Source organism: Mesoplodon bidens (genome assembly GCF_964165515.1).
Source record: "Mesoplodon bidens genome assembly, chromosome: X".
In the NCBI taxonomy this organism is placed as follows: Eukaryota; Metazoa; Chordata; class Mammalia; order Artiodactyla; family Ziphiidae; genus Mesoplodon; species Mesoplodon bidens.
The window spans coordinates 141340325-141564850 of record NC_138163.1 but is presented as its reverse complement, the minus strand read 5'-3'; the positions used below and the strand labels follow the sequence as shown (position 1 = coordinate 141564850).

Genomic DNA, 224526 nt, shown 5'->3' with positions numbered 1-224526 from the left:
CCGTCCTACAGACCCCACGGTGACAGGTGTCCAGGCCCCGTCCTACAGACCCCATGGTGACAGGTGTCCAGGTCCCATTCCCGTCCTACAGACGCCTTGGTGACAGGTGTCCAGGCCCCATCCTCATCCCACAGACCCCACGGTGACAGGTGTCCAGGCCCCGTCCTACAGACCCCATGGTGACAGGTGTCCAGGTCCCATTCCCGTCCTACAGACGCCTTGGTGACAGGTGTCCAGGCCCCATCCTCATCCCACAGACCCCACGGTGACAGGTGTCCAGGCCCCATCCTACAGATCCCATGGTGACAGGTGTCCAGGCCCCGTCCTACAGACCCCATGGTGACAGGTGTCCAGGCCCCATCCCCATCCTACAGATCCCATGGTGACAGGTGTCCAGGCCCCATCCCTGTCCCACAGACCTCATGGTAACAGGTGTCCAGGCCCCGTTCCCATCCTACAGACGCCTTGGTGACAAGTATCCAGGCCCCATCCCCGTCCTACAGATGCCATGGTGACAGGTGTCCTGGTCCCATCCTACAGATCTCCATGGTGACTGGTGTCCAGGCCCCATTCCCGTCCTACAGACCCCACGGTGACAGGTGTCCAGGCCCCATTCCCGTCCTACAGACCCCTTGGTGACAGGTGTCCAGGCCCCATCCCCATCCTACAGACCCCACGGTGACAGGTGTCCTGGTCCCGTCCTACAGATCTCCATGGTGACTGGTGTCCAGGCCCCATTCTCGTCCTACAGACCCCACGGTGACAGGTGTCCAGGCCCCATCCCCATCCTACAGACCCCTTGGTGACAGGTGTCCAGGCCCCATCCCCGTCCTACAGATGCCATGGTGACAGGTGTCCTGGTCCCATCCTACAGATCTCCATGGTGACTGGTGTCCAGGCCCCATCCCCATCCTACAGACCCCTTGGTGACAGGTGTCCAGGCCCCATCCCCGTCCTACAGATGCCATGGTGACAGGTGTCCTGGTCCCATCCTACAGATCTCCATGATGACTGGTGTCCAGGCCCCATCCCCGTCCTACAGACCCCATGGTGACAGGTGTCCAGGCCCCCTTTCTTACCCCGTGTCCTACAGAATTCCCTACCCCTCTGTTGAGGGCCTTTCCATGAGTCACGGGGTGAGAGCCCTGATAGGTACCCTAACGGCTGCAGGAAACCCCTAGGACCTGGTCCCCCTAAAGATGGTAGGGCAGAGGGTTAGGGTGGTCACATGACCCTTGATCAACAGACTAAGGAAGGCTCACGTCTCTCCCTTTCCAGGACCCACAAATCAGAGCCGCATCTCTGGCACAAACTGCGTGTGAGACAACAGGGGACACAGGACACCCTCAAAGCCACCAGCGGCCAACAGTCCCAGGCTCCCTTGAAAGTGTTTGTTTCACCTGGATGTTTCTACCCCAGGGTCCTCGGCGCCTCCGTGCTAAACAAGAACACCGCCTGCGTGGCTGGCAGGGTTTAATGACTCAGGGCACCCGGTACAACTGGACACATTGGGGATCACGAGATTCATGGCTGAGGACCAGCTGCTTAGGGTCGCACTCAACATTCCTCTTCTCCTCAAGTTCCGGCCCAGGGCAAGGAAGCCGACGGGGGACGCTGGGGAGACAGAACCCCAAGGGCGGGGGATGTGAACGATGCAGACATGTGGTCCAGCACAGACACACCTGCGAGCGCCTGGTCACGGTCTCCCCGGCGGGTGGCTAACCCGAGAAGACCTCCTGGGTCACATCGGCAATGCCCGTCAACCGGCAACTTCTGGCCCACAGCTGTCGCTGAAGCTCCAGGTCGTACGTGACCGCCAGAGACTTGGTCTCTTTCTCGTTGTAAAGATAGCAGCCGCCACGGCCTTCCAGCGCTGGGGTGACCGCCGCATAGATGGAGGTCCAAGCTCCCTCATCCGGGGTCTGCAGGGAGAAGAAAAGAAGAACAGGAGTCAGTTTTCAGAGCAGAGACACGGCGTCTCCACGCTCACAGACAATGTACGTGAGACACAGCACCTCCAACCTTCTTCCATCGACTCAGGCACAAAGCCAGGCCGGACAGGCTGGGGCAGCCCAGCCTCCATGGGTGCAGGAAGGTGCACCCACGTGGGTTGTATTTCCACATTGGGTTAATCCATTTCAATACATGCATATGAAGACCCCAATGTAAATACTCAGGTCTCCAACTCGTTTTTAAAAAATTTATTTTTATTGAAGTATAGCTGTTTACAATGTGGTGTTCATTTCTGCTGTATGGCCAACGCTTGATGAAAGTGAAATGCTTATTCATTGGCTCAAAGCAGATGATTGTTTGGCCTCTGTGTTGAACACACGACATTCAGCAATTTGAGATGGAAACGTCAAGACAGCAGAAAGGTTCTTGGTTTCCATGCAGTGAGGAGAGTTACAGTAGGAGAACTGTAAGTTCAAAAAAAAAGCTTGAAAGGCTGAGAAGAGATTGAGAAAAGTGGACCAGTAAGAGGGAAGGAGGAAGGTTTGAACGCCAGACACCCTGTGTTTTGGGTTGGGAGCTGGTCGCTGGGCATGATCAGTGGATTAGAAGAAGACATGGGGTGGTGGGGTGTATATATATAACTGTGTGTGTGTCTGTGTGTCTGTGTTATGGAGTATTACTCAAACATGAAAAAGAATGAAATAATGCCATTTGCAGCAACATGGATGGACCTAGAGATGATCATACTAAGTGAAGTCAGACAAAGACAAATACCCTATGACATCACTTATATGCAGAGTCTAAAAAATAATACAAATGAACTTATTTATGAAACACAAACAGATTCACAGACATAGAAAACAGAGCTACAGATACCAAAGGGGAAAAGGGGGGAGGGATAAATTAGGAGTTTGGGACTAACAGACACACACTATTTTATGTAAAGGTCCTACTGTACAGCACAGGGAACTATAGTCAATATCTTGTAAGAACCTATAATGGAAAAGAATCAGAAAAAGAATATATATGTGTGTGTGTATATATATATATATAGATATATATAACTGAATCACTTTTCTGTACACCTGAAACATTGTAAATCAACTATAATTTTTAAAAAACTGCAAAAAAAAAAAAAAAAAGAAGAAGAACCAGTGGATTAAAAGAAGCAGGCAAAGAAGTTCAAGGGATTAGACCTTGTGGGAAGTGAGGGGCTTTGGGGCTACGATTCAATATCCAGAAACCGACAGAATTCCCTCATCTTACTGTCATGACAATGACTTTTCAGGAGCTCATTGCATGTAACAAACTTTTGGAAATCCGCTCACGTCGCCTAATCCTGGTCCTTCTCATGTGCCTCTAAGAATGTACCATTGTAGGACCCTCAGGTACACACCCAGGCCAGGAAACAACCCCGCGCGGTCACACTTTCTAGATTCAGACGTGCTCAAAAGGGGTACCTCGGAAGTCGTGATGACAAATGTCCCCCAGCACGTATAATCGGGCTGGAGAAGGTTAAAAAGAGAAGTAAAGGGCAAAGCTTCCTTTACTCCACGGAGCCATCTGACAGGCAGAGAAGCTGCGACTTTGAAGGTACTGTCTGGAAGACCAACACCTCCCCATCTGATCTCCCAAGAGGGCTGTGTACCCACCTGCCAGAAACACTGAACATGACAAAGATGGGAAATTGCTGAGGGCAGCCTGGTAAACTGTTCCTTTGATGTTACTGGGTCCCATACTCAAGGAAGCAAGATCCTGGGACCCTACGGTCAAGACATGAGTTGATGAGGACAATCTGAAACCTATGGGCATCTCCCAGGAGGAGCTTGAAGGTGTGCAAGAAAGTCTGCAGAGGGGAACACGCATTATTGGAAAGCCTGTGTTCTCTCATGTGTTGGGACGGGGTGGCCACAGCGTCTGGAGGGGGTCAGGGGTCATGAAGGGAACAGTGTGCCTCTTCAGGAAAAAACATTCATTTCATTGTAGCAACGAGCTCCTTTAGACAGGATTCTACTACTTTTTTATGGAGATAAAGTTATACAATATTATATGTCAGTTATAAGATATAAAACAGATTGATTTGACACACAGTCTTATGAAGACTCCTAAGTGTTTTGGGGTTTTTTCCCCAAGTGTTGATAGGGATTTTTTCATCTTATTTTGGTTGCAGTTTCCAACTTTTAAAAACGCTTAGGTCACCTTTTCCACCAGCCCCAAGTCCTCATCCTTGTCAATTCGTCAGTGTTGATCCAATGCTTTCTCACATCTGTTTTTCTGTAGATGCAATTCTTTTCAGATGTATTCAACAAAAAAATCCTCCAAAAAAAAGGATTTACCCATTTTAAATAGGAGACACTGCCTGCACATCGCATGTGCCCTGAGTCTGTTTTCTGGGAATGGATGTTGGATTTACCTGTCTTCCTGGGCCAGTGGCTACGACCAGTGTTCTGTTTCCACCTCAACTGGACGTCCTGTGATTCGATTCTGGTGCTGTCCACCCAGAGTTGGCAAAGCCTCTGTGTGTTTATGGCCTCGGTTCTCCTTAACTGCCCTCACCACATGTCTCTGGGGTCCTCCTGCGCTCTGGACCCACTGACTATAGGTACTGGAGTACCCAGGACCCCCGCAGGGTTGAGGATTTCCAAGAACGACTCACAGAATCCAAGACGGCATCTCCTTGTGATTCCACTTTTATGATAAAATCCAGATCAGGAACAGCCACATGAAGAGTGTGGGCCACAGGGTGAGAGCTGGGAGGGCCCCACACATATATTTTCCAGATGATTTTCCATTATAGGTTATTACAAGAAAGAGGAACCGGTTTTCCCTTTAGTGGTGTCTGAGACGTTCTTGTTCAGATGGATTTACACCTCCTGGGCAAACACATCCTTCAATCAGCTCCTGGGACGAGCTTGTTTCGTAAGTCAGCCGTTCTTCAGGCTGAGGATTCAGGGGTCCATGCCCAGAAACCCCCCACGTTTCACCCCCAGAGTGAGTCACCTCCATCAGAAAGACCTGCTTTATTGCAGCCACAGGCTCCCCCACTCCTGAGATTTCCCTAGGATGTGTCCAGCCCTCTCTTTAGAGGCTGCTTCTTTTGGGTCCTCCAGTGGGCCTTATCTGGGGTCCACTTCCCCCACAGGTTGAAAGTCCTCTTGTCTGGGTAACAGTGCTTGTGATCAGCATGTCCAACTAAAACACAAGGATGGCAGTTTTAGAAGATACTGCCTGTGGTGCGCTGGACATGAGCTTGGGATGCCCAAAGGACACAGCACTGTGCCCAAAATTCAGCTACTGTCAGGAGACAGGATTGCAGTGGAATTCTGTTGATGATCGTGTTTCTGAAGGAAAGGGACTTCGAAGCACAGACATATACCCCCATGCACACACAGTCACATGCACTCACACATATACACCCATCCACACACACACAGTCACATGCACTCACACATATACACCCCCACACACATTCACATGCACACACATATACCCCCCTACACACAGTCACATGCACTCACACATATACACCCATCCACACACACACAGTCACATGCACTCACACATATACACCCCCACACACATTCACATGCACACACATATACCCCCCTGCACACACAGTCACATGCACTCACATATACACCCATCCACACACAGTCACATGCACGCACACATATACACCCACACACACATTCACATGCACACACATATACCCCCATGCACACACACACATTCACATGCACACATATACCCCCATGCACACACACATATACACCCATACAAACACATATATGCCCATGCACACACACATACACCCATCCACACACGGTCACATGCACACACATATACCCCCATGCACACACACGCACACACATATACACCCATCCACACACACAGTCATATGCACATACACATATACACCCATCCATACACAGTCACATGCACACACATATACCCCCATGCAGTCACATGCACACATATACACCCATCCAGTCACATGCACACATTCACATGCACACACACGTATACACACACATTCACATGCACACACATGCATTTACATGCACATATTCACATGCACACATACATACCCTCAGCACACATTCACACACACATGCATTCACATGCACACATACATACCCTCATGCACACATTCACACACACATGCATTCACATGCACATACACATTCACATGCACACATATATACACCCATGCACACAAATACATTTACATACACACACATACATTCACACTTACATGCATATATTCACATGTACACACACTCACCCAGGGTAGCCCTGCCCAGCCAGGGAGTTCTCTGACATAGAAAAGGACAGGGAAAAAAAAAGAGCTGTTCTTCTTGCTCATGCATCTCATGGAGAATTAATCTCATCCACTTATCCCACTTAAACACATGATAGATGCTAGGCTAAAAACAGCCACCCACGAGCCATTTGCAGAACATTTCCAAGCCCTGGGCAGATGATAAAGATAGAGGAAATGAGATTTCATCTGTACTTTTTAATTCCTAAATGTTTTGACAGCTCACGAAATGGACGGTTTCATGCATTTCTTCTTCCTGACATCCGATGTCACTGTCCTAACCCTCACCCATCAGGGTGATGACACATCATGCCTGAGTGAAAGGCAGAAAGTCTGGTAGATGCTGAGATGCACACGTGTGTGTATAAGCAGGCACACACATACACTCAGTCACATGCACAACACACACGCTCACCCACGCCCAACTTTAACTTTGGGACATTTAGCTACATCCTCTGGGGGAGGGAGTGGCACCAAAGAATTGCAGGTCCCAGGACCAGGGTTCAATTTCTGCATCACCTCTCGTGACCCAGGAGACCTTGCTGGAGCCACCCACTCTCCGTTAGCCTCGGCTTCCTCACCCGGATGCCAGGTGTTTGTGTGGGTGTCTGGCCCCCAATGCTCAGGTTCTGCCACATGGACCTGAGACCAGAAACGTCCATGGCGGGTGGGAGATGCTTCTTAAACAGGTGTCCAGTGAATGCATACGTCCTGCTATGAACGGAATGTGCATGACCCCCGAGTTCATACACTGAAGCTCTGATCCCTGACGGGGTGCTATTAGGAGATGGAGCCTTTGGGAGGGGAATAGGGTTAGATGAGTTCATGAGGGTGGGGCCCCCAGGATGGGATTAGTGTCCTTAAAAGAGAGGAAGATGCCCCAGAGCTCCCTCTCCACCACGTGAGGACACAGCAAGAAGGCGGCATCTGTAAGCTAGGAAGACAGCCTCGCCAGGGACTAATCTACCCACGCCATAATCTCAGACTCCCAGCCTCCAGAACCTGGAGAAACAAATGACTGTTGCTTAAGCTGCCCAGTCTGCAGTGTTCTACTGGGGCAGCCTGAGCCGATGACTACATGTCCCAACTCTATATTTAAACGAGGATGTCTTCAGGTTATCCAAAAAGCATGAAGAGGAAATAACCAGTACACCTTTCCCCAAATCCTTTTGAACTAGAACCCAACAGACAAAAGTGGTCATGGTACTGGTCCAAGCAGCTTCGGTGGGAACAGCAGAAACTCCTGCAGCACCTACCTGTGCCAGGCGCTGCCCTGCACACCACGAGGGAATCCTTCTGAAGCATCCCACCCCCATTCCTGATGATGCCTTCAAAACACGTCTCAGAAACAAACATCCACGTGGCACCCAGGCCGTGCTGGATATTGGAAAACACTTCGTAAATGCTAGCGCATTTAATCTGTATTCCAACACCACGGCGTGCACACAAATACAGCCTCTAATTTACAGAGGAGGATATGCAGGGATTTTTTTTAACATATTAAAAATGATTCAGTTTTATGAATGAACACATTAAATTCACAGTTCATCGTCTAAATAATGTGTTTCAAAAATCCTCTGTAGGATCCCTGATCAAAATAAAGATGACAAGCATTCAAGAAACATCCTTGTTCTTCTGATACAGTGATCTGAGGACGGTGCCTCCTACAATTTTTAAAATGAAGGCTGCACCTCCCAGGTACACCTGCTGCAGCTCCCAGTACAACTGGATTATCTGTCCCTGTTCACTTGTCATTGATAGGAGCTCTTCCAAGCATGATGAAGTGTGTTTCCTGGGTGCCATGTGCTGGGGAATGAGAGTCGGATTCTGAATAGACAACAAGATGCTCTAAACAGTGGTCCCTCTGGGATAAATAACATCTCCCATTTTACCTGCAGCTTAAAAAAAAAAAAACTAAGATCCTCTTGGAGACTTGTAAGAAAGCAAAGATGTCTCAAATGCGAAGCCAAACCCTGGTAGGAAACATGGTGGCTTTTATCAGAGGCTTCGGAATCCCTGAAGGACAGACGCACGCCGGGGGCCCGGGGCGCAGGGCTGGGGAGAGCACCGTGTATTAACAGCTAAAGTTTTTGTCTGCATGAAGCCAAGAAAGCCAAGAAAGATCATTTAGATAAGAGCCCCCGCGCCCCTGGAGCGGATGACCAGCAGAGGCGGTGGGTCGAGGCTGGGTACAAGCACACAGAAACTAAATAAATAAAATAAAGTGAAGGAAAGAGAGCAGAGGGTGGGGTTTACACTGTGCATAACAGAGCCACGAGCTGTGTGCGGTTAGAGGGGAACACGGATGCCTTATAACTACATAATTATACAGGGCTTTACAGTGTTGCAAATACTTTCCCATGTATTATGTCAGCAATGCTCACAACAGTCTTAGGAGATGGTATTATCCAAATTACGAAAATGAGGGGCAGAGAGGTGGGAGGGGAGGTGCTGCATGGAATGGCCAGGTCTTGCTTCTTCCAGAGACTCCAACCCTCCCCATCTTCCTCATCAGTCATGATGGGTGCGTCACCCACACCCACGGCCATGGCCTCGTGGGTCACCTCCCTTCCTGCCTGCATGTTTGCAACCACAAAATTCCATTTGCACCTCTGAGCTGCAGACAGACGCTCATGGCAGCCCAGCTGGCATCCAGAGGTAGAGACCCTACGTACACACCTCAGGGTCAATCATCCTTCCATCCCCACCTGCCAGTTCCCCCGTTTCCTGGACAGCCACCACCATGCACCCCGATTTCCCTGAGTCAGAAACCCCAAATGACCCGAGTCTTTCTTGGTTCACTTTCCACGGGCAACCAGTCAAGACCACGTGATTTGGTCTCTAGAATCATTCTCAAAACGAACTCCTGCCCCTCTGCACTGGCCTCTAACCAGACCCCAGGTCCATCCCACCATGCCCTCCAGTCCACGGGATGTTCTGTAGACTGGATGCATCTGATCCTACGTCACTGTTTTCTGGGTTTTTTTTTTTTGAAGTACAGCTGATTTACAATGTTGTGCTAATTTCTGCTGCACAGCAAAGTGACTCAGTTGTACACATATAGACGCTTTCTCTTTTCATATTCTTTTCCATGATGGTTTATCACAGGATACAGAATAGAGTTCCCTGTGCTCTATGGTAGGACCTTGTTGTTTATCCATCCTATATATAATAGTTTGCATCGGCTCACCCCAAACTCCCATTCCATCCCTCCCCCCTCCCCTCCCCCTTGGCAACCACAACTCTGTTCTCTCTGTCTGTGACTCTGTTTCTGTTTTGTAGATAAGTTCATTTGTGTCATATTTTAGATTCCACATATAAGTGAGATCAGATGGTATTTGTCTTTCTCTGTGTGGCTTACTTCACTTAGTATGATAATCTCTAGGTCCATCCATGTTGCTGCAAGTGACATTATTTTGTTCTTTTTTATGGCTGAGTAATATTCCATTGTATATATGTACCACATCTTCTTTGTCCACTCATCTGTTGATGGACATTTAGGTTGTTTCCATGTCTTGGCTATTGTAAATAGTGCTGCTGTGAACACTGGGGTGCATGTATCTTTTTGAATTAGAGTTTTGTCTGGATATATGCCCAGGAGTGGGATTGCTGGAACACATGGTAGTTCTATTTTTAGTTTTCTGAGGAATTTCCATACTGTTCTCCATAGTGGCTGCACCAACTTAACATTCCCACCAACAGGGTAGGAGGGTTCCCTTTTATCCACGTCCTCTTCAGCATTTGTTACTTGTAGACTTTTTAATGATGGCCATTCTGACCGGTGTGAGGTGATACCTCACTGTAATTTCGATTTGCATTTCTCTAATGATTAGTGATGTTGAGCATCTTTTCGTGTGCCTACTTGCCACCTGTAATAACATCACTATTGACATCCATTATCGGGCGTCCTGGGAGGAGGTCCAGACCCAATGTCTAAGACACTCATTGGGGCTGGGACCAGTTGTCCTGGGGAGAATGGAGATGGGGGTAGCTCACACCATTTGTGGCGATCTGGGGTTCTGATGAGGGACCCAGCAGACAAGGGAGAAATGACAGTATGGCCACCCTCATCTTGAGCTATTTCTGCATCACCGATGGTCCCAGCCTGGTTCAGGCTCCTTGGACCTTAGCCCAGCATTCAACCCCCTCCAAGGGCTGCACCTTTTGTGTCCTGCATCCACTGCAAGGGCAGATCACTGACACTGTCCTCCTCCTTTCAGCACTCATGAAAATTGCTGAGAAAGCAGAAGTATCCATTGCATGGTACGATGTTGGGACATACCTCCCAATGCCATATTAACTGTCTTCACAGCTCTGTGCAGGGAGATGTCACCAGTCTGAAGGACATCACGCCTTGACTAACTCCCTGCTCCATGCCTCCTAGGGAATCCCATCTGAGATGATGGGATCTTTTTTTTTTTTCTTAAGGTGTACAGAAAATGGAAGATGTTATTTATCCCAGAGGGAGCACTGTTTAGAGCACCTCGTTGTCTATTCAGAATCCGATATTCATTTCCCAGCACACGGCACCCAGGAAACACACTCCATCATGCTTGGTACGTGACATGCACCAGCCTCAGATCACGGTATTGGAAGGACAAGGATGTTTCTTGAATGCTTGTCATCTTTGCTTTGATCAAGGATCCTACAGTGTATTTTTGAAAGGCTTTATTTAGACTATGCTATAAACTGTGAGTTTTAATATATGTTCATTCATAAAACCGAATCGTTTCTAATGTTAAAATAAAATCCCTCCATGTCCCCCTCGGTAAACTGGGGGCAGTATTCGTGCCCACCCCATGGTCTTGTAATACAGATTAAATACACCAACGTTTACAAAGTGCTGTGCAACATCCAGCATGTCGTGGGTGTCATCTGGGTGTTTCTAAGACGTGGGTCAAAGGCATCATCAGGATGGGAGGGGCTGATGCTTCAAGAAGGATTCCCTCGTGGTGTCTGGGGCAGCGCCCAGCACAGCTAGGTGATGCAGGCACCCACCTGAGAGGTGAGTCTTATCAACCAGAAAGGCAGGATCTGAAGCCAATGAGCTTAAAAAGCCACAAGATGATGGTCTGGATACTTGAGATCCAAGGAGAGTGTATGAGTTTCCTCTGGGGGCTCTTGTAAAGCATCACAAAATTGGTGGCTCAGAACAGCACAAAGGTATCATCTTCTTCAAATTCTAAGAGGTCAGAAACATACAGTGAATCTGGGCGAAAAACCAGGTGTGCGCAGCACTGTATTCCTTCTGGAGGTGTCACGGGGAGAGTCTGTTTCCTTGCCTCTTTCAGCTCTGAGAGGCCACTGCATCCCCGCGGTCCTCTATTCCACCTTCAAAGCCAGGAATCCACGACCCCTGCTTCTACTATCACTACTCCCTCTCTGACCCTCAGCCCCCCAACCTCTCTTACGAGGACCCCTGTGATGACCTTGGGCTTCCCCTGGGTCATCCAGCCTCTCCGACGAGAGGCTGACTTCCAAGGAGCCTGGAGTCATGGATGGTGGGTCCCTACGACATGATGGAATGTCAACTGGGGGTGTCACGTGTCTTAAGCTGCTGGGACAGCGTGCTTGCATTTGGATGCTCGGTCCCCGACAACGGAGCAGCTCAGGACTCAGAGGTGAGAGAGAAGGCTCCCTGGACGTGTGTCCTTGAGGTGCTTAATTAGGCCTCTCAGACGCTGAGCGCATCCATCCGAGAACCGGACTTTCTGATCTCCTGTCTTCACTGGACAGATTTAGATGCATGGTGAAGAGAACCGACCACGGGCAGCCATACGTGTTATTCTGACAAGGGCACATTCCACAGGGGAGACCTGATAAAGGGAATTTCAAAGGGCTTATTGGACAGGAGCCCCGACCAGGGGACCAGACACAGTCAGCATTGAAAATCGTGCTTTTTCGTGGTACACGTTGATCTTGAGGGAGTCGGGGGAGGGAGCCAGGATGACACCCCCAAATGCAAGGGCCCGACGGCTTGGGAGATGCAGGTTTTCTGTATCGGAGCTGGATTTGATTTATGAAGCTACTCACTGTTTCCTAGATGCCTGAAGGGCACGCACGCCCTCTGAAGACCTTCCCTGACCCTACGGCACAGACATATGGAATGGTCTTGATTTGCTTGTAGAAAGAACCAATGAAGCCTCATATCTTTATAGATGTATCAACCTGCTGGGTTTTTTCAAGGTACTAACTGGTTTACCCAGGGGACCGGCTCTGAATTTGGAATCAAGTCCACGCCTTTTGATAAGGTGTAGAATAGAGGTTTCGGACTGATATAAAAGAATGCCATTAAATGACATAAAGGGACATAAAGACACATAAATCCTCAAGACTCCCCCCCCCGGCCCCCCAGTGACTGAGGGCACATCCTTGCAGACTTCACACAATGCATGCACACACACGTACGTATAACGAAATAATATGTATAATGATGACATACAATCATCATTATAAAGGTGACATCAGAGCCTGCCATCGTCCTACAGCTTTTTTTCTCTTTACAACTCACATCACTTTTGCTTTATTGACATGGTAACAAATAGGCTTCCACTATGTAATTCTACAGTTTCCATAATTTCCTCTCTTATATATAAAAGCACCATTACTCAGTGCCCTGTGGTTGCACATTTTAAATCCAAATGTGCATGTGATGATCAAAAGATTTTTAAAAAATGATACGTAGGTGAAAGTTTCACCTCAATGTTGGACCACAAAGAAAGAACAACACATACTCTCTCGAGATGTAGAGGGATTCCTGGAGGAATAGGGAGTATGTCTAAGTGTGGATGTTTTGCTAGCGAAAGAACTTAAAATTTGAAAAATTTTAAAATCCTTTGCTTGAGAATTGAGAGACTAAAAGGTGAGCTGATGAAAAAGCAAACTGAAAAGTGTTAATGAAGGTCTAAAAGGAGCCAGGGGAGTAACTGATTTCATTCAACTGGAATTAGAAAGTAGACGATGTCAGTGATGGAACTGGTAAAAGCACATTAGTAAAAACACATTAATTTAAACTTGAAACAGATATGAGAATGCTGCCAGAACTAACCACAGAAGAGGAAGAAACCCTCAACCAAGCAATAAGCATTGAAGGCATTTTGAAAGCTGACTTAGAGTTCCTTTTCTGAAAATTCCCAAACCCTAAGAGTTTTCAAGGGGAATCGTTCCACTTTTCAAAAGCTTCTCATGACAATTAGACTATTCTGAAGCAAAAGGGCGGGAAATAGAAAAGCTTCTTAATTCTCTCTTTTCTTTCTTCCTTTTTTTTTTTTTTAACAAATCATCAAAACTTTACCATCCACCCTTGTCAAAAAACAGAAAGGGGATCTCCAGCTCTGGGATAAATATCAATAAGCAAGTGCTCAATGAAGTCGCTGGGGAACAGAATCCCACAGGGTATTACAGAATAAGGCTCCACGACGGTCAGAATCATTCTAGAAATAAAGACCACCCCTTCTAGGGAACGTACTGATCCACACTACCCAAATAAGGGAGCAAAAGGAAACTAAAATGCAGTCATCCCTCTAGGTCAGAGCCAGCCAACTTTGTCTGCAAACGGCCAGATAAGAAATACTTTTGACTTCTGTGGGCTTTTCGGTCTCTGCTGTAACTACTCAACTCTGCCTTTGTAACATGAAAGCAGCCATGTGTGCCAATAAAACTTTATTCTCAAAACCATGCAGCCAACCCATAGTTGCCTAACCCTGTGCCCCATAGGTCAGGTTTTTATAAAATTAATCTGATACTTTATTTTTTTTAAAGTAAGATAGGAGGACTTCCCTGGTGGTGCAGTGGTTAAGAATCTGCCTGCCAATGCAGGGGACATGGGTTCGAGCCCTGGTCCAGGAAGATCCCACATGCCGCGGAGCAACTGAGCCCATGAGCCACAACTACTGAGCCTGCGCGTCACAACTACTGAAGCCTGCGTGCCTAGAGCCCGAGCTCCGCAACAAGAGAAACCACCACAATGAGAAGCCCACGCACCGCAACGAAAAGCAGCCCCTGCTCGCCGCAACTAGAGAAAGCCCGCACACAGCAACAAAGACCCAACGCAGCCAAAAATAAATATATAAATTTCTAAGAAAAAAAAGATAGGAATGATATACAACATAGCATACAATAAAGTATAATATACAAGTGATAATAGGTATAAGTATTCTTCAGAGAGAAACATTAGATGTTTTCCCTTCAAAATAACAAATTAGCTAGCAGAACAAATTATACATGAGCTACTATTTAATTGCCTAGAGAGTAGATGGGGACATTTTCAAAAGCAGCACACAAAGGAGACAGTCTGATCCATATATGCAGATTAAATAAGCATATGGCTAAAAAAAAAAATTGAGACTGAAAATCTATTAGAAAGTAGAAGATGTCAGTGATGGAACTGGTAAAATCACGTTTTTGTCTATTCTTTTTTTGTTGTTTTTTAAAAATGAAATAGACATTTATTTTCTTTAACATTGTCTTCCTATATTTTGAAATTATATTTCCATGTTCCCACATAGAATGAACCATAAAGCCGTCACCACAGGCTGTACAGGCTCAGAGTATACTGACCACTGTTATCAGTGAGGCCGTTATAATGTGATTCTTCTGGTAATGTGACAGAAATTTTGGAATCTCAATATTTCCTTTTTTAAATAAATTTATTCATTCATTCATTCATTTGTTTTTGGCTGCGTTGGGTCTTTGTTGCTGCGTGCGGGCTTTCTCTAGTTGCGGCAAGCGGGGGCTAATCTTCTTTATGGTGCGCGGGCTTCTCATTGCGGTGGCTTCTCTTGTTGTGGAGCACGGGCTCTAGGCGCACAGGCTTCAGTAGTTGTGGCACACGGGCTCAGTAGTTGTGCCTCGCGGGCTCTAGAGCACAGGCTCAGTAGTTGTGGCGCACGGACTTAGTTGCTCCGCGGCATGTGGGATCTTCCCGGACCAGGGCTCGAACCCGTGTCCCCTACATTGCCAGGCAGATTCTGAACCACTGCGCCACCAGGGAAGCCCAGTATTTCTTAATATATGAAAATTACTTGGGAAGAAATCATGTCCCTTGAATAAATAATCTTCCATATAACTATGTGCATCTAGGAAGTTATAAATCAATGTGCATTCCACAAACGATATATGCCACATACTCCATATATATGTATGCATGTATATGTACATGTGTGCAGATATACACACAGATATACATGTATCTATTTTTTTGTTTCTCCATTTTCTAAATATTTTCTCCTATGTTCTAATATCTTTGGTTATAACCATACAATATTACTTTTTTGTATGTTCTTGAAGCAGAAAATATAAAGGAAAAAGTATCGGCAACATACATAACTGATACAAATCAGCAGCCAGAATAAAGAACAGAGATGAATCCAAGACAGAAAGGCTAAACACCCCCTAGAAAAATGGGGAAAAGGCATTTCCCAGAAGCCAGCATCCAGAGGCCAAATAATCCCACGGAGACTGTTCAACCACAAGGATATTTCGGAAAATACAAATGCAAATTAAAACACAGCCAATGCCATTTCCTGCTCCAGGACTGAGGAGCTTGGCACTTGACCCAAGTTGGCAAAGACTGAAAAGTCCGACACTTAACGCATATGATGAAGATGTTAACCACTGGGAATTCTCAGTACCTGGATTGTGCACTGGGAAAACCAAATGGAATTCCCAGGAAACGTGAACATGTGAGAACCTTCTAGCCTTAAAATGTCACTGCCTGTGATATTCCCTAGAGAAAGTGAGACGTGGCGATCCGTGGAGGACCCATCACGGCAAAGCTGCGGTAACAGGAAAGAACCAGAAAGAACCCAAGTGTCCTTGACCCTGAGAATGAATCTGAACCATGATGTATGTGCAGGTGGACGACGTCACAGGGATGGAAATCAATAATCTACTTCTACATGCATCAACATGGGCAGATCTCCAACATTGAATACTAAGTGCTTTGGGGTAAACTGTGACTCCTCAAAAGACATGTTGTAGCCCTAGTCCCTGAACAGGACTGTATTTGGAAATAGGGTCTTTGCAGCCATGAAGGGTCTGAGATGTGGTCCTCCTGGAGGAGGGTGGTCCTACATCCAATGACAGGGTCCTTCTAAGACACAGAAGAGGAGAGATACAGACACAGTGGAGAAGCCACGTGAAGACAGAGGCAGAGACGGGAGGGATGTGGCCACAAGCCCAGGGACGCCTGGAGCCCCCAGAAGCCGGAAGAGGCGGGAAGGACCCTCCCCTGGAGCCTCTGGAGGGAGCGCAGCCCTGGGACACCTTAACCTCAGACGTCTGGTCGCCAGGACCGGGAGAAGCATGAATGTCTGTGGTTTTAACCCATCTGATTTGTAGTCATTTATTATAACGACCCCAGGAAACAAATTTATGGTGCAGAGAAAGCAAATCACAGACATTACTCTACTTATGTCAGGATGAAAAAATGCAAAATTAAATTTCAGAGACACACCCATGTAATGAGAAACAGGAGAATGGGTAACACCACACCTGGGATAGGGGTTACGTCTCGGGGGAGGAAGGAAATTGCATCTGGAGAAAAGCACGGCATGGCAGATGCTGTGATGACATGTGTGCTCATTTATTATTGACTTTTAAATATTTTATTTATTCTGCTGTGTTCAGAGTTTGTAATATTTTTAATAAACCCTATTCAGAACCGAAACAAACATCAGCATTTCATAAAATAATTAGGAATCAATGCAATAAATATATGGGCATTTATGCAGAATTAATAAGGCACCTCTGAAAAGCTCTAAGATGTTGATCACCAGGTTCCCAAGTGTGGCTTTTCCAAGACCAACAAGCAATTCTGCGACTCCAGCTGGGTGTCCTACAATTCAGCTCCATTCTGACACGTCTACCTGGAGGTAGCCTCAGACCCCACAGGTGAAGGGCTCAGTCCCACAGGACTACCCCTCCTCCCTCTACCACAATTCTGACGCCAGGTGGTCACCTATGCTTCAAACCAACTGGCTATAGATGGAAGGTTGCCATGACCCCTCCTGGGGTTCAGTTAATTGGCTAGAATGGCTCACAGAAGTCAGGAAGTATTTTACTCACTAGATCACCAGTTTATTATAACAGCAGATAACTCAGGAACAGCCAGATGGGAAAGATGCAGAGGGTGAGATCTGCGGAGGGGGCAGGGGACCCCCAAACCCTCTCCAGGCTGTCACTTTCCTGGTACCTCCATGTGTTCACGAACTAGGAAACTACTTGAACCCTGACCTTTGGGGGTTTTATGGAGGCTTCATGACACAGGCACCATTGATTACATTATTGGCCATTGGTGATGGATTCAACCGCCAGCCCCTCTCCCCCTCCCGGGAGGTCAGGGGGTGGGAATGAAAATCCCAACCCTTTAGACGCTGCTTGGTTTCCCTGGCAACCAGCTACCATCCTTAAGTGAGTTCCAAAGGGCACACCTCATGAACATAACAAGAGACACCTTTCAGGCTCTCAACACTCGGGAAACTCCAAGGGTTTTAGGAGCTCTGTGCCAGAAATGGGGACAAAGACCAAGCACATATATTTCTTATTATAAACCACAATATTGCAAGCATCAAGAAAGACATGGTCAAAACAAGAGATGACCTATATTCAGACAGAGAACAGCACTGTCTGAAATCTTGAGGCTCCCTGAATTAAATTAAAAATCCTCCCTCCCAGGGGATTTATGTATCCAATACTGTAAAGCAACCATACTCCAATAAAAAAAAAAAATTCCCCCTCCCAAATTAAGTTTTCTTACAATGATTATATCGGTTGTGAAAAGATGACAACCACCAAAATGTACAAAATATGAGCAAATGATTACACAGGAGACCCCCTCCTCCTAGATGCTATTTTTCTTGATTTGCAAAATCATCTAAAAGGTGGTCTGGAAAGATAATCAGTTCAGAGTCAGGAAAGGTAGGACAAGAGAGTGATGGTGTAGATAAAGGTAAATTCAGAACAGATGGAAGCAAGGGTAGGTTTTTAGGAAACACCTTTAGTAAGTGTCATGGTTGGCGGTTTTAGTAACCGTCATGGTGTGCGGTCAGCAGGGAAGGATGGACCCTTGGACACAGGGTTCCCAGTGTGAACAGAAATGAGCACCTGTGGTCCCCCTACATCACCCCCTGCGGACATCACCTAGGCTAACTAAGGATTCAGTTGCTGTCACAGGTAAAAATACTGGAAGGGAATTTCTAATCACATCAGCCCAGAAACCATGAAAGTTAAACAACAAAACAATTTACAACAAGAAAAAAAAAAAGTTAACCGCTTGACTCATTCTGGCAAAAAAGCACTTTCTCTAAGACCAGAAGACAGAAGAATTCTGGGGACCAATCGTGGAAGATGAAACAAGTGATTATGTCCCTAATATACAGAAAAGCTTTTTCTGAATCATCACCTCCCCTCTGCAACACACACACACACACACACACACACACACAGATAAGTGTCCCCAGAGGACAAGAACCAACAATGTGCACAAGTTGTCACATTCACAAAGGGAAATTAGATTTTAAACAGAACCACAAAGGGGAACCGGGTGATTCAGGAGAGGTGGGTTTTGATGGCCTGCTGACAAAGATGTAATTACAGCTGGCCTTGGCTGGATGCTGGGGCCCAGTTGTAACTGTTAATTCATATTTGTGAGAATCTGAGTTCCACGGGTGGCCCCAAAATGCTGCACTGAGGAGAGCCCAGTGGTGGAGAACTCAGGGCAACCACTGTCATTTATGGCATCCACCCTCCCCTCCAGGGCTCTGGCGATCATCGTTTCTAATCTCTGTGACCTCGTGGTGAGAAAGAAATGAATATGGTCCACCTGCCAAGACTGTGGAAGCTGATCAGCACCTCCCACTGAAAGGTGACGGTCAGAGAAAAGAAAGATGTAATCCTAACAAGAAGCCAGACACTGTTCTGTAAACATACCATCTTACCGTTAACGGGAAAAAAATGCAGTTAAATGGGACCACATATGGTCTAGGGGCAAAACACTAGAAAATTATCAGCAGAAATGTGTTGTGGGAATTTGGGTACCAGATTTTAAATGTGCACAGCCTCTAGATAAACAAACTCGTTTTTAAGAATTTATCCTAAAGAAATAATCACACAAAAGACCTAAACAGACATGTCTCCAAAGAAGACATACAGATGGCCAACAGGCACATGGAAATATGCTCAACATCACTAATTATTAGAGAAATACAAATCAAAACCACAATGAGGTATCACTTCACACCCGTCAGAACGGCCATCATTAAAAAGTCTACAAACAATAAATGCTGGAGAGGGTGTGGAGAAGAGGGAACCCTCCTGCACTGTCGGTGGGAATGTAAATTGGTGCAGCCACTATGGAGAACAGTATGCAGGTTCCTTAAAAAACTAAAAATACAGCTACCATATGATCCAGCGATCCCAAATATCTGGAGAAAACTCGAATTCAAAAAGATACATGCACCCCAATGTTCACTGCAGCACAATACCCAATAGCCAAGACATGGGAGCAACCTAAGTGTCTGTCGACAGTTGAATGGATAACAAAGATGTGGTACATATACACAATGGAATACTACTCAGCCATAAAGAAAGAATGAAATAATGCCATTTGCAGCAACATGGATGCAACTGACAAAGCCACATACCATATGATATCACTTATATGTGGAATCTAATTTTTTTTAATGATACAAATGAACTTATTTATGAAACAGAAACAGACTCAGACATAGAAAACAAACTCATGGTTACCAAGGGGGAAAGCGGGGGAGGGACACATTAGGATTTGGGGATTAATAGATACACACTCCTATATATAAAATAGATAATCAACAAGGGCCTACGGTAGAGCACAGGGAACTATATTCACTATTTTTTTTTTTTTTTTTTTTTTTGTGGTACGCGGGCCTCTCACTGTTGTGGCCTCTCCCGTTGTGCAGCACAGGCTCCGGACGCGCAGGCTTAGCGGCCGTGGCTCACGGGCCCAGCCGCTCTGCGGCATGTGGGATCTTCCCGGACCGGGGCACAAACCCGTATCCCCTGCATCGGCAAGCGGACTCTCAACCACTGTGCCACCACGGAAGCCCTATATTCACTATCTTGTAATAACCTATAATGGAAAAGAATCTGAAATAGAATATCTCTCTCTCTATATATATATAAAATATATATATATAACTGAATCACTTTGCTGTACACCTGAAACTAACACAACGTTGTAAATCAACTACACTTCAATAAAAAGCAAAAAAAAAAACCAAAAATAAAAAGCAATGTTTTTAAAGAAAAGCAAGAAATAATCACAGAAACATCAATGTGTCTAGGGGCACAGGGCCTCCTTGGGCAGGTAGGTAACTTCACCCCTATGCTTCCAGTGTGGACAGTAAAATAACGACAACCATGGTCTTTATGGGCCTCACCAGGTTACTTGGGGATTAACTGTATATAAAGAAATTGTTTTTAGCTTGTATCTCATACAGAGGGTGGCAGACTGGATGTTAATTTTTCTTATGATTATTGCACTTATCAGGGTAAAACGGATAACAACCTAACTGCACCAGAAAGGAAGTCTGATCAAGAAATAGATACCCGAAAGGGCAATGTAGTGGGGGAGGATTAAGAGGTATAGGCTATTAGGCATAAAATAAGCTCCAAGGATACAGTGTACAACACCAGGAATATAGCTGATATTTTCTAATAACTATAAATGGAGTCCGACGTTAAAAAAAAAAAAACCCAGAGACCCCGGCATACTAGATTGTCAGGGCTCACTCTACGTGGGCAAAATGGGGCAGGAGGGACACTCAAACAGGAACATGGGGAACCTTTAATCGAAGGGATTTGAGGGGCCTGGCATTCATCATTTCTCACTTCAGCATCATTTGAGCCATGGCCATGGCGGCAGGCACATGTCACCAAGCCTTCCATGTGTCCCCAGCTCCTACTTGCTGGCCTCACCCCCTGTGTCTGGTTCAACGTGTACTGTGAGAGCCCGCCCTTAGCCCTGGCATCCAGCCATGGCTGTGCTGTGCCCTGGGTGTCCGATGCCCCGTGGAGAGGGGTCTGCTGAGGTCCTGCGGGACCCAGATGAGTCCTCCACGTGGGCTTTGGTGGGACTGGGACTGACATGTCCACACAGCTGGGTATAAAATAGAGAACCAACAAGGCCCTACTGTAGAGCATAGGGAACTCTACTCACTATCTTAAAATACCTATAATGTCGTGGATGGACCTAGAGATTCTCATACGGAGTGAAGTCAGACAGAGACAAATACCGTGTGGTATCACTTATATGTGCAATCAAAAAAAATGACACAAATGAACTTAATTACAAAATAGAAACAGACTGACAGGCTTAGAGAACAAACTTATGGTTATGGGCGGAAGGGTCGGGGGGAGGGAGAGATTGGGAGTTTGGGACTCACGTATACACACGGCTGTATATAAAATAGAGAACCAACAAGGCCCTACTGTAGAGCACAGGGAACTCTACTCAGTATGTTACAATAACCTGTAATGTCATGGATGGACCTAGAGATTCTCATATGGAGTGAAGTCAGACAAAGACAACTACCATGTGGTATCACTTATATGTGCAATCCAAAAAAAGATGACACAAATGAACTTAATTACAAAATAGAAACAGACTGACAGGCCTAGAGAACAAACTTACGGTTATGGGGGGAAGGGTCGGGGGGAGGAATAGATTGGGAGTTTGGGGTTAGCAGATGCAAACTCTCACAGGTAGAATGGATAACCAACAAGGACCTGCCGAAGAGCACAGGGAACTCTACTCAATATACTGTAACAACCGAAATGAGAACAGAATCTGAGAAAGAGTGGACACATGTATATGCATAACTGAATTGCTGTGCCGTACCCATGAAATTCACACCACATGGTTCATCAACTGTATGCCAACAGAAAATAAAAAGTAAAAGAGAAGCAAAGCTTTGTCCAAGGAGACACCGCGCACAGGGCAGCACAGACACAAGCGGGCAGCACACACGATTATTCCCGAACCGGAGGGAGACTGGAGGGGAAGACACACGGCTTTCACTTCTAGAGGCAGACAGGTGTCCTTCCAACGCCCTTCAAGAGCGCGCAAACCAGGGCCAGGGAGAGACCAGAAGAACAACCCCAGATGCCGCCTGCTTTTTCAAGACAGGACCCTCTGAGACCCATCAGCCCCGAGTCAGACACGCTCGCATGACCAGGGTCCCTGGGAGCAAAAGCAAGCCCGCCGCCGGCCTCTGACTGAAATCGATTTTTCTCCTTTCCAACAACAACAAGAACAAAAAAATGCTGACACCCGCGTGGACACACAGGGGAGGGTTCTGCCTCGGTGCTTCTTATGTCGGCAATGGGACCACGGGCTCCCAGGCCACGAGGATGCTCATCGTCCTGAGGACACCCACGGGCACGAGTACAGAAAGCCCAGCCCCTTCGGGAAGGTGCAACCAAACTGCACACGTGGGCTCGTAGCACACAAGCCACAGCAACACACCCGACCATCGCAGCCTTACCTTGAATAACAACCAGCCGAATAGCCTCTTAATGAGCCGTGTGCCCCAGAAGACGTGTCTATACAGGTCGGTGTCCACCACGCCGGGGTCGGCCACGTTGGCGGTCACGGGGCTGCCCATGGCCTCCAGCAGTGCCTGCAGGTGGTACGTGAACAGCACCAGGGCCAGCTTGCTCTGGGCATACGCTGCGTGCGCCGAGTAGCTGTTGCTGCAGAAGCAAAGCGGGAGAGGGTGTGAAACGCAGGCATCTGGCCCTGATTTTCCCCTCGCCCGGCCGGGGAGGCAATCTCCAGCTACAGGCTGAGGGCAGCTACACACACACCTGAGTTCAAGTGTGTTACGAGAATTGTTTCCATCTCTGAGGACTAACTGCGTTTTTCTCTCCTCCGAACGCTCAGCGCTTGGGAAACAGGCCCTGACGCGTGTCCTGCTCGGATGCAGCCTGTCCAATTTGGCTCCCTATCATTGCAGATTATGTTAAGAGGGGCACAACATGTTGACAACCAGGGATGCCTTTCTGGCAAAACACATCGTTTCTCATTTGTCAGGGATTAGTCACTTTCTTCAGGCCCATAGTTCCTTTTCCTGAATTTTATGGGATATGAATACAGCCCCACCTGATTTCCTTCTTCCAGTGGGATGTGCCCCATATTCTATGTTACTTTCACTTTCAACCTCAGAGGTGTCTCCTAAGTTGGGAGAAAATCCATCCATGGAATCACCCTCGTGGGAGTTTCACACAAAGATGAAAAGAAGGAAATCAGAGTCATCGCGTGAAACGCAGAGAAAACACTCTTTGGAATTCAATGGACAAAGGCTCTTCCTAAATAGGAATTAAAAATTGCAATAAATGGGGGCTTCCCTGGTGGCACAGTGGTTAAGAAACCACCTGCCAACGCAGAGGACACGGGTTTGAGCTCTGGTCCGGGAAGATCCCACATGCCGCGGAGCAACTAAGCCCGTGTGCCACAACTACTGAGCCTGTGCTCTAGAGTCTGTGAGCCACAACTACTGAGCCCGCATGCCACAACTACTGAGGCCCTAGAGCCTGTGCTTCGCAACAAGAGAAGCCACTGCAATGAGAAGCCCATGCACTGCAACAAAGAGTAGCCCCTGCTCGCTGCAACTAGAGAAAGCCTGCGTGCAGCAACAAGGACCCAACGCAGCCAAAAGAAAAAAAAAAAAGATTGCAATAAATGAACTAAACTGACTAAATGATTCAGAAAAGTGAACTGAGAAAACGTGACCAAGGAAAGCACAGAAGGGGACAAAAATAATAAAAGGAAAAGGTAAATATTAGAACGTAGAAAACAGGACAAGAAAGGGTATCAGAGAAATCAAGCCTCGTATGCTTACTTGCCGAGTGAGACTTTCTGAAAAACCTCAATTCTGTAAATTGCACACATGGGCGCTTGTCTGTTCCTATGTGACAACCACATCAACCCCTTTTCGGACTGGGTCCTGCCTCCTGCTGTTTCCTGGGTAGCATCTTTCTTCCTCATCAGCATGTCCCCACGGTGTGCCCATCACATAGCCCCTTGTCACAAGAGGCCACAGGCAAACTCTGAGGTTTGGCCTCGGGTCCATGCAGTTTAAGCTGGAAAATAAACCCCAGGTCTTTTGTCTGAAAGATGACTCAGAACATGTCAGCCAAGGGTGACACCGGACAAGCTTGCCGCAGGGCATTGGCCAAAGGAATTCCAAACAGATCTTTTGTTGGAGGGAGGAATTAAGACAAAAATAGAGCACAGTTCTGAGCACAGATGCCCTCCTGTGATCCACGACAACCTCCCAATTATCGTCAAGATACTTGTTTCTGGCAGATTCCTCCTGTCTCTTCCCCCCAGAAGAGGAACGAGCTCCAGGGAAGAGGGAGTTATATAAGTGGGGGGGAGAGAAAGGCTGAACTTTCACCTTGGAATTGGGCCATTCTGACATCACGTGCACGCGTTTGCTCCTGAATTACCAGGGCTGTTTGAGAGGGAACAGGAATCCTGAATTTAGAAAGAAGAGAGGGAACCATAAATGTGCAGATTCCTCAAGGGTAAATTGACAAGTGATGTAACTATGGTTTTCTATGGTAGCATGGAGAAGAGAGAACGGAAATTCTCTAAAAATACTATGTGGGGGGCAAAGTCAATACATTTCTCTACAGGAGGAAAAAGAAATCAAGAGTACAAGTCATTTCAGGAGAGGTTCCCTGGTGGATTTAAAGATAAATAAACATCCACGGTAGAACTAGAAAAGAATCAAAGCCGATCCACAAGAGGACATGATTCCCCATGAAAGTTTATAAATAAAGGCCCGAGGAATGGCAGAGATACTTGCTGTTTAAAACAATGAAGAGACTGTTGCAATTTTAACAGACAGAAGGCAGCTGAAACGGAGAATCAATCCACAAACTTAAGCAGAGGTGGAAGAAATGCATGAAATGTCTGCATGGCTTGATTCGAAACATGAGATTTTTAATACATTGCTTTTGTAATGAATGGTGTCAAAAGGTAAAATGGAAACCATAAACATCTATCTTTGTTTTCAATAAATAATCTATTGATGTAACTACTTCGTAACTAATTTGAAAGTCCATCTGAAACAACAGTAGAGACAGTCTGTGGTAGCCTTTTTGTCCGGGAGGAAAGATTTTTCTCCTGTACTTTTGTGTTCTGTACCTGAGGCCTGCAAATTAAACCACCGAGTGTCAGATTAAAGAGAGAAGTATACCAATTTTACTTCTAATTTTACACGTATGGGGAACTTCACAGAAAAGAAGAGAAAACCCCAAAGAGTTGGGCAGTCCTCATTTCTCACAAGTTTCTGCTTTTAGTCAGATAAGGGAGGCTCCAGAAAGGCAACCTTCTGCATCTGTTGCTCACTGAGCCACCTGAGACCAGGTGCTAAGTGCACATGGTCCGCTAGTGCCCCCATGCTCAGCAAGATACCAGGAACGTAGCAGGTCATACATTTCCGCTAAGTAGATGAGGTTTTCAAGTTCTCATCAAAGACAAAATTACTATTGCCTATGACAATAAATGCACACCCACATATTTCTACTTTTTAAAATATACACACGTAAAACCTACATTTTAATAAAGTATTGTAAGGGGGAAAATCTTTTCCCTCTATCCTCTTAGGTTCTGTTCTGGGGCCTGTAAATCAAACTGCTAAAGGACAGTTTAACAAGAGAAAACAGTTTTAATTACATACATACATATAGGAATTCCCAAAATGATGTGATTCAAGGAGGTGGCCAGATGATAGAGGCTTATATACCATCTTAGGGTAAACAAAGGAAAAGGGGTTTTGGGATTCTGGGTGGAGGAGGCAGGTTATGGGAAGGCAGGAAATGTGTGTATATAAATAAGGACTGTCTTGTTATGCAAAAAAGAGTCTCTCGGGTGAAAAGAGTCATCTCCAGGAGTAGCTCTCTTCCTGGAATGGAGACATTACTACAAAGGGAAAATCCCTGGATAAATGTAAATTTCCTTTACAAAACAGTAAATTGATACTTTATTTTTTAGACAGGTGGGGGTGGTGGGGGGGGGTGGTAAAGAGCATTTCCTGGGTCTGCTTGTTCTCAATTGCCTTTAGCTCAAAAGATCCCATGGATCAAAGAGGTACATTTGGGGCTGGCATGTTCTGGTCCCCTTTAGTAGGACCAAAGTATACCTTGGGAGAACTTTTTAAGAATTATATTAATTTTTCATTATTATAAAAGAAATATATATTGGTTGTAAAAAAAAATTACAAAGCTCAAAGAAGAATAGAAAATCAATTCCGTAGTGATTTCAGTGTTCTCCTCCACCAAGAAATGCCCATCGATCCCACTGCAGGACTGAGTGTGTATATATATTTGTATATACACATATACACATACATGTATATGAACGTGTGTATACATGTGTATACACATATGTATATATACTCATATATACATATATGTCTATATATGTGTATATATACTCATATATACATAGATGTATCTGTGTCTACATATATATTCATATACTCATATATATGTATATGTCTATATACATATACTCATATATATGTGTCTATATATGTGCCTATATATATTCATATATATGTATATGTGTGTCTATGTGTCTCTATAGTCATATATACATATATGTCTCTATATATGTGTGTATACATATTCATATATATAGGTTTGTCTATATGTGTGTCTATATATATACCCATATACGTATATATGTGTGTGTGTATAGATATATGTTTGTGTGTGTGTGTGTATATATTCCGTCCTATCTTAAAGATGACTCTTCTCACTGGCTTTCCACAATCTTTGACTTACACCGTATTAATCCATATGCTTTCTACTCAGCGCCATTGATTTTTTAACTACTTCCACACCAGTGGTCAAGGTTCCTTCTGGGCACTGCTCTCTACTGCCCACAAGCAAACTATCGCCCACCTGTCCTAGAAAACCATTTTGCATTATTTTAAGTGTCTCACGAGGAGTCCGTTTCCTGAACTCCCTCAATCCCATGAGAAATCATGCCTATGACTACAGGATTTATAAGACAGTATCTTGAAAACCATTAATTCACTGAGCTTTCGTGTTGAAGGAAAACCTCAGTGAAACACACATGACCCTGAATGTGGATATGATTAAGGGTATCTGAGGTCTGTGTTTTCAGCGTATTATAGAAAACATTATTCCCCTCTTGCCGTTGGAGATCAGAAAAAACCAACCGGCCTGGACAGTTTATTTTAAGAAAGGAGCTCTTCACTGATTATCTTGATGGACACCGTGCCGTATGTGTGTGTGTGTGATGGCTCCGTCCCACTCCAGTAAGACAACTGACTCTGTGATGTTGACTTCATATGAGTAAGTCCCATTTGCTTCCCTTAAAAGTTCAATTCGGAGACAGTAACACCTCAGCACATGGCAAACACAATTATGGAAACTCCACGTACTACCCATAACCTAGTTTCCAACTGGCGCGTTTTGGATGCTGGTCAAGCCTGAAAACGATCAGTCTGCAAGGAGGACCCACATCCAGTACGTCGGTAAGTAAATAATCCCTGAGCTCCAAACTGAAGTTTTCCCTGGACAAGACGAAGAACTGCCTTGCATTCTGCCTTGGTGTCCTAGGTTTAACATGACAGAGGAAGATGGAAAGAGAGGCCACCCACCAGGACCTCTGAAAATATCGTGAGCTAACAGGAGTCTCTGTCCTTCCACGAAGAGAAGTCGGCAGACACAGCCCGGGATGTGGCAGGGCCACCTGTGAATTCCAGCCTCATCCAAACACCTGCTAGAGTTGGTCACAGAAGCATGGCAAGGGTGCCGGCTGCCTGTAAGGGTCCCAGGACACACACACACACACACACACACACACACACACACACTGAACATGCTAAATGTTTAGTGAAAACCACATCAGTGCAGGACAGCATATTTATAACATGACATCTCACCACAGAGGTGCCACAACCAACGATATAGGATGTGAAGAGGTACTTGTGAATAAAATAGTGAAAAACGGCCCCAAAGTTAAATAAGTTTGGGAAACTCAAACCAAGACAGCTATTTTCAAAAGACAGTGCCGTGCCTATAACGTGTCCATGATTATTGTGTCTCCAAAGCAAGGTCAGGCTGAAATAACGTGAGCCTTAAAAGGTTAAGGATCTATCTACTGGGGATGGACCAATGGTGCGTGCTGTGGGCTGAACTGTTTCCCCCCTCTTCCCATAACAGAAGAGGTTATGCTGGAGTCCTAACCCCCAGGACCTCAGAATAGGACCTTCCTTGGAAATAGGGTCTTTACAGAGGTGATCAAGTTAAAATGAAGTTGTTTGGGTGGGCTACAATCCAGTATGACTCGTGCCATAAAGCAAACTCCAGAAGCTGGAGAGAAGCCTGGAAGAGACTGAGCCTGGGTGGGTTCCTCCTAGGGCCTCCACGAGGGACCCACCCTGCCTAACCAGCCAACCTTGATTGTGGACTTCCAGTCTCCAGGTCTGTGACACAATAACTTTCCATTGTTCTAAGGTACCCAGATTTCTGGTACTTTGTCATGGCCGCCCCAGGAAACTCATAGAGTAACCATTGTTTTACAAAAGCAAAAGTTACTGGGAAATTGGCAGTCCAGTGGTTAGGACTTGGCACTTTCATTGCCGTGGTCTGGGTATGATCCCTGGTCAGGGAACTAAGATCCCGCAAGCCACATGGTGCGGCCAAAAAAAATTATTTAAAAAATAAAATAAAATAAGCTACAAGGATATACTGTACAGCACAGGGAATATAGCCAATATTTTATAATAACTGTAAATGGAATAGAATCTTAAAAAATTGTCAATCACTCTGTTGTACACCTGTAACTTATATATTATATAATATTGTGTGGCAATTTTTAAAAAAAGATGTAACAGAGCTTTGTGCACAGTTGATACCTTTAAAGTCAGTCTCTCTCTCCCTCTCATATATAGGTAAATTATAACTATAAACATATAATTATAATTGCATAATTACATAAATATTGCAATATTTTATATCATTTACATATTATATATAATTAAATATTATAGATATACAAGTATTAAATATATTAGATATATAATTTTTTTACTTAAATAGTATATAGCTTTTTCACCCTCTTCCCACTAAATATAACTTTTTTTTTTTTTAAACAAAGCTATCCACTACATCATGAGTCTTGTTCATTGACTACAATTTTCCAGAGATTCTGCTCACCTCTTCCATTAGAATTTCTTCTGTAGGAGGAGGGACTGAGTGCAGCCGGGCAGAGGTGACAAGCCCTCTCGTGTGTAACAACCCACCTGGGTTTGGAACACTTTATGCTTTTACAAGTGATTTATGCTTGACAAGTACGCTCCTTATGCAAGCCAGCAAATCAATCTTGTCAATTAACCATCATCACCAGTGGTGTTTACATCAGGTGCAAGCCAAGAATTCTTTTTTTTTTTTTTTACCCCGAAAGGCAGCATGTTTTCAACCCAAGTGGTTCTCAAATGTCAGCATGCATTAAGGGCCCCTCAGAGGACGTGTTAAAATTTCCAATGCCTGGCCGCACACCCTGAGTTGTTTTGTTTTGTTTTTAACACAGTTTTAACATTTTAACAGTCTATTGTCCAGCCTTTAAAATAGAACAAGAGTGAGTTGGGCTCTTTTGGTTTTTTTAAAGGTAATTTTCTGTATGTTTATTATAGAATTAAAAGGCTATACGTGGCATGGTCTGAAGTAGAATATACACTATAAGGTATATATAAAATTTACTTGGAGGGGACAGGTTGCTAGGAAATACCTTTTTATTTTTTTTTAAAACAATTTTCATTGCAGTAGAGTTGCTTTACAGTGTTGTGTTAGTTTCTGCTGTACAGCAAAGTGCATCAGCTCTACGTACACCTATATCCCATCTTTTTTGGATTCCCTTCCCATTCAGGTCACCTCAGAGCAGTGAGTAGAGTTCCCTGTGCTATACAGCAGGTTCTCCTTAGTTATCTATTTTATACATAGTAAGATTTACAGTGTTGTGGTAGTTTCAGGTGTACTACAAAGTGATTCAGTTATATATATGTGTGTATATATATGTGTGTGTATATGTACATATATTTTTTCAGATTATTTTCCCACCCTCCAAGTTTTGATTTCACAGGTGGGGGCTGTATGGTCTGAGCATCTACCTGTATCATCCATCACTTCTCAGGTGATACAGATGCTGCTGCTCTGGGGACCCCACCTTGAAAACAATGGTCCTAAACGGTTTCATCCCCTTTGGACAACCGTTTAGGGAAAAAAAATGATACAACGAGATGCCTTATAATGTGATCTGACACAGGAAAATGTAAACAAATACAGGAGGGCAGTTATCACCACTTCCTGACACACTCACTCCTGCGGGCCATGAGATGACTTCTCTGCAAATGTCAGAGTTTTGTGCAATGCCATAAAAAGCTTCATTTTAGAAAAAGGAAGCTACGGGTGCACACATCTGCGTTCTCTCTTGCATATTTCTACACCCGTATTCAAAGGAGAAAAAGACTAGAATATTCCTGAAAGGAGCACCCCACCCTGTACACGGGTCCCCTTGTCACGATGCTGTTTTTTGTTTGTTTGTTTTTTTTGCGGTACGTGGGCCTCTCACTGTGTGGCCTCTCCCGTTGCGGAGCACAGGCTCCGGATGCTCAGGCTCAGCAGCCATGGCTCACGGGCCCAGCCGCTCCGCGGCATGTGGGATCCTCCCGGACCGGGACACGAACCCATGTCCCCTGCATCGACAGGTGGACTCTCAACCACTGCGCCACCAGGGAAGCCCCAAAGACACCTCTTTGAGGGACGACTGGACCCCAGGAGTTAAAACACAGGGTGTTGAGTCCCGGGGGAGAAGCAACCACATTGCTGTGTGAGTGCTTGAGGGGACATCAGAATCTCTCCAGGCTCAGGGTCCTTTTCATTTCCTTCCTTGCTCTGCACGCCCCGTGCGGAAAGCACCGGGTTGGCTAAAGGGCTACGCACACCTACGTGCTGAGAAATAAACGGGGAAAACTCAGTAACGGCAGCGAATGAAGTCAGTCCGTTAACTCCATCAGGACCCCAGAGCGTCCGTGATACCCATCCTGGCCCGGCTCAGAGGCCACGGGGCTGGTCCTCTACGAAACCCCCACACCCTGAAGGTCTCCTACAGCCCCAGCACAGGTGACCCACAAACTGGGGGCTGAAAGCAACAGGACTTCATCCTCCCCCAGTCCTGGAGACCAGACGTCTGAGACAGACAAATAGCATAGGATAGCACTTATATGTGGAATCTAAAATATGACACACAGGAACTTATCTACCAAACAGAAACAGACTCACAGCCACAGAGAACAGACTTGTGGTCGCCAATGGGGAGGGGGAGGGGGAGGGATGGACTGAGACTTTGGGATTAGCAGGTACAAACTGTTACATTTAGGATGGATAAACAACAAGGTCCTACTGCAGAGCACAGGGAACTCTACTCAATATCCTGGGATCAACCATCATGGAAAAGAATGCGGAAAAAAACGTATATATATATATATGTATAACGGAATCACTTTGCTGTACACCAGAAATGCACACAACATTGGAAATCAACTATACTGCAATTAAATAAATTTTTTTAAATATATGCTTCTCAGTTTCCTCAAGTGTAAAATGAGGATAATAATAGGATTTACCTCAAAGCATAAATATAAATAGACTGATATGGATGTGTGGGTGCCAGTTAGCAAACAACTATGAATACAGGTAGACCTCATTTTACTGTGCTTCACCAATACTGCTTTTTTTTTTTTTTTTTTTTTTTTTTTTTTTGCGGTACGCAGGCCTCTCACTGTTGTGGCCTCTCCCGTTGCGGAGCACAGGCTCCGGATGCGCAGGCTCAGCGACCATGGCTCACGGGCCCAGCAGCTCCGCGGCATGTGGGATCCTCCCGGACCGAGGCACGAACCCGTGTCCCCTGCATCGGCAGGCGGACTCTCAACCACTGCGCCACCAGGGAAGCCCCCACCAATATTGCATTTTTTTACACATTGAAAGTCTGGGGCTGCCCCGCGTTGAGTAAGTCTACTGACACCGTTTTTCCAACATCATTTGCTCGCTTTGTGTCTCTGCGTCACATTTTGGTCATTCTTGCAGTATTTTAAACTTCTCCATTATTATTGTATTTGTTACAGTGATCTCTGATGAGGGATCTTTGATGTTACTACTGCAAAAAGATTATGTCTAACTCTAGGCTCAGAGGATGGTGAGCATTTTTTAGCAATAAAGTATTTTTTAATGAAGGTGTGTACATTGTTTTTATAGACATGATGCTATTGCCCACTTACTAGACTACAGTCTAGTGTAAGCATCACTTTTAGATGCACTCGGAAGCAAAAAAATTTGTGCGACTTGCTTTACTGCAATATTTGCTTCATTGCTGTGGTCTGGAAGCAAACCCGCAGCATCTCCCAGGTCTGCCTGTGTTAGTCAACACAGCTTTCACCTCGAGACAGGTTGAGTGACAAACGTTTGGGGGTGTGCACCGCCATCACCTGGGACGAGCACGCTGCCCAGTGCGTCGTGGTGACGAGTCACCCTGACCATCCTGGCAGCACCCGAGACCCCTGGCGACTGGCACCCACCTGCTCTGAAGGTCGTCCAAGTTCAGTTCCCCGATGTAGTGTGTGGCCGAGGACACAGTCACCACCCTCGCGCTGTGGCCGGGGGCGCCCGACTCCCGCAGGGTGTCCAGGAGGAGGTTGGTCAGCAGGAAGTGCCCCAGGTAGTTCACACCAAAGTGCTCCTCAAAGCCGTCCTCAGTGGTCCCCTGCGGCACCATCATTACACCAGCTGGGGACAGAGGAGGGTTCAGGGACAGTGAGACTGGAGGAGATGGGATGAGGCGGGAGGGGGAGGGGGAGGGAGGGGAGGGGATGAGGATGGAAGGAGTTGGGATAAGGCGGGATGGGGACGGGGAGGGGATGAGGATGGAAGGAGATGGGATAAGGCGGGATGGGGACGGGGAGGGGATGAGGATGGAAGGAGATGGGATGAGGCTGCATGGGATGAGGTGGGGGTGAGGATGGGATGGGATGGGATAGGAGGAGGGAGGACAGGATGGCGGCGCTGCCCCCCAGGTGGATGGGGTAGCTGCCCAGCGCCAGGAGGGTGGCTCTTGTCCTGGTTGCTGCCCCACCTTCCTGCCTCAGTTTCCTGTTCTGTACACGGTGGGGAAGATGCCAAAAGACCAACAAGACCCCTTCCTGTTCTCAATCTCTGCCCGTCGATGGCCCGAGCTTGTAAATGAGGACAAAACAGCAGGACCCCCCAGGAAGTGGGACTGTCCTGAGACATCCAACAGTGTCCCCCGGGCCGGTCACTCTTCTGGATGGGAACAGCCATCCGCAGATGCCAGGGGCCTGGTCTGAGGCGTGGGCAGCACAGCTGGGACACCAGGGGGTGACGCTGTCCTATGGTCCACAGGCGGGTAGACAGAGCCCTGATCCCCAAACTCATGTTGCCACGGCAGCCCCTCATTCGGGTGAACCCCAGAAGTGAATTCATCCCTCAGGCGCCCTTTGGGGAACGTCCCCACGGCAGGCCCCAGCCGGCCGGTCAGCCATTGGTCCATAAACACATTTGTGAAGCATGGCTTGGGGCTCTGTGCGTTCTACCCGTCAGTTTGGGACACCCAGGCCTGCCCTCCGGTGGGGGGCAAAGGTCCTCTAAATCCCTGTCCCTAAGTCCCTCTCACAGAGGCCAGGACACAGGTGATGTGCAGAACACATGCCCAGCCCATATAGTTCCATCTCCTAGAGCAGCCAGCGGGCTTGCACGTGTGTTTGTCTATGTGTGTGTCTAGGTGTGTGTGTGTCTCTAGGTGTGTGTGTGTGCATTTTATTCGTGCATGTACTCCTGTGTATTCGTATGCTTATTCTAGATGCATTTGTGTATGTCCACATACATGTGTATCATGTATGTATTTATATGTATTTGCACACATGTGCACATGCACACATTTATACACATACATGTTTATGCGTTTGTGTATTTGCATGCACATGTGTTTATAAATGCCTATCAACTTATACATGCGTTTTCTTTTGCATATATGGTATATGCATGTCTATGAATTTGCATTGCAGATGCATGTGTATATGTACTTGCATGAATGCCTGCATTTGCATATAACACATGCATATGCATGTGTATATGTGTATGTATTTGTAAGTATATGAGCAGAGTTATTTGCCTATGTGTAAGTGTTCAGAGTCAACTATGCGTTTGCACGTGTTTATGTGTAATGCATGCATACGTCTATTTCCAGTTGTATATTCGTCCACATAGGCTTTTGTATTTGCATATATATTTGCATTTGCAAGTTGTTTTGCATATGTGTATGATTTCTGTGCACATATACATATATATTTTTGCACGTGTATGTACATGTGTTTGTACTTGCATGTGTATACACTTCTCTGGGTATATGCATTTGCATATGTGTATATGTTTATGTTTGTATTGATGTTTGTTTACATGGATGTATAGACATATTTGTATTTGCATATGTATATGTACATTTGTATGTGGCTCTATATGCATTTCTATATGTAATTCCCTGTATATGCATTTGTATATGTGTATGTGTTTGTTGATGTGTGTGTATTTCATATAGATGTATTCGTATATGTATACATATATATTTGTATGTGCCTGTGTATGCATTTCTACATGTAATTCTCCATATATGCATTTGTATATGTGTTTGTTGATGTGTATTTTATATGGATGTGTATTTCCATATCTATGTAGTTGTATATACGTACATATATATATTTGTATGTGTCTGTGTATGCAATTTTATATGTAATTCTCTGTATATGCATTTGTATACATGTTTGTTGATGTGTATTTTATATCGATGTGTATTTCTATATGTATATATTTTGTATTTGTATATTTGTGTGTGTGTGTATATATATATATGTATGTGCCTGTGTATGCATTTCTACATGTAATTCTCCACATATGCATTTGTATATGTGTGTTTGTTGATGTATGTGTATTTTATATGGCATTTCTACATGTAATTCTCCACATATGCATTTGTATATGTGTGTTTGTTGATGTATGTGTATTTTATACAGATGTGTATTTCTACATGTATATATTTTGTATTTGTATAATGTACGTATATTTGCATTTGCAGGTATATACAATTCTGTTTGTAATTCTCTGAATATACATTTGTATATGTGTATGTGTTTGTTGATGTGTATTTTATATGGATGTGTATTTCTATATGTATATATTTTATATTTGTATATGTGTGTGTATATATATATATATTTGTATGTGCCTGTGTAGGCATTTCTACATGTCATTCTGCATACATGCGTTCGTGTCTGAGTAACTGTATCTGTGGACAGTTTTCCCAGCTGCACTGCAAGGCCCCTCCCGGGCCACACAGGCCACACTGCATGTCTCTCCACACTCAGGACCCAGGTAGGATCCACCCTGGGTTTCACGACCCCATACATCCCCACTGCAGGTTCTGAGGTTCCTGAGGCAAAGAAAACATCTGATTCAGGCTCTGGCTTTCACAGAGCCAGCCAAGTGCTCTGCGTGTTGCAAGGGGGTAATATTTTTAAAAAACAAAGCTGTCAGGAGGCTGCAGGTTGATGGCAGCTTCCACAGACAAGGATGGAAGAGGAACCGTGACGGAACGTGGGGCTCCAGACGCAGAAACGAGAAGACGGGGAGGTCAGGTGTGTGGCGTCTCACCCTCACACGCATCCTGGCCACACCTGCCTCTTCCCTCCACACCCAGCTCTCCCCAAAAACCTCCGGGATGTTGAAACTTTATCCCCTGCGCTGATGACTGCCTAACATCATGAGTATGGCACCGCGTGGACGGAGGCCACAGACACGAGAAAAATGAGCTACACGTGTCTCAGGCGCTCCACGGAGTGTGTGTTCAAATATACCTACAGCCACTAAAATTCGATGAACAAAACAGATGGGGAGTTTGGGACTGACAGGTTCACACAGCTGTATTTAAAATAAAATGCTTTTCCATTAAAACAACATAAAGAAGAAGTCAAGTGGCTTGGCAAAGTTCACACAGCCAGTAAATTATAGAATTAGAACTAAAAATCCTTTTTTTTTTTTTTAGGTCAAAGGATGATTTTATTTTTAACTTTTATATTGGGGTACAGTTGATTAACAATGTTGTGTTAGTTTTCAGGTGCACAGCAAAGTGATTCAGTGATACATATATGCGTATCTATTCTTTTTCAAATTCTTTTCCCATTTAGGTTACTACAGAATTAAAATCCATTATTTTAACTCTAAACCCTATGATTCTCTTTTTTCCCAGGACCACTGTGTAACCAAAAATAGGTTTCCTCAGCTACAGACCTATATTCCCCAGCATGTCTGGTCTCTAAACTTGTGTCATTCTGAGATGAGATACTTTGTTACGATTTTCACAGTCAAATGAATTTGTTGAGATTATATGATATTAGGCTCAAAAATATTCTAAAATGTTGTCTTGTAGTCAATAAAAAGTAAGGTATAAAAAAAAATGTTTCTCGACTTCCCTGGCGGTCCAGCAGTAAAGAATCCACCTTCCAATGCAGGGGACGTGGGTTCGATCCCTGGTTGGGAAACTAAGATCCCACATGCCATGTAGCACGGCCAAAATAAATTAAACCTTTTTTTAAATTTGAAGAATGTTTCTGAAGCGCATGTCAGGGTGCCCTTCAGAAGTCATCCAGAAGAAACACTGGCTTTTTGGTTGTCAAGTGGACAAAAGGTCTGGCATTTAGAGAAAACGCACACACTTCCCTGGTGATGCGTCTCCTTGATTGCCTAAGTTAGTAGGACGAAGCTGGGTCAATGAGCTCTGTCAGTGCCTGCAGTGCAGGCAGCCCTCAGCGCAGGATGGACCCGTGCCTCCAGGGCACTTGGCTGATGTGAGGCTGGTTGAAAGGGACAGCGGCCTCCAAGCAGCCGGACAACCAGCCTGCACATTCGTTTGACACCCGTTTCCTCGGGAGACGGAGTCTGTATCGCATCCCTCAAATCCTGGCAGCCTCATGAACTTTGCTGTCATGAGTCGAATGCGGTGGCAGTGACAATGTCGTACAACGTCCAAGGGCATGCTCAGAAAGACCCCGGAGCTTCCGGCTTTCAGAATTCTGTCTTTCTGGGCACAGCCAGATTCACTAGAGAAGGCTGGCAATTCTAAGGTCTCCTCACTATTTTGGTGAGGAGACCACACGTGGGGACCTGGTCGACCAGCTCAGCTGAGGCCAGGCAACGGGCAGGACCAGTTTCCTGCCACAGGAGAAACCCACCCTGGACATCTGGCCCTGGTTGACCCGTCAGACAACAGCGACCCAGGTGCAACCCCATGGGAGGACCAGAGTGATGACTGCCCAAAATGCAAGCAAAATAGTTATTTTGAGAGAAGCACTGTTTACAATAGCCAAGACTTGGGAGCCACCTAAGTGTCCAAAGACAGAGGAATGGATAAAGAAGATGTGGTACAAACATAGAATGGAATACAACTCAGCCATAAAAAAACAATGAAATAATGCCATTTGCAGCAACGTGGATGGACCTAGAGATTATTATACTTCGTGAAATAAGCCAGACAAAGACAAATACTATAGGGTATCAGTTATATGTGGAATCTAAAAAATACAACAAACTAGTGAATATAACAAAAACGAAGCCGACTCACAGATGTAGAGAACAAACTAACGGTTCCCAGTGGGGAGAGGGAAGCGGGGAGGGACTAGACAGGGGAGGGGGAGTAAAGAGGAACAAACTATTTGCATAAAATAAATAAGCTAGAAGGATATACGTACAGCACAGGGAACATAGCCAATATTTTATAATACCTACAAATGGAGTATAATGTTTAAAAATTGTGAATCGCTATATTGTATACCTGTACCTTATATAACATTGTATATCCACTGTACTTCAATAAATATAAATAGAAAATAAAAAAGGAGACGGTTATTTTGAGCCACTAGGTAGGGGAGTGGTCTGTGCACGCCAAAACGGTCAAGTCCAGGCTAGAAAGCTCCATCTCCTGGGACAAACCGGCAGCCACTAGACATGCCCTTCCAAGTGTCAAAATCCATTGGAAAATGCCCCACATCACGGAGCAGGGGCATTTGAGGGGGATATGAGGTCAGCAGGAATTACGGCCTGAATCTGGGGGTGTTAACCCACGGTGACTTCCCGGGCTTCAGCCTGGTGAGTTGAGGGTAACATTATACAGTAAAAGGAAGCTGGTGCTGGTTGTCACCTCCTTACGATGGTCTTTGATTCCTTGGACGTCGACAGCAGAGAAAACAGCCAGGAGGCTCGGGTCAGCCAGACATCGGTACAGCTGCACCAACTCTGGATCTCACCCCGCTGGGGCAGAACAGCCGGACTCATCCGTGTTCATTTTCGCTGGGGCGCCCAGGGTCCGGTTCGTGGTGACCTGAGCTGGAGGGCAACCCCTCCCCGATCTCCTTAAGGCTGTACCTATTCCATCCACTCCACTCCGAATTACGTATTTCCTAACGAGAATGTACAAGACAGGACATGTGCAGCAACGACGCAGCCCTGGGGACATGCCAACATGGATCGTCGTTGCATACAAGCTCTGCTGACAGATTCTAGCAGAAACTCACTGACCCCGAGCAACAGTGAGGATGCTCCGTGCACAGCACGAGTTCAAGGTGAGTTGGGAAATCATCACAGTCATCTGACCAAGGTCTGGGCAGAAATAGCATCGTTGGGGAAAACATATTTTTAAAGCAACAGCAAGGACATCGCTGCCATGCATACAGCTGCCCACCCACTGTGTTCCAGAAGCGTCTAGCCCATCCTGGGGTTCATCCACCAGGGAAGCTGTGTGAGGACTATAGCCCCATGGAGGCTGGACCCCCAAACTCCCGGGGTCCCTGCCCACGACTAAGCCCACGATAAAGTGAGATGCTGAGAATAATCACGCCGGTTTCTTTTCTTTTTTTTTTTAAGGTGGACCATTTTTTTAAAAAGTCTTTTATTGAATCTGTCACGATATGACTTCTGTTTTATGTTTTGGTTTTTTGGCCACAAGGCCTGTGGGATCTTAGTTCGCCGACCAGGCATCGAACCCACAGCCCCTGTATTGGAAGGCGAAGTCTTAACCACTGGACCACCTGGGAAGTCCCTGGTTTCCATTTTTAAAGCAAAATGTCCTAGACAGCTCCCTGGGTAGCAGTTCTAACAGCAACAATATTTACTGAACGTCTGGCGGGTGCTGAGGGAGAGATTTTAACGGTTCACCCACGTCGCTACACTTGTATTTTTTTAAATGGATAAAGGGATGATGTCACGTCAGGGCTTCAAATGGTCATCCTTGTTGGTGACCATCCGTGAAAACGGCAGCCTCTGCGAACTGAAACATAGGAAAAGAAGCCATAAAAAATATCTGCTGGGCTTCCCTGGTGGCGCAGTGGTTGAGAGTCTGCCTGCCGATGCAGGGGACACGGGTTCGTGCCCCAGTCCAGGAAGATCCCACGTGCCGCGGAGCGGCTGGGCCCATGAGCCATGGCCACTGAGCCTGCGCGTCCGGAGCCTGTGCTCCGCAACGGCAGAGGCCACAGCAGTGAGAGGCCGGCGTACCGCAAAAGAAAAAATATATATATCTGCTAGGGACTTCCCTGGCGGGCCAGTGGTTGAGACTCCACGCTTCCACTGCAGGGGCCACGGGTTCGATCCCTGCACTAAAATCCCGCAAAGCTGCACAGTGCAGCCAAAAAAAAAAATCTGCTCGTTGATGGACGAATTTGATTGGGGAGTAGACACACGTCTGTGGCCTGGAATATCTCATCATCACAGGTGGCTTCTACACTTTGTACTTGTGTTTTTTTTTAATTTGTTGGCTGTGCCACACAGCTTGTGGGATCTCAGCTCCCCGACCAGGTATCGAACCTGAGCCCCAGCAGTGAAAGCACAGAGTTTTAACCAGTGCACTGCCAGGAAATTCCCCCACTGTTTTTACTTCTATAGATAATTTTTGCCTTGCATAGAAAAGCCAAGCCACTCGTCTGTAGGATGTTTCCATTCCAAAGAAAATATATACGTTTTGTATCCAAGAAACTATAATGTGTACTGTTTGCACTTGGCTGCTGGGATGTGGGCAGACTCTTTGCATGGTTTTCATGCTTTTCTAATGGATACTGGCCTATGATGCTTGTTCATAGAGATGTATCAAATGTCTTCTCTGCCTGTATATTTCCATGCTTAGGTATTTCTAACGTTTATTTTTTTCCCTGTCTACTTCCAGACATAGCGACGCACCGTGAAAAGTAAATGGCATGAATGATATGTATATTATTATTCAAAATAAAGTCTTTCACTTAAAAATAAACCATGTGCTATTCCTTATAGAGAGGGGAAAAAAATATATGTGTCCTAATCAGGAGAGGATGAGAGAGAGTTATTTGCCTTACGGGGGAAAAGAGAGGGGCAGGGAATGAGAGAGACAGAGAGAGAGACAGAGACAGATAAAGACACACACAGAGAGAGAGAATGAGGGAAGGGTATATTCTAGCTGGTGCCCAATGGCTACATGAAGGTTTAAGTCCAGAACACGAGGAACATCGTAGAAAACTGTTGCAGACAATCCACCGTCAGTCCAGGGCTGACCACAAAACCTACCTCCAGAGCTGGGGTCGGCTGCAACTTTGGAATCCAGAGACTTTACCGTCAGTGGAACTAAAAATGCAAAAGTAAAGACGTCTGGAAGCGGGCAACCAAGGCAGTCAGCAGAGGAATGCAGGAATGTTCGGGAGGAAGGATAGAAGGTTCTGGAAGGGCCGAGGATTCTGAATCCACCTGCAGAACGCGACCAGGAAAGGAGGTGTCCCTGTGTCTCAGGGAAAATCCGTAGATGGAGGGAAGCCTGTGATCTGAGGCAGGACTGGGGGTGGCAATGAACCCAGGTGTTTGTCAGCCCAGCCGGACCCGGGTGCTGGGGCTGAGTGCTTAGGGGTACTGGACACAGTCACGTCCTGGGCCAGTGAAAATGTCGAGCTTCAAAGAGCACATGAGTGTGTCCAAGATCATCCTTAAGTCAACGGGGAAAACACTGGCTAGAGCAGCATGTGGACAGGTCCACAGGTCACCCTCGTCCTGTGTTTCCAATACTGTTATCTCCCTGTCACCACAGAGGACAGACCGCCCCACGCCCCATGGCCACCGCAGAGATGCCACCACTCACTGAGGATGCTTCCCCAACGAGCAACTATTCGCACTAGAGATACCCGCTGGGGACCCGCTATAAGCACAGCCAGGACACCTGGGGCCAGGGGATCGGAAATGCCCAACTCTGTTAAGAGCTCCTGTGTTGCAGTATTTCCAAAAAGACATCAAAGTAAGGCGGGAGGACCGTGCATCTTCTCGGGGAGGGTGCATCAAAATCTCCCTCCCACCCAGAAAACCCTTCTGAAAAGAAGACGAATTTATCACTGACTCACTGTGAAACCAGAGGGCACTCAAAGAAATTGCAAAGACGGGAGGACATGTCACCCTCTTACAGAGCAAAGTGGCTAAAACCCATCCCATTCACAGTCTGAGGATAAAACTGCTCCATCATCAAAAAGTCTATACATAATAGACGCTGGAGAGGGCGTGGAGAAAAGGGAACCCTCCTACACTGTTGGTGGGAATGTAAGTTGGTGCAGCCACTGTGGAGAACAGGATGGAGGTTCCTTAAAAACTAAAAATAGAGCTACCGTCTGATCCAGCAATCACACTCTTGGGCATATATCCGGACAAAACTCTGGTTCGAAAAGACACAGGCACCCCAATGTTCACAGCAGTGCTGTTTACAATAGCCAAGACATGGAAGCAACCTATGTGTCCATCAAGAGAGGAACGGATAAACAAGATGTGGTACCTATATACAATGGAATATTACTGAGCCATAAAAAAAAAGAATGACATAATACCATTTGCAGCAACATGGTTGGACCTAGAGATTATCATACTGAGTGAAGTCAGTCAGACAAAGACAAATATCATATGATATCACGTATATGTGGAATCTAGAAAAACAGCAGATATGACCTTATGTGCAAAGCAGATACAGACACACAGATGTAGAGAAGAAACTTATAGTTACCAAGGGGGGAAGGTGGGGGATGAATTGAGAGATTGGGATTGACCTGTACACACTGCTATATTTAAAATGCATAACCAACGAGGACCTACTGTAGAGCACAGGGAACTCAACTTCATACTCTATAATGGCCTATATGGGAAAAGAATCTAAAAAAGAGTGGATATATGTATATGTATCACGGATGCACTTGAAACGAACACAACATTGTAAATCAACTGTACCCCAATAAAAATTAAAAAGAAAAAAAAGAGCTCCTGAATTAAGTGATGCTGGAGCATTTGGGTAATTAGGAAAAAACCACTGCATTTTTGGACCCACTTCCTGGATGCTCAGGAAGGGCTTTGAAAGAAGGAGCCCCTTGAACAGGGACACGGGATGGGCAGCCTCCTGTACTCCTGGGGCACTTATGGAATCCGGGTCGATCACGTCCAACAGCCCTGCGAGCTCCACCACCAGCAAAGGAGCATCCAAGCGCCTTCTGCTCCCAAAGACAGGAGGAGCGCCCCAGAAAGCACGACACGGCAGGAAACGGTTCCCTCGGGGAGACACAAACCCCGGGAGAGAAACAGAAGGCGCTGATGAGTAGTCCACACATATTCGCATCCAACCCTCCAAGGGTAAAGGCACGCACGGGGCGTCACCAGTTTCCCAAGAGACACATCGGTCACCTCTTTCTCGGAGGAAACGCCGAGCACATAAATAAGGAAAGTATTCGGGCATCTGCGCCCCTCCCCCGAGAACTGGGCCCCGACTCCCTGCTTTCTTGACCACCCTGTCGGTGCCAAGGCCATGGCGGCCACTGCCGGGAGGACTGGCTCTAAGTGTACCTGGTCCCTGGCTCCCCATGCTGACTTAGGATACGAATTTCATGAACGAATGAACTATACCGAACACTGGGTTCCTACGTATCTGGCCAGGCAAGCATCTTTGTGATTTTTCAGGGTTACCACGGACATATTTATTTAGAGGGAAAAACACAATTTTTAGTAATTCTTGATCTTGAGAAATATATCTGTGCGTGTTACGGGGACAACTCCTACAAGGCTAAAGCAGAAGTCCTGAGGGCTGGCTACAAATCTACCCGAGTTCTGGCACAGGGATGGAAAACGAGGTAAATCAATATTGATGTGAATAAATGATAAATATTGACCAGCTCGGCAGGACGCAGATCGTTCTTGGGTTGGATAAATGCTCAGCTTCTCTTCTGAGCTCCCCACAGCCAGAGAGAGGCGGTCTGGTTCTATTTATGTCCTGCTAGCAAGTGCAGAAATATTCTGCGTCTGAAATACCAAACATTGGCAAAATCCTGATCGCTCTCTTTAGGAATAAATTTTAGAAATGCAAAGCACGAAGTCTAGCTAGACGTGGCCTTTGGACGTCTTCTCTGTGGGACACAGCTGGGGCTGTTTTCCATGAGAGTTGATGGGTGAGCAGGAGTTTGTCCTGTTAACGCAACTCCTCTGAACCAATCACCTTGGGGCAGGGGAAGGTGGGGGGGGGAGTTAATATCCCAGAGGAGGGTCCCAGGCATATCGTTTTCAGAAACTCTGCAGACCCTCCTGGACACCAACAGTACCACTGACAGGGTTCCCCTCTGAGAAGTCCTGTAGTTGGGAAGCCCATTGGCATCTGCTGACTCAGAATCTCTCCAATATCCATCCCTTCAGAAGTGTCGTTTGAACACAGCAAAGATAAACCCTCATGTACAAAGCAAGCCACGAGATGCATGAAAAAATCCTTCACTTCCCCCAAATCAGCTAAATCTGCCCCGAGCGCTGGGCACACTGGGCTGGTAATGAATCCACTGTCAGTCTGGACTGGACCCTCCTGGCTAACCCCTGGCCCAAGGGGCATTGATCCCTGGAGCCGTCCACCCATCCTGGGTACCAGAGGGGGCATGCCCCTTCGTGCCAACACTTCTGTGCTCCCGTGGCATCTCCAAGAGACACAGAGGGTCTGCAAAGGAGAGATCCTCTCTTTGAGGGATCTGACAACCGTCCTGCCCAGCACCCTGGGGCGTGGGCATCCATTATGGGCACCAGTATAAGCTCCGCCCCAGGGCACATCGTTCCTGGAAGTTTCTGTCTGAACCCACAGAGGCTGTTACTTCCAAGTCCTGCAGAACCGGGCCCCTCCCTACAGGGACCCAGATGGGGTTCCGAGAAAAACCGTCCTAAGTCTGCAAAAAAAAAAAAAACACCCCAGAGCCACCAATGTGCCCAACCCAGCCAACATTTTGAAAGATAAAGGGCACCACACGACAGGAGCAAATGCCACATGTGATTTCAGCCAACCGTCCTGTCATAACTGGACTCCCATTCCCGACTCTCAGAAATGGCGTTCGGCGGAGTCCGGGCTGGGAAATTCCAGACGTGGAATTTAATGTAATCACACCTAACGATGCCGTCTTCTCTTCACACGACCCTGTGTCACACGGTAAGAGACATCTGCTAGGGTCAGGCATTTCACAGAGTAAGTCTTTGTTTAATGTGTGTCTCCTTGGCTACAGAATGATTTGCATGAGGTCAAGGGCTCCTGCGTGTGAATCACCAAGAAGGTGGGTGTGGAGAACAGAATAATGTCCCCAAAATGTCCACGTCCTCATCCCCGTGTGGAGAACAGAATAATGTCCCCAAAATGTCCACGTCCTGATCCCGTGTGGAGAACAGAATAATATTCCCAAAAATGTTTTAATCTCTGGAACCTGTGACTATGCCACCTGACCTGGCAAAAGGGAGTCTGCAGATATGATTACATGAAGGACCTTGACCTGGGGCGCTGACCCTGGGTGAGCCCAGTGTAATTTCACAGTCCTTAATAGCAGGGAAGCAGGGGGTCAGACTCAGAGAAGGTGGTGTGAGGACAGAAACAGAGGTTGGAGGGAGAGGGCGACGTGAAGGTGCTGTGGTGCTTGCTTTGAAGATGCAGGAAGGGGCCATGAGCTAAGGAATTTGGACAGTGAAGCTGGGAACAGTAAGGAAACGGATTTTCCCAAGAGCCAGGGTCCTTTAGGGGCTCAGGAATCCCACAGCAGTTCTGGTGCCTTGAGGTGCCTCTGGGGCACTGAGCAGAAACAAGAGGTCCTGAGCTCAGAGGAAAGATCTGGATGAAGGAGTTATATCTGGGCTGAAGGTCAGCCAACGTGTGGATGAGATTCTCTGCAGAAAGGAGAGAGAGGGTGTGAAAAGAGGGGCCAGCAGCAAGCCTCCCCAGGTCCAAATGCAACTCTGTCCTGGTTTCCAGAGAAGTGTTATCTTCCTGAGAGCCATGCATGCAGGGTTTAAAATCTGCAGAGAAAAGGAACATGGGACCATCGTAGGATGACTGGAGTCATCTCAAAACTCAAGGGCCCTACAGATAAATGCTGGAGACGGTGTGGAGAGAAGGGAACACTCCTACACTGTTGGTGGGAATGTAAGTTGGAGCAGCCACTATGGAGAACACTATGGAGGTTCCTTAAAAAACTAAAAATAGAGTTACCATATGATCCAACAATCCGACTCCTGGGCATATATCCAGAGAAAACCATAATGTGAAAATATCCATGCACCCCAATGTTCATAGCAGCACTATTTACAATAGCCAAGAGATGGAAGCAACCTAAGTGTCCATGGACAGATGAATGATAAAGAAGATGTGGTACATATATATATAATGGAATAGTACTCAGCCATAAAAAAGAATGAAATAATGCCATTTGCAGCAACATGGATAGACCTGGAGATTATCACACTAAGTGAAGTAAGTCAGACAAAGAAAGACAAATATCATATGATAGCGTTTATATGTGGAATCTAAAAAATTATACAAAAGAAGTTATTTATAAAACAGAAACAGACTCGCAGACATAAAGAACACACTTATGGCTACCAAAGGAAAAAGGGTGGGGGGAGGGATAAATTAGGAGTTTGGGATTAACAGATACACACGACTATATATAGAATAGATAAACAACAAGGACCTACTGTAGAGCACAGGGAACTATATTCACCATCTTGTAATAACCTATAATGGAAAAGAATCTGAAATAGCATATATATATACATGTGTGTATCACTGAGTCACTTTGTTGTACACCTGAAACTAACACAACATTGTAAATTAACTATACTTCAAGTAAAAAAAAAAGCAGAACAGTCAACAGAGCATTGTATATAAACTAAATAAAATTACTTAAAGTGCTTTCTCTTTAAAAAAAACAACAACAACAACAACTTGGGCTTCCCTGGTGGCACAGTGGTTAAAAATCCACCTGCCAATGCAGGGGGACATGGGTTCGAGCCCTGGTCCAGGAAGATCCCACATGCCGCGGAGCAACTAAGCCTGTGCATCACAACTACTGAGCCTGCGCTCTAGAGCCCACAAGCCACAACTACTGAGGTCCGTGCACCTAGAGCCCGTGCTCTGCAGCAAGAGAAGCCACCACAATGAGAAGCCCGTGCACCGCAATGAAGACCCGACACAGCCAAAAATAAACAAATAAAATGAATAAATTTATAAAAATAAAAAAAAACAGCAACTTAAGGGCGAGGGTGAATTATGGAGAACACATTGATATGTCTTGCCTATGGTATTTTCCCCAGAGAGCTCTCTCCACTGCAGCAAATGTGCTTTGCAGACATATTTCCCACTAAAATTCTGTTGACCCAAAGCAGAGATCTGTTGGGGAAAGGCATCAGATTTGAGATACATAATTTTCCCTACTTCCTGGCAGATGGAAGGCTGTACTGAAACTGAAGAAAAGACCCTCAGTGGATATTCAGTTCCGTTGTGCATGCGCCTATAAAATCTCAGGAATCCTGCACTATGGCAGCGTACCGGGCACGCACTGCCGTTACTGATTCCTGAGGGTGTTAAATTTAATGTGGAAAAAAGATGTGTGGTTCAACACATCTCCACGGCCCCTCCATGTAACTCACCTGTACATGTGGCCATTTATAATGTTTTCTTCCTAATCACAGAGGACACAGATGAACACCCACCAAACGAACCCCACCCCAGCGCTGAGGATCACAAATGGCCATGTCTCTGGAAAGCACTAATTCTGCAAAGAGGTCTAAGGCATAATCATTTTGGGGGACTTGAAAAATATCAATCAAGCGTACATTAAGTTCATTCTGAACCTTCCCAGAAAAGCCGGCAGCATTAACGACACGCAGAGTGCTTTCCCAGGCTAAGTAGAGGGAAATGGTATTCGTTGTAGGTGTTTCATAGGTACCCACACATCAAAGCCACAGATGCATACGTGTAGCTTTGGAGACACAGTTTATATCCCATGCATTTCCCTTAAGTGGGAATTTCCAATGAAACAAGTGGATTGAGCAGCAGTATCTCTATCTGACCCTGACCGCCAACCCCATTAGTATTATGGGAGAAAGATAAAATACACAAGACAAAGAGAAAGGTGAGGAAATGACAACAAGCAGACCTCGGGAGCCAGAAGCAGGTGGACAAGTGTCACAGCCTCAGGAGGAGGAACGATGCTCCGTCCCCTCGAGATGTGTCCACATCCTAATCCCCGGCACTGTGCATAGGGTCCCTCAGAAAAAGGGGTGCCAGCAAAAGGGACTTCGGAGAAGGGATTAAAGACGTTTAGATGCGAAAATAACCCTGGATTATCCACAGGAGGCTCAGTATGATCACAAGGGTCCTAGTTTTCCCTGCCATCCATAATACGAATAATTTGGCAATTCCCTGGCAGTCCGGTAGTTAGGACTCAGCGCTTTCACTGCTGTGGCCCTGGGTTCAATCCCTGGTCAGAGAACTAAGATCCCACAAGCCACGGGGCATGACCAAAATAAGTAAATGAATCCATAAAATTGCCTAAAAACCTTGGTAAAGAGAAAATCTTAAAAACAGAATAAAAGACATTAAAAAAAACGAAATACAAATAATTTGACAAATGTTTTATCCGTTTGGGAAAAAAGTACAGTGGGTGTAACTCACTGTTTACGTCTATTCCTTTTACTGTATTCATTAATTAAGTTAATTATTTTTGGCCACGCTGTGGGATCTTAGTTCCCCAACCAGGGACTGAACCCGTGCCCCCTGCATTGGGAGCACAGAGCGTTAATCACTGGACCGCCAGGGAAGTCTCTGCTGTATCAATTTAACTATTTACCTCCTTCATATACTGGATTCTCCAAGTCTGAAAGCAATGTGTTAAATTCTACCAGCACAAATGTTTTCCAGGATGCTTACAATAGCTTTCGTCCTCTATATGTACTGTCTGGAGATGTTAATCACTGTGTTTCTCTTTGGAGAGTTTGGATGAACTTTTATGAAACAAGTTGACTGTAGCCGCGGAAGAGAGAAAGAGGCAGGGAAAAGGGCAGGAAAGTGAGAAAGCAGACGTGTTTCCAATGCTCTGAAGAGCTCAGCGTGGCTGACAGCAGTGCTCTGGGTGGTCTGTGTTGAAGGTGGCCAGGGGGCAGGTGGAAGGCAGGGGGAGGGGAGATGTGGACTCCACACGTACGTTTGAAGAGTGCTGGCTGTAAGGATGATGTCAAGAGAGAGTGGCATGGACAGAGATACACTACCAAATGTCAGGTAGACAGCTAGTGGGAAGCAGCCGCATAGCACAGGGAGATCAGCTCGGTGCTTTGTGACCGCCTGGAGGGGTGGGATAGGGAGGGTGGGAGGGAGGGAGACGCAAGAGGGAAGGGATATGGGAACAGATGTATATGTATAACTGATTCCCTTTGTTATAAAGCAGAAACTAATACACCATTGTGAAGCCATTATACTCCAATAAAGTTGTAAAAAAAAAAAAGAGAGAGAGTTGGGCGTGAGGGTCTGGAGCCCAGATAATGATCGTCATGGAAACACACTGAGGCTTTAATAAAATAACCCTTGTGAAAACACCCAACGCTTTGCATGTCCCTCACATATCTTATCCCAAGTGGACCGGTCCAAATATCAAATCCACAGGACACATCACCACACTTTACATCATTTCAAAGCAACATCCTAAAATTGACTGTCCTGATAACGAAAGCCAAACACATCAGTGGAACAAAGCAGTGGCAACAATTGAAACATACATTTCCTTGGGAATCCCACTTTCCCAAAGGACCGCTAGAGCTCGTGTCTGTGTCTGAATTAACCTCTGGATTTCACCAGAACTCACCGTTATTGACCAGGACGTGGAGTGGAATTTTCTTCATCTTGAACCTCTGGACGAACCGCTGGATAGACCTCATGGATGCCAGGTCACAATACAGAAATTCCACTGGAGAAAGACAAAAAATGCATGGTTATCCTCTAATTTACTGCAGATGCTAAGACGATTTCTAAAGAGGTTAACTTCTATCCCTCCTGGGAAGTAACACTGGATTAGAGAAAAGAGGAAGGTCCATTGTGGGCAACATACGCTAAGAAGACCCTCTATGAGTTACGTCCTGGACGATGCCCTCTTTTTGAGTGTGGGTGGGACTGTGTCCTCTTATACGGCAAAGATCCTGGGATGTCACCCCTATGACTGTATTTCATTACATAATATTCCCTCTTGCGAGAAGACTAGAGACAGAGAGATTCTCCTGCTGTTCTGGAAGAAATAAGTTGCCTCATTGGGAGAGGGCCATGCCCTCAGGGCAGCTCCTGGGAGCTGAGAACAGCTCCCACTCAAGAGCCAGCAGGAAAGTCAGGACCTCAGACCTACAACCTTAAGGGACTGAGTTCATCCAACAGCCATGTGAGCTCAGAGATGATCCTGTGGTCCAGAGGGGAACTTAGGCCAGACAACCGTTCTGAGCGGAAGGCAGTTTTCTGGGTCATTCTGCAGCAGTGTGGTCCTTGCATTGTCGCAGCTGGCTCTGCTGAAGGATCGCTTTGGGTCTCCCCAGACCCAGCTCTTGGTTAAGATGCTCACAGGGACATCCGTGGCCCCAGGACCCGGGAACAGAGGGGAGTACGGTTTCCATATCCTAAGGACCAGCACCTACTGTGCCGTACATCTCAGGGGTGAGACATGCCTGCAGGATTTTGTTGGTTTGTGGTTTCTGTAGGGAGTTTTAAATATAATTATACCTGAGAGCCAGCAAAAGTACTCGCTTGGGAAGGTACATATTTTGGAACACATATGCTAGTGTTCACTCAGAAGAGACATTTTAAGATAATCTTGAGCACGGAGAATGGAACCTATGTGGGCCAAGTCACACAGCCATTGAGGACAAGCGAGTGTTTATATTTATTAAAATATTTTCAATATTTTCCCTAAAAAATTACAGTGGGAGTGGGGGTGGGCATGCTCCTGGATCAGAGTTACTCAGCGTGGCCTATGGACGGGCACCATCCTGTGATCTGTTGGTTACCAGTCTGCCAGAGGACGCGTTCAGAAATTGAGGATGCGTGTAGAAATTAAAAAAAAAAAATCAAGTCATTTTATGTTTGCTGAATCCAGTAATTAAAAAAAAAAAGCAACACTGGGCACTCCCGTTTTGCATGTGTCTTACATGTATTTTTTCTCATAATTCCTTTCTATTCTGTCTCCAATGGCATCAGGCTGTGACAGACTGGGGACAAGGGAGCTTTGCCACAGGGCGTTTGGAAGTTCTGCTCTAGAACACGGTGCCATCTGGATAGGCATTCCTGACACACTGTTCTAACTTTCGCCTGAAACACTCCCAAGAATGTTAAAAAAAAAAAAAGAGGAAAACTCACACTACTGCTAATAACTCGAACCCATGGTAAAAGGATGGGTGGACCCACACACTCAGCTTCCAGAAATAGAGCACGGTTACTGGATCTTCGAAATGTCAGAAGATGATTTTTCCCTGCTCCTTGGGGGAAAAGGATCAGAAATGACCAGAAACATGAGGACTGATGTTCCACGTTGAGAGCGCTGCCTTGTGAAGGAGCTACTGGGTTTTGCTTCTTTTCTACCCATTCTTGTCATTAGCACCCACTTTCTACATCCTTTGAGGAGCTGCCCCCCACCCCTCACCTCTACAATAGCATCACTGGCAGGACGATGGGGTGACACTGCACAGGGAATATGAGCCCTCAAATCAAGCCCTACCACTGAGGAAGGCAGACTGTTCCCTGCAGACCATAAGGCTTTAAGGGCTCCATCCCTGAGAAAAGAGACGCCCAAGACAAGGTGCAAACTGTGAGGTGTGCCCCCCATCGAGCAGAAGCAACAGGATTGATCACTGACAGGATATGGGGACTCACGCATGCTACGGGCTCACCTAAAACCCAAGTATCCCCCCAACAATGCACACGGTGAGAGGGGACAGGGATAAGTGACACAGCAGGGCTCCTGGCAGGGAGAAGGAGACACAAGTGACATTTTTCATTTTACCTGGGGTGCCATCACGAACACCTTCATTTCTATCTGGATAATTAGAGAAATGAAGGTTGCGATGTTTTGAGAATGGTCAAGATACCCTTAGGAAATGAGAAATAGAACGTCTGCCATGCAGAGGACTGGAACACAGGAGGTATACCAGTTGTCCGGGTAGCAAAACAGGACACCCAGGAAACAGATAGGGGTGCAGTTTGAAAGAGTAAGAGTGAACCCCAAGGGGCTGGTCAGGATGCAAAACCAAGATGGTAGCCTTGTATGGGAAGACCACACTCAGAGTTCTTCTGGATATTCATGATAGAGCTTTTTAAAGCAGGGATTGAAAATTAAAAGGCTGAAAAGTATCAGGCAAACAAGCAGAAATCAAGCAGGGCTGGCCCTACTGACATAAGGTGGAGACGATTCAGGACTAAAATATTAATGGGGCAACATGGATCGTTATCTGTGGGTCCAACGCTCAGTCAAGTTGAAGTCACGATAGTCATGTGCCATGTTCTCAGAATAACACAATATCGCAGTCTATTTCTCAGGAACTCTTGGGAATGCAGGGAGAAGTGGACAAAACCAAAATGGTTATGGGAGAAATGAGTGTACGTCTTTGAGCATCTGACAGATCGATAGAGCAAAAAAAACAAAAAAGACAGAAACAAAGACCCAGAGAAGACTGTGAATAATATATTTGACAAGGTTGAAAATGCAAATTTACAAATAGGGATGAGTCTATCATAGGAAGAAGATTTTAAAATGATAGGTGTGTGCTTCTAACGATATTAATAATATGCTAGATTTACAAGTAAAATATGAACATCTCAAGGAAATGAATGCTTTTCTGAGAAAAACACTGATTGTTACGACCTAATCAAGGAAATTAGGACTAATCAGAGCAACGAATATGGGAGAAATAGAAAAATTAATGAAAGAACGACATCCAGAAAAGGCGGGGACAGTGTCCATGGTATTTTATCAAATTTTTTCCGACTTTCAAAAAATAGATGATCCCACCTCTGTTGACTGATTTAGAACACGCGGGTGGGGGGAAAAGCCTGAGTTGATTCTTTTTATGAAGTGTGCCTTGTTCTGATACAAAAATCTGCAAAGAAATAGCACCAGAAGGAGAGGGGAGTTCACATCAATACTCAGAGAAGAAAAAATTCACGAACAAAAATGTAAATTAAAACGTTTCCACTGGGATAAACATAAGCACGTACGAGAAAAACACAAGATGATTTTCAGAGAGGCTGTCTGTTCAGAGATGATTTCTGCCATGAAAGGGCTCCTAGAATTGGTTCTCTGCATCTCACCATAACCACTACCCGCCTTGGAACCTAACAGGGGTAATTTTAGGGCCACCAAGACCCTGAAAGGCTGAGAGGCACTGTTTATAGTGAAGGGAGTTCAGGTGAGCATGAGGGCAGCTTTCAAATATCCCGACACCAAGCACAGCCCCCGTACACGGGGCCAGCGGGTCCCGGAAGATCTGCCCCGCCTCTCCCCAACGGGGAACAGGGGCTCACTCTTCCTGTGTGTGAGGGCAGCAAGCACTGTCCGGCTCCGTCACAGACGAATTCGGGGAGCTGCCGGCTGCTATATCCATGCAGCTTCCAGAGTCCTGGCCCTGTCCTCACTCCAGACAAAGGAATAGGGTCCCCCAAAGGAACAGGAGGCACCCAGAAGGAGAACAGCTTGGTTATCGCAGCCTGCCTCTCACCTTTCCCTATATTTCTCTATTTAAAAGATAAAGGTGAAACAGCACCCATAAAGTGATATGAAAAGGGCAAACAACCTTATGAAAAAATGGACAAGAGACATGAGCAGCACTCGCCAAGAGAAGAAAACGGAATGCCAAAACACTCCCTAAAAGACATGCTATCTCAACAGCAAGTGGAAATGCAAATTAAAACCAGAAGATGTCACTTCACATCTACCAAGGTGTCAAAAACGTCAGACCTCGCATTATCAAGGTTTCTGAGAATACAGAATACATCAGTACATGTCTACATTGCTCTTCGGAATAGAAACTGGGCCAGATCTTTGGAAAAGAATGTAATATGACACAATCATTTTGAATGTGTGTGTAGCACTGGACTGAGCAATTCCACGCCTAGGCGTATATACCCTAGAAAATGTCTCACCCCTGTCCACCAGGCGATGTGTATACGAATATTTGTATGCGCATCGTTTCTATGGGCAGAGACAAATACACCAGAAATACATCAAAATGCCTGTCAACCAGAAAAATAATAATTCATTACTTAAAGATAAACGTGACATATACACACCTCTTGGCTGTTCTAGACAGAGAGACAGACTCAAGTCTGTTGAGACGTGAGATGCTATTTTCCAGGTAGGAAGCAGAACCAAGCTGCCCCTAAAACCAGATAGGGAAGGCAGACAGAGGGAGATTATTCTGTGTGTGCGTGCGTGCGTGCGTGTGTGTGTGTGTGTGTGAGAGAGAGAGACAGAGAGAGAGAGAGCGATCCCAGGCACACAGTGAGAAAAGTGAATAAACCAATGAGCATTTTTCTCTCTGGTTCTGCTGGTGACAAGCACCCTTCCATGGCTCCTAAACAGGGGGATGTCTCCCCAGGACATGTCCTGAGTGGGGTGCGCTTTCCCGGAATAGGAGGCTGTACCCAGAAAGCATCCAGAGGACAGCTCTGCATCAGGACCAGGACATGCATGCGGAATGAACTCCTCGCAGCCTCTCTTCCGGAAGCCCCACCCCACCCCACCCCGCCCCGCAAGGGCGGTCTTCCCAGAGCAACTCGGCATCACAGACAGCATCTCAGGAAATATCTCAGGAAGCAACCGGATTCTGAACCACGGGGCCTGGCTGACGTGCCTTCTCGGGGGCTGTGACTCCACACCACAAGGTGGATTTGCTTTTTCTCTTTGACCAGTGCAGGCAGACCTCATTGTACGGCATCTCAATGGATTGTGCTTTGCAGATGCTGTGGACTTTTTGGGGGGTTTTGTTTTTTGGGTTTTTTGTTTTTGTTTTTACAAATGGAAGGTTTGGGGCAACCCCGCGTCGGGCAAGTCTGTCGGGGCCATTTTCCCAAAAGCATTTGCTCAGTTTGTGTCTCTGGGTCACATTTTGGTCCATCTCGCCATATTTCAAACATTTTCATTAGGATTCTGTTTGAGATGCTGACCTGTGATCAGGGAAACTTCCCGTTACTACTGCAACAGGATATGGCTTGGGGAAGGCTCACAAGGAAGTGAAGCAACTTTGGGCTCTAAAGTTATTTTTAAATAAAGGTATGTGTGTTGTTGTTTTAGACACAGTAAGGACCTACTGTATAGCACAGGCAACTCTACTCAATATTCTGTAATGGCCTGTATGGGAAAAAAAAACTAAAAAAGAGTGGATACCTGTATATGTATAACTGAATCACTTTGCTGTACACCTACCTGAAACTAACACAACATTGTAAATCAACTATACTCCAATAAAAATTGTAAAAAAAGAAAAAAGAAGACTTTTTTTAAGTTACACGTGAATTACTTTTAATCCACGTGCAACTTTTTTTAATTAAAAAAAATTTTGTTTAATTTTAATTTTTATTTTTGGCCATGCCACGCAGATTGTGGGATCTTAGTTCCCTGACCAGGGATTGAACCCAGGGCCCCGGCACTGAAAGCTATGAATCCTAACCACTGGACTGCCAGGGAATTCCCAAGACATAATAGACTTAAACTATGGTCTAGTGTGAACATAACTTTTAGATGCACCGGGGAACCAAACAATTCGTGACTTCCTATATTATTGTGATATTTGATTTATCGTGGTGGTCTGGAACCAAACCCACGATACCTCCCAGGTGTGTCTGTACCTCTAAAAGGATCAGACCGTAGACAGCCAGCCTGTACGGCCAGCATCCGAGGGAAGCCGTGAGGCCCCAGCCACTTGGTTGCTCTGTGTTACAGCTGCCCGTCCCTGCAGGTGAGGTCAGTGGGCACAGCCAGGTAGGTGCACCTGAGTGGTCTCATCCACCTGCCTTGGTCCCCTGATGCCTGTCTGTGCACATCCACTGCCCCAGCGTCACTTGTTCTCATGGTTCATAGTTAAAAATCCCCTTTTCCTTAAGTCTAATGCTCTCCTAATTGAAGTATTTCTGCTCTGTCCATATTTCCTTTTTCTAAACTGTCAACTGAAAAAAAAAAGCACAACCTAAAAGTTGAGAATTATGTTTTACTTGGTGGACTTGCTGACGACTTAAGCCTGGGATACAGCCTCTCAGGTAGCTCTGGGGGACTGTTCCAAAGAGGTCAGGAAGCAGCCAGGGTACGCAGGAGTTTTTGCAACAAACACCAGGTAGTTCAAACATCAAAAGATTATTAAAGAAACCAGACATCTCAAGTTAATGAATCTGGCGCTTTTCTATATATGGGAAGATGCAGGAGTCTGAGCTCATTAAAATCATTCCTCTGATATGCACCTTAACTCTCTGGGGCCAGGATCCTGTTTTACTCCATCCTGAATCCCCTCAGGGCAAAACACTGGGGAAGCCACAGTGGCTGAGGGCTTGATGGCTGCAACATCCTTTGTTTAATGAAAAGGCTGGTGACATTTTTTGTCCACATCACAAAGATATCTTGGAGATCCAATGCTGTCTTACAATAACCAGCTGCAATTTTTTGTCCCCCCTGTGCCCGCCTGAGCCTCAAGCTCACCCTTATCAAGCAAAGCCCTGGTCCTCAGATTACAGGGATTCCTCCCTACAGACAGACAGTTTTAGGACACACACACACACCTCCAGGGAAGTTCATTTCTTTAAGTCTCCCCACTCGCTTTTCTCTCTCTCCTTGGAGACACCAAACCACCACCACTGAACCATCACAGGAAGACGTTACATTCAACCCCAGAATCTCAAGTATAAAACCACTGCCACCACCAAAAAAGAGTCAACAACAACACAGGTAAAAAGCTTTGGTAAAAGGTGTTGAAATTTGTGAAATTTTCAGGTTACAGATTATTCAAATGTTTATGATTGCCAAGTATATTTGGAAAATGAAATTAAAGTGAGAACATTCTCCATCGACCCCAAGACAAGTAACAGATGCCTCAAAGCACTTTACAATTAAAGACAAAAGAATGACCTCCGGGCTTCCCTGGTGGCGCAGTGGTTGAGAGTCTGCCTGCCGGTGCAGGGGACACGGGTTTGTGACCCCGTCCGGGAAGATCCCACATGCCACAGAGCGGCTAGGCCCGTGAGCCATGGCCACTGAGCCTGCGCGCCCAGAGTCTGTGCTCCACAATGGGAGAGGCCACAACAGTGAGAATCCCGTGTACCGAAAAAAAAAAAAAAAAAAGAATGACCTCCAACTAACTGGTAAGCCAGATGATTAGAAGACAATCAGCGTCTTACTTGGAAACAGGGGCTTCTAAAGAGTTTTAAAAGCAATTCGTACTCCCAGGAGGTAAATGGTACTTCTGGGGATCTTATTTAGTTTATCCACCCACAGAGCTGGACTAAAAGTAACTTCCACCCAGCCCACATGATCACAAGTCCCTAACTAGTGTAGGTTTAGTATGAGTGTGTTACCCACTTTTTATGGATTATAACACCAAGATGACATGAGCATTCCTCACAGCCAACTAAAGCGCTTCGTAAGTAATCACAGGGTAAATGCAAATTTAATTGCAATGAGATATCACCTCATCACCTGTTGGAATGGCTATTATCAAAAAGATAACAAACAACGAATGCTGGAGAAGGTGTGGAGAAAAGGGAACCCTCCTACACTGTTGGTGGGAGTGTAAATTGGTGCCGCCACTATGGAGATCAGTATGGAGGTTCCTTAAAAAACTAAAAACAGAACTACCATATGATCCAGCAATCCCACTCCTGGGCATATACCTGGAGAAAACCATAATTCAAAAGATACATGCACACCTATGTTCACAGCAGCACGATGCACGATAGCTAAGACATGGAAGCAACCTAAGTGTCCACCGACAGATGAATGGGTAAAGAAGATGTGGTACATATATACACTGGAATATTACTCAGCCATAAATGTAAGGCCAGACACTATCAAACTCTTAGAGGAAAACATAGGCAGAACACTCTATGACATAAATCACAGCAAGATCCTTTTTGACCCACCTCCTAGAGAAATGGAAATAAAGACAAAAATAAACACATGGGACCTAATGAAACTTCAAAGCTTTTGCACAGCAAAGGAAACCATAAACAAGACCAAAAGACAACCCTCAGAATGGGAGAAAATATTTGCAAATGAAGCAACTGACAAAGGATTAATCTCCAAAATTTATAAACAGCTCATGCAGCTCAATAGCAAAAAAACAGACAACCCAATCCAAAAATGGGCAGAAGACTTAAATAGGCATTTCTCCAAAGATGATATACAGACTGCCAACAAACACATGAAAGAATGCTCAACATCATTAATCATTAGAGAAATGCAAATCAAAACTACAATGAGATATCATCTCACACCAGTCAGAATGGCCATCATCAAGAAATCTAGAAACAATAAATGCTGGAGAGGGTGTGGAGAAAAGGGAACACTCTTGCACTGCTGGTGGGAATGTGAATTGGTACAGCCACTATGGAGAACGGTATGGAGTTTCCTTAAAAAACTACAAATAGAACTACCATATGACCCAGCAATCCCACTACTGGGCATATACCCTGAGAAAACCATAATTCAAAAAGAGACATGTACCAAAATGTTCATTGCAGCTCTATTCACAATAGCCCGGAGCTGGAAACAACCTAAGTGTCCATCATCGGATGAATGGATAAAGAAGATGTGGCACATATATACAATGGAATATTACTCAGCCATAAAAAGAAACGAAACTGAGCTATTTGTACTGAGGTGGATAGACCTAGAGTCTGTCATACAGAGTGAAATTAGTCAGAAAGAGAAAGACAAATACCGTATGCTAACACATATATACGGAATTTAAAAAAAAAAATGTCATGAAGAACCTAGGGGCAAAACGGGAATAAAGACACAGACCTACTTGAGAATGGACTTGAGGATATGGGGAGGGGGAAGGGTAAGCTGTGACAAAGCGAAAGAGAGGCATGGACATATATACACTACCAAACGTAAGGTAGATAGATAGTGGGAAGCAGCCGCAGAGCACAGGGAGATCAGCTCGGTGCTTTGTGACCGCCTGGAGGGGTGGGATGGGGAGGGTGGGAGGGAGGGAGATGCATGAGGGAAGGGATGTGGGAACAGATGTATATGTATGACTGATTCACTTTGTTATAAAGCAGAAACTAATTTAAAAAAAAAAAACAGTATGGTACAGGAATAGAATAGAGAGCCCAGAAATAAACCCTCACATATATGGTCAAAAAAAAAAAAAATCTACAAACAATAAATGCTGGAGAGGGTGTGGAAAAAAGGGAACACTCTTGCACTGCTGGTGGGAATGTGAATTGGTACAGCCGCTATGGAGAACGGTATGGAGGTTCCTTAAAAAACTACAAATAGAACTACCATATGACCCAGCAATCCCACTACTAGGCATATACCCTGAGAAAACCGTAATTCAAAAAGAGACATGTACCAAAATGTTCATAGCAGCCCTATTTACAATAGCCCGGAGATGGAAACAACCTAAGTGTCCATCATCGGATGAATGGATAAAGAAGATGTGGCACATATATACAATGGAATATTACTCAGCCATAAAAAGAAATGAAATTGAGCTATTTGTAATGAGGTGGATAGACCTAGAGTCTGTCATACAGAGTGAAGTAAGTCAGAAAGAGAAAGACAAATACTGTATGCTAACACATATATATGGAATTTAAGAAAAAAAATGTCATGAAGAACATAGGGGTAAGACAGGAATAAAGACACAGACCTACTAGAGAATGGACTTGAGGATATGGGGAGGGGGAAGGGTAAGCTGTGACAAAGTGAAAGAGCGGCATGGACATATATACACTACCAAATGTAAGGTAGATAGCTAGTGGGAAGCAGCCGCATAGCACAGGGAGATCAGCTCGGTGCTTTGTGACCACCTAGAGGGGTGGGATAGGGAGGATGGGCGGGAAACGCAAAAGGGAGGGGATATGGAAACATATGTATATGTATAACTGATTAAATTTGTTATAAAGCAAAAAAAAAAAAAAAGAATGCAATCATGCCATTTGCAGCAACATGGATGGACCTAGAGGTTATCACACTAAGTGACGTAAGCCAGACAGAGAAAGATAAACACCATATGATAGCACTTATATGTGGAATCTAATTTACAAAAAAGATACAAATGAACTTATTTACAAAACAGAAGCAGACTTATAGATATCAAAAACAAACTTATAGTTACTAAAGGGGAATCTTGGTGGGCGGGGGGGAGGGCGATAAAGTAGAACGTTGGGATGAACACACACACACACAGTGCTATATATAAAATAGATAACCAACAAGGACCTACTGTGTAACACAGGGAACTCTACCCAATATCCTGTGATAACCTTTATGAGAAAAGAATCTAAAAAAAGAATGAATATATGCATATGTATAACTGAATCACTTTGCTGTACACCTGAAACATGACATTTTAAATCAACTATATTCCAATAAAATTAAAATATCTTTTCTTTACAAAGCAGAGAGTAGAATGGTGGTTACCAGAGGTTGGGGTTTGGGGAAAAATAGGAAGCTACTGCTCAAAGGGTACATATTTCCAGTTATAGGAAGAAAAAGTTCTGGGGTCTAATGTACGTCATGGTGACTACGGGTAACAATACTGTCTTATATACTCAAAATCTGCTAAGACAGTAGATCTTAAATGTTCTCATCACACACACACACACAACAAAATGGTAACCATGTATGGTGATGGGTGTGTTGTGTGTGTGTTGAGAACGCTTAGGATCTACTGACCTCGCAAAATTTCAAGTATATAATACAGCACCGGTTCTGGTAATCATTTCAAAATGTATACGCACGTTAAATTTTCACACGGGACATCTTCATAAAAAAACAAAACACCGCAGTGTACAACCAGATCAATTAATCAGTCAATCAATCAGCGAATGATCTCAGTCACAGAAAAAGAAAAAAGAAATCCAAATACTCCAAGAGTCACGTTTGGTGGACAGAAATGGAAAAAAGGGGAAAAATCCAACTCCAATATATACCCTCTTCCCACCCATGCGACCAGCACTCTAACTTGTGAAATTTTCTGTCCACTAGGAGGCAGGACAACATCAGTAATGTGGGGTTCAGGGTGGAAAAAGTTCTTCACAAGCAGCTTTTATTGAGATGAAAAGACTTCCTACCACGAGAACACAAACAAATGTACAAAGATGGCCAACTTCCTTTGTTGCTCTCAGGATCCCCTTTCGTAGTCCCTGGTGAGAAGGTCGTGTGGTTACTTGACTTGGGTGTAGACACCAGCTTTAACAAGTTGAATCCAGGGAGTACAGGCGCCCATCTGCCTGCAGGGCTCTCCTCACTCTCACCTGGATTGAAGGGCTTGAAGAGGGAGCCATGGGTATCAGCTAGCTACACTGTGTAACAAATTGTCCCTAACTTCCTGGACGAAGACAACACCCATTTACCATCTCCCAGCTCTTTATGTCAGAAGTCTGGGTGGGGGTGGGCAGGGTCCTCTGCTCTGGGTCTCACAAAGCTGAAACCATGGTGTCAACAGGGCTGGGGGGTCATCCTCTGTGGCTGGGGATCCTAGTCCAGCCTCACTCGGGTTGTAGGTGAAATTCAGTTCCATGCGGTTGTAGGGCTGAGGTCCCGTTTTCTTTCTGGCTGTCGGGCAAAGGTGGCTCTCAGCTTCAAGGGGTCACTGAGCTCCGTGCTGCGTGGCCCTCCCAAAACACGGCTGTCAGCTTTTTCTAAGCCAGCATAAAAATTTCTGCTTCTGTTTCAAGTCTCTCTCACAGGGTCACCTGTTTAGGCCAGGCCTACCCAATGGTCTCCCTTTTGATTAACTCGATGCCAACTGATTTTGGACCTTAATTACATCTCCAAAGTCCCTTCACTTTTGTCATGTAGCATAATCTAATCATGGGAGTGACACCCCCATCATCCCTGGGCCCCACCTACAGAGAAGGGGAGGGGATTACATAAGGGATGCACACCTTGTAGGGGGGCAGGAATCTTGAGGCCACCTTTGCATAATGCAAACCAGTGCTCCTTTATTTGGGGTCCCCTCTACCCAGTTCCATCAGCAGATCTCCATCAGGAGAACCTCCCTTTCACTTTTGCTCTTTGCTCTGGGGGAAGTCAGTGGATAGAGAAAGTTACGTGAACAACGATATAAAAGCAGGTTTGTACCCACAGGGCGTAAGAGGTACACATTATTATGTATAAAGTAAACTCCAAGGATACAGTGTATAATACTGGGAATACAGCCAATATTTTATAATAACTTAAAAAAATAGTAACATAGGTAAGTATCCAAATCAACCTGGACTGCAGCCGCCATTGTGTGGTCACCATTTATCACCATACACTCACACATGCAAAAATACACATTCCCTAAGGCTGAATGGTCAGAGTAGAAACTTTCTTGTTGAAGTAAGATTGAATCATGAAATCTCCAAATTACTTAAAAATGTGAATTATTGGTTGGATTAGACGTTATGACCACGGGCATAAAAGCATTCCCTGAACTCTCCCTGTGGTTTGACTGGTTGTTTCCTCATCCTCCCACTCACCTAATTTTGTTATAAACAGGAATGAGAAGACCCTAAAAGGTCCACCTTCACCTCCCCGCTATGAATGTGGGCCAGGATCCATACTACCCAAGCCTGCTCAATGCATATGACGGCTCCATCCCATTCCCGTTCAATGACTTGGTAGTGCTCAGTGCATATGGCGGCTCCATCCCATTCCCAAGCAATGACCTGACACTACTCAATGCCATTCCATCCCCGCTCCCCTACAAAACACTGTCTGGACCACAGACCTAGCTTCCCATGAACACAAACTCACATTTCATCTTGTCATTCTGCCTACCTTCTTTTCCTTCAATAAGCTCCCCTGAAAAAAATCCAGACTCTGGCAACCCCTTAAATGACTTGATGTGCCCTATTATGCTCAGGTTTTCAGAGGTGCGGCAGATAAGGAAACACTCTAAATACCTCAGTATCTGTAAAATTCTTTGGGCACCAAGGGAAGCTACAGAATTCACTGACTGCCTAAGCAGTATGTCCGGTTCACTACAGTTGCACTTGTATGAAAGTTCTCGGGCTTATCTCGTAAAAACTGGAGTAGGGAATCATTTCAGTAATAGGTTTCCATGTTTTTACATTATCTAAGAACAGGAAATTTTTGCTTAGTTTTGGTTTCGGCTACACCCCGTCTCCACGGACACGCAGGCAACCCCAGTATGTGGTGCCCACTGCTCCATTCTATTTTTTTTTAATTTTATTGGGGTACAGTTGATTTACAATTTTATTGTTCCATTCTATTTTAAAGAATATTTCTTTTCAAAAAAAAAGGAAGCAAGGAAGCGAGGGATGGAGGGAGGAAAGAAGAAAAGGAGACAGGAGAGGGAGAGGTGTGATTATTGTCTGTCTGCTGGGAACAGAAAACCCCCGGGTTTAGATTCTTTTTAATATAGAAGAATTCTTTTTACTTGCTCACATTTTAGTGATGGTAATTGGTGCCAGTGTTCTTTTTTTTTCACTCATTTTCTTTTTGTTTTATCAAATAAACTAGTAAAAAAATATATTTCTTTTAAGATGACCATGTGGTTTTTGTCTTTTCTTTCACTGATGTGGTGTATCACACTGATTGATTTGCATATGTTGAACCATCCTTGTGACCCTGGGATGAATCCAACATGGTCGTGGTGCATGATCTTTCTGATGTATGGTTGGATTCAGTTTGCTAGGTTTTGTTGACAACTGTTGCATCTACATTCATTAAAGATACCGGCCTGTCATCTTTCTTGGTAGTGTCTCAAGACTATTTCTTGAAGGACGTGAACTGGGATTAGTATTCGCTCGCCACAGTTACTATCTCTTCAGCTGGTATGCATGTCATGGAGGGAAAGACAGAAACGTCCCAGTTTTATCCGTCCCACTCAGAAATCACCACAGTCCCGGTCCTGAGCACACACCTCGCCCCACCTCCGTCAGCTGAGCCTGAAGCTCCGATCACAACCAAAGTCTCAGCAGGTGCACAGTAATGACGATCGTTTGCTTGAGGATGCCACAGCGATTTTCTGCATCATTTCCCTTCCATGGGCGTAAGGGACACATTAACGTTTGGGAGAACCTGTTCATCAAGGCTGTTAAACCTTCCCGAAGAACAAGCAACATCAAGACACAAAAACGTGCTTTGTTTTTCTCCAGATGTCTGCAGTTCTGCAGACAGTGGATTTTTTTTTTAATGCAGATGATCGCCTTCTACAAGTCTTTCATTTTTTTCCCTTTGCTTTTCAAGAAACAGTTTTGTTTTGGACTAGAAGGTACATAACAGGGGCTTCCCTGGTGGCGCAGTGGTTAAGGATCCACCTGCCAATGCAGGGGACACAGGTTCGAGCCCTGGTCCGGGAAGACACCACATGCCATGGGGCCAGTAAGCCCGTGTGCCACAACTACTGAGCCTGCTCTCTAGAGCCCGCGAGCCACAACTAGAGAGAAGCCCGCACGCCGACACTGAGACCCGACGCAGCCAAATTAAATTAAAAAAAAAAAAAAAAAGAAAGGACATAACAGTGGGTGGCCTCTCTTGTTTTTCTCCCCCCTCGTATCTTGCAAAACTACATTCTCTGGACAAAAACTGAGGATTTCTCCAGGCAGCTTTACAGATTAGTAATACCTGCATTGTTTCACATTCCTAGCTAGAAAAATCTCTTGTTCTTCTGACTATAGATAAATTTGAAATCAATTGCCTTATTTTTATATAATAACTACATACTACTACACAGTTCTAATCCTGTCCTATGTTGGCATGATGTTCAATTATGTCCTGGTGACTAAAAGTCCAGCTGGATATACAATAATGCACAGAGTGTAAACTACAACCTTTCTAAAATCTAGAAAAATATTAATTGTGAAACACGTCTGGCTCCAAGGAGTACTTTTCAGGACTTTTCCTGCCAGTAGTTCCATTTTCCAGCATTGAACAGCACTAAGTAAACAAGATCGTGCTATCCAAACTTTAGCCTAATTTACTAAAGTGGTTTTGTGCAGTAATAAATAACAGAAAACCCCATCGTATGTGATGATACATTCTAATCCAACATCAATCACAGCTGGTCTTTCTTGACCAAGCCACTTGTCTTAAAACAGGACAGTAATTAATCTCCAGAGATACTTTTTTTTTTTTTTTTTTTTTTTTTTTGCTGTACGCAGGCCTCTCACTGTTGCGGCCTCTCCCGTTGCAGAGCACAGGCTCCGGATGCGCAGGCTCAGCGGCCATGGCTAACGGGCCCAGCCACTCCGCGGCATGCGGGATCTTCCTGGACCGGGACACAAACCCGTGTCCCCTGCATCGGCAGGCGGACCCTCAACCACTGCGCCACCAGGGAAGCCCCAGAGATACTTATAAAGGGAAATCTAGACTGATTATAAATCACTGAGGTGTGATTCTAGGGTGTTTTTTGGCTATAGTGATCCAGCGTGCAACATGAATTTCAAAAGCTTCAGAAGTATTTATTTTTGCCAGTATGTAATTACCTACATCTGATTTTTCTTTTGTGAAATGCAAACTTAATGTCCTAACCTTGTATTTCTGCCTAGGTCCTTTTTGTAAAAGAACTTCAAGAGTTCCATTTACTGATATCTGGAATACTGTAGGATGGTATGGATTTAAATTCATAAAAGCTGTATATTAGTTTTTGGGGTTTTTTTGATACTATCCACAACTAGCTGTCTGCCATCATAATTGTATCTTGCAGTGTTTCCTTAGTAGCTCCTTTGTTGTCTATATGTAATGGCCTTTTTTACTTCACCTTCACTCCCCATGACAAGCCCTTGGTACTAAAATAAGTGCTGGATTTTGGAAATAATTTTCCTTACACGTAGTTAGAAATAGAGAGGGAGTACTATCCATGCAGAAGAAGATACAGATAGAATTCCCATCTGAATTTGAAGCTACGTATTAAGAGAGAGAGAGAGAGAGAGAGGGAGAGAGGGAGGGAGAGAGAGAGAGTTTCCTTTTGCATAACTCGACAGAGACATGCCCACAGGTGACAGCAAAGTCCGGCCAAAGCAGTGGTACTAACGTAGATTCTGCCGTAACCAATGCATCGTGCATCCCACACTGCGCCACACAGAACACAGAACCCCGGGCTGAGATGTGTGCTTTCAGGTGATGCTGAGAGCGTAGTCCTGTCCTCGAAGCATCTTGACTCATATTCGCCCTGCTTTAGCTTCCTCTGAGATTAATGCAGCCATAAGACAACACATCAGTGAGACCATGAGCTCACCTGAACCCTTTTTTAGCGCTATCACAGACACTTGAAAAAACCATAGGATATAGATGATTTTATTAGATTTTTTTTTTTTTTTTGGCCACACAGCATGCAGGATCTTAGTTTCCCAACCAGGAGTCGAACCCAGACCCCCGGCATTGGGAGCACAGAGTCTTAACCACTGGACCACCAGGGAAGGTCCAGATTTATAAATATTTGAAATAGCAAAAATACATATATCAGGACATTCAAATAACTCCATGGCCTGCCTAGAAGAAAGCTTTACCCTGAGACTCCAGAACGACTGAGGACGCCAGCAGAACGATCTTCCGGCGTCTACCCATCAGCCATGAATGACGCTCTCTCAGAAGTTCATAAAATCAAGGGGAGGTCTGCACTCCGCAGGGACTGGGGAGGTAAACTGACATCTTTGACTGAGAAACTAAGCAGCTAGGACCATGCATGCTCAAGACAGCAGCACAGCACAGACACATACACCATCCTCAGTGAGGCTGGCTGAGCAAATGGGCAGATTCCTTGCGCTGGGACAAAATTCCACCAGGATCTCTCACGTTTCTGTGTTTCTTGCCTGTGAGGCACCGATCGCCCTTTGTTCTGAATTACCTTTTCAAGTATTCATATAGCAAAACACCTAGAAGATGAAGACAGCATCTCACGCCAGACCAACAAATGGGCCAAAAGTTTAAAAATAAATGGGATTGCCTGATCCCTTCCTTGTTCTCCAATCCAAACAGCCAACACCATGCAGTGCACTTAAAAAAGTGTTCTCTCATTTAAGAAAACAGAAAAAGTCCCCATTATCTTTTCAGAAATTAATCTCAAAGTTATCCTTTTTTTTTTTTTTTTTTTTTTATTTGCTGTAAGCGGGCCTCTCACTGTTGTGGCCTCTCCCGTTGCAGACGCGCAGGCTCAGTGGCCATGGCTCACGGGCCCAGCCACTCCGCGGCATGTGGGATCCTCCCGGACCGGGGCACAAACCCGTGTCCCCTGCATCGGCAGGCGGACTCTCAACCACTGCGCCACCAGGGAAGCCCAAAGTTATCCTTCTTTGACAAGGATCTGCCAGGTTATTTTTAAGGGGCACGATGAAAATGTTCCCATTTGTCATAATATTTGCTTCAATCCGCTCAGATTTTTCAATGAGTCTTTTCTTTCTGCTTCCAGCCTATCTGAATTTCCTTAGTTTTGCCATTTTTGAGATATTCAAATGGTAATAAACAGAGTAACAATGTGCTTCAGATACAGATGCTGTTGTGGAGATCCTGTTGCATTAGTTTGCTAGGGTGCCGTAACAAAATTCTGCAAACAGGGTGGATTAACAACAGACATTTGTTTTCTCCCAATCCTGGAGGCTGGAATCTGAGATCCAGGTGTGGGCAGGGCTGGTTCCTCCCGAGGCCTCTCTCCTGGGCGTGTAAACGGCCGTCTTCTCCCTGCGTCCTCACAGGGTCGTCCTTCCGTGTGTCTCTGTCCTGATCTCCTCTTCTTATAAGGACCCCCGTCCTATGGGATCAGGACCCACCCTAGCGACCTCATTTTGACCTTCATCCCCTGTTTAAAGACCCCATCTCCAAATACAGCCCTATTCTGAGGTCCTGGGGGTCAGGGCTTCAACATGTGAATTCTGGGGGGCCATCATGGGGAAAACCCATGATGCCCGCGAATTGTGAGACCCAGGTCACCTGCGCTGAAGATGTTCCGTACTTGGGCTCCTCCAACCAGACTGTCTGGCTTGGTCCTCCTTGGGACCAGTGACCCATGCTGTGGGGATGTCTGCGCAGAGTGACCAGGGAAATTGTTGGTCTTAGAACAAGGCAAAGCCACCTGGACCACACAGGCCACCAATGGGGCTTGGCTAGTGCCTTGACGGAACCGCTAAGCCAATGCCATCACCCACTCCCCCCCGTGAAGTATTTTTCAAATTCAAGAAGGATGGAGGGAGCTGGCATTGAGTATTTCCCTGCCCCCAGGTCAGGTAGGCACTGGTGAAGTAATTTCCCTTGAGGGCAGGCAGAGAAAGGAACTCTCTGAGCTTGTTCCAAAATGGAATTCCTGCAGAAGGGGATATTGCTCCAGTCTTTACCATTAGAACCTGGTGGGGTTCCTGGAAGTTCTGCATGACAGGGCAGCCTCCTCCCGTCCTGATAAAAGACTGGGTCACGGGAATTTTAACTTCTCAGACATGTCCACAATCACCAGCAAGGCTCAACAGCATCCCAAGGACGTTCTCAAACACACCAATTCAAATCCAGGCACATCTTTCCCTGAAAGACGTGATTCATCTCCACGGGGCAGAACAGCCCCATCGTTCAGTGGCTTTGGAGCCTGACTGTCTGAGTCTCCATCCCACCTCCAAGGCTGGGTAACTTTGGGCAGGTCCCTCAACCTCTTTGAGCTCTGGGGTTGTACCAGTCAGCCTGGACCACCATAACCAGAGGATGAGGGGGCTTAGACATCAGAAATTCATTTTCTCACAGTTCTGGGGGCTGGAAGCCTGAGATCAGGGTGCCGACATGATTGGTTCTGGGGAGGTCTCTGTTCCTGGCTTGCAGACAGCCACCTTCTGGGGGAGAGACAGAGAGAGACAACAAGACCTCTGTGTCTCTTTCTATGAGGACACTAATCCCATCCTGGGGTCCCACTCTCATGACTTCATCTAACCCTAATCACCTCCCAAAGGATCTCCTGATACCATCCCGTCGGGGGTTACGGCTTCCACATATGAATTTCGGATGGACACACATTCATTTCATAGTAGAAGAAGAAAACCTTCCCCTTCTAGGGCTGGCATGAGTTGTCAATGCCCCAATGTGCCCAGAACTCAGCGCAGCATCTACAATTCAGTGAGGGATCCAGAAATAGTAGTTGTGACGCTACACGTGATTTGTCCTCACCCATAAAGCTCTTTGGCAGTGCTGGGCTCACGTCTCACTTCTTTTTAGAAGTGCTGCTATCCGTGTGACATGAAATTAGACCTCAGCCCCGTCAGTTTGCAGCCACGCTGCACACGCAAGGCTGTGAGCAAGTCGGGTGTTGAGGCTGTTCTGGTGTGTTCAGCGGACACAACACAGAAGCCATCCACGTTGTTTTTAAATCTCTGGTCCAGCCGCAGGGTTAAGTAACTGTGTATGTGCCAAACCCTATAAAGAGTGGACCGTGCACTGCCTGCCTTTCCAGGGTGCAGATCTCTCCAGCACGTCCTGGCTCACCCCTTCCACACATCCTATATATCTTCAGAACCTGCTTCTGCACCTGTTTCTAATTTCAACCTAATGACGATCTGTGAAGGGCCTCGCGGGGGCTGTCTCGGACGGTGTAAGGAGATGTCGCCGCATCCATCCACGCTGTCCACGTTCGGGTACGTGCTTGAAAAAAAAACCCGAACGTCCGAATAAACATCGCCTCCTGTCTCCCACCGTCAGGACCCCAGGAAACCACGTCTGGATGGGCTTCGGGGTGAACTAATCCTATCAAGATGGATTTTCTTTAGGGGGTGTCTCGAGGGACCCTGACAGCGGCCATGTGCCTGGAGGAGAGATCTCTTTTCGCGACCTTCATGTGGTTACTGCAAAGCATCAGAATTTCTGTATGAGTGACGGTAGTTTCTGTGGGATGCAGGGTGAGGGCCACTCCAGGTGACCAAGGGAGACACACTGTCCCCTTCCCATCCCTTGCTCTCTGATGAGGAAAGAAAGCAAGGGATACGTGGTGTTCTTGTGACACAGCTTCTGCATCCTTGTAGCTCGTATTTATGGGGTCCCATATTTATGGCAGGGAACGTGCAAGGCACTAGGGCTCCAAGTAACACGCGGGGGTTACTCAGAGGCACCTACGGCATCCTCTGATAATGCAGGACAACAGGCTACTCCAAGGGACATGGGCTCACAGTGAAGGCTTTGGTTGAGGAACCCACATGACGATTCACTGCACAGGCACCGACAGACCGCAGCTCCCATGACATCCTTGGTCTCGTGGCCCCAGCGCCATGCCAGTTTCCTTCTAGCTCCTTCATACAGAAGCACCAAGGCAGACCTGAGACCCAAAGGTGGACCCACGGCCAACAAGATAGTGGTGGGGACAGCTATGCTAGTGGAATCTAGCTCAGAGCAGCACCATGAGCACCAGCTGTGCATTAAGGATGTGGATGCCTTGCTCAGCTCACCATGGTCACCATCTATTACCAGGATGGGCAGGTGGATACATACAGGCACTCCCCACCTTTGGAAAACTACTTAGGGATGGAAAACCTACTGAAAACTGGACTCCGCCTGGCCTGCTTTGTCTCTCCTGGCTACTGTTTGGATCATTTGAAAATAAAACTATCAAGTGCCAATCGTACGACACCATTTTTCTTTTGCTACATAAAGAGTACACTGACACCAGTTCTTGATACTTAGCCCTCATAGTGACGTTAAAATCACCTTCAAATTCTAGATTCCCAAGGAAGTTTCCTTTAGTTTTTTGTGTTCCTGGGGTGCCATTCTTATAATTCACTAAGCAAATGCTTCATAGCGACCTCATAAAAAAAATGTCCTTGGTCAGATGAGTGGATAAAGACGACGTGGTACATATCTACAACGGAATACTACTCAGCCATGAAAAAGAATGAAATAATGCCATTTGCAGCAACATGGGTGGACCCAGAGATAATCATACTGAATAAGTCAGAGAAAGACAAATACCATATGATATCACTTATGTGTGGAATCTAAAATATGACACAAGTGAACCTACCTACGAAACAGAAACAGACTCACAGACACAGAGAACAAACTTGTGGTTGCCTAGGGGGAGGGGGCTGGGGAGGGATGGAGTGGGAGTTTGGTGTTAGTAGATGCAAACTATTCTATATAGGATGGATAAACGACAAGGTCCTACTGTAGAGCACAGGGAACTCTATTCAATATCCTGTGATAAACCATGATGGAAAAGAACATGAAAAAAGAATGTATACATATGTACAACAATCACACTGCTGTACAGTGGAAATTAACACAATACTGTAAAATCAACTATATTTCAATAATAATAATAATAATAATAATGTGCTTGGTAATCTAGGGAGCACACAGCAACTAGCTCGTGGTTTGCCCTCACGGAGAAAACACTTATTGATACCAACAACACACCCAATTGCAATGGATACAAAAGGCAGAGCAGAACCCAAGGGCAAGAGGCAGCTTCCATATAACCAGCTAAGAGGGCGCCATTTTGATTCCAAAAGTGTAGATCTGGAAGTCAACCAGAAAGGAAATATGGAAACCTTAGATGTGACCCAGAGGCAGGAGGAAACAGCACAGACCAGGGCATTCTAAATGTCTCTAAAATGTCAAAGACTTATGGACGAGGAGGAAACATTTCCACCAAAGGACCCCCAGGTGATGGCTGAGGGCACAACGGGGCACACAAGATGGAAGAGGAGGCTCGAGAGGTGTCCAGCCGTGGCACGTGGTCCAGCCTTCCACACGAGGTAGTTGTACCCCTTCGAGACCTGGGAAAGCCTTGCTTTTCTCATCTGTGCAATGGAGCTGAGCATCACAACTACCGTTGGGGTGTTGTATGGATAAACCAAGCGATGTTCTTTGCCTCACACCCAGCATACACTGAATATCCCACGACCACTTGGTTCACTCCGCGAGTCCTGTTTTTGTTACTTAGGAGGGTGATGGCCTGTCAGGAGAACCAAGAAAGATGTTGCAGAAAGAGGAAAAGAACAGATTGATGGATTGGACAGGTAGCATGAGGCCCCAGGGAATGTCATGAGAAAGCCAAGATGCTGAGTAAAAATTACCCAGGAGAAATGTGTCAGGAAGCGGAGAGTCAGGCCAAAGTGTGTGCAGTGATATTTTCATAGTGCTTTTAAAATTAGGTTGCTAATAAATGCTGGAGAGGGTGTGGAGAAAAGGGAACCCTCTTGCACTGCTGGTGGGAATGTGAATTGGTACAGCCACTATGGAGAACAGTGTGAGGGTTCCTTAAAAAACTACAAATAGAGCTACCATGTGATCCAGCAATCCCACTCCTGGGCATATATCTGGAGAAAACCATAATTTGAAAAGAGTCATGCACCCCATTGTTCATTGCAGCACTGTTTACAATAGTCAAGACATGGAAGCAACCTCAGTGTGCATCGACAGATGAATGGATAAAGAAGATGTGGGACATATATACAATGGAATATTACTCAGCCATAAAAAGAAACGAAATTGAGCTATTTGTAATGAGGTGGATAGACCTAGAGTCTGTCATACAGAGTGAAGTAAGTCAGAAAGAGAAAGACAAGTACCGTATGCTAACACATATATATGGAATTTAAGGGAAAAAAATGTCATGAAGAACCTAGGGGTAAAACAGGAATAAAGACACAGACCTACTTGAGAATGGACTTGAGGATATGAGGAGGGGGAAGGGTAAGCTGTGACAAAGCGAGAGAGAGGCATGGACATATATACAGTACCAAACGTAAGGTAGATAGCTAGTGGGAAGCAGCCGCATAGCACAGGGAGATCAGCTCGGTGCTTTGTGACTGCCTGCAGGGGTGGGATAGGGAGGGTGGGAGGGAGGGAGACGCAAGAGGGAGGGGATATGGGAACAGATGTATATGTACGACTGATTCACTTTGTTATAAAGCAGAAACTAATACACCATTGTGAAGCAATTATACTCCAATAAAGTTGTAAAAAAATAAAATAAAATAAATAAATAAATAAATAAAATTAGATTGCTAACTGGCCAAATTAGACCTTGGCTGGGTGACAGCGTGGGCAGCGTAACTGCCGTGTCAGCCACGATTCCAGGTCAACAGACCCCGCCAGACACTTGGAGCTTCACACGCGAGCAGAGATGAAATGGCTACACCGTGAACAAGAAACACAATCTGTGTCAGCTATGTAGCCGTATGACCACCACCCAGTAAGAGCCCACCCTGCTGCAGCCCCAAAAGACGGGATTCTCAATTTCCTACATTGGCAAAGATACCTGGATTGTCTTCCTTTGAATTCTAGCAAGACAATTGAATACCGAGTTCTCTTTCAGATCACCAGAATCACAGAGGCACATGAAGCATTTCCATTTCCATTTGATGTGGCCACAAAGGCAATCACTCAAAAATGCAAGAAGACACTTTTCTATACCGCTGGTCTTTGTCATTACCATGGGTTGTGGACAGTGCTTAATTCTTCCAGAGACCATGCAGGACACAACACAGATGGAGTATGGCCAACCCAGGAGGCTCACCCAAGCTTTGATGTCCAGGGTTTTTTTGAGTGGCAGTCATGTAGGCATGGCTGACCACATGCATGGCAGACCTTAGTGCACATTCCCTCCAGAGGTCAAGGGCATTTGACCTTTGACACTACATGCTCCAAAATATTCCATTGTTTGTATGTATGTATGTATGTATGTATGTATGTATGTATGTATGTATGTATGTATGTATGTATGTGTGTGTGTGTGTGTGTGTGTGTGTGTGAGAGAGAGAGAGAGAGAGAGAGAGAGAGAGAGAGAGAGACATCTTCTTTATCCATTCGCCTGTTGTACCATTCTACTTCCTGTTTCTATAAGTATGACCTTTGGAGACTCCACATATAAGTGACATCACATGATATTTGTCTTTGTCTGGCTTACTTCACTTAGTATGATAACCTCTAGGTCCACCCATATTGCTGCAAATGGCATTATTTCACTATTTTTATGGCTGAGTAATATTCCATTGTATACATGTACCACATCTTCTTTATCCATGCATCTGTCGATGGACATTTAGGTTGTTTCCATATCTTGGCTATTGTGAATAGTGCTGCTATGAACGCTGGGGTCCATGTATCTTTTCAAATTAGTGTTTTTGTTTTCTCCAGGTATATATTCAAAAATGGAACGGCTGGATCATACGGTAGTTTTATTTGTAAATTTTTGAGGAACCTCCATCCTGTTCTCCATAGTGTCTGCACCAATTTACATTCCCACCAACAGTGTAGGAGGGTTCCCTTTTCTCCAGCCTTGTCAACATTTATTATTAATATTTAATTTTACAGTCATATTTGTGCTCATCCCCAAACCTTCCTAAATTATCTCTATTATTATGCTTCTGTTTTTATTTACTTAGGTGACACCGTAAAGGAGTCACTTGTAGGTTTCTTGCAGTAGCTCTGAGTCACACAAAACACAGCGTTTCTAATATATGCCGAGTTCTTTTTCGCACCAAGCCTCCTATGCTAGCTTTGCTGTCACCGTTCTCTGCCTTAGCTGCTTCTTCTGCCACTCAGTAGGCACCAGGCTTAGTCACTCTCTCCCTTCCCTGCAGACCCCTGTGGATTTTCTTTATCAAAAGCATTTTGCTATGGATAATGCACCCTTATTATATCAGACAGCTACGGCAACATTTATCCAGCAACAAGGTTAATTGCCGTTGAGTAATAAACAAAAAGAGGTTTTGCTGCCAGAGGAACAGAATTAAGGAGGGAATTCTCATTTCCATTGTGCCCATCTTGTCAAAAGTGTCTGAGGGTGCAAATCAGCATTTTTGTTGCTGGTGGCGGATTAATTTATACGGTTCCATATATGCACAGCCTCAGGACAGATCCCATACCAACTACAGTCAACAGACACTCTCTCTTCTTCCTGGAGGAACAGATATGACTGAGGAGCAGACGGGTGGTTCTCAAACCGTACAATGTACTGGGGCACCTGGAGGGCTTGTGGAAGTGCAGATCGGGGGCATCAGCTCTAGAGTCTGTCACTCCACAAGTGTGTGTTGGTGGGGGGAGCCTGGGAAGGAGCATTGGTAAGAAGGTCCCAGATGATGCTGATGCTGCTGGTCTGGGAATCACGCAGTGAGAGTCACCAGATGAGACCACACCCCGTGACACGCAGCTATCTGTCTATCTGTCTAATCTATCATCTATCTCTCTCTATATCTATCTACCAAATCCATCATCTATCTATATCTAATCACTAAGTATTAGAGAAATGCAAATCAAAACTACAATGAGGTATCACCTCACACCTGTCAGAATGGCCATCATCAAAAAATCTACAAACAACAAATGCTGGAGAGGGTGTGGAGAAAAGGGAACCCTCCTGCACTGTTGGTGGGAATGTAAATTGGTACAGCCACTATGGAGAACAGTATGGAGGGTCCTTAAAAAACTAAAAATAGAGTTACCATATGACCCTACAATCCCACTCCTGGGCATATATTTGGAGAAAACCATAATTCAAAAGGATACGTGCACCCCTATGTTCACAGCAGCGCTATTTACAATAGCCACCAGGATGTGGAAACAACCTAAATGTCCAATGACAGATGAATGGATAAAGAAGGTGTGACACATATATACAATGGAATATTAGCCATTAAAAAGAATGAAATAATGCCATTTGCAGCAACATAGATGGACCTAGAGATGATCATACTAAGTGAAGTAAGTCAGACAGAGAAAGATAAATATTATGTGATATTGCTTATATGTGGAATCTAAAAAAAAAGAATGGTACCAATGAACCTAGTTACCAAACAGAAACTGAGTCACAGATGTAGAAAACAAACTTATGGTTACCAAAGGGGAAAGGGGGGGTATAAACTGGGTGATTGGAATTGACATATACACACTACTATTTATAAAAGACAACAAATAAGAACCTACGGTATATCACAGGGAACTCTATTCGGTGCTCTGTAGTGACCTATATGGGAATAGCGTCTAGAAGAGAGTGGATCTATGTATAACTGATTCACTTAGCCGTACAACAGAAACTAACACAACATTGTCAATCAACTATAGTCCCATTAAAAAAATAATTTAAAAAATATATTTAATCTATCATCTATCCATCTATTTCTCTATCAAGCATCTACCCATCTACCAATTATCCATCTCTACCCATCTATCAATTATCTCTAATATATCTAAGCTAGCTATTAATCTATTTATCCATCATCTATCCACCTATCAGTAATCCATCTATCTCTCTCTCAGTGGTTCTCAAGTGTGAGCACTTGTGCCTTCCATCTGTCCATATGTGAAGACACTTTGATTGTCACCACTGGAGAGGGGCATCCCTACTGGCACGTGGTGGGTGGAGACCAGGGATGCTGCTCCACAGCCCACAGTGCCCAGCACGCCCCACATCAGAGTCCGCCAGCCCCCAATGTCTATGGAGACTGGCTGTTCCTCCATTTGTGTTTACACTGGACCTGGAATCACCCTCCAAATCCTCACCGAAGGCCACCAACCATCCTCTATTCTGACTCTGGTCTGGATGTCGGGTGACTCTGCTCTGGCTGGGAGGCTGGTGAAGAAAGCCAGGATGGTGGTGCTAGGTACCCTCAGATTCTTCTGGCAGAGCAACGGAATGACATGTGATGGGTGCCGTCGGCTCACCGAGGCTCCCAATGACTTTGGAATAAAGTTAGAGACGGAGCCAAGAAATGATTGTCACACCTGAAAAAAACAGGGAGCTTATTACCCCATAAGGGTCCCACTTGGTCTGAATGAATACCCCTGGTAGATCACACTGCTGTCCCAGGAAGGTCCAGAGTCGTCAACTTGGAAAGTAAGATGGTGAGTGTTTAAAAGTGCAATTTTGGGACTTCCCTGGCAGTCCAGTGGTTAAGACTCTGTGCTTCCAATGCAGGGGGCCAGGGTTCGATCCCTGGTCGGGGAACTAAGATCCCACATGCTGCACGGCCTGGCCAAAAAACTTTAAAAAATTTTTTTAATTAAAAAATAAAAGAAAAGGTCGATCTCATCAACGCTCTCAAAGGTAAGAGGAGCAAAATGAGACTCATGAGGATTCATGAAAATGATGAACATTCATGCTCCCAAACCACCCAAATACTGCATTCGTCAATGTCCCCTCCCCCCACCAATCCAATATGTTTTATTGTTTGACCCTGATAGTGGGTTGAATTCTATCCCCCAAAAAGATATGCCCAACTTATAACCCCTAGTGCCCGTGAATGTAAAGATACTGAGAAATAGATTCTTGGAAGGTAATTAGAATGTCAGGATGACATCATCTTGGATTTAGCATAGGGTCTAAGTCCAATAACTGGTGTCCTTGTAAGAGAAAAAAAGAGACCCAGACACGGAGGAGAAGCCCCGTGAAGACAGAGGCAGAGACAGGAGGGATGTAGCCACAAGCCTAGGATGCCTGGAGCCCCCAGAAGCTGGAAGAGGCGGGAAGAACCCTCCCCTGGAGCCCTGACCACACTTGACCTTAGACTTCTGGTCTCCAGAACTGGGGGAGGATGAAGTTCCCTTGTTTTAAGCCCCTCAGTTTGGGGTCATTTGTGACGGCAGCCCTAAGGAATTAACACAGCCTTAACTGAAGACATGAACCTCCATTCACGCTGGGTCTCACTAATCTTCTGCAATATCGTTCCACCAACTTTCTCTGGACCTTTCCTTCCTCAGCCACGTCCACCAGTTCAGTAAGTATCACCTAGAAGCTTCTTAGAACAAAATCCTTAGCATCACGACAGACCCTTTCGTTTCTCTCATGCGCCACATTCAACTGGGAAATTCAAAATACATCCCACTTCCATTAACTTATCATCAACAGCCCCGCCTTTGTATGAACAGTGTCTTAATTTTCTGTATTTCTGATACATTGACATCCAGCATCTGGGGTCTTGCTGCCCACGGAGGGACTGCCCCTCCCAAGACTAGATAATTCCTCCAGATAGTAAATAACTAGCCCATAAGCATGCTTCTCAAATGCAAACCAACCCAGGAAGAGTCCACACCCCACCCCCTTCTCTAAGGGGCTCTCACAATCTGGGCCACCATCCACCTGCCCTCATCACTTCAGGGCAGGTGCCAGACAACGAGGACAGTCCCTGCACCCAGGACCTGCTGGAGTTATTCACACCAGCCCATCCTAACCCCGCTCAGCCTGACTCACCTCTTCCTTCCTGCGAAAATCACAACAAAGGCTCTCGTCTAGGTGTTCCCCTCTCCCTAAACCAACCCTGATGCTTCCCCATGTAACCCTGCATGGCATGGTGTGCTTCCTCCTTCTAGGGACTGTGAGAAACCAATTCTTTTCAATGTCAGTTGCTCCTCATCTGTTGGCCTCACCATACCTGAGTAACAACAAATCCTCTATTTCAAAACAACCTTCCCCAAGCCACCATCTTTCCTGTGATGGCCATGGGTTCTGGGAGAATAGGGCAGAGGATGTAAGAGCCCCAGTGTCCATAACCCATAGACGATGTTCCTCTGTGGTTTCCCAAGCCCTGGGGGTTTGTCTTCGCAGTGTCTAGCCATCACTTGTTTTGTCACAGAACTGTTATTATTTTTTTAAGTTGCAAACGTCTGTTCAATAAGCTACACTGTGAAATTCACATCCATAAGTAATAATTGGGTTTTCTTGGTGCTCCCCAATTGACCACATTTTTGAGAAAGATTTAATAAATTCCTTGAAAGATACAAGAAAGCAAAACACATCCTTGCAGTATGCAGGAGGACTTTTCAGGTAAACTTATTTTAAAGTCCCGATATAAGCACTGATTTGTATTTTAACCTAGCTTAAAGATGTAGGAATTGAAAAATGGAATTTTTTTTATAAATTAAAAAAATATTGATATTGATCACTACTGCAGACCAAAACACCTGAAATCTCAGCTTCTCCAAACCTGTAAAAACATTCCTCAAAATAGTGTGGGGGGGCTTCCCTGGTGGCGCAGTGGTTGAGAGTCTGCCTGCTAATGCAGGGGACACGGGTTCGAGCCCTGGTCTGGGAGGATCCCACGTACCGCAGAGCAACTGGGCCTGTGAGCCACAACTGCTGAGCCTGCACGTCTGGAGCCTGTGCTCCGCAACAAGAGAGGCCGCGATGGTGAGAGGCCTGTGCATTGCGATGAAGAGTGGCCCCCGCTTGCCACAACTAGAGAAAGCCCTCGCGCAGAAATGAAGACCCAACGCAGCCAAAAATAAATAAATAAAACAAATAAATAAAAAGCCAAGCATTTGAAGCCCTTTAAAAAAATAAAAATAAAAATAAAATAAAAAATAGTGTGGGGGGACGGATTCCTCTCACTGGTAAGAGAATATTTACTCTACTTGTGTCAACAACTAAATACAACTTCATAAAGCCTTCGAAACCTCATTCTGACAAAACCTTTCCGCCTGTTCTTTCTCCATAATTCAAAAATCTACCTACATCAATTTAATAAGCCATCGTGAGATCAGGTCTCGTTTCTTTTTTTTTTTTGGAACCCACACATCTGTATTTTTATTAAAGCAAGTTGAGTGACTGTGATGAGCAGAAAAGATTGAAAATCACTGGCCCCCAAAAACTGATTGTAGAACAGGAAATATACTATTTCCAAATTATAATACTCCAGAGTAATTATAATACAATACATAGAGTTTTCTATTAATTCATATTGTCACAGAAGTGTTATGATGTGGAAGTCTTCCACACAATTTTTTTTTTTTTTTTTTTTGCGGTTCGCAGGCCTCTCAGTATTGTGGCCTCTCCCGTTGCGGAGCACAGGCTCCGGACGCGCAGGCTCAGCAGCCATGGCTCACGGGCCCAGCCACTCCGCAGCATGTGGGATCTTCCCGGACCAGGGCACGAACCCATGTCCCCTGCATCAGCAGGTGGACTCCCAACCACTGCACCACCAGGGAAGCCCTGCCACACATAATTTTAAAGGTAAGTGTTTCCAATCATATCAACGGACTTCATAACGCTCCTCTGTTTGGTGTTAGTAGGGTTACTTAAATTGAACTGCGTTAGATTAATATGCTATTGCATAATTAGGGTCCCATTTCCAACCATGACCACCAGAATGGACATCCCCTTAACGTGAAGACCTCATGGCTCCTTCCATGTAAACCCACAAAAGCAAAGCATAGCCGTGCGCTTAAATGAAACCTTCATTATACACGCACATACTCACACACAAGCAGTATCCTTCAGTTCCAAGAGACATGGAGGATTTTATTTCTAGGTAATTTGATATAATTATCTTCAATTCACTGAGTGCATAAGAAGCAGTGAAGTAAGTGGGTTAGTAACATAAAATCTACTTTAAAAAAATTTTTCTAGAGACACAATTCTTTCTTTTTAAATTTTTTTTCAGGGGGTATTTCTTTTTGAGATGAGTTTTATTTTATTTATTTTGGCCAGGCTGCATGGCACGTGGGATCTTAGTTCCCCAACCAGGGATCAAACATGCACCCCTGCACTGGACTGCCAGGGAAATCCTACTTTTTTTTTTAATTCTTATATTTTAAAAAAAATTGTTTTAATTGGGGTAGAGTTGTTTTACAATGTTGTATTAGTTTCTACTGTACGGTGAAGTGGAGTTCCCTGTGCTATACAGCAGGTTCTTATTAGTTATCTATTTTATAGTGCATATATATGTCAATCCCAATCTCCCAATTCCTCCGACCCTCCCCCCACTTTTAATTTCTTTTAAACGTTTTTTGCAAACCTAAGAGGAGAGCCGAGTGTCCCAGGCAGCTCACTGGTTTCTTGGCAAGGCAGATGCACTGTTTTAAGAGAATTTAAAATAAACTCTGAGATACCCAGGCATTGGTGTCTGGAGTATGTGTGCCTCACAGGTGGCTCTTCAACTGGAGCTGATGACATCGAATGAGCTAGAAATAAAAACATAAGTGTCTGGGCTTCCCTGGTGGCGCAGTGGTTAAGAATCCACCTGCCAGTGCAGGGGGCACAGGTTCGAGCCCTGGTCCGGGAAGATCCCACATGCTGTGGAGCAACTAAGCCTGTGCGCCACAACTACTGAGCCTGAGCTCTAGAGCCCGCAAGACACAACTACTGAAGCCCGCAAGCCACAACTACTGAGCCCGTGTGCCACAACTACTGAAGCCTGTGCACCAGAACTACTGAGCCTGCGTGCTGCAACTACTGAAGACCGCATGCCTAGAGCCCGTGCTCCGCAACAAGAGAAACCACCACAATGAGAAGCCCGTGCACCTCAATGAAGAGCAGCCCCCGCTCGCCGCAACTAGAGAAGGCCCACGCACAGCAACAAAGACCCGACACAGCCAAAACTAAATAAGTTAAATAATTTTTTTTAAAAAGCTAATCACCTTAAAAAAATTTTTTTATAAAAAAGGAAGTGTCACTCAGAAGTTGAATCATTACTTCTATGCATGAATGTGCAATGAAGGTTTGGAGCACTGCTATCCCCTTGGCTGTCCTTTTACTGATGAACCTTTCACGAGTATGTGATGTTTCCTTGCTCAGGGAAGCTTTCTCCTCAGCAAGGAGGTGATGGTCAGCGAAGATTTTCTAGGCATGAAGCTCCAGCTTCCAAGACTGACCAGTAGGGATTTGTGCAATGATGCTGAGAATCAACGGTGGTTTTCTATGTCCTTGGTGGACCCAAGTAGCAAATGGATGATGATAAGCCACGGTTTACAGAGAGGAGATGAGGTGTCTCTTCAGCTGAGCCAGGAGGAACCTGCAGCCGTTCTAAAGTAACCATCGCGACCCCTCTATGGGCATGTGGACGGCATGGTGATGTAGATCACGATGGATCCCCAGATGGTCTGCACTTCGCTACAGCACCCACAGCCCTGTCTAAAACGGTGTATTTATTTAGCTACTGACAAACAACCCGATCAGGGCTCAGCCCCACAGCTTTCGGGAGACCTACCACTCTCCATCCCCTGCATGAGCTCAGAACCCTAGGGAAGCTGGTGCACCCACAAAATGGCCTCCTGTATAATTTCCACAATGGGATGTGATTTTGCACTGCAGTTCCTCACATGATACTGTGCACCCTGGATGGGTATGCTACCTGCAGGTTCCAGGGGATGACCAAGCACAGAGTATGACCAACACATACAACACTCCACTGTAGGGAGACACCACACCTTCCTTATCCATTCATCCAGTGATGGCCACCTGAGGCTGGTTTAGAAGCCTCTTTCTGGGGGCATGGAGGTCTGATGGACATTGTATCTACAATGACCAAGCACAGAGTATGACCAACACATATAACACTCCACTGTAGGTAGACACCACACCTCCCTTATCCATTCACCCAGTGATGGTCACCTGAGGCTGGTTTAGAAGTTCGTATCTGTGGGCCTGGAGGTCTGGTGGGCGTTGTATCTGCGGGCTCAGAATATGACCAACACATAAAATGTTCCACTGTAGGTAGACATCACATCTTCCTTATCCATTTGTCTATTGATGGAGGAATGCCCTTTGACCAACATCTCCCCAATTTCCCCAACCCCCAGCCCCTGGTAAACACCATTGTACTCTCTGTTTCTACAAGTTCAAGATTTTTCATATATAAGTGAGATCATATAACTATCCTTCTCAAACGATCCCCCAAAATTGAAGCTATTTTTGAAGTTTTTTCAGATATAAGTGAGATCCTACACTATTTGTGAGACCATACAGTATTTGCCTTTCCCTGTCTGATATATTTCCTGGTACAATACCCTCAAGGTTCAACCATGTTGCTGCAAATGGCAAGATTTCCTTCTTTCTCATGGCTGGATAATGGTCTACTGTAGGTAGAGACCACATTTCTTTGTTGTTGCTGTTGTTTTGGTTTGTTTTGGTTTTATTTTTTATTACTTTTTATTGGAGTATACTTGCTTTACACTGTTGTGTTAGTTTCTGCTGTACAGCAAAATGAATCAGCTCTATGTATACATCTAGCCCGTTTTTTGGATTTCTTTCCCATGTAGGTCACCACAGAGCACTGAGTAGAGTTCCCTGAGCTCTACAGTAGGTTCTTATTAGTTATCTATTTTATACATGGTAGTGTGTATCTGTCCATCCCAATCTCCCAATTCATTGCAGCCCCCCTTCCCCCCTTGGTGTCCATACATTTGTTCTCTGCTCCTGTGAGAGATCACGTTTCTTTGTCCATTCATCCGTGGATGGACACTTGGGGTCTTTTCGAAGCTCATGCCTGTGGGCCCGGAGGTCTGAGATTCCTCCAGCCCTTGTCACCTGCAAAGTGATGGTGGCATGGGTGGAGATGGCCATCTGCGGCCACAGACCCAGACCACTCATGCTGAGGAGAGCACACTGTAAATACACTGTAAATACAAGCCCCATGTCTCCATGGGGGTCACAGCTCTGATCTGGGTCTTCTCTCACGTGCTATGGCGCAGCATCCCTGACATCCTGCTTCCTCTTTACTGGGCTGCACGCCCTCTGATCCTCCCCTAACTTCCCGAGGACGGATTCTATTTCTAGCTCCTGGGCAGGCGGGTGACCGAGTGGCAGTGCCCATCTGGCTGGCCCCTATTTGCCTTTAGAGACAGCCTGGCCTTTCTTCCAAATCCCCAAACATAAAAATAGTCACCAAATCAACTCACCAGGTGACAAACACATGAGCCATGTGTTTCCTCTTAAAGACTCATGGTCACCCGGGCTGGCCTGAGACACAGCCCTGGCCCCTGGCAGAGACTCACTCCCATTCACTCCGTTCACATAACTGCCATGGTCAAGGCGCCGAGTGGGCACCACTGAAGGAAGACCCCCACCCCCTGCTCCAGGCCCCTCCTTGCAGCCTCTCATGGAGCCACAGGGCTCTGTTCTGACTTGTCCCCTGGAAGGCAGACATGGCTTCTCCCACTGTCCCTTTATGCCAACATTCTGTGATTCTCAGTTAAATATGCACTGGGGATAGAAAAACATAATAAGGCTCTTAGACAAGATGGGTGCCAACATGCCAACCGGTGGGGACCAACGGGAAAGTCAACCATTCAGGTTCCGAAGGGAGGAGCCTCAAGCCAAGTCTGGTAACTTAGCTGACAGCACAGACAAGCCAGAGGACTTTCCCAGCTCCATCCTGGAGAACCAAGAGAGATGGCCCTGAGACACTCTGTTGGCCCTCCCTCCCAGTTAACTGGTGCCTTTTGGAAGGTTCCTCTTTCTGAAATGTCAGTGGGACCCTGTGTCACCTAGCTACCATCTTCTCCCCATTGGGAATCTGTATATATCTCTATGTCGGCATCCGTATGTACATCTACATCTATTCTATCCACGTGTATATCTATTCACGTCTACATCTAAACGTACATCTGTATCATACCTGTACGTGCATCTATATCTATTTATATCTACACCTACATCAATTATACCTATATGTATATCTATAATCTATTTACATGTACAAGTACATCTGCATCTACACACACACAAACACACACACACACACACACACTCCCTGCTGGTCCCGTTTCTCTGGCGAACCCTCACCAATACACCCAGGACCTGTGTCCCCTTCTTTCCTAGGACATAAGTAAGGTTGAGGCGAACACCCAGGACAAACTCTCATCCAGGAAAGCCCTTTGCCCTCGTGCCCACCCAAAGAACTCCCCACTCACCCTCTAAAATCTGGCTCAAACACATCTGATTCATGATGGTGTGTTCAGGCCCCCAGGCAACAGCCGACATCCCGGCCACAGCATCTGCGCACACATGAGCTCAAGCACACCTGCCGTGGCTTCAAGACCCTGGGAATGGAAATCTCCCCAAGCCACTGGCCAATCTTGTAGGCTCAGCATCTGGAAGGACGTCACGGAAGCACAGAAGGGGTCATCGGAGACGGTTCCTCTCCACTCGCACAGCCCCGTCTGGCACCACTTTCCGTGCCAGTCGCTGCATTCTCCACCCACCTGGTTCTCCTCCCTCTGGTTTCCCCTCCTGCCAGCGGTCATCAAGCTGCTGTCGAGCTTAATCTCCCAAAATAGCTCCTGTCTCACCCACAGCCTTTGGGAAACCTCCTCCAGCTTCATGCAACAATGAAGTGATGCCCAAGAACCCCGCCCCTGCCGCCCATGGCTCATTCCCAAAGGTAGGGATACACCACCCTGAGAATGTCCCCCTGCATTAAACAACATTCTCCCTTCCAGCCGCCCCACTGTTCCAGCACCGTGAGGCCCGTGTGCATGGGTCACGTACATAACAGCGGCATCTGTCCCCAAGTGGACCACAAGCTGATCCCCACAGCCGACGGGCACTCAGTGTTCCATCCACCTAAGGGACGTCCCCTCTACTTCAGCTGCACCTGGGAAGCGGCATCCCCTGACTCACCCCGTCTGCAGTGCATCAGAATCCCCACAGCTGCCAATCCAAACCCAGCATCCCGCATGAAACCCAAACGGAACCAAGCAGAACCCTACCCTGGGATGCTTCAAGGGCAAAGGAGAAAAAGACAGTTTGTCAGCACTGGAGGTAAAGCAAGGAAAGAGAAGCTGTCCTGGGGGAATAAATCTTCTCCTTAGTGACCGAAGACCTCAGAGGGAGGGAATGTGCCTCGCGCGGGTGCTCGGGCTCTCCTCCTGGCTGCTGAGAGGGACGGGAGGACCAGCGTGGCTGCAGACTGGACGTGGGGGCAAAGTCTTCAGAGGGATCAAGCTGTGGTCAGTCCCTTGCAGGCAGACTTTTGACACGTGTGTTGATTCACCCTGGATGTGTGAGTCTGTGTTGATTCAGTCGAAAAATAAAACAGAGGCTCAACCGTGTGACGGGTGTGAAATGGACCCCCCCCTCCACCGAAGGTAAGAAAGAGGTACATGCAGATACTAAGCAAAATGAAAATCAGAAGTCAAAATGAAAAAAAGTGCCCAATGTGTGTGCCATGGCCATCTGGCTTTGCAAAGACAGGACGAGAGAGGAAGGTATGTTTACACACAGCAGGTGCCGGGAGAGGCCAGCAGACGTGCATTTGAGTTCCCGGCCAGCTGCTGCAGCAGAAATCTGTTCACCTGGGAGATGGCAGGGAGGAGCCCCAGAAAATTAAAAGTAGAGCCTACGCCACCAGCAAACAGTCTACAAATAATAAATGCTGGAGAGGGTGTTGAGAAAAGGGAGCCCTCCTGCACTGCTGGTGGGAATGTAAATTGGTGCAGCCACTATGGAGAACAAGATGGAGGTTCCTCAGAAAACTAATAATAGACCTACCATATGATCCAGCAATCCCACTCCTGGGCATTTATCTGGAGAAAACTCTAATTAGAAAAGATCCATGCACCCCAGTGTTCAGAGCAGCACTATTCACAGTAGCCAAGACATGGAAACAACCTAAATGTCCATCGACAGACGAATGGATAAAGAAGATGTGGCACATATATACAATGGAATATTACTCAGCCATAAAAAAAATGAAATAATGTCACTTGCAGCAACATGGATGGACCTGGAGATTATCATACTAAGTAAGTCAGACAGAGAAAGACAAATACCATACGATATTGCTTATATGTAGAATCTAAAATATGACACAAAGGAACTTATCTACAAAACAGAAACAGACTCACAGACACAGAACAGACTTGTGGTTGCCTAGGGGGAGGGGGAGGAGGTGGGGAGGGATGGAGTGGGAGTTTGGGGTTAGTAGATGCAAACTAGTATATACAGAATGGATAAATAACAAGGTCCCTGTGTAGAGCACAGGGAACTATATTCAATATCCTGTGATAAACCATAACGGGAAAGAATATGAAAAAGAATGTATGTATACGTATAACTGAGTCACTTTGCTGTACAGCAGAAATTAACACAACATTGTAAATCAACTATGACTCAATAAAATTTTTAAAATACATATATAAATACATATTTACATTAAAAACAAGGAGGAGAACCTATGATCCAGCAACCCCATGTCTGGGAATTTACCCAAAGAACTGAAAAAAGCATTTAAAATAGATAACTGCACCCCCATGTTCACAATAGCCAAGATGTGGCTAAATGTCCATCGACAGATGCACAGATAAAGGAAATGTGGTGTATATATAATAATGGAATATCATACAGACTTTACAAAAGGAGATTCTGCCATATGCAGCAATATGGATGAACCTGGAGGGTATTATGTTCAGTGAAAGAAGCCACTTACTAAAGGACAAATACTGCAGGATTCCACTTACATGTTGCATCTAAAATAGTCCAATTCATAGAATCAGAGAATAGAACGGGGGTCGCCAGAGGCAAGGGTTGGAGGACGAGGAAGATGAAGGTCAGTGGGTGTAGAATTTCTGTTTTGCTGGATGAATAAACTCCAGACACCTACGGTATGTACTGTGCCCGTAATTCACAATATGGTATCATACACTGAATGCTTTCTCAAGAGGGCAGATCTCCTGTTAGGCGTTCTCACCACAATAAAATTAAATTTTCGAAAAAGAAAATCAAACAAGTTTCAGGGTTCAAATCCATAATGGCATTCAAAGTGAGAGCTATCCACGGGCTTCCCTGGGGGCACAGTGGTTAAGAATCTGCCTGCCAGTGCAGGGGACAACGGGTTCAAGCCCTGGTCCTGGAAGATCCCACATTCCACGGAGCAACTAAGCCCGGGCACCACAACTACTGAGCCTGCGCTCTAGAGCCCGCGAGCCACAACTACTGAAGCCCACGCACCTAGAGCCCATGCTCTGCAACAAGAGAAGCCACCGCAATGAGAAGTGCACCGTGCACCACAAGGAAGAGTAGCCCCTGCTTGCTGCAACTAGAGAAAGTCCGCGTGCAGCAACGAAGATCCAACGCAGCCAAAAATAAACAAATAAATTTTTAAAAAGTGAGAGCGATCCTAACCCTAACCTCAACCCTAACTGTCCACATCTGCTTTGATGAGTAGCTAGAAATACCTGTACTTTGTGTATTAAAGACTTGAATATAAATTACTGCTTATAAAAAATATAACAAGAAATGCGTTAATTACTGTGCCCCTGGCATTTACCAAGTAACCTCAGGGAGGTCACAGCTCAGCCAACGATGCGGTGTTCTGTCGCTGACCCAGAGAATTTCCGATTGAAGCAGCAGTGCAGGCCACCATACCTGGTGACAGAAGCTGGAGAAACACCATCCAACGGACAGCAGTGTCCTGGACATGACAAGGGCCATGGCGTGTGTGTCTGGTCTTTGGATGAGGCTGAGGGACCAGTCCTGACTCCCTGCCCCACTAAGGAGGCAGCTAAGGCTGCAGGACAAGGTTCCCTGGCTTCCGAGGCTGGAGGTCCTGTCCATGTGGGTGAGGCTTCCAGGCCAGTAGCCTGTCCTGCTTTGGATAAGGGCAGGGCTCAGAGAGGGCGCCAAGTGGTGCCCCAGGTATCCACTCTAACCAAGAACCATCACTGGTTGGCTGGCTACTCTGGCCTTGAGCCATTACTGGATGGATGTCCACTCTGACCTGCTACTATCACTGGATGGCTGTCCACTAGCTGTGAACCATCACTGGACAGCTGTCCACTCTGGCCTTGAACCATCACTGGATGGCTGTCCACTCTGGCCTGCTAACTTGTACCTGGCTCACAGCAGCAGGGACCATGCCACAGCTGGCTCCCATCTGGGGATTCCCCAACCTTGGAGCGCAAGTGCCCACAGACAAGAGTTCATGGGCAGCTGTGACCTCTCACAAGTCCTGCCCCCTGTCCTCCCCCCTCGGGCAGCTGAAGGACTGAATAGTATGAAAGTCTTAAAAATCACAGAAAAACGTGGCCACATCTGAGGTCTACAGAGCAAGAAGGAAAGAGAATGAGCCCAGCTCCTTCAGGGTCAAAGAGTAGGCATTCAAAGAACTACCCAGTCGTGGGACTCGTGAGGAAAGACACGCAAACGCCAAAGAAGGAAATAATAGGCAATACGTAAATATGTAATAATCTGTAGGATGTGAATAATAATAGTACGTAAGACAGGTGAAGAGCCTGAGTTCAAAGGAAGATTTACCCAAAGCAAAGGAGGATGAGCATCAGGCAGCATCCGTTTGCCATCCTAAAGACAGTGAGAGATGAGAGGGGTGACATCCTGAGATTGTGTGGGGCGGGCAGCCCCAGTGGAAGATGCTATAAAATCAAGTTCTGGAGAACCTGGCACAAGAGTACACAGAGGAAAGGTCGGAATGGACACTGCAGAGAATCACCTCAGTGATGTGGAAAAATACGGAATGCAGGAGAACAAGATGATGAGAGAAAATGAACAGAGCAGGGAAAATGAAACAGATAGCAGACAGTTGGGACTTGGCATAAAGATAAGGGGTATGTCCTTATGTACAAAACAGAAACAGACCCACAGACACAGAAAACAAACATATGGTTAACAAAGGGGGGGGGGGTAATTAATTAGGAGTTGGGGATTAACATAGACACACTACTGTATATAAAATAGATAACCAACCAGGACCTACAGTATAGCCCAGGGAACGATATTCAATATCTTGTAATAACCTATAATGGAAAAGAATCTGAAAAAGAATATATGTATATGTGTAACTGAGTCACTCTGCTGTACACCTGAAATTAACACAGCACTCTAAATTAACTATGCTTCGATTTAAAAATGGTCTGAAAAAAAGAGAATGGGTATCTCTGAAGAAATGAACTGTGGAAAAGAAAATTGGAAAAATATGGAAAGGTTCAGGATCAGGAAAAAAGCCCTGTGATACAGACTCAAACCTGCAACAAAAAGAGTTATTATAGAACATATACATTATTTGTAAATGCCCACAAGTCCACTAACCACATCCTGGTAAAACTGTTGTGCTTTAAAGATGGAGAGAAAATCCTAAAAGCTTCCAGGGAGAAAATGCATGACGTCTGACCAAGGGAAAATCAAATAAGGTCAAGACACCTCTTCCCCCACTGTTAGATTTCAGTAAACAGTGAAGAAACATCTACAGGATCTTGAATTACAAGGGTTTCAACAAATACTTGTAGACCCAAGAGGCTAATCATTCAGGCAGGAAAGCAAGATACTGTCAAATACTTTAGGAATCAAGAAAAAAAAAACAGGTCATTGTTTTTCTCCCACAAAATGTACTGAGACACCCACTCCAGCTCATTGGGACTCCCAGGCCAACCAAGAACTCACCCTCGTTAGGGGATTAGGAGACACAAACTACTATGTATAAAGTAAGTAAGCTACAAGGATATATTGTACAGCATGGGGAATAGAGCCAATATTTTATAGTAACTATAAATGGAGTATAACCTTGAAAAATTGTGAATCACTATGTTGTACACCTGAAAGTTATGTAATACTGTAAATCAGTTCTACCTCAATAAAAAAGAAAAGGAAAGGAACTCAGCCTTGGGCAAAGAGGGCAGTGAACCTCAAATGAGGGATTCAGAACTGGGGTTATTGGAACCACGTCTACATAACTAGGGTGAAGCTGACATCGTAAAAACAAAACAACTCTTGAGAAAAGAACATCATTTCTAAAATTTATTTTTTAAAAGTATTAGAGAGTAATATGAAAAGATTTTTCTCTCATAACACCCATCATCACACTACTATATATAAAATAGAGAAGTAATAAGGACCTACCGTATAGCACAGGGAACTCTACTCAGTACTCTATAATGACCTATACGGGAAAAGAATCAAAAAAGAGTGGATCCATGTCTAACTGATTCACTTTGCTGTACACCTGAAACTAACACAACAATGTAAATCAACTAGATTCCAATAAAAAAAATTTTTTAAGTAAAAATAAGACACACCCTTCATCTGCAAGAGATGGAGTTTGGTGGAGTTGTATGGTTATGGAACATCCTTTATCTTCAAAGGGCGAAGCCCATGGTCAGGGTTTCATTTTTGACAATCAACTGAGAAGTGCACTTTGTTTCATGTTATGTGAGTTTCGACTTATAAAACCCAAATTACCAGAGTGCTGGGGAGATGAGACATGTGGGTTCCATGGAGACAAGACATGCACCAGAGCACAAAACTCTGAAAACAGGAAAATAACAAAGAAGCACAAAAAGATACAGTTTCAAATAAGACAGAGGGAGTTACAAAAATATATATTTTTTAAGTTGATGGAATAAACATACCTATTCAAGGAAAGATGCACCCTATCACCGAAAGGCTGAAGGCAAAAACTAAATATACTGCCTCTGAAAAGAATGCATAAAAGTGATCTGGGTTGAACAGAAAAGAGAGTTACAGGTAAATATAAACCAAAAGCAACCCAGGGTCAAAATATTATCAGAAAAAAAATAGATTCAAGGCAAAAATATTCAACATTTAACTGTGATGCAGGGCCGACTGTTGCCATGAAGCTCTAACGGCCATGACATCACCATTTACCTCGCTGGCCACTTAAGTGTGTATCATCCAGGGAGATGATACAGCCAGGCTCTCCCCAAGATATGTCAGAAGGTCCTTCTGCTTGGTTACTGCAAGCTATCAAAGGATTCGGTACCTAAAATCCACTAGAAAATGTGGGCAAATTCCTACTGTTCTTTGGATGCCAAAAACTTAATATTCTGACCCCTCACCACCAAAGGTAGATATTTCATGGTTGAATGACTAAATATCAAATAAATATCTACAGTCAGGAACACCAGGTCCCTTGGCACGTTCAAGGCAAAGATGGAGCTGGAATTTGGGGACAGACCGAGTGACTAGAAAGGCAACACCAGCCCCCTCCCACCCAGTTCCACATGCTGGATGGAAATTTGTCTTCAGTTGGAGAATATGCACCACTTAGAGGAGACCCTTTTCATACACGTTTTAAGAGAACTTTTCAAAAGACCGCTAGTGATGCCAACAATGGTGATTATAACAGCTGAAGATATGTATGCATTACAGAATCAACTACCATTGACAAAAGTCTAACAAAGACACTAATCTGTGGTTTCTTGAGGTCTTTAAAAACCTTTCAATTTCCATTGAATTAGATTGAATTTTTAATGAGGGAGAAAAGCTGCTCAAGTATCAAGATGGATTAGGAGGCAGAGAGCTTAAGTCCAGTCAATTTACCCTGCAGAAGGAGGTACCCTCGTGGGTACACACGAAACTCTACCCTGTCTCCTTAGTATGGTCCCAGCTCACTCCTGAGCAGATTGGAGCATGATTCCAGAACTACAAAGAGGAGCTAGATTCCTGCTTTTGATGGGCAGGATGATGAGAAGCATTTTTAGTCATGTCGCCTGAACATGCAAAATCTAATGCAAATGCTGGACCTGTTTGCCAGTGGCCAAGCTCTTAATTTTCTTCCCTTCAAAGATTAATTACGGGGTGTGACGGCATTTCCATGAATTCAGTGCTTCTAATTCTTTCTTCAATTAGCGCCTAATTTCCTTCCGTGGGAGACATCTCGGCTCCACAGTACATGCTCCAGTTCACGATGCTTCCTGGAACCCCATATCCAAGAGGATGGGATTACAGGAGTACAGACACCAGACTGTTCCAGCACGTCCTCGACACTGTCGGCACATGGCTGAAAACAAACAGTGTGGTGTTTCGATCCCACCAGAAGAAATGTCAAAATCCATCCCCAAATTCAAAGAAGGGAAGGCTGGGGGTAGACAGGGGAAGAGTGTTCAGAAGTAAGAACTTCAAAAAGACCCAAGACATTTAACTGCTTTTATAGGTTAAGCATGTTGACATCACTGTTGTTTTGATTTTCCTCAAAAACACTCACTTTCGAGGTTCGTATTTCAGGGGTTTAGTTGGCGCTATGCATCTCCCTCTCTTTTCAGCAATATCCCTCCATGGAAGGCTCCCAGGGAAGAATCCATCAGTTTATGCTCTGGATGCTGTGCTCTTCTTCCAGGATACAGGACAGGAAGTAGGACCAATGACACCATCCAGCCATGGGTGGTACAATTTCAGGATCTCTAATCAAATGCGGGTATCATCTGCCATTTTTAATCACTGTTCTATGAATCAGAGCAAATCGGCACAGAAGGACAGGAGGGCAAAGTGGAAGCCGGTCCTCAGCCACCCACATCCTCACTCATGCAATCAGAGCCCCTGATGTGGGGACATTCCCGGCGGGGATGGGGCTGTGCGGGAAGAGTCCTCCCCACATAACTGGCCCAGGGTATAGGACAGATGCAGGTGGGGCGTCCACACAGTGAGGCTGAAGGGAAGGGTGAGTGCTGGGTGGGATGGAGACATCCAGGATGAGTGTCCTCAAGTCACACCCACCTGTGACGGGAAGTAAACTGTTGTAACGTGACATGATACCCAGAGGTCTAAATGCTCCCCAGGATACTGGCCTGGGGGTCCCCCCTTCCCAAAGGCTCGGAGTGCCGTCAGGTCTTGGGTCCAGGTCATTTTGTAGTTCTGGGGCAGTCATGCTCCAAGGCAATAGGCTCTGCATCAGTCGTTCTCCACTGGGGCCATTTTGCTTCCTCTCCCCCCGTCCCCCCCACCAAGGGTGGACAATCTGCAAGTCTGGAGACATTTTTAGTTGTCACCAACTGGGAAGTGGGGATGTGCTTCTGGGGGTGTAAAGGGAGGGACGCTGCTCAACACCCTACAAGGCACAGGAGGCCCTCATGACTGAGATTTATCCACCCCAAATCTCAACAAAGCCAAGACTGAGAAAGTCTGCCTTAGCATAAGAGACTCTGTCTATATGCTATATGATATCTACCTATCTATTTAATCTACCACCTATCTATCAAGCATCTATTCATCTGTCAATTATCAATCTCTCCATCTTTGAATTATCTATCTCTCATCTATCTCTCAATCTATCATCTATCCATCCATCTATCAAGCATCTATCCATCTCACAATTACTGATCTCTCTATCCATCTATCAATTATCTGTCTCATCTATCCATCTATCAATCTATTTATCATTTGTCTATCCATGTATCACTTATCTATCTATCCAACTATCTCACGATGGTGCTCAACTGTGAGCAATTTTGCCTTCCACCTGTCAATATGTGGAGACATTTTGATGGTCACAACTGGCATGTGGTGGGTGGAGACCAGGGATGCTGCTCCACACCCCACAGAGCACAGGATGCCCCACATCAGAGTCATCCAACCCCAACTATCAGTAGTGCTGAGGCTGAGACACCCTGGCTTACATATAAAATATTCATATTTTCCAAACATATTCTGTGGATATCACAGAATCCAGAAACATGTTTTGAAAAGCAAAGCATTATCTGCCCTATCTTTGGATCCAATTTTCAGTCAGAGGCAGAAATGTGTATTACCAATCCCCCAAAATTCCCCACAACAGATGTAATATACTCGGATCACGAGGCTAGAAGCTCTGGAAAAGGGAATCAAAAGCAACGAAAAGAATCTTCCAGGTCAATGCTCTCCCCTCCAACCCTGAGGGCTGACAGATTGGGAAACCGAGACACGCGGGGGAGAGTGACTTGGCCCTGGGTCCCAAAGTGAGTCAGTGGAAACAAGGTTCATATATGTCTCCCCAAACCTGCAGCAGATTTCAGGTCTAAGAAGCCAGGGGGACATCTGCTCCTGCAATGAAAGTGTGGAGGTGTCCAGGATTCTGGGACATCTGTCCTTTCCAGGAAGCCACAGAGGAATGGGTAAGGCAACAGAACACAAGTGACGGAGAAGATGCTCCCAGAAAACCTCCTCCACCTGGGATGCGTCACCCTCAACAGATCCCACTGAAAATAGGTGTTGTTCATGACCTTCTGGAAGCTTCTCCACCACGAGTGACCAAGACCCGCCATGGGGAACGCCCAACTCTTCCTGTGCCACCTCTCACAATATCCCCCTAATGCACCCTAATCCCTTATCCTTCAACAAGGTTCTGGCTCATCCTTCATTCTGGAACATTCCACCATCTGAACTGCCCGTCCACTTGTGGTCTGGCCAGTTGGGACCCATGTTTCCCTCTTTGTAGGAACCCAGCTCCATTCTTGAGGTCATGATGACAGTAATACAATATCTGTGTTTTATGAAACAGTTCTCAGCCCTGGTGCCTCCTGTTTATGGGGGAGCTGGGGTGTCCACGGGGGAGACTGAAGGTGCCTGGTTCTCCTCCGAGCCCCACCATTAACTACCTGGGGGTTCCTGAGCTCCTGGAGTATCTCAATACCTTCATTTCCTCATCTATGAAATAGTGATCATAAAAGTGCCTGCCTCAAAGGATACTTGTGGGGTGACACCGGTCACATCATAAAACACTACCAGGCTCTGGTAGTGCCTGGGATATAGAAAGCTGTCAGGACTTATTAGCTTTGTGTGTGTGTGTGTGTGGTAAAATGCAAATATAAAATTTAGATTTTAAATTTAAATGTTAAATTAAAATTCTTTAAAGTGGAAACCACTCAGATGTCTATCAACTGATGATTGATAAACAAATGTGGTCCAACCATACAGTGGACTATGACTCAGCCGTGAAAGGAATGAAGTTCTGACACAGGCTACAATGGAGGTGGACCTTGAACACATGATGCTCAGTGAGAGAAGCCAGACGCAGAAGAACACACAGTGTGTGATTCCATTTACATGAAATGTCTAGAACTGGCAAATCCACAGAGACAGAAAGCAGATTCAAGGCTGCCAGAGTTGAGCACGGGCTAGGCTAATGGAGAATGAGTGTTGCTGGACATAGAATTTTCATTTTGGTGCCATGACCATATTCTGAAATTAAATAATGGTGATGGTGACACAGCTCGAACATACTAAAAATAACTGAATTGTATGCTTTAAGGGTGACTTTCATGGTACAGGATTGTATCTCAATAAAGCTGTATCAAAAAGAAAGTTAACTGTCATGTTTTAAATTGTTAAATTTTTAATAATTCATTGACATTTAGGACAATTGCAATGCTGTGCAACCATCACTTTGATGTAATTACAGAACATTTTCCTCACCTCAAAAAGAAACCTTCTACCGTATAGCTATTACCCCATATTCCTTCCTCTCCTCAGCCCCTGCTAATCTACGATTTGTCTCCATGGATTTGCCTGTTCTGGATGTTTCCTATAAGTGGAATCACACACTGTGTATCCTTCTGCGTCTGGCTTCTCTCTCTGAGCATCATGTGTTCAAGGTCCATCCACATTGTAGCCTGTGTCAGCTTCACTCCTTTTCATGGCTGGGTCATATTCCACTGTGTGGATGGACCCCATGCTGTGTATCCATCCATCCCCTGATGGATGCTTGGGTTGTTTCCATCTTTTAGCGATTGTGAGTAGTGCTGCTATGAACATTCAGGCACAAGTTTTCACGTGGACACCTGTTTTCAGCTCTCTTGTATAAATACCGAGAGATGTTCAAATGGTAACATATGTTCAACTCATATGTTGATATGTTAACTCACTTGTTCAAGTTGTAGAGGAACCAGCTTCTACAATAGCTTTAACAATCTCATTTAGTTCTGACTCCTTCAGCTTGGGGACTCCTGGAACCCCTCATCTCCCCATTTACACCCCAATCCATGTGCACATAGAATGTTTAGTCCCTTTGCTGGGATATCTCTGGACTTAAAACACCTCACCCTGGATGCTCAAACACCAACCTGTCCAGAACACCATGGGGCGACCCTTCCTTATCCCATTTCCCCCAATCTGTGTCCTTATATTAAACCCCAGAAGTTATGAAGACACCCAGGAAAACCTTGGTCTGCAGGAAAATGTCTTTTTTTTTTCCCAAAAGGTTCACAGCTTCTCTCTGGGAAGCTGACAATCCCAACTGCGCCCCTCTGTCAAGGTTCAGTATATTTCAGTGATAAAGACATTCTAGAAAGAGAGGAGATGCTCCCTAAAGCAACCCAAGCACGGTACCAACGCTGCAGGAAATCAGAGGTAGGGAACAGAGGTTCACTGCCACCAATGTCATTTGCATAAACAGGAGGAGGAAATGTATCCCATTTTCTATCTTCCTCCTGATTTCAGTTATTCTTGGTGAGAACACTGAGAATCGGAGCAAATAACATCCTAAACATCGCGATGCCATAGACTACACACACGTGGTCCTGTCTGGATGGGACATCTGTCTGGCGGGGCACACGTGTCTAGCGGGGCCCAGCAAGCCAAGCAAAATGATCAGCACCCAGCCCACACAGGCGGTTGGAACTTCCTCTCTCTTCTGTGGCCACAGACAGCGCCCAAACTCAGCCCAACCTTTTTCTCAAAGCATAATCCGGCTACAGGAGTTGGAACCACGGCGCAGGCATGAATTCTACAGGGACCTGCTGTGTACGGACAAATGTCTTAATCACCTTCCACCTCGGCCACAGCAGCAGCCCTCGTGAAAGCAGCCCCTCTATTTCCAAGAAGGAAAAAGGACATGTAGGACGTCTGTGAGGTTTTCAGGTTCAAGGTCATGTGACACCTTGCCAAGATGTGTGTGAGTGTACTTCTTTTTTGAGTTTAGAATTCAAGTGTAAAGGATTGAATTAATCTAGTCCTAGGTTCACAGAACTTCACCAACACTGGTCTCTGCAAAACCCCTCTCTGCTTTTCACTTTCCTTCCTTGCCTTCCTCCCTCCCTCCCTATTTCCCATTCCACCCCTAATCCCCGTGCCATGCTGTCCCCTGACCACATCTATCAGTCTTATCTTTGACACCCAAACTTTTCTTTCCAGGTCCTTATCCCTGTGTCCTGTGTTGTGAACACTCAATCTTAATACCTACTAATGGTCCAGGACCACAGCCTGCCTTCTGTTCCTCTTTCTTCCTCCATACCTTCTACCTGCTGGAGACCCCTCCCCAATTTACATTTTGACCCCTCCCCCTCCCCCGGACTTGTCAATAGCACCAAGGTTGAGGAACCCTGTTCTTGAGAAATCAGAATCTCAGTTGGACCATCCATGGAAACCAGTAAAATTATGTTTGCCTCGTGAAAACGTCTACCATGGTAACCCATGCTCCCTGTATCATTATGGGCAAAGGGGCTTTCCGTGGGCACCCAAGCTGGAAAGTCCCAGCTCTCACCCACCACCAAGGACTACTCACCTTTAATGTCAACAATAAGTCTCCCTGTTGTTTTAAAAAAATCACAGCAACCTTCCAAGCTGTAGGCAGCTTCAACTGACTACCTTTCTTGGTTTGTTCTTGTCTGATGGAGAGGCATAGCCTACGTCGGTCGGCCACCAAAGTGACCTTGTCACGCATCCTGAATGCCATGATAGATTACAATTCCCCAGTTTCCGCAACAGTCAGCATCATCCTAAAATACGCCCAGGGCATTACGGGAGCTCTGCAGTGAATTTCGGGCACTGATACAGCAAAATCACAGTCGGCTTGGACCCGTGCCTTCTCATTGAGATGCATGACCATCCTCCATCAGAATTCGAGGACCCTGTATGATTCCTTGAACCTCTGGACTGGTTCCCCGTATGCATTTCAAGTTTGAGAGGACAGCCTACCCTCTCCAAGTCCTGCAGGACGCTTGATGGGTTTTCTGGACCCAGGTCCTCATCAGCAACTTTCATGACAGGGGCGACTCTCAGACCTGTCTCTGAGTCCTCAAGTTGACATTTTCTCTTACTCCCTCCAAAGTCCAGACCATGATTTGCAAAAGCTCCAGTGAACATGGGGTTGGCTGGCTGAGCACAGGCACAGAGGTGGCAGTGAAGCTGAGAACGAACGAGACAGCCATTCTGGAGCCCCTGAGTGCCCAGGGGCACTTCAAACAAGGTAGGAGATGCCCAAGCTCTCCTAGCCAAACTCCTCCTATTATTAAACTCACTCAAGATTACCATGTGGTCTTTAGGGATTTATGGGTTTTTTTTTTTAAGAATTAGATATTCAACTCAAATTTGAGACACTGATGATGATTCTACCTAACCACCTAAAGGAGGTTAGCCAGACAAAATGCACGCAGGCAAGGAGAAAAGAAGAAAGAAGAGCGTACTTCCCGACTGCAAGATGGAAGCAGAGACATGGGTGAAAACGTCAGGCATAGGGTCAAACAGCAATGCATCTACTCTGGATGAGACCCTGAATCAGCATCACCCAGCTGATAACACACCCTATGGAGGGTGCAGGAGAGACAAGGAATCTCAGCACATCCTGTCACAGGACAGCGAGAGGAGAAGCATCACAGGACCCGCTCCGTGGAAGCAAATCCCCAAACTGGCCAGACTGTCTCTGATAAGAGAGGTCGGGGAAGTAGAAGGGCAAATGAGGTCTTTTCCCCACATGATGGAAAGCCCAGACCTACAATGATGGTGCAGGTGAAACCCACAGGCAAATATGTGGACACATACCACACACCTCAGGGAAGTAAGATAAAAGAAGACCTGAATAGACATGTTTCCAGAGAAGACATACAGGCAGCCAGTAGGCACATGAAAGATGCTCAACATCGCTAATCATCAGGGAAATGCAAATCAGAACTACAAGGAGATATCACCTCGCACCAGTCACAATGGCCATCGTCAAAAGGCAAGTAATAACAAGTATTGCCGAGGGTGTAAAGAAAAGGGAACCTTTGGGCACTGTTGGTGGGAATGTAAATTGGTGCAGCCACTATGGAGAACAGTATGGAGGCCCCTCAAAAAATGAAGCATAAAACTACCATAGGATCCAGCAATTCCACTCTTGGGTATATACCCAAAGAAAACAAAAACACTAATTTGAAAAGACATATGCATTCCCATGTTCATAGCAGCACTATTTACAGTAGTCAAGATGTGGAAGCAACCTAAGTGTCCATCAACAGATGAATGGATAAAGAAGATGTGACATATATATACAGTGGAATATGACTCAGCCATAAAAAAAAAGGAAAATTTGCCATTTGTAGCAACATGAATGGACTTGAAGGGTATTAAGCTAAATGAAATAAATTAGACAGAGAAAGACAAATACTGTATGGCATCACTTATATGTGGAAACTAAAAAATACAACAAACTAGTGAATATAACGAAAAAGAAGCAGATTCACAGATACAGAGAACAACCTAGTGGTTCCCAGTGGGGAGACGGAAGGGGAGAGGGGATTAAGAGGTACAAACTGCTACATACAAAATAAATAAGCTACAAGGATATATTGTACAGCACAGGGAATAGAGCCAACATTTCATAATAACTTTTTTTTTTTTGGCCGTGTTGGGTCTTTGTTGCTGCGTGCAGGCTTTCTCTAGTTGTGGCGAGCTGGGGCTACTCTTTGTTGAGGTGCACAGGCTTCTCATTGCAGTGGCTTCTCTTGTTGCGGAGCACAGGCTCTAGGCGCATGGGCTTCAGTAGTTGTGGCGTGCGGGCTCAGTACTTGTGGCTCACGGGCTCTAGAGCGCAGGCTCAGTAGTTGAGGCACATGGGCTTAGTTGCTCCGCGGCATGTGGGATCTTCCCGGACCAGGTTTGGACCCATGTCCCCTGCATTGGCAGGCGGATTCTTAACCACTGCACCACCAGGGAAGCCCTCATAATAACTTTGAATGGAGTGTAATCTATAAAATTATTTAATCACTATGTTGTACACCTGAAACAAATAACATTGTAAATCTACTATACTTCATTTTTTTTTAACTCCATCAGCACTGTAACTGAAGCCTGCCATAGAGGTCCACTGGAGAAAACCCCAAAATAAAACACATCACCAAATTCATGGATGCACCCAGTGCCTTGTGCTACAGGCAAATTCAAAAGGTGACAAGGGGCTTCCCTGGTGGCGCAGTGGTTGACAATCTGCCTGCCGATGCAGGGGACACGGGTTCGTGCCCCGGTCTGGGAGGATCCCACATGCCACGGAGCGGCTGGGCCCATGAGCCATGGCCGCTGAGCTTGCGCGTCCGGAGCCTGTGCTCTGCAACGGGAGAGGCCACAGCAGTGAGACGCCTGCGTACCGCGCAAAAAAAAAAAAAAAAAAAAAGGTGACAAGATCAGCCTGAAGCAAGTAAACACTGCTTGGCTGAAAGGACTGTTGGATATTTTTCTGTAGTATGAAAAAGCAAACACCCAATGAAAAGACCAAAACTCATGGAACCCAAGGACACAACGACCGTCAGAAGCTGACATAACCAGTCTCCAAGAGGACGGCCTTCCAGGGAGGGTCTCTTTCTGGTACCTGTGGAGGGGACCGTGGGTTTTATGCTTGTCCACCATGATGAGGACTGGAAATCACTGTTCATCAGATCAGCGCTCTCCAGGTGGGACCACACAGCCTGGGGTGGGGTTGGGGTAGGATCCATGAGGTCCTAACTAGTTTCATAATCATACAGAAACGCTTCTGCCCTCTTCACTGTGTTGATGTTTACACGGATGGTGCAGCAGTTACCCTGGGGAAAACTGCGTCTCAGCCTGAATCAAGGTCGTGGCGCCAACTGTATCGGCCGCCATCGGCCCCAGCACTACTGCAGCCAAAAGAGCGCCAGTTTCACTTAAAAAATGTCCTTGATGGAGCAGTAAAGATGACTAATTTTGTTGTTTGTGACTTTTGGGTATATGTATTTTTTTCCCTCAACAAGGTGGAAAAAACTTTTTTTCACTGAACTAGAGTTGATTTACAATGTTGTGTTAGTTTCGGGTGCACAGCAAAATGATTCAGTTAGATAGACAGATATACTGTTTCAGATTCTTTTCCCTTATGGTTATCACAAAATATTGAGTAGAGTTCCCTGTGCTCTACAGTAGGTCCTTGTTGTTTATCTGTTTTATATATAGTCGTGTGTATCTGCTAATCTCAAACTCCTAATTTATCCCTCCCCACCACCTCTCCTGTTTGGTAACCATAAGCTTGTTTTCTACATCTGTGGGTCTATTTCTGTCTTGTATTTAACTTCATTTGTATCATTTTTAAAATTTTCCACATACAACTGATGTCATATGATATTTATCTTTCTCTATCTAGCTTACTTCACTTAGTCTGATCATCTCAAGGTCCATCCATGTTGCCGCAAATGGCGTGATTTCATTCTTGTTTTTGGCTGAATCATATTCCATTGTACAGAGTCTATATATTTTTAACATCCTATGCGACAAGATGGGAAGTATACACAAAGCATGGCTACCCTGCGCTGAAGCGTGGTGGCTGGCTGGCATGGTAAGTGAGATGAGCTGCCTCTCTGAACACCAGTTTTGCTTGAAAGAACAAGTGATAAGAGTAACTATGGCTATTCCACGTGGGGGATTTGGCAGACAGTTTCTTGAAAATGAACAAAGTGAGCGCGTCACTTTAAGGAAAACAAATGACAGTATTTATTGCCAATGACAAAATTTGAGCTTTAACAAGAAAATTGGAATTGTGGAAAACTTTTACCTGCTATCGTGAGCTTGAAAGTTTCCCAATACATAAAGCCTTCTCTGATGAGATTAGCGGTTATACTAACAAATGTGACTTGGGGGGATACTGTATAATTTAATGTGTCCACATTGAGAAGACCTCCATAATTCCGTGAACACACATTTTTCCAAAGGACCAATGAGCAAATGGTCCACTTCAAATACTAACCTAGAACAACTGATATTAATTTAACAGAGTAAGAAAATTTTGTTGATAATGACCCCAGATGCCATATTGTGATTCGCCATTATGAAGTGACCCCTTGTTGGTTTGGGGGAATAATATCAAAGAAAATCCACAGTTGTCTGGAAAAGCTATTAAAACAGTTCTCTGTTTTCCAGAGACATGTCTGCGTGAGGTTGGATTTTCCTCAAGGAAGACAACGTATTGCAACAGACTGAATGCAGGGGTCAACAGGAGAATTGAGCTGTCTTCCCCTGAAGCACACACATTTGCAAAAACATAAGACAATTGCAAAAATGTAAGACAATGCCACTTTCCTTCCTGAGTCTGTTTGCTTGTTTTGCTTTCACAGAAAACATGTCAGTTATGCTAACATGGTGTGTGTGTGTATGTGTGTGCTGTGGTATTAGACCACGTGCACCAGCCTCCAAAGACTGTACCCTCCTAGGAGACCCACCCAGACGTACATTTTCCTTCCACACTGTCACTTACATCCCTTCAAAATAAGGACAGAAAGACCTGGGCTCTGTTGCAGGACTAACCTGCAAGCTAACCCTTTGGACAAACTCCTTTTGAACCCAGGAGCAAGGACCCTGCTGTAGCCAAAGGGAGGGTGATGAGTCACAGCAGAAGGGGTTCGTGACAGAAAAGAGAATAAATCATCGACTTCACGCCCCTCGTGTACCCGGAATTATCTTCCCCAGCTGCCTTCTGCCTATGAATGTGACACAGACAGTATGACCCCCTTTCTCCACTACACACCACAGCCACCTCCAATCATGCACGTGCCACACACATGCGTGACTGTTGCATGGATCTCCATTGTTATTTCTTGACACCGAGTCAAGGATTCCGGACCAGTAACACAGAATCTGGTGTTTCCCCCTACATGGACATCTCCCTCCTCCAGAGGTCTTCTAGTTCTTCCAGAATACTCTGAGGCCCTCCAGGGAGCCCTATGTTTATAGACTACCATCCCCAACCACAACAGAACCCCTCTGTCTGTGGAGAAGGCCACACAAAATAACCCAATGTGCTACAAATAAAACCACGTGCATAGGCTGGCTCATGGAGATAGCAGCCCCGGGAAGCACAGAACTTCCCTGGTGCACAAATCTAGAGCACCTTCTGGGCGCCTCCGGCCCTGGGCTGCAGGCTCTCTGTGGACTCCCCCTTGAACACACAGAGGGGTGCTGCAAGTCGGACCGGGGGCTCTTCTGCAGAGTTGAGAGCTCCGGGGTGCAGATAAGGGAGGGACCATGCTGGGCGGGGGGCTCTTTTCTGGACGTGAGAGGCTCAGGGGTGCAGATACTGGGACCGTGTCTGTCTGGAAGGGCCACACGAAGTCCATGCTTCCTCCCGATGCCCAGGTGTCTCTGCCCACTCCTCCTGCCCTCCCCCACCCCACAGGTCACGGGGAGGGGCCCCCCGGTCCATCACCTCGGCCAGGAGCTCCACGAAAGCAGGGACCACGTGGCTGCCCTGCACAGGGCGGGTGCGGTTTGAGGGCTGAGAAAGCCTTGCCTCTCCATGTAGGACACAGATCCACCCAATGGGCGCTATGACCTTCTCCTCCACTCCCAGTGCATTTCTCACGAACGAAAGGTGCTCGGACCTGCCCCAGTGAGCACAGCCAACGGCAGGCCTCATGGCTGAAGACGCCGAACCCGTCCATCTACCTGGCATCGTTAAAGATTCCAGATTCCATGGGGCAACTCCCCTTTACAAAGCCACTACTTGTTGGGTTTGGAAGAGCGTCAAAGATTTTCCACAACTATGTGAAAGAGCTATGAAAATACTCCTCCCTTTTTCCAACGACATGCTTGGGTGAGGCTGGACTTTCTTAAACAGAAAGAAATATTGTAAGAGGAGGAACGCAGAAGCAGATGGGGAAAAGCCCAGCTGGAAAGCCACACACTGGAGACACGGCCTCTGGCCTCTATGTCTAGACAGAAGGTTCTAAAGGTCTAACGTTTTTGCCAACGTCTTACAGTTTTGCCAACGTCTTACAGTTTTGCCAACGTCTTACAGTTTTGCCAACATCTTACAGTTTTGCAAACGTCTTACAGTTTTGCAAACGTCTTACAGTTTTGCAAACGTCTTACAGTTTTGCCAAGGTATGGTTTAAGAGGAAGACAGCCCGATTCTCCTATCGACTTCTACGTTCCATCTGTTGCCATGTTTTTTCTGTTGAAGAAAATCCAACCTCACGCAGACATGTCATTGGAAAACATAGGAGTGTTTTGATAGCTTTTCCAGACAATTGTGGATTATCTTTGATAGTATCCCCCCAAACCAACAAGGGGTCTTTTCATAATGTCCATTTGCAATATGGCACCTGGAATCACCAATAGAATGATGACTCTTATTCTCTTAAATCTGGATTGACTGGTACAGTTAGTGCACAGAATGGATCACTTGCCCATGTATGAAAAAAGAAACAGAAACAGCATTCCAGAGGGAAAAGCTGTAGACCTTACAGGAGACCACGCATGGCCAACATGCCAGGTTCTGTCTTATTTTGTTTGGGATGCCACATTCCTTGGACATTTACTTCCTTCATCCTAAGAGCTGGTCCCCATTACACATACGGGATAGGCAACCTTCCATCCTGCACGCTTTAGGGAATCCTGAGGGCTACGAAGCTCTGAGGATGGACCCAGGATTTCCCCAAACTGGGTGAAAATGGACAAACATGTCCCAGGACTGCAGACCATTCCAAGGGGTCAGGCCTGAGGTGGGAAGCAGGTGGACCCTGGTGCTCTGAGAATAGCTGTTACCCTACTGCCCACACCTGAGATGAAGACTGGGGTCCCATGACAGCCCTCCCCTCCCCCAGCATACACCCTGCACCGGGATCTCTTCTCCCACCGCCCGCCTTGTTATCACAGACCATATTCTACCCTCTCAGAACCCGCAGGGGCATCTATTGCTATTGCTGACCATAGAGCAGAAAGTTATCAGTCCTGAAACATGGTTAAGATAATGCTCTACAATTGCACTTCTATATCCCATGAGGAGATTACCATTACTATCAACATAGGACAGGGATGTGGGGTTTAATCAAGAGATCCCAGGGGTCTCTGCCTGCATCCTGGGTCGTTTTTACACCTGACGTTCTCCATTTTTTATACCACTTGGCAAAGTACAGAGGGATGCAAAGTAAAACTCAGCCCCCAAAGAGCTGACTCTGGGGGTTTGGCGAAGAGGCCCATGACCCACTTCTGGTCCAAATGGGGCCATTTCACAAACACCCAGACTCTGCCTGGGCTTTGGATAAAGGCAACCCAGGAGGGAATGGCGGAGCTCACCTCAGGGATAACCAGAAACCGCTAACACCAAGATCCCAGTTTTCAGAGCACAACTTTCTTCAGCAGAGAAAGAGATGCTATTTCCTTAGATAATTAGTGTTAAATTGAAGCATCATCTGGGAATTGAAAATAAGAGCAGTAAAGAGACATCTTTCTCTTCTAGAATGTGAATAAACAGAAGATGAAGACCCATTAAGCCATGCAAAACAATGTTTGAAATTTCTCCTATTGACCTACAGTATCTAGTGATTTTTTCTATGTAATAACAAAATAAATGGAGAGGGATATGTAGGCGCACAATGGTATCTGAAACGTTTTATTTCACACACACACACACACACACAGGATCTAAAACTAATTTAGCGAAATGTGGACATTTGATAAAACTACATGTCAGGTACACAACTATTCTTTATATTCTATCTTTCTTATGCATGAAATATTTTATAAGAAAAATTTTAAAGGCACATTGAAATTCAAATCGTTGCTACAAAAAGATGATGCTAATTTCTGTGGATCAAACATTGACATGAATTTACAGGCAGACCCTGTTTTATTGTGCTTCAAAGATGCTGTATTTCTTACAAATTGAAGTTTTGGGGCAACCCTGACTCGAGCACCACGTCTATCAGCACTAATTTTCCTAAAGCATTTGCTCACTTCATGCCTCTGTGTCACAGTTTGGTCATTCTTGCAATATTTCAAACTTTTTCATTATGATTCTATTTGTGATGATGTCTGTGAGTTTTGATGTTACTACTATGACTTGCTGAAGGCTCAGAGGGTGGTGACCATTTTTTTAGCAATAAAGTATTTTTAATTAATTAATGAACACTGTTGTGACATAATGCCATGACACACTTAATAGACTACAGTCTAGTGTAAACATAACTCTTACGTGCACTGGGAAACCAAAATATTTGTGTGACTCGATGTATTGCGATATCCACTTGATTACGGTGGTCTGGAACCAAACCCACATCATTACCAAGGTCTGCCTTCCCTCTAAGAATAAGTTGAGAAGTCACACAGAGAAAGACAAATACCATATGATGTCACTTATATGTGGAATCTAAAATATGACACAAATGAACTTATCTATGAAACAGAAACAGACATAGAGAACAGACTTGTGGTTGCCAATGAGGAGGGGAGTGGGGGAGGGATGGACTGGAAGTCTGGGATTAGCAGACACGTACTTTTATATACAGAATGGATAAACAACAAGGTCCTACTGTAGAGCACAGGGAACTATATTCAATATCCTGTGATAAACCATCATGGAAAAGAATATAAAGAAGAATGTATGTATAACTGAATCACTTTGCTGTACAGCAGAAATGAACACTGCAAATCAACTCTACTTCAATAAAATAAATGTTTAAAAAAGAATAATTTGAAATGCATGTTGCCTTCTGTGTAAACTAAAATCCCATGAAAGCTCTCCCCTTTTCACTGGGTCTAATCTCCTTCCGTTGAGACAAAGCCGCTACCCTCTTTGAGAGACTTCATGAATCTCCTGAGTGGGAAATGGTTCCTTTTCCAATGAATTTATCAGAATCTGTGCCAGCTGGTCATAAACTCGCCAACATTCTATCTGAAGATACCGAGGTTAAACTGGTGTAGAACGAATAAAATGAATTTTGTCTGAGGGTGAGAGATGTCTCTGTCAGAACTGCAGGCAGAGGGGGGTGGGTTCGTGTCAAAAACTTATACAAAACTGGCAAAGAAAAAAAAACAAGAAATGAGCAAATGAACTGCCCTTTTGAAGAATTTAATCTGGTTTCATTTCATTTTTATAAAAATTTCAGTTTTCATTAAAAATTTTATTAAAATTTCATTTTTTATAAACCTTCCATTTATTTAAAAAACCGATATCTGAGAACTGCAATAAATCAAGGTCTGCCTGTAATTTCATGTGAGCATTTGAGCAACACAGATTATCATTTTCATTCTGCAGCAATGATTTGAATTTCTGATTCCTCTGGTTCAATGATTCTCAACCTGCTTACAACACGATTACACCCTGAAGGACATCTGAAGAAGCCAAAAGGGCAGCCAGCAGGGAATGTTGCCCTCCACGGTCCCAGTGAGTTGGAAGAAGATGACAGATGGCCCCTCTGCCTTGGGCTTCTCCAAGTCCCCAAACTACAGCTTCTAAGACCTTGCACGTGGGACCATAATCCACGGACATCTTTAAACTTTCCTGAGTCTTGTTCTAGTCAGCGTGGGCAGCTATAACAGATCACCCCAGACTGTGCACTTGAAAAACAGACATCTGTCTTTTCAAGGTTCTGGAGGCTGGGAGTCTGAGATCGTGGTGTGGGCAGATGAGTTCCTGGCGAGGCTGTCTTCCTGGCTTACAGATGGGCACCTTCTCACTGTGTCCTCATGTGGTGGGGAGAGAGCTCTGGTCTCTTGCTCTTCTTAAAAGGACACTAATCCCATCACGGGGACCCCACCCTCATGGCCTCAACTAACTCTAATCCCCTCCCAAAGGCCCCATCTCCTAGTAGTATCCCATTGGGGGTCACAGCTTCTACCTATGAATGCTGGGGAGACACACATTCAGTCCATAGCACCTTGTGCTCCTGGAAAACTAAAGGTAGACCCCCCATGCCTTCTGTGTTCCAGGAAACGCTGTACTCTGAAGAACCTCTGTCCCCGTATCACTTAGCCAAGACTCACAGGGGTCCCCTGTTTACCCAGAACAAGGCCACACCCAGACCCTACAGGTCCCAGCCTCAGGCTCCCCAGGGATGAGCTGAAGCGTGCGCATGTGCTGACCCATCTGGACAAAACGCCTGCCGTCCGGAGTAGCTCCCACATTCATTCAGCTTCCCCCCAAGGCCTCTGGACATCTGATCCGGCATCGGAAGGCGGAACAACCCCTCCAGAAATCAGCTGTCTCTAAGGAAACGCGTCCGTGGCTCAAACATTTCAATGACGGCACCTGACTCTTCCCACGCCTGACTCTTTCTAGGTTTATGTATAAAGGTCCTTCCTGCTGACCTTTCCATGCATGGACATCTCATGGCCGGGCCGCACTCCCTCAGACAATAGCCCTCCTTCCTCCTATTGAAATAGGTGGTTTCCAACGCCCCTCAAGCTCTAACATCCTCACCTTACAAGCAGGAAATGCTCATATCCAAAGCATGACTGCTTTAAAGAACAGCCGTCTATGAAAGGATAATATTTTGGCTATAGGGGGTTGAAAAATATATATTATTAAAAAGAAAAAAAGAAAAAAAACAAAGAACAGCTGTCCAATTAGGCTGTGGCTGGACTGAGTCTCCATGGAGTTATAAACTATCAGGGCAGCAAGAAAGGGATGAGGCTGGATCTCAAAATGAGGGCTTGAGTGCCAGCTGGCCATCACAACGTGATGCCTTGAGGGGCTCCTGGGCGCCTGGCACAGTGGGGATGGTGCACCTGTGCAGAGCCCTCGGGCCACAGGAGGACACAGGCCGCAGGACCGCTGAGAAGGCAAAGCACTCCGGCGGGAAAGTGCTATAGAGGAAGCAGGAACAGGAAGACACGACCAGTGATGGACAGAAACGGCCAACGGCACCTGGACCCCAGGAGGTTTCCATCTGGTATATCATTAGGCAGAAAAAGTCACAGAGAGGCAGGCAGTGAGTGAGCAAGAGAAAGACCTTCCTGCGTCCGCACGCCTGCCCTGCCCACACACTTGCCCAGCCCAGGGGACGACCCAGGTGATGTGTGTTCTCCAGACAGCAATCGGTTCTCACATACCAACATCTGGTTGCCTCTGAAAATAAACAGAGCATTCCAGAAACAGACCACGCCACCTGCATTCTCTGAAGAGGCCAACCCCAAGCAGGCTGGCTGACTGTGTGGTCATGGCACGTTCGAGCCAGTCTCAAAGGGGACCCGGCGAGGGCACAAAGCACCACGTCCGGGTGAGGAGCAACCTCCCCTTGGTGAGCCCTCAAATCTCCAGCAGGGAGTAATCCACACAACACAGAGAATACGCCTAAAAGCAGGAAGTAAAGGTGCCGCGGGCACATGATGGTTGTAAAATGCATTCCTTTACTTCCAGTGTGGGGGGCAGTGTGGAGAAAATAATGAAAGCGATTTCGACTGCAGAGAGGCTGGCATTTTCCATAATCACCTCCTGCTTCTCTCTACCTATTTGTATTTGTCTGGAAAACCCCACGTGTGTCCCTACTTCCTTTTCCCCACAGGGACAGTCCTTAGCCATTGTATGATCTTGGTTCGTCTGTTTGTTTGATTTTCGGTTTCTTATTTCGTCTGTCTGGGAAGCACACAGCTCAGTGGGTTTTCAAAGAATCCACGGGATTCCCCAAGGAAAGAAGTTGCCTCACTGTGATTTTTTTTTTTTTAATACTAAGTTGCCCGTGGCCACCATCGTTGTCACAATGCTTTCACCCAAACACAAAGGGCAATTTTCCTGGGGTCTTGTTTTTCTTGTAGAAGAAAGAGTACCCCCTCCTTCCATGCAGGTGCCTCTAATTCAGATGGAAAGATGGAATCAGGCAACTATGTGACTCTTTTCTTACTAAAGTCTAGATTCTATCTAGCTGCAGTGGCTGAAGGCAGCAGGTATTGGAGGCATTAGAACTTGTAGGGTGAGGGGGAGAGAAAGAGAGAAAGAGAGGGAGAAAGCGCGTGTGTGTGTGTGTGTGTACTTTTGCCATAAACCAAAGTAAAAAAGGGAATTGTCCCCAGGAAGAATGCCAGCCAGCATCACCTGCAAGGCTGGTGTCCGTCATCTAAACAGGATGATGTGTTTATGACAAATATGGCAGCCACGGACAAAGGTCTCCAGACTCTTATCTGGAAATGTGGGGTGCGAGCCTAACATCCACCCAGATTCTTGCCCAGGCATTGAGGGTAGTGGGTTGAACTGTGGCCCCTTCGAAAGGATGAGTCCACTCAGGACACGTGCATGAGACCTTATTTGGAAATAGGGTCTTTGCAGAGGTAATGAGGTAAGATGAGGTCCTATGGGATTAGGGTGGACCTGAAATCCAATGACAGGGGTCCTTATGAGAAGAAGTAAATCTGGACAGAGAGACATGCAAAGAAGGCATAGTAAAATGGAGGCAGAGATTGGAGGGATGTATCAGCAAGAAAAGAAACCCCAAGCATTGCTGGAGCGCCCAGAGGCTAAAGAGCCCTCCTCTAGAGCATCCTATAATGCCAGGCACCTTGATTTCAGACTTTTGGGCTCTAGAACTGAGAAAGAATAACTTGTGTTGTCTTAACCGACCTAGTTGGAGGAATGTTGTTGCAGCTGCCCCAGAAAACCAGTTCATGGGGCCCACCTATGACATGCAGGAGCCGGACGGCATCACATCTCAGACCTCACAGAAGTGGAATCAGCCCCGTTGTAAAGACAATGATGGTGTCGCTCACAGATGTTGAAGCACCTGCCCACCCAATGCGTTCCTGTCACTAAAAGGCAGGACCAGGAGTTGAACCTGACAAGCCCATGCCCATCACAGCCTGTCGTCCTTTAGCTCACGTCAACATCATGTACCATAGGGTCATGGAACCTTCTGTAGAAACCTCAATTTAGAATACTTAAGCATACAACCTTAATGAAACATGAGTGAACAGTGATGCATGTATCTTTGCGAATTACTGCACCCCGATGTTCATAGCAGCACTATTTACAATAGCCAAGATGTGGAAGCAACCTAGGTGTCCATCGACAGAGAAATGGATAAAGAAGATGTGGTACATACATACAATGGAATATTACTCAGCCATAAAAAAGAATGAAATTATGCCATTTGCAGCAACACGGATGAACTTGGAGAATATCATGCTAAGTGATATAAGTCAGAGAAACACAAATACTGCATGATCTTAAAAAAATGGGGAATCTAAAAAATACAACTAACTAGTGAATATAACAAAAAAGCAGCAGACTCACAGAGAACAAACTACTGGTTACAAGTTGAGAGAAGGAAAGGGCAGGGGAGAGACAGGGGCAGGGGATTAAGGGGTACAAACTACTGTGTATAAGACAAATAAGATACAAGGATATATTGTACAACACAGGGAATATAGCCTGTCTTTTATAATAACCATAAACGGAGTATAACCTTTAAAAATTATGAATCACTATACTGCACACCTGAAACTTATGTAATATTGTACATCAACTATACCTCAATAAAAAAAAAAAAGACCTAACACTGACTTCTACAAATGGAACCCAACAAAGTTTTCTTAAGAGTTTAGGCAAGTTCAGAAAGGTGGTTACTTGACCACAGTTGGATGGAGTTCTCTGGGGTCAAAGCCCCCGTTGTCTGTGGCCAGTGCCTGGCAAGACTCCCTGTGTCCATGTGAACCCCCGATTCCTCCCCACCCCACCTAAGTCCTAGAGCTTGTTCTGGCTGCAGAGAGTATCCCTGACTGTCCCCAGACACATGGCTGACATGTCACATTCTGAGCAGAGGAATTCCCGATTGTCTCTTCATTAACTCGGGGTGATGTTTGATTCTAGATACACGGGGGTCTCCATCATCTGAAAAAGCTTTAATTCCTCCCCCAGGAATGGACGCTCTTCTGGGTGACTCACTGATGACCCTTCAGAGCCTCATCTCAAAAGGAAATGGCGAGTCCTTTATGGATTCCAGGCTTCCACCAATTTTGACTTGTTTGTGGTTATAGAAAGTGACACCCAAGACCTTTGGGGCATGTGTCCATGGTCTTTGCTACTTTGCAGAGTGTGTGTGTGCGTGCGTGTGTGTGTGTGAGAGAGAGAGAGGGAAAAGAGAGAGGGGAAAGAGAGAGGGGAAAGAGAGAGGGAGAGGGAGGGGAAAGAAGGGAAAGAGAGAAAGAGGGAGTTTTCAAGCAAGAAGCACACAGAAAACGCAACTTTGTTTTTCAATTGACTGTGTGCCTTCAAGTCTGGGGGACTCAGGAATTCTCAGATCCTTCCCAGGTGAGCTGTGTTTTCTTTGAAGGAACGACCTTCCTGTTGAAGTCTCTATGGCCAACAAGTCTTACTGTGGGCTGTGAAGTCCCCTTTGCGTTCCTATGGGTTTCCCGCGAGCTCCCTCCCAAGCAAGGCTCCTGACTCACAAAAGCTGGATCAAAGAAAGGTACCTGGCAGCTGCATCCGACAACTGCATCCTGACTATTTTCGGATGTTGGAGGGAGTGGCACCCACAGTCCTCCAGACCCACGCGGGCTCGGGGCATATGAATATTCCCAGTCCTGTTTGAAGGAAGACATCCATGGAGGGAGGGAAGAAGAGTGTTTTTTACGCTTCAAGAATGTGGACGAACTTAAGAAAGGACACGCACTGACACGTCACCAAGGACAGGCGGCTTAAATTCCCCTACGATATATACAGTTAAACAAGCAGCCATCCCGGGGAGGAAGTGTTTCCCATGCGTTGCTGATGTTCTTACAAAGCAATTCAAGATCACAAATGGCGGGTGGGGTGGGAGAGGGATGGACTGGGAGTTTGGGGTTAGCAGGTGCAAACTGTTATATATAGGATGGATCCACAACAAGGTCCTACTGTAGAGCACAGGGAATTATATTCAATACCCTGTGATGAACCATAGTGGAAAATATGAAAAAGTATGTACACATATATATAACTGAATCACTTTGCTGTACAGCAGAAATTAACACTATAGAAATCAACTCTACTTCAATTAAAAAGAAAAAAAAAGATCACGAATGAAGGTGCCCTTTTTCCCAGCGCTCAGCCTCCCAAACACGTCCGCCCCTGGTCCCTTTGCTTTGGGGGCCTATTGCTTTTAAGCCAGGAGTGCACCCTGTCCACAGGCCCTGACAACCTCTCCACCAGTCCCGTATGCCTCCACCCTGTTTAAACCTCTTCACCGATGATGTAAAACCCCAGCCCTGTCTGCGAGGGAGGTCCTGCAATTTATCCTTGTCCTGACCCTTTAGGGGAGCTGTCTGAGGCCTCTCAGATGCAAGACAACGGTGTCTGATGATTTACACGCTGCAAAAACCCATCAACTCACTCCCTCGATTGCCTGAGGACCTGGAAGGCACGGCACTGTCTACTGCGCTGCAAATACAGCGGAGAACAAAGAAGCTGCCCCGTCCCCACCTGCTCGCACGCCAGGAATGAACACAGAACGGCCCTAAGTAACATTAGTGAACCTAAGCCTTATTTGGAAATAGGGTCATTGCAGATGTGAGTCATTAAGTGTGGTCCTATGGAGAGAACAGGGGACGGAGATTAGGAGGTACAAACCTCCAGGTTCAAAATGAATGAGTCCCGGGGATGAAGCATACATAATTATTGACTATATTCCCCACGCTGTAACATCTTCGTATGGTGACAGACTAACTAAATCGTCGTGGTGATCCTTTTGAAACATAGAGAAATGTCGAATCACTAGGTTGTGTTAACACGAACTTAACAGTGTCGTAGGGCAGTGATACTTCAAAACAAACAGAAACTCAAAAATAGGGGTCAGATTTGTGGTTACCAGAGGGGAGGGGTGGGGGGAGGGGAATTGGATGAACGTGGTCAAAAGGAGACGCAAGAGGGAAGAGATATGGGAACATATGTATATGTATAACTGATTCACTTTGTTATAAAGCAGAAACTAACACACCATTGTATAGCAATTATACTCCAATAAAGATGTAAAAAAATTTTAAAAATAAATAAAAAGCAAGAAAAAGGTACAGACTCCTAGTCATAAGATAAATAAGTACTATGAACAATGTACAATATAATACATATAATTAACACCGCTGTACATTAAACATGAGAGTTGCTAAGACAGTAAATCCGAAGCATTCTCATCACAAGGGGAAAAAAGAATTGTTTCTGGGCTTCCCTGGTGGCACAGTGGTTGGGAGTCCGCCTGCCAATGCATGGGACACGGGTTCATGCCCCGGTCCGGGAAGATCCCACATGCCGCGGAGCAGCTGGGCCCGTGAGCCATGGCCGCTGAGCCTGCGCCTCCGGAGCCTGTGCTCCGCAATGGGAGAGGCCACAACAGTGAGAGGCCCGCGTAACGCAAAAAAAAAAAAAAAAAAGTGTTTCTATTCCTTTTACTTTGCATCTGTATGAGAGATGAGTGTTGATAAATTTATTGTGGCCATCATTTCATGATGTATGTAACTGAAATCATTATGCTGCACACCTTAAACGTATCTAGTGTTGGATGTTGATTATATCTCAGTAAAACTGGAAGAGCAAAAAAAGATGAGGGTCTCCTGGAGTAGGGCAGGTCTTAAATATGACGTGATGGCAGGGGCAGGGTGGTCTTCATAAGAAGAGAAGAAAAAAGAGACACACAGAGGAAAGGTCATGTGAAGGTAGAGGCCGAGATGCAGGTGATGCTCCTACAAGCCAAGATGGACCAAGGATTGTCTGCAGCCCCCAGGAGCTGGGAGAGGGGATGGGACAGCTTGTCCCCTGCAGCCTCCAGAAGGAACCAGCCCTGCCCACACCTTGAACTTGAACGTTTGGTTTCCAGAAAGGACAGATGACACACTTCTGTTGTCTAAGCCCCCCAGCTGGTGGCACTTGGTGACGGCCACCCCAGGACTGTTCCCCAAGGAGAAAGGGGACCTGGTGTTTGGAAGCCCCCTGCGTTGTCCTCACGGCACCAGGAGCCTCACGGATCCACCACTGTGTGGCTCTCCTGACGTGTGGGCGTCTCACGGCAACTCCGTCCTGTGGCACCGCTTGCCTCGCCCCCGAGCTTCCCGACCAGCTCGCCAGGGAAGAAAAGAACGGAAGAGGGGAAGGCAGATCTCACCCCTGAGCAAGTATCCCAGAGGCCTTCAGCCCTTCCTCCCCACGTCACAGGTCTACGGACGTCCTTGACCTTCATAATCACTCCCGGGACACGTGGCTCTCTGGAGATTCCTGACAGCTAATTAGTCCAACACGGCAAAGAAACGCAGAGGGGATTAACCTCAGCCTGCTGACGCACAGACATAGAAAACAAACCGATGGTTACCAAAGGGGAAGGGGAGGGGGGATACATTAGGAATTTGGGGCTAACAGATACACACTGCTATATATAAAATAGAGGGACTTTCCTGGTGGTCCAGTGGTTAAGACTCCGCCTTCCAACACACGAGATGCGTGTTCGATTCCTGGTCGGGGAACTAAGATCCCACATGCCCGGGGGCAGCTAAGCCCACGCGCCACAGTAAGAGAAGCCCGTGAGCCGCAACGAAAGATCCCGAATGCCACAACCAAGACCCGACACGGCCAAATAAATAAAGATTAAAAGTTTTAAAAAGTAATATAGAAAATCGACAAAGACCTACTGTGTAGCACAGGGAACTCTACTCAAAATAACCTATAAGGGAAAAGAATCTGAAAAAGACTACGTGTGTGTGTATGTATCTGAATCACTTTGCTATACACCTGAAACTAACACAACATTGTAAATCAACTATACATCACAAAAAAATCTGTCATATGTGAGTCCCAAACTCCCAATTTATCCCCCCCTCCCAGCTTTCCCTTTTGGTAACCGTAAGTTTGTTTTCTATGACTGTGAGTCTGTTTCTGTTTTGTAAATAAGTTCATTTGTATCTTTTTTTTTTTAGATTCCGCATATACACACCACTATATTTAACATACATAACCAACTAGGACCTACTGGAGACCACAGGGAACCCTGCTCAGTATTCTGTAAAAACCTAAATGGTAAAGGAATACGAAAAAGAATAGATACGTGTATATGTATAACTGAATCACTTTGCTGTACAGCTGAAACTAACACAACATTGTAAATCAACTTATACTTCAATATAAAATAAAAACTAAAAAATAATAATACAGAGGAAACACTTAGAACAGTACCTGACACCTGGTAAAGAATAAATATAAGTTGCTGATATTAATTTTCTCTTTGGGAGAATTGGAAACAGGATAAATTTCAGAAGTAGGCAGAGTTTATAGGAAATTTTACAAGCAACTATTCAGACATCTGTTTGGGATTTTCCCATTCACTATTCATTTACTCAGCAAAGCATTTACTGAGTGCCTAGTCATTGTATATAACTATTCTGATTATTCGAGTTTGTCATGTAATCAATATAACTTAATTCCATCAACATATGATCCATACATTTCTATTGTTGCATCTAATTTAATGTCTTTAACCAGTCTTAACTGAATCAAACAAACCATATAGTAAAAAGTTACGAAGAAAAGAAAAAAAATCCGAGCCTGCCCAAATGACCCAGGAACAGTCCCAAGCTGCTTGGAAAATCATCATCAACAGGCCAACGACTGACCCAGGACGATGTGAAACTGCACCGCGGAAAACATTTTCCTTCAGTGGGAATTTACTTCCACGCATAACAATGAGCAATGCATGTGCTGTTTATTAGAACGAGCTCTGACCTTTCCTGTTACGCTGTCAAGGGCAGCCCCTGAAATCACCCCCATCAGTGAGTAGAAAACTCCAACACAGACTCTGGGTAAGAGCAAGAGAAAAAGCCCTCTTGGGCTGAATAAAAAGGATGTCTGGCCGCCTCCACGCACTTCCTTAAATCAACTTCGGGGAAGCCTTGATTACAATGCTAATGAATCAGGAGGAATATTTGCAGACTAAAAGCAATTAGACCAATTATGAGGGTAATTCACTAACAAAGCACAGTGTGACCCATCCAGCAGACAAGCCAGAAACCAAGACAAAGGGCTGTCTTTTCTCTGGGTTTTGAAATCACGGGTGGATCTCCCTCTAAAGAATGGCACTGCCAGACTGGGGGCTCTCAGAACAGTGGCCAGAGTGTCGAATGGAGCCCCAGGGCGTGGAAGAATTAGCCATAAATTCGGCGGACACACGCACACACAGAGGGTGGAGTCTGTGCATCCTGTGCAGAATCTAAAACTGATGGTTCTGAAAAGATAACTAGATGTACAGGTTTCCTACGACCACTGGGACAAATGACCACCAACCAGGAGCCTGACATGAGTCTCACCCGGCTAAGATCAAGGTGTAGGCAGGGCTGGTTCTTTCTGGGGAATCCAGGGGACAATCCATTCCTCCTCTCCTCTAGCACCCAGACATGCCCACATGCCCCGGGGGGGCGGGCCCCTCCTTATCTGCAAATTCAGCCACAGGGCATCACCTGGATGGTTACAATGTATCACAATGTTTCCCTCTATCTTAAAATATCCACTTCAAAAAGCTCTACCTTTAAAAGTATTTTAAAATATCAGCTACTCAATAAGTTTCTTGTCATCCTTTTTTTTCTTTTTAAATTTATATATATATTTTTTGGCCACGCCCTGCAGATTGTGGGATTTTAATTCCCCAACCATGGGTTGAATCCAGGCCCGCGGCAGTGAAAGCAACAAGTCCTGGCCACTGGACCACCAGGGAATTCCCCCTTTTTCGTTTTAATACACCCATAAAATATGGTGGGATTTCTTTAGGCACCAAACCTCAACGTGTGAAATGATTATTTTAAACATAACTGTTGTGAGTAATTTCTAACAATTATTTAACACATATACTGGTGGGTTGCTATGATGCTTTGTCACTTGGAAATTTTTTGAGGTGTTCCATTTATTTTTTTAATCAAACAATAAAACACTTTATGAATTAAATAAATGTCTTAGTCTGTTCGGCCTCTAATAAAACAAATCCATACAAACTGGGAGGCTTATAAACAACAGACATTTATTTCTCATAGTTCTGGAGGCTAGTGCCTCTTCTTTTTCTTCTAAGGATGCTAATGCCATTATGGGGGTCCCACCATCTTGACCTCATCCAAACCTGCCCAAGGGCCCATCTCCTAACACATCCCACTGAGGGTCAGGGCTTCAGCGTATGAATTGGCAGGGGCAGGAGAATGGCAGGAAACACGTTCAGTCCGTAACAGGTATGTCCTTATCTTGATCCAACTCCTAATCCAATGAGAGTCTACGAAAGGTAGGCTCTTAATGAAGTGAGCAGGCAGGAAAATTCAAACAGCCCAATTCACAAAGCCAACTCTCCGAGTTAAAATAATAAAATCAACAGTATGGAGGTTCTTTAAAAAACTAAAAATAAAGCTACCCTGTGATCCAGCAATCCCACTCCTGGCCATATACCTGGAGAAAACTCTAACTCAAAAAGATACATGCACCCAATGTTCACTGCAGCACCGTTTACAATAGCCAGGACATGGAAGCAACCCAAGGGTCCACCAACAGATGAATGGATAAAGAAGATGGGGTACATGTATACAATGGAATATTAGCCCTAAAAAAAAGAATGAAATAATACCATTTGCAGCCGCATGGATGGACCTAGAGATGATCATACTAAGTGAAACAAGTCAGACAGAGAAAAATAAATACCATGATATCACTTGTATGTGGAATCTAAAAAAAAATAATGGTACAAATGAACTTGTTTACAGAACAGAAACAGACTCACAGACATAGAAAACAAACCCGCAGTTACCAAAGGGGAAAAGGGGATGGGGGGGGAAATTGGGAGTTTGGGATTAGCAGATACACACTACTATACATAAAATAGATAAACAACAAGGACCTACTGTAGAGCACAGGGAACTCTACTCAATACTCTGTAATGACCTATATAGGAAAAGATTCTGAAAAAGAATAGATACATGTGTATAACTGTATCACTTTGCTGTACACCTGAAATTAACACAACATTGTAAATCAGCTATTCTTCAATTAAAAAAATAAAATAAGATAAAATAAAATAAGGATCTCATAGCAAGAACACAGAGAAGTCTCGCAGGCATGAATACCAAACCTCCCACCACGTTCATCCTGAAATCACCTTGCGTGGTTTTGTGCCCAGGCAGCTGTAACCTACTGGGGTAAGTGAGATGCTAGAAGGGAATTCAGCACAGGTTAACCAACCATTCTTGTTCTGGAAATTCATCAAGATACACAGAGGCCACCCAGCTGGCAGGACGGCTGGACGGACGTAGGCGGATTTCTGTGTCACGGGGAAAAATGAGTGAAAACCTAGCTTTCAAAACCACCTGCCACTGAGGAACCAAGATGGGCTGCAGGTAAAAGTAGTCACCCCTGGCTGCCAACGATGGGACGCCAAGAGTGTTGACATCTAGGGACTTCCCTGGTGGTCCAGTGGTTAAGACTTTGCCTTCTAACACAGGGGGTGCAGGTTCGATCCCTGGTCGGGGAGCTAAGATCCTACATGCCTCACGGCCAGAAAACCAAAACATGGAACAGAAGCAATGCTGTAACAGATTCAATAAAGACTTTAAAATTGGTCCACATCAACAAAATCTTAAAAAAAAAAAAAAGTGTTGAAATCTTGGGCTCTCCTTCCGAGTCTCTGTCAGCACTTCAGACCTTAACAACGCCCACCGTTTATCTAAGCAACAGACCCACTTCATGCCAACATCCTCAATACTAGTATTTATTTTGAAGCCCACTGGCATCAGATGCCCAGTAGGCAGCTAGAAGCAGGCCCTTATACAGGATTTTCTCAATATTTTAAATAATAAAAGTCAGGTGGTTACCCACCTAATGTAGGGGGAAATGATCAATGGAAAGTCATAGGAAAACGCACAAGATTTGCAGAGCACAGTCTGACCCCGAGAGGTTTCCCAGTTACCTGGAAGCCTTATTGGTAAATCAGTGAACTGGGATAAACGTCATCGACTTACTCTTGCTCGGGTGCTTTTATTTAATGACGAAACTGGAGGTGATGATCTTGGACGTTCACAGTTGTGGGAGACAGACGGACGCACCTGGATGTTCTAGCTGCGCCCAACCTGATTCAAGGTGTCCACTCGTGGACGGTTCCAAAGGTAGTCTTGGGTGATCGTGATATCCAGTCGGGTGAGCGGCACCCAACGCCATGAAAAGGACCTGAAGTTAGTACACTAGCTCATGGCTGTTCCCACTCACAAGATGTCAGCCCAGGTCCTCACTTAGACATTTAGAACATAAAGTGGTTCAGTAATGCACCCTGTAATCACCAAATCACCCTGTGTCTTAACCATTCTCGGACTCAAATGTCTGCTCAGGAAGCCTCACCTGAACCACCATCCTCTTCCTTCAACTCCTCTGTACAAACCTGGCAAAGCTAAGGATCTGAAGTTCTCGAACAAAGCAACCTAAGTGTCCATCGACAGATGGATGGATAAAGAAGATGTGGTACATATATACAATGGAATACTACTCGGCCATAAAAAAGAATGAAATGATGTCATTTGCAGCAACATGGATGGACCTAGAGATTATCATACTAAGTGAAGTAAGTCAGAAAGAGAAAGACAAACATCCTATGATATCACTTACGAGCAGAATCTAAAGAAAATGATACAAATGAACCTATTTACAAAACAGAAACAGACTCACAGATACAGAAAACAAACTTATGGTTACCAAAGGGGAAAGGTCTGTGGGGAGGGATAGATTGGGAGTTTGGGACTGACACATACACACGACTACATTTAAAATAGATAAACAACAAGGACCTACTGTAGAGCACAGGGAACTCTGCTAAATGGTCTGTAATAACCTAAATGGGAAAAGAATTTGAAAAATAGATACATGTATATGTATAACTGAATCACTTTGCTGTACACCTGAAACAACATTGTAAACCAAGTCTACTCCAATATGAAATTTTGAAAAACATGTTACAATAAAAAATATGCAGAACAATCTCTCTGTCTCCATATTTGGATCTATAAATAGATATCTACTTATACTATGTATAGGTATATTTTATATACCTCTTTATACTTAATAGATACCTATTTTTAATAGATATTATCTATAAATAGATAAAAGTAAAAGGATAAATACACAGATACATACACACAGACTCACATACACACACACTTTTATTAAAGTGAACTTCCTGAGACTTCTCTGGTGGTCTAATGGTTAAGACTTCGCCTTCCAATGCAGGGAGTGCGGGTCCAATCCCTGGTCAGGGAGCTAAGATCCCACACGCCTCATGGCCAAAAACCCAAAAAACATAAAACAGAAGCAATATTGTAACAAATTCAATAAAGACTTTTAAAAAAAATGGTCCACATCAAAAAAAAATCTTAATAAAGTGCATTTCCAAATTTATCCTTTAGAACATCTAAAAGGAAAATGAATTCACCAGTAATTCAAATTAAGTGTGTAATTTAAAATATATAGTATCTGAATGACCTGAATATCTCAGATCACTGCCTGAGGTAGGGGGAGGGAAGTGAGAGAGTGAATTATTTGCCTCTAATGCCATCATGGGGGCCCCACCTCCTGGACCTCTTTTAGGCTTCTTAGGAAAACCTTAAAAAAAAATGGTTTTCCTTCATTGGTTGCAGCAGGGGAGCAAAGTTCCCTTACGTATCTGGTGAGAGATACAGACTGTATTTCCCTCAACTTTCCATCAATGAACAGCATCAGCAGCGTATGTAATTGGGGCAGGAATCCCCATCCCTTCATCAGGTCCCTTTTCCATCTTCTCTCGTGTGTTGGTTACAAGGGTAGACCTCCAAGAGACCCATCCACCCAGAACCTCAGAACAGGACCTTATTTGGACAAAAGGTCTCGCAGATATGAGGAAGTGAAGGGTCTGAAATGAGGTCCTCCTGGAGGAGGGTGACCCTACATCCAACGACAGGGTCCTTCTAAGACACAGAAGAGGAGAGACCCAGACACAGAGGAGAAGCCCCGGGAAGACGGACACAGAGACGGGAGGGATGCGGCCACAAGCCCAGGGATGCCTGGAGCCCCCAGAAGCTGGAAGAGGCGGGAAGGACCCTCCTCAGTCCTGGGACACCCTGACCTCAGACATCTGGTCTCCAGGACGGGAAGAGGATAAGCTCATGTTCTAAGCCCCTTGCTTGCAGTCAATTGTTTCAGCCTCTGGAAACTCATACACCCCGTAAGGAATGAAGTATGACCACATCAGGCACTCCTCTCTATGTTTCTAAGAACATCTGCTGATTTCCACAAAATGGGAATATACACACTACCAGAAACACATGTGTCTGGCTTCTACAGGTATTATTTGTTTCAGCCCCCCAAACTGAGGTGCTATGTGCACGAAGCATTAAACTAGAGTCAAGGGAAGTGTGATGAGGGCTTGGGATACCAGCCACGAGATGCTACAGCCAGCCCGGGCATGAATTCTCATATTCGTGAGACCATGATGAGCACCATTCGTCAACTAGGTCAGAGTGAGCATTCGAGGGACAATATGATGTATATGTCTTCTTCAGTGCCTTCGGTTCTGAGGAGCTGTGTCCTCCCATGGCCCAGGGTCAGCACCCACCCCAGTTGGAGGTGACCACAGTAAATAAAGCCCCCAGCCCTGGATGAAGCCACAGAGGGAGAGTAAGCACGTACTGGTGGATACGGCCAGCCAGCGGGAGGGCAGTCAGCCAGGGAGCCACAGCACAAACACCCAGGCCGGGGGTGTCGCGCCAAAGATGAAGAGTGATCCCAGGAAGGCAGCCTGGTCCGGCTTCGTCACTTCTGGGCTGTCTTAACGGCCCTGCCAACTCACAGTGTAACCGAGCAGGACCCTATGGGGCCTCACAGGGTAGACACCCCTCCCCCAATGTCCTCCACCTGCCTCTTATTGCTGGAAAAACTGTAGCCTCATCGGACTCCCCCGAGCTCCGAAAACTAAATTTAATCAGAGAAGTGAGAAAATGCAGAGACAAAAGAAAACAGTCACGCAAGACAACGTAAGAGTTTAGCCATTAAACAGAGTCAAGGACTTCCAGTTCCTCCCTAAGGCTACAGATCATATTCTGAGCCACGTCCTTGGCGTTGCTTTGCAGAGACAAAGCCCCACCAGGTGGCAGAACTTACCTGCATGCCGCCCACCAGCACGGAGACCCCAGGTGGTTGGAATCAGAAGGCTGACGATGTGGACTCCTGGTCGCCGCCAACCAAGCCGAAGAGGGTCCACGAGCTGATCTCGCACCCGAAACCCCTCCCTCACCCTGGTTTACAAACCTTGCCCTGAAGCCCTTCGGGGAGTTCGGGCCTCTTGAGCACGAGCTACCCTCCTCTGTCCTTGGCCGCACGTGGGGCGTCTTGCAGATAAACGCTGCTCTTTCCCGCACCACAACCCGGGGTCAGGAGTTGGGCTTTGCTGAGCACGGGACTCAGGTGTGCTTTGGTAACAATTATCTGCAAGCGCTGCCCCCGACGCGGCTAGCAAACAGGCTTGGGTAGGTGGGCGTCCTCTGAATTTCCCCGTGTACCCCAGTGGGGCACAGACCCTGCCCTCAGGGGACTGATACAGGAGAAGTCACGTGGACATAAAACATGAAACGCGGTAGAGTCTTCTCCGTGTTAAATGCGTCTGCAGAGAAGCTCTGGGGTGACCAGATTTGGTCTCGGAGAAACTGAGTCATGGAGAATCGTCTATTAGTTATTTGCTAGGTAACACAGCCCGTGGGCTGAGGGTCTGATGGGGAATTTGAAGCATGGAAGAGAACGGCAGTGCCTGGCTTCAAAGCCAGATTTTCACCAGATAATCAACCAGAAGGGTTTTCCGGCGGGGGGAGGGTCAGGCAGGGCAGATGGGACCAATAGTTTGGGAAAAGTTTAACACACGAAGCCAGAGGCCTCACATAAGATTATGAAACAGGCACCAGGAAAGTGTTAATTCTAGCAGCTCTGCTGGGAATATACACGCACTGTCTTGGGAAAGTCTCAGGTGTTCATCAGTTACCTCTTGATTCGGCCTTGAATTCGGTTTTTAAAACCTACAGGGTTTTCTAATTGAACTATAGTTGCTGTAGAGTCTATGAGTTTCAGGTGTACTTGATTTCAGTATTTATAGATTTCCAAAAAACAACACAAATTACAAAGTGAGCTAAAAACATCACAATTTCCCCTCAAATTGATACATTGAAAGACATACGATTCCAGTAATTAGAAAAATGCATCTTCATTTCCAGATGGTATTTAGCCTAGATTCCCCACCTTGCTTTGACAATGGTCCAACTCATTAAGAATTCAGCCCGTGGGCCCGTGAGCCATGGCCTCTGAGCCTGCGCCTCCGGGGCCTGTGCTCCGCAGCGGGAGAAGCCACAACAGTGGGAGGCCCGCGAACCGCAAGAAAAAAAAAAAAAGAATTCAGCCCGTTTCCCTCCCACGGCTGTGAGACCAAGTCCATGAGTGACCACAGCCTGGGCTGGATTAAAAAGACGGGCACAGGGCTTCCCTGGTGTCGCAGTGGCTGAGAGTCCGCCTGCCGAGGCAGGGGACGCGGGTTCGTGCCCCGGTCCGGGAGGATCCCACATGCCGCGGAGCAGCTGGGACCGTGAGCCATGGCCGCGGAGCCTGCGCGTCCGGAGCCTGTGCTCCGCAACGGGAGAGGCCACAACAGTGAGAGGCCCACGTACGGCAAAAAAAAAAAAAAAAAAAAATGGGGCACAAAACAAAGGTGGGCAGGGTGGGTGCAGGAGTCTTTTGGGTTGTCATATTCCCTCCAGCTCCACCATATGCAAGTTTGGAAACAATTCGTGAAGACTGCTGCTGGCGTCTTAATTGTTTTCTTTTCCCCCCCGGAGTGACCCTATTTGAACTAGGGAGAGTGTAAGCCTCCTCTCCGAAACTCCATGAGGCTGAACGGGATTGAATGCGCCTCTGTAGAAAGCGCGTGGAAATCCAGCCCAGGCTGCACACCTAAAGGCACGCGCATTCTTACCTTTGCATCCCACTGGTGGTACAGGATCCTGCTCAACTGCATCACGAAAAATGGCGCCAGCGTCTTCTCATTCCTCTTGGATACACATCTCAGACCTCTCATCCCGCCGGTGGGGCTTGTGGTGGGCACACTGACTGAGACGCAGTATCTTTAGGTGACTCAGCATGTGATAAGCGCCCCCAAGACTTATCACCGAGCAAAGGCTCACCACCCGACGTGCACAGAAGCCAATGCTAGGGCACCAGCTTTCCCAGAAGACGAAGAGCTTTACCGTCAGAACAACCAGCAGGACGCCGCGCTCGCAAACCTGTCTCCGGATCCCTCCTCCGTGGTGCAATTTAAGGGGTTAGGGAGTTTTAAGCTTGGAAGCTGATTGGCTAGTCTCAAATCAGGCCACATAAGCTACTCCTGCAGCTGGAAGCCAGATTTTCCTTATTGAAGGGGTTCTCGCTTCGTAAAGGGCTCCAGTGGTAACATTTCTAGTCCTTAAGTTCTGTAGACTGAAGATTCTTGGTTCCGAGGTCACCCTAGAAACATGGGTTCCCGTCTTGAGCGTGTGCAGTGCTGTCTCTGTAAAATAACTCGAGGATTGATGAATCAACAACCTATTAAGTGAGGCGAAACCAGGTTAAGCTGGTGCTGTTTCAGCTTGATTAATCAACAACCTATTTAAGAAGGCAAAACCAGTTTAAGCTGGTCCGTGATTTCCGTGCTGTTGCAAACTGATTCCTGAAACCATGTCTGATTTGTCACGGGACATGCAAATAAACAGTCATCTTACTTTTTGCAACACTGTGCTTGAGTATCGGGCATCGTGCACGTGCAAAGAAAACGGTTCTTGAATTCTTTCCTTCTTCCAGAAATGAGACCAAGGCTCTTGTTAACCCAGAGAGGTGATGACGAAATTGCAAACAATCTCAGTGTTTTCCCTGAGCGCCTCTCTGTGGGGCCAGTGATAGAATCATTGGAAGAACTTCTTAAAAATACTGTCGACCTGATATCTACCCAGGTCACTCTCAGGGGACGGGGCCCAGGAATGTGTGTTTTGATGGGGTGTCTGGACTGAACTGGATGCACAGCCAGGTTGAGGGAGCACTTGTTGATTAGGGACGGCAGAAGATCTGGGTATAAAAGCCCACTCCCTTATTCATCATCTTAGGAGCCCCAGAGTTCCCCTGTTTGATAAAGTGGGATATTAACAGGGCCTTTCTCTCAACATCTGCAGAGAATTAAGTGAGAAGGTAGATCTGAAAGCCCCTGATGCACTGCATCCTGCTAACAAACCAGAGCCTGCTCTGTAGATGGAAGGTCATGGGAGGATGATGGAGGGTAAGCATTTCGGACCAGTGAGTCTAAATAGCCAACATCAAATATCCTACACGGTGTGTCTGGGAGAGCAATGCAGTGGACTCCCCCGGAGAACACAGAGAAATGGCGATTACTCATTGGATGTTGTTCATTTAATATTACTGCCCTGAACGCCGACGCGGCCAAGCCATGCAGTTTGATGAGCCGCCTGAGTACATACACCTGTATTAGTTTCCCCGGGGCCGCCATCACACATGACCACACACCAGATGGCTGAAACCAACAGAAAGGTATCTCCTCTCAGTTCTGGAGACCAGACATCTCAGATCAAGGTGCAGCCAGGGCTGGTTCCTTCCAGAGGCTCCAGGGGAGAATCTGTTGTAGGTTTCTCTCCAGATTCTGGGGGCTGCCGGCCATCCTTGCTGGTCCTTGGCTTGTAGACACATCTCTCCAATCTCTGCTCCATCGTCACATGGCTTCTCCCCTCAGTGTCTCTCTCTGTGTCTTCTGTTCTTATAATGACACCAGTTATACTGGATTAAAGACCCACCCTCAGAACCTAAATGTCCATCGACAGAGGAATGGATAAAGAAGAGGTGGTGTGTGTGTGCGTGTATAAAAAGTTTATTAATTGCGTTCCTTGGCAATAAATAAAATAACGGGAAGAATCCTGCCCTGGATCCATATTTTGCAATCACAACGTATGAAAACACTCAGTCTGCTACAAGGACCGCAGCATTCTGTACTTGGCAGAAAAGACCCTGACCAAACTGAATCCATACCCCACAGAGTCAAGAGCCATCACTTTCGAATCATTTGCTTGGGGCCAAGACTGTGCCTGGCACACCGGTTCCAGCATTACAAACTGAGGGGCAGTCGTTTTCCTGTTGCATTTTGCATCTGACCTTTCCAGTCTCATAGTTACGTGCTCAGATGATGGGATGGATTTTCAGATATCCTTGGGTCATCAAGTTTCGTTCCACAAACATTTCCTGTGCCCTCATCCACTAAGACGTTTCTAAGGAACATGTAACTTGCCTTCCTCATTGGTAAATCCATCAAGCAGCCCGGCAGAAACTAATTTTGGATGCATAGGGATGAGTGACTAACATGCTGATAACAGGCGTGAGCTTCTAGACAATGGATTATATCGAGGACTTTTTTTTCTTTTTTTCCTGCTGCGTTGGGTCTTCGTTGCTGTGCACGGGCTTTCTCTAGTTGCAGCAAGCAGGGCTACTCTTTGTTGCAGTGCGTGGGCTTCTCATTGTGGTGGCTTCTCTTGTTGCAGAACACGGGCTCTAGACACACGGGCTTCAGTAGTTGTGGCACACAGGCTCAGCAGTTGTGGCTCGTGGGCTCTAGAGTGCAGGCTCAGTAGTTGTGCACAGGGGCTTAGTTGCTCCACGGCATGTGGGATCTTCCCACACCAGGGATTGCACCCACGTCCCCTGCATTGGCAGGCGGATTCTTGACCACTGCACCACCAGGGAAGTCCCAGTATATCAAGAACGTTTGAGAAGAGCTGCCTGTCCTTCTCCTTGTTTGGTGCCTGCAGTAAATGCTGCACTTTCCTTCACCACAACACCGTGTCAGTAGATTGGCTTTATTGCGCATGGGCGAGTGGACCAAAGTTTGGTTCGGTAACAGGAGAATCAGGGGGTGCCCAATTCAGAGCATCTAAAAGCCACAAGAGTAGCAGACAAAGAATAGGTCTGAATGATGGAGGGACATAACAGGTGAAAGCAAAATCGGCATCAGAGTCTTTCCCCCATGACACTATATGTTCCCTAGAAGTAGAGGGTTGAGTCATGAAACATCTTGGTTATGCCCAGGACAAGCCCCAGCTTTGCAGCTTCCTACAGGCAAAGGGAAGCAACCAAGATGCCAAGCATGATGGGACTTCTGTAAAGTTCCAACCCGACGGGTGCATGATTAGGTTAAGAGCCTGGTTGTGCACATTTGGAGGGGTGACAGGTGGCTGACACCTGCCCAGCTCCATGGACAAGTCAGCGTGATGGAGAAGTGTCACCATGCTTCTGGGATGGCCAACAGCATCGCCTTTGAGGGCAGAACATGGACCAGGGGATGCATGAAGAGGTCCTATGGGACCTCCCAGACTCAACGGGCTTAATTAAAATATTCAGAAACACAACCCCTGCTCCCTAGAGAAGCATTCTTTGAGTTCCATCAACCACAGTCTCTGCTGGGCTGAGCAAGGAAGCTGAACGCGGGCAGGACCCGAGAGTCTGCAGGCGTGAGGGCTGGCATCAGCCAGGGAGGTTGGGTGGGGAGGAATACGTCAGATGTGTCCGGCTTCCCTAGGCTCCTGGGAGGAGGTGGCAGCAGGGGAAGAGACTCAGACGAAGGGGCCACAGAATAGTCTGTGGACCATTAAGTAGAGCAAGGATGTTTCCACGAAGAGTGGACCTCGTGAAGTATCCCGAGAGGGTGCCAGTCATTACCTTTGCATGGTATCACGGCAGTCACATCCCGAATGAAAGCATCCGTGAGGAGATGCGTGTCCTAGAAATGTGGCTAACAGATGTGGGCAACGTTTCTTTCCCTGTCAAACGCTTTCCATGAGGGGTGGGAAGGGAGGTCTGACAGGAGGTATTTGCTTATCAGAAGTCACGTAATTCAGATTTGGACAAAACAGGACTCAGAAAAAACAAAAGACAAGAGCAACCATTCCCCCCTGAATCCCCCTGCAACCTTCAGATTGTTCTTTTCTGAACAGAATAAGGAGAAAATTGATTTTCTCTGACTTACCTTTCCTGGGGGGAAGTATCCTGTCTCAGTGCCCATGTACCCAGTGCAAAAGTTATCTGGGATGCAATTGATTTCATTGAGAAAGGGCTTTCAAAGTAAGTATTTCATATCATGAAAACTCCAGCCGTAAGAAGCATGGAGAGGTAAGGTTACAACTGCAGTTCTAATATAAGAAAATTAAGAAGTAGTGGAGGAGCTTCTTTTTTTATGTTGTCCCGAAAGATGTACTTTAATCAACGCAAAGTATAGCCAGCTACCATGGTGACTAGGAATATGTCTGATAAATGCTCTATGCAAAAGCAAGGCTGAAAAGTGACAAAAGCGATATGAGATAAAATTTACCAGCAACGTCCTTATCGAGGGACAAAGGTATCGATGAAATGAAGACGAACATGAATTAATCATTTCTGGGGATATCAGAGGAAAAGACTGTTCTCTCAGCTGAGTAAAAGCTGCAAAATTTCAGCTCAGGAGAGAAGATGCAAAAATTGAGGAAATACCATGTCCTAGGTCAAAGAGACAGTTCAAATTAGCTTCTCCTGACATTCCTTCTGACAATGATCTTAAATTAAATATGATACCATCACAGGACACAGTGAATCCACAGAATTAATGAGTCTCTCCTGTAACACAGCGGAAAAAGCATATTGTAGAGGACAGACACAAATGAGATAGTCAGTACCAGCAGCTAGCTGGGCAGCCCCAGGAAGCCCATTAATGCCTCTGGGCATCCCCTCCAAAATTCTTTTTTTTTTTTTTTTTTTGTGGTATGCGGGCCTCTCACTGTTGTGGCCTCTCCTATTGCGGAGCACAGGCTCCGGACGCACAGGCTCAGCGGCCACGGCTCACGGGCCCAGCCGCTCCGCGGCATGTGGGATCCTCCCGGACCGGGGCACGAACCCGTGTCCCCTGCATCGGCAGGCGGACTCTCAACCACTTGTGCCACCAGGGAAGCCCCAAAATTCTTTATGTGTGACTAACTACAGTGGACAAGAGAGCCGTAATCATCACCATCACCATGTCATCACCATCACTGTCATCATCATCATCATCATCATTCTATTATCACCACCATCATCACCATCACCATGATCATTATCATTATCAACACTCATCACCACCATCACTGTCACCATCATTGTCATGACATCTGCCATTCACTGAGATCCCACAAAGTACAAGACGTTCCCCACACTGCGTTCTTCTGGCCAGCACATTTTTTGTGTGTCCACGATGTGCCAGGGACCATGCAGAGGACTAGGAAATCGGTGACATGGTTACACAAACCACAGGACAATGTGTGAGGTCGGCGAGATGGAAGAGGGTAAGGGAGGAAGCAGTGGAGGTACCTGAGTTTCGGACAGCTCCTTCAGGGTCTGCTGTGGAGGCTGAGAAGTGTAGGGTGCGTAGGTCAATAGCAGGAGGAGAGAGCTCGTGTTCAAGTCTAGAGCTAGTGGAAGCATGGAGGGACTCCACCTGTAGGGGTTTCAGCCAGGAGGATGGGTTATGGACCAGGTAGCAAACAGGTGGAGTAGTGGTAGAAGCACAGAAAAAGAAATGAATGCTTTGGAGAGATGTTTACGAGGCAGACACAGTGCTCAGTTACTGACTGGAGAAAGAGGACTGATAAGTAGCAAAACCCATCAGGGAAACCCCGGCGTCTAGCCTCCAGCTGGGAGGTGGTGGCACCCCTGACCAAATCAGGGATGAGGAAGACGGTACGTCCAGTCCTGAATGTGCTGCATGGGCAGAGAGGTCTAGCTGGCAGGAGTTTCAGAGAAAACTGTATCAGGGAGAACCAGCACCGTGGGTGTGCATGCAATGCCCGGGAGAGGGGTGTTGTGTGAGATGCTAGGATGACACACAAAGGGGTCCAGCATGAAAGGGGGCAGTAAAGAAAGAGGAAACTGCACAGGAGGGTAGGAAACCAGACAGAGCATCATGCGAGGGGACGGAAGTGAATGTTTTAACATAGCTGCTTTAAGGACAGTGCTTTACAGCGTTTATCATAATTTTGCCGACTCAGACAAGTGTGCTGTTATTTGATTACTCTTCCTCTCCAGCTATAATATAAACTCCATGTGAGCAAGAACCTAACTTATCTGATTATCTTCGAAAATAACTTATTTGTCAAGTGCCCACTCAGTGCCAGCAGTGGTTAAGGCTTGGGTATGTTCCCCATGAACCAGCCAAATGGCTCTGGTGCTGGCTGGTGGCTGCTTCCAATGCTTTCAGAGATTTATGGTTCATTGTGGTTCTGAGACAATTGTGAGGTCATAACTGTCTCATAACAATTATGAGGTGGAGGGAGGGATAAATTAGAAATTTGGGAGTATCATATACTATACATATAATACATAAACAGCAAGGACCTACTGTAGAGTACAGGGAACTATACTCAGTATCTTATAATAACCCATAATGGAAAAAAATCTGAAAAAGAATATATATATGTGTGTATAGAGAGAGAGAAAACTGAATCACTTTGCTGTACCCCTGAAACTAACAACATTGTAAATCAATGATACTTCAATTTTAAAAAAATAATAAATAAATTTATAAGAGAAGAAGAAAAAAGACTGTAGCATATGGGCCACAGTCCTTTCCCCATGACCACAGCAGACATCACCAATCAATCACAGTCTCCCTTGCTGAAGCATCGTTTTCATCTCAGGGTACCAGGCAGCCAGAACCAATCAACCAGCCTCAGGACTGGAAACTCACTTGTTATCCATTCAATTCATGCTTCAGGTGTAGACAGACCACCTGCCACCATTCCACCTGCTGCTACAAAATTAATTTATTTCCAAGTTTATTAATGAATGGATAGTGAATGATCCTGAATGCTTTACTGTTATCTTCTGAGAGAAATATGATTTTTTCTGTAAGGAAGTGAAGATGTAGTTATGTCAGAGGGTATTTTTTAACCTGGGAGTCTATTCAATAGCTAGAGTTAAGCTAAACGTTCTGTATCTAGGTTAGTAAGCAAGTTGAGCTATAACTTTGCTTTGGAAATTGCGCAGTTAGGAAGAAAAGTATATGTAACACATAAAGTAAGCTTGGTGGCCACGGCCCCTTTGAATGCTACAGATCAAGAGCTGGGAAACGTTTTGCACAGAGGGCCAAGGAGTAAATCCTTTTGGCTTTGCGGGCCATACAGTCTCTGTTGCAATTCTTCACTCTGTTGACCTCGGGCAAACACAGCTACAGACAGTAAGGAAATGAATGGGTGTGGCTGTTTCAATAAAACTTTATTTGCCAAAAAAAAGGCAGAGGGCCAGATTTAGCTCAGGGTCTGAAGTTTGCAGATCCTTGATCTACATCATCCTTGGAGGTTTGGAAAGAGTACTTAGGAACTTCACTACAGGCAGCAGCCTTTTGGGGGAGAGTTGTGACTTTTGGTCTTTCAACATGTCGCTGATCTGTACATGATCTCCAATTCTGTTTGCATCAATCTGGGAAAATCCAATTTTGGGGAATGAGACATCCTTCTGTAACAGATAATCAAACAGTATTGCCCAGAGTCAAGAATAAATTCCTTTTTGTCCAAACGTAAATCGTATTTTTATTGGGTGATATTTTCTCTTTCTCATTCCAAGGCAATACTAATTTGTTCCTGTGTCTTGCGAGATGAAAGATGAATAATTGGTTTTGGTGGGTGATTATCCATTCATTATTTTTGGAAGGAAACTATTATTGATGTTGTTTGTGGCTTCTCTGCTCTTTCCACTTGGTGCTTTATTTCTGGGCACTATGATTACGTGCGTATTCGTGCTTCCTAATTTTTACTTCACTCCCTGGGTGCCCAGTCATAATTTTGTTTTTTCATTTCATACGAGTACAAGAGCCTAGAGCAACATAAATTCTCTTCATATGTTGGCTGTATCCCAGAGATTGTGATGCCTTGCATTTCCATTTCAAATATAAAATATTTTGTTACTCACTATGAATCCCCTGTCGACATGCTTTACAAGGGGAGCTTTCAAAAATTAATGTGAGTTTGGGCCTTTGAAAATTCCTTTTTTTTTTTTTTTTGTGCGGTACGTGGGCCTCTCACTGTTGCGGCCTCTCCCATTGCGGAGCACGGGCTCCAGACATGCAGGCTCAGTGGCCATGGCTCACAGGCCCAGCCACTCCGCGGCATGTGGGATCTTCCTGGACCGGGGCACGAACCCGTGTTTCCTGCATCGGCAGGCGGACTCTCAACCACTGCGCCTCGAGGGAAGCCCTGGAAATTCCATTTTGAATCAGAAGCATTAAAGATTAAAAGGGGGGTCCTGCTACGTATCAGCTGAGACACCAAGGTTACAGACAAACGGATGGGAAATGGGGAGCACCCCAAGTGTAGAAGCTCGCAGAGGAAATGCTGGGGGGTGAGAGGACGGGGCCCCCAACTCTGGGACCTCAGCCAGACCCAGGACGTGCCAAGGGGCCGGCCTAGGGGTTGGGGTGAGTCACAGAGGAAACCTGTCTGGAGCAACCTGAATCTGAAACCTGAAGCCTGTTACCTGCAGGGGCAGCTATACAGCATAGGTGCTGGCTCCCCCCCGAAGAAGGCCGTGGCCATGACAACAGGACAGAGGTGGCTCCATGGGGACCGGTCGTCCTCCCAGGGCTGCTGGGGGTGACAAGTCTTGTGGAGAACACCGGAGTTCGAGTCCTAGGGGGTCATTCTTGGTTCTCCTCAAAGAGGTCACCAGGATGAGCCCAGGGACCCCAGAGGCAAGAGGCTGGCGGTTACAAAAACACATCCAGGTCCAGAAACTTCCCATCATCCCCAGCTGAGACTCTGTCCTCATTAAAAACTCACTCCCCGTCTCCTGCCCACCCCCCAGCCCCTGCCACCCACCATCCTACTTTCTGTCTTTATGAATCTCACTCCCCTAGGGACCTCACAGAAGTGGAACCCTACGGAATTTGTCCTCTGCGTCTGGCTTATTTCACCGAGCATCACGACCTCAAGATTCACCCATGTGGTAGCAGGTGTCAGAATTCCCTTCCTTGGGACTTCCCTGGTGGCGCAGTGGTTAAGAATCTGCCTGCCAATGCAGGGGACGTGGGTTCGAGCCCTGGTCCGGGAAGATCCCACATGCCGCGTAGCAACTAGGCCCGTGAGCCACAGCTACGGAGCCTGCGCTCTAGAGTCACCGTCCTCATTCCCTGAGAAATGGATGATGATGCTTCTGCAAATCTCTAGTCGTGGGGGACGAGGCCAGTGTCATGGTCGCAGGCCTCAGCTTGCCCTGAACAAGCAGCAGCACCTTCCTGGGACTTTCCCTCCCACCTCCTGGCCAGGTCAGGTGGAAACCCTGTCTCCCCACCCAGCAGACGTGATCCCAGCTTTGCCCAAAACATAAAAATGGCCAACAGGCTCTCAAGGGCATGTCAAGGGCAGCTCCCAGGCCACGTCCCCTCTCTGGAGGCACGAGGGGGTCCAGAGTGTGAGAAACAGAGCGAACAGACCCCCACCACCCTGTTTCCGCCTGGCCCTCACTGCTGAAGCTACGGCCACGTTCAGGGCAGGTGATCCGTCACGGAACAGACGCAGCAGCGGGCCGAACACACCTGGAGCTGGACCGTGGCCAGGAGCTGTCGGGACACAGTTTTCTGCCCTGGGCTCGGATGTACGTGGTGCCTCTGTCTTTGGGGCAGGAGCAGGTCCCCACAGGACAGGCTCAGCGTGGCCTTTGGGGGCCCCTCACCGGCTGCCCGAGCGTGGCTTCCCAGACAGAACGTTTCCAGAAAGCAGCCAGGACGTGGAGCTCTTTTTTCTTTTTGTCTTTGAACCACACTTGTTATCTCTTCTCTCGTTACATAGCCTGCCCGAGGGATGCATGGCTAAAACCACACGATTAACTTCCGGGTAATTAACCTGTACAACAAGCCACGCCCCCGTTACGGGGGGGGGGCGGGGGGAAGTGGGAAAGGGTCCCCCAAGTGCCATATCCGCAGAGCTGAGGATGCGCTATCAGTCATCACCCCGCCCTGGGTGTTCCTGCCAGTCAGCGGGCAGGGGGCGCCTCCGTGAGGCCCCCCCGACGTTAGACGAGAGAGAGGAAACAGCCTCAGAGAGCAGAAAACGCATCCAGGTGGGAACGCAGGTGGGTGCAGCGGCTGAACACCCAGCGACTGGGTATGGGCTCAGGAAGACTCTGCCCTCCAGCCCAGGCGGGGATGTACCAAGTCTTGGCCGTCCAATCGGACCACCGCCAGCCTCTTCCCTCTAAGCCTCACCCTCACCCTGACCTTCCTTTGGGGGCAACCTAACAGCTGTGGTTTTCAAAAACTGAACACGCGGGGCTTCCCTGGTGGCGCAGTGGTTGAGAGTCCGCCTGCCGATGCAGGGGACACGGGTTCGAGCCCCGGTCCGGGAAGATCCCGCATGCCGCGGAGCAACTGGGCCCGTGAGCCACAACTACTGAGCCTGCACGTCTGGAGCCTGTGCTCTGCAACAAGAGAGGCCGTGATAGTGAGAGGCCCGCGCACTGCGATAAAGAGTGGCCCCCGCTCGCTGCAACTAGAGAAAGCCCTCGCACAGAAACGAAGACCCGATACAGCCCAAAATAACTAACTAAATCAATAAATTTAAAAATAAATAAATACTCCTGTTCTCTGTTAAAAAAAATAAAATAAAAATAAAAACTGAAGACGCTGTACCCTGCAACTCCCTCTCCTCTGGGTACACCCACCTACCGCCCAGCGCTGTATGCGGTCAGGCTTGCCCATGAGCATCTAAAATCCTGTATACGGGGAATTTTGTCCTTTATAAAAATAGGTATTCGGTGCTAAAAAGAAAGGAGCTCTGAAGCCATGAAAAGACTGGGAGGAACCTTCAATGCATATGACTGAGTAAAAGAAGCCCATCTGAAAGGGCTACAGACTGTGTGATTCCAACCCTATGACTTTCTGGAAAAGGCAAAACTGTGGAGACAGTCAAAGGATCGGTGCTAAAAAAAAACAAATTAAAATACATAAAAAAATAAAAGGATCAGTGGTTGCCACGGGTTGGGGGGATAAATAGGCAGAACATAGGGGGCTTTTAGGGCAGTGAAACTACTCTGTGTGCTACTACAATGGTGGATACACGTCATTACACATTTGTCCAGACCCACAGAACGTATAACACCAAGCGTGACCCCTAATGTAAACTACGGACCTTAGTTAGTAATGTGTGCGTACTGGTTCATCTGTTCTCACGGATGTGGTGTATTCGTGCAAGATGTTAATAACAGATGAAACTGTGGGGCAGGTATTGGGAATTCCCTGTATTTTGTCTTCAATTTTCTGTAAACTTAAAACTGTACTAAACACTAAAGTGTAGCAATTTAAAAAATAACAGTACCTGCCAGGTGAGCAGATCCTGCATGGTGACCCCTCAAACCACCACTGGGTACAAAGAAGAATGTACATTCCAGGAGAGAGGGCTTTTTACGACTTGTTTCCCTAAAGGAATCTTAACGTCTTCTCACGTTTAATTGTACAAGCAGGTGATCCATGGCATTCGCTCCAAATGGGAAGGGTCGTTGTACAGGGTGAGGTTCCCAGTTGCAGGTCCACCCCTGGAAAACCTACGCTGGGAAGCCAGCTCTACGACAGGACATTCAGGAGACGCATGCCATCACGGGTTGCCCTGTGCATCCCTTCAGCATGTCTCCAATGTGGATGCGTGAAAAGGCACCATCCATCAGGTACTCGAAACAGGAACACCCTGAGGACAAGTCAGGGCGGGCGTCTGACAGGAAGAAGCCCACACCTGGGATGGTGATTAGACAAATGAACAAGGAAGGAGCGTACCAAGCCCTGAAAACCCCCGAGCTGCACCCTCCCCGTCCACGCCCAGGCTTATCTGCAGGCATCGGGGTGGAGGAGTGATGCAAACGTGAGGATGGAAAAAGAAAAGGGCTGAATCAACTCCAAAGAGTAAACTGCCAAGTCCTGGAAGGTGAATTCCAGGTAAGGGGGTCAGCTCAGGACACACGGAGATGGGTGGCCTGATTACCCAGACAGAGAGATGTCTCTACCTGGAACTCCAAGACCTTGCAATACCTGCATCCTGCATCACTCGGCACACAGCATCTTTGCCAGTCCCCTGCAGGCCAAACGGCTTCACCCAGTGGCCAAACCATCACCCAGATGAATAGCTCTACATGGAAACACACAGTGGAGGACAAGGGCAAGTGGTCCACTCGTCGTGGCCGTGTTCAGTGCCACATTCCTGGAGAGGTGTTTGGCAACCTGCATTCAATGCCTTTGACTCCTCATCCGACATATCAGAAGGCATTGGGGGAAAAAGTAAGTAAGTGTTTAAGATACAAATACAAGGGCACCGAACACACAGGATAACGAAACACAAGCCATTGATGAGAAATTAGGCCAATACCCTGGGATATCCTGACAACAGAAGCGTACATAGCCATAAAAATAAGGACTTCTCTTTATGACAAAGAAAGACGTCCAACTAGACAGAAGTTGGAAGAGTTTGTTCATGGATATATATCGATAATGGATATATACACACAACCCGGGTGGCAGCTGGGGTCTTGCTTCCTCATGGGGTCATGTTCTGGATTGGAAGGAGCCATACCCTTCCCATGGGCTGTGGTGGCCCTGGAGCCCTCCCCAGGTCTCGGTACTCTCAGGGGTCTTGGGGCATATGTGGTTCCCTCTGCTGCGTTCTTGTCGCTATGAAAATAACAGGGAGGGTTATAACCCCGCCATGTTTCTCCTGCCTTCACTGTGTCCCACTGACAGAGGCGTGCAATGCCATCTTTGTGCTCACACACACAGGTACACACAGCTGTGTGTGTGTAACAGATTGTCCTGGGGACAGAACACACTACAATGTACAAGCCAGGGTCCCTACGAGACCCTGGGCCATCAACACCCACCCAACTCCAATCTGTTGAGATGCTTGAGCTGCTTTCTGTCTTTTTCCACCCGCCTTCCTCTTTCTGTTTCCCTGCCTTCTCCATCTCTCCCCATCGTCAAGGTCACTCTATTTCTGGGTTCCTTCCAGGACTCTTGAGTTCAGATTCAAATTCTCCACTTATTAACTGCATGATGTTAAGAGGCTTTCCAAAACTCTATGTGCCCTGGTTTCCTCACTTGTAAAAAGGGAAGAGTGATAATAACTCCTTCCTAGGAGAGGACCACGAGAATCCATACACGTAAAGCATTTAAAACAATACCCGCTACAGAGCAAGTATCCAACACGATGCAGCTATGTACTCTAATGATCATCATTTCTAACAAAAAGCGGTTTGGTTATCTGTTTTGCTGAAGCTCTTTATTCTAACTTCAGTAGCTTATTAAAGAGGGGCTACACATTCTGGTTTGCCACAGACCATTCTCATTTATCTTTTTTTTTTGGGGGGGGGTGCGGTACCCTGAGGGTACTTCTCAAATTTCAATATGCACAGATGCAGACCTCAAAGAGAAAGTGACAATTGGTTGGGCTGAGGAGTCAAAGGTCAGAGTCTGGGGCCCCTAGGGCAGCTGGAATGGAGGTGCACAATCCAAAATGAAAGGCCACAGGGGCGGGAGCTGAAAATTCTAAGTAGAAAATCCCACCGAAACCTCAGCAGACTAGTGAACTGCGGAAACACGGCAAGACACCAAGGAGTTCAGGGGCAAACTGCAGCTGGAAGGTTGAAAGATGTGAGCAGAGAAATTTCAGCCACTGCCTGGTGCTGGGGAGACAGGATGACATTTGCATCTTGTCAAGTTGCAGGGGCTCAGTGAACAGCTCAGAGTCTCACCTGAATCCTGAGATGGGCTATGTCTTAGAAGAAAAGATTGAGATTGAGAGCTCCATATCTTAAGATTGAGAGCTCCATCCAAGGCCCAAGGGCAGAACTGAAATAGACTCATCATAACAAGACGTGAAGCCAAGGTAACCCACCAGTGATATCATTGTCCACTACAAAGCTCAACATTCTTCAGAGGAAGGCAACAGAACCCAAAATCTCTACAGTGGATCAATCACAATGTCCAATACACAAAAAAATGACTAGACAGGCAGAGAAATGGGAAAATGTCACCTGCTGTCAAGAAGGAAAAAAATCAATAGAAACAGACCCAGAGATGCTGTAGCTGTTGGAATGAAGAGACAAGAACTCTCAGATAACAATTATGAATTAAAGCATTTACAAGAAAAGATGGAGGTCAAGGGTGAAGAAAGGGAGAACGTCAGGAAAGACATGCAAACTAAAAATAACCAAATGGAAGTCCTAAAACTGAAAACTACAGTTCGTTTTGAGGACAACAAAAATCCAAGGATGGGATTACAAGTGTACGGCACACAAATGAAAAACAATTTGGTGAACTTGAGATAGTTCAATAGAAATCATTCAAGCTAAAGCACACAGGAAGAAAAGAAAGTTGGATACAATGAACAGAGCTCAATGAAATGTCAGACAGTGTCACGTAATCTACCATAGGTGTAATTGTGGACTGACAAGAAGGTGGAAAAAACAAAGCAGGAAAAGTATTTGAAAAATATTGGCTAAAAATTGTTCAAATTTTATCAAAACTTCCTACCCCATGGTTACAGGGAGCCTTTTAAACCCAAGTAGGATAAACACAGGGAACCATGCATAGGCCTATTATCAAAATTCTGAAAACAAGTTAAAAAAAAAAAAAAGAGGAAAGAAGGCACATGATATTCAGGAAATAATCATAATTATAGCTGATTTCCTATCTGAAACAATGAAGGCCAGAAGTCCAGGTCACAACAACTTTAATTATCCTGGGGGTAGGGCGGTGTTTTCAACCCAGAACTCTACGTGGGTGGAGAATAGCTCTCACAAATGAAGGCGGAATAATGCTACCTGCAAACACTTAGGACCATGTGAATCTCCCACCCTGCTCTGAGGAGACAGTGAAACTTTCCTCTTCAGGAAAAGGTTTTAAAACAAAACCTGCAATAAGTGAAAATAAATATTTATCTTCAAGGCAACAGTAGCTTATGGAGCCCCCAAGTATCTGTTAGAAAGTGGATCTAGGCGATTTCTAACATGCTAACGTCATGGGCTCTGCATACCCCAAACCACGCATCACAGAGATAATAACACGGAGAGGACCACAGATGTGTGCAGAGCTGGGCACAGGCTGGCCAAGCCAGCCACTGTTCTCATCAGAATCTTGACTACAATTTCAGAGGAAACATCCTTTTCACTGAAGGAGAAGCCCCTTCCAGGGAACGTTCACCTCTGGCTCTCATTTAAGTGTTTGAAATATCATTACATAATCCTTCAAGTTTTCTTTTTTTAAAAAACCTTTCTTACTATATGTTTATCTTCTAGAACAACTAAAGACTACTCCATTTCCCCCAGGAGGAAAAATATCATGGAAGTAACATTTCCAGAATAACTTTTAGAGATGGTCACGCGAGCAGGTTCTCTAATGACCAAGTTTAAAAGCACGGAGCGCCTTGAGGTGTGTTAGAAGGGAACGGTCAAAATGAATGTCCTCGGCGATGACTCCTCGCCACAAATGAAAAGAGGAGAAACACGGAACAGGATAACAGGACAATGCAGGAGGGAGTGAAAATATTGCACAAATTATTGGTGGGGGAAATAGAACGTTGGACGCACGATGAGAATGAAAATTCTTCCCTGTGGGTTTTTTTCTTCTATTATTATTCCTGTAAGTATTTATAGACGAGCTAAGGAAACTAGGCAGACAATCCCCTCTCTCATGGACGTCACCTTGATGGTGATTCCAAAGGTCAACATTAATCATTCCTGAGCCTGAGAAATGAAGAGCCCTTCACAGGACGAACACGGGTGAGCAGTGATAACATTAAATGTTCACAAAGGGCTGTGCTGCGCCTTCGTCCCTTTAGAAAAGACACGATGACCTTCTAAATTTTCTTTTTTTTTCCTTTGTTAATAGAATTGACTCGCCGAAAGCCATTTTTTTAAATTGCAGTAGAGTTGATTTACAATGTTGTGTTGGTTTCAGGGGTACAGCAAAGCGATTCAGTTATACATACACATGCATCTATTCCTTTTCAAATTCTTTTCCCATGATAGGTTATTACGAGATATTCAGTAGAGTTCCCTGTGCTCTACAGTGGGTCCTTGTTGGTTATCTATTTTATATATAGAAATGTGTATATGTTAATCCCAAACTCCTAATTTATCCCTCCCTCCTTGCCCCTTTGATAACCATAAGTTTGTTTTCTATGTCTGTGAGTCTGTTTCTGTTTTGTAAATAAGTTCATTTACTTCATATTTCAGATTCCACGTAGAAGTGCTATCGTATGATATATGTCTGTGTCTGGCTTACTTCATTTTGTATAATAATCTCTAGGTCCATCCAAGTTGCTGCCAATGGCATGATTTCTTTCTTTTTTATGGCTGAGTAGTATTCCATTGTATATATGTACCACATCTTCTTTATCCATTCGTCTGTTGATGGACACTTAGGTTGTTTCCATGTCTTGGCTATTGTATATAAATAGTGCTACAATGAACATTGGGACGCATGTATCTTTTCAAATTATGGTTTTCCCCAGGCATTGTTAAACCTTCTAATTGCCCACAGAAAATCATCTGTCTGTATAAACACCTGTCTAGTGCCTGTCTATCCAGGCATGCCTGCTCACTGGCTACCTCAGGACACCAAGTTAAAGATGAAAGGGGGACATTCCACAAAATTCCTGGCCAGCACTCTGCAAAACTGTCAAGGTCATCAAAAAACATGGAGAGTCTAAGAAATGATCACAGCCAAGAGGACCCTAAAGAGATGGGACAACTAGATATTACCATAGCATCCTGTGTGGGATCCTGGGACGGAAGAAAGGCATTAGGTAAAAACTAAGGAAATTCGGAAAAAACATAAGGTCTTTAGTCAGGGATCATAGACCAATAAGGTGCTTTCACTGTGAGACACGAACTTAACATAAGATATTAATGATGGGGCTTCCCTGGTGGCGCAATGGTTGAGAGTCTGCCTGCCAATGCAGGGGACGCGGGTTCGAGCCCTGGTCCGGGAAGATTCCACATGCCGCGGAGCAGCTGGGCCCGTGAGCCATGGCCTCTGAGCCTGTGCGCCCGGAGCCTGTGTTCTGCAATGGGAGAGGCCACAACAGTGAGAGGCCCGCGTACGGCAAAAAAGAAAAAAGATACTAATGATGGAGAGAACTAGGCATAGGGTATGTGGGAACTCAGGAACCTTCACAACTCTTCTGTAATCTAGAATTGTTCCAAAATTAAAAGTCCATTTTTTTCAAAATTCACTTATTAAATCATTCACCATCACGTCACAACTGTCAAGAGTGGCTGTCATTAAAAAGACCACAAATAACAAATGCTGGAGAGGGTGTGGAGAAAAGGGAACCTTCCTGCACTGTTGGTGGGAATGTTAAGTTGGTGCAGCCACTCTGGAAAACAGGATGGAGGTTCCTTAAAAGTAAAAAGAGAGCTACCATATGACCCAGCAATCTCACTCCTGGGCACATACCTAGAGAAAACCATAATTTGAAAAGATACATGCACCCCAATGTTCACAGCAGCACTATTCACGATAGCCAAGACATGGAAGCCACCTAAGTGTCCACAGACAGATGAATGGAGAAAGAAGATGTGGTACATATATACACAGTGGGATACTACTCAGCCATAAAAAAGAATGAAATCATGCCATTGGCAGCAACATGGATGGACTTTGAGGGCATTATGCTAAATGAAGTAAGTCAGACAGAGACAAATAGTCTATGATCTCACTTATATGTGGAATCTAAAAAATACAGCAAGCTAGTGAATATAACAAAAAAGAAGCAGACTCTCAGATACAGAGAACAAACTAGTAGCTGCCAATGGGGGGAGGGACAACATAGGGGGAGGGGATTAAGAGGTATAAACTACTATGTATAAAATAAATAAGCTACAAGGTTATGTTGTAGAACACAGGGAATATAGCCAATATTTTTCCATAACTATAAATGGAGTATAACCTTTACAGTTGTGAATCACTATACTGTACACATGAAATATATAATATTGTACATCAATTATACTTCAATTTAAAAAAAATGAGGGCTTCCGTGGTGGCTCAGTGGTTGAGAGTCCGCCTGCTGATGCAGGGGACACGGGTTTGTGCCCCAGTCCGGGAAGATCCCACATGCCACAGAGCGGCTAGGCCAGTAAGCCATGGCCGCTGAGCCTGTGCATCCGGAGCCTGTGCTCCGCAACGGAGAGGCCACAACAGTGAGAGGTCTGTGTACCGCAAAAAAAAAAAAGAAAGAGGGAAAGAAAAGGATGCCTGTAAGAAACAGGAAACTGTCAATAAGGGCCATTTTAAGTTAAATCAAAAAGACAGGAGAAAACCATAATTTGAAAAGATACATGCACCCCAATGTTCATAGCAGCACTATTTACAAATAGCCAGGACATGGAAGCAACCTAAGCGTCCATCAATAGATGAATGGATAAAGAAGATGTGGTACATATATACAATGGAATACTACGCAGCCATAAAAAAGAACGCAATAATATTATTTGCAGCAGCATGGATGGGCCTGGAGATTATCATACTAAGTGAAGTAAGTCAGACAGCGGAAGACAAATATTATATGATATCGCTTGTATGTGGAATCTAAAAAATGGTACAAATGAACTTATTTATAAAACAGAAATAGAATCACAGACATAGGAAACAAACTTATGGTTACCATGGGGGGGGGAAGGGATAAATTAGGAGATTGGGATTGACATATACACACTACTCTATATAAAACAGACAACCAACGAGGACCTACTGAACAGCTCAGGGAACTCTACTCAGTATCTCGTAATACCCTATATGGGAAAAGAATCTGAAAAGGAATATATGTATAAAACTGAAACACTGTGCTGTATACCTGAAACTAACATGATACTGTAAATCAACTATACTTCAATAAAAAATGATACAGGGACTTCCCTGGTGGTCCAGTGGTAAAGAATCCACCTTACAATGCAGGGGACACGGGTTCGATCCCTGGTCAGGGGAACTAAGACCCCACATGCCGCGAGGCAACAAAGCCCACACGCCGCAACTACTGAGCTCGCACGCCTCAACTAGAGAGCCTGCGTGCCACAAACTACAGAGCCCATGCGCTCCAGAGCCCACACGCCACAACTAGAGAGAAGCCCGCACACCACAACGAAGAGCCTGCGTGCTGCAACTCAGACCCGATGCAGTCAAAAATAAATAAATAAATAAGTAATAAATAAACCTTTTTAAAAAATGATACAAATGAACTTATTTACAAAACAGAGTCACAGACATGGAAAACAAACTTACGGTTACCAAAGGGGAAAGGTGGGAGGGAGGGATAAATTAGGAGTCTGGGATTAACACAGACACACTATATACTATATACAAAATACATAACTAATAAGGACCTACTGTAGAGCACAGAGAACTCTGCTCGATATTCTGTAATAACCGAGAAAGGAAAACAATCTGAAAAGGAATCTATGTACATGTATAACTGAATCACTGTGTTGTACACCTGAAATTAACACGATATACTTTAATTTAAAAAATTTCAGGGCTTCCCTGGTGGCGCAGTGGTTGAGAGCCCGCCTGCCGATGCAGGGGACACGGGTTCGTGCCCCAGTCCGGGAAGATCCCACATGCCGCGGAGCAGCTGGGCCCGTGAGCCATGGCCGTTGAGCCTGCGCGTCCAGAGCCTGTGCTCTGCAACGGGAGAGGCCACAACAGCGTGAGGCCCACATACCACAAAAAAAAAAAAAAAAAAAAAAAAAAAAAAAAATTTCAAAGAAGAATGACGTTAGGAAAGGTGTAAAATTGTCCAGGAAGACACTGCTGACAGTGGAAAAGTGTGAAACAGTGTCACAAAGCAAGGGATGCCTTTCTCCTTTTAAAAACAAAGAACAGACACCACATTTCCTAGGATTTGGGACTAGGGAATTCCCTCGTGGGTTACGTGCGTCACTGTGAAATGGGCAAAGTTTACCTGCCTGGAGTCCTTTTAGAAGTATTTAAATTATCTATTTCCATTTGGGTTCATTTGAACATTGTTATGCCATTTTGCTGTTTGTTTTTGTGGTGTTCGGGTTTTTATTGGTATTTTGGGGTGGGTTGTTTTTTTTTTTTTTTTGGTAAATTAGCAAGACTATTTGCTCCAAATAAGAGGGCTTGCATCAGCACATAATTACTCAAGAGCCATAAAGGTTTCAGTACCAGGGACACATGGTGATAAGGTATGAAAAGTCTCTTCCCTGGAAATCTCTAGGTTGGGAAATGAGCCATATCACCTTTATTCCTGACCATACCCACAAATATATCACTCTGAAAGCCAAACTAGTTATACACTGATATGCAGGTATCCTCCCATCCCAGCCCAAACTATGACCTCAACTGACCGTGATGTCAAAGGCAGAAATTACAGCACATAAAGCATTCAACGAAGAACTAAGAAAAAAGGGTCAGTACAGAGATGAGGGGGGAGGTAGGCTATGGAGAAACTCGGCATTTAGAAATAATTGTGTTAGGGAAGTCTACTTAATACTCTGTAATGACCTATATAGGAAAAGAACCTGAAAAAGAATAGATACATGTATATGTATAACTGAGTCACTTTGCTGTACAGAAGAAACTACACAACACTGTAAAGCAACTATACCCCAATAAAAATTTCAAAAAGAAAAGAAATAATTGTGTTCTCGACAGTCATCTGCTAGCCTCAGGCTATCTGCTGCTTTGCTCCAAAAAAAAAAAGAAGAATCCAGAGGATCACGGAAGAGCCATAAGCGAGGAACAGGTGGGGCTCCCCCTGCCCACGGGGGAAGCCGGGGGTTGTGTGGACAAGACCCTCAGAGGCTGCGGCAGCGCAGCTAGTCTGAGCAGAAGCACCTCTGCAGGGCTGTGGGTTCCCCTCCAGAGAGCATCCCGACCCAGACTGGCTCCTGCCGAGTCTGCTGGGAGCGAAGCCAAGAGGAAGGGTGAGGGCCGACCGACGGCCACCGATGCACAGGGAGACCCAGTGTCCCCACCGGCCCTGCCCTTGCGCAGCGGGTCCCCGGCACAGGGAGTGCCCCTCTTCCCCCGGGACTGGCTGGACCTTGTGGACCTTGGCTTGGGGGAATCCCGAGGCTGGATGCGAATTCAGCACCGTCAGTTCGAGGACCACCACCAAACCATCCTCCTCTGGCCGGGTCTCAGCATCTCCCACCTGTCCCATGGCGACCCCTCCAGGCGTGCATGGGCTGCGGTGTCCATGGACCGACTTCCAAGTGCCAGGCTTCTGGTGTAAAATACAGACAGCGCTGCTTTCATGTTTGGTTCAACGCACAGAAGAGGAATTTTAAAAGGTGTATGTGCATGTGCGTGTGTAATCAAGGGTTCACTCCCTCACTGGACCAGCCCCCGTGGGAGTGGCCACGCTCACCCTGGCTCAGACCATATCCCTGCTGCAGACCTCAGGGGTCACTCAGCTTGTGTCCAGACACCTCCCTGGCCCCCATGTCCCCTCGCAGGCCAGGGGGAACCTGAGCTTCCCTGAGCGCTGCCAGCTTCTGGGCAAGGGCCGCTCCAAGCAACACAAGGACCAGCGCGGGGCCGCTGCCCACCAAGGACGCCCAGCCTCACCCTTTCCATAAACTCGGATGCCTGCGGGGGTGGCTGCCAGGAAGTAGGGTGCAGGCAGGCTGGGGTTTGAGACTTGTGCAGACCCCTGGGCTTTCTCTGCTGTCGGTGTGCACCTGACTGACTATTCGCCCCGGCGGCTACTTCTCCCAGATCCAAATTTCATGGATCTACTTGGTGTCACTTGCTAGAAATGAAGACCCAGGAGCAGACACAGCTGAGGCTCTGTCACCAGCCTTGACCAGAGGGACGTTGACACCACGGTCCTGGGTGATTAGGAATCATCGCCCTGCCCAGCGCAGGCCCTGGGGGCCTCCCTCCGGCACGGAGCTGCTACGGAGGCATTTTCCCTTTAATCCGTGAGCTTTCGGCACAAACTGTGAATCGCAGCGTACAAGCTGATGCCACCAGGAAATTGTCTAAAGATGTTCTAGAACGTTCTTTCCTGCCATAAATCAGGGCTACGGATTACAGCTCTGTCAGAACACGTGAAGCTCTTAAACGTTTTAAAGAAGCACACGTAGCCCCAGATGAACCCTGGCACCTTGCCGATTAGGCCTGTAACGCGAGCGAGTTTGGGTGAAGTATTTTTTCATTTTTTCCAACGGTTTTTCAAGTCACAGAAAGAGGCCCACGCTTTGGCGGTTTCCCACGAGACTCCTCTTTTGGTCTGGAAATTATGGTTTCATGCAGTCACGACAGCAGCGATTCTTCAACTTGAGGGCGCAGGGGGATTCCCGGGGAGGGTGTGGGAAAATGCAGGTTCCCGGTCACGCCTGCAGAAGCTCCCGTGCTCAGGGCTGGAAATCAGCCCTTCTAACCACCTGCCCCTGGTGATGCTACTGCTAGATGCCCGGGAAATACACGCTGGGTGGAAACCAAGGCGTTGGAGAGAGCGGCTCCCTGAGCCACTGCAAACTAGGGACGGGGGGGTCACGATCGGCTGTCACGACAGTGGACCACTTCTGCCCCGGGGCAGGTGATGGAGAGAAGCAGCGCCTCTGTCTGCAGGAGCTGCGGAAGCCCCTCTGTGTTCTCTCTCAAGATCAAAGGCATCCTAGTAGATACCTGATGAGAACCTGCCGTAGAGCACAGGGAACTCCACTTGGCGGTACAGCAGAAACTAACGCAACATTGTAAAACAACTCTACCCCCATTAAAAAAAGAAAAAAGGAAAAAGATCAAAGGCATCCTGCCACGAGGGCAGGGGAGACACTGGGAATGTCAACATGTCCCAGCCTTGGGCAGAGGGCCGGACGGTCACCTTGAACACCCACAAGTGGGAGTCTTGACACAAAGGGACAGATAAGGCTTATCCGTCCATCCGGGGTTTTCATGTGTCTCTCAGGAATTGCAATCTGCCCACAGATGGGAATCCTCAGCTTCTGGGTGATGCTTAAAACACCCTGGCTCTGGTGGCCAAGAAAGTGACCTGCATGTGCTTTTTTTAAACATAAGGCACCAGGCTTGGGCTCAGAAAGCACCAGAGAGCACTGGGATCAGGAAAGATGTGAGGGCCGTGTGTGTATTCCCCAGATTCAATGGGTAGAGAAGGCCCCGGGGATGCACCACGGGGCAGCGCTGATCCCCGTGAGACCCGGCAGGGTCCTGTTTGGTGCATCTTCCCCTCAAGAACCCGAGAAAAGTAGGTGTACCTGCCGGAGGGTACATCCAACGGTTCCTGAGTGAACACGGGCCTCAGAGGGCCCTGGAGAGCGACACGGAATGAAAACGGGTCCCAGTTTCACAAGGAACGCCCTCCCCAGCAGGTGCCGCCGTAGCAGCACGCTTGCTGCCACCTTCCACTCCCCAAGGAGGACAAAAGCCCCCCCAGAGAAAAGCCCAAGAATCAGAGACACCGCTGCCCAAAGCCACTTCCACCATCCGGGTCCCTGAGCCCACGCCAGGGTCTGCAGCCCCCAGACCAAGCAGAAGAGCCGTCTGTCCACCGGGCAGGAGAGTACCTCTGTCATTGAGGGTTTCTTCTTTTATCTTCCTCACAGCTTCTTCCGCTTTCCCTTCGTTATTTCCGCCTACAAGGAAAAGAAGAGATACAATTCAGGGTAAGGAAACTACCCCATGTGAAACAATGTTTTCCTGAGACAGGAAACACAGCCCTACAACACACTAAGTGTCTCCTTCCGTCCTGGCATTGAATTTGGCCATCGGAGCAACTGTAGCGGATTCAGCGTATCCATTGAAGATGCATTTTCTTTAGGTGGATTGGTCAAAAGAATGCATTTCTGGGACATGTTACTTTTCACTAATTCCAAGGACACGAAGCATCTAGTGGCATCAGGACCACGGGGACACCAAGAGCATGCGCATGAAACTGTCAGCAGAAATGTCAGACTAGACATAGAACTTTCGAGACTTTTGGTCCAGGCGACCGCTCTGTTCACAGTGGCTTGAGCTATAAGAACCATCACGGGGGACTTCCCGGGAGGTCCAGTGGTTAGGACTCTGCCCTTCCACTGCCGAGGCTCTGGGTTCCATCCCTGGTCGGGGAACTAAGATCCCGCAAGCCGCGTGGCATGGCCAAAAATAAAATAAAAAATAATAAAACATCGCGGGACATTCCCACCATGAGCTCGAGACGTCTCCTGCCGTTACCCGTGACTCCGTAAAATCAGCAGGTGCAATTCCAGGAACGTTTGCTTAGAAGGGTGCCGATGGGTCTTTTGTGTCGGATGAGGGTGTCCCAGTTGAAATTTGGGGCGAGAGAAAGTGGAGGAGGTTTCTTTAATGCCTGAGTAGGTGAATCTGTGCTGACCATGACGGTAGAGCCTGCAGGGCAGGGGGGCTGTTTTTCCCTACATCTGTGAGCAGACAGCCTTCATTTTAAGGGGGGCCTGATGTAGCTGCTGCTCAGGGTGGGGAGAAGTCAGGCCAGCCTGCTTCCCAGGCAGCATCCCTTATTAAGGAGCCGGCCTCAAGCAGCACCTCTGACCCTGTGCAGGAGAAGCCACACCTGAAACTCCCTGGGGGCTGAGTCACAGGGGGCCTTCAACAGGGAGGCCACAGCTGGCACCTGTGAACACAGGGGTGGGCATGGAGCCCTGATGCCCAGAGAACCAACAGGGGGCATGAGGACACCGCTGAGGGGCCTGGGAGGGGCAGGTCCAGCCCACATCACCCTCCCACCTGCAGCCAGCCCCTGCTGGCAAGATGCTGGTTCTCTCGGGTCAAAGCCTATTGAGGTCTCCGTGAAAATACACTACCAAGCAATCCTTTTATCAAGCATTTCTGCATGCTGTTTACGTACCCGTGGTTTCACGTACACACTCTAATAGAATTCCCTACTATTTTCCTCTGTATTATGTGCTCTGTGTCACTGACAAGTGTCCCCAAATGAATCTAGGCAATGCCCTTTCCAAAACAAAACAAACAAAAAAAATGTTTACAGCAAAGGGTTTATCTGTAACAAACATATAAGAGAGGAGAAGTGGTGAACCCAGGGGGAATCAGAAATGCCCCCTGCTGAAGATAAACGTGGCAAAGGACATCTCTGGGGGTGAACGAAAAGGAATATAGAAACTGTCACCGCCTCGGAGAAGTTCAAAGCTGCAGACATCAAGATGCAGCTGCAAAAGTCATTTGCACCTCCAGCTCCTTAAAGAAATAAACATTATGCGGTTATTACGTGTTTTTGATGGGAGAGCCTTCCTGCACTGTGGGAGTGCAGGGGCAGGATGGCAAAGAAGGCATGTCTTCCATCCCTAAATGTTCCGGGCATCAAAGACCAAAAAAAAAAAAAAAAAAAGAATTCATGGGTAAGTGAGGGCTGCAGACATGTATGAGCTTGTTTCTGAAACTTGTGCAACTTTTAAACATTAAAACACCATCTGCTGCCGGCTACCCTCCAGCCTGAGACCATGCTGGCATCAAGGGCTGGCGTAGCAGAAGCTCAAATGAACTCAGAAAGACATAAGTGTCCAGAGAAAGAAAGAAAGCTGAGGGTGGGCTGGGGAGAAGCGATGGAACAGCAGGACAAACTGGCCACGGCCAGCAGCGTCCCCCGACGGGCAGCTCACTGCATGTTCAGGCAATCAGGCAAATATCCTATGATATCGGCTCTATGCGGAATCTAAACAAAACTGATACATATGAACTTATTTACAAAACGGAATCAGACTCACAGACTTAGAGAACGAACACAATGGTTGCCAGGGGAGAGTGATAAATTTGGAGTTTGGGATTGACTTATACACACTGCTAGATATAAAATAGATAACCAACAAGGACCTACCGTAGAGCACAGGGAACTCTACTCAGTACTCTGTAATGACCTCTATGGGGAAAGAATCTAAAAAACAGTGGATATATGTCCACGTATAACTGATTCACTCTGCCGTACACCTGAAACTAACACAACACTGTAAATCAACTATGCTCCAACAGAAAACAGAAATTTAAAAAATTAAAAAGAAATCAAAGAAAAAAATATTCATGTAGTCAGGGCTGGATTGTATGGGAGGGATGGACAGGCACTTTGGGGGCAAGGGTCATCTTCAGTACCTGCCTCCTATGGGCTGGATATGGGATGCTTGACCCTACACAGCCGCCAATGCTGCCCATACATCTCCGGAGTGACGGCTGCATACCAGGAAACACTCCGCCACGACACAAGCAGGGCTCAACCGCAGTGGGTCTGCCTTCCGCTCAGTCTTCGTGCAGCAGGGGTGAGGTTTTATACGTGCTGCAGTGCAAGGTTTCAGGGGCACCAAGTCGAGTGGGAAGGACAACCTCTCATATCCAGGTCCGCTCCCTGAAGACAGCACCCTAGCCACCAGATTGTAAATATCTGCAAGAAGCAACAGAACTGCCACTTGTTTAAGAAAAAAAAAAAAAAAGATACTGAACCCAAATTAGGGCCAGCACACTATGGACCTGGGGCCAAATCTGGCCCATCGCTTAAACAGCCATGCACTTTAAGTATTGGCCATTGCTGCTTTCCTGCTGTAAGGGCAGAGCTCAGCATCACGAGAGACCTACGATAATAGTTATCATCCAGCCTATAGCAGAAAAAAACGTACCAACCCCTGGTCTAAACCTTAGATGACCGCTTATTAAGAATTATGAATAAAGAAGGATCCTCCACCAAAAGAGTATTTTGAAACAGTAGGAACTAAGATACTGTGAACAGATGGGAAACTGAATAATTCATGCATGCTTAGCAACACTAATGGCCTGGACTGGGACCCAGATTATCACTTCAATTCTTCAGCAAGTAATTGATTATTCTTTCAATATTCATGGCTTCGGGACTGAGAGTGTGGAATTGATTAAACCCATCTCTTAATCTGTGTTTAACAGAAAAATGCATGCTGACCAATGATAATGTTTCATTAAGTGACCTTGTCTCCAGCTGTCCTGTAAGAAGAAAAACTGTCCCTCTCAGGATATATTCAACTATCCCCTCAAAGACACACAGACGCAGTGAGACGCCCTATGTGACTGGATTGACAGGGAGGGTCAGAACTGTGTCCCTCGGGGAAAGTTCAAACAGGGACATCAGAACGTTAGTAGGAAAAGGAGACACAAGTGGGTAAGGACGTGCTGCCTAGTCTCTAACTCGAGAAAAGTAGGAATTTGGTGCTGACGGATACCATACCTGATGCTCAAGAAACATCACCTAAAGGAGGTGACTGATACCACTCAGGGCTCCAGCCCTCAAATGCATGGGTGCCCAGGCTTGCTCACATATGCTCAGTGCCCGTGTCTGCAGTGCATACTCAGCACCCAGCTAGACCTCATCCTGACCTTCCCAACCAGACCTCATCCTCACATTCCCAACTGGACATCCTCTTGACCTTCCCATTCAGACCTCCTCCTGACCTTCCCATTCAGACTTCCTCCTGACGTTCCCATTCAGTCTTCCTCCTGACCTTCCCATTCAGTCCTTACCCTGACCTTCCCATCAGACCTTCCCATTCAGACCTTCTCCTGACCTTCCCATTCAGACCTTCTCCTGACCTTCCATTCAGACCTTCTAGGGACGTTCCCATTCAGTCCTTCCCATTCAGAACTTCTCCTGACCTTCCATTCAGTCCTTCTCCTGACCTTCCCATTCAGTCCTTCCATTCAGACCTCCTCCTGACCTTCCCATTCAGACCTCCTCCTGACCTTCCCATTCAGTCCTTCCATTCACTCCTCCTCCTGACCTTCCCATTCAGTCCTTCCATTCAGACCTTCTCCTGACCTTCCCAGACCTTCCCATTCAGACTTTCTCCTGACCTTCCCATTCAGACCTCCTCCTGACCTTCCCATTCAGACCTTCTCCTGACCTTCCATTCAGACCTTCTCCTGACCTTCCCATTCAGTCCTTCCCATTCAGACCTTCTCCTGACCTTCCCATTCAGTCCTTCCATTCAGACCTTCCATTCAGACCTTCCATTCAGACCTTCCCATTCAGACCTTCCCATTCAGACCTTCCCATTCAGACTTTCTCCTGACCTTCCCATTCAGTCCTTCCATTCAGACCTTCTCCTGACCTTCCCATTCAGACCTTCCCATTCAGACTTTCTCCTGACCTTCCCATTCAGTCCTTCCCATTCAGACCTTCTCCTGACCTTCTCCTGACCTTCCATTCAGACCTTCTCCTGACCTTCCCTCTACATCTCCTCGTGACCTAACCCTCTAGACTTCCTCATGAGCAAAACCACCACACTGAGGCAAAAAGCACAGAAATGGGGCTCTTTTTATTTCTCTGTCATCCAACATCACCTAGTTTCACTAGGAATTAAGAAGATGAAGATGTCTGTGGTGGAGGGACCCCAGGGGCAGAGACACCAGCCCTGGACGCCAGCCTCCCATCTTTGCTCAGACTGGAAAGTTCCTCCTGGATTTGCTCCACCAGCATCTTTCCACCACTAGCCCAGGTCCAGCCGGTCCTCAGAGGGGATGTATGGCTCTTCCTTTTCAACAGCTGACATCACTTTGACCAAGTCTTCCAAATATTGGCAGAAATCCAAGACATGGAAGGCTTGTCATGTCTCTAGTGAGACAACAGAGGCTGCCCCACCATGGAAAGTCAACAAACCAGGGGGTTAGAGTCCAGCACCATCTCACGGCCTCCCTGCAGCCTTGAGGTCTGCTCCCACATCCTACATCCTTGACATTCTCAGGCCCCAGAGAGACATAAACAGATCACAGAGGTGCTCAAGTTGATAAAGGAGCTCCAGGTATACATCCTCAGATGCATCCCCTCTCCCACAAGACCTCCTGGTCTGCAACCAACCCATCTTCATCTAAGGGGAGTTATGGATAGTGATAAAGTTGGTAATTTCAAGTTCAGAAACTTTTAATATGTCCACATCTATCAAAAGAATAGGACTTAACCCGGGGGGGAAGGCAGGGAGCTGGGATGAATTGAGAGATTGGGATGGACATCTATACACGACTATGTATAAAATAGCTAACGAATGAGAACCTACTGTAGAGCACAGGGAACTCTACTTGGTGCTCTCTGGTGACCTAAATGGGAAGGGAATCCAAAAAAGAGAGGATAGATATATATGCATAGCTGATTCACTTTGCTGTACAGCAGAAACTAACACAGCAGTGTAAAGCAACTATATTCCAATAAATTTTTTTTAAAAAGACTTATTGAAAGAGGGGGGGAAAAAAGAAAAAGAAAGCACACACACACAAAAGAAAACAGAGAATGGGCCTTAGCCATATTCCTGATGGAAAGAACCCTTCGATGGGGACAAAGAACAGTGAAGTAGACCAAGAAGTGACTTACTGCTCCCAAAGCGAGACAAATGTGGGCCATTCCACAGACCCCATCATACATGAGAGAAAGATGGTTATGTGAAAACGGGAATCACCATAAGAAACTGCAGTCTTTGAAAAGAGAGTGGAACATGTGACAGGCCATGAAATGGAAGAAATTTTCATGGTGCCGTCAGGTTTTGCAAAAGCAAAAAAACAGTTCAAATGTAAGGGCATAAGGGGAGAGCTGTGTGTGCCCAGGTAAGCCCCACCCCTCCAAGAGCAGAGGGCTACACGGGACCCCTGGAGATGTCCCACGTGGGACTCAGGGCATCTGTGAGTTTCGACGGGGAAGAATGGACATCATCATCATGACCGGCCTCCAAGGGAATGTGGACAAGACAAACAGGACAGGATGGACAGGATCTACGGCTTGGCCACCGACAGAAATCACATTCTCCTATCAGGGTTCAGTTCTTGAAGATGTCTTGAAATAAGGTTTAAGATCCTCAGAGCAGGACTTCCCTGGTGGCGCAGTGGTTAAGACTCCATGCTCCCAATGCGGGGGGCCCGGGTTCGATCCCCGGTCAGAGAACTAGATCCCACATGCATGCCGCAACGAAGGAGCCCAACTGCTGCAACGAAGGAGCCTGCCTGCCGCAACTAAGACCCGGCGCAACCAATGGAAAAAAGAAAAAAAAAGATCCTCACAGCTCCAAATCGGAGGGGTTACTAAGCTCATAGGAGATCATATTATTCGTTGTAGAAAGACATAATGTGTATAATTATGTGGCAGTTTTTTTCCTTATATACTTTTATACCTGCATTTCAATACAATTGGTTGATACTATGATAGATTTCAGTTTGTGCACTGAGGCGTCACTAGATGTGAAGGTATTCAGGGAGCAGAAAAGGGGGAATCTGGCTGTGGATGGAACTTATGGACAGACCCACGAAGGAGCAAGATGCACATGTGTTTAAACCCACAGCCCCAAGTGCTGTGTCTGAGCTGAAGTCATCCTTCAACCCACGATGGAGGAGAAACAGGAGAAAGGAAGAAATGAATCGATAATGAATGAATGAAGGGCCGTGGTCAATATTTTAGAAAGACTGAAGTGAAAAGCAATTCCTAACACCTAAAACCAGACCTGCAGTACAATTTTCATAAAAACAGCCACCATAAAAGGGATTAACTGAATCCAGATGATGTCGGGAGAAGCATGATAAATATTACGGCGTTTTTTCAAAGCTCATCTCCCCATATCATTTTTTCCAGCTGATTTAAACTTCTACCTCCAACTGAATGGGCATGTTCGCAAATGTAAAATGAGCTCACTTGAACCATCTTCACTTTCCTAGCAGAAGAAAGTCCCTTCATTTTCAAAGAGGATTTAGGGACGGAAATAAGCCATTAGAAAGTTTCAGAAAGAAGAAGGCAAACACAGAGAGTTTCGGCTCAGAATCTGAAATGCAGAAGCTGTTCAGATTCTGCTGGGAGCTGAATCATGACATCGCAACATCCTATGTTGCAGCCCTGACCCCCAGGACCTCAGAGTGTGGCTGTATTTGGAGATGGGGTCTTTAAAGAGGGGATGAAGGTAAAATGAGGTCCACCCACTAGGGTGGGCCCTGATCCCATAGAACTGGTGTCCTTATAAGAAGAGGAGATCAGGACATAGACGCACACAGAGGGACGACCACGTGAGGACACACGGAGAAGACGGCTGTCTACACACCCAGGAGAGAGGTCTCGGGAGGGACCAGCCCTGCCCACACCTGGATCTCAGATTCCAGCCACGAGGACTGGGACAGGAAAAATGTTTGCTGTTTAATCCACCCAGATTGTCATAGGATTTTTTAGGAGAGGTCTGGCAAACTAATTCACACTTATTGCTGTTTACTGCAGTGAATCATACAGGAAAAAAAATATATGATCCATATCACAGCAGAACCTCGACTCCTGTCCAAAAAAAAAGCGCAACACAATTTCCTGTCTCTTTCAGTTTTTGAGTATTCACCCTTACGCCTCCTGCACTTGGATCTGGAAGCACATCAATATTTCCATACACGTAGAAGCAAGCAGCTGCATATCTCCCGCTCGCTCTAAGATACAAGGAGTTGTAGAAGGGAATCATCACCTATGATAACGTGCATGCCCAGTTTGGCCAGATGCTTCGCGGTCGAATATCCAATTCCATCGGTCCCGCCGGTCACTATAGCAACACGCTCGAGTTGTAGGGGGAAAACTGCAGGAGAAAAGAAAAAGAAACCGAGGTAAAGGTTTAGAAGCAAGCACACGTTGATGAGAATGAAGTCGCAAAAGAGGGCACAATGCCAACGGGAGTTGTGGTTCGGTATTTGTGGTTTTGCTCTTCTGAATTCCTACAGGCTCGGGATGCATGAGTGTAATACAGTGCAGCTGCCCTGAATGAGGACAGCCTGGTAAAGCCACCTGATAAATCCTTGCTCGGTCCCCGATGATACCTTTGCAGGAATTAACGCTGCCAAAATGATCTGCAGAGAGCTCCACGTAGCGTCTATCATTGACGGCTGTGGGTGAGAGTCCTAGGTTAATCCTCTCGGACCGTGTTGGTTGTGTTGTAAAGTGTAGATTCTATACTTGTACTCATTTTCTCAAATTTAGTTAGGAAATTGCTTGTTATGGAGGGACGGCCCATTGTTTTCTACAAAGTCTGAAGACCACATGAGAATATAGAGTATCTTATAAAAACAGAGAACACGATGACTCCTTTAACCATGTACCTTTGCATGAACCTACACGTATGCAAACATATGAGAATATACGTTTACATGATGGTGTAAAATTGACTGTTTCTGACACACACACAGAGAACAGACTTGTGGTTGCCAATGGGGCAGGGCTTGGGGGAGGGAAGGGCTGGGAGTTTGGGGTTAGTAGATGGAAACTATTATATATAGGATGCATAAACAACAAGTCCTATGGAGAGCCCAGGGAACTCTATTCAATATCCTGGGATAAACCATCATGGAAAAGAATATGGAAAAGAATGTATATGTATGTATAATGGAAACACTTTGTTGTACAGCGGAAATAAACACGTTGTAAATCAACTATACGTCAATAAAATAAAATTTACTGTGTCTAATAAAATCTTAAACTACCCAAAGTGTCAATAACATGTTATTATACAAGATGAAATAATGCTTTACTAAACTTAGACTTCTCTTTTTGACTCCATTTTAAAATTGTACTGTGCGTTGTGTGACCAAAATAAAAAGGGTATATTATGATGTAAAACTAAAAAAGAAGAAAGAAAGAAAGAGAGAGGGAGGGAGGGAGGAAGGAAGAAAGGATAAAGTGTAGGTTTTATTATTATTCAAGTATGGGGTGAGGCCAACAGGTCAGGAGACGACCAATACTGAAAAGACGGTTGATCTCTCTCAGTTCCCAAGAGGAGGGGGCACAGCACACCATGCAGGGTTACACGGGGAAGCACCAGGGTTGGTCAGGAGGCAAAGGGAAAGGGGGAAACCAGACAAGAGGCTTTACTGTGATTTTTGCAGGAAGGAACAGGTGAGGCGGGGTTAGGATGGGCTGGTGTGAATAACTTCATCGGGTCCTGGCTGCAGGGACTGTCCTTGTTGTCTGGTACCTGCCCTGGGGGGGATGAGGGCAGGTGGATGGTGGCCCAGAGTATGGGAGCCCCTTAGAGAAGGGGGTGGGGTGTGGATCTGGATGGGTAGCTTTGTATTTGAGAAGCAAGTTTACAGGTCAGTTATTTGCTACCTGTAGGAACTGGCTAGTCCTAGGAGCTTTAACTATAGGATCAAGGTGGCAAAGATGAATTTTGTATTTTCCCTGTCTCCTTTATTTCATTTTTTTACACGTTTTTTATTGAAGTAGAGTTGCTATACAATATTTTATAAGTTTCAGGTGTACAACACAGTGATTCACAATATCTTAAGGTTATACTCCATTTATAATTATTATTAAATATTGGCTGTATTCCCTGTGCTGTACAATATATCCTTGTAGCTCTCCTTTTTTTTTTTTTGACTGTGCCACACAGCATGCAAGATCTTAGTTCCCCAACCAGGGATGGAACCCATGCCCCCTGCAGTGGAAGTGTGGAGTCTTATCCACTGGACCACCAGGGAAGTCCCAGTAGCTTATTTATTGCATACACAGCAGTTTGTACCTCTTAATCCCCTACCCCTATCTCTCCCTTCCCCCTTTCCCTCTCCCCACTGGTAACCACTAGTTTGTTGTCTAGAAAAGATAAACTTTTTAATAAATGGTGTGGGGACATCTAAAAAGACCTTTGAAAACAGATGAAATGAGATCCATACCTCCCAGGACACATCAAAATGAACTCCAAGAGGAAAAAAGCTAAACAATGAAAATATTCGAAGAAGGCAGGGACAAATCTATTCTCAACCTCAGAGTAGGAAATGCCTTCCTAATTCTAACTCAATATTGAGAAGAATAAATAGACCAATTTCACTCCTAAAAAAAGTGTACACAGTTTAAAAAAAAAAAACGAACACCATAAGGACTTGCCTGGCGGTCCAGTGGTTAACAGTCCATGCTCCCAATGCAGGGGGCGTGTGTTCCATCTCTGTTTGGGAACTAAGATCCCACAAGCCACGAGGTGTGGCCCAAAAAAAAGAAGAAGAAAAAAAATCCTACCAAAAAATTAAAATTAAAACAACACCATAAGCAAAGTCACATTCAAAGGGCTATTTTCCGAGTATGTAAAGAGTTCTTAAAAATCAAGAAGAAGAAGAAGAAAAAACGCTACAGAGAAGGGCAAAAGCACTTGTTGATATAAAAACATACTGAAAAGGGGCTTCCCTGGTGGCACAGTGGTTGAGAGTCCGCCTGCCGATGCAGGGGACACGGGTTCGTGCCCCGGTCCGGGAAGATCCCACATGCTGCGGACCGGCTGGGCCCGTGAGCCATGGCCGCTGAGCCTGCGCGTCCAGAGCCTGTGTTCCACAACGGGAGAGGCCACAACAGTGAGAGGCCCGCGTACCGCAAAAAAAAAAAAAAACCATACTGAAATGGCCCTTAAAAACACATGCCCAGACTTCCATGGTGGCGCAGTGGTTGAAAATCTGCCTGCCAATGCAGGGTACACGGGTTCGAGCCCTGGTCTGGGAGGATCCCACATGCCGTGGAGCAACTAGGCCCGTGAGCCACAACTACTGAGCCTGCGCGTCTGGAGCCTCTGCTCCGCAACAAGAGAGGCCGCGATAGTGAGAGGCCCATGCACCGCGATGAAGAGCGGCCCCCGCTTGCCACAACTAGAGAAAGCCCTTGCACAGAAGTGAAGACCCAACACAGCAAAAATAAATAAATTAATTAATTAATTAACTCCTACCCCCAACATCTTCTTAAAAAAAAAAACAAACACACACATGCCCAAGTTTACACCTAATAAGAGAAATGTTAATAGCTAACGAAAACTGCGAGATACCATGTCACCCATCAGGTTGGCGGAAGTTCAAAGACTTCAACATCCTCATTTCTCTCACCTACAGCGTGGGTAGGAGTGCAAAACAGCACAGTCCCCATCAGGGGAAACTGGGTAATATCTAGTGCAATTATATGTGCTTCTAGCGTTTGATCTCGAAAAATCACTTCCAGGAATCTGCCGTGGAGAGACAAGGCCAGTTGCCAACGTAAAGCCAAGGTTCCTCAGGGCAGCACCTGTCTCTCCGTAGAGAAGGATGGATAAACCTCCTGCCATACCTGCATACAGTAGGGCATACTTCACCCCCACCATGGGGTATCCTAGCCCATCCTGGGTCTCCACCATCACACAGGGAACACTGAGCAGCCCCGAGCGGTCCAAGCTCAGGGGATAATTCCACCTGTTGGCCAGGAGTCAGGTTTAATCCACTTGTTAGAAAATCCTTCTAATAAATGGGGACAACCTGTTGTCCACCAGGGCAGTAAGGCGTCGCTGCCCATAACATGAAGCAACAACCCTACAAAGAAAAGCCCCAAGAGGGATGCAGGGGCACCAATATCTCCCGGGAGGCGGGGAGGACCACCACTCCTCCTGTCCCCGCCCCGAGAATATGTCCCGTCACCGCATCCATCAGAAAGAGCACGTCCTTCGCGGGAACCCCAAATGAGCCCTTCGGGCGCCCCACAAAGTTCCCAGACACCCAGGCTTGATTCTACTAAAGGGATTCCAACCGCGTGTGGGTTTAGTTCCTGGGAAGGTGAGCCGGATTAATACAACAGCTATTTTCCTAGGCTCCTGGCGTTTCCAGAGAAGGGACCCAGCACCGCGCTGCAGGGCGGGGAGCCTTAGGGAGGACCCAACTCAACTTTTCTTGTCCCCCTGGCATCCATCTGCCCTCCTGAAAACGCAGACCAGCAGGTTCTGAACGCGTGTGGAGCACTGTGCTGCGCCGACTGTGTGCCGTGAGCACAGGTGCACACTGGGGTCTTGGGCTGCAGGGGACATCTTACAGCTCCCAGTGTTACACAGAAGAGGCAAAGGACGGGGAAGTCCCTGGTGGTCCAGTGGTTAGGACTTGGGGCTCTCACTGCCAGGGGCCTGGGTTCAATCCCTGGTCGGGGAACTAAGATCCCGCAAGCCACGCGGCAGGGCCAAAAAAAAAGAGAAAAACCAAAGGACGACCACAGAAGCCTCATCAGCAGCCTGAACTTTCATCTCAAAGCGAGGTTACGGGGGAAACTGAACAGTTAAGACAAAGTAGATTACAACACAGGTCCCCAGACTTTCGCAACCTACATACAACACACTTGCTGCCCAGAAGTTTTTTCACACCACCGCTAAGGAAAAAAAAGAAATAAAAATATATGTGTAAAATATATTCTTATATAAATATAAATGACATGTTTGTTTCTGTTTAGATATTTGTAAATAGTATCTAAGCTATAGTCTTATCCTAGGTAAAATTATGTTTATATATTTTAAATGTTACATATTTTACATATTTATTTTATTGAATGCTCTTTCTTTTTTTTGGCGGTACGCGGGCCTGTCACCGCCGTGGCCTCTCCCGTTGTGGAGCACAGACTCCGGACGCGCAGACTCAGCGGCCATGGCTCACGGGCCTAGCTGCTCCGCGGCATGTGGGATCTTCCCGGACCGGGGCACGAACCCGTGTCCCCTGCATCGGCAGGCGGGCTCTCAACCATTGCGCCACCAGGGAAGCCCCCTATATTTCTTTTAATATATTTAAATGTTTAATATATTTAATACATTAAAAATATTTAATAATGTAAAATAAGTAAACAAGAAAAGTAAATAAGATAATAGCAAATAGGATGTATTATTTAATGATAAAAGACTATGAAAATAAATAAATGATACTTTTATTTTAACATAAATATTTGTTAATATAAGTAATATGTATGAATATTAAATATTGTATATTTATGTTTACATATTATACTATACAAATATGTATTAGTTATACATGTTATATTTATAACATTTATTATTTATATTTATAATGTTTATATTACTTATAAGATTTATAAATTATATAGTATTTATATATTATATAAATATTTATAATATTTATAAATATATTTATTTTATATTTATATTCACATATTTTACATATTTTATTTTCTGTTTTATTTATGTGAAAATGATAGTCATATATATATGCAACTAGAGATCATCATACTAAGTGAAGTAAGTCAGAAAAGGAAAGGCAAATACCATATGATATCACTTATATGTGGAATCTAAAATATGGCACAAATGAACCTATCTACTAAACAGAAACAGACTCACAGACATAGAGAACAAACTTATGGTTACCAAAGGGAAAAGGGAGGGATAAATTAGGCGTTTGGGATTAACATATACACACGACTATACATAAAACAGATAAACAACAAGGACCTACTGTATAGCACAGGGAACTCTACTCAATATTCTGTAATAACTTATATGGGAAAAGAATCTGAAAAGGAATACACATATAAATAACAAGTATCAATATTATACATGTTATATAATATATATAAAATCACTTTGCTGTACACCTGAAACTAACACAACATAGTAAATCAACTACTCTTTGAAAAACTAATAAAAAATAATTAAATTAAATTTTAAAATAAAGAACAAAGGTCCTTAATTCTCTTGGTCCCTCCCGCCAGAATTGAAAAGAACAGAGAGAGGGTTTCTGTTTCCCTGTCAAGGAGGCTTCCAAACAAACCCCTCGGTCCACACCCAGAAAGGAATGGAATACTTCATTAAAAAGAAATGTCAGGACTTCCCTGGTGGCGCAGTGGTTAAGAATCCGCCTGCCAATGCAGGGGACGAGGGTTCGAGCCCTGGTCCGGGAAGATCCCACATGCCGCGGAGCAACTAAGCCCGTGCGCCACAACTACTGAGCCTGCGCTCTAGAGCCCGCGAGCCACAACTACTGAGCCCAGGCGCCACAACTACTGAAGCCCGCATGCCTAGAGCCCGTTTTCCGCAACAAGAGAAGCCACCGCAATGAGAAGCCCACACACTGCAACGAAGAGTAGCCCCCGCTCACCACAACTAGAGAAAGCCTATGCACAGCAACAAAGACCTGACGCAGCCAAAAATAAATAATAAACAAATAAATTTATTTTAAAAAAAAAGACATGTCAAGTGAAAAAGATCCGATGTCGACACGCTTCCGTCGGCACCTGCAACGTCTGAAAATCTTGCCTCTACCCCCATGTCTATTGCTGAGAAGTGGCCACGGGAAAACCCAGTGAAGGCATTCATACCCCCTCCAACATGAGTAAGGTCTACAGTTTCCTCCTTGCAGGTCAACAGCAGTCAGAGGACTCTGAATCGGGCGTAGGGCATTGGCCAGAAGAAGCGAGAGATGCCCAGGAGAGAGACTGCCCCTCCCAGATCCCAGAGGCTAGTCTTTGCATCTGCGTCACCTGCACCCTGGGATTGCAGAGGGGTCCACGTGATTCAACCAGCCGTGGGAGGACAGGCAGCAAAGGAGGAAATGGGCAGGAGCACCCCAGGGAGGGTGGGCGGAGGAATGGCCGGGCGAAAGGCACTGGATGTGAGGTCAAGGGAATCATTCCTCTAATGTGTGCTGAGAACGAGACCACCGCCCTGATGCTGGGCACCCAGGCCAGACGTGGGCCAGTCCCCACATTTCCTGGAGAGTTGACTTCCAAAGCAAGAAGCTGACATGCCCAGCCAGAAACAGTCCAAGTCTCAGGCTGTTGAATCCCAGTGCCCTGCCTGGTGTGGGAGCTGCGTCTCCCTCTGGCTTCAGCTGAGAGAAGAATCCTATCACAGGTGCTCCATGGTTGCACGGCCATCACAGCTCCTGGGATAATTTTACGTGCCAAACTGGCTGGCCATGGGGTCCAGATATGTGGTCAGACATTATTCTGGGTGTTTCCGTGACAGTGTTTTATTGGATGAGATGAACATTTAAATCAAGGGGCTTTGAGGAAAGCAGGTTGCCCTCTCTGGTGTGGGTGGGCCTCGTCTAATCTGTTGACGGCCTCAGTAGAACAAAGACTGAGATTCTCCAAGGAGGAGGGAATTCTGCTTCCTGACGGCCTTTAGACTCAAACTGCAAGTCTTCCATGGGTTTCCCCCAGCCTGCTGGCCCACTCTGAAGATTTGGGACCTGCTAGACACCATAATTACATGAGCCAATTCCTTAAAATGAATCTCTGGATAGATAGATACATAGATAGATATCAATAGACAGACAGATACAGGATAACTTGAAAGATGGTGATAGAAAGATACATAGAGCGATACATAGAAGATAGATAAAGATGGTTGGATACATACATACATACATAGATGATAGATTGATAGATGACAGATAAATGACAGATAACAGATGGATATAAACAGACTGAGAATACATAAATGGATCGTTCAGGTAGGTAGACGATAGATACATAGATACATACACAGTTGAAAAGATAGAAATAGAGATATAATTTACAACAAGCAATGAGCAATTTTTGGTGTAAGTAGAGCCCATGCAATAACCGGGACATGCTTATACTACAAGCATGTGCGTTATTTATCTTCCATCCAAGCTGACGGCGTTTCTGCTGAGATGGGGGGTGCTTCAGCCAACAAGTCCAGGCACATCCTGGGTGGTCTCTGTAGAGCACACGTCCTCATTTTGTCAGCCTATAGGGAACGTCTGCCCCAGGCCTCTCTCCCTGGCGTGTAGATGGCCATCTTCTCTGTGTCGTCACAGGGTCCTCCTTCTCAGCATCTCTGTGTCCACATTTCCCGTTTTCACTAGGCCCCCAGTCCTGCTGGGTGAGGACTCATCTGCAGAGACCCTATTTCCAAATAAGTTTACAGTATTGGTGGGGGGGGGACTCCAACATATGTTTTTTGCGGGAGGAGGCGTGATTCAAACCCTAACCAGGGGCGTACACCTGCACACACACGTACATCCACGCGAGGACACACCAGCCTGGCTGGAGGGAGCTCCCTAGGAGGGCAGGTGACCCGGGCCCTCTCTGCCCCCCTTATCTCCCCAACACAGGTCAGCTGCAATGCACATTCCTTCCACGCTTCCCCCGGAAATCTAGCTGCAAACAGATCCACGGGGTCCTTGCAAATCACCTCCACGGTCACCCTCTCTTCCCCACACCGTGCACGTCTTTGATCCTGGGTTCAACACCAACTCCAACCTGTCAGCTCCTGTCCGACAGATGTCAGAGAAAGGGCTCCGTCAATTCCAGATGTAAGCTGATCCCACGCGCACCAGCCGGGCCTGGGACCCGTGTGGTGACTGGGACCCGCGTCGCCAGCTGCCCCGTCCCAGATGGGTATCTACCAGCCGCCCATGACAAGGCTTTCACCTGCTCCTTTCCTGCCAAAGTCACTCAGCTCTGCAGCCTCTGGGTCCAACGCTGCAGCAGGAAGCTACTTGCCCCTGGATTGGTTTCTGGATCACCACGCACCGCAAAAAGAAAGGCAACTGAGATCTTGGCAAATGGCACGATGTTTGCAGGGTGCGGGGAGAGAGGTCCCTTCCAGACTATGATTAGAACGCGCTCCGCTCCCGGTTCTGTTTGCAGCGTCTAACTTGGAGCGCTGACCTCATGCCTCGGTGATGGCCAGCGCTTGGGAAAAATGGCAAAAGGACAGCTCTCTGTATACCGAGCTCACGGCACATTAGAGACAGCTCCAAGGGCAACGAAGAAGAACATGTGTGACTCCACATTAGGGCTGTTTCTTTTACTTTAACCTTTGTATTCTTCTGCTTTGAGTTCAGAATGTTGCCCATAGCCTGAAATATACAGGAGAGCCCTTTCTCAAGGCTCCGGCCTTTAAGGGTGTAACTACGTTTCCATTCATAGAGAGAGAAAAAGTTGCACAGCAGAGAATAACATTGGTTTTGTTGAAGGTTAACAGGAATGCTGTGACCTGACCTACGTGGACAAAGGATTCCTGCACCAGGAAGTCTGCAATCACCACCCACACCCCTCCTTCACCTTCCCATTAAAAATGCTTTGCTGAAACCCTTCGGGGAGTCCGGGGGTTTGGGGACACAAGCCACAGTCTCCTTGCAGGACCCTGCCCTAAACCTTTCTGTGCTCCAAACTCCGACGCCTGGGCTCGTTTGGCCTCACAGGTGCCTGACCCGAACTTGTACCCTCCCAAAAAAAGAGAAAAAGGAAATAACAAGGAATTCACCGATACTGAATAAAGTACAGATATGTAACCGGATGTTGGAACTCACTCCTCCTTAAAGAAAATAAAAGCAAAGGAAGTTAGTGGGTTTCATCAAATCAGAACAGCTCCCTCCCATCCAGGATGGCAACGCCCCAGAAAAATGAACCGTTTGCACATTTACTCAATTTTCCACGGAGACTGTATCTTTTAGGAGGTGAGTTGGAGGGGGTCTAAAGTGGACGTGCATGTCCCCTACGTAGCAATTCTACTTCTAAGAATTTAATGCCACAGACATACTCCCACAGCTCTGCAGAGACACAGGAACAAAAATATTCACTGCAGCCTTGTTCGTACAAGAAAGATCTTTAGTGTGACTGTCATTTTACAGGTGTTATTCAAAAGAAAGCATCGTGTTCTGGCAACCAGGTGGGTGGATCTCTGGGGAATTGTGCCGAGTGGGGAGAAAAAGAGCCATTTCAAAAGGGTTCCATTGTGTATGCCTCCATTTCTATGACAGTCTTGAAATGACAGAATATATATAGAGAACAGATTAGTGGCTGCCAAGGGTGGGGGGTTGGTGTGGGAAGCAGATGGGCCACGCCAGGGATCCTTGGGGTCACAGAACCGCCCAGTGTCTTGACCGTGATGGTGGATTCTCAAAGCCACACATGCAACAGGATCGCACAGGCGCGCATACATGCGCGAATACAAGTCAGGACAGGGAACTCTGAATAAAAGCATTGCATTGCACCCAAGTCAACATCTAGGTTAGGATATGGTACGGCCGTGTTGCAAGTGGGTAGCCCTGGGAGAAAAACAGGTAAAGCGTTGCTCCATTTTAATCCTCACAACTGCACGTGAATCTACAATTATCTCAAAGTAGGAACTGTTTTTTTTGGCCATGCCACACGTCTTGCGGGATCCTAGCTCCCCGACCAGGGACTGAACCCAGGCCCTCAGCAGTGAGAACGCCGAGTCCTAACCACTGGACCGCCAGGGAACTCCCAGGAACTTTTTTTAAAAAGTCTAAACTAATGCCATGTAATATAGCCTTCCTAAAAGAGAAAAGAACTAAACTAAAAAGCAAAACAAAGAACTCTGCCTTCTTGACCCCTGTCCAGTTGTCGTGAAATGACCCGAGCCTTCTGGCTCCCTTTTGAATTGGGGATGACCCCGTGCCTGGTCCTTTTATCAAATACTGAGAGCTGGACCCCCAGCCAGGACTGCCCGCTGTCACGAGACAAAGCGGACACCAGGTACAGGGGTTTGCTAAGCCCAGGCTAGCAGCAACACTACCTCGTCCCTCATCTACCAGGTTTCTGGACTTTGGTCTCTATTCCGTGTTTTCTATCTTCCACAGACACGTGTAAGCCACCCTGAATTCTTTCCAAGAGCACGTGGGTGGTCAATTCATTTCTTCACTGCTTAAATCTTTGATCCTGTGCTCCACTGGGAAATAACAACATACCTCTCTGAAGAGAGCCTTAGCAAAACATAAATCAAAGCCACACAATATGTTTTATATTATGTGACTTTTACCACAAAAAAAAAACACCATTTAAAAGAAGAAGAAAGAGAGAAAGAAACAGAAAATAACAAAGTTGGTACAGATGTAGAGAAATCGGAACCCTCCTCCACTGCTGGTGGGGATGTAAATTGCAGGAACCACTTTGGAAAAGAGCCTAGCGATTCTTCAAATGGTTAAACATGGAGATACAATAGCCCAGCTATGCCACTCCTAGTATCAATCTATCCAGGAGAAATGAAAACACGTATCCACTCAAATACCTGTGATGAATGCTCAGAGTACCATGATTCCCAGTAACCAGAAAAGTGAGAACAACCCAAGTGTCCATGGACCTTGAACACATGATGCTCAGTGAGAGAAGCCAGACCCAAAAAGAGCATATATGCCATGATTCAATTTACATGAAATTCTCAAATAGGCAAATGCATGGAGACAGAGGACCTTGGGGGCGGGGAACAGGAGTGGGGAGTGACAGGTAACAGGTACAGGGATTCCCTTGGGAGGTGATTTTTAAAATGTTCTAAAATGACATAGCAATGGTGTTTGTACAACTCTGCAAATATACTAAAAACCACTGAATTGCGCCATTTACTGGGTGTATTGTATGGTGAAGTATTTCTCAGCTTAAAATGGAAACAACTTGCTTAATCGTGAATAATGGGGGATAGGCGGGGACTTGGAAATTCTGGTATTCTTCTCACAAATGAAGACGGACATACATAAGCCGCCCTTTCATGGACCTCCTACCATCTTAGGCATGTGTGTGTGCATGTATCTCAGAGTCCTCAAAATTGACAGAATGATGTTAAAATGACATATAGCTGAACCTCCACGTCAGCTGGCCCCAGGAACACGTTTTCCTGACATGCAGCGTCACGTAGGTCCTTAAGAATGGCTGTGTCGATAAACCACGATAATTAAGAAACTTAAAAGTCTCACTAGTGAGACCTGCCTGACAGACCGATGATGGGATGCAACCTTTCCAGACAAAGCCACCATCAGGCCCTTTGGACACCATACCAGCCTGTGCCCCGTCTGGTGACCAGGGAAGAGGGACAGGATGGCCATTCATCCCAGGGATAGAATGATCTAGAAGCATTAAGACTGGAGAGGCGAGGGGGGGGCAGAGATGGGAAAGCTTAGTATATGAATACATCATATCATCTATGTATCAATCCTAAGGTGAGATTGGCAGAAAAGGAAACAATCTAGAAAGACATCCAGACCCTCCATTAAAAAGCTACTTAGGGGACTTCCCTGGTGGCACAGTGGTCAAGAATCCACCTGCCAGTGCAGGGGACACGGGTTCGAGCCCTGGTCCGGGAAGATCCCACATGCCGCGGAGCCACTAAGCTCGTGCACCACAACTACTGAGCCTGCGCTCTAGAGCCCATGAGCCACAACTACTGAGCCCACGTGCCACAACTACTGAAGCCTGCGCCCTAGAGCCTGTGCTCCGCAACAAGAGAAGCCACCACAATGAGAAGCCCGCACACCGCAACAAAGAGTAGCCCCCGCTCGCCACAACTAGAGAAAGCCTGCGTGCAGCAACAAAGACCCGACACAGCCAAAGATAAGTAAATAAAATAAATTTATAAAAGAAAAAAGTGACTTAGTCCTACGAGCAATGGTGTGAGGAATGATACTGTGCCACAGTAAGTGATGGTGGGTCCAGGGAGGCCATGCACATGTCATGTTGTCCAGATCCCTGGAGAGAGCAGGAGTTCATGCTTTCGGCGATGGGTGGCATAAGCCAGAAGCCCAAGCACCAGGAGGCAGGTCCCCTGAAAACTGTACTGAATTGTATGATTTAATGGTGGATTAAATCTCAATAAAGCTGCTCAACATGGGTGAAGACCGTGCTGAATCACGGACAACGGAGGAGGCGTGGATGTGTATAGGTCCCGGGAATTTCTCCGTGAGAAGGGGGCTCGTGTGGGCTGGAGGTGGGAGACCCAAAATCGACAGCACCAGCTGTCAGTTGCCAGAGAACGGACGTGGAGAGGATGAGAATGTCAGAGAAAAACCACAGCCGACCCAGGACGTAACTCCGAGAAGCCAGGCCCAGGCATCAGACTCGACAGAAGTGCCGGGGGGTCAAAATTAGTGATGCGTTCAGACTTCCCCGGCAGTCCGGTGGGTAAGACTCCGCACTTCCAAGGCAGGGGGCATGGGTTCCATCCCTGGTCGGGGAACTAGAACCCCGCATGCTGCAACATGTGGCCAAAAACAAACAAACAAATTAGTGATGGGGTGGCCTCAGAAGCCACCACCCGGGACTCTGAGGCCGTCCAGGGCTGGTAGGAAAACAAGCGCTTCCCAAAAATTATCCCAACACATCAGAGGTTGGGGACACCCATGGCTCCTGGTAAAGATGCAAGAAAAAGTGCCTGGATTCTTCAGGGGAGAATTAAACAACCAGCACCTTCGGAGCATGCCCTGAGCTTTGCACAATTCTATTTAAGCACGTCCATCACGAAGCATCCACAGTGTTACAGGTCAATTTGCCTCAATAAAGTTGGGGAAGAAAAGAAATGTGATATTAAGGGGGTATATGCATAACTAAGAGGGAATCACCTGTAAAGCGATCACGCTTTACATGATGAACAATTTAGAACCTTATGCAAGTGACCAAAAAAAGAGGCAAGTATTTTGCAGTCACTTATACTTGGTTTTCAATCAACCACAGAGAAATGATGGAGTGAAAAACAAAAAAAACAAAAAAAAAACACCAAAACAGGATACAAAGTTGTATGTGATGTAGGATGATGGTTAAAGAGTATTAACATTATAGGGAAATAAATCAGATGTTCATAGCAAAAAAAAAAAGCATGTTCACTAATAATGACCTCTGCTGTTCATCTGTTTTGTATATAGTAATGTGTGTATGTTAATCCCAGTCTAATTTATCCCTCCCCCTTTTCCCCTTTGGCAACCGTAAATTTTTCTGTCTGTGACTATTTCTGTTTTGCAAATAAGTTCATTTGTATCATTATTTTAGAATCCACATGTAAGTGATATCACATGATATTTGTCTAACTTCACTTAGTATGATCATCTCTAGGTCCACCCATGTTGCTGCAAATGGCATTATTTCATTCTTTTTTATGGCTGAGTAATATTCCATTGTATATATGTACCACATCTTCTTTATCCAACAAGGATTTACTGTATAGTACAGGGAACTATACTCAATATTTCATAATTACCTATATGGGAAAAGAATCTGAAAAAGAATATATATATATATATATACATATAACTGAATATAAAACTTAATCGCTTTGCGGTACACCTGAAACTAACACCACATTGTAAATCAACAATACTTCAATAAAAATTTTTAATTTTTTTTTAAATAAATGAAAAATTCAAGTAAGTTTTCAAAGAACGAAAAAAGGAAGACTAATGATAGCAGATAGCAGGCATCAGTATCATGTTGGCTTAGGGTTTGGTTCCATACCTTGATAATTGTTTATGTACCTATTACTTGTATTATTAAATTAATGTGACATTTTTAATTTTTATCTTTAAAGAATGATAAAATTGGAATACTTACATGAATTTCTTATTCTATTTCATTTTTCCTGACAGCTTTGGTTAGTAATGTAATTTTCACATTGACAGCTTTATAATATTACCATTTTATTTTGTAACAATAATTGCCAATATCGTTTTAATCTAAACTACGGAGTTGAATATTTTCTCTGTTCAACTATCAATTACGCAGAATTAAGACTTACAGTTTCTTTAAGAAGGGTTTATTAAAACTACATTTGCTGAATTACAAAAAAACAATTGGCATCTGAGAAGCAGAATTCAATGACAAGGAAATGTTTAAAATTGACAGCGAATGGGGTGACCACAGCTTGGGTGTTTTACACGAGAGGAAGATGCTTGGCAATTAAGTCCGTCAGTATGAGGAAATGAAATTTTTTTTTGACAGGTCCTCTCATGACTGGGAGGGGCTTGGCTCCTGTATTCCTTGGACCCCCAACTCTAACTGGCTTTCTTGTAGTGCCATCTATGGACATAAAGTGTTTAGTTATGGGTCCCTCCAGAGAAATGGACCAACAGGAAACACAGAGAGAAAGAGAAAGGAAGACAGAAAGAGACAGATTATTTGAAGGAATTGGTTCATTCAACCACAGATGTGTAGAGGGGGCACCCCAAAATCTGCAGGGTAGACCAGCAGGCTGGAGACCCAGGGAGAGCTGAGGTTACAGGTTGAGTCCCGCCACCATCTGGAGGCAGAATTCCCTCTTCCTTGAGGAACCTCGGTCTTTTTTTCTCCTAAGACCTTCAACTGATTGGACAAGGCCCACCCACATTGTGAAGGACAATCTGGCATGTCAAAGCCTCCTGGTGTCAATTTTTTTTAAATTGTAGTTGATTGACAATGTGGTGCTGGTTTCCGGTGGACAGCAGAGTGATTTAGTGATTTATTTTTTTCAGATTCTTTTCCATTATAGGTTTTTACAAGATATTGAATATAGTTCCCCGTGCCCTACAGTAAATCCTTGTTGTTTATTTTATATAGAGTACTGTTAATTTTATATAGAGTACATATACTCATAGAGTACATATATACTCTATATTTTATATAGAGTATATCTGTTAATCCCAAGCTCCTTAGTTACCCCTTTCCCCTTTGGTAACCATAAGTTTGTTTTCTATGTCTGTGAGTCTGTTTCTGTTTTGTACAGAAGTTCATCTGTATCATATTTTAGATTCCACATATAAGTGATATTATATATTTGTCTTTCTCTGACTTACTTCACTCAGTATGATCATCTCTAGGTCCATCCATGTTGCTGCATGATTTCAATGTTTATCTCATCTTTTTTTTTTTTTTTGGCCATGCCACGGGGCATGCAGGATCTTAGCTGCCCAACCAGGGATCGAACCCGTGCCCCCTGAAGTGGAAGCACAGCGTCCTAACCGCTACACCACCAGGGAAGTCCCAACCTTCCTCTCATCTTAAAAAATATCTTCCCAGCAATCTCTAGACCACCGTTTGACCATAAAGCTGGGTCCACAGCCCAGCCACATGGACATAAAATTAGCCAGCACAAAGTATGAGTGTTCAGGCAACCGAGAGCCCTAACTAGCTTCCGATGGGCATCGTCTGGAAGCAGGGACCCAGCCAGCCGGTCCAGAGGAATGTGGAAAAGGCACCAGCTCAAGCCAGCATGGCACCGTCACCTGGATGACGGCTCATCCTTGTGGCAGGAGGACCTGACGGCCGCCTCTCATGCTGGCGTGTTTCCACAGCTTGAGAAACAAGTGCAGGTGTCAGCCACGAAGCAAAGCTGCTTACACCAACAGCAGGGGGACAGGAAGAGCTGGGGGCAGCTGACGGGCCCCACGGCTCTTCAGCCTCGTGATGTCACCTTGCATGGATCCTAAACCTTCCCTCCTACAGCGGTCACCACTAAACCCTGTGGCAACTCCCTCCAAACCGAGAGAAATACAAGAGGTCCATGGGACTTCCCTGGTGGTCCAGCGGTTAGGGCTCCATGCTTCCACTGCAGGGGGCACGGGTTCCATCCCTGGTCGGGGAACTAAGATCCCACAAGCCTCAGAGCATGGCCAAAATTTTTTAAATAAATAAATAATAATTTTTTTAAAAAAAATAAAAACGGTTATGCTAAAAGGGCCAACACCAGAGGAAAGAGCCATGTGGGGAGAAGCCCCAGGGATGACAGGAATAAATGTGGAAAGGGGGAGAGAAAACAGCCTCCACGTGGACCCGACAGAGGCCTTTCTAAGCAGGAGTCTTTTATGTGTGAATATAAGCCCCACCCCCTCTGCGGGCCACGTGAGGTAACAGGTAGTTTGAAGAGGCCCCCAGCCACCCCTGAGCACGTGGGCGACAGAGTCGCTGGACCCAAGAGCTGTGCCCGCTGAGGCCTGCAGCCCTGGTCACGTCCCATGGCACTCAGCTGCTCTATCTGCCAGCTCGGGCTGCATGGTGAGTACAGGTATGCATCAAGTGGCTGGGGCACCGTGATCCCTGCATGTGTCTGGGAGGGTGTTTCTGGACGAGATGAGCATTTGAACAGGTGGATGGAGGAAAGCAGATGGCTCTCCCCAGGGAGGGTGGGCCCCGTCTAATCAGTTGACACTTGAATAGAACAGAAAGGCAGAGGGAGAATTCTCTCTCTCTCTCTCTGTCCTTGAGCTGGGATGTCCATCTCCTCCTGCCCTTGGACATCTGTGTGCCTGGTTCTCAGGCCTTTGGACTCGGACTGAACACACCACCGGCTTTCCTGGGGCTCCAGATGGCAGACAGTGGCACTTCTTGATCTCCCGAACTGTGTAGGTCAATTCCAATCAATCAACCAATATATACATACCGATATAGAGATAAAGATACAGATATATGTACTACACAGGGTTCTGCAGAGAAACAGAACCAATACCTACATTTATCTATATATCATCTATCTACCTATCATATGTCTATCATCTACATATCTATCATCTAGCTAGCTAGCTAGCTATCTACCTATCATCTATCTATTATTATCTATCATCTATCCATCTTCATAGATATTAGATATATCCTGTTGGTTCCGTTTCCCTGGAGAGCCCTGACTAATACTGGCTCTGCTATAACAAAGTAGCACAGACAAGGTGGTTTAAACAACAGACACACGTGCCTCACAGTCCTGGAGGCTGTTAGCCGAGACCACGGCGAGGGCAGATTAGTTCCCAGCAAGGCTCTCCTCCTGGTTTGCACAGCTGCACACTTGCCATGTCCTCACGTGGTGGAGAGAGCGCTCTGGTCTCTTCCTCTTCCTATAAGGACACTAATCCCATCACGGGGACCCCACCCTCATGGCCTTATCTAACCCTCATCACCTCCCAAAGACCCCACTGTCTAATACATCCCCTCGGGGGTCAGGGCTTCCACAAACGAATTCGGGGGGCACACAAAGACTCAGTCTGTAACGTGCTCCCGCCACCTCACCCGGAGGTGTCCACACGAGGTCAGAGGCAGAGGAGGAAAGGCAGGGCCGGGGGCTCCCTGCTCGGTCTCCCCCTGCACTGCCAGCAGTACGGACGTGCCTTCCTGCACGTGCATCGTGCACCCACCATCCCCCCCGACTGTGTATCTGCTCCTCCCTTCATCCATCGCCCCGTCCCAACCCATCCCAACGCCTCGCCGGGGTGCTCAGGACAAGACCAGGGAGGGCCCCTGCCAGCCCCTCGCCCCGACCTCACCAGCCCCTCCCAGGGCGTGTCCCTCCTGCCAGACGCCCACCCAGGCAGGCTCACCACTGGCTCGGGCACTACGCGTGTGCCACCTCCGCTGTCCCGGGCCGCGCACCTTCACGAGGCCGTACACGGCAGGACAGCCCCGAACCAACCTGATCACAAACCCAGGACTGGCCCCCGTGGCCTGGCACACGAGACCCCGGATGCCAGCAGGAAGGGAGGTGACCCGGTCACTGCATCCCAGCGGCTGGACCTCCCCCACGTCCTCCTGCCACTGGAGACCCTCCATGTGGGCTTCACCGCCCACAGCCGAGGAACGGGCTCCTCCTTGGGGAGAGCCCACACACACACCCCCCAGGCAGGCCTGCGGCCACTCAGCCCATCCACTACGGGGCCAGCTGCCCGGGCCCGAGAGGCATGGTGTAGCTCTCTGGCCAAGTGCGTGTGAAGGGGTGAGGGCCACACCAGCCTCGGAGCCAGGGGACCAGGCACTGAGTGCAGGGTGATGCTCCCCCAACTCTCCTGGGTGAGAAGCTGGAAATGCTGAGTCCTCAGAGGTTCCGGGAGGAGGGTGGCCTGCAGGAATCCCACGGTTCCTGCCAGAGTGTCTTATGGAGCAGGGAAACGTGTGAACCTATGACACGTTGACCAATGACAGCTGTCCTTGAAGGAGAAATGTGCTAACTCATTAAATTTCCTGCAGGGAGAATCAAAGCTGCTCAACACATCTTCAGTTTACCCATAAAAGTATAGTATGGATGGATGGATGGATAGATAAACAGAGACACATAGATAGATAGATATGACAAATTGATAGGTAATAGAAAATACATAGATACATAGATGATAAATAAATAATAAGTATATAGATGATAAATAATAGATACATAGAAAGATGTTAGATACAGAGATGTATGATAAATTGATCATAGATACATAAATACATAGATGATATAGATAATAGGTTGATAGATAATATATAGAAAATGGACAAAGGCATAGATGATAGATTATAGATGCATAGATAGATTATAATACATAAATACATACATAGATGATAAAAATGTAGACAGATGATAGATATGTAATAAATACATAGATGGATGATAATAGATGACATAATTGACAGAATATAGAAAAGAAGATATACATAGATAAGATATAAAAGTATATATATTTATATATGTAAATATATATACTTATGTTTATATACATATTTACATTATATATTACATATATATATATATATATATGTATATATAAAAATAGAATCAACTCCATCCAGGCATGGAATCACAAAGGTTAGTATGTATGTAACAAACTGGCCATCGACACAATTATCAGCTCCTCCGCTGGACCATAAACCCCAATCCCGGCGTCCCTGGCGCTGTGCACGAGACGTGACCTTCCCGATGTCACCTACCCTCCAGTCACTGCCTCATTTCCACGAAGACCCAGCCGGGATCCTCCTGGAAGCAAAAGCCCCAAGAAGACTCATCAAGTACCATCTCCCAGAACACCCACCGTCCGAGGGGAAACGCATCTGCTGTCGACCCCACGTGACAAAATCTCTCAGGAGAAGTCCTCTTTCAAGGACAGCTGCGGAGACCACCGGGCTCCATCCTTCTAACAGAGGAAGCGATGCCCGTCTCCCTAAGGAAACACTTGCTGAGGAAGCTGCCCCTGTCTCGTGCCACCTGCCGTCTGCTAAAAGCCTATCCCATCTGGTCTCACGTCACCCAAAAAATTGAGTGAGTGTGGGCCAGTCGAGAAGGTGAACAAACTGGGCTGAAAACGAGAGGCGGGCAAAGCGTCCCACCTTGCTTCAGGCCAAAGGGCAAACCACTGAGCAGACAGTCTAAGAGTGCTCCCAGAAAACCGGCAGAAACCACCCCAGCAAAGAGGCCACGCAGAGCCCCCAGCCTCAGAGTCATAGCCTGGGAAGCCGGGATGGGCCCAGGCAGCCTGGGGGACCCGGAGACCACGCAGGTTCCAAACCCCAGGGCCTGGGAGGGCCCTGCGTCTGCAGGGCTGGCCCACAGGCCGGGTCTAGGCCAGGGCTGCAGGCCAGGAACCCGGGTCTGCAGAGAGGAACGGGGAGCCTGAACGGTCAGGATCTTGACTTGAGCATGACAGGATGGGGCTGGCTGTGTGCACGGCAGGGCCGGAGGAGAGGCCGGCGGGGCTGGAGGCTGAAGCCACCCAAGGCAAGCAGCAGCTGTATTCCACCCGCACGGGGCTGCAGAGGACGAAGCCAGCAAAGTTCAGAGGAGGGTGGCCAAGGGCCCCCAACACGTAGAAGGAGGACCCCGAAGGCCCAGCCGTGGGTCTGCTAGCCGTGAGAGGCACAGAAGGGCTTGTGTTTCCAGGCAGAGCTGCAAACCCAGCCCCCGGTGGCCAGAACAGCTGCAAAACGTCCAACGTTGGGTCTTAATTCAGTACAATTTATAGGACGGGGACACACGGGGCTGCAGGTTCCCAAGGAAAAGAATTCTAGCTATGTGTCCGGGATTGGTCCAGACTGCACGCGGAAACCAGAAAAATGAACCGTCCGAGGGCCGCGGTGCTTTCAGAAGCCTGTGAAGGGCCCCAGGCCTTCTCAGCGGGTCAGGCCTTGCTCAGAGGGTGGCCGAGACCCCGGGGTCACTCCAAACACACACTGAGGCGCCCGCCTCCCTAAGCCGGGATGAGAGCGGGACTCTGAAAGGAAACTGACTTTATAGCAAGACCTGAGCGTGAAACACACACCATTTTGAGGAAGCAGAGTCCTGGGCAGACCCAGATAAGACACATCCTTAACGGTTAGGGGCTGTGTTTTTACGAGAAAGTCTGGATGCCAGCAAAGATACTTTATCTAAGACACTGAAGGCCACATTCCACTTAACGGTTCGACGGAGAACGCTCTGGAAGTGTCAGGTTATCATGACTGAAAACTGGCCCGTTTAAACTCAAAATGTTTGTGCACAAAAATTATACGTTTGAATCCCCCACCCCACGCCCCCAGGAACAGAGGCAACCCATAATATGCAAAAGGAGAAAAATACGACGGACGCCGACCTCCCAGTCTGTCTGTTCCTGGGGTACCTCGTTTTCTTAAAAGGAAGGAGAGAAAGGAAGGGAACGGGGAGAGAACAGAGTCGATGGGAAAGAACCCAGATGCCCTAGCTATACACATGGTCCGAGGTCAGCACCCCAAAAGGCTCGGCTTTTTAGAATCATCCTCCCTACGCCCAGTGCAAAGACAGCCCAGGGAACGAACGTGCAGAATCCCTACTCCTGTAGCAGGCTTCACCGGCCGGCAGCTTTCTTCACATAAACACATTGTGATGCCAAAAGATCCAGAAATGCATCACACCCTTGATGTGATTTCCAAAGACCCCAGAACAAAGCACAGTGGCCTTACTTCTTCTGCGTGGCTCGGAAAAGTCTCTTTAAACAAACAGAAAGAAAACCCTCCCTCGAGGCCGGAGGCTTTCCTGCAAGTGTGAAGCGTTACTCACACACGTCGGGCAGATAAATTAGGAGTCCGTTTATTGCTGGGGTTTCTTGAACAAGCGTCCGATTCGAAAGCGTTAAATAAGGAAAAGTATAAGCCAGGAAGAGGGCCGGCAACCCCAGGGCTTAGAAAAAAACGTGAGAAACGCAGAGAGGCGGCTAGCTGGAAGGACCCAAGTTTTCATGAGTGACAGAAAGCCAAGATTTTCAGAAATGTGAGGGGGGTGGGTCAGATGCAAAGCAGCCAAATACGGCCCGGGAGGTGGGATGTGCATCTCTGCGGCTCTTTTTCCAGCCGGAGAGCAGAGGGTCTGGAGACAGCGATGTTATCGCTTTCCTTCAAGGAGACGGCGCAGGTGAAGCTGCTTTCTGACACCCGATTTCCTAAACACATTCAAGGCTGGTGACATGAAGATAAAATACTGCCTTGGCCAGAGCCACAAGAAGTCCCCAGGCAATGAACCTGGAGAAATGCCCCCGGGATGCGGCTCGATGTTGGGATCCTGGGAAAAGATTGCCAAGGGCTGAGATGGGGCATTTGTAAATCGCATACCTCCCGACAAAACATCCATCCGGACTTGGGTTGTTTTAAGGTGGGAGCCAGAGATAAGAGTGGTGGCTTTTTCTTTTTTGGGTCCACATCGTGAAGCATGTGGGATCTTAGGGCCCCGACCAGGGATCGAACCCTTGCCGCCTGCATTGAGAGCGTGGAGTCTTAACCACTGGACCTCCAGGGAAGTCCAGGGGCTTTGCCTCTTAAAGAAAAGCAATTCGTTTAAAATAAATAAATAAATAAAAGTAGTTCTGAGTGTTAGAAACAGCCTTCCCGCTTCCCCCAATGGCGGAAGCAACCCATAAGGACCCCCAAAGATAAAATGATCCCTGGTACTATTTTTAACTCAATGCCCCCCGCCCCCCATCGGTGTTGAGTTTAAAACAGAGAATGCAAGAGCCCTTTCCGGGAATCAAATCTAAACCAGCCCTCTAGAGCCAGCCGTGGGCGCAAGAGGGTCCCCCGTATTCAAAAGCAGGGTTTCCAAGGAGTAGGGGACCGCCTTCTCTCTGTTCATCCCAAGAAAAGGGATTCTGGGGAAACCGGACCTTTGAAGCATCAGACTCACAAAAAACCCACCTCAAGACCCAGTAGCTACGGGGCTCACAAGGACTGTGAATTCAGGCAAGGGGAGAAAAAGACTGATTCATGGCAGAAAACACACCACAACCAACACCTCTTTTCTGCTTTTTTTTTTATAAGCGGTTGCACTGCAGGCTCTCACTGTTAGCATTTTCCACCAAACATAAAACTGGTGTCTCTTGAAAACAGGGCGTCTGGCGAAAGTGTCTCTCCCCGGCTACCCTGAGGCAAGGCTCCCACGTAAACGACAGCGTACACGGGTTCCTTCACCAGCCAACGGCTGACATCCACGGATGGTGTCGGTGCAGGACACGCAGGGGGTTTCATCCTCAGCTGCCTGCCGGTTTCAGTCTTTCTCCGATTTACCCCAAACCGTCCCTCGCAGAGGACACGCATGTTGCGGGTACGGAATTATCTAGGAGGCAAAACATCCCTGCCGGCCGTGCTTCTGTCGCGGAGCTTAGCATTTGCAAGCCTATCGGCGGACATCTAGAGCTTTTATAAGTCATTTCTTTCCCTTGCGTCCCAACGCAAGGGGCCCCTCCAGAGAAAACGCTCGTTTTCACCAGCTGTGGGCCACCCAAAGCCCCCCTACCTGTCCTTTGGGGCAACCAAAGCCCACCTCTCTCCTTTGGGCCACCCAAAGCCCCACCCAAGGTCCATCTCTCTCTTTTGCGCATTTCCTCTGTCCCGGGCAGCGCGCCCACCGGCGGGGTCAGTACTGACAGCCAAGCATCCGACGAGAGGCGCCCACGCTGGGTCCCCTCGCCCCCCGCTACACGAAGCCGCCGTCCCTGAGGCCGAAGTAGCCGGCGTGGCCGGCGTCGCCCAGAGGGAACGCCTGCTCGTGGTCCAGGCCCCACTCGCCCTCGTCCTCGTCCTCCAGCTCGGCCCCGGCGCCGCGCGCATTCTCGTACAGGAAGATCTGCTCGTGCACGTGCGCGGGGGCCAGGCGGTTGCGCTTGGCGCTGACGACGTTGGCCGAGGAGCCGAAGAGGCGCTCGGGGCAGACGCGCGTGGCCGCCACGGACCAGTACTTCTGCAGCACCCTGGGCAGCAGCGGGAAGAGCGCCAGGCGGTCGGACCACCACCTGAGGGGGTCCTCGCTGAGCCCCAGCACCTTCTGCGACTTGAAGTTGCTGAGCTCCTCCACCACCTGCGCGCGCCAGCCGTCCTGGTCCTCCACGCCCGCCGCGGGGCAGAAGATCTCGGCCAGCATGTCGTTGATGACGCTGGCGGGCGGCGGCGTGGCCGAGGGCGCCGGCTTCTTCACGGGGGGCTCCTCGGGCGGGGCGTACAGCTGGTCGCCGGGGGCGCGGTAGGCGCCGTCCTTGGCCTTGTCCAGAAGCCCCTTGGCCTCCTCCACCACCCTGTTCTCCACTTGCTGCCTCTCGAAGGTGGACAGGAAAGGCAGCCTCTTGTAGCGCGGGTCCAGGAAGGTGGCCACGTTGAGGAACATGTCGATCTCGGGCGTCTCCTGGTAGGTCTTGGCGAGCTCCTTGGCGATCACCTCCTTGGCCATGCTGATCTCCTTGGAGTCGGTCTCCTTGCTGTTGAGCGTGCTGTTGAGCAGCATGTGCAGCAGAGGCTTCACCATGCTGATGGTGGGGTACTTGGATACGGACAGCATGTCGGCCACCTGCTTGAAAGGCTGCAGCAGGTCCACCAGGCCCTCGATGGTGGCCCACTCGGCGGCCTCCAGCAGCAGGTGGTGGTTATTGCTGTCCTCCAGGAGGACCCCGGCGATGGCGAACTGCTGCTCCTTGAGGCGCTGCAGCATGGCCAGCGTGCTGCCCCACCAGGACACGCGGTTGCTGACCAGCATGCAGTGGGCGGCGTTCTGCTGCTTCTGCTTCTCGTACAGCATGTACATGGCCACGGTGGACTGCTGGAAGTACTCCACCAGCCTGCGGCAGCGGCCGAGCAGCGCGCCCAGCTTGGGCAGCCGGAAGGCCTGCTGGATGCCCGCATCGAACGTGTGGCCCAGGCAGGGCATCTGCACCGCGATGTCCAGCAGCGAGCAGGCCTTGGCGATGTCCTTGCCACGGTCCGTGGTGGCGCTGAAGACCTTGGAGCTGACGCCCCACTCGATGAAGGCTTCGTACAGGACGCGCGTGATGGTCTCGGCCGCGTTGTCCTCCGGCACCTCGAAGGTCTTGAGGCAGCGGGAGCCCAGGAAGAGGCCGTGGGGGGCGGCGCGGCCCAGGAAGTGCGCGGCCAGCGTCACGTAGGTCCGGTTCTGGCTCTCGCTGCGCCACAGGTCGGTGGAGACGCCGCACCACGCGGCCTCCGCCAGCTCCTTGAGCACCACGTCGCGCACGGCGCCGTAGCGCTCGGGGATGGCCTTGCCGCAGAAGAACTTGCGGCTGGGCAGCTCGTAGCGCGGCTCGGCCGTCTTCAGCAGCACCCTGAACGTGGGCTCGTCCACGATGGACGCGGGGTAGAGCCCCTCGCAGATGAGGCCCATGACGGCGGCCGTCAGCTCCTGCTGCCTGCGGCCGTCGTGGCCGTGCGCCGCCGCCGCCGCCGCCTTGGCGGCCGGCGGCTCCGGCGCGCTCTGCTGCGCGGCCTCGGGCTTGAGCTTGGAGAAGGCGCTGGCGAAGGCCTCGCGCATCTGCTCGGTGTTGCTCTTGACAAACTCACAGAACTCATCGGGGTGGTTCTTCTCCAGGTGGTAGGACAGGTTGGAGGTGTTGCCCGAATAGGCGATCTGCGCCATGCAGATGCGGCAGTAGATCTTCTTCCACTGCAGGATGCAGCCCTCGGCGTTCGTGTCGAAGCCGAAGTAGCGCCACACTTTGCTCTTGGCGCGCGGGTGCGCCACCAGCTTGAGGTCGGTCTGCGCGCCCTCCAGGCTCTTGCCCTCCATGGCGCCACCCGGGCCGGGCCTCCGCTCATTCGGGACGACCTGCCGAGAAGCAGCGAGACAAACACAGCGTGAGAAGAGACCCGGCTCCGGCTGGCGGGGACCGGGGCTGCTCCGGAACCAAGGGCGCACGGAGAGGGACCCCGGGGGCCGCCGCTCCGGCTCGTGGCTTTGGCAAAGCAGAGGGGCCAGTCTGACAAGCCAGCAACTCTTCCATCCAGGTGCGTCCGAAGACACGCGTTTTTTATTGTTAGTTTGGGGATCGTCTTTGGGCTGCTGATGACAGCTCTTTCCTCACCTGAGCTGCTTTACTCTGTCCTGTTCTAGGAAATCCAGGAGCCCCGATGCCAAGCAGGGGGGCTCGTTCTCCAGATGGAGGCCACATTCCCAAGCGCCCCACCAGCCCAAGATGACCCCCACCCCAGCCGAAAACCTGGTCAGCAAGCACGCGTGCCACACACCACCATCAGATGTGGCTCCGATCAGAAGACGAAAACAGAGGGTCTCAAGCGGATATTAAGTTGGCAGAGTGGCATTAAATACGAGCTTTTTCTAATTTTATGTTTTGAAATGATGCCTTTTTGACCACAATGAGATATCACCTCACCCCCCGGCGGAATGGGTTTCATCAAAAAGAACACAAATAACACATGCTGTTGAGGGTGTGGAGAAAAGGGAACCCTCCTACACCGTTGGTGGGGATGTAAACTGATGCAGCCACTGTGGAGAACAGGATGGAGGTTCCTTAAAAAACTAAAAATAGAGATGCCATATGATTCAGCAATCCCACTCCTAGATATTTATCCGAAAGAAACAAAAACACTCATTAGAAAAAAGATCCATGCACCCCCCATGTTCACAGCACCATGATTCACAACAGCCAAGACACGGAAGCAACCTAAACGTCCACTGGCCATGGACAGAGGAATGGATAAAGAAGATGTGGTACATATATACAGTGGAATATGACTCAGCCATAAAAAAGGAACGAAATTGCGCAATTTGAAGCAACATGGATAGGCTTGGAGATTATTATGTTGAGTGAAATAAGTCAGACAGAGAAAGACAAATACTGTATGGTATCAGTTATATGTGGAATCCAAAAAAAAATTTTTTTTCTTTAAACTAGTGACTATAACAGAAAAGAAGCAAACTCACAGATATACAGAACAAATTACTGGTTACCAGTGGGGAGAAGGAAGCGAGAGGGGCAATATAGGAGAAGGGGGTTGAGAAGAATGAACTATAATACTCAGTATAAAATAAATAAGATACAAGAATATATAGTACAACACAGGAAGTACAGCCAATATTTTATAATAACTATAAATGGAGTATAACCTTTAAAAACTGTGAATCACTATGTTGTACACCTGAGACTTATATAATACTGTACATCAACTATATATCAATTAAAGAAAGTTAAAAATATTACTTTCTGAACTGCACACGCTCTAGTTGTTTTGTTTTTTTTAAAATCTATCTATCTATCTATCTTGGCTGCGTCAGGTTTCAGTTGAGGCATGCGGGATCTAGTTCCCCGACCAGGGATCGAACCCGGGCCCCCTGCATTGGGAGCGCGGAGTCTAACCCACTGGACCACCAGGGACGTCCCTCTATTTTTCTCCTAGGTGCATCTGGGATCAGGAACCAGATTGGGGCAATACTGGACTTCTCAATCCCTGGAACTTCTCAAAATGCCCACCGTGGGCACTCACACCTGGGCACAGAGATACCTATGAGCTGTGGTGCAGCACTGCCCGGCTGTCAGTGGGGAAGTCGACCTTAGGTCCAGATCCCCGGGTTCCCACTGTTGGTGGTGCCCACACATTCGGCTTCCTGGAGCTGCCAATCAGGGCCAGGACACCCAAAAGGGCAGCTGAGTTTTCTTAAAAGCTGGCTGTTACTCACAGACATAGAAAACAAACTAGTGGTCACCAAAGTGGAAAGGTGCGGAGGGATAAATTAGGAGTTTGGGATGAACAGATACACACTACTATATATAAAACAGATAAGCAACAAGGACCTACCATATAGCACAGGGAACTACATTCAATATCTTGTAATGACCTATAATGGAAAAGAATCTGAATATATATGTATAATTGAATCACTGTACTGTACACCTGAAGCTAACACAATATTGTAAGTCAAGTATGCTTCAATAAAAGAGAACTTTTTAAGTAAATAATCATAAACAAATATACATAAATATATATGCCTAGACACAGAGAGAAAAAGATATGCTTTAAGAGCATGAATGTTAGTTTTATTACTTATTTGATTTCCTCAAATGATGTCCATGGAACAGACTTCCCCCTGAAATGGGTTAAGTCTGCGAGCTTTCAACCCCCTGTACAGCACTCAGGGGGTTAAAACACAAAGTGCACCAACCAGGTGTTTTCTGAGTGTGGGGCGTATGTTCAAAACCAAAACCCAGTAACAACGACAGTGGTTTGAAAGCGGCCCCCCTCCCCAAATTCATGTCCCCCCTAAACCTGACAGTGGGACCTAGGTGGAAACGGGGTCTTTGCGGACGTGATGAAGTGAAGGGTCTGAGATGAGGTCCCCCTGGATGAGGGTGGCCCTACATCCAATGACAGGGTCCTTACAAGACACAGGAGAGGAGAGACACAGACACAGAGGAGAAGCCCCGGGAAGACAGAAGCAGAGACAGGAAGGATGTGGCCACAAGCCCAGGGGCGCCTGGAGCCCCCAGAAGCTGGAAGAGGCAGGAAGGAGCCTTCCCTGGAGCCTCTGGAGGGAGCGCGGCCCTGGGACACCTTGACCTCAGAATAGGACCTTATTTGGACAAAAGGTCTTTGCGGATGTGATGCAGGGAAGGGTCTGAGATGAGGTCCTCCTGGATGAGGGTGACCCTGCATCCAATGACAGGGTCCTTCTAAGACACAGAAGAGGAGAGACACAGAGGAGAAGCCACGTGAAGACAGAGGCAGAGACGGGAGGGAGGCGGCCACGAGCCCAGGGGCGCCTGGAGCCCCCAGAAGCTGGAAGAGGCTGGAAGGACCCTCCCCTGGAGCCTCTGGAGGGAGCGCGGCCCTGGGACACCCTTGACTTCGGGTTTCTGGTCTCTAGAAAGAGACAGGATGAACTTCCATGATTTTAAGTACTTTGTTACAGCCGCCCCCAGACGCTCTGCTGATGAGAACAAAACTATAAAAAGCTATGAGTGGTAACATCACCCCTGGTGCTGGGCGCCCTGCGGTCAAAAGGGCCCACCGGAGGCTTTCCGGGAGAGGTCACGCTTGGGGGGGCTGGTTTGAGGGGCACGTCGTAGCCAGGGCTGGGGCAGCAGAGTCTCCAGGACAGGAGGAGGGGTTCCGACACAGCCAGGACTTTCACAAAGAGGAAACCCCCAAACCGCACATCCTACAGCCAAGCCAGGATGGGGCACCTGAGCGTGGGAAAGGTGGTCCCAAAAAGCGACGGGAACTGCACAGCGGGCACCACACCTGGGCTCTGGAATATGAGTTGCCACATCCCGCACGGGCCACGCGATTCAGTTTTATCAGATCCGACTACACCTTGATGATGATGATGAATTATTGCTGTGATTTGGCTGAAGGAATCCAGCGCCATCCTGGCGCAAACTTTTGCCCACAAAGCAGGAAGCATCCCTGACACGGTGACAACCTAAGGAGGCACCGCCTGTGGGGCCTCCCCCTGCGGCATCACTTCCTTCGGGCCAATGATGTCAGAACCTCCAAGGAGGTGACACACAGTAGGAGGGTTCTGAGCACATACGTTGAAGGCGGCTGCACAAAGCCACCCTCCACTGTCTGGAGGGAAAGGTCTACATCTCCCGTCAGTCAGGAATCAAGGTTTTGTCAAAGCAGCCTCTCCACAGGGTCCTTCTTACAGGGCGGCCTGAGCATCTCTGGGGGGGACCGTCGCCAAGACACTGCCAGGGATGTGGCGAGGTCCTGCCTTTTCTCACATCAGAGACACCAGCCAGATCTTCCCGATCAGCTTCACCAACACAAGGAACATGTCACAAGACACAGGATGAAGCCACCAAGTGGAGCATCAGCTGCATTCTGCCTAGTGGGTACTTCAGGAAACTGGCAAGAACCAAAAACAGGGCCACTCTCCCTGATTTCTGTTTGTTTGTGTTGGAGAACATAGTTATTCTTCACTGGGAAAAAATGTTACTGGGAATAACATGTAAGTGACTTGTTATGTTACTTGAAATATATGTTGTAAATTTCCATTTCAAATTTCTGTTCACATTTTTTTTTCATTTCAAATAAATTTAAATTTAATTAACATGTAAGTGAACAGGATCCACATGGATAAGTAAAAGCCACATAAACAAAAGCTCTTGGGGACTTCCCTGGAGGTCCAGTGGTTAAGACTCCACGCTTCCAAGGCAGGGGGCATGGGTTCGATCCCTTGTCAGGAAATTAGGATCCCACATGCTGCGTGGGACAGCCGAAAAGTAAAAATTTAAAAATTTATTTTAAAAAAAGTTCTTTGGTGGGGGGAGTACTTTTTTTTTTTTTTTTTTAAGAGTAAAAAATGCCTAAGATCATGAAAACTGTGGCTTCACCTCCCTGGATCCACAACCCCCAACTGTTCATCTGTACACAACACCAACGAGAAATAACTTCCTCTTTATCGGTTTTTAAAAACCCTACAGTTTGAACACCAGGATCCACCCTAAAATAGCTTCATAAATGGGCCAGCTGACATCTTTTGGGGTGTCAGCCCATCAGCAGAAGTCCATTTCCAGACCTACCTCCTATTTCCAACAGAATTCTTAAGGGAAATGTCTGTGTGGTATCAGAACTGCCCTGTAAAACGCATCTGGATGATTTTCTCTCCCTTTCAAAACTCACTGATGCATCAGAGACATTTAATTTGTAATAGACAATCGCCACAGAGAATCTGGAAATCAGAGTCTCTTACAGGAATTTTTAATTTGCTTACACACGTCTCTATCCAGGCACAACCTGCAACAATCATGAGTCTGTAATGATCTTGTTTACAGATGGCGCATTTTAAGGTTACACTCAGGAGTGGGTTACTTTTTCAGCATCTTCCTTCACCTTTTCATAGAATCCACGTGAACTCACACCACACGCCTGTCCCCCACCTGGTAAAATGTGCAGGACCACCCACAATTCCAAAGCAACAGTAATAACTGTGAGGCAGCTCCATGTTATCTGAGTCCCAATAAAAGTTTTATTCCTGCATTAAATATGTGCAGTATGCACAAGCAACTCATCAAAACGCTGAGACGATCTACAGACAGATTCTCTAGATATTGAATATCTGACATGCAAATATTAGCAAACGATCGTAACCAAGGTAGTTTGAAATCTGATGCATGATCTGACCGCTCAGGGTGGGTTATCAAAGAACTTTCACAATAGCAAATGCACTTCAATAATCACCGCTGTGGTTTGTCGTTACCCGTTTAGAATATATAAATAAGAGAATATTTCCGTATCAACTATCTTATACTGTGCACATTTTTATTTATATAGACTATATAAATTATTTTAAAAAAAAAGAAAACGTGATGGTTCAGAACAACAAACCCCAGCTACTCTCCATGTGGACTGGGCCTCTGGTTACTGTTTATTCAGCTCCATACCGGGACAAAGTTCAATGTCTCCTCCCCCGCAAAGGTTAAGTCCAGTTAGGGGCAAATAAAAAATGGGTCCAAAAGCAGAGGAACAGTGCCACTTGGGACACCGGCCACCACCAGGCACAAGGGATGGATGTTCGTTCACTCCTCCGCCCAGACCTAAAATGATTTCTAACCCCGCAGACCACGTGGCTTGCACACAGCAAGCCCATCTTTCGATGAAACAACCCTCTGCAAAAGCCGGAATAAGGATGCCCTCGGCTGACACATGGCTTCATGGCTGGTTTGCCTTTCCACAACTTTTTTTTTTTCCTCAATCAATCAACAGGTGGAAACCACAAGGCAAGCCCTCAGGTTGGATGCATCTCCAACACGTTTCCGAGGCACGCACTTTGGGGTGCTGCTGCGATAACAGCGACAAGTCTAAATTCCATCCTTAACTTGTCTTTTCTGCGAGCAGCTAAACGGGCTCCCAGGCGAGACAGCCAGACGCTGTCTTGCCGAGCAAAACTACTCGGAGTGGAGCGCGGGGCAACTTGGGACAGCTTTCCATACCTCTTCGCTGTTTTCAAGCCAGTCCTGATCTCAAAGGTGACTATGCGGACCCCACCCCCGAGCCCCAGGTACTACTGGCTGGGGTCTTACCCTCTGTTCATTTCTGATCGCTCTCAATGTGTTTTTTTAATAAAAAAATACCGAAATCCAGCTTATCAGAAAACCAAATGCTCACCTCACATAAACCTGGAAGATGTATTTCCCTGGATGGAGGCCTGGGAGGGTGGAGCTCATATAAAAATATCTACTCCTGCTGGGGAGCTGCAGGTTTCCAAAGTGTGGCCCCGGCAGCGCCCCTGCCGTCGGGGAGTGGAGCGATTCTCAAGTATTTTCACAACCAAAGTCACATGTTCTTTGCCTTTTTTTCACCCCCGCGTCTCAGGGGTGTTGCCCAGATGCTGCTGGGGGTTCCAGGTCCATAGGGTGGAAACACGGGTGAACCTGAGACTCTATCTATCCCCTTAGGCCACACAGTAGAGAGACCGGGCACAAGGTGACACAGCACCACTCTTCCCACAGTATACTTTGTTTTAGAAAGGAGTCATCTGTCACCTAAAAATACAATGTCATGTATGCTCGCGTAGCCTAGGGAGAGTGTGATCTCCTGCAAATTAGGGCAGACAGAGATTCCTACACGTTTCCCCGTTTTACGTCCTGGGCACGCCGCTGCGACCAGACACAGCCCCAGACGCACCGCCACCCCCCCTCGCCCCCCGGAGGTCCCGAACGTGCGTGAAGAGCGCGAACGGGTCCCCGGAAAGTTTGGGACCGGAGACGCCGCGGAGGTCGCGGGGGCCAGAGGAACAAGGTGCCCCAGAACGGAAGCCCCTCCCTCCAGGACTCGCCGCGCCCCCGAGCGCGCCCGGCGTCCCCCACCCACCCCGGGAGGGCCCGTCCTACCTGACCCTGCGCGCGGCCGGGCTCTCGAGCGCCCCCTCCTTCGCCCCGGCCGCGGGGCTGCGGGGCGCGCGGGACCCCGGGGACCCCGGCCCGCAGTGCGCGCGGGGAGCGGACCCCCGGGCCGACCCCGGCCCGGGATGCGCGGAGCGGGGGAGGAGGCGCGTGGGGACGGCGCACCTCCCTCCCCCCGCGCGGCCGCCCGGCCCTGCTTCCGGGAGCGCCCGGCGCGGCGCGCCCTGACCGGCGGCCGGGGTCAAGGGCACGCGGGTCCCCGCCGCGCCCCTCCCCCGTTCCTCCCCCACCCTGGGGGTCCCGGCCGAGCGATGGGCGCGACCCCGGCCGGGCGCCGCCGCCGCCGCGAGCCCCCCGCCCGCCCCCGGCGCCGACGCCCCCGCCCCCCGCCGACCGCTGACCTGGCTCCGCGAAGCCCGGGAGGCGGCGGCGCAGCAGCTGCGCCAGGACCACCGCCGCGCCCACCGCGTACACCCGCAGGGCCGCCAGCGCCGCAGACAAAGGCGACATGGCTGCCCGGCCGCCGCTTCCGCGCCGCCCGCGGGACTCAGAGCCCCGCCGGACGGCGGAAACGCGCCCGCGCCGGCCCGCCCCCCGCGCCCACGCGCCCGCCCCGAACCCCGCCCGGACCCCGCCTGGACCCCAGGACGCCGCCTGACCCGGGGCGCCGGACCCCAGACCCCCGACCCCGGCCCGGAATAGGCACTCCCGCCCGCACCGCGAACCCCCTCCCGGATGACGACCTCCGCCCGGACCCCGGGACTCTGCCTGACGCCGGGGCCCCAGACCCCAACCCGGACCAAGGACCCCAGGGACCCCCGCTCAGACCAAGGACCCCAGGGACCCCCCCCGACCCCAGGGACCCCCGCCCGCACCGAGGACCCCAGGGACCCCCGCCCAGACCAAGGATACCAGGGACCCCCGCCCAGACCAAGGAACCCAGGGACCACCCCCCGACCCCAGGGACCCCCGCCCGAACCAGCGGCCCCTCCCTGTCTGGGCCCTGGGACCCCTCCTGACCCCGGACCCCTGCTCAGACCATGGACCCCACCCGGATCCCCAGGACCCCTGCCTGGCTGCAGGACCCCCACCCAGATGTGGACCCAACCGACCTTGGACTCCTGCCCGGAACCCCCAATCCTGCCCTCGGACCACAAGAGCCCCCCTGGACCTCAGACCCTCCATTGAGACCGTGGACTCCCTCTAGGCTATTGCCCACCTCCACAACAGAACACCAGGCCCCCCAGACAGGACCATGGACTCCCACGTGGATCCCTCCTGGAGCGTGGAACCCCCAGCTCAGACTTCCACCAGACCCCCACTAGAACCACAGACCCCGCCCAGATCACAGCTAGGACCCTCCCACCCCACACTTCCCCAACCCAGACCCCCAGTAAGACCCCACACAGACCCCTATCCAGAACCTTACAGAAACCCTAAACCTGGCAACCCCAGACCCTGCAGGGGCCTTAATACCCACCAGAACCCTGGACCACATCCATATCCCCCCAATTCAGACACCTACTGGACAGCACCCCTCATACACACACCAGCAGAGACCTCCTCCTCCCTGTCATCAGTGCCCGCCAACACCCAGGACCAAGGATCTCCACCCCAGCCCCACCAGGATTCCTGCCCCTGCTAGGACCCAGGATCGCACACTCCACAACCCTCTGGAACTGTGACCCCCGCACCTGGACTCTGGGTCTCCCCCCATCGCCACAGGAAGTGAACCCAGCTGGTCTGACTTGGGGGGTCACCCCCAACGTGCAGGCTGCCCCCCTCCACTCAGGCCACCTGGAGATGCTCAGCATACAGACCTCTTTGGTGCAATCCAAGGCTGGGTTAGGAGGGTCCTTCTGGTCTTTGTGACCCTCTGTCCTACAGATGAGAAAACCGAGGCCAGGAAGCCTTCCCAGGATCCCTGGCAAGACCATGGTATCAGCTGCCCCCCTTGGCCAGGTGCACCCTGGTGTGCCAGGCATGCCCAGGTGTGCCCAGAAAAGAGCATCAGGGAAAGCCTCCATAGCTGCCACCCTCAAGGGTTTCCTGCAAGAGCCCCAGGTGTGGCCACAGTGATAGAATAAGAAGGACCTAGAAGCAGGTGGAACCCAGGGAACAGTGGGGGCGTGGACCTGTCCCTGGGTGTTTGTCCAAAAAGAAAGGCCCGCTGCCAGGCATGTTATCTGTGGAGGCATAGCAATGCCAGCTGACGCCTCCTGTCCTCTTGCCCAGTTTCCCCGAAGCGTCTGTGTTTTAACGTGGTTTCTGGAGCAGTGAATGCAGGGGCTGGGGTCGTCACCAGCTGCTTCCGGCCACGGCCCCCAATTCAGAGAGCCTGGAACGCATTAGAATGTTGATGCTGCAAATGCACTTGACTTTTATGGCACCTGTAATAAATCACCCCGCGTGTAGCAGCTCGAACAAACACCAACATAGGATCTCACTGCCCTGTAGGTGAGAAGTCTTGCCTGTGGGTCTCCTGCTCAAGGTCTGACAAGGTCAAAATCGAGATGTCTACCCACTGGGCTCCCAAGGGAGTGGATCTGGAAGAGCCTGTTTCCAAGCTCATTTGGGTTAACAGCAGAATCTAGTTCCTTGTGGTTCTAGGGCTGAAGTCCCCGCCTCTACGCTGGTGGTCAGTGGTGGGGAGGGGTCTGAGCAGGTGTCCCCTAGATGCCACCCTCAGCATCTAGTCACCTTCCCGTCTCTCACATCTCTCCCGCTCCAGCCAAAGTTCTCTGCTTTTGAGGGTTCATGGGATTAGAATGGAGCAGGGACCGGGTTAATCTGGGATCATCTCCCTATTTTAGGGTCCATACCTTAATTACATTTGTAAGGTCCCTTGTGCCATATAAAGTTCCAGGGGATTCTGGCTTGGACACCTTTGGGAGATATCCTTGGTCTCCTCCACCATGCTTGACAAACTCCCGTCCCTTCAAGGATTTTAGGACTCCACCACTGAAGGTAGGTTCACCTGGACCAGAAGAGGCAGGGACAACTCCAGCTGAGGGGCAGGACATCCCCCCGGAAAAGAAGGTTAGGCAGAATGGGGCCCCCTAGTAGAGGACCAGGAAGCAGGGCGAGAGCAGCCATCTGGTTGACCCAGAGGCCAACATCTGCCATCAGGCACCCTTGGCACAGTTACAAGGTGCTCATAATCATCTTTGGAGTCTTTTTGAACTTCTCTTAAAATCGGGGGCGGGGGGGAAGACTATAATAATAATAATGAATAAATACAAATAATGCATGCAGCATGGAAAATAAGTTTTCTACCAGAACTGTCTTAAAATATACATTTTAATATATCTTATGGAAGCCGCAAAGGTGACCATAGAATGGCCCCGAGGAAGCCAGATCCTGAAGCATCACATGGGGTGGTCAGTTCCTAGAGGCCCCTGGCCCTAGAGAAGGGGGCTTCAGCGATGCTGGCCACACACTAAACCACAGCAACGTGGGCCCTCAGAGAACTTTGTGTTGGTAAGGAGCCTCTTTGTGGTCCAAGGTCACCCTCCGTACGACAGCCCCTGATAATTCAGTGGCTCCCTCCCACCTGAGTCTCCTTGTAAGCAGGCAGCCCCCATGGCAGCTCCTCTACCACACCAGGTACATGGGCCACACCGGCCACTTCTGTTTCATTCCTCTCCTATCCCTGGTGCTAACACTGTTATTGTGCAAATTGTATTCCCTGCAAATAACCAATAACCGTGGACTCTGCCAGTGCAAACTGTGCTATAGTAATTCACTAGGATGCCTGGTCTTTTTTTTTTATTGATTGATTTGTTTGGTTGCGCCGGGTCTTAGTTGCAGCCGGCGGGCTCCTTAGTGGCAGCATGCAGGCTCCTTAGTTGTGGCATGCAAACTGTTAGTTGTGGCATGCCTGTGGGATGTCGTTCCCTGACCAGGGATCAGACCTGCGCCCCCCGCATTGGGAGCACAGGGTCTCAACCACTGCGCCACCAGGGAAGTCCCAGGAGCCTCATAGCTGGGAGAGAGGCTAGAACAGGTTCTCCTTCAAACCCCCCAGGAGGAACCAGCCCTGCCCACACCTTGATCTCAGACTTCTGGACTCCAGAACTGTAAGAGGATACATTTCTGTTGTTTAAGCTCCCCAGTTTGGGGTACTTGGTTATGAAAGCCCTCGGAACCTAACATAGATGCTGAAGAAAAATATTTTCTCCTGAAAGGGACCCCCCCAGCCACAGTTCTGAGCCCTCAAATCCTGACACTTGAGGGGATAGTCAGACCCCTCGAGCTCTGTGGTCACCCTAGTATGTCTTCAGACCTTCAGATTCTATAACCTAGACATGGATCCATCACAATCATCACGGAGCCCAAATCTCCTCCAGGCTCTGGGTGTCCAGCTTTCTTGGGGTATCAGGGAGGCCCGAGTTCAGTACCCGGCAGCAGATGGAGAAATAGGCAAGTGCCCTGAGCTCCTGGAAGGGGGGACGCCCCATGACTCTCTATCCAGCACGATAGGAAGCTGTGACACGCGCTTTGAACACTTGGTCGATGCAACCTTTACACATGAGACTGATTTCTTCCTACTTCACCTCCCTCCTGAACGATGGAGCAGGAGTTGATGGGTTAGGGACTTCCCTGGCGGTCCAATGGTTAAGACTCCGCACTTCCACTGCAGGGGGCCCAAGTTGGATCCCTGGTCCTGGAACTAAGATCCTGCATGCCTCGCGGGGCAGCCTAAATAAATAAAAGAGTTGATGGGTTATTTAGCAATTAAACCATGGTGTGAGTGCCTGCATGTGCGTGCATGCTGCCCCGGGGGGTTGGGGGAATGGCCTCACACATGCTACCCTGCACTGCCCACATGAGACGGGCTGTCACGTACACTCACAGCCTGTGGAGGAGAAAAGCCCACTGGGGCCGCACGGGGCTGCCCCTGAGGTCAGGGTGGACCCCAGAGGCAGGCTTTCTAGTCACAAGGGTCTGAGGGGACCCTAGGAGGGTGTGATGGGCTCGTGTGAATAATTCCTCGAGCAGATGGGAGCTCAGTTGACTACGGAGGGATGAACCCTCAGCGAGCGTGGCCCCCCTGCTGAGGAGGGGGCTGGGCTGGGGGAAATGAAAGGGAGATGCTGAGCGGACAGGCCAGTGTGCCATCAGGCCATTTGAGGGCCCCCTGGTTCCCCCCAGACACCAAGGAAGCACCTCACATTGGCCTTAATTTTCATCATTGCGGTGCAGTATGATTGGGAGGCTGGGATGCGGTGGTGTAAGGAGGAAGGTGGATCCCAGTGTTTTACTGAGTGTGCAGACCAGGCGCGACCCTACACAGATGGCGTGTACACAGGGCAGATCCATAGGGGTGTTTTTCCATGAGTCTGGGGAGACTCGTTTAACGGCTGCATCCTGGAGGTGTGCTCCAGACCTGCCAGAAATTACACACACACACACAAACACACACACACATCAAAAAAATCTAAAACCTGGGCACTCACTTAAAAGGCAGACTCCCAGAAAACATTACATACCTCCTGAGTCAGAATCCACTGGAGAATTGTTAAAGAGAAAAAAGAGAAAGACCCGGAAGTTTGGAGAGAAAGCTGGTGTGGATGCCAAGGTGTGCCCTGTTTTGTTTTCACTGTGTGTGTGTGTGTGTCTGTGTGGCATGGGTGTTTATAGGTTTGCTTTTGCATCCTTATTATACATGGTGTGAGGGAATTCTCACTGTGATGGAATCAAGTGCTTGTAAAATCATTTAACCCATCCACAGATGGATGGAGAAACAGCCTGGGGTCCATGCACACCGTGGACTATGACTCCGCCGTGAAAAGGAGTGAAGCTCTGACACAGGCTACCACGTGGATGGACCTTGAACACACGATGCTCAGTGAGAGAAGCCAGACCTAGGAGGACACACCGTGTGTGATTCCGTTGATAGCAAACGTCCAGAACAGGCCAAGTCCACAGAGACAGAAAGTGGATTTGTGGTTACCAGGGGCTGGAGAGTGACAGCTCATGGGGTTGGGGGGGGTCTCCTTTTGGGGGGATGAGAATATTCTGGAACCAGATGGTTGTACACATGTCGCCATCTTGAAATCAAGGTTGGGCACAGGCTGCATTTTTATTCTGCATCGGCCCTGCCAGTTCTACGGCACAAAATGCTCAGCCCTCAGGGCCAGAATCACCCAGACGCCGAGCGTGGACGTTTTGCAAGCAATTGGGGTTCTCATTATTTCTCTTCATAAGTCAAAACATAACAATAATAATGCCATAGATGAAAGACATACACGTAAACTGTGAACGCTTTAAACAAGGAAACTATCTCATCCGCTTTAGTAGCAAGAGGGGAAGCTCCAGGAGGTCTTCTCAGAGCAGTGTATGTCAACCCCAGGACTGAAACCGAGTGGGGCCCTCTGGGGCTCTGGGGCACAGAGGCCTTTCTGGTAGGCAAGACTCCAGCCTCCGTGACTTTCCCTGAGTTCCCAAGGGCGGATGCGAACAGTTGCTAATCAAGCCCCTGCACACCGGAGACCCTGCACACACCCTAATCTTATCAGCAAGCCCACCCTTGAACCATGGCTATAAACTCATCAAACCCTCCCAAGTTGGGATACATAGTTTTTCGAGGGCAGGAGCCCGCTGTGCCCCCCTCTGCCTGGCAAAGCAATAAACCTCTCCTTTTCTACTTCACCCCTCCGAGATGCAATTCGGCAACGGTGCAGAATAGAAGCTGAGCTTTCAGCATCAGCACCGATGGCCTTCGGGGATAAAGATCTCTTTGCTGCGGTGGTGCAGCCCCGTAAAAGGTCTAACAGCACCTGGTGTGGGGGGGGGGGGCGGGGAGCGGATGCTTCTGGGGAGGCCCAGAAAGAGATCAGAGTCCTCTTTTTGTGTTTTTCCACAACCTCAAAGTTTCCAGTCCAGATACAGAATATTCTTTAGGACCCAGGTGTGCAGGAAAGAATTAACTTTGCTCAAAGCCAGGTCTGGCCTTGTCTCCCGGACTCCTGGGAGGTCACCTCTGAGCCCTTGGCTATCCTGCCTGATAAGAGTATAGTTGCTTGCCTGGGGCCTGGGCCAGACGATAGTCTGTGCTCCAGAGTGATTTAGTATGGAGGCCTTGGGGCATGCAGTGTCAGCTCGACCTTGGAGGAGATGGAGACCAAAGTCAGTCCTCCAGGCAGTCCACCATGCTGGTTGGCCATAGCCGGAAATTAGCACACACCCTTGGTGGGAGGGGAGAGCCCTGCCATTACTCTGCGGGGACGGGCACCTGCAGGCTTACACCTGGTCTCTCCTAGACACTGCCCCACGCACCACTTCCCTCGGCCGATTTTATTCTGTGCCCTTTCCCTGTAATGAACCATAACAATGACATCAGCAGCCTGGCAGAGTTCTCTGGGTCCACGTGGTGAACTATGGACCCTGAGGGTGGTCTCGGGGGCCCACAAGTTCCAATTGGCGCTGGAAGTGAGGATGGTCTTGGGGATGTGGAGAACACAGGAGACCTTTCCCAAAGCAGTGTTTCCTGAACAGCAAAATTGGGGAAGCTTTAATCTCAGGGTATGTGCATATTCATGGGGGGGGGAAACACTTGGGTGGTACATGCATATTCATGAAGGGGCTTGAGCAGAGGAGAATTCAACATTGCACTGGGGCCAAGGTCCACAGAGTCTAAACTTTAGTTGAGTTGAAGTCACAGGGTCAGAAAAGGCCAGTATCATCCTCCTCCTTTAGGTCCCAGTGGATCTGGTGGTTGAGGCTTCAGACTAATCTTCACCACTGAAACAGAACTGGGAGACTCTACCACTGGTTTGTTATGTTTGCTATTGTTCCTTCTCTTGTCTGATAACAGTTTGCTCTTTGGTTCCCTTAAGATGATCAACTACCAAGATCTGTTCAAGGGCAAGCATGGCGGCCAGGCCTAGATCCCAAAATGGTTTCAGCCAAAAATGGCTTCTCTTATGTCAAGAAAGCCATGCCTAGTTCTCTTTCTCGGGGACCTCCTACCTTATCTGTTTACAGGGGAGAGGGTCCCGGTGAAATATCCCTTTCCTCCTTCATGTTAGGAGAAGGCTGTGAGCTATCCAGGTGATCATAAGTGTTCTCTTCCCAACACTGAGTTTCCTGGCGTTTCCCACCTGGACGCTTTGTCGACCGACTTGGTGAGAAACGCCTTAGAAAACTCCTTAGAACACTTCAGAAAATGAACATGGTCGAGCTTTTTGTTTTTGTTTTTGGCCTTGTGTGTTCCTTCTTTCCGGAAGCAGCTGTGACGCCTATGTGGGTATTCACACAATAATGTGTGTCCCTGGGGAAACGCAAGAGAGGGTGCCTTTGAAATCTGCTTCTAAATCTGCCATCCCATTTTATCTTCTGCTATTGTGACGAGCAGAACAAAGAAGGCAGGTGCAGCTGGGTGGCTAAGGGTGACGCCCGTGTGTGGATATTTCTCCAACTCGGGCATCCTTCTCTACCACCAAGCCCCATATAAGAATCGTTTCACTTCAAGGAAGCCTTCCAAGGACAGTGATGGGCTCCATGTTAGTTTCGTCCTCCCTGCCTTTTCCCAAGTTCAGATTTTTTTTTTTTGAAATGGGTGTCTTGTTATTCATAACAAACCTCTTTCCACGACAGCTGGGTTTATGTGAATGGAGTGACGTTTGTTTGTTTGTTTTTTGCCGCACCACGCAGCTTGTGGGATCTTAGTTGCCTGACCAGGGATTGAACCCGCGCCCTCGGCAGTGAGAGCCCCAAGTCCTAACCACTGGACGGCCAGGGAAGTCCCCAAAGTCCAGGTTTGTATTTTAATCCTGTTGATGTTCACTGCTGTCCCTCCTAGACGCCGTCACAAAGAAAACAGGTTCAGAAAAGTAAAACAGTGGGAAGACATTACATTCTTCCATGTTCAGTGTATAGAATCTCGAAAAGTTTAAACGCCTTGGAGGTCCTCCGCTCCTGTAGGAATTCTAAAGACTAAGCAAAGTGTGAGATTCTTGCATCCAACGTCTTAAAAGTCATTCCTTGAATTCCTTCGCTTTTAACCGAATCATGACCCCACCCCTATTTCTCAGGGGCATTTTTATTCTTCTTACTTTTATTTTTTAAATTTATTTATTTATTTATATTTATTTTTGGCTGCGTTGGGTCTTGGTTGCTATGTGTGGGCTTTCTCTAGCTGCGACGAGCGGGGCCTACTCTTCGTTGTGGTGCGTGGGCTTCTCATTGCGGTGGCTTCTCTTGTTGTGGAGCACGGGCTCTAGGCCTGTGGGCTCAGTAGTTGTGGCTCGCGGGCTTAGTAGCTGTGGTGCATGGGCTTAGTTGCTCCGCGGCATGTGCAATCTTCCCGGACCAGGGCTCCCACTCGTGTCCCCTGCACTGGCAGGCGGATTCTTAACCACTGCGCCACCAGGGAAGTCCCAGGGGCATTTTTAAAGTCTTATCTGTGTTCCATTTTCCTTTTTATTTCTGTAATATGGAAGCAAAATTCTTTTCTGATGAGAAAATATCTGACTCTATTTCCCCGGAAATTTATGTATTTAGATGTCAAAGTTGGTGGCTTCAGAAGTTTGTGTCTCCATCATCATAATTATTATTTATTGTGCATCCTTGGTCCTCTTTTCCTGGGAAAAGAGCATTTATTTCACAGACTCTTGATCAAGACTTCATAATCCTCTGGCCTCTGGTCATTCATCCTAAAAGAGTCACAGAAAGCATGGCAGGTATATTCTGTCTGGATTTGCTGGGGCTCCAGGGAGGTCTTTGAACATGAATAATAACATTGGGCTTTTTCTACAAGGCCAGCGGTATTGAGGCCAAGTAGAAAACAGATGTGAGAGCTGAGAGTTTGGGGAAAAGACATCCCACATCCACCCTCAAACTTTTGTCTGCCTGAAACTGAGCAGGACCCTGAGGGGCCTTCCTGGGGACAAATCCTTTCTGTGTCCCCCCATTTCTTATTTGCAGAATAAAGGCTTCAGCCTCCTGGACCTTCCCTGAGTTCCAAAGGGCAGGTTCAAACAGTTGCTAATCAGGGTAGGAGGGTATGCAGGGACAAGGGAGGAGCCCTGAGGAAACAATATGACATACTTGGGTGAGTCAGGGTCAAGGGATCTGATATGGAAACACTTAAAGTTTGTATCTGCTATTTCCAGGTCATCTGGGGTGAATTGATATGGGGTTTTTTTTCCACTTGATTTTATTATATTTTATTTTATTTTTTTTTATTTTATTATATTTTAATTAGTTTTTATTGGCGTACAGTTGCTTTACAATGTTGTGTTAGTTTCTGCTGTACAGCAAAGTGAATCAGCTCTACGTATACATATATCCCATCTTTTTTGGATTTCCTTCCCATTTAGGTCACCACAGATCACGGAGAGTCCCCTGCGCTATACAGTAGGTTCTCATTAGTTATCTATTTTATACATAGTATCAATAGTGTGTATATGTCAATCCCAGTCTCCCAGTTTATCCCACCCACCCCCCTTGGTATGCATACATTTATTCTCTACATCTGTGTCTGTAATTCTGCTTTGCTGATAAGTTCATCTGTGCCATTTGTCTAGATTCCACATGTAAGTGATATTACACGATATTTGTTTTTCTATTACTCAGCCATAAAAAGGAACGAAATAGTGCCATTTGCAGAGATGTAGATGGACCTAGAGAGGGTCATACAGAGTGAAGTCAGTCAGAAAGAGAAAAACAAATATCCAGTTGATTTTAGATTATGTTTTCCTGGTTCTTCACATCTATTGTGTGTGTGTGTGTGTGTGTGTGTGTGTGTGTGTGTGTGTGTGTGTGATGGACATTGTGGTCCATGTGTTGTCACTGACTCTGTAGACAGTCAACTTCCCCTGCAGAGTCCAGCAGACAGTTCACTAGGCTGGATGTAAGCTCTAAACTCTGCCTTCCCTGCACTGGGCAGCAGCTGAAACCTCTGCTTCAGGCTAAACCATTCTACCTAGTTCCCTGGAACTTTCCTACACAGGCGTCCTCCAGATCTGCCAAAAATGTGGGCTACACTCACACACAGATTTTCAGGCCTCCTGCCGCAGAAGCCCCATTGAGGAATCTCACCCTCATTTTCCAGGTGATCAGGCACCTGCCAGCTCTGTTTTCTGACTTACAGACTAGTAAACCTGCAGTGGTTTTAGCTTCCCCCAGATTAGCAGACTGGGGGCGGCTCTCAGGAGAAACACCGCAGAGATACACAACTTTCACTGTGCAGTTCCTCACTGTTCAAAAGACTCCCCCACCCTGCTCTGGTTTCTGCTCATTTGGGGTCATGCCCCAGTGTCTTCAGAGAGTTTTAATGTTTAGAAATTTCATCCAGAGTTTATACTTGTTATCTGTAGGACGTTCAGTCCAACTGAAGCTACATTCCAATTGCTGGGAAAGGAATTCGATACTTCTTAGCATCTTTAAGGCGTCAAGTTGCTCAGAAGAGCACTTTGCTTTCATAAATTGAGCCTCAGCACTTTTATCTCTTGGGAACGTGTTCCACTGCTTTTTATAACTCAGATCCTTGTGTGGTGCAGCCTTAGAGATGATTTGAAGAAATTCTATAATTATATATTATTATAGAGAAGTTTGTTCGTTGTTAAAAATCCTTGTGGTTGAGAGTGGATGTTTTCCCCACCCCTATGATAAAGGACCATATCTGCTCACTTCTTAAATGAGGACGCTGAATCGGAGAAGTGTTTACTGCTTAGAAAGCAAATTACCCGCTTCGTAAGTGTAGGCTGCAAATGATACAGTATGGGAAAGAGCAGGAAGGGGTATCTTCCCAGTGGAGAAATCCAATAAACACTTCCACCAGGGCACCTGGGGCAACCTCACCTGTGATAAGCCGTGTTCGTAGTCATCACCCCAGTATAACGTGATGAGAAGTGCACTTGAGCTCTGTGGTCTTCCTCTCCCAAAACCCACAATCCCAGTCTAACCGTGATAAAAAATCAGACAAATCCCAATAGAGGGGCAGCCTACAAAATCCTTAACCAGCACCAGTCAAAACAATCAAGGTCTATAGATAAATAGGTAACTAATAAGAACCTACTGTAGGGACTTCCCTGGTGGTGCAATGGTAAGAATCCGCCTGCCAATGCAGGGGACGGGGTTTAGTCTCTGCTCTGAGAAGATCCCACATGCCGCGGAGCAACTAAGCCCGTGCGCCGCAACTACTGAAGCTGCACTCTAGAGCCCACGAGCCACAACTACTGAGCCCGTGTGCCCTAGAGCCCGTGCTCCACAACAAGAGAAGCCACCACAGTGAGAACCCTGCGCACCACAACGAAGAGTAGCCCCTGCTCGCCACAACTAGAGAAAGCCCACGCGCAGCAGCAAAGACCCAACGCAACCAATAATAAATAAATAAATAAATATAAAAATTTAAAGAAAAGAACCTATATATACATAAAACTGAATCACTTAGCTGTAAGCAAAAACTAATACAGCACTGTAAATCAACTATACTCCAATAAAAATTAATTTAAAAAAACTATCAAGGTCATCACAAACAAGGAAAGTCTCAGAAATGGTCCCAGTCCAGAGGTGCCCCCAAAGAGGTGACAATTCAGTGTCATGTGGATCCTGGGATAGAAAAAGGACATCGCAGGAAATCTGCATAGCTGTGAACCAGTAAATAATAATGCATCAATATTTGTTCATTAATGGTAACCAACGTGCTAGGTTAATGTAGGATGTCGGTAATAGGGGAAAGTTTGTAACTTAGACGACAACTCCTTGGACTATCTTTGCAACTTTTCTGTCAACCTGGAACTATTCTGAAACAAAAAGTTTGGTTAAATACCTAGTATAAAATCAAACGACAGATGTATTTAAGAATCGGCATTACAATTCAATTTGTTGTCAATGGTGTACAGATGACACACACCTCACGTAAAACAAGGTTATATTACCCACCACGGAACACCCAGTGCTCAAAATATCACTTTCTTCCAATATCCTTCTGCAAACATGGTTGCAAGAACAACAAGAACGAGGCAATATCTCAGACATGCGTTTGCAGAGCATCTGCCTGTGGTCCATCCTTTGGGGACCTCAGTTTTGTCTTCCGTAAGCTGGAAATAATGACACCACCTAAGTGTGAAGTTGGAAGGATTCCATCAGAGGATCCGTGTCAAATATTTACCATAATGAGATGGATCCGGAGTTTGGGATGAGCAGATGCAAACTATTATAGTCAGGATGGATACACAACAAAGTCCTCCTGTAGAGCACAGGGAACTCTATTCAATATCCTGTGGTAAACCATCATCGAAAAGAATATGGAAAAGAATGTATACATATGTAGAACTGAGTCACTTTCCTGTACAGCAGAAATTAACACCACACAACAAATCAACTCTCCTTCAATAAAATAAACTTTAAAAACATTACCACAATGTCTGCACAGTCGGGGCTCAAGAAACAGTAAATGCGATTTTTAAAATTCGGGGTGCATGTCCATGCTTTGCTTTCAACATCCAACTGCTCCAGCGTTTTTCCCCTATAAGGGAATGTTATACCCAGCGTGTTTAGGCACCTCTTGCACTCGATGTCTGAGTGACTGATAAACGAGGGGGCTTTTGTGTGTGGAACCATCTTGCTTCCTGATGACCCTCAGAGATCGCAGGTTGGTATTTGGTTCTGAGGACAGGGGTGGGAGGGTGGATTATAGGGAGGATGTGGATGGACACACAAGGTGTGGGAGAGTTGTAAAAAAGGACTGTTTCCAGAGGTGCAGCGGTGGTCGGGGAGGGCTCCTGGGGGCTGGGAACCTGGCGAGCCTGTACCATCTCAGGCAATGGCAGCAGAGGAAAGGGACAGCCGCCAGACCCGGAAAAGGCAGCTAAATGGACAGGGCCAGTGGACAGGAGCCGGGGCCTTGGGCAAGAGAAGAAAGCCCGTGCTTGGTGATGCTGCATCAGGAACGCAGGGATGTGCTGCCCCCTCCAGCCTCGGCTGGGGCTCCCCACTCTTAGAGCGGCAGCCAAAGGGCAAGGGAACCCCGGGATGTGGTCCAGGTGCACCAGACCCCCTGCCCCGACAGGTTGAGCAGGGTGCAGAAGCCTGGGTAGTGGGTGTTGAGGAGCAGAGGGAAGGGATGGGTCACAAGTGTTAGAGAAATGTGGCGGCGTACACCGGGTGGAAGAGAGCTGTCCTGCTCCTGGGTAATGTAAGAGTTCAGATGGGAAGGAAGGAAGGAGGGAAGGAGAGAGGGATTTAATAAAAGCTGTGAAAGTTATCGATTCAGCAGCCCTACGGCATCCCTTCCTAATTAAATTCAACAGAAGTCTTAAGAACATTCATCTCCATTTCTCATGAAGGTTAGACGGCGAGCCACAGATGTGTCGGCTCCGTCTCCACCATGAGCCTCAGCTGTGATTTTCTCCGCGTGCTGGTTCTCAGTGGTGAACCCCTAAGTGAAGACTCTGTGCCATGCCCGAGCTCTCTGGGGGCACTGCTGCCATGGGGGGGGGGGTTTCCAGGTGGGTGTCCCCTCGGGCGTCCTAGAAAACCAATGACTCATCTTCCAGTCTGTGTGCAGAAACCAAGTGGTGCCACGCTAGGTTTCCTTTTTCTTTGCTTTTTTTTAAAAAGGTTTTTTTGATGCAGACCATTTTCAAAGTCTTTACTGAATTTGTTACAACATTGCTTCTGTTTTATGCTTTGCTTTTTTGGCCACCAGGCATGTGGGATCTTAGCTCCCCGACCGGGGATCGAACCCACACCCCCTGCCTTAGAAGGCAAAGTCTTAACCACTGGACTGCCAGGGACGTCCATAAACTATGTTTTCTTGACTTATTTCACACAGGTGTAGGAAGGCTTAACAAATATCCTGGTTAGTGGACATTGTATTCTTTTTTTTAAATAATCTAAGCAGTGTTCTTTCCTTAAAAATCTCTAAGGATGGTTACACAATCGAGATAACTGGTGGGAAGCCAACACAGTTTTCAGTTCCCAGATTATTCTGAGATGCACAGGAACAGGGTTGGTGGAACACATCAGAGGTCCCTTGAAGAGTGTTAATGGATTAAACCTTTGTCTGTGTTTCATGGGACATAGAGATAACATGGGTCACGGTTATTTAAAAATAACAATAAAATACATCGTGCAGATTATAGAAGGCATTTTGAGGAGCCTGATGCTTGAAATCCCAAGATCTATGACCCTGATGATTATTGCCCTTTTAAATGTCCCCTCCTTCCTTCCTTCATCAAGGATGTCTTAGTGCCAAATGGACCCAGAATTTTTGTTGGACCCCAGGAACGGTCGTGAGCACAGCAAAACATGTTTGTTCCCAAATGCCATGGACTTCAGTTGACTCAGATGATTTCATCATTTTTAGAAAGATTCGTTGGCAACCGTTCTCAAAGCCTTTGTCCAAACACATTTTTAGAAAGCAAGCATTTTTTCTCTTTGGCTTACTACTTTAAAAAATACTTGGAAACACAGAGGAATGGTGGCTACACAATAGTATAAAAGTAATTCCGGCCACTGAACGGCACACGTAAAAATGGTCAGAATGGCAGATTTCATTATTTTTATTGATTGCATATATTTTTAATAGATCTTTGTGGGAGCCTAATTGCTTTACAATGTTGTGTTAGTTTCTGCTGTATAACAAAGTGAATCAGCTATACATATACATACATCCCCATATCTCCTCCCTCTTGTGTCTCCCTCCCTCCCACCCTCCCTATCCCACCCCTCTAGGTGGTCACAAAGCACGGAGCTGATCTCCTTGTGCTATGCGGCTGCTTCCCACTAGCTATCTATTTTACATTTGGTACTGTATATATGTCCATGCCACTCTCTCACTTTGTCCCACCCATTTTTTGACTAGGTTTTTTTTTTTTTTTCATATCGAGCTGCATAAGCTGTTTCTATATTTTGGAGGTTAATCCTTTGCCCATTGCTTCATTTACAAATATATTCTCCCATTCTGTGGGGTGTCTTTTCATCTTGTTTATGGTTTCCTTTGCTGTGCAAAAGCTTTTAAGTATAATTAGGTCCCATTTGCTTATTTTTCTTTTTATTTTCATTACTCTAGGAGGTGAGTCATAAAAGATCTTGCGGTGATTTATGTCACAGAGTGTTTTTCCTATGTTTTCCTCTAAGAGTTTTATAGTGTCCAGTCTTACATTTAGGTCTTTAATCCATTTGGTGTTTATTTTTGTGTATGGTGTTAGGGAGTGTTCTAATTTCATTCTTTTACATGTAACTGTCCAGTTTTCCCAGCACCACTTATCGAAGAGGCTGTCTTTTCTCCATTGTATATTCTTGCCTCCTTTGTCATAGATTAGTTGACCATATGCGTGTGGGTTTATCTCTGGACTTTCTATCTTGTTCCACTGATCTATATTTCTGTTTTTGTGCCAGTACCATACTGTCTTGATTACTGTAGCTTCGTAGTACAGTCTGAAGTCAGGGAGCCTGATTCCTCCAGCTCCGTTTTTCTTTCTCAAGATTGCTTTCGCTATTCGGGGTATTTTGTGTCTCCATACAAATTGTAAAATTTTTTGCTCTAATTCTGTGAAGAATGCCATTGGTAGTTTGATAGGGGTTGCATTGAATCTGTAGATTGTTTTGGGTAGTATAGTCATTTTCACAATATTAGTTCTTCCAATCCAAGAGCATGGTATATCTCTCCAGCTGTTTATGTCATCTTTGATTTCTTTCATCAGTGTTTTATAGTTTTCTGAGTACAAGTCTTTTGCCTCCTTAGGTAGGTTTATTCCTAGGTATTTTATTCTTTTTGTTGAAATGGTAAATGGGATTGTTTCCTTAATATCTCTTTCTGATTTTTTGTTGTTAGTGTATAAGAATGTCAGAGATTTCTGTGCATTAATTTTGTATCCTGCTACTTTACCAAATTCATTGATTAGTTCTAGCAGTTTTCTGGTGGCATCTTTAGGATTTTCTATGCATGGTATCATGTCATCTGCAAACAGTGACAGTTTTACTTCTTTTCCAATTGGTATTCCTTTTATTTCTTTTTCTTCTCTGATTGCCATGGCCAGGACTTCCAAATCTATGTTGAATAAGAGTGGCAAGAGTGGACATCCTTGTCTTATTCCTGATCTTAGTGGAAATTCTTTCAGTTTTTCCCCATTGTGTATGATGCTTGCTGTGGGTGTGTCATATATGGCCTTTATTGTGTTGAGGTAGCTTTCCTCTATGCCCATTTTCTGGAGAGTTTTTATCATAAATGGGTGTTGAATTTTGTCAAAAGCTGTTTCTGCATCTATTGAAATGATCATATGGTTTTTATTCCTTAATTTGTTAATATGGTGTTTGTATAATATGATTGTATATATATTTAGATATATAATATATATTTATAATATTTATATATATTATCATAATAAAATTTTTTGTTGTTTCTCAATAGGTGGTATTATATTGTTTACAAATGTTCTTTTTATTGAGATATAGATGATTTACAATATTATATTAGTTTCAGCTGTATGCACAATAAAACTTTGAAAATATATATATTACATTTTAGCATTGCCTGTCTCACCTCCAAAGGGCAACACAGCACACTGAGTGCTCACACACACACACTCACTCAAGGATCAAATGATTCTGTATATTTTTTGGAGTATGAGTTTTCTTTTCCTCAGAGCAGGGTATTAATCTTCATGCAAATTAAATTTGCTCCCACCTTTTCTGGAAGCTTCACACTGTCAAAGAGCTGCTTTCTCGATGTAGGCATGAAAAGAAAAATCCACACAACCATTCCCAACATTATACCAGATATCCAGCTAGGAGCTGAGGTGTTTTTCCTGAGGTGGCAAAGTCACAAAGGAATTTTCATTTGTTAACATATTTATATATAGCTCGTGTCCTCCTTTCTTCCGAAATGGCCAACGCGTTGATACTGAAAATAACATCTGGACTATTTCTTTTTTTAGTGTCCTTACCAAGTTTTCAATGTTTCTGTAGCCTGAGGGTTTTTGAAGTTTCTGTGGACAGGTTTGGTGAACACGCCCCAGACAATGTAGGTTACTCTCTCCTTCTATCTCATCTCATACTCTCACCTGGTCCACTTTCCAGGGGGCTCTTTCCAAGACAATGGCTTTCCTTTTCAAAATTTCTTCCAGACGGCACTATTCACAGTAGCCAGGACATGGAAGCAACCTGAGTGTCTATTGACAGAGGAATGGATAAAGAAGATGTGGTACATGTATACAATGGAATGTTACTCAGCCATAAAAAAGAATGAAATAACGCCATTTGCAGCAACATGGATGGACCTGGAGATGATCATACGGAGCGACGTAAGTCAGACAGAAAAAGACACTTATCATATGATACTACTTATAGGTGGAATCTGAAAACTGATATAAATGAACTAATGTACAAAACAGAAACAGACTCACAGACTTCACAAACAAACTTACGGTTACCAAAGGGGAAAGCTGGGAGTGGGGGAGATAAATTAGGAGTTTCGGATCAACAGATACACATGACTATATATAAAATAGATAAACAACAAGGACCTGCTGCGGAGCACAGGGAACTCTACCCAATATCTTGCAATAACCTATAAGGGAAAAAAATATGAAAAAGTGTATATATATAATATATATGTGTATGTATATATATATATACAACCGAATCACTTTTTTAAAAAAACTAGTGAATATAACAAAAAGAAGCAGGCTCACAGGTATAAAGAACAAACTAGTGGTTCCCAGTGGGGAGAGGGAAGGGGGGAGGTGCAAGATAAGGGGAGGGGATTAAGAGGTACACACTATTATGTATAAAATAAATAAGCTACAAGGATGTATTATCCAGCACAGGGAATAGAACCAACATTTCGTAATAACTGTAAATGGAGTGTAACCATTAAAAATTGTATAAGAAATAAAACATTTAAAAATAATAAATAAAATTTCCTAGAAGCCACATTGAAAAACAAAAAGCCATGGTTGCAGGCTTCCCTAGTGGCGCAGTGGTTAAGAATCCACCTGCTAATGTAGGGGACACGGGTTCGAGCCCTCATCCCAGAAGATCCCACATGCCACCAAGAAGCTAAGCCTGTGTGCCACAACTACTGAGCCTGCGCTCTAGAGCCCGCGAGCCACAACTACTGAGCCCACGTGCCACAACTACTGAAACCCACACGCCTAGAGCCCGTGCTCTGCAACAAAAGAAGCCACTGCAATGAGAAGCCCATGCACTGCAATGAAGAATAGCCCCCGCTCACCACAAGTAGAGAAAACCTGCGTGCAGCATCAAAGACCCAACATAGCCAAAAATAAATAAATTAATAATTCTTTAAAAAAAGGTTGCATCCAGTATGCACCCTCTTCTAAAAGAAAATTTGTTTATGTAAAATGTACTCATCATCAGGCACAGGTAATATACCTCGGAGATGGTGAGGATTTGGTTCCAGGCCACTGTAATAAAGTGAATATCTCAATAAAGAGAGTCACACAAAACCTTTGGCTTCCCAGTGCATGTAAAGGTTATGTTCACACTGGACTGTAGTCTATTAAGTGTGCAATAGCATTAGGTGTTAAAAAAATATGCCTACCTTAATTAAAATATATATTATGGCTAAAAAATGTAAAGCAGCATCTGACAGCGCATGGTTGCCACAAATCTACTGTGAAAAACACAACATGTACAAAGCACAATAAAGCAAACTGAAACAAAACCTTGCAGTGCCCAGGGTCTGTGAACTTTTAGGGGCCCATTAAATGCTTCCAGTGCTTTTAAAATGGAAAGAAAAAATGTGCCTATAACACAGCCTGGATGATATTCATGTTTATAGCAACACAGTCATAAAATATAATTTTTAATATTTTTTTTATTTTTTAAAGTTTTTATTCTTATTATTTTAAAATTTGATTTTATATTAGCATACAGTTGATTAACAATGTTGTGTTAGTTTCAGGTGTGCAGCACAGTGATTCAGTTACGCATATACATGTATCTCTTCTTTTTCACATTATTTTCCCAATTAGGTTGTTACAGAATACTGAGCAGAGATCCCTGAACTATATTTTTTAAATGGAGGAAGGGGCCCATCAAGGCTGTAACCTAACCCTGGATGTAAGGTTCCCCTACGTCCAGTAGTCGGGGAGTCAGGGGTCCCCTCCCAGAGCCTCTTGGGTCTTTCCCACGTTTATCATTTTAATGATCTTGTCATGGTCAACCTCAAGGGCCCTGGCGTCAAGGTTGGATGTGATCCCTTATAAGTGACGGCAGGACGAGCTCGGCCCCCTCCGAGAAGCAGGGCAGCTGTGCAGACCCTGCAGATGTGGTCGGTGGGAGAACAACCGGTCTCCTGTGGGCACCTTCCGAGAAAGGTCGAGACCACCCCCCCCAGCCTCTCATCTCTCTGAAGGACAGACCCAGGCTCTGGGGTCCCTGTTAGGTGAGTCCGAATCCCACCTCTATCTGTGCTGACTGTGTGCACCCTTCACCCCTTGCCCTGGGCCCAGAGTCTTGGTTGGCTTAGCGGGCGGTCACAATGGGGGCTGTGGGCCAGGGCTCGGGGTGTGGTGCTCACGCAACAATCATATTTCCTCTCCGAGAGGCTGGAGCTGTGCTTCCCACAAAGCACCGTGGCTAGAGTTGGTCCTGACTGCAAAAGAATCTCTGCATCTTCCGTAGTGGAGAAAAATGGAGAATTTGGAAGCAATGGGCATGAGAATTAAAAGGAAAATCAAGGAGTCGTTGGGACAGACGGTTCTCATTCAGCCTTGGAGTGTGGACCAAATATCACCCTGTCAGAACCAGGAAGCTTATTGAGAGAGAATATAAATTCCATCATTGGAGCCTGTGTGTATGTAATGCATTATTTTTTTTTCTCACGTGATATCTGACTTCTTATTGCCTCCTTAATTATTTGAGCTTGGTCTCTAGGGCTTGTGTGTGAAGGGTCCAATTTTTTTTTAATTGAACAAATAAATTATTCATCTGAGCTGATTTCCTGTTTTTATGGAGACAGATGAAAGCTGATTTATATAACAGATCTGACTGCCAAATCGGTAGTCTTTCCACGTCCTTGGCTTCTGCTGAAAACTGCGAGTCCAAATGCGATTTTTGCCCGTGGTTTTGTGCATTGAAATCTTCGGTTTTGAAAGGATAGATCTTAGTTAAACACAAATAAAGGTAGACAACTACAAATGCACCTCCATCTCACTGGGTACCCCCGCTCCAGGGGAGCCCCGGCTCTCAAATTCCTGAAGGGTTTTCAGGCCCTTGAACCATAAAGAGACATGCAGTCCTTCTGCGTTGGGAAGAAACCATGGAACTTTACCATCCAAGGTGGCACGGCACCAAATAAAAGTTTTAAAAAGGTTCTGCTGCTCATAAGAAAGCTACAAAAATATTTGGACAACCTGAAATCTGCTTGCTGTTGGATCTCCTTCTGTGAAAGAAAAGAGGGGGGGAAAGCAAGTCTGTCTTAAAACCCACCCTTGATTTAGAAACAGAACATCTTCTGGGCGTATTACTCACCTCCTGACTCAGATGATACTGTTGACTCATCATGTCGGATCCTTCTGCTTATTTTGAGGTTGCACCTTTCGGGGGCGATGTCCGGGGTTCTGGGTGGCATCCAGGAAGCTGCACCCTGGTTGCAGATGAACTAAGGGCTCTGGGCCTGAGGGAGGAGCAGAAGCGGGGACCGAGGGACCTTAGCAACTGGGACACACCTCGACCCAAGGAACAGGGAAACCCGCTCCTGAGTTTGGAAGGATCTGGGCAGGAAGGAGGAGAAACAAGGGCACCTCCTTGACGGAGCCCCTGAAGGAAGTGCTCAGGCTCTGGGATCCCCTGCAAGGACCACAGGTGCTGGAGAGGAGGGGGTGGCCCATGCAGCCACCGCTGGATGGAGACATAGGGGTCGTCCTCTTCTGGAACCTGTTGGCACCTCCCGCCAAGGGACCACCATCTTCTGGCCTCCGTGGCACCCAACACAATGGTGCACCTGCCCCGTGAAGGTGAGACCCCCGGGTGTTTCAGATATGGCAGCTCAGGAAGCGGAGGAGGATGGGTTTGAAGAGAAGGATGAGCCACTATGGCTTCCCGTGCTCTGAAGGATAATGACCGTCAGGGTATCTGGTGTCCAGATCATACGATCCCGGGGTCATGTCCCAGCACAAACCTGCCTTCTGCCCCGTCCTTGTCTCCAGAGCCCGGGGAGACCTCCCGTCTGGGAGTCCCCTCCCGTCTGCCCCAGGAGCTGAGAGAGACCCTCCAGGCCCCACCGAGGGGCCATCTTTTCCATTCCCATCACGATGCTGTGCCTGCTCTTCCCAGGGGGCTGGCCGGCCCCTCCTCTCCACTCCCCTGATTTTCCGTCTTACCTTTCTTGACGTGCGTGTCTATTCCCACATCTATGCCTACACCCTCACCTGTACCCCACCACCTGTCCACCCACACCTATACACCTCTACCTGTCTACGCACACCTATGCTAGACCTATGTCTAAATAGCTATATCTGTAGATAAAACCTGTATGTATCTACCTGTGGATGCCTCTAGCTCTGTCTATACTTTTAATGCAATAGTGGCATGCACCCCATGACTGATTCTCTTGTCGCCCTGTTCCACTAGATTGTGAACTCCTTGAGACAGAGGCTTTTAATCTTGCTTTCTCGTACCAAGACTTGGCATGGTGCTGGGTAGGCATTCAATACATTTGTGCTGAATTGAATGAACGCATACATTATTCTTGTCCTAAAATTAAGAGTGAAGTCAGAGGCTATGAAATCTTAAAGTGCGGTTGTTTGATTTATGCTTATGCTGAGTAGACTAAAGATCCAGGAAGAAAAGAAATTCATCTCTTTTGTGTCCCTTTTCATCCCAATGCCTAGTACCGTGCCTGCCACATACCAGGGGGTTCTGTAAACATAAGTGAAAGATGCAAAGAGCTGTATCATTTCACCACGATGGGTGTGAAAGCAGAGCAATGATTCCCTCTGTGAAGGATACACATTTGAAGATACAAAGACACTTATTCCAGAGGAGGTGAGTGTGTAATTCTGTACTAACTTTTGTAAGGAACTCTCGACTGTCTCCAAACCACTGAAGGATTCTGGAGTGGGTTAGGAAGTCAGAAGTCTTTTTTCCAAAATTAAGGCAATTGGACCTCTGTGCCATGTGCCAGGAGAACATTCCCCCTCAACCCCCATCCAATAAGAAACTCAGGTTAACTGATAAAGTAGAGAGTCCCAGGAAGAAAGGTTGTGTGGTGGACAACATTGAATTCTTCATGCTCCCAGCTTGGAAGGATGAGTTTAAAGGTTTACTTTTTCAAATGGCTTATATAACTTCATGGAAAGATTGTCAGTGGGAGGGAGAGGACACCACTTCTCTGGAGTGTCCCTTTGTGTAAGCATTTGATCAGTACTAATTTTGTTGGGTTTTATCCTGATGTATCTCAATCCCTCGCTTGGAACCGCAGACTATAATACTAGCACTATAGAGTTTCTGTGAAGATTGAAATGGGATCATGGGACTTCCTTGGTGGCGCAGTGGTTAAGAACCTGCCTGCCAATGCAGAGGACACGGGTTCGAGCCCTGGTCCTGGAAGATCCAACATGGTTCAGGGCGACTAAGCCAGTGCAGCACAACTACTGAGCCTGCCCTCTAGAGCCCTCGAGCCACAACTACTGAGCCCTCAGACCACAACTGCTGAAGCCCTCACACCTAGAGCCCTCGCTCCGCAACAAGAGAAGCCACTGCAATGAGAAGCCCGTGCACCACAACAAAGAGTAGCCCCCGCTCGCCGCAAGTAGAGAAAGCCCGCACGCAGCCAACAAAGACCCAACACAGACAAAAATAAATTAATTAAATTAAAAAATAAATAAATAAAGTTTATCTCCTCCTTGGAAGATATCTAGAGTAGCCTTAACCATGGTTAAGCCCAATGTATCTCATATTGTTCACATTTAATTTTGTACAGGGTTAATGGAAGGTTGGATCGGGAACCCTCATTCCACAAGCTCAGAATCAGAAATTTATGTTGTCTTCTGCTTACTAACAACTTAACCAAACTCCTTGCTCTGAAAAACTTAGTTTACAAAACCTCATTGAAATTTGGACAAAATGACTCGATTTTTATTATTTTAGACACTATTCCTGGTATGTTCAGTGCATTCAGTTATCATCCCAAGAACTTCTATTTTTTTACACATATATACATTCTTTTATTAATATTCTTTTCCATGATGGTTTATCCCAGGCTATTGAATATACTTCCCTGTGCTCTACAGTAGGACCTTGTTGTTTATCCATTCTAAATGTAATAGCTTGCATCTGCTAACCCCAAACTCCCAGTTCATCCTTCTCCCTCCACACCCACCTTTGGCAACCACAAAACCACAGACATATGTCTGTGAGCCTGTTTCTGTTCTGTAGATAAGTTCATTTGGGTCATATTTTAGATGCCACATATAAGTGATATCACATGGTATTTGTTTTTCTCTTCCAAGAACTTCTTGATGTGGAGAAAATGGAGCCTTCATGGGATGTACAAGAAGTAGGAGATTTTCAATTATCTTAGTCAACTCTTTAGGAAATATATCAAATGTGCTTCATTAGAATGAGATAATATTTGAAAAGCTAATTATAACCCGTTTTATTCTACTAAATAAATCAGGCCCCTGTTGGTCCGCTACCTCTTGGTACTTTAATAGTGTATTACCTTTATTTAAAATTTTTTTTCCAGTTTATGAAGGTGTAATTTTTTTTAAAGAAATTAATTTAAAAATAAAGGAAAAGCATTTCCCTGGTGGCGCAGAGGTTAAGAATCCACCTGCCAATGCAGGCGACACAGGTTCGAGCCCTGGTCTGGGAAGATCCCACATGCTGCAGAGCAACTAAGCCCGTGAGCCACAACTACTGAAGCCCGTGTACCTAGAGCCCGTGCTCCACAACGAGAGAAGCCACCACAATGAAGAGTAGCCCCTGCTCACCGCAACTAGAGAAAGCCCACGCACAGCAGCAAAGACCCAGCGCAGCCAAACATAGACAAATAAAATAAATAAATTTATTTTTAAAATTAAAATAATAAAGGAAAAAGCCACGGACACACACCACAACATAGCAGAAGCTCAAAACCACCTACGTTAAGTAAAAGAAGACAGCCTCAAAAGGTTACATAGTGTAATCCCTTTTGAATGCAGTAATAGTTCAATTTGTAAAACCCTCATAATATAAAGCTTGGCAAAGAATAAACTGAAATTTGAAAAACATGAAGCTCTTTGCTCTGATATGTTCATGTCTTTTCCTTCAAATAGGAGGAATCTTCGTAATTGCCTTCTCCTCTTTTTAAAAAAAATATGAAAAGTAATTCCTGCAGAGGCCATGTATGATTTAAAATCTCTCGAATTCCTCCTATAGTAGCATATTTGTCACGTCTGGTATTGTTTTTGCTTTTCATTTTGTTCAATGTTCCCCCCATAGGCTGCGTTTTTCTCCTCTTTAATTTGCCTCATGGTTTAGGAATTTTTATTTTAGGAGGATTTATCCCTTTGAAGCCCCACTTCCCCCACCCACCCACCCCACGGTGAATCCGTTCTTTCAACCTCGTCAACATCCAGCTGTGTCTGCAGAGTTGGGATGGGTTTGTTTGGAGCAGGTTCTCAGGAAGGGTCCCGCCTTTGTGTCTGGGGAGCCTGTCTCTGACTGTGCCTCAGATCTGCTCTTCTATCCCAGTTGCAGTTGTCCACAATGCCTCTTTGTTTTGTTTTGGGCTGTGAGTCCTTCCTCTTCAAGTCAGCCTTTTCTTATGTTTTATTTTTTAAATAGAAAGGTCTGCAGTGCACATAGAGTTAGGAACTCAGCTTGCCTCTGTATAAATGTTTGACCTGAATCCACACACAATACAGGTGTGTGGGTTTTCTCACTTATTTTTACACTCAGGCAATTCTTTTTTTTTTTTTTCCCTACTTACACCCTTGTGAGATGGAAGAGCCAGAAATGGCACCAAATTCAGCCCATGGGCTGCCATCTTGGTTTTTTCTTCTCAGCTGCCTTCTCCGTATTGTTTGATAAGCCTGCCTTACTAGCTCATGGTCACGGATCGAGTCAACCTCAAGGAAAATTGAACAATACTCATCATTGTTTGGGTTTGAGCCACAGCTATTAAACAATTATTGAAAGATAAAGCAAGTTTACTGCTTTTCCATCTTGCCCTCTGCAGTCAACAGCTCATAGTTTGGGTGATTTTGAAAAAAGTGTTTGTTTTGGAAACGTGGCTATTAGCGCTGCAGAGAGATTTCTGTAGGGGACCAGAGCGTGAGGATTTGGTTGACCGTCTCCAAGATGGTCCCTCCCAACCCCCACCTCCTAATATTCATGCCCTTGTGTCATCTTCACCCCAGGAATATGGGTGAAATCTGTGTCTTTCTTCTCATGCAAAGATGGCAAAGCTTAGGGACTTTCCTGGCAGTCCAGGGGTTAAGATTCCACGCTTCCACTGCAGGGGACGAGGGTTTGATCCCTGGCTGGGGAACTGAGATCCCGCATGCCACGCAGTGTAGGAAAAAAAAAAAACAGATGGCAAAGTTTGGTGGATGTCTCTTCTGAGACTGTGTTGCATAAGACTGAAACTTCTGGAACTTGCCTGGTGGCTCAATGGTTAAGAATTCACCTGCCAATGCAGGGGACAGGGGTTCCAGCCCTGGTCTGGGAAGATCCCATATGCCGTGGAGTAACTAAGCCCGTGTGCCACAACTACTGAGCCTGCGCTCTAGAGCCCGCGAGCCACAACTACTGAGCCCGTGTGCCACAACTACTAAACCTGCGAGCCTAGAGCCCGTGCTCCTCAACAAGAGAAGCCACTGCAAAGAGAAGCCCGAGCAACACAGTGAAGAGTAGCCCCTGCTCGCTGCAACTGAAGAAGGTCCACACGCAGCAACAAAGACCCAATGCAGCCAAAAATTAAAAAAAAAAAAAAAAAGACTGAAACTTCTGTTCTGCCAGCAAAGCCTCCTGCCCCATTTGCTGGTTCTAATGGAACCCAGGGGCCGTGTCCTGAGATGGCCACACAGCCAGGAATGGACAGTGGCTTCCAGCCAACAGCCAGAAGGGAGCCAAAACCCTCAGTGTGAAAAGCCACAAGGAACCAGTTCCTGCCAACAGCTGCTTCAGACCCTCCCACTGTCTCAGGGGAGACCCCAGCCCTGGCTGACACATTTGCAGCCTGAAGCAAAGGACTCGGCTAAACTATGCCTGGATTTCAGACTCCCAGGAACGTGTGTTGGTTAAGCCTCTGAGTTCGGGTGGGGGAAGGTGTTTTGCATCAAGAGGTAAGTGACACAAAGGCAGAGGTATTTGGAGCAGAGACAGATTTTTGAAAAGAGCCTCAGTTTCATCTCTGGTGGGTTATAGAAGTAAAGAGGAGGATGCTTGCAGTATTGGGGGTTTCTGGTGCCTCGTCGTATTAGGGGGTGAGGCCCTAAAGAGGTCTGTGTCGGTATTTCCTTCTGGACTCAATCTTCCCAAAGGAACAAACCTTTTCAGGCAAGAGCTCTCTGTGGCGCAGCAGCCAGCCCCGCTGGCTGCAAGGTCTGTGGGGAAACATCCCATCCATACCTCAGAGACTAAGGCAAATTCTTACATCAGCCACGCTCCTGTTTCCTCTGCGTTCGTCTTTTTTAAAAAACAAGTCTCATGAACTTGGACCTCCTTCTGGATTTCGGTTCTCTGTTCACCCACAGACATCCCTCAAGATGTGGGTGTCAGAAGATGTCCTGACCCAGCCTTGATAAGAGAGAATCCTGCCTGTGGCCTTGAGTCTGTGCTGGCCCTTGTTACCTCCACGCCTAGGAAGACACAGATTTCTCCGGAGCAGGAAAATGGAATTTGGCATCACATGAACACTCACGGCTAGGGATATTTTTTGTGTGTGTGTCTTTAGTTAAAAAATGCTATGCAGAAGAGATGGTCTATTTTGCAAGTGGAAAAATACTGTACACACAGAGACACACACACACAGAGTGTGGTGCTATATCTGTAGGTGTAAAGGGGTGCAGTAACGTGTCAGCTCAGCTCACCTGAGTCCAGATCGAAGGCTCATCCTCCAGGTCAGGAGCCAGCAAAGCGCTGTCTACACCAGCAGCAGCTTCAGGCTGGGAACTGAACTACAGTCAGGGGGGTCTGTGATCCAGGTGCAAACAGTCCCACCCTTGGGATGCAGGTCACGCTCCCTCCCTGATCGCTGCTTTGTGGCCCCAGAGTTCTGGGATGCTGGGGGTTCCAGGGAGAGCTCTCAGGGGAAGAGGGAGTGAAGAAGACAGAGCAGGGTAGGAGGAACAGCCCAGCAAGGATGTGATCTCTGCAGCCTGTTCCTTTGGGGAGGTCTGGCGCCTGCATTGCACCGCTGAGCTGGTCTTTTGTACAATGGGTCATTGCCTGTTGGCTGCCTGAGCTTGGGGATGTGTGGGGTGATCTCCCAGGCCAGGCAGCTTCCATAGCACTGAGCCCATCACAAGGAAAAAATGTTTTTCTATTTCTTTAATTTGGAGAATTTGAATCATCAATATGAAAAGATGAATCTTCACTAAACTTATCCTTGTTTCATGATGTAAGTCAAATCATTACGCCATAAGCCTTCAACTGTTCCAGTGCTGTATGTCAATTCTACCTCAATAAAAATGGAAGAAGAAATAAACATTTAGAAAATGATTTTAAATAAGAAAATGGAACCGTTTAAAAATGTGAAAGCCGTTCTTAGCTTAGGGGCCATAACGACCCAGTTTAAATTTCATCTCCTGCTGGAATACTTAGAAATAAACCCTTCCCAATTCTATCTCGTTTACCCTTAATCTGGTCAGCACTGAGTTTTTTTGTTTTTTTTTTTTTTCACCGTGAGCGATTTTGCATCAAGTTAAATGTGTGTCATCCAAAACAAGCTGCATGATGCTGGCCCTGGATCTCCTGGACAGGAGAATATTCAGAAAGTTTGGTTTCGGGATCCTGTACATTTTATAGATATAACTGCCAAGGAGGTGAGTGAGGATGGTAAATAGCAAAATGCAGCCACAACTCGGGACGCCTAGCCCTCCATGTGGTGATCAGTTAATTCGCGCTTCCTCTTCCCACCAACTGTCAGGTTGCCCTCTTCAGACAATTAGTCATGGAATTCGAACACCGACAACAGCTCCTAAAATGTAATTTGCATTGTAGATCCAAGATACAGGATACTACACATCCCTCCTGCAAGCCAGGCACATTTTTATTAGTCACGGTTTTGAATGATTGACCGCTCCCTTTAATTAGAATTGAGGGATGAGGCTTGAGATCAATGCCGAAGTCTGCGTTTTAAAGTAAATTAAAACAGGAGCTGAAAGGAATCTGTATCCTTCTGGCACCAAGCGTGAGCTATGATTTTCTCTTTTTCTTAAGCCCTCCAACCATGTTGAAGTGTGCTTTAAATACAGGCTTAGAGATATATCTGGAGAATGATTTATCAATTTGAACTATTTTATTGCTAATAAACTCCGGGAGAATGGACGCACATTTTCTCTGGGTCTCTCTTCTTGGTTGTGGAGCTGTTTTCCTTACAGTTCGTTGAAAGGCTGGAATGAACACAGTGATGAAGGATTTTCCATCGTCTTTTTTCACGTAAAATCCTCCCACCTTTTTCTTCTTCTAGGTTTATTGAGATAGAATTAACACACAGCACTGTATAAGCTTAAGGGATACGGCATAGTGACTTGACTTACATACATCATGAAATCATGACCACGGTAAGTTTAGTGACCATCCATCATTTCATAGAGATACAAAAGAAACAAAATAGAAAAAATATTTTTGCTTTTCTCGTGATGAGAAATCTCAGGATTTACTGTCTTAATGACTTTCATATATAATACAGAGCAGTGTTAATTATTTTTATCATGTTTATAATATTGTACATTACATCCCTAGCACTTATTTACCTTTTAACTGGATAAAAGTTCCTTTGGATCACCTTCCTCCAATTCCACCTTCCCCCAACCCCTGCCTCTGTAACCACCAATCTGATCTCTTTTTCTGAGAGTTTTTGTTTGCTTTTGAAGTATAATTGACCTACAACACTTTTAGTCCTTGTTCTATGACATAATGATTCGATACTTCTGTACATTGGTCCACTTTCTAAGTTACCCAGCTTTCACGTGTTTCTGGGTTTATTGGAACTACAATTTCATTGGGGAATGATCATCCCCAAACTGGTTTATTTTATTTCATCTGTCGCGTTTACCAACGTTAATCACCACCAATCATTTGTACAACCTCCCTGTGTTCCTTCAGATAGAGGGTCAATAAAAATCAACCCATGGGAGCCATACTTGAGTGTATGAACATTTATATTCAGCATACTGGCTTATTTCAAACATTTAAAAATCTTCTCCCAGCCGTGTTTCTAACTCATGGCTTTTCTTTGTTCCTAACCTACGTTTTGAAATAAATTTATAACATACCACATTTTATCAAACCTCAATACTTTATCCATGAAGTAGCCATGCCTCCATCCCCCACCCCTCGAATAGTTTGGAATTGAAATTGTACGTTTACTCCAAATGTTTTACCCAAACGTATTTGTTTTTAGCAGAAAGATTTCTGGTGGCCAAAAATAATTCTCTTTTTTTTTTTTTTGGAAATAAACTAATCCACCCACCGCAAAAGCTCTGTTTCAGCTTGATAAGGCATTCAGGTGTTTGCAAAAGACTTTTATCCTTTCAGCAATGCGAAAATTGGCGGCTATACCAGCATGACATTTTTGCACATGGAAACGTTCTCAGTTGAAAGTGGCCTGGATGGCACATCCAGCTTGAGACTCTGATGCATCTCCTGGCAACACTGGGCTGGCCTTCATAAACACCCGCCAAGATGATGCAGATTCCGTGGAAAGCCGGCCAGTGTATCCTACATGATTCCATGAGCTGCTTACCACTGAAGTTTTTCTGTGTCTAGTCACCTTCAAATAGTGGCCCATCCTTCTTTTTTTTTTTTTCTTTTTTTGACTTAATTTTTTCCAATTGCAAATCTTTTTTCTTCTTTGTTTCTGTTTCTAATTGACGTCTAGTAGATTCAGTGTTGCATTAGTTTCAGGTGAACAGCACAGTGATTCAGTTATACATATATATCTATTCTTTTTCAGGTTCTCTCTCATCATTTTAATGTTTCTTTTTTCTTCAATGTGTGCATGCCAACCAATTTTCTCTTCTCTCCTTAGGGGATGCATATCAGAACAGCGGGATCCTGGTAAAGGGTTAACCGACTATCCAGGAAAAAAAAAGAAATGCTGGTCCGTCTCTGGAGCCAGTTTCTGTCGTGTACACACGGCCACCCTGGTTGAGGTCGTGGAGCATGGATATGGGACCTGATGAGCAGTGTTGGGCCCCAAGGGTGGGTAGGAGCTGGTTCTATCACATTTCCATTAAGGTGTTGACAGGGGTGACGGATGAGACGCCTAAGGGGGCTTTGGGATGGGAGACACATAACCCCACAGGTGATTCGTTCCAAGGGCATGATTGGCCATGGCAGGTGGGTACCCCAGGGGAGACGTTATTCCACAGCCCTGGGAAGATGTATGTGGACCTTCCTCACCTCCAGATAAGACTCTGCCTCTCTAATAGACCCTAAGTCCATCCCTACCAGAATCACCAACTCCGTGTAGGTATCACCACCTCAGCTCACGGGAGACCCTAACAGAGTCCCACGGTTGCCCGTTGGGTTGACTAAGAAGTTGCAGAGTGTCGTGGCCATACTAGGAAGTGTGAGGGAGAAAGTGTGAGCAGGGCTGGATGGAGCTCCCACCTAGGACTGGACAGAGCTACCCTCCGTCCAGTGTCATGACACCCACACCTGCACAGGTGAGCCAGTGCAGGTGCTGGGGCTGGAGGCTACCTGTGCACACAAAATACAGTGGAAGGGGCTTCCCTGGTGGCGCAGTGGTTACGAATCCTCTTGCCAATGCAGGGGACACAGGTTCGAGCCCTCATCCAGGAAGATCCCACATGCCGTGGGAGCAACTAAGCCAGCGAGCCACAGCTACTGAGCCCATGCGCCACAACTCCTGAAGCCTACACACCTAGAGCCCATGCTCCGCAACAAGAGAAGCCACCGCAATGAGAAGCCCACGCACTGCAACAAAGAGCAGCCCCCGCTCACTGCAACTAGAGAAAGCCCGTGCACAGCAACGAAGACCCAACGCAGCCAAAAATAAAATTAATTAATTGGTAAATTTATAAAAAAAAAATACAGTGGGAATATTGGAGGGAAGTTCAACACTGCCTTGAAATGTTCTCTAAGACTGAGGAGGTGAGTGTCCCTGAGGGATATTTCAGAGTGTGTACAACGAAATTAAAGCAAAAGGGTCAGAGGACCCTGGCTGGTCTCTCACTGGGTCCATCTTCATCCTAAACTCCTAGATAAGCTTCATCCCCAACCAGTGCATTGGCTACCTGGACCCCACACAATTCCTCAACTCCCTTGGAATGCTATTCTCCCTGGCAGAAAATGTGTCTTTTTTTTTTTTTTTTTGTCTAAAACATGTATATCTGGTCAACCAGACAAATAAGCTAATTATGTGAGAAAATGCTGTCAAAACAGAAATTGCTTTTCGTTGTAGAGTCATAGGAAACGTTTGTGCAAGATTTTTTTTAAATGGCACTTATTTTGATTTGGAGATTCAGAAACTCTACCAGATTGCAGAAAAAAATAAATGCAGAAAATAAATCACACTTGCACAGTTCTGAGAAACGTGGGTCTTGTGCTTGGGAGGGATGAAACGCAGGCTAAGGGTGATACTTTTTTTTAAAGGGATGTTTATCTATTAAATATGTTCACATATATTTATTTGGCAAACAACTTCAGTAAATAAAAAAGCATGTATTTATAGAATGCAGGCCTAGGAGTCTTCTCAGCAACCAGAGGTTGTAGATCGGGTGAGCTGAATAGTCCATGGGGATGGAGCACAGTTCTGCATGTTAGGACACAGCTACAATCCCAATGAATAGGGGACAGTGGGGACACCCTCTCATGGGCTAATGGTCCAAAGAATTGTGGAAAGTGATGAGTGTCTTCCAGGCATTCAGCAAACTCCCTGCTCTCCTTGAATGAGCTCAGAGTACACCATCAAATCAAGGTCCCTGTATGCGCCAGCCCTAAAAAATTTCTGGGGAACTGGGGACAATTTTTCAAAGATAAAAACCACCATGCTACAGGGAATACAGCCAATATTTTATAATAACTATAAATGGCGTGTAACCTTTAAAAATTGTATCACTATATTGTACACCTGTAACTTATATAATATGGTACAGCAAGTCTACTTCAACTTAAAAAATCACCATGCAGAAAATCAGTCAGTCAGTCTTGTAGCTCAAAGCCCGTTTCTTGGACCAACTGCTGCAGCCGTTGCCCGGGAGCTGGTTACAGACATAGCGTCTCGACCCCATCCTGACTGGCTGAAGCTGACTCTGGTTCATGAGACCCCTGGGTGATTCACTCTGGAAGGATATTTGCTCTGACCTGTCATATTTTAAGAGGTGAATCAGTCTCCTGTTGCTGTCGTAACAAATTACCATCTACTTTGTAGCTTAAAGCAAAGCCAGCATCTTCTTTTATGGTTCTGGAGAAATGCCTAGTTAGGTTTTCTGCCCGTTTTCTGATTTTTTTTTTGAATTGTATAAGTTCTTTGTATACTTTGGAAATTAAGCCCTTGTTGGTCTCATCATTTGCAAATATTTTCTCCCCTTCCATAGGTTGTCTTTTCATTTTGTTGATGGTTTCCTTTGCTGTGCAGAAGCTCGTAAGTTTGATTAGGTCCCCTTTGTTTATTTTTGCTTTATTTCTATTGCCTTGGGAGACTGATCAAAGAACACATTGGTACAATTTATGTCAGAGAATATTTTGCCTATGTTCTTTTCTAGCAGTTTTATGGTATCATACCTTATATTTAAGTCTTTTAGCCATTTGAGTTTATTTTTGTGTGTGATGTGAGGGTGTGTTCTAACTTCATTGATTTACAAGTGACTGTCCAACTTTCCCAACACCACTTGCCAGAGTGACTGTCTTTTCTCCATTGTATATTCTTGTCTTCATTGTCAAAGATTAATTGACCATAAGTCTGTGGGTTTATTTCTGGGCTCTCTATTCTGTTCCTTTGATCCATGTCTGGTTTTGTGCTGATACCACACTGTTTTGATTACTGTAGCTTTGATGGAGTATTGTCTGAAGTCTGGGAAGGTGATGCCTCCAGGTTTGTTCTTTTTCTTGAGGATTGTTTTGGCAATTCTGGCTCTTATGGTTCCATATAAGATCCAGTGATTTTTTAAAACAAATATTCTCAAATCTTCTCAAATCTCAAAGGTTAGGTAGTGTGATATCGTGATTTGGCATAAGAAACAAATATTTGTTCCTCATCCCAGTTGCTGGGTGATGTTGATGCTGCCAGTCCATGGACCACTCCATGTGTGGTTATGTGTGTAAATGCACTGCAGAGAACAACCTAGGCTGGAAATGGTAGCAAAGTGAAATCTGGAGGTTTGCTTAACTCGGGAGATGGACTTGGAGCTTGGGAAAGCCTCTCCCCTGACCTTCAGTAGGAATTGAACACACCCAGACAATTTATCACAGAGCAGATGAGATGAACATCCCAGACGGATCAGTTCGAATGCATCAGTAAGACTAGCAACAACCAACAGCATGCATGGCCTCCCGACAGGATACAGGAACAATTGCATCACCTTCCTCTGTGCCTCTCTGTGGTTTTGTCCCTGAGGAAGAAACAGCTCATGTGATGAGGGGCTGATTAGATCAAGCCAGGGGGGAAAAGCTTACAAAAGGGGCAGGGGTTAGTCGATCATGGCAGAAAAAAAGGAACTTTTATCAAGTCCAAACCCCAATCAGGTTTAAAGAGTAATTAGTTGTGTACACAGCAAAGGAAGATTGAAAGGGATTTAAACTTTTTTT

General features: G+C 46.5%; 2 protein-coding genes across 2 annotated transcripts; both read right to left on the bottom strand.

The window, feature by feature from the left end:
* Window positions 1-1459: 1459 nt before the first annotated feature.
* LOC308608408 (polyprenol dehydrogenase-like) lies at window positions 1460-190135 on the bottom strand. The gene is made up of 7 exons (XM_081221430.1): window positions 190020-190135; window positions 156777-156884; window positions 148887-148955; window positions 49597-49698; window positions 32929-33136; window positions 22798-23005; window positions 1460-1922 (listed from the first exon to the last, which is right to left on the bottom strand). The coding sequence occupies exons 1-7, from the start codon at window positions 190126-190128 to the stop codon at window positions 1719-1721; spliced, it is 1008 nt and encodes a 335-aa protein (XP_081077556.1). The 5' UTR covers window positions 190129-190135; the 3' UTR covers window positions 1460-1718.
* On the bottom strand, window positions 180432-190146 carry LOC308608407 (E3 SUMO-protein ligase ZBED1-like). The gene is made up of 2 exons (XM_081221429.1): window positions 190020-190146; window positions 180432-182579 (listed from the first exon to the last, which is right to left on the bottom strand). Exon 2 carries the CDS (start codon window positions 182538-182540, stop codon window positions 180447-180449), a length of 2094 nt encoding a protein of 697 aa, XP_081077555.1. The 5' UTR covers window positions 182541-182579; window positions 190020-190146; the 3' UTR covers window positions 180432-180446.
* Between the last annotated feature and the right edge of the window lie 34380 nt (window positions 190147-224526).

Coding starts and splice junctions, on each gene's coding strand:
- LOC308608407 (XM_081221429.1), bottom strand. CDS start 182,540: ATGGAGGGCAAGAGCCTGGAGGGCGCGCAGACCGACCTCAAGCTGGTG.
- LOC308608408 (XM_081221430.1), bottom strand. CDS start 190,128: ATGTCGCCTTTGTCTGCGGCGCTGGCGGCCCTGCGGGTGTACGCGGTG. Junction 49,699..148,886: donor AGAAACCCTCAATGACAGAG/GTACTCTCCTGC, acceptor GTCTTTCTCCAG/TGGAATTTCTGTATTGTGAC. Junction 23,006..32,928: donor TTGGACGACCTTCAGAGCAG/GTGGGTGCCAGT, acceptor TTGCTTCTGCAG/CAACAGCTACTCGGCGCACG.